The sequence below is a fragment of the Felis catus genome, chromosome A2, assembly GCF_018350175.1.
Source record: "Felis catus isolate Fca126 chromosome A2, F.catus_Fca126_mat1.0, whole genome shotgun sequence".
Lineage (NCBI taxonomy): Eukaryota > Metazoa > Chordata > Mammalia > Carnivora > Felidae > Felis > Felis catus.
Genome location: NC_058369.1, coordinates 36,199,543 through 36,487,900, shown reverse-complemented (window position 1 = coordinate 36,487,900; position 288,358 = coordinate 36,199,543). Strand labels below are relative to the sequence as shown.

Genomic DNA, 288,358 nt, shown 5'->3' with positions numbered 1-288,358 from the left:
GACCTTGTCTCCCCTGTCCTTTTCCTTTTGGTGGCCAAGCTCCAGCCACACTTGCTGCCATTTTTTTTTTTAAACTGTTGAAGTCTTTGAGTCTCATCACTGAGAAGTGATGAGTCGTCACTCCCAAGGGAGTGAACCTTGGCTCTTGAGGGACAAAAAACAAAACAAACAAAAGAAAAGCCCATAGACATTGCGCTAGTTTGTGGCCCTCCAAAGCTCAACTCCACCCAACAGGAATACAATATATCTGTGTTATCAAAATTTCACGGAGAAGGAGAGCACTAGGGGGGAAAATGTCTAGAGAGGATCCTTAAGAGTGCAATAGTGAAAAAAAAAAGTTGTGCCACGTATCTTAAACAAGGCATACTGCTGCCACAGGGCATTAGCACTTATTTGGCCGTCTGTCTGGAACGTTCTTTTCCCAGATATTCCCAAGACTAACTCCTTATCATTCCCATCACAGTTTAAGTGTCATTTCCTCAAGTAGCCCCTTCCTGACAACGCTAACGTAGTAATTTTCCTGCATCACGTTATTCTGTGTTCTTGTTTTCATGGTCGTCAGCGTGATCTGAAACCATCCTGTGGATTGGTTGGTTTCTTTGTTGGCTGTCTCCTCTACTAGTGAGCCTATAAGAAAGGAGCTCCTTGGCTGTGTCCCTGCAGAATATCCCGACTCTGTGATAAATTCTGGCACCCAATGACAGCGTGATAACTATTTGTGAATCCCGGAATGGATGGTAATCACATACTGGATAAAATGGTCTCGCTGAGATCTGAAGCCAGGCATTCAGACTTTAGACCTCCGGCCTAAGTTCTCCTGAAACCCGAGGGCTGTTGACTGAAAGTACCTCATGGGAAGGATGCAGTCAAAATTTACTGGGCCCCGCAGATTACTCTGCTCAACCAGAGTTATCCAACAGGCAAGGGAAAGGAGCAAATTTTCCAAGGCTTTTTCCCAAATTACTTAATTCCAGTCCTATCACTTAATTTTCACCCCAGGTTATCACAGGCAGGAAGAAAAGGGGGGGGGGAGAAAATCCCATTCATTTGAGGTGAGGAGATCTGTGCTAAGGATTACAATTTTATCCTCCCATTTTACAAATGAGAAAATGATGGCTCAAAAAAGTTTAATCAAATGCCCAAGGCCACAGAGCCAGCAATTAAAGAAGCTGTGAAGCCCACCATTTTCTTTCTCTTCCTCTGGGACGTCGCCTTGAGGCTGACACACGTGATTATCCACTATCGTTAGAGGGTCGGCCATATCCAAGAGCCAACACACTCCACATCATTTCCTGCATCACAGGGAGTTCTACTGAACAGTGGTGCAAAAGATTTGCCATTTTGGGGACACCTGGGTGGCTCAGTCGGTTAAGCATCTGACTCTTGATTTCGGCTCAGGTCGTGATCTCACAGCTGGTGGGATCGAGCTCCGCATCAGACTCTGCTCTGATGGCCTCAGAACTTGCTTGGGATTCTCTCTCTTTTCTGTCTCTCTGCTTCTCCTCCTGCTCGCTCTCTCTCTCTCTCTCTCAAAATAAATTAAAAGAAAATATTTTTAGAAACCTACAAAAAAAAAAAAAAAGATTTGCCCTTTTCACCTCTGCCCAGTCTTGATTAGGAAAGTGGGAAGGTCACTTAAAATGACCTATCTCATTATCTGTACACCAAAGAAGAATAATTTCTGATCACTTCCATTATGGCATTATATTTATTTGTCTGATTCCCCACCCACCAAACAAAAGGTACAGTTATTATTTTATCCCCAAGAGCCTGACACACAGTAGGTGGTCAAAAAATATTCATTCACTGCAAAGCAAACCAAATATATGAATGAATGAAGCCAGCAAAATGGAGAGTATTGACAATTTGGTGGAAATTTGGTATTCTGTAATCAAAGGGAAGCAATGATAAAATGGAATACTATTGGGGTGCCTGGGTGGCTCAGTTGGTTAAGCATCCAACTTCGGCTCAGGTCATAATCTTGTGGTTTGTGAGTTCGAGCCCCATGTCGGGCTCTGTGCTGACAGCTCAGAGCCTGGAGCCTGCTTCAGATTCTGTGTTTCCCTTTCTCTCTGCACCTCCCCTGCTCATGCTCGCTCTCTCTCTCTCTCTCTCTCTCTCTCTCTCTCAAAATAAATACATAAACATTTAAATTCTTTTTTAAATAAAATGGAGTATTATCCAGTTACAGGGGAAAAAAAAATAGCCCAGGTTGCCTTCCATGCCATTTTCGTTAATAACTTAACCATTGTGGAGGCGGGGAAGGAGACACACATGAATCTCAGTAAGAACTGAGCGAAACATCACTTGCCTGTAGCACAAAAGGAAAGGCATTGTAATGGAACAAAACAAAGTTCTACAAATACTCCTAATTCCCAGCCACAATGTTTGTGGAAACCTAGGGATGACTTCTGCAGGTCCCCCACTTTCAGTCCCTGCCAGCACCACAGGGGCCACTTTCTTTGTATAAATAAATCACGTCTCTTTGATAAAACTGTTCCCCGCTCCAGTGCCTTAAACCCTCTAGGACTCAAAAGGTGTCAGTAGTTAGAATAATAGTTCTCAAGCCAGAAAAACCAGGACTTTCATCACCAGGGCTGTTATAAAATTCTCCAATTAAAAAAAATTTTTTTTTAACATCTATTTATTACTGAGAGATAGAGCATGAGCAGGGGAGGGGCAGAGAGAGGGAGACACAGAATCTGAAGAAGGCTCCATGCTCTGAGCTGTCTGCACAGAGCCCGGTGTGGGGCTCGAACTCACAAACAGTGAGATCATGACCTGAGCTGACGTCAGATGCTTAACCAACTGAGCCTCCCAGGTGACCCAAAATTCTCCAATTTTTTAAAAGTGCATTTCTTTTCATTGACTTTAGTCTAAGAAAAGGCTTCAGGGATGGGCAAAGTGAGCACTTGAGGCAGCCAGGAACGTGCTGATGGAGCATTGAAGATTCCCAAAGGACCCATGGGTTGGGAGAACTGTATTCTCCTTACAATTCTAATTTCCTGCTAATGAAAGTCTTCCCACTGTCAAATGCACAAGATGAAACATCACATGTAGGAGCTAACATGTATTTTAGTTGTTGTTGTTGTTTTCAACTTGACTCCTTAGTGAATATATTGTAAAGGTCAGGAGAATGGGGCAGTAGAAAGCAGAGTCTCGGCTCTGTCTAGCTGTGTGACCACGAAGAAGTCACATCCCTTCTTTGGAGGCTTCTGTGGCCTCATCTATGAAATAGGGACAGGACACTCTGGCACGTTAAAACTTGTAAAGTTTAAAAGAAAAAGTAGAAATGAAGGCACTTTGAAAGTTTAAGCACTGTAGACAGGAAAAGTGGCATTAGTACTATTATAATAGTAATTTATATTACTTGCTCCTTTCTCTGCGGTAGAGTTCAAGGGCAGAGTAGGACCTGCTTAGTGCCGGAACATGGCCTTTGAGAACATCTACCCTGAAGGAGTGTGTGTAGCAATTGCTTGGTTTTTATTAGTGAAAGGTATAATAATACTCTTAAAACGTGCATGTGCTCTGCCTAAGTATTTTATGTGTTTTATCTCATATGACCCCCCCCACCCCCAGCCCTAGGAAGTGGGAACTATTAGTATTCGCATTTTCAGATGGGGAAAACAAGGCTCAAAAGAAGTAAGGTCACCTGAACAAGGCCACACAGGAACTGAAGAGCAGAGCTGGGGTTGAAACCCAAGTCTGTCTGACTCCAGAGCCTATACTCTTGACCTTCACCCTTCCAAATAATACCCTGTATTTTAAAAAGTAACAATAGCTGCTTCTTATGGAATGCTTACCATGTGTGAGGCAAAAATATTCCCGTGTCACAGCAGCTACTCAGAGAGTAGCTGAGTGGCTTGTCTGAAGTCTCCAGCCAGTTAGAGGCAGAACCAGGCTGAGACGTTATATCCATCTGACGTCTACGGGGCTGTTCCCAAACCACTGCCCTGCACCCAGTGGCTAAGTGGGCAGGCTCCCCCCTGTGTTATCCCCCTGACTAAAGCAAGTATGATGGAAAAGGCACTAGGAATTCCAGAACTTAATGATTTCCCAGTGAGTTTGCATAAGCTCCCATCCAGGCCGCTCTTTCCAGAAGCACCCATGCTTTTTTAAGTGACCCAGCCCCTCACCGCCCTCAGAGAGGCTATTCCAGAACAGCAAGTCCAAGCAGCAGTGCTGAGGCAGGGCCACAGGGGAAAATATTTGGTTCCCTGGATACAGCTGCATATGTTGGGTGAGATTTCCTCTCACAAGACTTGGTCCCTTCTGCCGGAGCCCGAGCGGAACTGAGATCCAAACGGCAGTAGTGCAAGCGGGGAGAAACTTGCCGACAGAGCATAATGATACATGCTCAGTTCTGCTGGTGAATGAAAAAGCTGGAAATGCCTTTCACCCGTGCTGTAAGGTCACGGCGGCCGCCCACGGCAGGGAGAAGAGTTCCACTGGTTTGATAGATTCCAGAAAGATAGCACCACAGCTGGTTGCGATCTGGTGATTAACAGGCAAAGGAGTTAACTCACTTGCCAAGGAGACCTTGACAGAAAGAGGGAGAAGACTCAGAAGCAGAGCAGCAGATGGAAATAAAGGGAGAGTCATTCATTCCACACGTATTTATTAAGCCCCGTGATGGGCTCAGCACTGTTTCGGGAGCTAGGAGAGCAGCAGTAAATGAAACTTCCCCTCCAGTGGCAAGAGAACAGGAAAAGCAAACGGCCCTGAGCATTTGAAAGGAGTGCAGTCCTTGATCAGCAGACCCTCAGCAGTGAGCTTGTGTCCTGGGGATTTGGGGAGGTATCATACTAAGGTGTAACAGGTATCTGTTTTGTTGGCCTCTGTCTGCCAGGCTAGGTGCTCTGTTGGTAGGTATCATTAGTCCCATTTTATTTATTTTTTAATACTTTATTTCTGTTTTGAGAGAGAGAGAGCACAGGCGGGTGAGGGGCAGAGAGAGGAGGACAGAGGATGCAGTGGGGGCTCTGTGCTGACAGGGTGACAGCAGCAAGCCTGATGTGGGCTTCCAACTCATGAACCGCGAGATCATGACCGCTGAATTTCTCCAGGGTTATTCTGGTAAGTGTTTAACAAGAGGTTCTCTGGAGAAAAGGGCCCGGATGTATATATAGCATTTGCCAATTTCTGTGGTGTATATACTCTCACCTTGGCCGACCTCACGTTACCGCTGTTACCTGACTGGGAAGAGGTGAACAATAGCCTGCCGCCATTAAATAGTATTGCTGCCCTACTGACTCAGTAGACATAAATAACCTCATGAGCAAAGATAATCGTAAAACACAAATAACTGGAAAATGATGAGTTTTGAGCATTTATTACCTGTATTTTTTTTTTTTTTAAATAAGCTCCATGCCCAACGTGAGGCTTGAGCTCATGACCCAGAGATCAGAAGTCGCATGCTCCACCAACTGAGCCAGCCAGGTGCCTTTATTACCTGTATTTTTAATGTGATTTATTTTGTTGTAAGTTTATATGCTGTAATTTTTAATATTGGGTTGTGCTTAACAGCCAGCTCAAAGACGAGACTGTAGGCTCTCATGGGTTGCCATGACACAAGTCCACATCACCATTGTCTCTCCTGAAAGATTCTTTTCCCCTCATTGTATTTTTCTAGTTCTGGCTCAGAAATGGCTTATGGCTCCTTTTTCATATTTCCTTTGTCTCCTTGACCTGTGGCCTTCCACAGCTTTTTTGTTTGTTTCATTTTAATCACTGAAGCCTGAGTTAACCGCAAAAAAAAAGGGGGCGCACCTGGGTGGCTCAGTCAGTTAACCATCCGACTTTGCCTCAGGTGATGATATCACAGTTCGTGGGTTCGAGTCCCGTGTCGGGCTCTGTGCTGACACCTTTCTCAGAGCCTGGAGCCTGCTTCAGATTCTGCCCCTCCTCCATTTGTGTGCTCTCTCTCTCTCTCTCTCTCAAAAATAAAGAAATGTAAAAAAAAAAAATTTTTTTTTTTAAGAAGACTTAATCCCACTGAAAATGCAAGCTGCACCAAGTGACCAAGAATTTTCTTCACTAAATGTTAGAAGCCTGTAGGTTGAGAAGGGAGCGTTTTTTCCATGACGGTAAAATGAGTCCTGGACATTATGAGTAAGACATTTTCTATATTGTCCAGCACGTGCTTGACTTTTCTGTTTTCGCAATTTGGTGATGCTTTTCTAAATTCCCTGCCCAAATGTGACTTCTCTACCAACCCAGCTAGTGCTCTGGAACCTAATACAATCCGTCTGTATTATTTATAAACTTCCCAAGGACTGATTTCAGCCTCTACTTGTACATGGACCACAAAGAACAAAGAGACTTTGAAAAGCATAAACCAGAGACATTCTAACAGGGGTTGGTGAAAAATGGAAGCGAGAAAGCTCCGACAATGAAAGTGTACTCCAAAACAAATGGAAAGTTGGTTTTGGTTTTCTAATTAATTTTTGTGCAGCCTTAGGTCTCCTGGGCAACAGATGTGATTTATGTGCTCTGTGGATGGCATACGTTCGGCCCAGATTTCCGAATGGGCTGTACAGTGAATAAACGGTACCTAGAATATCTTTCAATTGCCAAGTGCTGCAGTTTATTTTTAAAATCCCTTCACCCGAGCTGTGCTTGTCTTAACGTTTAGGTTTTTGAAAGACGCAGTACTTTCGCTCATTCCTACAGGCTGTTTTTCACGGGAGAAGAGAAAACTGACAGTTGGCAAAGCAGAAAGTTTCCAAACCACAGGGTGTCTGCTCCTTGCATAATCACCAAAGCCCAAATTTCCATTTTCTACAAGTTGATGGGAGAACTTCATTTCTGTTTTTTTGTTTTTCTATTTTTTTTTTTAATTTTTTTTTCAACGTTTATTTATTTTTGGGACAGAGAGAGACAGAGCATGAACGGGGGAGGGGCAGAGAGAGAGGGAGACACAGAATCGGAAACAGGCTCCAGGCTCCGAGCCATCAGCCCAGAGCCCGACGCGGGGCTCGAACTCACGGACCGCGAGATCGTGACCTGGCTGAAGTCGGACGCTTAACCGACTGCGCCACCCAGGCGCCCCGGGAGAACTTCATTTCTGGTCGAACCTGAACTGCAGACAAAAGCTAAAATCCCCCACCCCAGCCCGTGGGCTGTGCTCTTGGCTTTTCTTGGTTACACTTGGCGACTTTTCCTGTTTACAATGTCCGTGTCCTCCCGTTTTTTCTTTTCTTTTTCGACTCGATACTGTACCATGACTTCTAAAAATACAGCCTAACAACTGGTTTTAAGTAAAGAGGATGTTTCTTTCTGGAAAGGAATGGCGGATATATCCTGCATGGTTTTCTGAAAATAAACATTTGACGGTCTCTCATCGGTGCCTAACCTGAGTTTCTCCCTGGAAAAGGGCAGAGTATTTCTAAAGAGAATCCTGCGTTTCTTTGCAGATTCGCCCATGACAGTATGTCACCTGTGTCCCCCACTTGCTGTTGGGTGAGCTCTTAGTTGAGTTTGCCTCAGGCCTTTAGTAGCTAGGAAGCATGGGGAAGTTGTTCTCAACTTCTTGGGGTCTCTACTCCTTCAGTGTGAAACGGAGGGCCAAAAATACCTGCTTCACAAGGTGGCTGTAAGAATTCAGAGCATGTCATGGAGGTCAAAGCACATGACTCAGACATAACACTCACTTCCATTTCGTGTGGGTTGAGAACAAAAGCAGCCGGTCAGGCCCAAGACACCCCCTGGTCACAATCAGATAAGAAGCAAGGTTTATAAGTGTTTCCCCAGCTTTGGGTACCAGGGCAGCTAAGAATGGCAGTTTTGAGTTAGTCTGTTGATTATCCCTGAGAAATCAGAATGGCATTCGTCTTCAGCTCTGGGTCGACCACTCTCTCCAGGGTTTAACTGGTAGATTGACTTTCAGCTCAAATCTGACGGCTTGGCCTCTTAATAATCCAGGAGAACTTTTTCCTTGAGAAAAATAATTGTTTAAACAACTTAAAATAACCACTTACAGTTAACATAATAGCGCGCAGCAGCTTACAAATCATTTCCACTAGTCATAGTACTCGGTGCACTAGAGTAAGAGTAAAGCTGATAATGCACTCCAGGCACTTAGCACAGACTCTAACACCTAATCTATAACCAATAAATAGAGCGTGTTACTGGTGATAGGATTATCATCTGTACTTTTGAGGTAGATTTGAGGTTCAACCTGTATTAATACAAGGGACAAACAAAGCTAAGTAAGATTGATTCTTATCATTCTCATTTCACAGGGGCAGAAACTGAGATTTAGAGAGATACCATGATATTGATGCCCTACTCTTAGTTAAATGGCAGAGCTGGGACACAATCCAGGCCTCCTGATTCTAAATCCTGGCATACCTCGCAGACACCAGGCTGGGGGCTCCTGATGACCTTCAGCTCCAGACATAATACGTAGTTTTGTTTCTTTCGTTTCTTTCTTCCTTTGAAAGTTGGGCTTTCTTTTCGCCAGCCTTAAGAGACCAGGCTATAATCTGATAAGCAATTGTCTTTTATGAGACTGCCCTCCCCAGAGACTGTCTGCTAAAGCTGACCAAAATTCCTTGCCAGGTTTATGCCGGAGCTGCAGAAAATGGCTGTCCCCTGACCAGCCTTCCTGGTTTGCTTTTCTTCAGCCTCTGCCTGAAAGGAGTTTGCAGTTGAATGCTAATGTTCGGAAAACAGCGTTATCCCTTCCATCTGTAGTGGGTGCCTCTTGTCAAGAACAGTGGTCCAATATAAATTCTGTCTATCAATTTCCTAATTTCTCACACTTCCAGGGTAAGATACGGGTTGTACAGATGCTCAGAACTTAATTCCGTTGCTAGTTGAGCTATTTCAGAGCCCTTACAATAGTCTGAAAATATTTGTGTAATTGTTAATAATTTCTTTTCTTCTCCTTATGTCTAGAGCAGTTGTTCTCAACCGGGAATGATTCCCCCACTCCCACCCCCAGGAGACATTTGGCAATGTCTGGAGATATATTTGGTGGCCACAAGCAGGGTGGAGGTGTTACTGACATCTGGTGGGTAGAGGCCAGGGATGTTGCTAGACATCCTACAATACACAAGACGGCCCTCATAGAATTATGATGTCTATTCCTACCCAGAGCAGTGCTTACACTTTGAAAGTGCTCAATAAATATTAGTCGAGCAAATGAATGAAAACCTGTTTCAGACCGACACTATGTTAATGGCATTGTGTTCTAGACTGTATCTTAAGCCCAAAGTGTTGTGGAGTCAGACCCAAATAAATGATAAGCGTCATTGATAAATGTCATCCTGTGCCCAGAGCGTTCACATAAGCATGACAGAGCCAGCAGCCCAAGCAGGGGGAGCAGGGGGGATGAAGTCCATCCTGATGTTCAGTGAAAATCAACAACAAACATATAGACACTGTTTTTAGCAGCTGCCCATATATTTTTTTTCAGTGCAGGGCCAGGTGGTAGCCAAGAAATAGTGATTGCAAAAGCCTTGTGCCTCTTCTGGCCTCGGTGCCACATAGTGACCTGAGCCCGGAAACTCTGGTTTGGTGAGTCTAAATGCGGCTCTTCCAAAACAGTGTTTTACTTGGTGGTCAAGATGATATGTTAAATGCCTCAGCTATGTCTTTTAACATATAAGGCCTATTAGATGGGAAATACCTTACAGCAGAAGTAATATAGCAGTGAAGGCCACAGATTCTGCAGTCAGAATGCCTGTGTTTCTACCTTTCTGAGACTCCTCCCATCTCTGTGCCTTTGTGGAGCTGGAGTCAGTCATTTACCTTCTCGGAGCCTCGATTTTTCTCATCCACGAAATGAAGCTAGTGTTGGAATCCGCCTCACAGGCTTGTTATGAAATGAATTCAGGGGCACGTGGCAGGTTCAGTCAGTGGAGCATGTACTTCTTCATCTTGGATCGTGAGTTCAAGCCCCACATTGGGAGTTGAGATTACTAAAAATAATTTAATAAGATGAAATAAAATAAAATAAAATAAAATAAAATAAAATAAAATAAAAACATAATTGAAAATGAATTTAAATAGCCCATGTAAATAAAGGAAAGGGCTCGGATTAGTGCCAGGCACGCGGTCAATGGCCATTAATTACTGTTAACATTTTTCCTAAGTCCGATCACTCAGTTACCCAGTTTTGTCTTTGGAAAACGGAATTCGCTTCTTTATCATTCTCGTCACCCAGCCAATTTTCCTTTCTCCCTTTGCTGCTTTTATGCCACCTGCCCCTCTCTGTCTCACTGCCTCCCTTTTGCCCTCTACTCCCAGTGAACCTACAAGACACACAGCAGTCCTGCTCCTATGCAACTAAGGGAACCTGAGATTCCACCCCAGTTCATAGTAACATGACCCAAGACAAGTTACCTAACCTCTCTGCACTTCACTTTTGTCATCTACAAAATCTAAATTGTAAAACTCTTCACCTCCTAGGAATGTAAGTAACATGAGAGGAGGAACTTGCACGTGCACTCACATGACATAGTAAGTGGTTATAGAAGCTAGGAGAATTGTTCGTTGAGATTCGTAAAAGAGGTTCCCAATGATTGCGCATTGGGAGGGTAGGCACCATCTTGAAAGAACTCGAAGGAAAATCACAGCTGACTCGGTATGGAGACATCTGTGTCAGTCTAGGCCATTCTCTGAACGGGAGTGTCAATAGCTCATATTCAGTCAACACCCAGAGATGATATAAAGGAGCCCCTGTTCAGCTAGGATTGACATCATTTGGGCGAAATATAAAACTCCGTCCACTCAATAGATCCCAAAGTAAGAACGTCCTAGATACACCCTTCTACCTCTCTCCAGTTCTTCCAGAATATCTCATCTGATGAAGAGTTTAATAGCACACCTTGTTTTCAGGGTAGAAAGCTTGTTTGTTATGTAGAGAGTCTGTCTGGGCCAAGGCTTGGGAGGTGTTTCGGAACATCCTCACTTTACATTATGCTATGCAAATTATGCAAATTTAAATCATTTGCGAACTTACTTCATTATTAACTGTGTCTATGTTCTGAGCAGTAAAGGCGTTCCTTCACTCAGGTATTTATTGACCACATCCTTACCCTGCAGACACTGTTCTAGGCCCTGGGGATACAGTAGTGAACAAATCTATCAAGGTCTCTGCCATGAAATTTCACATTCTGATGGTGAAAGATAAGGACAGAGGGATGCCTGGGTGGCTAAGTGGGTTAAGCATTCGACTCTTGATTTGGGCTCAGGTCATGATCTCATAGTTCGTGAGTTTGAGCCCCACATCAGGCTCCTTGCTGACAGTGCAGAGATTCTCTGGGATTCTCTGTCTCCCTCTCTCTCTGTCCGTCCCCCACACTCTCTCTGTCTCTCTCAAAATAAATAAATAAGCTTTGAAAAAAAAAGATGACAGAAAAACAAAAAACTAACAAAAAGTATTAGCTATAAAGAAAATAAAGCAGCATGATATGAGAGAGTGTCCAGTCTCCACTTTATTCTGAGGACAGTCCTCTTAGAAACAGTGGCTTTTGATTTAAGATCTGAAAGATGTGAAAGGACCTAATCATGCAATGACCCAGGGAAGGGCATTCCAGAAGGAACAGCAAATGCAAAATTTCAAAGGAGGAACAACCTTTATTTTGAAAACGAAAAGAAGGCCAGTGTGGATGGTATGTTAGTACAAAGGCAGATGGCTTGGAAATAAAAGTAGAGAGGGTAAGGGGTTGGTTGTGTGGACATTGTTGACAAGGTAAGGAGTTGGGGCAGTTTGAAGCAAGAAAGTGAAGGGATTTCATCTGTATTTGAGAGGCATAGCCATGTGGAGTTTGGATCCTTACAGGACTCAAATTAAAGCGTGGAGCCTGGTTAGACAGCCGGTTTTGCACATATCCAGGCAAGGGATGATGGCGAATTAGACTTCGGATGGGTCACCCCGCAAAAAATCCTGAGGAGTCATTTTTATGGGGTAGACCCTCTCATGCTAGGCTTTCAGAAAAGGTCAAAAGAACAAGAGAGAAGAAGAAAGAAAAAAAGAAAGCAGCCGCTTCCCTTACCAAGCTTTTGTATTTCCTTGTTCCAAAGAACCACTAGTGCAAAACCCAAGCAGGGCTGAGGTTCTGGTCTTTTTCTGTAGTTGTGATTTCCTCTTACTTTATGAGTTGACCCTGGTTGTGATGAATGGTCCCACACTGCCCTATCTGGACTCGCCTTTGGATTTCTTACCAAGTCTTCCTCCTTTCCTCTCTTCTCTCCTAAATCAGGTTGTGGTATTGGGGGCTGGGGGTGGGGCATTTTCACACAGACTTGAACCCCACTATGGGCTACAGGTCAGGGCCTCAGGGCACACCCCGAAGCCAGAGGTCTGGCCTGTGCCCAATTCTCACTTCCCTCTGCTCTTCCTCATTTGACCGGTGACCAGATGGACAAGGTCCTTCCACCAGCACCCAGCGCTTAGCATCAGAGGACCCACTCCACCAACTGGGGAGCAAACACAGGGCAGCCACAGACTGAGGTGGGAGTTTTAATCCAATATGTACGATTTTTAATCTTCATCTTCCTGGGGTTGAATGGAAGAGGAGTGGCAGGAAGGGTATCAAGTCTGTGTGGGTGGTAAGTGAAACTTTCCAAAGAGATGATTTTTTAATGTTTTTATTCCACCTGAGGAGGGGTGCCACTGGGGAGGGGTCAAGCCTGAAAATGTTCGGATGGTGTCTATGGAGTTCAAAAGTGATTCTGGGGGTGCCTGGGTGGCTCCATCAGTTAAGTGTCCGACTCTTGGTTTCAGCTCAGGTCATGATCTCACAGTTCATGAGTTTGAGCCCCGCATCAGGCTCTGTGCTGATAGTGTGGAAACTGCTTAGGATTTCCTCTCTCTCTCTCTCTCTCTCTCTCTCTCTCCCTCCCTCTCTCTCTCTCAAATAGATAAATAAACTTAAAAGAAAAAAGAAAAATGTTTAGGGGCACCTGGGTGGCTCAGTCAGTTAAGCATCTGGCTCTTGATTTCAGCTTAAATCATGATCTCAGGGTTCAGGGTTCATGGGATCGAGCCCCTCACTGGGCTCCTCTCTGACAGCACAAAGCCTGCTTGGGACTCTCTTTCTCCCTCTCTCTGTCTCCCCCTGCCCCCCACCCCCACTCAAGCTCTCCATCTGTCTCTAAATTAAAAAATAAAAATGTTTTTGATGGGAGAATAAATGAATTATAGGAAGGTTTATTAGCTATTTGTTAAATTTTAGGCAAATAAGGAGTATAATAATTGTCTTTGTCGAAGTGGTTTATTTCATTCTCAGGGGTATCAGATTGAAAGCTACCAGGACATTGCTTATGAGGCTCAGAAAGGTTAAGTATCTTCTCCAAGGTAACACAGCTAGTAAGAGATAAAATATGGTTTTGAGCCCAAGTCTGGCTTAGAATGCTTATGCAACTTACATCATTTCTCAGGCCGTGGTTTCCTGGTGCTTAAATTGAGGATGTCCCCCAAAACAAAACAATACAAAACAAAATGAGGATGCCCCTTTCATAGGCTTGCATAGTAGTTGAAATACTATATGTTAATGAAGGTCAAGTGTCAGGCAGTTGGCCTGGTGCACAGCAGGCCCTCATTTGACATTGTTTTGTCTCTTCCCTGGTACCATGTGGACTTAAATAGGGGTTTGCTTATTCTCATGACAGGACTCCTAGGAACCTGGCGGATAATAAATTTTGGGGAGGCAGAGACCACAAACCCATCTAAAGAGGGAGCTGCTCTGCCCTACCCTGGCCAAATGTTGCCATGGAGGACATCCAGCCCAGTGTTTCCAGATCATACCATCTACATTTTTCTTAATTGGCATCTTCTGATTTCTAATGTCATCAACTAAAATTTATTCATAAGCATTGTTCTGACAAAAAAAAAAATACATCCACAACTTTTCAACCTCTGATTTAAGCAAGTGACAAGGGCAGGCCTCTCTATTGCTTAGAGGTGATCAAAGCAGTACTCTGGCCTCCCCGAGGAGGCATCCTCCCACAGAGGAAAGGGCTCGGTGAATACTGAACATGGATGTGCCAGTGTGGGCATAAAACTGTAGCATTTTTTCCCCTCCGGTTCATCTGCATTGCCCTTTTCCAGCTTGTCTTATGTGGCGACTTGTCCCTTCACCTACTGGGATGTTTGTTCATTCCCCAACCCCCCAATCTTTCTCTTGGCTGTTGTATTTGTTGATCAGTGATTATGAGTAGGTGACTTTTCTATATTAATGATATCATGTGGGGAGTCCATCCTTTGGAAACCTTTTGTTCTGATTTAGGTATAGATACCTGTGGGATCTTACAAAGATGCTTTTAGTTGCAAGAAGCAGAATCTGACTCAAGTTGGTTTCAATAAGAAAGAAGGGGGCGCCTGGGTGGCGCAGTCAGTTAAGCGTCCGACTTCAGCCAGGTCACAATCTCGCGGTCCATGAGTTCGAGCCCCCGTCAGGCTCTGGGCTGATGGCTCAGAGCCTGGAGCCTGTTTCCGATTCTGTGTCTCCCTCTCTCTCTGCCCCTCCCCCGTTCATGCTCTGTCTCTCTCTGTCCCCCCAAAAATAAATAAACGTTGAAAAAAAAAAAAAAGAAAGAAGAAGTGAATTTATTAAAAGAATACAGAGGTGTTTCATGGAACTCAAGAACAAGAATTCACCCGAACCAGCCGAAGTGACTACAAGTGACTAGAAAGACGTTAGGAACCCAGACAGCAACTCTCTCGAGCTCTCCCTTTCAGATTGCATGATTTCTCTTGCCCCCGTCCAGCTGCTTGTCTCCTTCATTCTCTCTGCAGATTGCTTTCCTTTTTGTCCACACACCGCAGCCCCTACAGCAACCACTTTCTCATCCTCTCCCACCCAATTCCGGATTCTCTGGACTGAGGCTCTGATTGGCCCAGCTTGAGTCAGGTGTCTGTTCCCTGGTCCAATCAGCTGAAGTCTGAGGCTGAAGGGCCAGGACCAAGTTGTACAAACATGGCCACCACTGACTGTGATTGTCGTGAGATGGGCAGACATGCACACACACACAAATACATTTACTATTTAATTCTCTGGGATAGAATTATGTGTTGACAAAAGGAAAATTGACTAGTCTGAGCAAAGTATGATGGAAAGGAAAAAAAAAGATGCTTTTTTAAAATCAGGAAATGAAATTCATTTGGATTATGCGATAACAGAGTAACTTGAAATATTGTACGAGTTTGACATACTCCTTAATGGATTCATGTTGTATCAGTTGATCTTTTGAGTATTTGATTTTTCTCTTTCCATAGTACATGTTTTTGGGGTTTGTTTGTGTGGGTTTTACAAAAGAAGTAAAGTGATTTGAACGGACATATTTATTTCTTTCTTCCCATTGTATAGAAGAAGAGTATTAAAAAAAAGATGACTTTTTTTGTTGTTGTCCAGTTAGACCTTATTTTAAATCTTGCTCTGGCTTTTTTCTCACTCAGGTAATGTCCAATATAACAATATTCAAAGCAAACCATTTACTCTGAATTTTTTGAAAATATGTATATATCTATATCTGAACATACATGTAAAAACAGTCTGTATGGATTATCCTCAAACTCACAGGGTGGTGATTTCTACAGGTAAAATGATTTGTGGAGTGTGAGTTAGTGAAGGGGGATCTTTGTATTCTATGTATTGTTTAAATATTTGACAAAGAATATTTCCCAGTATTGCAATTATAAGTGACAATAAATATAATTAGAAATTTATGCTGATGGATATTGTTCTTAACTATGTATCTTAAGTGTTCGTAATTGTTCTTAATTATGGTAGTGATATACTATAAAAGGGACAGACGTTTCAGAGATGGAGACTTTCAGTTTTAACTGTAATGTCATCTTTTCCTTTACAATTATGCATGTATTCTATTTATTAAAATACATCAATGAATCTAGGAATTTTCCTTTGAAAAACAAACTATTGATTCAATGATAAATGTAGTAGTTTCCTCTAGGAAAGAAACAAACTTTTCATAGTCTAATCTTGTATACACTATATAGACATTATTTTTTCAATATATTGGGTTGTCTTTGCTTTTCATTCTTTTTTACATCCAAGAGTAAATTAATTAATTGATTGGTTGACTAATCCAACAGCTAATGCCGCCCCATGAGTCTGTTTGTGATCGAGGCTGTTGATTGACTCAACTGAAGGCATTTTTAGGCTGAACACATCACATGTAAAACAAACTATAAATCGAGGTCAGGGGGTTGCTTGCCAGCCCCAGCACTGATGCCACTCTTGCTATCTTGTCCCCACAGATGACAGAGGGCAGGCACTGCCAGGTGCACCTCCTGGATGATAGGAGGCTGGAGCTGCTGGTTCAGGTAGGTGTTGCCCATGAAGAGACAGCCCATACTGACTGGGTCCCTCTGTGAGCCTCATGGCCTCTGTTCAGGCTACTCACTTATCTGTGCCAATGACTTGGGATTGTTTGAGGGGCAAAAGGACAGCTGCTAAGTCAGATGACTTGGTCTACCTGTGAGAATAGTTATATCCTGGGGATGTGGATTGGAGACCCTTGGGTTCTAATCTCAGCTCTGACTGTCAGTAGCTGTGTGACCCCCAGGAAGTAGCTTTACTTCTCTGAACCTCTTGTGGGTAAACGGAGCCCTGTAATCTTTCTCCGAAAGGGTTATTGTCAGCTGCAAATCTGCATCCTGCCACTTTGCTGCCACACGGCAGTGTCCAGGTTAAATACCCCACTTCATCAGCTGTGCACCGGGATTGAGACTCCTTACTTTCCCTCAAAGAATTGTGGCTAAAATCAAGCTAGATTACATATGAGAATGAAATCTTTTTGTAATATATATGGAGTATATGAGTGGTGATATTTTAATTGTTGATCCTTCTCTCTTCATTTACTCAACACTGTGGCCCAAGGACCTAAAAAGAAATTGTGGAAATTCCCTTTGATAGCCACACTGTAGCTATAGCCAGAACTCTCTCCTTTGACCAAACCTGAATTCTTCTCCCTTCTGTGGCTTGTTTCTCACCCACTATGCATAGGCTTCAATTAGAATAAAAATAGTCAACACTGTTTAGCCAGAGTGGACCTTTTAGTCCAGATTTCTGCCTGTTTCTTTATTTCTTCTTTCTTTTTTCTTTTTTTTCTTTTTTAATCATGACCATTCTTTCTTCCCCAGCAGCAAACATCCACCTCTCAAACCACCATAATGAGCCCTAAACTGTTTGGCTCTAAGTTCAGAAAGAGTCTATGTAGATGCCCTCTTGCATATCACCCTTTTCTTCCCTTGTTCCTGCAAATCAGGCGTCTGCTATCACCCGGGATGTTCCCCCTGATTCCAAAACATGCATTTTGCCACCAGGCCCAGTGCTTCTCAAAAGTTCATAGATTAGATCCTTCTTCTAAGTGTTTAGGAAACACTGGTTGGGGCGCCTGGGTGGCGCAGTCGGTTGGGCGTCCGACTTCAGCCAGTCACGATCTCGAGGTCCGTGAGTTCGAGCCCCGGGTCAGGCTCTGGGCTGATGGCTCAGAGCCTGGAGCCTGTTTCCGATTCTGTGTCTCCCTCTCTCTCTGCCCCTCCCCCGTTCATGCTCTGTCTCTCTCTGTCCGAAAAATAAATTAAAAAGTTGAGAAAAAAAAATTAAAAAATAAAAAAATAAAAAATAAAGGAAACTGGTGACAATCGTATATGCAATGGGTAAGATCACTCCATCTCAAGAGAGAGAGAGATGAAAAGCGTAGGCTTTGGAATCAGACAGAACTGGGTTCAATTCCCTGCCCTTACTGACTGTAACATCAATCCAGGTGCTTAGTTTTTCTTGACTTTGGCCCCCTCATCTATAAAAGGGCAATAAGAACCCCTATCTCATAGGCTCATCCTGAGCACAAAGTGAGATAATGGATAGAAGGAGTTTGGGACAATAAATGGTAACGAGTAGTAGAGTCATAGTTTTATCTCTGATCCCACAGCCTTGGGTCTCCAGCCTCTTCAACTGCCACCCTGCAGGCAAGATTATTCCTACAGTCCACGTAGTGAGGTGTTTGATATTCTTTGTCTTGGTCACTAGCACCATAGTGCCTATAAAAGAGTATTTTTTCAGGAGCACCTGGGTGGCTCAGTTGGTTAAGCATTCAACTCTTGATTTTGGCTCAGTTCATGATCTCATGTTTTGTAGGATTGAACCCCATGGCAGGCTCTGTTCTATGGGACTCTCTCTCTCTCTCTCTCTCTCTCTCTCTCTCTCTCTCTCTCCCTCCCTCCCTCCCTCTCTGCCCCTCCACTGGTGGTGCACCCATGCTCTCTTTCCCTCAAAAATAAATAAAAATAAACATTCAAAATGACTTTTAAAAAAAGTATTTTTCCAAAACATCATCATGTTAGTAAATACATTGTCCCCTGGGAGGAAAAAGTAAATTACTGGACTGAATGGCAAATACATGAAACTGACAATCTCATTGATGTTTCTATTACCATTTCTCCCCCTTCCCAGTCTCTTGGAGAATGGTCTATAGTAGATTAACCTAGGCAGCCAAAGGGGGCAGATATTTAAAAACAAACAAAAGCTGCTTTGAACTATTTGGGGCAGAGAAGGGTGGTAGCAAAAAGAGAGTGAGGCAACGAAATTGCTTTTCTGATAACATTTTATTTTGACAGCCCAAACTTTTATCAAGAGAATTGCTGGACCTTGTGGCTTCACATTTCAACCTGAAAGAAAAGGAGTACTTTGGAATAACATTTACGGACGACACGTAAGTCTTTTAGTAACGTTCATTTCTTTCCCTTTCATCTGGACTACCTACTCACTATCATTCACAATTAGCAAAAAATTGCTGGAAATGCCCCAAGAATTAGAATATGCCCTGCTTACTTAAAGATTGTTTAATAACAGGATTTCTCTCCTAGGACTATTAGTGGAAAGGGAGAAGAAAGGGAATATTGATCATTTTTAAACACGAAAATATTGCCCTAAGTGTTTTAGAAATTTGTTTTGTAATGAGGTTGTTATTGTTGCTGGTACATCTGCACATTTTTTTTAATATAGATGTGTATGATTGATATAAACACTAGATTTTTGGGGTGTGTGGGTGGCTCAATCATTGGGCATCTGACTCTTGATTTCTGCTCAAGTCATAATCTCACAGTTTGCAACATCAGCTCTGCGTAGGGCTCTGCATGAGCCTGCTTGGGATTCTCTCTCTCCCTCTCTCTCCGCCCCTTCTGCTCGTGCTCCATCTCTCTCTCTCAAAATAATAACCATAAAAAGAAATACTAGATTGTTATTCACTCATATATTGAAATGAGAATTAATGTCTTGGGTGTTGATGGCAAGAAAGTTTAAAGGCAGATGTGTGGCCCACCTGAAAAATACTGTAGAGTTTTAATACAGAATAAACTTTTCCAGTTCTACTTAGGTCCATTTTATGTCATCTCTTCACTATCTTTTTTTCTTTTACCTTCATTTTTTATGTTAACTTGGACATTGCATATATTTATCAATAATTTAAATGCTTTCTGAAATTAGACCTATATATAACAATAAAATCATAAGAATTTGGGGGCACCTGAGTGGCTCAGTCAGTTAAGCATCTGACTTTCTGGCTCAGGACATGATCTCACGGTTGCTGGGTTCAAGCCCAGCATCAGGCTGTGTGCTGACAGCTTAGAGCCGGGAGCCTGCTTCAGATTCTGTGTGTGTGTGTCTCTCTCTCTCTGCCCCTCCCCACTCATGTTCTTTCTGTCTCTCTAAAATAAAGAAACATTTACCATCTACAATGCCATTTTAAAAGTGTATAAGGATGAAAAGATTGCTTAGGCTTCAAAGACAAAATTTGTTGCATTTTGCTGGAAGTCATTTTGTCAGGAAATAAATAAATAAATACTACAGTACAAATAAATAAATAAATAAATAAACATTAAAAAAAAAAAAACCCAAATATAAAATTCAAGAAAATACATTCCAGGCACAGAATATATTGGCCTACCAGTGAGCATTCTTCTTGTACTCTCCAAGTTCAAATGTTTCTTCAGTTCTTTAGTTTAACCAGGCAGAAAATAATCACAAGAAGGGGTTACTTTTTTTTAATATCTTGCTTTTGATTATTTCCAGCCTAGGTGGGCCCCTAGCCTAGGACCCACCCCCACCCCCACCCACCCCCCACCCCCCGCAGGAAACGCCCTCAGGCTCAGGACTTGGGCTGGACAACACCAGGCAATCACTTGCTGGGAGACACAAAAACCTGAAAACTTTGATCCCGGGCCCAGGATGCTTCCTGAATAGGGTTCCACAAACCAGAAAGAAAGTAAACTAGACATCACTCACCTCACTCAGAATCACAAAATTACCAGCTCACGCAACAACTATTTGAGACCCTGTATGATCAGTCCTCTGCTGGGTGAAATAGGAAGGGCAGATAAACTTTTGACCACAGGCTCTTCGCTGGAAAGACAAGGCCAGTTCATGTGAATCAGTGATTAGACGCATGCACACACACACACACACACACACACACACACACACACAGGTTGTAAGTGATTGTGAATGCAACAATAGCAAATAGAATATGGCGAAATCCTAAAACACGTAATGGCTAAGTTATATGGTTAAACTGTAAGTGCTGTAAGCCCTAATTTAGAGAGGTCACATAGAATAGAGACAAAAAGCATGAATATTGGAATAACTTGCTCATTCAACAAATATTTCTTGAGTGCTTACCAATTGCCAGCCATTGTCCTAGGGTCCAGAGATTCAGCTGTGCACAGCAGAGACAAGGTGCTTGCTTTCCTGGAGCTTATATTGCAACGGTGTGGTCTAGCAGAACAAACACATAGATCAGTGAGAAATCACTAGAAACGATACGTGCTTGGAAGAACATGATCAAGGCCATGATCAAGAAAGGTTGGGGGGGGGGCAGTTTTAGATCGGTGGACAAGGAACGCTTCTGGGAGGTGACATGTAATAAAAAGCAAGAACCAGTTCTGCAAAAGTTGGAAGGCATTCCAGACAAAAGCCAGTGTGAAAGCCTTGAGGTGAGACTGAGCTAGACTTTTGGGGGGGGGCGGCTATTTTGTAGTTTTGAGAAAGAAAAAAAATCCACTGTGACTAGAATATAGAGGGTAAGGAGGAAAGTGGTGCAAGTTAAATGTTGAAAGGGAGGCAAGGAGTAGATGTTTTAGAATTGTGGTAGCTATGTGATTTTAGGCCAGTTACTTAACATCTCTGACCCTCTGCTTTTCTCATCAGTACATCGGGCATAATAATAGTACCTATATAATAAGGACTATATAGGACACGTGTAAAGGGTACTAGTATGATGTACTGTTAAGGCAGGTCAGGCGTGCACAGGCACCCACTAAAAGGAAGCTGTCATGCTATTTTTGGTACTGGCAGTAAGTTCAGTGTCCAGAAAGGGCTAAAGGAGGACTCGAGTGGAATTCACACAAGAGGATGACTACAGGGGTGCCTGGGTAACTCAGTCGGTTGGGCATCTGACTCTTGATTTGGGCTCAGGTCATGATCTCATGGTTCGTGGGTTCAAGCACCACATCGGGCTCCATGCTGACAGTGCAGTGCCTGCTTGGGATTCTGTCTCTCACCGTCCCTCCCCCACTTGCAGGCTGTCTCTCTCTCTCTCAAAATAAATAAATACATAATTTTTTTAAAAAAGAGGCTAATTACCAATGGACAGTGCAAGGCAAGTAGACTTGGGGTAGAGGGGAGAGGAATGGGAGATGACATTCCAGGGAAGACTTATTCTATGGGCCAGTGCATGAGCATGGTAATGTATCTGATTACATGGTGGAGCAAGATAGAAGACGGACAGGATCATAGGTGAGTGAGCCCTGCGTGTCACATAGATCCTAGGCCACTGCAGGATGTTATGCCCAGGAGTTACATAATTCATGACTGGTGTTGCAAGTTCCCCAGGCTACAGTGTTCATGGTGGGCAGGAAAAGGGGGTCCTGGCTACATGGATGGCTTCTGGGAAAGCTCCCAGTTCAGGTGAGCATAACCAAGCAGTGTATAAATCAGGCATGCAGATATCAGACTTTCTCTTCAGAAGGAAAAGGAATAATATGAATGACTTTCTTTAATGCCTTGGGCCACCCTCCCCCTCTTCTCCTCTGGGATTTCTTTCTAAATCCTCTCCTGGGAGAAGAAAGTCTCACTCAGGCGCCTCCTCCAGCTATCTCCTTTGGCGACAGTGGTTGATGGTTATAGTCTTTCCAAGAAGCCTGGCTCCAAACTGTCCTCTGTGTACTCCCCTGCAAGTGACAGCAGAGTCTATTTTTGAATTATGACCAGTTTGGAAGGTGTCTTCTGGCTCTTGCTGTGTTTATTTTCAGAAGAAGTATGAGCAGGGCTTGGGGGGGAGGGGGGCGGGGGGGGTGGATTTGGCCATTTCCACCTTTCTGGGGAACAGGTCTGGAAAATTGCTTCTGTCTAAGGGTGTCTCTTTGGAATGTCTTGGTCACAAGCCTAGCTCTTTTTCTTTGTCTGGTAAATATTTTTGGAAAGTATTTTCTTTCAGCACTCCCTTTCCCCCGCCCCCCATAAAACCACTGAGTCGGATCCCTCCCAGGATGCTGTCTGAATTGTATTTTCCAACCTAGATGCCACATCAGCCTTTTGCCTTCAGTGAACTTCTCTAAACAGAGTAAGGCAACGCTGAGGGGAACATTTTGTCAATGAAACTAGCCACTGTCTATGCCCTACTCCACAGGCCAAGAAGAGAAATGGAAAAATAGAGTTGTGCCGTTACATAAGAAAGGTAGTGATGGTGACCAACAAAAATAAATCCGTGGTCCTGCTGGAGGGCGGGGTAGAGTTCCTTGAGATTATGCTTGGAAGTACCTCCTGGTGATCGGTGTGCAGAGGCAGTCTTTCACCCCTAGAGGGCAGTCTCGCCCTCCTGAGATAGCCGCCTTGAATTTCGCCAAAATGGTTCCCATCTCTTCAACTCACTTGATTTTTTTTTTTAATTCCACTGTTTTGAAAGGCTTTGTTGAATAAGCTTTGTTTATGAAGAAATAAATAGGTTTTACAACACAGTTGTGAGTTTTGATTACCATCCCGTTCGATGGATGTGAGATGAAGGGCTTTTTGACCCATATACTTCTATATATACTTCGTCACCCTCTCGCCGAAAAAGTTTGCTTTAGGGTTGACCTGCGTGCACAGTTTCATAGAGGTGAATGTGTAGATTCAACTTCGTGAGATACTGATTAGATCTAGAATATTTGCTGATGGAAAAATTTGAGAAAAGCAGGTTATAAGCAGTAAGTGCTTTTTGATCTCATTTTAGTCTCAGAGACTGTAAAACAACACGTTAACCTTAATTATATCTCGGTGATAGAGTTATGGGTAGTTTTCCACTTTTTGTTCTTCTAATTTTATTTTGTTGTGAGATTATGGATGGATTTTTTTAAGTTTATTATTTTTTTGTCATAATCTCTACACCCGATGTGAGACTCAAACTCATGACCCAAGATCAAGAGTTGTATGCTCTTCCAACTGAGCCAGCCAGGTGCCCCTGGGTAGATTTTTTTAAATATAATATTTAATTTATCCTTTAAAAAATATTTTTATATTACATACACATAAATGTGTTTTTATAAAAATCATTTAACATGATAGTTGAAGCCAGTCCCTTTTGATTATCTTCCCACTCCAAATGTTGCAGTTTACTCTAGACCTCTCTAGAACTATAAGCATTTCATCCATAGATAATGGTGTTTTCAGTGTGCATCTTTGTTTAATATAATTGATTTATGCTGTATATGGTATTATACAGTTTGCTTTATTCATTCTTGGACATGATTCCATGCAAGTTCATGTAAATATACACTGTGCTTTTTTAATGATGCCACATCTTTCCTATATAAAAGCAAGAAAAATGATTCAAAATTAGTCTCATTTTCCCTAAAATCCTTTGAGACCTGATAGTATACCTATTTTATGTATTTTAAGACATATATTTGAACATGTCTGAAGTTGGCATATGTCTTTAACTCAGTACCATTCTAAACTGCATGAAATACAGGGGAAGAATCTCTTACCTTCTAACCCCCATGTTTCTATTTTTTATGCACAAAAGAAGTATTTCTAAAAACTTCCCTTTATATCATTTATATCAGCTTATTTATCTTTGTAATAGTCCTCCAAGTAAAGCTAGGGACAATTATCATAAGCCTCATCTTAAAATCACAGAAACAAAGACACATTTTTTCCAGTGTTGAGACTAGTAAGTGACAGAGACCAGCCCAAAGTTATAAAAGCTGATTCAACCCTTTAGTTTCCTGTATCCAGAGTCTTGTACTCAAAGCCCTGAACTTAAGTCTTAACTTTGCCACCTTTTTTGCAACCTTATTGTAAAATATAGCTGTAATATGTAAAAAGTTCCAGCTTAGGTGGCACAGAGTAGTTGCTCAATAATGAGAAGCCCTTCTTCTTCCCCTTCACTTTCTCTTCCTTTCCCTTCTCCTCCTTCTCTTGCTCTTCCTCCTCCTCCTTCTTCTTCCTCTTCTCCTGCTCCTCCTCCATTCTCCTCCATTCTTCTCTTCCCCCTCCTCCTCATTCACTCTCCTCCTCCTCCATTCTCCACCATCGCCTCCTCCTCCTCCCCCTCCTCCATTCTCCTCCATTTTTTTCCTCCTCCATTCTCTTCCATTCTCTTTCTCCTCCTCCTCCTCCTCCCCCTCCTCCATTCTCCTCCATTTTTTTCCTCCTCCATTCTCTTCCATTCTCTTTCTCCTCCTCCATTCTCCTCTTCCTTCTCCTCCTCTTTCACTCTCCTCCTCCTCCGTTCTCCTCCATTTTTTTCCTCCTCCATTCTCTTCCATTCTCTTCCTCCTCCTCCTCTTTCACTCTCCTCCTCCTCCTCCTCCTCCATTCTCCTCTTCCTTCTCCTCTTCCTTCTCCTCTTCTTTCACTCTCCTCCTCCTCCTCCTCCTCCTCCATTCTCCTCCATTATTTTTTCCTCCTCCATTCTCTTTCTCCTCCTCCTCCTCCTCCTCCTCCTCCTCCTCCTCCTCTTCCTCCATTCTCCTCCATTTTTTTCCTCCTCCATTCTCTTCCATTCTCTTTCTCCTCCTCCTCCTCCATTCTCCTTCTCCTCCTTTTTTTCCCTCTTCTTCTTCCTGTTTTTCTTCTTCCTCTTCTTCTTTATTATTACTATTCTTAGTATTTCCTATCTACTTAAAATGACTACAGCTTAGAGTTTTCTGAGTTAAAAATTATTTACTCAAAGACCAAAATATGTTGGAAAATATCTTCTGGCCCATTACAGGTTTTATTATAATTTTACACCCCATCACTATTTGCATGTTTTTGAGTTTTACATAAGCAAGCAAAATGGAGTCTATGCCTTCTGGGAATATACAGTCTAAAATGGCCCAACTGGTTGGACAGCCTTGGAAAAGTCATGGAAATGATCCCAAGTCATCAATCCTTTTAATCCCTGAGAGGTCACAATTTAAGGAGAACTGTTTATATCCATGAACTTTAGGCTTTTGAATAAATAAACAAATACAAGCTTAAATATTAGGAGGTCCATAATATACGTATAGAAACAGCACTCAGAGAGCCTTTGACCCTGTACTTTTAAAGAAACTGTAGTACTGTTATATGTGTCCGATGATTTCATTAAACCAGTTTTCTCCTTCTTGACTATCTAAAATATTCATATATCATATTTAATAAGAATTTAAAGATTAATGTATTAAGGTTCAATTAGTTTTCTTTTTACCTCCAAAGGCACCCAGTGTTAGTCTCTTATTTATCATCTCAGAGATACTTTATATGTGTGTGTGTGTGTGTGTGTGTGTGTGTGTGTGTGTGTGTGTGTGTTTTCATTTTAAAAGGGCTATATTCTGTACTCACAGTCATGCATCTTGCTTTTCCATTCAACACCATGTCTGGAAATTGTTAAAAATAGGTTTGTAAACATACTCTCCCTCTTTTGTGTGGCTACATTGTATATTATTTCTCAGTTTAAATTATTTTTTTAAACATGACCTTGTTGGACATGTATAGGTTGTTTTGAGCCTTTTTCCTCTTACAACCAATGCTAAAGTAAGTGACTTTATACTTAGGCCATTTTTCACATGCACAAGTTTATCTTGCTAAACTCTTGCACGTGGACAGTCTAGTTCAGAGGCAGATGCTTTTATAATTTAGATAGTAATTGTTAAATTGGTCTTAGTACCAGTTGTAACAGGTTATACACCTACCACCCGTGTATGACACTTTCCCCACAGCTTTGCCAACCCTGTGTGTTATTGAACCTTTCTCTGACTTCTGTTTGATCCTTTTTCTTTGCTTTACTCTCACAGAGGTCAGCAGAACTGGCTACAGTTAGATCACCGAGTTCTTGACCATGATCTGCCCAAGAAACCAGGCGCAACCATTTTGCACTTCGCTGTGAGGTAGGTATCGATAGAAACATCCAGCATTCTCACCTCCCTTAAAAAAAAAAAATCTGTGATCCACTAGAGAATAAAAAAAAGAACAGACCCATCAAAACATTATGTGAAAAAGATTCTCTACTGTCTTAGTCTGGAGACTAAGTTGCCATAGATACCGTGTAGGATTGTTTTCTTTGAAGATGAAGGGTAGAATCACCTTCCTTTATTCCTCAAAGTCCTCTGGATCAACTTAAAGGTGAAAAATACATTGTATTTTAGTACATAGCTTGTTTCTGACTCACTATACCTTTAGCATTTTTTTCATTTGAAATATGGCAAACATTTACTGTTACATGTTATGTATGGACATTTCCTAGACTGTGGAAAGGATTGAATTTTATACAATTTCACGCCTTAGTTTGAATAGACGATAAAATGCAAACAAATGCTCATGGAAAGAATTATCTTAACCGTACAGAAATCTGAATTCAGCTTGCAGGCAGAGAGATTGCTGAGAAAGATGTAAGGAGTCCTTGACCTGTTCTCTGAGCTCTGCTTAATTAGGAAATTCACTTACCCATACCTATGGGCCTCCATGTATGTTTCCTCCAGAAATGGATGCATTCAACTCAAACAGTGATTTCTTAGAGCCCGCCCATGATGGGAATGTTTTTCCACATGAAATATGCACACTCTAAGATAAATAAAATGTTATAAAAATTAACACTTGTGTTCCTGTGCCTAGTTTAAGAAATAAAACACTACCAGTCTTGCTGAAAGCCCCTTTTTGCGCATTAGCCACTCTTCTCACTACCTGAATTTGATGATAAATTTCATGACAAGCTGTCTTCTTTGTCTGAAGCCAAATATGGTAAAATAAGGTAAGGTAGTAGATTTCCCAGGAATCTAAATAAGCTTTCGTAACGCTAGATCAACCTAAAGCATGTTTCTGTCTTCTGGGCTTATGTTATTTTTTGGATGTTGAAATATGCTTTGTTTGAGGCACCTGGCTGGCTCAGTCGGTAGGGCATGCAGCTCTTGATCTCTGGGTCGTGAGTTCAAGCCCCACATTAGACAGTCTAGTTCAGAAGCAGATCCTTTTATCATTTTGATAGCAAAACTAAAAAAAGAAAGAAAGAAATATGCTTTATGACATCATCGTGGAAGCTTCTTATTATCCTTTTTTAGAATTTGTATACTATGGTTACCTAACAAAATCATATTGATTTACACACTTTTTAACAAAATTTTCACTTGAGTCTGCTACATTAAATCCAAAGTATGGTAATAAGATGTCCCACCTTTTTTTAAGCATCTTGTTTTATATGAATTGATGGTGATTGTGGATGATAACTGCTCCTTACTCAGTAAATAAAGTATGGATGATCCCCAATTTGTTTTTTGCTTTTCGCTCTGCACGCTGGCCTAGAATTTCTTTCATGTCACCAGAAATCATATTTTTGAAACCCAGGAAGGAGGTCACATAAATGGTGATTTGTCCAGGAGCATAGCTGGTGTGGAGAAATGGGTGGAAATCCTAAAGAAAAATACAGGACTTTCCTGGAAAGAGTATGACATGAGTGTGTGTGTTTGTGGAAATGGAGAAAAGGGCAAACACAAACTAGCAAGCAATAGGAAAAAGTGAGCATTAGTAATTAAGCAGGGGGCAGAGAATAGAGAAATTTTCATCTTGTGTCTGAGCAGTGGCCCAACATCAATATATTTTTTCACAAAATGTTATAGTGTCACTGTAAACATTTCAAATTATATGAAATTACTCTCTCTCCCCAGCCTTCCTCCCTCCCCTCTACCTCCAGCTCCCTTTTATTCTTAGAGAAAAGTAAGGATGATAGTTACTTGGTGACTTACTTTGTTTTTACCTGGAGATTTTTCCTTGTTTATGTAAAAATCTACTTTATTTCTTTGCACTTTCGTAGTTGAGGTGTCCAGTCCCCTATGAAGCACTAGGCTGCTTCCAATTATGTCTATGTTAATGTAGGCTGCAGTTAACATCCTTGCTTTTTTTTTAATCTTGTTTTAATTAAAAAAAAAATTTTTTTTTAATGTTTATTTTTGAGAGAGACAGACAGAGTGTGAGTGTGGAAGGGGCAGAGAGAGAGAGGGAGTTGCAGAATCTGAAACAGGCTCCGGGCTCTGAGCTGTCAGCCCAGAGCCTGATGCAAGGCTCCAACTCGGGAACAGCGAAATCATGACCTGAGCTGAAGTCAGATGCCTAACCAACTGAGCCACCCAGGCGCCCTGACATCCTTGGTTTTTTATCTTTGCACACACATGTAGTATTTACGCAGCATACCTCCTCAGCAAAACCCTTTGTCTTTGGAGAACTTAACAACTACCATTTATTTAGTCACCAGACTGTGAACTCGTTCTTGAACAGCTGATATCTGGTCTAGTTTTGGTCTCAAAATAAGAGGGGAGAAAGCTCTGTCTTCCTTCCTATTCAGTCATTCATAAGGCAGTCCTATCTTTTCGAAGCAGGTTCCTGAGATACCCAAGTAGCCTGCTACTCATTCTGTGAGTTTCAGCACTTACTTGAGTGTTATCTCGAGAGTATCCCATAATCACAAGCCATTACTTCCCCTTAACTACTTGCATGTTTAAAACCCTTATCAACTTTTTAATTATTTGCGTAATTTTTCCTCCCAACAGTACAGTGAGATCATAATAGTCTTTGTTATTATTCCAATTAAGTACTTGTTGTTACTGCAACTTAATTAAAGGAATGATAAGGCAAAAGCACACAAAGAATTAACTGATGGAGGTCACTTAGTGGAATGTCATTCTCTGGAGATCTCAGGAAGGCGATTACATGCATCCCTGTGAAGTCCAGTGCCTCCCAGAGGGCCTCTAGCCTTCTCTTTTGAGAGAACAAAACTGTTGGTGGGAGTTATATCCCAGTAGACACCGCCAATAACCCTCGAGGTCTTGCCTGAGTTGGCTACACATTTAGTCAGTGAAGAATAGAACCAAAGATGGCTTTTGGTTTTGTTTGGATATTGGTCACTACGGGAGCCTCTGGAAATACGCAGGACCTCTTTTTTTTTTTTTTTTAATTGAACTATAGTTGACACACAATGTTACATCAATTGCAAGTGTACAACATAATGATTTGACAACTCTATACATTATGCTGGGCTCACCACAAGGGTAGCTACCCTCTGTCACCATACAGTGCTGTTACAATACGGCTGACCATATTGCCCATGTTGTACCTTCCATCCCTGTGATTTATTCATTCCATAACTGAGAGCAGTCACTGAGATGCAGTCACCAAGTAGTTAATGCACAATGAGAAAGGATTCCCTACAGTGGTAGCACATTACAAGGATATGCATCCCTGTTATTTTTGTTGCAAACAATTAGAAATATCCAAATGCCAACAATGAAGAGAGGTTCAGTAAGTTATGGCATTCTCACAGTGAACAATTGATCACTTTAATAAAAGAGATTAGTTTTTTTTTTTTAAGTACGTTTCATTCCAGTACGTCCCCAGAGGGAGGGGGGACACATTTCTGAATCATCCTAGGAATTTCTCAAACTATACGGTCACACCCCTCCAACTCCCAAATCCCCCACATTCTGGCCCAGATTCCGATATGGTGCACTAAAGACAGTGAGTAAGGTATTGTTCAAGTTGGTGTGACAAATAAAGAGAGATTGGGATACAAAATAATTTCGCAAAGTGCTATAAAGATATAAGAAAATATCAATTTTTAAAAAGTTGTAGTGTTTATGAAAAAGAAAAATACCATACGGTTTTGCTCTCAAGAAGTTTTCTATTGAAATGTAGTATTAACCCTATGGCAGGCACTGGGCTAAATATTTGACATGCATCATCTCACTGAGTCCTAAGCTAAACAATGGGGTCCTGCAGTCAGAGAGGGGGGTCTCGGGGAGAGGGCAACTTTCTCTTGGTTAGTTTCCCCCAGGACGCAGGGAGCAGCTCAAAAACACGTGCTGCTTCTGCATGGAAGAAAGAAAACATTGAAGGTGAGGGCACCTAGCTTTCCCTTTATGAACTTCAGGATTAAACCTTTGTCTTTTCTTTAGTTATAAAAGCTCAACGATACATGCTAAATACACGTGTGCCACATGGGTGTATAGAGGCCCCATCATTTATTTCTGCACCGTAATTCATGGAACCAATTCTCTATTTCCATGTGAGTCCAAACTCCCCCGGTTGCGGGGGACTTCCCCAGGCCAGGGGTTGTTATTTGCTGCTGTAAATTATCTTCTGCAAACACATGGGCCTCTTTGGTAATGCAGCCCAGATGTGAGCATTTGAAAAGCTTGATAGTGAGTGAGCACACAAGCATTTAAATCAGAGAGCGGGGACTTGGCGTGACCTCATTGGAAAACCTCCCATCCCCTCTGGGGAGGGCAGGCGGAGGTGGCTCAGGCTGGTACCACCCAGCTCCACACAAAGCAGTGTCTCAGGGTCTTGCACTCCCTTATTCTTAGACTACTTCTTGCTTGCTCCCCCACCCCCTCCCTTTCTGGTCTTCCGTCTTCTCCTCCCTGCTTTTCCTCCTCCTCTTTCCAAGTCACCTCTGCTATGCCCCAGGACTGTAACTGGCCATTCAGAGGTAACCCTTAAAGCGTTGTCTGTAACACCCAGGGCTAAGAACTCTCTGCGTTCATTGGAGAGTAGTAGAAATGTGGGGGATGGAAGGGAAACCACTCCATTTCTGTCAAAGTTGCTGAAAATATGGAGCATTTGAAAGACTTTCTCAGGCTTTCAGCACCCCCTGGCCTGGTTCTGGAACACTCAGCCTTTAAATAAGAGCTAAACTTGGGGCGCCTGGGTGGTTCAATTGGTTAAGCATCCGACCTCAGCTCAGGTCATGATCTCACAGTTCATGAGTTCAAGCCCCACGTTGGACTCAGTGCTGACAGCTCAGAGCCTGGAGCCTGCTTGGGATTCTGTGTCTCCTTCTCCCTCTCCCGCTCCCCACTCACATTCTGCCTTTCTCTCTCTCAACAATAAATACGCATTAAAAATTTTTTTTAATTAAAAAAAAGAGTTAAACTCAAGGAAGCATCATGACTGTAACCTGTGGGTCCCCATCATTCCACCTGATTTTTTTTTTTTAAGAAAGTCAAATACATATATGGAATACAAAACAACAGGTTTATAAACAAAGAGAGACTGGTAAAAAAAGAGACTTGTTACTATGGAAAGACACCCCAATATATTCAAGCAGACCCCAAAACAATATGTGCAACATGATTGCACTTGTGTAAAATCTATGAGTAGGGGAAAAGTGTAAAATGTCAACAGTAGTTAATCTCTGGTTAGAATGATTATGGGAATGATTTTTTTTTTTTGCCTTTTTGCTTATCTATATATGTTTTTTCCTACAGTGAACACTACTTAAGCACTTTTTTTTTAATGTAAGCATTACGATTGATAAAAGGAAGAGAAGTTAGAAAGTTTGTGAGTGGCTAACCCTGAGTTATTTTAAAGCTATCAAAGAGCAGGAGAAGGGGCGCCTGGGTGGCACAGTCGGTTAAGCGTCCGACTTCAGCCAGGTCACGATCTTGCGGTCTGTGAGTTCGAGCCCCGCGTCAGGCTCTGGGCTGATGGCTCGGAGCCTGGAGCCTGTTTCTGATTCTGTGTCTCCCTCTCTCTCTGCCCCTCCCCCATTCATGCTCTTTCTCTCTCTGTCCCAAAAATAAATTAAAAACATTGATTAAAAAAAAAAAATTTTTTTTAAATAAATAAAAAATAAAAAAAAAAGAGGAGGAGAAGACAGCAAAGTTTATCTCCTCAAGGAGGAATGTGATCAAAAGCCCAGAGGAATAGCTGATTCCTCCTAGTGTGGGCCCAGCAGAGATTCTTTGAGCAGATGTGTGGGGTCAGCTGGTGCTCTGGGCCACCCACCACACTCCCATCTGAGCGCGCAATATCCCAGAACCTGGACGGTGTGACTGTTAGTTGCCTTAATATTGACCGTGACCTCCTAAATGGCATAACCCGTTCTTGAATTTCCAGGCACTTGTTAGAGGTCTCCATCTGTGAGGATCCAACATCCTCATTCATAGGAGAGCTCCAGAAAGACACAGAACACCTCAAAACTCGTACCCAATCCCAATTGCAGTTTCTTACAGGATTATGTTCCTCAGTGTGCTTTCTGATCAAAAGCAGACCTCGTGGGAATCGGCCCCCTCTCCTACATAACCGGTCCTCAGGGTGACATTGAAAGGGCAGAAGGAAAGAATGAGTAATCTGACTTGTGCAAAGAGCTGTAGGGTGCAGAAGTTAAAGCTTGGCCTTCAGCACAGAGTTTCTTAATAGCAGCACTATTGACATTTGGGGCAGGTAATTCTTTGTCATGGGCAGTTACACTGGATTGTAGGATGTTTGCAGGGTCCCAGGCTTCTGCCAACTAGATGCCAGCATGCCCTGTAAGTCAAGGTAATCCAAAAAATGTCTTCAGCATTGCCAGAGGCACCCCAGTCCACCTACCGAAAATCAGTGCTTCGGCATCATTCCTGGGTTTGAATCCCAACTCTTGCATTTATTAGCTCTGTGGTGTTTTGCACCCTCTATTGGGCCTATTTTCCTCAGCTGTAAAATGGACCTTGTTGTTGGAGGATTAAACCTGTAAACATATAAGGTGGAACCTCAGTAAATGTTAATGATTTCTATGGTATAAATGACAGACACTGTTGAATGAATGAAAAAAAAAATGTCATGATGTGATATACATACAGTCTTTGAATGTGGAAGGTTTGCGACTATCTGGCTTAGGTCACTTTTGCCCTGTTCATCATTCCATGTTCATCATTCACGGTGCCCAGCTGTCCCCACCCTATCCATCTTACCTCCCCTGCCTCTCTTCCTGCCTCCTTCTCCAAGCCTGTGTCCCTACCTTCTTCAGGGAAGGCAGGAGCAGACTGTTTCGCAGTTTTGGAGGGAAGAAGCAAGCACTTGGATACTTCAGATTGCCTGGGGCTGGAGTCTTCCTCCCCTTTCCAACAGGTCACAGCAAGGCCCTTACCCTCCTGGGCCTCCAGCCCTTCCTCCTGCAGCTCACAAAGAGCCACAGCGTGGCAGTGGAGCGACAGGGCAGGTTCCTACAGGCTCCCCTAGAGGGCTGTCTCTGGTTCTCCTAGAGAAATTCAGAAGTGAGAGAGCGTCTTCCTGGCGGGGGAGCACATTGTGGAAGCAAACAGTGCTTTCCTTGGGGAATTCTCCCAGACTGCACCCCTCCCAGAGATAAAAGGAGCATCTGAGACTCCCACAAGCCCTGCCTAATAGCTTGGAGAAAGCGCAGTACATCTTAAATTACTCTGCTGTCTTCAGCATGTGTTACAAAGCGAGACTAGGAGGTTGCAGGGTCATTATAAGCAATAAGCAGAGATCTCCCTGCTCAGAATGTGGATTGGGATCTGATAGGAATCTCCTTAGGCCCGCGGCCACAGTGAGTGCCTGAAATTACCCACAATGATGGACTGAAACCCAGAAGGAGGCCCCTCGCGGGACGCCGGTCACAAGCTCAGCGTTGTTCAAAATGCAAAGTAATTGAGCAATTCTTGCCCGATTCACCATCTTCAAAGATATCACTGAGACATAAGGAAGCCTTGGAAGACAAAATATGCTCAGTTGGAGAGAACAAGTTGTAACTGGTCCGAAGGCCTGCTGTTTCACAGCATTTTCCTATTCTTGGTTAAAATGGACACTTTGAGAGCATTTTGTTTCCTTGAGAGAGACAGCTTAGGAAAGATAACCTGCTGAAGTTTTAAAAAGTTTCCCAACTCAGTCAAGGCCTTTTGTTATCGTCCCATCAATGGAGGAATAATAATAGTACTGTAATAATCACCACCACTCATTGACTGCTGAATGGCCTACCACCCATTATGTTGAACACATGTAGAAACATCTCATTTCTCTGGTATGTGGTCAAGTAAGGAAAGTGAGCCCTGAGAGCCCAGGTGGCTGGTTCAAAGCCCCAAGACGAAGCTCAAAGTAGTCTCTTCCCCACTTTATGGTGTTGACTTTTGATCTCTGTGAATAAATGCCCCAACAGGAAAATATTGGCCACCTACACGTAAGTGACTATTGACAAGTGGCCCATTCCAAACAATTCCCATGTTCTGCTTTTTGCCACACATGTGTTGTCATTGGACAGTCTTCCCTCTCCCCCGAGCCATCTTTATCATACCCCTGAAGTGTGATGTTCTGTTACCATTGATGAATGGTTAGGTGAACACCTGTCCCATCAAGAAGGAACAAAGACCACTATTGGAGGGAGCACACACATTAGAGACAAAACCTCTCCAAGCAAATGGCTCAAGCAAATTTTCTTCTCAAAAAAATTGTAGTTACTAAGCAGTATGAGGTTTGTCTATAAAACATATACCAAGTCAAAAAGCCTGAGTTCATTTCGAGGCTGAAAATGTAACCGCAAGTGTGAACTTCACAAAATCTTGGTGAAATCACTCGAAGTAAGTGTTCAGAAAGGAAACAGTAGCCTTTTGCCAAAAAGCGGCTGAAACAAAAGGGCTTTATTTTATGAGTCTGGGAGAGTTGGTTTTATTTCATTAAGAAGCCCTGAATTTTGTTTTCACTTCACGATACATGTTGAGAGGTGTGCCTGGGGAGCCATTCTCCCAAAGGATGATACACACTTTTCATACACTCCATAAATATGAAGTCATTACAGTGGCCCCTTTGGGGGAGGGAGAGGATTCTGGATTGAGAGAACAGGTAATCAGATGCCGAGGAAGAAAAGTAGAAGGCAACAGGGCAGGTCGCCAGAAAGTAGTGGGAAACAAGATAGGGACCTGTTTACTGGAACTAGGGTACAGTTAGGGGCTTAGGCTTCAGAAACAAGGTGAATCCAGTTTCTGATATAAAGCTATCTGTTCAGAGTTAGACAAGCCACAAACTGATTTGGTGCTAAGCCACCCAGCTCCCTGCATGTGGTTTCTTAAATTCATGAAAATTAGCCAGAGGACTGGCCTGGCTAAAATGCCCTCTCCCTAGAATGCCTTTCCTCCCTTCGCTACCTGGTGAACTCATGCATTCTTTAAGACTCGGCTCAGTTGTCCAAGGGGACATTTAGTGTCCTGTGACACTTAGTGCTCCGGATTTCAGCTTGGCAGCCTTCTGATTCATAAGCTGAGTTAATTGCATCCCTCCTTCGGGCCCCATGGCATTGTAAGCATGTTACATTTCATTGTGATTGTTATTGTAGGAAAGTATTATATCATAGTGATTTGGAATGTGAACTTTGAAGTCTGACAGGCCTTACTTTGAATCGTGGCTCCACCACTTCCTACCTGTATGGCTTGGGGAAGATGACTTTACATCTCCATCTCTCAGTTTCCTCGTCTGTAAAAGGGCCTCGCCACCTGCTACCAATGGCATCCAACTGTACTACAGATTAAATGAGATGATTCTCCGAGAATAAAATCAAATGATGCATGAAAAGCGCTGAGTGTATCGCTAGCCAGAAGCAGGAGCTCAGGAAACAGTAGCTGTGATAGCTGCCAGCCAGAAACCTATGTTGACAGGGATAAAAGTCCATGTAGAAGCAAAGAAAGCAGGAAACTGCCACCACCAACCGAGTTGACCCGGAAGTTCCTTCAGGATACAGCCGTTGAGTTAACTGGCCTGGAAGGAGGAGAGATCAACCCAAGAGAGGCTCCTAATGTGGGATAAGGAATTGACAAACAATTGACTTGCATTCGCTCAGAAGGAGTGACAAACAGTGGAGATAGAGGGAGGCAGGAGCAAAGGCACCCAGGCAGAGAAAGAAGGGCAAGTGCACAGCAGGAGCTGACGGGGCAGAAGGAAGTGAGTCACTGCCCTGATGGACACCAAGCAAGGGGGCCTCTGAGGCCAGCTGCTGCTGCCTCTTGTAGGGCTGGGATCTTAGACTCAAAGCTTGAGTCACTTCCCCCTGGGCCACAAAGCATTACGTGCCAGAATGTGGGGTTTTATTAACAATTGTTAATATGTATTGAGTCTTTTCCATATATTATCTCCTTTAATCCTTTCCGAACCCTCAAACCATGAGATAAGCGTAATCATGACACCCATTTTAGAAAAGACACAAAGAAACTAATGAACTTACCCAAGGCCACGCAGCTCATAAATGATGGGGGAGGGACTCCCTATCTAGATCAGAAACTGATTTATATCAGAAACTGGTTGGTTTCCCCCAACCCCACATTTTCCTCCCTGTCTTAGTCCTTCACTTTCCTCCCTCACAAACCTAGCAGGCATCAGTCTTCATTAATCTCACTTAGAAGATAAGCCCTTGTTAGTGAAAATATAAGTGGATTTATTCTCTTTCTGGTTAGAGATGGAATTTTTCAAATGATTTTGCCATCTCAGTGATTAAAGCATTCGTGGTCCTTTCCAAGTTCGTGTATTTATCCAACATTCTGTCATTGTTGGGGGGAGGGAGGTGGGGAACAAATGCCCAGCAACGGTCATGAGGTCATGACGGTGCAGAGCTAAGGTCGGGCTCACCAAGCCACTTTAGCCCTGGTAGATCTGAACTCTCCCCAGTCAGAGGGCAAGTTCCTCTTCCAGTGAGCTGTCTTGGGGCATTAAGTCTCTTCATGCATTATTCATCAAATGAGCCTCCAACACTTGAGAAAAACTTCTGGGCTTCAGCTGGCCCACTGACCCTCCCCCCAAGCCCCCCAGAGCTCAGCCTTCACTGGCCAGCCTCATCTTTTCAGGATTTTGAAAACAGAGGGGTAGGGAAGGACCCCCTCCTCTCCTTACAGGGGCTGTGAGAGCTCTCCTTAGAGCAGGGACCTGCATGCAGTCTGTGACCTCACACACTGAATGAGCTAAGGCCCTGGCAAGGGGGATGGGGTAGGCCTAGAATACTCTGATTTGCATGAAAAAAAGTCCAAGGTTAAGTGCTACTGAGGGCTTGGCTTCCAGCCAAGAGAAAACCCTGGCCTGGAAGGAGGAGAGGGAAGGAGCAGGGTGTGATTGAAATTTGCCTGGTGGACAGGAGTGAGGTGGGCATGGGGCCCTCACACCCACCTCAAGCCTGACGACCAGAGCAGACCGCCCAGTTCCGTTGTATAGTTCTTACTCAGTCCACTTCCACTTTCAACCTTCAAAGCTCACCTGGGCTTTGTTTTGAAGCTGCCTGAGGGATTATGGACACCCAAGACGTGTCAAAGAATGAGCAACGCAGAGAAAGCTGGGTTTGCAGTTGGTTACCATTTTGGATTTCTCTTGAATTTGCCGTCCAACACACAACAACTTTCTGTTAAGAGACTTTATGTGCATATATGTCTACATTCATGTGCATATATGTGTACACGCATGTACATATACATACGGGTTACAGATTTCTTTTAAAAGGAAAAAAAAAAAGCACAAGCATTTCCTCGTTCCTCAAAATCCTCTGCGCCTTTGGGGATGCCAAATGAAGACATAAAATCATGCTGAGAGAAGGAAAAAAATCTGAAGAAACACACTTCTGTACTGTTTTCCAGGTTTTACATTGAGAGCATATCATTTTTGAAGGATAAAACCACCGTGGAGCTTTTTTTCCTGAATGCAAAGTCCTGTGTACTCAAGGTAAGGCACCCTATTTGTTATTTTTCAGTGAATGACTCCAGGCAGGCTGGAGTTGGGGGAAGAAATGGTATGGCCTATACTTGCATGTTCAAACAAAGAAAAATGAGCATAATCTTTCTCACTGGTACTTCCTACCCTGCTAAAAAAAAAAAAAAAAAAAAAAAAAAAAGGCTTTTTAAAAATTTAGCAAAAGGCTGCTCTTCTCAAATTCTGAGCGAGAAAGACAGTCATCTGCAGGGGAATCATGCTCACAGACAGTTACCACTACCTAAATGCAGCTAGCTAATCCCCCACACAGAACAACCCAGAAAGACACAAAGATGGATCAGTCGGACTGTGATTGAAACCTCAAAAAAAGTCAGGCTGGGAATCTTTTTTAATACAGTATGCCCTACATCTATCATAATTCGAAACCAATCTTATTTAGGGGCCCGTGCTCAGAGCCACGTGTTTTAAAGCCTTAACATATATAATAGCCATGAGCTGGTCACCAAAATCAAGAGAGTGAATAGACCCAGCAACTACAAATATGCTTTTTTTTCACAGTAGTCTACATTTTCTAGAAGTGTATATATATGGAATCGTACGGCAGGTAATCTTTCTGGTCTTCTTTCAATGAGCATAATTATTTTGAGATGCATCTCTGTTGTTGGGTGTGTCAGTAGACCATTCCTTTTTATTGCTGAAGTATTCCACTGTATGGAGGTACCTTAAATTGTTTTTCCATTCCCCTGTGATTTTTTTTTCATTTTTTTCCTAGCGTTACTGAGATATAATTGACATAGAACAGCAAGTTTATGGAGTACAGTAAGATGATTTGCTACACTTATATACTGCGAAATGATGCATTCATTGGGGACAATTACAAATAAAAGTGCTATGAACATTCATGTACAAGTTATTGTTTATACACATGCTTTCTTTTTTCTTGGGCAAATACCTGGGAGCAGAATGGCTAGATCACATGGCAGATATGCTTAACTTTTTAAGGTACTGCCACTCTGTTTTCCAAAGTCGTTTTCAAAAATCAGTTGTCCACATGTGCATGAGTTTATTTCTGGACTCTGTAGTTGGTTTCGTTAATTGTCAACCTTTATGCCCATGACATACTGTTTTGATGACTATAGTTTTATATTGTGTCTCAAAATCAAAACAAACTCTAGCATGGTTCTTTTTCAAAGTTGTCTCATTTATTCTGTTTTTACATTTCCATATGAATTTTAGAATCAGCTTGACAATTTCTAAAAACAACAAAACAAAACAAAATGAAAAACACCTAATGAGATTTTCATGAGGATTGCACTCAGTCTATAGACTACTATAGAAAAAATTGACAACCTAGAAGTATGGAGTCATCAGTCCCATGGCACACAGTATATATCCCCATATATTTCGGTCATCTTTTATTTCTCTCAGCAGTGATTATAGTTTTCAGCATATAGATCTTTTGTCAGATTTGTCCCCAAGTCTTCCATATTATTTGATAAAATCATAAGTGATATCTTTTTATCTCAGTTTCTGAATGTTCATTACTAATTCTATAGAAATGCAATTGTTTTTGGGTATTATTCTTGAATCCTACAGCCTTTCTAAACTCACTTATCATTTTTCGTAGCTTTTTGTAGATTCCATCAAATTTTCTTTATAGATGATCATGGCATCTGCTTAGTTTTACTTCTTCCTTTCTAGTCCGCATGCTTTTTTATTAGTTGTCAAATTTATGGGTATAGTTGTTCATAATATTTCCTTATTGCTCTTTTGATGTGTGCAGTCTGTAATGTTGTTACCTCTTTTGATCCTGGTATTAATAATTGATGTCTTTCTCTTTTTTTTCTAATTAGTCTGGCTAAAAGTCAATCACTATTGAGCTTTTCAAAGAACCAGCTTTTGGTTCAGTGGTTTTCTCTGTTGTTTTTTTGGTTTCTATTTCATCAAATTTCTGCTATGACCTTTATCATTTTTCCTTTTATCTTTATTATTTCCTTTCTTCCCCTTTCTTTGGGCTTAATTTTCTCTCCTTATTCTTGCCACCTAAGATAGAAGCTGAGATCACTGTTTAAAGATGTTATTTTCTAATATAGGCATTTAGTATAAAAATTTCTCCCTAAATAGTGATTTTGTAGTGTCCCACAAATTCTGATATGTTGTGTTTTCATTTTTATTGTTTCAAAATATTTCCAAATTCCTCCTTCCTATATCTTCATTGGCCTCATGTTATTTAGAAAAGTGCAGTTTGGTTTCCAGATATTTATTTGGGGATTTTTAGAGATCTGTCTGTTATTTATTTCTAGTATAATCCCACTGTGGTCAGAGAACACACTTTGTGGAAATTAAATCCTTTTAAATTTATTGAGACCTGTTTTATGGCCCAGAATATGCTCCATCTTGGTAAATTATCCATGTACACTGGGAAGAATGTATTCTGCTGTCACTCAGTGGAATGTTCTATCAGTTTTATCACTGCTTTCAATTATGAGGTGTGTTGGTATAGCTTTCTTTATGTTTCTTGTGATTGATTTTTTTATGCATTTTGGCAATCACTGTATTTTAACTGGTTTTATATACTGTTTACATTTAATGTGATTTTTGACATGGTTAAGTTTAAGTCTGTCATCTTCCTATTTATTTTTTGTTTGTCCCATCTGTTATTTTTTTTCCTCTCTCTGCCTTCTGTTGCATTTATTGTGTATTGTATGATTCTATTTTATCTCTTTTATTGGATTATTAGCTATAACTCTTTGTTATTTCCATGGTTGCTTTAGGGTTTATAGTATACATCTGTAACTTATTATGTCTATCCCTAAGTGCTGTTGTACCATTTCACATGTAGCACAAGAACCTGACAATAGTATATTTCTGTCTCCCCTATGAGCCTTTATACTATCAGGGCAATACATTTTACTTTTTGATATGTTATAGATGCACATGATGTTGTTTTTTGTGTAAATATTTGATACTTCTGCCTGCTCTTAAAATTTTCTTGTTATCCCTGCTTTTTTGATTACGAGGTGCTACAGTATAGCTTTTTTCATGTTTCTTGTTTTTGATGTTTATTGAGCATCTTGGATTTGTGTGTTTTTAGTTTTCATCAATTTTGGAAATATCTCAGCTATTTTTTTCTTCAAATATTTTTCTCTGTTCCCATCCCTCCTTTGCAAGTTCCAGTTACACATATACTGGGTGACCTGAAATTATCCCACAATCCAGTGATGCTCTTTTCATTTAGTTATTTTTGTGTGCATGCTTTAGTTTGGCTAGTTTCTATTGCTCTGTCTTCAATTTTATATCTTTTCTTTTGAAATCTAATTTGCCATTGGTTTCATTCAGTATATTGAGTTTTTATCTTTAGAAGTTTGACTTGGATCTTTTTTGTATTTTGCATATGACCCCTTTTTGAAATATGAGATACAGTTATACTAATTGTTTTAATGCCTTTCTGTGCTTATTCTAATATCTGGGTCAGTTCTGGTACATTTTGACTGATTCAATTTTCTCCTCATTAGGGGTCATGTTTTCCTGCCTATTTCCTGCATATTTTGCATCCCTGATAATATTTGAATGGATGTTGGACATTGTTTAATTTAACTTTTTGGGTGCTGCATATTTTTATATTCCTGTAAATATTTTTGACATTGGTTTTGGGATAAAATGTAATTAGTTAGACCTTTTGTTGTTGTTTTCAACTCTTAATTTTATTATTTGTTAGACTGGCCCGGAGCAGTGTTCATTCTAAAACTAATTATTTTCCATTACTGAGGCAAGACCCTCCTAAGTACTCAATGTCCAATGAATTATGAGTTTTTTCTATGGGGAACCAGTCTTGTGAGAAAACCAGGTACCCTTCCCTTCCATCCTCTTGGATAATTCTTTCCCCAACCTTGGGCAGTCTCCTTCCATGTATGCAGTGATCAGTACTTTGCATTTCTTCAGGATTCTCTCTGTGCAACTCTCCTTTCTTTGGCATTCTGTGCTGCAAATTCTATCCATTTTGGTCACCCCAGTCTCTCAGCTCTGTCTCCTCAACTCAGAGAATCCGCTATGCTCCATCTGTGTAACACCTTCACAGCCTAGAAACATTCTCATGGCAATAAGTGGGTGCTGTCATGGGGTTCACCTCATTCAAGGTTCACTGTCCTTTGTTGCCTTTTATTCAGTGTTTTTTTAAAAAAATTTTTAACATTTATTCATCTTTGAGAGACAGAGAGACAAAGCATGAGTGGGGGAGGAGCAGAGAGAGAGGGAGACACAGAATCTGAAGCGGGCTCCAGACTCTAAGCTGTCAGCACAGAGCCCGATGCGGGACCTGAACTCACTGACTGCGAGATCATGACCTGAGCCGAAGTCAGACGCTTAACTGACTGAGCCACCCAGGCACCCCACCTTTTATTCAGTGTTTTCAAAACTTTTGTTTCACATTTATTGGCTGGTTTTTTAGTTGTGTAGTTTTTTTTGGGGGGGGGGTGAGAAGGTAAATCCAGTCCCTGTTAATCCCTCTTGGCTACAAGCAGAAGTATTCAAATCAGACTTTTTGGCTAATTCTATGGGGAAAGTAAAATGTCTTCAGCACTAAAGACTTTATTAGAGCCTCTCTTTGTCGAGACTTGAGCTTTCTGAAGAACTCCAAGAGTTGACTGATAAGTAGATACTTATATAGCAAATACAGGATTTACTGAGTCAGAAGAAAACATTTCATAAACCACAGTTGGTCATCATCTCCTATGTGGAGAAATACAATTGCCCCTTGTTATATTTTTTACCACCTAGCTGGCCATGGTCCAGTGAAACAGTCTTCTTGATTGCTTCTTCACTGCGTTGCTATGTAAAGAAAGATAGGATGTAAATTTAAACTCATGATATTTCTCTTGTAGCTTTGTATGCTAAATTCCCTTGGTCTTCAGAAAGTACTGAAAAGTAGCGTTCTTTTAAATTCTTCTCCATCTTATGAATGTCCGTTCCCTGAGATTTCCTTTCTAAATGGGAGTGTTTGGTCACTTGTCAAAGAATTTAGAACTTTTACAAAATATAATATTGAAAGGCACTGTAACCTATGAATGTTATTGCAATAATTTTTTTAAAGTGAGTTGTAAGAATTTAGAGTTGAACATTTTCTAAGTAATACACAGATGACTACTAAGAAACAATCCCAAGAGATGTTATAGAATCCTGTAAATGATAACAGGATCAGGTAGCCGTGTGGTAAAGCAGCTTTTAAGTAATTTCTTAAGACATGATAATTTAAGAATATTGCCCATGAGGACTATCATCTGAATCGTGGACACAGGAGTAAATAAGTTTTTTGAGAACACAGTCTCAGCTATAGAACACATGTAGGTGGATTCCCGATGGGTGAAAGTCAGTCACTGACATGGTTAATTCGGGACTCATTGCTGGATAAGACAGTGAATGGGGCTTCCTTCCACACTGTGCTGATGTGTTCAGCACCTCTGATCACCCCTATACACACTTCTTCCTCCCTGACAGATAGCTGTCCCCTTCTGTCAGTTCCTTCCTTCCAATGAGGACAGAAACATATAGGTGGGAAAAGAGACCTCTTTTTGCAAATATTGACAAAGCCACAGTATCTCTTTGCATGCTTGGTGAACAAGAAATATGACTTGTGATGAAGTTTCATACAGTTGCTGAAGCTCTGCATAGCTATGTAAATATGGATTCTGTCTTTTAAAAATTCACCCCTGTGAGTATGTCGTTTGAAACACTGTGTGGTTCCCAATGGTTTTGTATATATCATTGCCCATACTGCATAGTGAAGAAGCCATTGTTAACTTTGTGTTGAAAGAAATATTGGGCTTCATTTTTGAGTTTGGGTATTCCGGAAGAGTCTGAAAAAAGGGATAGAGATTTTTCACTTCCGCTCACTCCAAAGGAAATCCCCATGTACACAGTGTGGTACAAATTGGGCATTCGATGTATTGTTGTTGACCGACTCATTAAGTGAATGAATGTTGTTGATGATGAATGCTTGTTTCCCAAGAAGTCAAGGGATAAACAAAACCACTGGTCTATTGTATAATTTGACTAGTATTAACTATGAATGTATATAAATTTACTGCGAAATTAAACGCCTAAAATCCTAAAAAATTCACTTTCCAGGTATTACTGAATAATACTTAGCAAAGCTCTGATGACTCTAAATACAATTTTCAGCAAAGAATGAGTAAGAATGATTCTAAAGGGAGAAAATTTAATGTATCGTCTGATATTTTATTTTAAAAAGTCAAAAGCCTTTTGGATTTTTCTCTAGTCATTGTAGATATCAATTAAATGTCAATAACAGTCTTACAGAAAACCAGTTCTGGTCAACTTCACTTATTAAGCCATCGGCATATAGGCCAAAGTCAATGATGGCTAGAACGGAGTACATAAGAGAGTATTTATTTAGCAGTTATTTATTGGATGCCTGCTACCTGCCAGCACTGTTTGAGACTGCTTATAACTGGAAATGCTCTGAGGATGTCTTGTTTTTTCTCCCGGTTTTTTAAATCCCAATTTAAACATCAGTGAAAATGAAATTTGTTCTCTGAAAAAGAGTCTACGTTAGCTTAGTTAGGACAATAACTTAGCTTCATGTTTCCTCGTCCTTATGGAGCCATTCGCTTGATTTGGTATTTCTGTTCTGCTGTAATTTGCAACATGAGAAAATACGTTAAAAATCATGCTGTTGGGGCGCCTGGGTGGCGCAGTCGGTTAAGCGTCTGACTTCAGCCAGATCACGATCTCGCGGTCCATGAGTTCGAGCCCCGCGTCAGGCTCTGGGCTGATGGCTCAGAGCCTGGAGCCTGTTTCCGATTCTGTGTCTCCCTCTCTCTCTGCCCCTCCCCCGTTCATGCTCTGTCTCTCTCTGTCCCCCCCAAAAAAAAAAAAAAAAAATCATGCTGTTGTGTTTGCTCTTGTCAATGAAATGTAATTCTAAGGAAAAGCTCAGGGCTAGGGCTGCCTCTGAAACATCCCAGCTGTATGATCTTTGCATTGCTGAGCCATTTTTTTCCCGTTTCAAAATGATCTGGTGAGATTGGGGCAGCATTTCTCACTGTGTGACCTTTGACTACTTTTATCAGATATACAACAAATGCTCATTTTGAATAAGCAAACTCCTGCCTTCTTGCCCCTCTCCCAACCACAGAATCAGAATTGAGGAGGGAGCTGGAAATCAGCCTTTTCAACAAGGTTCTCTGGTGATTCTCCTGAGCGCTTTAGCTGAAGAACCCCTGGATTTTCTGTGTGTTAAACATGCAGAATGGTTAAATATGGGTTGAAACTGGCCTTGAGAAATATGAATCAAGGTCCACAGAGAACTCTAGAAAGATGCCTTTTCATTTTTCCTCTTGTTTCCTGGCAGTTAAAACAGAAAAAGGCATTTTGCCTTAAGAACAGGAGAGCAGAGGAAGGTATGAAATTGCTTTCCAGCTCTGAGACTACTTGAAAGGAAAGAAATGTCTTCAGAGCCCTTTCTGTACATTTTTTGTGTGCCAGCACTGTGCTAAATGGTACACATTTCACTGCATTTGATTCTCACTGTAGCCCATAATGAAGAAAACCTGTGATCCTCTTTTAGACATAAAAGAACAGCAGTACAGACAGGTTAAGTAATTTGCTTAATGTCACAGAGCTGGTAGGTGGGCAGAGTGTCCTTGGAAAATTACAACAGCAAGAGACCCCGGCCTATAAAAGCACCTCTCATTTGTCTGGACTTTTCTTTGGTCATCGCTCCAGGGAAATAAAAGTGTCCTCGGTGAGTCAGAACTCAGGGCCTGGTGTTAAAGAGCAGGCAGGTCATAGCCACTAACGAGTACTGAATACATACGTGCGTACTCCGTATATTCATTCCTTTACTTCTCACTCCAAACCATACCTGCGTTCTGCTGTTGTCTCCCATATTACAAACGGGAATGCTGAGGTAGAGAGGTTGAGTAATGTACACAAGGTCACATAGCTGAATTAGTGGAGGAGCCAGGATTCATCACAGGCAGTATAATGCCAGAATCTGACTTTCACCACCACACATACTGCTTCCCGATGGCTGGGGGTCGTCTGTCCGCTCCCCATGGAGGTGGTGTATCTGGGTCATCTGGAGCATAGGCTCCCTCTTTTCCTTACTCTGAACTGTGTTGTACATGCTCATGCTCTTAGCCCAGGGTGGTTAACAGGTGCCTCTGGACGCTAGGAACCACTGGCTCCACAGGTTGGCCTGGGGGACAAAGCACTCAGATCCTTTCCGAACTGCACAAGCACTCACGGAGGAACAGAGCCCGTCAGAAAGTTACAAACGGCCGTGTGGGTCAAGTGTTCCCCAGGAGAGAGCTGTTGTCTGAGTCGTCCATCAGGTGAGGGCTCTTGAACCTGTTTGGCTTCCTCAGTGAGAATGGAGAGGGGCACACCTTCCCTTTGCAAAACAACCACCTGTGCCAGGTGATGATGATGTGGAAACGCCGAAACTGATACCGGGGAAGCCTGGAAGCACTCGGCGTGTGGGCAGTGGTCCACCTTGGACGACCTGTTGCCCGCTGGAAAAGCCTCAGTGCACGATACAGGACCAGAGGTTTGGCCCCGGTTGTCATTTGCGGAGGCCCCCTTGACCACATCTGACTTTAGTACTCAATCAACCTGTGTCACCACCACCCTTTTTTCGAGTCAGTGATTTGAAGACACGCTTGGAAAATTCAAATAGTATTGGCCGCCTTGTCCCTTTTGCTGTGTTTAAAATTTATATGTTAAAGAAAAGGCAGGAGAAGGCAAAGCAACTGGGGTTCAGGAGGTGCCCTGGGGTCGAGATCATGCCCTGGGGTGAAGAGGAGGAGAAGGATGGCAGCTTGACTTCACAGAGAGCTCCCCAAGCAGCAGGCATTGATTTTTGTTCATTCATTAGCTCATTTAATCCTGGCAACAGCCAGGATTATTATTTATTATTGCTTTAACAAATGAGGAAAATGGAAACATAAATAAATTAAGTAATTTGGCCGTGGTTAAATAGGTCGTTAGTAGTGGAGTAATTACTAGGCAGCCTAGCTCCAGAAACCATAGTACTTATCATTCATTCATTCAGTCAGTCAGTAAAAATTTATTGCATTCTTGTTAAGGGCCATTATTTGTGATGAGTGCTGCATTATTATAGCACCAGTAGCTTCCCATGGCCTGTCCTAAATCGTAAGGATTCTTTCCTTTGTATGTTTGTGTGTCGATGTGTATTGTGTTTATTTTAAGGGCAATATACTATGATGATACCTTCAAGGACATATTTCTGAAAGATGCCAGGGACCTTGGAAAGACTGAGCACACCCAGCATCCACTGATGCTTCTTGTTACTCCTTCATAATAATCTAAAAAGCAGTGTCAGACATTTTCCTAGCTCCGCAATACTGCAATACAAGGAATCTCACAAACAGAATTGAGATTTTTTTTTTTTAAGATTTATTTGGAGGCTGATGAAACAAATTTTGTTGCACAAATTTTAGATATACGATTTATCTTTCTCTTAGGCTTTTTCTGTATTGAGAAGTTTTTGGTTTTGAAAGGTATTTTTTTTATTTTTTTTAATGTTTTATGTATTTTTGAGAGAAAGAGAGAGACAGAGTGCAAGTGGAGGAGGGGCAGAAAGAGAGGGAGACATAGAATCTGAAGCAGGCTCCAGGCTCTGAGCTGTCCGCACAGAGCCCGATGCAGGGTTGGAACTCACCAACCACAAGATCATGACCTGAGCTGAAGTTGGACACTAAACCGACTGAGCCACCCAGGCACCCCCAGAATTAGGCTTTTGTAATCACACACACACAGATGAATACTATAGTTTAAATCTACAGCTGAAGAATCTCTCTCGTGAATATAAGCTACTTTCTTGCCAAAAGGATTTTAAGAAACTGAGTATTAGACCACTTTCTTGGAAATTCACCACATGCCTTGAACATGTTCAAGACTTCAAGAAGTTCTTCAATAAGCAAACGTGTGATTTTGTTTAACCCGATATTGTCCAGACTTACTTGCGTATGAAATTTTTCTTTCAAGCTATACTTATTAACTGACCTCAAACTACGCTTGTGAAAATGCCGCTGTGAATATATACTATACCATTAAATAATAAAGCAAAAAGTGACAACTGTAAGCCTCCTGGGTATTAGTCTATGTTAGATCTGACATAGATAGAAACCTGGTCTATTCTGATTCTTTAAATGTAACATCTTTGGAGTCAGTAAAGAGATGTTGACCTGGGTACTAAGCCAGTAAGGACTTCCTCTGCTTCATACTGAGCAGGAGTAGATACCAAACCAAAAAGGAGGAGAACTTGGGTGATTAATGCCTTAATAGATTTCACTACACTCTCTTTTCTTTGCTAATAAGTTCCCATCTCTTTGTACCTCAAATAAATGTAGAAATACAAATGAGCCAAGCATTAGTAATCCTATTAAAAATTAGAGGTATTGTAAGCCTACCCAATCACATTTATTCTTATCCTCCTTCTTACCCCATTTCTTGACTGAGACCTTTTTAGATGTGCCCTTTCATTAGTAGACTTAGTGAGAGTCTCAGCCTAACACCCCTGATACACACTCTTACCACACTTAGAGTGATACAACATATTGCATAATTGCCTCAGAATCTTAACGCCATTTGCACTTAAGTGTGTGAACCCAGAGGCGCCAAAGCTCTCTTAAAAGTCCATGTGGCTTTCGAGGGCAGTCTGGTCATGTCCATTAAAAGTAAGAATGTATCGGGGAGCCTGGGAGCTCAGTAGGTTAAGCGTCCTGACTCTTGATCTCGACTCAGGTCATGATCTCACTGTTTCGTGAGTTCAAGCCCCACACTGGTCTCTGTGCTGACAGTGTGGAGCCTGCCTGAGATTCTCTCTCTCCTCTCTCTCTTCCCCTCCCCCACTCACGCTGTGTCTCTCTGTCTCTCTCAAAAAAAATAAACATAAAAAAAATTTTCAAAACATAAGAACATATCTTTTTACCCAGCTGTCCATCAACTTTAGGAATTATTGAAATATGAAAAGATAAATATAAAAAGATCTTAGATAATTGTTTCTAATAGTAGGAAACTGGAAACTGCCTAAATACACTTTAACGGGGGATTAATTAAGTAAAGGCCAAATCATTTATGTGATTGGGTATTGTGTAGTCGTCTAAGAGTAGATTAGTCCTGCTCTATTGATATGGAAATGTGTCGAAACTACACTGTCACATTTAAAAAGAATCAAGTTATTGGGGTGCCTGGGTGGCTCAATCAGTTAAGTATCTGACTTCGGCTCAGGTCATGATCTCACGGTTCGTGAGTTCAAGCCCCGTGTCGGGCTCAGTGCTGACAGCTCGGAGCCTGGAGCCTGCTTCAGATTCTGTAACTCCCTCTCTCTGTCTCTCCCCTGCTCACACTCTGTCTGTCTGTCTCTCTCAAAAATAAATAAAACGTTAAAAAAGTTTTTTTAAAGAAGGTACAGAACTATAAATATAGTGTGATTGTAGTTAACTTTATTATTTACTTTTATGTATATTAAATGTACCGATAAGAAAAAATAGAAAAAAGTATGGCATAGGCTAAATTTCTATTATCTCTGAGAGAGAGATTATGGAACTTTTGCCTCCTAAGCAATGCTTTTATAATTTTCTTTAACAAGAAGGTTGGGGGCACCTGGGTGGCTCGGTCACTTGAGCATCCGACTTTGGCTCAGGTCATGATCTCGCAGTTGATGAGTTCGAGCCCCACATTAGGCTTGCTGCTGTCAGCACAGAGCCCGCTTAGGATCCTCTGTCCCACTCTCTCTGCCCCTCTCCCACTTGTGCTCTCAAAAATAAGTAAACATTACCAAAAAAAAAAAACAAACAAACAAACAAACAAAAAAAACCAAGAAGCTTGAATGAGTTTAAATCATAAAAATAAAGACAAAAACAATCAGTGTGTTCACTGAACTTTACCTCTTTAAAGCTGTGTGAAGAGAATAAAGATTTTTTCTCATCACTTTCCTTCTGTTAGAAAAACGCTCCATCACCTTTCTCGCCGGGCAAAGCTAATGGAAGTCGAAAATTCCTAATTGCTTTATCTGGAAAAGCAAAAGGTCTTCTCTTAAAGACAACTGGCAGAATGGGTTTTTTTTTTTCCACTTGTAAAAATCACACTTGTCAATTGTAGAAAATTTAGAAAATGAAGAAAAATGCAAAAAAAAAAAAAAGGTGTTGATTCATAATCCCAAGACTAGGGCATTAATTGTATCATTTTGACATCTTTCTTTCTTTTGAGCATGTCTTTTTCTTGGTTGAGATCAGTTGCTGACTACATTTTACATTTTGTTTGACTTTAAACTTTTTATGTATGTTTAGGCTTTAGCTGTACCTGGTCCACTTTTCTTCCTCTATTCTGTAGATTCTTATGTTTGGGGACTCTGTGCAGTATGGGGAAGGAGTGCAGAGATGCTTGGCAGTGACAGAGTTCTATTTCATTAAATATAAATTCATACAGTGAGGATGGGACCAAGTTTTCTTTATGTCGGAATCCCTAGGCCGTACATCGTGGGTAAAAGTTTGTTAAATGGCTGAAAAAGTGAATGAGTGAATGATTAAAGAATGGACAAAGGGGTAGCAGTGTTGAGGCGTTTTAGAAAGTAAAATCAACAAGACTGAGTGCCTCCCGAGTCTTAGCTGGTCCCTGCTGCCTACAGAGGCTGTGTGGCGCAATGACTCTGCAACCGGGCAGAGTTTCGTCTCAACAGCAGCCTCGGCTCAACAACATAGCCTTGGCTCTTACCTGGGCATGGCGCCTCCACTTTTAAGCCTCTGTTTTATCAACTGGTAAAGTGAGGGCAGTAATCGTTCCTGCCTCAATGCATGAGTTAATATGTGCAAAATGTATCGAACAGTGTCTGGCACAGTGTGTTACGATTAATATTTTTGCTATCATTAATAATCTATTATTATTACTACTATCAGCGCCTTACGTGAGGACGCGCAAAGCCTGGCTTATTACTGGAGCCTCACTCACCCTGTGGTCAAACTGTAAGAACGCCTCCTTCCCTGACTCTCCCAGCCTTTCTCAAACTTCTGTGCCTTTTTTTATAGACTTCGCCTGCTGACTGCCTTTCTCCTCCCTTCATTTCCCGCTGGCTAATTCCCACTCATCCTTCAGAAATCAGCTCCAGTCCCTGCCCCTAAGCAAGTCTTTCCTCCCCTTGTGGCCCTCCACCAGCGTGTCCTACAGCGGCCAGTTCTTCCAGCCTCCAAAATATCCTCGAAAGACTTCTCCTAACTCTCCTTCCATTGTGTTGAATTGTTTGTCCCTGTGTCTGCCACCAACAACCAGACTATGTTCTCGGGACCGGGGCAGCTCCTACTCATGTTTATGGCCCACCCATTGGCACAGAGCCCGGCCTGTACCAGAGGCCCCCCCCCCCAGAAAATACTGGCGAAGTGTGTAAATGGAGTTTACTCAATGGGTCAGTTTTTCAAAGTGGGCTTGTGAAAAGATCCAGTTAAATTGAAAATCAGTTCTGAGTAACACCCATAAAATTAGACTTTTTCAGCTTTCAATCTTATTTTGTTTTCACTACTTAACGATGTCGCAGCTCCCTAATTCAATTTTCCAGAGTTGGTATTGTACTTGTAACCTTGAAATTTAATATACTGGACTTATTGGAATACAATTTGGGCATAATGTGATCAGATTTTTAAAGCACAGGGGTCTCCGCATATGCACTGTAACTTTTGTTGCTCTGTTCACTATAAATAGCTTTTGGAAACATTTAGGAGAATCACTGTAAAATCAGCTACAAGGATAGGTGAACGCACTGCTCTGCTCTTCTATTGAAACATCTTCTCTTGCAATTCCAAAGAAATAAGTCACCAACTTTTGATGGCCTCTGGGAATCTTTGAGAATATAGGCAGAGGGAATCCACTTAATCCTAAAACTTCACATTATCCGAGTCTTCTAGCATTTTCTCCCACCTACCCATTCAGCAATACTACCTTGGATATCACTGACTTTTCTTTTTCCTTCTTACTGGAGCCACCATTACCACAGAGGCAACAAAAAAAGCAGGGATGGAAGAAACACGGAGAAATGAATCTTCCCCAAAGTTAATAAATGATCTTCTGAATAATCAAAACGTGACTGTTTTCTGAGAAACATTCTCCTACAACCTAGAAAGGCACTTTGATAATTCAGTACTGTTCCAGCTGCCTGGTCATGGCAAAGAGACTTTTTTTAAGTACACATTCGTGAAAAGCCAGTTACTATCCCTATTTATAACAGAGAGAAATTGTCTCAGTTCCATTTAACCTAGCAGAACATGAAGCATATTCCTCTGTAACCAATCCATTACTTCAGCACCCCATTCATGGTTCTTGTCCCAGAATTATTGCGTGTAGTTCAACAAACAACAATTTGAGTAGTCACCAACAACTAAAACATATTCAGTATATCTGCTAACCCGGCGGCTTAGCATTTGGGATTTGAGTGAAGGGGTGTGTGTGTGTGTGTGTGTGTGTGTGTGCGCGCGCGCATGCACGTACATGTGTTTTAATCCTCAAGCTCTTTTCAAGATGCTGAAATAATTTAAAGGATCAGTAACAGAAATTGAATTTTGCAGGCTTTAAGATCTGTCTACACATAGGGAGCGTGCCTTCTCATAATAACCAGCCATCAGTATTTACCAAGTGAAGTCACTAAACATCAGAGTTGGTTTGAAGACTAGCCAGTCTATGAGGAACAAAGAAATCTAATATCCTATTTTAAAGGGCTATTGCGAGTTTTATGATAAATATTTCACCTTTGTCTGTTTCATGTGGTTTTTCCCTCTGTTTTCCTAACATTGAAATTATGTGCATCTTAAGCCATTAGCATTTGGATATATGCTACCTTGTGCATTGGTGAGAATCAAAGTTTTCATAATAATAGCTTATAACGCATGGCAATTTTAATCCTCAGGGACTTTCCATATGTGCTCTATCATTTGCCTTTATCACCTTCCTGAGATGGTAGAGGGGAAGGTATTTGGTCCTCAGATGAAAAAACTGAGGCCCACAGAGGTAAAAGAACCTCCTCACAGAGTAAATAACAAGGAAAATGCCCTCCAGGGAGCACTAGCCAGAGTAAATTTACAAAGTGAATTCTTTGTTCACAGATAGGATATATCACCAGCACAAGTAGGTACTCAAATATTTGTTGAATACATTGAGAAGAGCTACTAAAAATGCAATTGAAAGGCCTGTATTTCATAGCGGTGCCATTTAGCATGAATTATCTTAAAACATTTAAACTCAGTATTCAGACTTTTGGTAAAACGTTATCTCAGAAATCAGATATAAGAAGAGCATTACAGCTAAATTTGACTCAAAAATCATAAAAATAGTATGAGAAATGTTTGGACAGGGGAGAGAGGTGATAGATGGTCCGTTCGGCTGAAAAATGCAATGTGTTAAAATGTAGGAATGAATGAAAAGACTCTGTAAGAAGTTTTCTCGATTTATTCTAGAAATCAAATTTCTTCATGTTTCCTGCTTTTGAAAATGCTTAGGTTGACATTCTTGAAGACACACATCTTGGATTTCAAAAGGAATATGGCAAAGAAACTTCTCAAAACAAATGTATCCACACCAGATCTCTCTCTCTCTCTGTCCATCTGTTTACCTCTCTGTCATCTTTTTTTAACCCATACTAGAGCCAGATGTATTTCGCCCCCTTGAAGTGTTACACATGCTTAGGAGGCTTTAGGAGGAGGTTTGAAGGGCTATCTTTATATTTTTCAGATAGAAGAAATTGAACAGAAGACTCCCATTTCATAATTAAGTAGGCCTAATACTGATGTGTTACAATATGGATTCATTAGGAAATAGACTAAGATATCCATTTCAGGTAAACCTCTTGAACTGGCCACAAATAGTTACACGTGTAATGTGTACTGTAAGAGTGCCATTTACTTCTCAGCTAAAGTCAGTATTTCACGGGTGTTAGACACCAACCAAGATGGTTCACTCCTTAGAGAGACTGTCTGAAGTTTGGCCCAATGCACGACATGGGGAAGTGGGGAGAATGAGAAGAGAGGGTCCCAACTGGCTGGCTTTGAGTCCTGGCTCCTCCATTCACAGGTTGGGTGGCCTTGAGCAACAGTCTCTGCTCTCTTCCTCAGCTTCCGTCTCCCCACATTACTTCCTCATAGGGTTGTCATGACGATCCAGTGAATTAATACTTGTCAGCCTCTGGGAACAGATAATTAGGACTTCACTGTGTCTTGTTTTTGTTGTTGTGTTTGATAGTATTATTCCAAAATTCTGTTACAAGATGTTCTCATTTTTAAGAAGTGGTTGAGCATTAAAAAAACTCACAATTATGGCATAGAAGGAGAACGCTGGTGAAAATATTTTAAATGTGGCATGATCTGTTGAGAAAAAATAATAAATAATAACTAACCTAATCGGATAGATGTACAATAGTCCTGAAAATAAAAGTATCATCGTACATTTACTCATGCCAAAAAAAAAAAAAAAAATCTAGATAGGGTACTAACTTTAGCATAAAGTTATTTATTTTATTAACAGGCTTCTTTATTAAAAGGCTTAATTTTAACATCACGACCACAACTTTCTCCTGATTCGTCCTTCCTTCTCTATCATCCTTGATTACCTTGTAAGCACCTTGCACTTTTTTTTTCTAAATATGACTAGTTTTTCATCTGAATACCCTACTGCTACAAATTCAAACTGTAATCAAAAATTGGTGCCAGGGTGCATTTAAGCAATTAGAATGCTGTAATTAAAGTCTGCTGTGTATGTAATCTTACAATGCACAGGAGTAAGTACAGAAGTAGAGAGCTTGGTTCTGAGGGTTTACTTAATGACAGTTATTCATCTGTTCTCCAATTGTCTCTCCTCATATTTATCAGATGTGGGTGCCTCAGAACCTCCATACTCATTAGCAGAGCCTGACCTATTTAGGCTCCCTGCCTTTCTTGCATCGCGTAACAATTTGATGGTAGATCACCACACCTAATTTTCAGGGCAGTCTCATAAACATTCACTCCCTTGCTTTGAGACTGTGTTGGTGTAAGTGTTTATACAAAGGGATCAGGTACCGCAGAATGGTGGAGCCAGTCTGTCATACTTAAGATGTGACTGACTCGTTCTGCCTGGGCTTAAAAAGAATAAAGAAAGCGAGTTTCAGGATCTCAGAATGGTGGGGGGAGGGGAGGGGAATAAAAATGACAATTGAGAGGAGGAAGAATCATACCTCTGATGATATTTTTTGCAGCATTAACTGGTAGAGCACTGTCATTGAAAGGTGTAGGGCTTTTTTTTTTTTTTTGAGTATAGATTAATTCATTTAAAATATTTTTGAACGCCCACTGTGGTAGGCACTGTACAGGTGCTGGGTGTACAACTAAGCAAACAGATCTCTGCCTCTGGAGAGTGTGCGGTTTTGTATGATTAATAGCCATATTTCACAAATTGTGTATATCTAATATCCAGTTCCCATTCAATTTTCTCTCATTGTCTCGGTAATGTTCTTTACATCTTTTGGTTTTTTTTCCCATTCTGATCCAGGATCACACATTGCATTTAGTGATCATGAGTCTGTAGTCTCTGTAATTGGGAACATATGGCCAGTCTTTCTCTGGCTTTTCTCAAACTGGTACTTTTGAGGGGTATAGGCCAGTTGCCTGGTAGAATGTCTCTCCATTTGTGATATATGGATTCTTCTAATTTGCTGGTTGTAAACCTGTATCATGTGGGACGTGTCTCACAGCCATCTAGGAACATGGTGAAAATACAGAGACCCACACCCTGTCCTATTTCATCCTATCTCACTTCAGTGAGCCTGAGCCTCTTTATTCTTTGTTAGCTCTCCAGGCAATTCTGCTACCCACCAAAAGTTGAGAGCCACTATTGTAACATAATTTCCCTGTGGCAGGAATACCAAGTAGGTGACATGTGTTCTCAGTGTATCTCACTAGGAGGCTCGCAATGTCAGTATACTTTGTTTTTTGTTTTTGTTTTCGTTTTTTAATTTTTTTTTAACGTTTATTTATTTTTGAGACAGAGAGTGACAGAGCATGAATGGGGAAGGGTCAGAGAGAGGGAGACACAGAATCTGAAACAGGCTCCAGGCTCTGAGCTGTCAGCACAGAGCCTGACGCGGGGCTCGAACTCACGGACCGCGAGATCATGACCTGGGCCGAAGTCGGCCGCTTAACCGACTGAGCTACCCAGGCACCCCCAGTATACTTTGTTTTTGAGTAAGGTAGTATATGCCAGTTTTCTCTTCCCCTTTGTGATTTGTCTGGAGTTGACACTTGACCGCTGTTTAAGCATCCTATTTCCCAATAGTATTTGAACCAATGGACTTGGCCTCCAGTGGTGGTCTTGCCTAAGTCAGTTTATGCTGTGGTGATTGTAAATGGTGATTCTCCAACTCTTTCAATTCGTCTGCAAAGAATAATTTTTCTTCTCCTCTGTCTCCAGCTGTTAATAATACTATTATGGGTTCCTTTTTTATTCAATGTATTATCTATTCTGCCATTCATTTTGATGATCAGAATGTTCCTATTGCTATAACCTTGGCGTTAGCCATTTTTCCTTTCTGTGGAGAAATGGTATTTAGAAATCAAGATCTGGGCGGGGCACCTGGATGGGTCAGTTGGTTAAGCATCTGACTTCAGCTCAGGTCATGACCTCATGGTTCGTGAGTTCAAGCCCCACCTGGGACTCTCTGCTGTCATCTCAGAGCCTGCTTCAGATCCTCTGTCCCCCGTCTCTCTGCTCCTCCCCTGCTCGCATGTGTTCTCTCTCTCTTAAAAGTAAATAAACTTAAAAAAAAAAAAAAGAAATCAAGGCCTGGTTTCTATTTAAACTCGTTGGAACTTCACCCCAAGGAAAAAAAATGTGCTACCTGTATACCTAAAAACGAAATGTATTGCATAAACCATACCTGGGTTGATCCTTGAGAAAGTGTGGTCTGCCTAGTTTCCCTTCTTTCTCATTTCCGTATCTGTATATTCCTTTGATTATCCTTCCGCAAATGAACACTAATTCACATGCTGCAAAACTTTCTCTCTTTGCTCCTATCTACATTATGATCAAGTTTCTGAGAAGCAGTATGCCCAGATACTTTGATCATAATGCTTACATCTTTGAAACTGTGTTACACACCCACGAAAACACCTGTACTTGTTTGCTTTCTTTGTAATGCTTTTTTCCCTTATCCAAAACATTTTTCAAATTATTTTTAAAATTTTTTATTTATTTATTTTGAGAGCGAGAGCATAAGCAGGGAAGGGGCAAAGAGGGGGAGACAGAATCCCAAGCAGGCTCCACACCCCTACATGGAGCCCGATGCAGGACTCAAACCCATGAACTGTGAGATCATGGCCTGGGCTGAAATCAAGAGTCAGATGCTCAACCAAATGAGCCACCCAGGTGCCCCCTTCCAAAGCATTTTTATATCTTGTTTTTCTTTTTGTCCTCTAACTCCATGAAACATGTAAGACAGGTATTACTATTTTCCTTTTACATTTCTAGAAAATGAAGCCAGAAGAGCAAAAGCCTTCTTAATATCTAACACCAAGTGTGTTTGGTGTTTTAAGTTTGCATATCTAGTCTCTGACACCTAGTACTTAGTTTACCTTTCCCATAGCTGGTAAAGCCTGGGCTATGTTCTCATGGTTCTGAAACTCATTCTGAGTTGAAAATTAAGTCAAATCAACTATATAGTGGATCAAGAAACACAAGAAACTTTACCTTTAAAGTAAGTTTTTTTAATGTTTATTTAGTTTTGAGAGAGAGAGACAGAGACACAGTGTGAGCAGGGGAGGGGCAGAGAGAAAGAGAGACACGGAATCCCGAGCAGGCTCCAGGCTCTGAGCTGTGACCACAGAGCCTGACATGGGGCTCGAACCCACAAACTGTGAGATCGTGACCTTAGCCAAAGTTGGATCCTTAACCCTTTGAGCCACCCAGGTGCCCTGAAGCATTCCCTTTTAAAGAAAGGAAAGGTAAAGGGGCACCTGGGTGGCTCAGTCGGTTTAGTGGCCGACTTCGGCTCAGGTCATGATCTCACGGTCCGGTCCATGAGTTGGAGCCCTGCATCCGGCTCTGTGCTGACAGCTCAGAGCCTGGAGCCTGTCTCAGATTCTGTGTCTCCCTCTCTCTGACCCTCCCCCGTTCATGCTCTGTCTCTCTCTGTCTCAAAAGTAAATAAACATTAAGAAAAAAAATTTTTTTTAATGTATAAAAAAAAGGAAAGGTAAAGATATTCCCATCAACTTTTTACTTTACTACTCTTTTAGTTGATATTCTACAAATATTATGGAGCTCCTGTTCTGTGCCAGGTAGTATTCTACGTCCCGGAGATAAAGCTAGGACCAGATAGATAAAAACCCATGCCCTTAAGGATCTAAGATATGATGAGGCAGGGATAATAGTGGGTGGGAAGAAAAACCATCAAGAAAATAGATAAGGTGTGTAATGCATTAGAAACGTGCAAGTAGGATAACCAAATACAGTTGTTCAAGGTGCTCACTGCTCAACTCTGTGCCCAAAGTTGCCATGAGATCGTGGATCTAAGCAACTGAAGATGGAACTGCCACTAGGTAAGATGAGAAAGGCTTCTGGGAAGATCAGGAGTTCTGTTGGTTTCTCAGCTGTATATAGAAGTATAATATATGTACAGAAAAGGGCGTGTAAGTGCAGCTCAACAGACTTTCAAAATTGAACACATCTGGGGCGCCTGGGTGGCTCAGTCGGTTAAGCGTCCGACTTTGACTCAGGTCATGATCTCACGGTCCATGGGTTCGAGCCCCGCGTCGGGCTCTGTGCTGACTGCTCAGAGCCTGGAGCCTGTTTCAGATTCTGTGTCTCCCTCTCTCTCTGACTCTCCCCCGTTCATGCTCTGTCTCTCTCTGTCTCAAAAATAAATAAATGTTAAAAAATTAAAAAACAAAATTGAACACATTTGTGCAACTAGCATCAATATCAAGTAAACAGAATATCACCACCAACTGAAAAGGCCCTCACATGTTCTCTTCCAGTCATTAATGCCTCCACTCCCATGACTTTTACTAGCATTTATTTGTTTTGGCTGACTTTATATTTTATATAACTGGAGTCATTCAAGGTGCTCTTTAATGTTTGGCCTAATTTGCTCAAATTAGGTTTGTGAGATTCATCCATATTGTAGTTTAGGCTAGCTTCACCCTTGCTGGGGAATAGTAGTCCATAGTATGAATATACCATAGTTCATTTGCTCATTGAAGAGCATTTGAGTAGCCTGCAGTATTTAGTTATTACAAATAGCACTGCTATGAAGGTCCCAGTGCCTGTGGCTTAGTGGATTTATGTAAATATGTCTGTTAGATGTATACCGAGGAGCAGAATTCCTGACCCATAGTGTATATTTGTGTTAAGATTTGGTAGACCTTGGGGCTCCTGGGTGGCTCCGTTGGTTAAGCATCCAACTGTTGATTTCTGCTCAGGGCATGATCTCACGGTTCTTGAGTTCAAGCCCCGTAGACTCTATGCTGACAGTGCAAAGCCTGCTTGGGATTCTCTCTCTCTCTGTCTCTCTCTGTCTCTCTCTGTCTCTCTCTGTCTCTCTGTCTGCCCCTTCCTTCCTCACTTGCTCTCTCTCTTCCAATATAAATAAATAAGCATTAAAAAAAAAAAACGGAGGCACCTGTGTGGCTCAGTAAGCGTCCGACTTTGGCTCACGTCATTATCTCACGGTTCATGGGTTCATGCCCTGCGTGGGGCTCTGTGCTGACAGCTCAGAGCCTGGAGCCTGCTTCCGATTCTGTGTCTCCCTCTCTCTCTGCCCCTCCCCTGCTAATGTTCTGTCTCTCTCTCTCAAAAGTGAGTAAACATTTTAAAAAATTAAAAAAAAAGATTTGGTAGACCCTGCCAAAATGTTCGTCCCAGAGCTAACTTATAATCTACCAACAGTGTATGAGAAGGTGTGTTAAACAGAATGTCTACTTCATGCAGTGGAATCAGAGGTACCAAGTACATTGCAAAGAACTGTACCAAAATAGTAGTTGAAAACAATTTCAGTGCGTGCCTACAAAATGAAAATAAATAAGCTAAAACTTGTTGGCATTATAGGCTTTGGTGAAGAAATTTAATGGTACTCAAATACGCTAAAAATAATAATCCTACGGAATGATAATCAGGTAAATAATATAATGAAGAAAATGGCCCATTTATAAAGGAAAATATAAAATCCTGAGTAGTGGGGCAGCTGGATGGCTCAGCCGGGAGAGCATGCAACTCTCGGTCTCAGGTTTGACTTCAAGCCCCACACTGGGGATGGAGCCTACTTAAAATAATAAATGAAAGTAGAAATCTTTTAAAAATAATTTTAAAGATACTGAGTATTAACCCTAACACTGAATGTGTATGATCTTTCTGGTGTATCATAAAACTTTATGGTTATTATATAACCATTTCAATAATGACATACATGGTTCCAAAGAGGAAGGAAAATTATTATATATTTTTTTAAATTCATAAGACTAGTTAAAAAATGTTTCAAATAAGTGAAAGAGAATGTCAAAGATTATTATGGAAAATTAAAACCCTTAGATATTGAGATATGTAATAATGGAACACCAATTAAATGTTACAGAACTACACAAAAATTGAACAGTGTCCCAGAACAAAGTAGATTCCTATCGATATAATAATATTTAACAATGTAATAAGCAACACGGTGCATAATGCAGAGAGAAAAACACTGAGAGAATCTTTTTGGCTAGGCTTTATGAAAATGCTTTGTATTTGTCCTTCATAAAATGATCTCAACAACCCAATACATTCAATATTATCATCCCCCATTTTGTAGATGAGGAACTGAGTTTCAGAGAAGTAACTTGCTCAGGACCCCAAAGATTCTTTCAGTGAAGGTGATAGCCCCCACTCCAGTCTGACTTCGTAGGCCTGGAGAATAGATCGAAGAATACAATTTGTACCCAGTAGCTGAAACAAAGGGTTAACACTGGTAGCTCAAACAAAACATGAGTTCTCAAATAGGTAAGTGAACAAAGGGTCATTTCACACATGAGCAATAGCAAATAATATGCAATTGCAAGAGAGATATTCAAGTTGATTAGTAATAAAAAAAAATTGCAAGTTTCAATGTTGCAGTATTGTTTTCTACTTTCCTAATTACCAAAAATAATATTATTCATTTGGTGTGGCTTGTAAAACTACGTACATTTCCCTAAGCTGGAAACATTAGTAAGAATGTTTACTATCTTGATCTGGGTGATGGGTGCATGAGTGTATACACGTGTCAAAATTCATCAAGCTGTGCACTAAGATTCGTGCATGTTACTATATGTACCTCAATAAAAAAGAAAAAAAGCGCATTACAGTATGTATGGCAGGTGATGAAATCAGAGTTGCCTGTGAGGAAATAAAAGTAGAAATAATTAGATCCTGCCAAGGTTAAGGTTGGTATAAAACATTTAGCATGGGTAGTATAAAGCGTTTAACCCACAAATTCGAAACTCAACTTCTCTTAAGAACCACAGCAAAGAGGAAGTTATGACCACTTGCGTAACTCACGGTGGTCTTTAAGGTAGAAACAGAGCAGCTGCCCAGCGGAGCACAGTCACTACTGCTCCTAAAAATCAGAAACTTCTCCCAGGGGTCCTGGTAAAGGACTGGTCTATGAGGTAATTAACAATGCCCTCAACAACACACCCAGAGTTATTAAAATACTGAGGTTCTGAGGGTTGCTTCTTCTCTTGTTCCTCAACAGAAGCCGGTGGAGTAATGCCAAAACACAGTTACAAAAAAAGCAGTTTTACCTTGGGACAAAACTTATGGTTCCATTTTGTAAGTTTCTAATGGTTCTCGGTTAGTCCAGAGACCTCTGAGAGAATCTAGATCAGTGGTTCCCAGCTGGGGACCTTTGCCACCCAGGGGACATATGGAAAATGTTTGGAGACATTTTTGGTTGTCACAGCTTGGGGGGGCGGGGGTTGCTGCTGGAATCTAGCGGATAGAGGCCGGGGGCACTGCCTGATACCCTATGATGCACAGGATAGCCCCCACAAAAAAAACAATTAACTGAAAATGTCAGTTATGCCAAGGTTGCCAAGCTCTGGTCTCAAGGAACAAAATGGAAAATATACCAGAAACATTACTACTATGTATCATTGAGACCAGCTTCCAGACACATTTCTTCTCACAACTAGCTTGGACAAAAAAGGACAAAGTGTTTGGTTCATTTACAAGGGGAATATGGGGTGCAGATGTGGTAGTTATGGCCTGGTCTCCTAGGGGCACAGTAATCCCAAAAGACAGGAACTAGCCCCGGGAAGTATGCCTTTATGGTTCAGCAAGAACTGCCTTGTAAGATAGTAGGTAAGTGTTGAGTGTTGATGTGCACACCCCCCCCCCCCCCCCCGCAAACAGGCTAATAGTATGAAACCAGTGAGTCCAGAGCTCTAGAATTCTCTGATCTGTCAGGTTCCTCCTCCATGTAGATGTGTCTACAGAAGGAATTAAGAGGTTTCCAGGGAGCTATATCCGTTCACTCATTTGTGCACTTCTCACATCTATTCTTTGCACTCTGTTTGCTGGCTTAGTGGTAAATCAAAATGAGAGCATCTGAGCACCCAAGTCACTGTGTTTGCCAACTTTTGAGTTTTAACCAGACTTTGAAGTCTGGCTTGGCTGAGCAGTGGATGCAGTTGACTACCCATGTCCGGAAGTCCCTTTCTCTCTATCTGTGGGCATTGATTCTCTCTGGTTCACATCTTCCCAACTTTGTCTTGAGACGCAGCAAGACCCTTGGCCCTAATTTGGAAAATCCCTGGTTGTGGCTTTGGACCAGCTTCTGTCACTTGTCCACAGAAAGATGATTGTGTTTGCATGTAAGCCAGTGGGGAAAGAAGCGGTTCTGAAAAGATTGTGATATTGGGACATCCTGCCCGGAAACAGGGATGGGTACCAGGCAGTCAAGACAAATAGATAGCCAGCACTCTGGGAAATTATGTCAATTTTTTACAAACTTCTTATTTATTTTTTTTTAATTTTTTTTCAACGTTTATTTATTTTTGGGACAGAGAGAGACAGAGCATGAACGGGGCAGGGGCAGAGAGAGAGGGAGACACAGAATCGGAAACAGGCTCCAGGCTCTGAGCCATCAGCCCAGAGCCGGACGCGGGGCTCGAACTCACGGACCGCGAGATCGTGACCTGGCTGAAGTCGGACGCTTAACCGACTGCGCCACCCAGGCGCCCCACAAACTTCTTATTTTAGAATCATTTCAAACTTACAGAAGAGCTGTAAGAATGGCACAAAAACACAGTATGTCCATCAAACCAAATTCACCAGTTGTCAACATTTTGCTACGTTTGCTCTCTCTCCCCCTGCCCACGGATGTGTCCTTTTTTCTGAACCAGTTAAGAGTAAGTTACGCTCTTTATCCTTAAATAATCCATTGTGTATTTCCTAAGATCAAAGCCACCCTTTATAGAACCCTGTTACAATGATCACATTTAGAACATTTAACAATTGAATCTGGACTGTTGCCTAATGTACCCTCCAACTTTCCCAGGGGTGCCCTTTGTAACAACTTTTCCTCTTGACATGGGATGACACATTTCATTTGGTTGTTACGACTGCCTCGTCTCCTTTCCTTCGAAACAGTTCTTCAGCCTTTCTTTGGCATTGATCCTATTTACATTTTTGAAGGCTATGGGCCAGATATTTTATAGGACGTCCCTCAATTTGAGTTTGTCTCACGCTTCCTCGTGATTAGATCTAGTGATGTATTTTCGGCTGCAGTACCACCCAGTGGTGTGCTAGCCAGCTAGTACCTGCTGTAAGAGCCGATTCTCACATCTCTTCCCAGCAGCGTGTCCTGTGATGTCAGATCAGTAGCTTGGTAGCTACTTCAAGCTACTATTGCTAGCTTGAAATCGGCTGTGGTGGGGGTATTTGCACCATGGAAATCCACAAATGCTACAACTAAGGGATCGTTCCCCCCCGCTTCCCCATTTCTGGCTGTGAAACATTTACATTTACCAGTACAGACATGTATATAAGTGACGTTATGTCCTTCTCAATGCGTATTATCAGGAGGCCGGTCTGTACAGTTATTGGTAATGTCTCATCACTTCATTAAGATTGTATCAGTCAGGTTTCTCCACTGAAAAGCTACCATTTTTCCCTCTTGTAATTAAATTTCCCCAATAGAGAGATGCTTCGTGATTATATAAATACCCTGTCCTGTTTCTCACCAAACTTTCACCCAATAGTTTTTGTTTATTGAAAACTGTTACCTGAACAATCAGCAGTATGATGACTACAAGTGCTAATTTTCCATTCCTCTCATTTCTCATATATTTATTTGTTGGTGTTCTTCAAGTTGCCTTTTTTAATAGACTTAACCCTAAAATAGCTAGATAATTAGTAATATACTTGGAAACAAGCTGGCTTCCCCCAACAGTTTGTCAAATAGTTCCAGATCCTAAGTATTTGTGAGCAAGTGATTCATGCCCATTGTTGTTGTGCAGAATAAGCTTCCATGAAGTATTACATCGATACAGATGAGTCTTCACAAGGAATTTTCCCATTCCTATTATGAGGCGTTTATGGTTAATGATAACTTACCACCCACCAGCAGTGGAGGTGGCATTTGGAGTCATTTTTCAGTCTTACCTGATTATGGTTTTTGCCAAAAGCCTACCTTTAGAAGATTCCTGGTGAGAGCTTTACGTTGGAGTCAGAAAGGTAACTAGTGGCCTCGATGGACTCGAAAGAGCCTGGAGTCACCATCTGCTGTGGGGTTGGGTAGGACATTTCATGTCCCTGATTCTCAGTGCCATCATCTACAGAATAATAGGAGTCATATTTTCACTAAATGCTTTTTCAAGTTCTAAAACTTTCTTTTATTCTCTTCTCCTTGTGAATCAAAACGTATAGTTCTCATTTCATTAGCAAGATGTTTTGGTCAACTGAGCCAACAAGCCAAACACAAAATAAAATGTCCAACATGGATCCTGAACCTAGTGACCTAGAGACTGGATCCGTAAGCCAGCTAAATTAGCCATGAGGGTAGAACACCAAGACTTGATACTGTTTCGTATTACCCTTGTGCATTCAGCCACATCATCTGACTTACTTCTCTGCTCCTCTTTGTTTATCCCTGACAGTCATGGAAACCCACAGAAGGATCCCGTTACCCATCTCTCTGAGGAGATCCCTCTCCGATGTTAGCTTGCCCAGTACCTATAAGGTTACCTCTGTTACCATGGTTATAAGTAAAAGAAATCTTCCATCTCCGGGCAGACAGCAATTTCTAAAGAGCATTTGCACTTTATGCATGAAATTCTGGAGTTCTCTAGAAGTCTTAATTAAATTTCACCATATGAAATTGCTGAGAACCAGGCAGATAGTATTAGTTTTGCTTGGTCTGTTGCTTGGTGAGCTCCATGCACAAGTTAAGTAACCTTGGCAATCAGTATTAGAACTCAAAATATGTTGCCTTGTATTTCCAGAACAGTGGTTAAGAGGAAGGTGAGGTAGGGGCTGAGGTATATAAAAGAATGTAAGGCTTAGGGTTGCCTGGGTGGCTCAGTCGGTTAAGTGTCTGTCTTTGGCTCAGGTCATAATCTCACGGTTGGTGGGTTCGTGCCCCGCGTCAGCTCTGTGCTGACACCTCAGAGCCTGGAGCCCGCTTCGGATTCTGTGTCTCCCTGTCTCTCTGCCCCTCCCCCGCTTGCACTCTGTGTCTCTCTCTCTCTCAACACTTTAAAAATTTTTTTTAAAGATAAAAGAATGTAAGGCTTGGCCAAACCATGCATTCTCCTCTCTCCCAGGAACGAGATTTTGGTAGGCCCCACCCCTGCACCCCTCCGTCACCCTCCTCCACCAGAATTGTGTTGGGACAACTAGTATGGGTGAATACAAGCCCACAGGTGAGTTGCATATGTGCCTCCCCACTCTTCTGGAGCTGCCTGAGCCTGGTACTTCTCATACTTCAGCTCCTCATTTGATCATTTTTAATATTTAATGACCCTTCTAAGGTAGAGAATTCTTTGGCAGCATTCTTAAGAGTTTCTGTCTGAGGCCTTTTTATCTGCTGAACTTCCATTTACGAAATGGAAAAGTTAGTGTCTAAAATATTGTTTGGATGACTCACCTAAGGTTCTGATGAGGCAGAGGCGGTCATGGGGGGCCAGAGGAGTTGGTCATGGTTTTCAATAAATTTTATTTAGCTTTTGTTATTTTAATGTCCGAAATAATCCAATTTTTTTTCTCTTTTGTAAGATTTTAAGACAAACTGGACTGTAAATTCGGGCATGATTTCAAACTCAAAGATGGTTTTGAGCATTCCTCCCCCCTCCCCATTACCCCCCTCCCTTTGCATGAGTTTTTTCTTTTTTTTTTTTTTCTTTGAACATAAGGAATTTCAGCTTTCTAGAATTTAATCTCGGTCAACACTCATCTCACCTGTTGGATTAGCTGCTTCATCATCTTTCACCAGGTTAGAAAACCACTGTGTCTCTAGCCTGAAAGACAGAGGGCAATTGATGCTTACAACCAGCCTGCCTTTTCTTTGATTTTGTAATCTGTTTCTAGAGATTATAAGCGAGCTTTGAATTCCAAGGCTCTGGACCTGTCAGCTTTTAAAGGAAAAACTTTGAAGCAAATCCATTTCCTCAGGTTTCAGAAGGGAAACTTAGATGTTACAGGATGAAAATAATTTGTTTTCATTTTGTAATATAAGGGAAACACAGATAATTATCACAGCTGACATTGTAATGCCCTAGGTTTTTGGTTTCTTTATTTTATGGCTTTTAGAAGAATGATTATTATTTGTTTTTGGTTTTTTCCTTTTTTTTTTTTTTTGAGAACCCCAATCAAATCACTTGGAAACGTGAGAGAAAAGCGTAATCCTTTCCAAAATCCTCAGTGAGCTAACTGCTCTGTAAGCCTACCTAGTATGCGTTTACTTTAAAGCTACTTTTACTCACCATTAATGCTGTTGGTTTAACTGCAAAAACTCTGAAGCCCAAATTCAACGGGTAGAAGGGAGAAATAATGAGTTCAGGTTCATTTCTAGGCTCATGAGTTCTATGATCTCAAACAATATGCACTTTCAAGTACTAATTATGTAAGACTTAAGGTTATATGGAATGGTTTTAGTGTGTGTGAATGCCCACAAGCTAGCATATCACAAGTTTTTAAAAAATAAAGATCCTTCTATACCACTCATCGACTCGTTGTTGCAATATATTACATGAGGCAATAATGGTGTTGATGTATATGGTCACATATTATTTATTAACAAAATAAATGAAGGCATATGTGAGTATTATTGATAGAGGCAATATTCCTTCCACACACACTTATGCATCTCTATCAGGCTACTGAAAAAGCATTCCTGTTTTCCCAAGTCCAGAATTCCTATATTTTTGGAGGGGGGGGATCTTAAAGGATGAAAAAATAAAATAATGGGTAAAATAATAAATTAGAGTCATTATACTTCAATATAGAGGAACAGAATTTTAGTCTTCTCTAAGTATTTGCTATAGTCAATTCTTAAGGCTTTACATTTTATCTCTAAGTGTATGCGTGCTAATTCAATAATGTGTCATTGATGCAGTAGTGAATTTATATTTTTAGTAATAGTTGCATTGTGGGTACACCAAAATAACCATGCAGTGACACAGAGGGGGGAAAAAAAGATCTCAGGAAAACACCAAATGAATCTAAGAAAATCTTCAGAGTTTAACAATGAACTTGTAGGGATAAAAATTATTCGTTGGGAAGTTGTCTGAATTTTCAGCCTCAGAGTCATTTGTATTTCTTCCAGAATACTGCTCTCTGAAACAGACGCGGGCGCGCGCGCGCGCGCGCGCGCACACACACACACACACACACACACACACACACACACTTTGTGGCTTCCCCTGACCGCTGGATGCGTCCCTCCATGCCCCCCTCCCTTTGCCTTGCAATGGTATGATCTGCGTTTGATTGTAAACTGGAGGTGCCAAGCTGTGACAGCTTCCCCAACTCAACAGCCATTTGCTACAACCTAGGGCAGCCTTGTTCAGCGATGCTTTTCTTTTCCCCAACAGGGGCAAATCGAAGCGGACAGCGAAACCATCTTCAAGTTAGCCGCACTTGTGTTACAGGTAAGAATCAGCGCACTGCCTCTTGCCCGCGCCTTTTTGTTTGCTGGTTTTTGTGAACCGCCTGCAACTCTGAAACTTTCGCATGGGCCAGTTGGCTGATAGATGTTTAAGCCAGCTGGTTGTTTGCCAATGAAAAACGTGAGCCACCGTTTTCTGTTTGAGCGTCACTTGCGCAGGCTATAGTGTGATGTCGCAAAGGAAAATGAAATTTAGACTGTTCTGAGGGAAAAGAATTAGGACTGTACTTCAGGAAAAGAGCTCTGGGTTACTTGGATTTGGGAAGCGGCAATTGTTAACAACAGCTGTAATTTTCATTTAAATTGAGTAACTTTCGCCTGCATTTTCTGGAGGCAGGGTGAAAGAGCCCCTTAGTTCTTAAAGGCACTAGTAGCTGAGAAATCCAACGTGTTCCATGCTTGTTTAAAAAGAGAAAACAAATAGCATGGGTTGATTAACCTACACCCTGGTTTAAAAAGTCTGCGTCCAGACTAAAAAGTGTGCTGCTCCGATAAACAAGCATGTATCACGTGATCTTAGAAACCTAAAAGAAGACCTAGTCATCTGTGCTTTTTCAGATATATCTGTCTCTTCTGTTAAGAGTAAAAAATATTTCATGGATACTAATGTTTTCTCACCAGTGCCACATTCTCCGTGGCCACAGAGAAAGCTTCCTCGTGCACATTCCTCCAAACAAAATTCAGGCACTCAAAGTGGGAAATGGGACCCAGAGTGAAATTCATTCGCTTAATCCACATACATACATATTGATCGTCTATCATTGTGTTTTATTTCAGGAAGCCAAAGGGGATTATACCAGGTAATGTTTCCTTTTCTGATATTACTATGCAAAATAACCCTAGCTGAACCGTAGCTGAATGCTGTTGCTTTAAATAACAATGGATGCAAACTCAAAAGAAAGTCGATCTCAGAGCGGGAGACTGAGATCTCTTCCCTCTTCAAATAGGGACCTATTCTTTCTGTGAATGAATCCAGCAATGAAGCTTTCTTACCATTTTTCAAGCCAGAGTGACAGTGAATTGTAAACAGAAGCCCTCCAAAGTTCTAGTTTCTGTTATCTGTTAGCAAGATGAAGAAATCCGCAAAAAGCTTTGGTAGGCTGTGCTTTTTTAAACTTATAATAATCCTGTGTTGGACAAAAAAAAAAAAAAAAAATCCTGTGTTGGAAGAGTTATAACACATGCACAAGAAGATAAACTCTATCAGCTGCTTAGTTAAGGGATTAATAGGGGCTTTCTTTTTGCAGCTGCCCTGAAGGGGCCTCACCCTTCATACACTTGACCTAACAGTTGTATTGTCGCCACCGGGACACTTACTGGTTCTAACTGCCTAGCTGGCCACCTCATCAGAGTATTTGTGTTTGAATTCATGCTCTACCTGCTCCTTTCTGTCCTTTTCACACAGTAGCTGTAGTTGGAGAAGCAGAAACGGTTAAAGGCGAAAGCAGGGCCTCCAATTAGGAACAGACCACAGGCCAATGACCCATCAAAAGCCTCCCCTCTTCCACGTTAATGTTCCACTCTTGGTAAACTTTACCCGTAGATTATTTACAGATCACCTAGTACTCGTTCCCAGCCAAGGTTTTGAATAGTATGCTCCTTAAGGGACTGCTTACCGAACAATGCCTTCCAAGCTTGAAGACCTCCAGTCACGGAGTACTCCTTCACCTCAGAACCTCCAAGTCTGCCTGTTCAGTCTGGGAAAATGACTGAGGAGTCCACTTAACAGGCCATGATCCGTTCACCACATTCGTTAACTTTGTTTTGCACCGTGTTACTTTTTTCTTTTTTTAATTTGTGTTCAAGTTAGGAAAAACGCTTTGGAAAAAGGAAGACCTATAAATGCCAATTTTGTTTTTAATTAAAAGGAAATGTTGGGATACGAGGAGGATAAATTAGTTTCTAGATCCTTGACACGACGCTGCTGGGTTCTCCGCGCTTGGCTTTCTTGGAGAAGCCCTATTCCCTAGGAGGATCAGACATGTGAGGAATGTCAGTCATCATGTTAGGGGGTGAGTCTGAAGTTGATTGATAAATGAGGGCTTTAGGGCCAGAAGCTCACTCTGCAGTCTGTGAACTGCTAACCCTTCCTTCTCCATTTTCTGCCTGCCAGGCATGTGATGGACACTCTCTGAGCCTCATTTCCTCATCAGGAAGATGCTACCTGCCCCCTAGATTAGCAGCTGTAGATTGGGAGATCAAATGTATGTAAACATTGCCCGGGGCAGTTTCTGGCATGGAGTAAGCTCTCTGTACACTTTGGCTATTATTATCAATTATTCTAGTGTCATTATTGCCTTCCTCATTATCATCATCCTGTCCTGTCTCTTGGCAACCTGGGAAGAGACTTTTGGGACCAAGGTGGTTTTGAACAAGCTGAATCGCATATTAAGGGGAAGAACAGAAGAGACAGGCTGATGTCACAAACTTCCTTAGGGAAGATCTCTTGCCTAGGACTGAAAGTCCTTTGGTAGTAAGTCTAGACCTTTTAGCCCTAAGACTTCAAGGTTGGTGAGTTAGTTGCTCCAAGCCCGAACCAATCCTCCTTTTTAACTTTGCTCTGTGCCTGCTGGTTTCCTGAGTGATTACTAGGCTGATGAACTGGAGGACACTGTTCTGAACTTGTCTGACCCACACTGAGGAGTAGAAGGAATGGGAGACCGGCCACCAAGGAACTAGTAATATGACCCTAAGTGAGCCACTTGTCCTTTCGGGGCCTCAGCTTCCTCATCTGTAAATTGGGATTAATGAAAGTAGTGACTTGGCAGGATGGTTTTTGAGGAGATGAATGGTGTGGAACAACTTTGGAAGTACAGATTGTTTTGCAAGCAAGCATTAGTGATTGCTGACCAGGGTAAAGGAAAGAATAAGGTACTGTGAACTGTTGACATTGGGTTTATAATGAGGCAGAATTGTGATTCCTTGCTACCACCCACCCCCTCCCTGTGATGTGATTGTTCCTCCTCTGAGTGGAGAGACTATATTTTTCCTCCAAAGTTTTGTTATAAAACTAATTTAAGGGGCGCCTGGGTGGCGCAGTCGGTTAAGCGTCTGACTTCAGCCAGGTCACGATCTCGCGGTCCGGGAGTTCGAGCCCCGCGTCAGGCTCTGGGCTGATGGCTCAGAGCCTGGCGCCTGTTTCCGATTCTGTGTCTCCCTCTCTCTCTGCCCCTCCCCCGTTCATGCTCTGTCTCTCTCTGTCCCAAAAACAAATAAACGTTGAAAAAAAAAATTAAAAAAAAAATAATAATAAAATAAAACTAATTTAAGACAATCAGGCAAAATTAAGTACCTCAAGGCAATGTTACATATTGGTTAAAGCAAAGACATAGAATCAGACAGACTTACTCAGATGCCAGCGTCTGCTACTTACTCCCTGTGTAATGTTGAGCAGGTTATTTAAAGTGCCCAGGCCTCAACTTCCTCCTCTGCAAAATGGAACTTATATTAATAGTATACACCCTGTAGCATTGCTATGAGAATGAAGTGAATTAATATTTGCAAAGTGCTTCGAATAGTTCCTTCCGTACCCCTGTTGCTTCAAATATGAATTGTTTGGTATATAAATGATGCTGTGGTGAACATCTTGGTATAGTTGGGAGGTGGTTATCTGTGATTATTTTCTTATAGGATATTTCTCAGGTCGAAACAGGCAGAGGGATGTTCCTTAAAAAGGCAGAGTACAACGTGCTAAAATGGAGTTTGCACATTCTTGATCGCTAAATTAAAATTATACAAAGTTTATAGCTTTATCCAGTAACATCAACTGAATGCCTAAAATGCGTCAGCCCCAGTCTAGGCACTGAGGACACGATGACACATAGATGCGGGCATCTCATTCCAGGGAACTTGGCCTTCTGTCAAGGGCTACCTCAAGGGCCATTCTGAATAACACATTTCTGTTGGTTTACATGTGGGTGGCTGTAGCTCTTGGCTTTTAGAACTAAACTGAGTTTACTCACTGAGGTTTGAACCTCCAAAAATGTCACTGAGTAAGTTCCAAGACCAGAGCGATGTGGCTTTCTCAATTAAAAAAGTGATTGAACACCTACTTCTTTTTTTTATGTATTTTGAGACAGAGAGACAGAGAGAGGGAGGGAGAGGGAGAGAGAGAGAGAGAGGGAGGGAGAGGGAGAGAGAGAGAGAGAGGGAGGGAGGGAGAGAGAGAGAGAGAGAGAGAGAGAGAGAGAGAGAGAGAGAGAATCCCAAGCAGGCTCCACACTGTCAGCACAGAGCCCCACATGGGCCTGGATCCCGTGAACCGTGAGATCATGACCTGAGAGAAATGGAGAGTCAGACACTTAGCCAACTGAGCCACCCAGGTGCCCGGAAACTCCTACTTAATGCTGCTGTGGCCCACCCACTCCTTGTGAATTATCTCTGGCTGTCTCAAATTCAGCATCTCCAAAACTGAACCCACCAGGATCCCAGCCCCCAGAGCAGCGCCTCTTCCCTGTCTCCCTTTGTATGACATCACCTTTCTCTCTTGAATCATCGCTGAGGATTTCCCCTTCTCCCTCCCACCTATTTCCTCCGTCTGTCAGTCATCTCCTTTCTTTTCCTCTGCCAGAGTGCTTGCTTTCTCAGCCCTCATTCCCCTCCACTCAACCCGACTGGAGAGCTCTGTGTGTATAGCTTGAGTGCTTTCGATGACATTATTTTCAAAGTCCACGCGTGATTTTATTCAGTCCCCACCACAAATGTTATTGCCATTTAACAAATTAATAGATGGAAAATCAGGCCCAAGGGAACAGTGTCCCAGAGCCAGTGATCTCCTGGGTCTTCTCTGATTCCATCACCCACAACCACCCACAACAGACCCCAGTCATCTTCCCCAGACATTAATGGGATCATCATTTTCACCTTCTAAGAATCTCTCGGGTTCCCATTGCAGAGACCCTAACCTGGCCTCGAGGCTCTACTTAGTCTATATGATGTACTTAAATTTCCTATACTCTGCTGTTCATATCTGCTCATGCCTCTCTTCTCCTTCCTCCACATGTCGCCCCTGCGTGGCTTTGCTCAAACTCTTCTTCTGGAATGCCTTTAAAAAACAACAATCCTCCCCTTCTTATTTAGCTTCCTGCCATGCTTCCTTAAGAGTATTTTAAGTGAACATTATCATAACCAGTAGGAAACCTTGCTCCCTGAAAGTTAATTAAAATAGTAGAGGGGAGGGTGGACTTTCATTCTCTTTAAATAGGTGACAGTCTGAATTCCCAAGTCAGCCTTTAAGCTGCAAAGATAACAAGCTGCTTGGGTAACAGAACACAGACAAACGCAGAGAATTCCTGAAAGCTGACAAGGCTCAAGGCTTTATCACTGAGCCAGCCACAAATGAGTTTATAAAAGCAAAGCCTTTTTTTTCCCCCTTTTTTCTTAAGATCCTGAAAGGTGGAAGTTACCGAATAACCATGTGATTAGGGCACTTCTGCTTGTAAGAAAAAGTGAGTGACTACAATTTGCAATTCAGTGCTGGGTCAGAATGAGAGTACATTGTCACCCAGCTTCAAATGGGAAGGAATAATTCACAACTTACAGCTGTGCTCCAAAAAAAAAAATGCAGCTATTTCCCATGGGAAAGGAACTTTTGTGGCGTCCCTAAGAGTAGTTACTGAGGGAGGGGAGAAAAAAATCAAAGACTTTAAAGTACTTTCCGGCCTCGGTCCTATATCTCTAGAGCACTTAAAAGCTCTAAAATATTCTTCCGTTTCCAGAACCTGTAACATCAGTTACAATAATAACAATAGCAGCTCCCGTGGGCTTGGTGCTGTGCCCAGTGCTTACATCAATGGGGAGGCAGTAGTGAAAACAGGAGCTCTGGAATTTAACTGCTTGGGTTCAAATCCAGGCCCAGACCCTTGCTGTAGAACTGTGGCTAGCTAACCTCTCTGGAACCCGGTTTCTGGGTTCGGGGTCTCCGTAAATGTTACATGGCATTGTTATTGTTCCTAATATACATCACATCAACCCTGTGATGACAGGCAGCTGTTAGTATCCCCATTTTACAGATGGGAAAGCTGAGACTTGGAGCAAGCAAGTGGCTTACTGTCTAGGTCACATAGCTAGAGAGTGACAGAATTAGGACTCCAGGGCTCCTGCTCTTTACCGCCGTCAGGAGTCTCCCGTTTTGGATTCCAACACAAACTGTAAGAATCATTTACCTTTCTTGCTGGCAGAATGAAGAAGACTGACCGGACAGAAATTGAGCACTTCTGTCTTGTTTTGGGCAAGGGCTGTCATGAGTCAGCAAAAGGCTTTTGTGAAGAAAAACTGTCTAGAAGCAGCTTTTCTCTCTCCCTGTGAAATGACTGTCTTTTCAAGTTTGACCTAAAGCTATAGACAAGTCCTTCTGAATATCAGTTCAGTGCTTTAATGCTTCATTTTTAATGATTTGTGAATACATCTAAGTGTTTGGTGGTTTTACAAGTTTTACAAACATTAATTCATTAATCATCTTCACCCTATGAACTTGGTATAATATTATCCCCATACTACAAGCGAGATGAAGAAATTCTGTGCAGCATTATATTTATATTACCATATTATGGTTTCATGTTTCCCAATGACTTGGCCAGATGTTAACAGTTATGATGAATAAACAAACAAGGTAACAACACGTAGGGAATCATGGACAAATGATTGGGAAATACCTAGTCAAGAGTTAAACAAAATTCAAGTTCTTTTCGGTAAGTTTCCAATCTGCTCGTGTGTATAGCAAATCTCCTAGAAGAAAACATGTAAACAGTGTTTCCTACACTTGTTTGTCCCTGATGTATGAGCCTCTTGTTCAATGTTCTCTGGACCTCACCTTGTTAAGTGTGGGTTCATTTATTTGCTGAAAACTCAGTATTAAAATGCCTTTAAAAGATAAGCAATTTGGGGAAGTCTGTTCTTTGTACTTCCTGCCAGATTCATTACTACCCTAGATTTTAATTCCATTAACTCTTAGGCAGGATAAACATTCAGCAAGTTCTGAACTTGCTTTTTCCGAAGAGCTCTGAATTTGGAAAAAATCAGCCATCCCACCCAGTGGGCACTTTTTCATCTCTTCTAAGCACAGGATGTTAGAGCTGCCCAATACCAGGCATTTGAACGCTCATCTTATAGCTGATGAACTAAGGAGTGACATATCCATGACAATTCAGGTAGACAAGACCAGACCTGCAGTCTGTGTACCCCAACTGTCTCAGATTTACCGTTTTCACTTCCATCTATGTAAGCAGACCTATGTGCATCCCTGCTGTCCCTGCTGGAAGGCAGTGAGGGGCGGCAGGCAGTGGACTCTACCCTGGTAACTGGTGTTATCAGCACAGTAGCCCCGAGTCTAATATTAGTCACTCGAGGAGACAGTTTAAGAGTGAGAAGGCAGGAAGTGAGCTCTCGATCATCGGGCGCTTGGATGCCTTGCCTTTTTCTCATCGTTCCACTCCATTCATTTGTGTAGATTAAATACCTAACGTATATGAGGAGCTGGACCAACCAAGGGCTGTGATGGAAGCAGACTGTATTTCCTGTATCCTTTGTAGGAGACGCTGGGGAAAGGCATGCACTCTGGAGTCAGAGAGGCTGGTGTGAGGTTGAGGCAAGCCCTCCCAATCTGCGGGTGGCATGACCTCCTGAATCTAAGGTCCTTTTTCTTTAAGAGGTTTGTTTTGTGGAGTAAATGAGATAATGTACCTTTCAGGGTGCCTGGTACAGAATGGAGATGTTGTAGTACTTGGGAGCTGGCTTCCACTTTCCCCTGAGTCCCATCAATTATAGTGAGATGTGGGTGGTTTTTGTGGCCTTTTTTTTTTTTTAAACCATCTTAGCAGTTATTAAGTGCACAGTTTAGTGGTGCACATTGTTGTGCAACCATCCCCACCATCTGCCTCCAGAATTTTTCTTCCTGCAAAACTAAAACTCTGTACCCATTAAATAGTAACACCCGTGCCCCCCGCCACCAGCCCCGGGCACCCACCATTCCACTTTCTGTCTCTGTGAATTTGCCTGTTCTGGGCACCTCATGCAGTCTTTGTCTTTTAGTGACTGGCTTATTTTACTTATCATCATGTCCTTACGGATCTCATCTATGTTGTACCGTGAGCCCGAATTTCTTCTATTTTAAGGCTGAATAATATTCCATTGGGTGTATAGACCACATTTTGTTTATCTGCTCATCCATGGATGGACACTTAGTTTACTTCCAATTTTTTATTCTTATGAATAATTCTGGATGGACACACGTACGCAAATATCTTTCTGAGAGCCCGATTCCAATTATTCTGGGAAGAGAGATGCATTTTTTTAAGAAGAGTCCCTGGCTTCTAGGTACTTGATTATATTCCACCATTCATTGGGGTGGGATGGGATGAGCTAAGAATAGGAATTTAGGACAGAGCTCAGATTCTTATTGTAAATCATCAGGTCTTACTTAGCAAAAGTAATGCTTAAGGAGTCTAGCATTTATATTAAAACTATTGTTGTAGATGAACGTCTATTGACCTGGAAAGATCATTACAATATACAAAGTGGAAAATAAAACAGAAGTATATATATTATCCCTTTAAAAAAACACAAAAAACCGTGTACCAGGATATTCAAACACGCAATACATGCTTGAAAACCGATGTGTAAGTTACAGTATAGTGCAGTATCCTCTGAATTTTTTTTTGTTCATACAGCACATTCATTCCCAGTGTAAGTATATGTTTTATTTATTTATCTATTTGTAACAGTTACATGCATGTGGAACCATACCAACATCCTATTCAGAATAAAATATTTACCAAAGAAAAATGTGTGGAAAGGCATGAGCCAGCTTAACGCGTTCAAAGAAATAGATACAAATAAATACCATTAGAAGTCCTACTGTTTTCTTTTTGTACAGCCACATACCTCTCCACCATAGAGACTACAAGAGAGTGTATTCTTTTATTATTATTATTAAAAACATTTTTTAAGTTTATTTATTTATTTTGAGAGGGAAGGATAGGTGGGGGAGGGGCAGAGAGAAAGAGAGGGAGGGAGAGAGAGAGAGGATTCCAAGCAGGCTCCGCAATGTCAACACAGAGCCCGATGGCAGGGCTCAAACCTACAAGCCACGAGATCATGACCTGAGCTAAAGCCAAGAGTCAGATGTTTAACAGGCTGAGCCACCCAGGCGCCCTGAGAGTGGATTCTGAAGTTAGGCAGAGCTGAGTTCTAGATTCCAACTCTCACTGGTGGACAGTCTTAACTAAGGTACTGAACATCTCTAAAACTCAGTTTCCTTATCTGTAAAGGGATAATTACGGTTCTTTAAAAAAAAAAAAATTTATTAAGGTATGATTGACATGTAACATTAGTTTCAGGTGCAGCAATCTACATGATGATTAGACATTGTATATAGTGTGCAGGGATCACCACAATAAATCTCCTTAACACCCATCGCCAGATGTAGTTGTGACCTTTTTTTTTTTTTCTGGTGATGAGGACATTTAAGATCTCTCTTAGCAACGTTCAAATATGCAGTACAGTACGACCGTGTTTTTTTGCGCGCTGCCTGGATAAAGGTAGGGGCAGAAAAAAATTAAGCTATTGTTATGTTTGTCATGACTTAACAATTGTCTCAGGATGGTGGGAGGAAAAATGTTGCTAATTTTCCTTCTTTGCATGTCAGTGTGTTTTCCTCGATCAGCTTCCAACACTTAGATGCCATTTTGCATTTTAAAAACCTTGGGGCGCCTGGGTGGCGCAGTCGGTTAAGCGTCCGACTTCAGCCAGGTCACGATCTCGCCGTCCGTGGGTTCGAGCCCCGCGTCGGGCTCTGGGCTGATGGCTCAGAGCCTGGAGCCTGTTTCCGATTCTGTGTCTCCCTCTCTCTCTGCCCCTCCCCCGTTCATGCTCTGTCTCTCTCTGTCTCAAAAATAAAATAAAAACGTTGAAAAAAAATTAAAAAAATAAATAAATAAAAACCTTGAAGTTCCGCACAGTCATGTCCACCTCTCGGGCACCGCGTCCTCTTTCAGAATGAATGTAAGATCTGTGGCACGCTACCCACTTTGCCTAACGCAAACTTCCCAAACCAAGGCTTCAGCTTCTCCCTGCCACCCAGAGCCGGGAGCCCATGACTCTCCCCAGCGTGTGGGAGGCCCTGTCCAAAACCCGCTGGCGCCCAGAGGCTCTGTCAACAAGCTCATTCAGTTTGGGCACAGGCGCCCGAGGCGGGGCAGGCAGAAAGGAAGCAATTAAGACAATGGAAACCTACCGGGGGAGAAAAAGCTGTTGGCAGGGTCGACTTCATGGGTGTGTGACCTGTGCAGTCACACGGGGCCCCCGGCTCAGCGGGGCCCCAAGCTTGGTTGAGCTCTTCTGTCCCCATTTTGAAATTGGTAATGATTTTTTTAACAAGGGGCTCCACGTTTTCATTTGTCGCGGGGCCTTGCAGACTGTGTGGCTGGTGCCCGTGGTGAGGCCTGGATGTTGAATAGATTATTGAAAGAAGGTGCCTCTTCTGGTGTCTAAACAGGTCCTCCAATGAGAAAGGTAGAACCACACAGAATTCTACAAATCGGCTTTTTTTTTTTTTTTTTTTTTTTTTTGCGTATGTGTGGAAGGTCTTAGCCCTTTCTTTTCTTTTTTTAATGTTTTTTAATGTTTGTTTATTTTTTGAGAGAGAGACAGAGACGGATGGCGAGTGGGGGGAGGAGCAGAGAGAGAGAGGGAGACACAGAATCCAAAGCCAGATCCAGGCTGTGAGCTGTCAGCACAGAGCCGGACGCGGGGCTTGACTTCACCAACCACGAGATCTTGACCTGAGCCGAAGTGGGACGCTTAACTGACTGAGCCACCCAGGCGCCCCTTGCCTTGCCCATTCTGATTCCATTTTGCATGATCTCCCAGGTCTGAGGCACGAGGTGTAACATAACCTCTACCTCATGGGCCTCCTGTGAAAATGAACAGACGTAATGCACGAAAAGGGGTTTAGAGCAGTGCTTGGTGCCTGGAATACTCATTTCTAAAAGCTTCCTAAATACTCATGCCCTTAATCCTTGTATCAATTCCAAGAGCTGGCTATGATTATTATCTTCATTTTACAGCTGAGGCCCAGAGAAGTTGAGTTAACTTGCCCAAGTCACACAGCTGGTAAGATATGGAGCTGAGATTAGAACTGAGGCCATCGGATGGCAGAGCTCATGCCCTCACTTCACCGCCATGCACATTGCTTTTACCATCATCTACTAGGTCCCAGGCACTCTTACGTTCTTTGTATCATTTTGTCCTCAAATGGTAGCTACTGAGATGCTCATTCTGCAGATTTGCAGGCTGAGGCTGGCAACCAAGGTCCCATATCTTGCACACCTGGAATTTGGATCTGAAACCTCATTCTCTGAATTTCCACTCTGGCTTTCCTCTGGATAACTCCTCAAAAGTGAATCGAAAGGATGTTTGATGAGATGTTTGCTGTTTGATGAGATGCATTTAGGCCGAGGGGCAACTCCTAGAGCCAGAGGCGAGACGACTTTGCATGGCCTGTTTCTGGCAGCAATGTCCTGTCCTCTATGCTGGTGTAGGCCCTGGGATCTTGCTGGGTCCCCTTCCCAGTTCCATCCTGAGGAGCTAGGTGTGCTCCTGGAAGTCTCACCTCTTTATTTCTCAGTTTTTCCATCTGTAAATGGGGGTGGTAATCCTATTTGTGGAAGAGGATTCTTGAGTGGTTTATGGTTATATGCTGAGTTGAGTGCCTAGCGTGTTTTAAGTATATTTCACACTGTAAAAGCCGTTTTGCTGTAGCTTTTAGAAAAGAAAGGTATTGCCATTGTTTGAATAGAAAGCAAATATTTTTGTCTGTTTTGACAGTTCTTAGCAGTTCACAGAACTCATTCTCAGACTATTATCTCGTTTGGACTTTTAAAAAAGTTTTTCTAAATGCCTGTACAGTCTTGTTCGGACTTTAAAATGACCCTGTGAGGGGCACCTGGGTGGCTCGGTCCGTTAAGCGTCCGACTTTGGCTCAGGTCATGATCTCATGGTTCGTGAGTTCAAGCCCTGCATACAGCTCAGTGCCTGGAGCCTGCTTCAGATTCTGTGTCTCCCTCTCTCTCTGCACCTCCCCCCACCCCACCGCTCACATTCTGTCTCCCTCCCTCTCTCTCAAAAAATAAATAAGCATTAAAATCTTTTTCTTAAATGACCCTGTGAGGAAAGGGCTTTCATGTCTGTTTTACAGAAAACTAAGCCCTGATTCACCAGCTACGGGCAGAATCAGGCTAGGAATCCAGGCATTTGTATTTCACAGCTTCAGTATTTTGCATTTCAGAACAGTTTGCTTTGGACAGTTTTAAGACTTGATGCAAGTAAACGCGAAAATAAAAGACCCGAAGTTCCACCTTTATATAACTTAGACGGCTGCTAACACCACAGTGAGGATCAACCCCGTGCCAGGAGGGATCCGAGCCTTTGCACCATCTCTGCTACTTGGTACTAATATGAAATTCAGTCTTGCCTGGGCCTTTCAGATAGCAGCTAAGACATCTGCGTATTTGGGGTTCAGTAGGAATAGAAAGTAGCATAACAGGTGCTTCTCTCCCCGAAGGGCAAGCCATTCAGAGTCGGCCTGAACTAAGGGATGGCATTTTGAGGAATGACTTCTACATCCCCTCACTGATACACATTTCAGTGCCTTTGCATTTGGCTCAAGAAACACTGAGTAAGAACACAACACGTACTCAGTCTTATTATCTATTCAAATGGCTGATGTGGTTAAGTCCACTTTTGGCGTGATCGGGAAGGACACACTGAGTCACACATCTAGGATGAAGGGATAAATTTGTGGGGCTTCAAGCTGACCGTAAATAATTTTCACCTGCCTCGTAGGCAGTTTCCCAGGAAAGGAACAGATTTCTTTGTCTTTACCGTCTTTATAGAAAACATGATTTGTATTGATTATTTTTCTTCCACGTGTCCTTTTTTCTAACTCAAGATTTGTATGAGAGATCGTTTTGAAAACTTACGGCAAAATATACTGACAGAAAATTTACCATTCTTAACCACTTTTAAGTGTGTAATTCAGAAGTGTACAATATATTCTCATTGTTACGCAACCGATCTCCAGAACTCTTCATCTTAGCAAAACTGAAACCCTATGGCCATTAAATACCCTGCCCCATCACCCCTACCCCAGCTCCTGACAGCCACCATTCTACCTTCGGTCCCTATGAATTCGTGAAATATTTTTATTTTGCTATGTTTACAGATTTTCACCTTAACCTGCTTCTCAGCCTGAGTCCTTCTTACGAATTTTCTTTCTTCTGAAAGAGTAGAAGTTTCAAAATAGACACGATTAGAATCCTCAGTGAGCTGGCTAATGTTTAGAAAATTCTCTCATCACATTTTCATTATTATCAGAAATTCTTTTGACTTAAAAAAATAGTTTGATAGTTGATCACTATCAAGCATGCAGATTGACGGAGTTAATTTGCCCTGTGTTACAAGTTAGGCCATGGACAAAAATCTAATGGCGAAAGAATTCAAGCTGAAAGGATACTGTGTTTCTCACCAAGCAGATTCCTTGCATCTTGGGTACAGCACTGAGATAAGGAAGGTCCGATGCAAATTCTGTGGACTGGTCATGATGTGGGAAGAGCAAGATTCAAAGCTGAACTTGAACCAGTTATAGTGGACACTGCTGAACCAATCCTAAAACTACTTACAACTTGGGACTTGGCAAGGTGCTTCCATAGTTTTCTCCCCGTGTTGTTTATTACCAACCCTTAAGGGTTGGCAGGTTTAGCAAATAAAAATAGAGGATGCCCACTTAAATTTGAATTTTAGATAGATCATGAATATTATTTTTATTCCATTATACTTAACATACACTATTATATTAGTTTCAGGTGTACCTTATAGTGCTTTAACAAGGAATAATTTTTTTTTAGTAGAAGTGTGTCCTAAGTATTTAATCTGGCAACTCTAACCTAGACCACCCACTGGGGATTCTTGGTGGTAATAATCCACCCCTAGCCTGGTCTGAGCACAGGGGGAATAAAGAGTTCAGTAAGCTTTCTGGTCACTGTCAGAAACAAAAGAACGCAAGAACACGTTTACTGAATGTAGGCAGGTGCCGTCACAGCATTCTGCTGACAGACAGGACACCGTCCATATTTTTATAATAAGGAAGCCAAGGCTTACAAGGTTAGTTTATCTGAGACCACAGAAGGCCTACAGAGCACAGAGACCTGGGACTGAATTCAGTTCTCAGACCAAACCTTATTACTGCACATCACAGGTGGAGAGCCAGCTGCTTGGTTGGTTGGTCTGGTGATGTTTCTAAGCAGAAGCTTTGCAGTTGCCCGCATCCAAGTCCTGGCTGCCTCTGTGCAAGTTCCGGTGGCGGGAGCAGCCAGGTGATTTTTTTTGAAGGTTATTTATTTATTTTCGGGGGGGGGGGGGTGGGGAGGGGAGAGAGAATCTCAAGCAGGCTCCGAGCTCTCAGCATGGAGCCTCATGTTGGGCTCAAACTCCCAAACTGTGAGATCACAACCTGAGCCAAACCCAGTGAGCCACCCAGACGCCCCACTAGGTGACTTTTCTAAACCTCAGTTCCCTTATCTATGAATTGGAAATAGTGCCTATGTCTAGGTTTGCTAAGAGGCTTCAGTGAGTTCCTCTAAGTAAAATGCCAAGCCCTTGTCTGCCACACTGCACCACCCAGGACAGTCCCCTTTAAAGCCAGTTTCTTTTATTGTCCTGCTAAGGAGCTGAGAGGTCCCAGGGAGCTGGAGATCAGAGGAGGCCTGGAAATGCATGTTCACACCTGAACCCCAGTGAAAGGGCTTCATTTGCTCAATGACGAAGGGGGGGGGCACCCCTTTCCCCGGAAGCAGTGGGGACTCGGGAGCTTCAGCGGGAGGCCTGGAAGATGACTTCTGTAAGGCCCTCAGTGATTTGGCTGGAGGTGTGATCCAGAAACATTTAGAGGGGGTGGGGGTAGGGGGAAATTCCAAGAATGGAAAGACCCTGTGACCTGGGAGGGGAGCGGTCGAGGTCTGGACCAGCCTGCCTGGCTTTTCCGGCCCCTCCCCGCTTCCACTACAGCTTTCCAGTCCCCTCCTGCGCCTCCTCCCCTCCTTCCCCGTCCGCGTCCGGGACCTGGAGTCCCCCGGGGCCAGCTCCCCCGCTGCCGGCGCTCGACACGTAGCGCCACCTCCCTGCGGGGCCTTTGGTTAAGTCTTCAGACCTCCGTGCGCCGGTTTCCCGTCTGGGATCTCAGCGTTTGGACCCAAGGAGCTGAGCTCGCCCCGCCGGCCCGCTGCGGTTTGGTCTGGAGGGGTGGAAGGCAAGGAGGGCGCTTCGTCGTAGCTACTGGGAAATCACCTCGGTCTGTAAGCAGTTTTTCTGTCCTAATTATTTGCAGTGGTGACATTAGACAACTGAGGGAGTTGCAGCCTAGCTTTCTGCCCTTGCAGACAATTGACTATGAAAGAACGCGTCTAGGTGTTTCCTACTTTCTCCATCCCGTCCCAGGACTTGGACTCCTGTAACAGAGATAACTGGTCGGGAGCAGAGAGCTTACTATGAAATTTCGAGTCGGTAGCAAAAAAAAAAAAAAAAAAAAAAAAAAAAATGGGGCATCAGGAATACTTTGCGGGGTTGAAGGAGCCTTTGTTGAGGTGGAGAGCTTCTTTTCTGAAGTGAGGTTCAGGTGAGTTTGGATGTAAAATTCTGCTGAAAATGACTGGGGTCTGATTCTGTAGCTTTTTAAGAAAAAGAAAAATTTTTAATGAAATTTGCTATCTTTGCTGTTAGGGGACAACTGTGGACGGAGGGTTGTTTTGGTTTGGTTCAAGAAACACATATTCAGGTTTGTTATCTGTGTTCAGATCTCTCATGCAGTTTAATTCAGCCTTTGGCTAATCCAGATTAATCTAACTTTAAAAAGCCACCTGTCCTCCCCCAAGAAACTGTCGTAGAACCAGTCAGTGGCCACCATGTTTATAAATTGCAAAGCCCCAAGTTAAGCTGATGAGTCTTTCCTTCCTCAACTACCCTTTCCCCATTTTCTGACCCTTCTCTTTAGAATCTGGAGGAGTTAGGCAAAGAGGGTAAAGCACAGGTTTGGAGTCACATCTGCTACTTACTTACTGTGCCAGTTTATTTTTTGTTTATTTTTTTTTAATGTTTTTATTTTTATTTTTGAGACAGAGAGAGACAGAGCATGAATGGGGGAGGGGCAGAGAGAGAGGGAGACACAGAATCGGAAGCAGGCTCCAGGCTCTGAGTGGGGCTCAAACTCACGGACCACAAGATCGTGACCTGAGCCGAAGTCGGACGCTTAACTGACTGAGCCACCCAGGCGCCCCCTTACTGTGCCAGTTTAAATTAATCTGTCTAAAATCTCAGTTTTCACATCTGTGAAATGGGGGAGCTGGTGATAACAGCATAATACACCTGTAGGGAAAGGCTTTCACCCAGACTCTGCCATCTAATAATGCTCAGTCAGTGCGAAACTGTTACTCGAAGCATTTCTTTGGGAGACTAAATGACATGCTCACCTGGCATCACTGCTGGGTCAGCCACCCAGAGACTCCAAACTAAGGTCCTAGACTGTCCTCATACTCCTGGACCTTCTTTTCTGCTTTAAATGGTTGATTACTGTCTCTTTTTTGAAAATCTCTTTGTGTTTTATGATGTGTGTATTCTATTATTCTATTGCTAGGTTCCCCTTGAGCCCTTCTGATTCAGCAGGTCTGGGGCAGGACGCAAAAATTTGCATTTCTCACAAGTTCTGAGATAATACTGATTCTGCTGGTCTGGGGACTGTGATGTGATAACTCGTGTGTTTCTTATGCTTGCGATTTTAATGTCCCCTTACTAGGAACTGGCAGAAAGAGATTTGCCATTAGAACTCCCTCGTTATTAAGTCAAGGAGCTAATAAACCAGACTCTTCATAGAAGACCAAGTTCAGAGATAACTGAAAGAAATGCGATTTTTTTTTTTTTTTTAATTAAAACAGGGTGGTTTGAAGGCGTTGTGGCCGGTGAAAAACCACTCAAAGTAAACTGATAACATACCTTAAATTGCTGATCACCGAGTGTTAATCAGTCCAGTAGACTGCTCGAGAAACTTCCTGTTTATACACAGTAACTGATACCTTTTAATAATGACATGGCTAAACAAACTATCATCCTTAAATCCTGGATCCAGCAAGTAGTTGAGTTGGCGCATACTCCACCATGTAACTGACACTGTGTGCACTTTTTCTACCTAGTATGATCATGACCATGTCCTGGTCGGTCAGTGAAGTGCATGGGTTTCAAGCAAGCGTAGATAAGGAAGTAGCTTATCATCAGGGTCTCTACAGGGCAATGCCAGGAGACTAGCAAATGTTTTTAATTAGCACAATTCCTAATGACCGCAAATCTTTAGTTTGCATGGAACATAGCATTAGAACTCCCAGTTGTGACCGCTTGCCCAAGTCCCTGGATGTCCCTTTTCACACCCTTTTACTTAATTTCTTTTTTCCCACTTATTTAATTTCTGATGATATTTAGACTACATGGTAGACTTAATCTTGAGTGTTTAGACAGGCATTAACTATAGTGTTTTTACATTTACATGTACATTTTTTAGCAACATATTGTATCTACCCAGAAGTGTTTTTTTAAATTATTTATTTTATTAAATGTTTTAAAGTAATCTCTATGCCCAATGAGGGGCTTAAGCTCACAGCCCTGAGGAGTCCCATGCTCTACCAACTGAACCAGTCAGGTGCCCTGCATATACATTTTTATGAAATACGGGTTTTGAGTTTTATATGGAGAAAAAGACTCCAGCCCTAAGTTACTTTTTAAATAGCTTAGTTTATTTTTTTTTGTGTAGGAAAGTTGCTACAGTCATTTCCATTGGGTCCTTGTATTTAACATGTGCTTTCTAGGCACTTTTGCGTTGGGTTTCAGGTAAGGAAGAGCTTTAGCATCAAAAAAAAAAAAAAAAAAAAGGGAAGGTTGGGGCTGGGGCTTGTTTTTTCGAAGTGTCCTAGAAACCTAGGGATGCCCCTACACCAAGCACAGACAGCCACCATCTTCAAGGGAACTCAGTGATTGGTCTGCTCTGGAAAGCAGTAGCACGGTTTGCTAACTGCCTGCACTTCAGCCTCAGAATGGCAGGTGGCTGGTTGTCTCTGTGAGCATGTGCCCAATTAGCCACGAACAGGTGCACACATTTGCTGGGGGTGGCTGTTCCCACACAAGTGCTCCCACGGACACAAAGGGTGGCCTCAGTTTTGCCAGCCACGTGGCTTTCTAAAATATGAGTGAGGTTGGCACATTCCTACAGGGTTTTTGAGGTCAGCGAAGAAAAACAAGAGCCCAAGACAGGGGGCTTGAGAATGCCAAAGGGAATCATCGCCTGAAAAAATAGTCATATTGGCGAAATGGTGGGTCACGGGCTGCTTCCTCCTAGAGAGCTGTCAGAATTGGAATCTGAAATACCTAAATGGAGGGGTTCTACCTAGGTCATCAGATGAAGCACACGCATGTTTTTCAATGTGAAATCTACATTCCTGCCAACATGATGAAAAGCAATTTCTGGTTTAGTTACTGAGAAGTAACAAGTCCTATAGATTGATGAGTATTCTCTCTGGCCAGGACCTTGAGAAACCAGTCCCTGTTGGCAATTCTGGTCAAGTGCATCTTTAAAATAACATTTCCATTGCCATTAAGGTCAAGAATGCCCCATCAGGGTGAGTTCATTCAGTGCTGGAGAAAGGCAGAGACATCTCCATCCAGCCAGGGCTGCTCACCTCCCAGCTGCTCTCAGACCCTCCCTCTGGATTCTCAGGTTGATCCTGATTCATATAAACTGAGCCTCCTTGCCCTGCCCTGTGCTGCCTGCCTGCCTGCTTGCCAGCCGGCTGGGAGGGGCCTTCAAGCTCAGTGGATCCACGTGGCCTCAGGCTCCCAGGCAAATTCCCCGGCTGAGTTCTTCCGAGGGTGAACAAAGAAGCTCTCAGCTACTGTCAGTCCACTCAGACGTGAAATCTTTCTTGGTCCTAAACTCTGAAAATGATCAAGATTAACCTTAGAATAATGTGCCCTGGTTTCTAACACCCTGGTTGGGTTCCCTTTTTGGTTAGTAAGTTACAGCCTCTTGCTTTTGTTGGCCACTGGCGCTCTTGGCCTCTACACGACAGTGAGCTTGCTCTTCAGTTCCTCGCTTCCACCCGCTCGCCACGTCTGATTTAGTTTTTGATGTGAATTATATCACACAGAAGAATGCATAAAACAAGTAGGTTTGGTTTAAAGAGCAAATTCGAAAATGCACAGCCACATGGCCACACCCAGGGAGGAACGTTGCCAGGATCCTCTAACCCCTCTCTCCCCACCCCACCCCACCCCCCATTGTGTACTGTGCCCCTTCCCCTTCAGCAAAATCCTCTTTCCCTAGAGGTACGTATTTTCTTGTTTGGCTTTATACTTTTACCACCTACATAAGAATCCCTAGTTTCACGTGGCTTATTTTACAACATGGGATTGTGAATTATTTGGGGTCTGGCTTCTTTTTTTACTGTTTCTGAGTTTCATCATGTTTGGTGAAGCTATATATGTTTGCTGTATGGTATTCCGTTGTATGAATACACTACAATTCTATCATTTCTATTGTTAGGAGATATTCAGGTTGTTTGTTTGTCTTCTTGTGAACTGTGCTGCTATGAAGCTTATTCTTTGGCATCAGTTTCTCTAGGGATATACCTAAGAAAGGATCTCTGGGTATAGAGCATGCAAATTTCCAAAATGATCGGACCAGTTAACATTCCCACTAGCAAGGGATGCGAGTTTCTATTGCCCTACATCTTTGTGTAAACTAGGCATTGTCATTGCTGTAAGTTTGGCAGTCTGGTGCTTAGTGATGATTCACTGAGGGTTTAGTTTGTGTTTCCCTGAGTACTTATGAAGCTGAATACTTGATTCTGGCTGCTGGCCGTTTGGATTTCTACTTCTGTGCACTGTTTGCTGAAAGGTTTAACCCATTCTTCTGGGAGGCTGCCTGCCTCAGCCGTCTTTGGGTCCTTCTGGTACTCTCTTTTAATGTTTATAGCTGATGTCCACAGCTCAATCATCTCAGTATTGGTGGTGGCTTATTAGAAATGGACTATTAAATGGGTTCTTACAAGAAAACGATGTTATGTATTCACAAGGAAACGATGTTTTACAACAGTACAAATGACTACATTTGAAGGGACGATAGGAACCTTTTTTAATACAATTAAAAAAAAAAAAGAGCTTTGTTCTTTCCTGAGAATATAATCATTTGGGATGGTCCAGATTCCACATTTGTCAAAATCATTTATGTATCTCTTTTATTTTTGTACTACTGACAATTTGCACTGTTAATACATTTTCTAAAACTGGAAACCAAATTGAATTGCTGAGAAGGCATCTCCCTGTTCATTCTGTACTAATCGTGTATGTCACAAATTGCAAAGCAACAGTGATGATCTCCAGTATATTTTATATGACCTGCACAGCATTTTAGCTCTTATTTTCATTTTTTGGTGGAGGCAGTACTTTTTTTTTTTTCAACGTTTATTTATTTTTGGGACAGAGAGAGACAGAGCATGAACGGGGGAGGGGCAGAGAGAGAGGGAGACACAGAATCGGAAACAGGCTCCAGGCTCTGAGCCATCAGCCCAGAGCCTGACGCGGGGCTCGAACCCACAGACCGCGAGATCGTGACGTGGCTGAAGTCGGACGCTCAACCGACTGTGCCACCCAGGCGCCCCTGAGGCAGTACTTTAAAATTCAGATATCTTACATAAAACTCTGAGATTTTTGCCTTAATTTTCGGAAAAAAGAATGTAACCGTCAGGCAATAGTGGATCCACATTCCCACATGGCAGAAATCACCTGGATCTAAGCGATGGCTCTCGATCAGCAGTGGAGTCTGATGGTTTTACCCCCATATGCAATCTCCTTTTTCCTCCATGGTGCTAGAGTTTTTAGCTAGACATGTGGCTGCCCCAAGTGAAGATTAGCTGTGGCAGTGTCTTTTCAATTAGGGATAGCTGTATGATTGTTCCAGCCAATAGTCTTAGGAAAGGTGGGCAGATTTCATGTTCGGTCCCTAAAGTAATAGGTTTGTAGAGTAATGTTGTTCCTCTACCTGATGGCCGAACTGTGGACATGGTAATGGGCTATCTTGGACCCTGTGAAGGATAGCAATACCCCAGGAGTGGTGAAGCAACAGTAGACGAGTTTGGGCCCCTGAACACTGCATGCCCTTCTAGGACTGACTTTTACATAAAGGGAAATTAATTAAAACCTTGATCTCTGTCATACACAGTCAAGTCTCCACGCTAAGTAATATATCAAATGGGCAATGTTTTCTTCTTTTCTTCATAGTCATCACCATCCCCCATTGTGTTTCTGTTTCTCATGCTAAGTTTGACCTGCCTTTTTTCAGCTGGCTTAAACAGTTGGATTTCTTTTTTTTTTTTCTTTTTTTTTTAATTTTTAAGTATATTTATTTTGAGAGTGAGAGAGACAAGTGTGAGTAGGGGTGGGGCAGAGAGAGGGAGAGAGAGAATTCCAAGCAGGCTCTTCACTGTCAGCACAGAGTCAAATGTGGGACTCCAACTCAGGAAACCCTGAGATCATGACCTGAGCTGAAACAAGGAGTCATACACTTAACCAACAGAGCCACACAGGCCCCCCCGACAGTCGAATTTCTAATGCCTCTCTCACTTGACTCCTGATAGGCATTTGTATCTAAGATGTACTTGTATTCTGATATTTATAGTCTGAGAGTGACACAGGAGAGTAATTCTTTAAGTCTAAAAGATACAATTTAGAAGTTTTAGGGTTGAGGGGCACCTGGGTTGGTTGGTTAAGCCTCCGACTCTTGATTTCGGCTCAGCTCATGATCTTGCAGTTCAGGGCTTTGGCCCCCTCGTCAGGCTTTGTGCTGACAGTGTGGAGCCTGCTTGGGATTCTCTCTCTCTCTCTCTCTCTCTCTCTCTCTCTCTCTGCCCCCCCCCAAGTTGAGCTTTCTCTCCAAATAAGGTTAAAAAGAATAAATAAGCTTAAGAAGAAAAAGTTTAAGGGTTGAATTATCAGGAGTTTTATAATAATTCAAGTCAGGGTTTCTCATACTCAACATTGCTAACATTTGGGACAGGGTAATTCTTTGTTGTTAGGGCTCTATCCTGTGTGTAATAGATGTTCAGTAGCATCCTGGCCTCTACTCAGCAGATGCCAGTAACACCTCCTTTCAACTGTGACTATAAAAAATGTCTTAAGGGGTGCCTGGCTGGCCCAGCTGGTGGAACAGGAGACTGTTGGTCTCAGGGTTTAAATTCGAGCCCTGTGCTGGGTGTGGAGATTACTTAAGATTAAAAAATACGGGGAGGCACCTGGATGGTTAGGTCAAGTAAGCCTCCGATTCTTGATTTTGGCTCTGTTCATAATCTGATTGTGGTGAGATTGAGTCCCGTATCAGGCTCCACACCAGGCATGGAACCCACTTAAAATTCTCTCTCCCTCTCTCCCCCTCTCCCCCTCTCCCTCCCCATCTCCCTGTCCCTCTCCCTCCCCGTCTCCCTCTCTCCCTCTCCACCTCCCCTCTCCCTCTCCCTCTCCCTCTCCCTCTCCCTCTCCCTCTCCCTCTCTCCCTCTCCCCCCTCCCTCTTCCTCCCCCTCCCTCCCCCCCTGCCCTGCTCACAGGTGCACAAGCCCGCTCATTTGCGCACTCTCTCTCTCTCTCAAAAAAAAAAAAAAAAAAAAAACTTTAAAAACAATGTCGTAAGACATTACTGAATGTCCCCCAAGGGGCAAAACTGCATAAGTTAAGAACCACTAATCTAAAGTGAATTTCTTTCTTTTTCTTTCTTTCTTTTCTACGTTAATATACCTTATTATTTTAGAGCAGTTTTAGGTTTCAGAAACTTGGGCCAGGAAGTCCAGGGAGTTCCCATATACCCCCTCTTTCTTTCCCCTCCTGACCTCCCAGCAGTTTCCCTTATTATTAACATCTTGCTTTAGTGTGGTTTGCTTGTTACAACTGAATCAATATTATTACATTATTGTTAACCAATGTCCATAGTCCAATTGGGATTCAGTCTGTATATTGTACACGTTTACAAATGTTAACAAATGCATAATGTCATGTGTGTCATTACAATATTCAGAATAGTTTCACTGCCCGCACATCCCTGTGCTCCACCTGTTCAGGTATATACCTTTGAAACTCTCCTTGAAATGATCCCTAAGCTGCCTCCCTATTAATGCACATTTTAGTTGCTTCCTGGTGATTGATTAGTACCCTAGCTGTCTTAGTGAATGAATACTCATTGTTATTTAGGATACTGGCCTCTGGTTAATCTTTGCTTGTATGTTGATTACTCAGTCCCCATGTCCAGATGAATAACGTCTTATCACATCTGATAACCAGGGCGATTCTGATTGTCTATAGTAGTCCCCACTTACCTGCAGTTTCACTTTCCACGGCGTCAATTCCCCGAGGTCTGGAAGTAGATGATCCTCTCCCTGACGAATCATCAGAAGGTCAATAGTAGCCTAACACTAGGTCACAATGCCTGTCATTCACCTCCCTGCATCTCCGCATGTAGGCATTTTGTCATCTCACATCCCATATGAAGAATGGTGAGTATAGCACAGTAAGATACGTTTAGAGAGAGACCACATTCACGTAACTGTTACGATGGTACATTGTTACCATTGTTCTATTTTATTATTATTTTTAATCTTTTACTATGACTGATTTACAAATTAAACTTTATCATGGGTATGTGTGTATAGGAAAAAACGTGGTATGTGTAGGGTTTGGGACTATCTGCAGTCTCAGACACCCATTTGGGTTCTGGGAACGTGTCCCCCATGGATAAGAGGAACCATTGTATAGTTAAAATTACTCTTGAAAATTCCTTGAAAAGATGACATATCAAAGACCAGAGTTTATCTTCAATAAATTCAACACAGGTAGTATTTTTCTCATGTTGAACTACATAGCTGTTTCTTTAGTTAGGCTCTAAACATGTAAGTTGCTTGTGTTTAGCAGAAATGTATTAAATGCTTAATACATGTTTACAAAATGCTAGAAAAACCTCAGTGTTGTGAGATGCTGGTACTTTGAGGACACAGGAACTAACACCTTCTTGAAGAGCATCAACTTCAAACCTCCGGTTCTGCATTTATTCTCAACCATGAGCTTATTGAAAAGAATGATGGATAAAATCTCTCCCTTACTTCTGTCCCTTCTCTTCTCTCTCTTTTGGCTGACTACTCACATAAGTTAAAAGCAACTCCATCAAATGACACTTGTTTCTACATGCTAGGTATGCAGTATATACTCTATACATATTTGCTGAAAAAATAAATGAGTCTAAACTGAATAGCAGCCTTCACTCTGGTGAGTCTTAATTGCTACAAAATTAACTGTAATCCAAAGAAGTAAATGAACGCTAGGCTGAGTTCTTGGAACATAGCATACAGTTCACGTAGACCCAGAAGGTAACAAAACACATGTAATTGGTGGTGATGATTAATAACAAAAAGTTCTTTGTCCTTAGCCTCTCGTTTTAGAATATGTGCATGTATTTGCCCTTCATAAAAAACTCACAAGCCAACTTCTTTGAAAAGGAAATCGCATTTGAAGGACAGAGCATAAAAGAAATTATTAAGAAAAATAAATATTATTACTGGGAGTTAACAGATGACCTTTAATATGAATAAATCGGATTGTGGTCTATTTTGGTTTTCAGGAAGCCCAAACCTGTTTTCCGAGATTGTCAATGTCGTTAAGCCGTACTGCTTAGATTTCAAATGAATAGAGAGATTTATCGTTACGTAAGAACAACCAAGTGACTTCTTGCTTCCTGTAGTCATTTGTAAAGCCGGATCTTTCACCTCTAAGATGAACCTTAAGGCCACAACCTTCGTTTTTTTGTGTGTTTTTTTTTTAATTTTTTTTTCAACGTTTTTAATTTTTTTATTTTTGGGACAGAGAGAGACAGAGCATGAGCGGGGGAGGGGCAGAGAGAGAGGGAGACACAGAATCGGAAACAGGCTCCAGGCTCTGAGCCATCAGCCCAGAGCCCGTCGCGGGGCTCGAACCCACGGACCGCGAGATCGTGACCTGGCTGAAGTCGGACGCTTAACCGACTGCGCCACCCAGGCGCCCCACCTTCGTTTTGAATGTAATGTTGACAGGTGCAAATCGTGGTGTCTCCAAGCGAGGGGATACTCCACTCTATCTGTTCTTAGTGAAAGAGAGTAAGTGTATGTATAGGTTGCTCAGTGGCATGGTCAGGAAATGAGACGGTAAAACCAAAACACAACATTTCTGTGGACATTGATGGAGAGCCATGTATACACCAAGCCTGATGTGGTGACAGGATGAGCAATTTCTAATACGGCACATACACTGTGCCTCAAACAGACCCTGGCCACAGCCCGTGCTCGGTTTCCTGGGTTAATCTGTGACACTTGATCTGCAAGTGTTGAATGAATGCTTCCGGAGGAGATTCACTTGAAGTTCAGTGTTCCATCATCCAGCCGAGACATTCATCACTTTGAATGTGAATCACTGAGGCGAACCCCCGGGAAGCTGGTGTGAAAATGCATAAATGATGGATCTTGAAAATAATTGGTTCCGTGTTTTCCTTTGTAACCAGGAGGTGAGGGTGAAGGGGAGCTATGCCTTGCCCAAGATGAGAATGTGCTCTCTGGAATGCCATTCCGAGGGTCTGTCAGGGAATCAGGTTATGGTCTTGTCATTTTTTGTGAATGTTTATTTATTTTTGAGAGAACAGGAGTGGGGGGGAGGGACAGAGGATCCAGAAGCGGACTCTGAGCTGTCAGCACAGAGCCCGATGTGGGGCTCACACTCATGAATCACGAGACTGTGACCCGAGCCGAAGTGGGATGCTCAGCCTTCTGAGCCACCCAGGCACCGCCTGATCTTGTCTTTTAAAGCCAAGCAGACTGGGTTTGTCTTCTGGCTTCTCTACATAGTGGCTGTGAGACACTGAGTGAGGGGCTTACTTCTGGAAGCCTCTCCCTCTTACCTGTAAAGCATGGATAATAACAGTACTACCACCTGGAAGGAGTCATGGTGAGACTTAGGTCAGGTATATAATGCCTAAAAAGTGTCTTGCATGGTGCCTGACTCTCCACAAACGATAGGTTCTGGGAAAGAGATGAAGCAGTGGACAGTTGAAGAGCTACCAATGGGCTGATTGATGGATGCCAGTTTGGTCAGGATTTTTAATAGCTGTTCATGTACTTATCCCAGGCTCTGACAGACCCCAGAGAGTCATGTCTGTTTTTTCATAGACTACCCTTAAATACTTGGGGCAGTTTTTGAGAGGACCAGCTATGACTGCATCGTATTACCTGTTCTTCCTTCTGTTAAGTTCCATGAAGACCACACCCCTCTCTTTTTTATTTATTTATTTTTAAGTAAGCTGTATACACCCAACATGGGGCTCGAACTCGCAACCCCGAGATCAAGAGTTGCATGTTCTCTTGACTGAGCCAGCTGGGCGCCCCCCAAAATTGTCTCTTTTGACAACTAGAATGTTGCCTTTTTATAGTGAGATAATAGCTGACCTTAACGAGGTACATTTTTAGTTCATTTGATGCAATTTGAAGGATATCTGGGGTTTCATTAGATACACGTTTTCAGGTCCTCTTCTTTCAAGTGTTTTTCACAAATGGCCAACTTGATCCATTTTATTTCAGAGCATGGTAAGGAAACAACAGACAAGTAATAGTAAAGTCTATACAAACCTTTTTATTGAATTGATACCTTTTATGAGAAAGTGATAATACTATATGAGTGGTTTTATGATAATCAATATTCCAGCATGGTGAATATTATGTGCCACTGAAGATCACTATGGGAGTGCTATAGGCACACAGAGAATGTGTGTAATAAAATTTGAAGAATGCTGTGTGAAAATGGAATATGGGATATCCACAGTTATAATAATAATTAGGTAACAGAATAGCTATACATAGAAATATACAATAAAAGTAGCTGCAGGTTTATCAGGAGAGTAAGGAAAATGGGATTATGGCACCTGAATACCGTTATTTTAATTTTTGTGTGTGTCTTTTTAAAAACTTCAAAATGTCACATGGTTTGGCGGGTTGTCCTTTGGGGGAATTGAATCCGTACCCTTATATGTGCTGACCACATTTTGCTAGAGCCCGGTGTAGTGTCGTTACTTACCAGATTTCATCTGGTGACTAGCTTGGATGATAGTTTAGGTAACAGTGACTGACATTACTGCATTACTCTTCTTTTCAGTGATGAAAATGCCAGGAAAGACTTAAAGACATTACCAGCCTTTCCAACCAAAACCCTTCAGGAACATCCATCCCTGGCTTACTGGTAAGCCAAAGCAGGACCACAGGTGACCCCGTTGTCATAGCCTCCATTGAGAACTGCGTGCTTTTCGGGAAACTAAAAGAGATATGAGTGCAGAAAGTATCAAATCACATGTGTCAGGGTGACCATAAGTAGACCTGATCTTTTCCGTGAAAGGGTCTTGTCAGAACTTACTGGAGATCGTTGTACCACGATTGTAGTCATTAGTGAAGAGTGGCTGCATGCTTTCTCATTCACACACGCAAAAAGTCTGTATAGAATATGCTTTTAAGGGAACATAATGCTCAGTACGTGTGCAGTCACTGTGTGATGTGGCCTTAATCTAGCAGCGTGTAATATACGTGTCATAAAATACAAATTTCCTTGGATAGAGGTTTTCTCACTACCCAGAAACTACCTGAGTGAACACAGGTTTCTCCCATGGCCAAAAATTGTTGTGTATTTTGAGTGATTCCGTTTGTTGGGATTATTTTAATTCCATTAAATGCATTAATTCATTAAATTCATTAATTATTTTAATGAAGCCATAGTACGCATTTTCCGTTCAACGTTTTTCCTGGTAGGATATGTTTTTCCCCCTTGAATTAGTTACAGCCCCTCTAAATATAGTTTCCTTGATTTAGGGCTTTGAATCTTGAATATAGTTTTACTTTCCATAAAGAAAATGGATTACAAAATAAATATTCAACATGAAGAGTGGTTTTTTTTTAAGTTCATTTATTTTGAGTGGAGACGTGGGGGACCAGCAGAGAAAGAGAGAGAGAGAATCCCAAGCAGGCTCCACGCTGACAGCACAGAGCCCAACACAGGACTCAAACTCATGAACCATGAAATCATGACCTGAGCCAAAATCAAGAGTCAGATGCTTAAGTGACTGAGCCACCCAGGCTCCCCCATGAATAGCTTTAATAATGGAAGTTGGACTGCAGTTCCCAAATAAAGAGTGAAAGTGTGTACTGAGGCTACATTCCTTCCTCAGTCTGGAATCTTCCAAACAAATCATTGTTAAGTGATAGTTTCTTAAGAAAAGAAAAAAAAAAAAAAGTCCTTTTACCACTGATTACTGGTTGTGTAGAGATAAAAACATTTATCTTTCTAGGTTATATTTGAGATATGATAGGTATCTGAAAGAAAAGAACAGTAGCTCAGTGACAGCAAAGGTGACAGACTTCAGGGGCGCCTGGGTGGCTCAGTCAGTTAAGCGTCCGACTTCGGGTCAGGTCATGATCTTGTGGTTCATGAGTTCAAGCCCCTCATCTGAGTCTGTGCTGAGAGATCAGAGCCTGGAGCCTGCTTCAGGTTTTGTGTCTCCCTCTCTCTCTGCCCCTGCCCCGCTTATGGTCTCTCTCAAAAATAAATAAAATAAACATTTAAAAAAAATTGTTTTCTAAAGGTGACAGACTGCAGCCTAGTTCTGCCTTTCTCGCCAACAAGTTGTTTTTTTGTTTTTAACTTTTTTTTTTTATTAAGTAATCTCTGCCTCCAATGTGAGGCTCAAACCCATGACCCCAAGATCAAGAGTCTCATGTTCTACTGACTAAGCCAGCCAGGTGCCCCTCCAGTCAACAAGTTTTATGCTGGGACAATAATGAAGGGTTTTCTCTGAAAACATTGTGTCCCCAGGTAATGAGTGACAAGAGTGTGTTTTGGATTGCACAAGACTCAGAACAGTTTTAATCCTTTCTAAATCTTCATGGATAATTTTTAAAAATGTATTTAATACTTGCTGATCTCTTTTTTTAAGCCTTTTAATTTCCCTAGCAAGGCTCACTACTTAGCATTTAGTGACATTATTTTGTATTTGTTTTGTCCCATTCAATTATGGCAAAAAATACTAGTTTTTCATTTGATAAATTGAAATCCTGTTCTTTTCCAATAGATTAAGTTTTAAAACATACTAATATATTATATAGCATATAAAATTTAAATCAGAAATCATGATGAGGTAGTCCTGTCTGAGGTTCAGAAATCCATGTTCTACAAAAACAAAAGTCATCCAGCTTCTGTATCCCTAACAGGTTAGTGAAGGCATTTTTCTTGTTTCTCAATAAGCCACCTGAGAATCTTGAAAATGAGTCTGTATCTCATATAATCATACATTGCCATATTTCTCATTTGCTTGTTTCACAGTGAGGACAGGGTGATTGAGCATTATTTGAAAATCAAAGGTCTGACCCGGGGTCAAGCTGTGGTTCAGTAAGTATCTGTCTTTCCTTTTGCTTAGATATAATTTTAATGTCTCCTATTTGAAGAAATCATATGAAATGATTTCTGTTGTATATTTTGTTTGTATATAGTCCCCATCTGGTTAGAAATACCTTCATATGAATTATAAAATGACTTGGGTCATTCCATAGTTGATGTCATCAATTCAGAGGCCTACCAGTGTCAGGTAGGTAGCAAAAATGAGACATGTAGGCCAGGTGTAGGGTAATAGGGAATGGTGGGGATTGAGGTGATCTGGAGAGCTATTACCCTGGGTAGAGGCAAGGTGATTCAGCTCCGGAAATCAGGCCTAATGTCAGACCGGATACTGTCTAAGAAGTACTGGAAATTCTGATTTTTAAATCCCAATTTAAACATTGCAAAGCAATTTTAAGAAAATTTATTACAATCTGAGCCAAAGAAAACCTATCTGGAGGCCATGTGTGGTTGCCCGGCTTGTGACTCTATTTTGGGTGGAGCATACAGTGTTGGTGTTGGGTTGTCTATATCTTCGTGCTACCAATAACGGACCATAGTGATATATTTCTGCATTTTATTCTATTTTTTTTTTTTTTTTAGTTTTTATTTTTAAGTAATCTCTATACCTAATGTGGGGCTTGAACTCACAACCCAGAGATCAAGAGTCACATGCTCTACCGACTAAGCCAGCCAGGTGCCCCTATTTCTGCATTTTAGACTTATAGAGTAACCATTCATTTATTAACAATAGTTCACAAGCTGCGTTAAAGTTTTAAAATTATAAAAAACTGAATTTATAAATTTAAATTTTAAAAATTATAAAAATGAATATAGCATTATTGCTCTAGTAATTGTAGAATAACTTTTATGGCCATAGACATTCTTGTAAAAACCTTGGGAATGTCGCTCCGAGCACGTAAGAACCAAAATAAGAACTTGGAGATTGCTATTCCTCTGGCCAGTGTGTAGATTTCCCTCACACCTCCACCACTGGCACTAATCTCCTTTTCATCACAAAACACCCTGTGATCTCCAAGACAGAAATCAAAAATTAGCAGTCCTGAAATTGAACCCTTGACGTTTGAACTCATTGTTCCTGTTTTCTGGGAGAGACAAAAGAGGTGTAAAAATTTTCCCTGAAGGATTTTAGGTTAGGCTAATGAGCATGTTATGAAGTGCCCTTGCTTAAATGCAGAGTCCTTTTACTTCCCCTGATCGTTATCGTTGTGGCTCCAAATACGAGACTAACTTGGTGGTTAAAGCTCTAGACCGTGGAATCCAACTCTCTGTTAGGATCTTGGCTGTGCAGTGTACTTGTTGGATGTTGTTGGCACATTTACCATTAACCTCTCTTTTCTTTAATGTTTGTTTATTTTTGAGAGAGAGAGAGAGAGAGCACAAGCAGGGGAGAGGCAGAGGGGATCAGAGGATCCTAAGCGGGCTCTCTGCTGACAGCAGAGGGCCCAATGCAGGGCTTGAACTCACAAACCGTGAAATAATGACCTGAGCTGAAATCGAATGCTTACCGACTGAGCCACCCAGGAGCCCCCATTTACCTAACCTCTTCTTACATTCATTTACATATGGGTCACTTTTTAAAAGTATCGAAGTATTGATTACAAAATCCAGAGCAATTGATATTCAAAATGGCATTAAAAAGTCCACTTGAGGGGCGCCTGGGTGGCTCATTCGGTTAAGTGGCTGACTTCAGCCATGATCATGATCATGATCTCGTGGTTGGTGAGTTGGTGCCCCGTGTTGGGCTCTGTGCTGAGCTCTGTGCTGACAGCTCACAGCCTGGAGCCTGTCAGATTCTGTGTCTCCCTCTGTTTCTGTCCCTCCCCCACTTGTACTCTGTCTCTCTAGCTCTCAAAAATAAATAAACATTTTTTAAAAAGTTAAAAAAAAAACAAAAGTCCACTTGTACTAAACAGGAACCTCAAGTCTTTGTGAACAGAGAGGAAGTCTTACACAATATAATTCACTCTATAAAACTTTAGAAGTACACAATAAATATTTGTTGAATTAAAAATAGTAAATAGTAGCATCATTAATTTTTATTTTGGGGAACACATTTTTTAAATACAACAAAATTGTATATACAGTATATAATAAAATTCACCCTTTTTAGGTACATATTTCTTATTAGAGTTTAGACCTAAGAGTAAAGCATATATTCCTGAGAGTTTAGTAGTCAGTAAATAGGATCAGTTTATTTTTTTAACTGTTTATGTACTTATGTATGTATGTACGTGTGTATGTAATCTCTATGCCCAACACGGGGCTCCAGCTCACAACCCCAAGATCAACCCCATGTGCTCTACCGACTAAGCCAGCCAGGTGCCCCAGAATTGTTTTATTTTTTACTTACTACAAGCATGACCCAGAAGCTGATTCTCATTGCTTTGCATCATTAAGTGCTTAGTTTAAAAAATACTTGCAATTTGGGTTTACGATACAGTACAGTATGTTCTAAGCCGTAGAAATCTTGATATGCAGAAATTAACATTTCCTGTAGCTTTTGGAAATCGAAGTTTTGTTAGCAACTTCCTAACATTTGGGTAAGGTAAAATATATTACTCCCTAGAATGGCTTATTCTATTTCTACTGTAGTCAAAGACATTAGTCATGGTTGTAATGAGGAAAGTACATACAAATTGTGCTTCTGTACATCATTTTTCCCAAAAGGATCCTCTAATTTATGAAGAGATTATAATATATACTATTCATTTTTCATAGGTATATGAAAATAGTAGAAGCTCTACCAACCTATGGAGTCCATTATTACGCAGTAAAGGTAAATACTTTTACATGACAAAGCTTTCATAATACCCATGTGACTTTGGGAATTAGTGAATAGCACCAACTTCTAAAATCACACAAATTAATATGCATATTTGTGCAAATTATCTCTGTAAATTTCAGCATAAAAAACAAAATTAATTACTTATTTAAAAAATAATAAAATAAAATACGATTGATTTTTTTTTTTTTTTTTACAAAAACCTGATTATGCCTTGTCATTGATAGCAAATTATAAAGCACGCTCTTTTTGCAAAATACTTGCTGTGTTCAGATGTTTTCCACAAATCCCTGTTAATCCTAACATACTCAGATTATTCTCTTTTGGCACATCTATTCCTTTTATCTATTTTAGCTGCTATTTCTCTTCCCCAGTTGTTCACCTGCCTAATGCTACCAGATATTCTCTTTGTTTTTAATTAAAAATTTTTTATGTTTATGTGTTTTTGAGACAGAGAGAGACAGAGCATGATTGGGGGGAGGGGCAGAGAGAGACACACACACAGAATTTGAAGCAGGTTAAAGACTCTGAGCTGTCAGCACAGAGCCTGATGTGGGGCTCAAACCCTTGATCTGTGAGTTCATGACCTTAGCCAAAGTCGGACACTTAACTGACTGAGCCACCCAAGTGCCCCTCTCTTTTTAAAAAAAAAATTTTTTTAATATTTATTTATTTTTGAGAGAGAGATAGAGACAGAGTGTGAGCTGGGGAGGGGCAGAGAGAGAGAGGGAGACACAGAATCCAAAGCAGGCTCCAGACTCAGCTGTCAGCACAGAGCCCAATGGAGGGCTCAGACTCACAAACCACGAGATCATGACCTGAGCTGAAGTCAGATGGTTAACCAACTGAGCCCCCTAGGCGTCCCCCAGATATTCTCTTGATAGCCCCTTTATCTGGGAATCATAAACTTTCTTTTTTTTTTAAGATTTTATTTTTAAGTAATCTTTACACCCAACGTGGGGCTCGAACTCACAACCCCAAGATCGAGAGTTACATGCTTCACCAACTGAGCCAGCTGGGTGTCCCAAGAATCATAAACTCTACATTGTCATCTCAATACTTCATAAAGTTCTCAAATTTTTGCAGGATTTGCAATACCAATTTTCAATTGGTATAGTTTGTATTTGTGTATTGTTTTCAGGTGTTTTCAAGCAGGGAGAGACTAAGAAATATTTTGAGATGGTAAGGGATAAAGCAGTGTTAAGGAGGGAATTTTGTTTGAAGGGAATAATTTTACCGTTGATCAATCTTGAGTGACTTTTCCAGTTATAACAGTGTTTGCAATTCAAAATGGTAGGGGATTGAATAATAAATACTTGCATAATGAGGGCACCTTGTACCAAAAATAAGTACCAATTCAACTTTAATTTCTACAGATTATTTTTTTTAAGTTTATTCATTTTGAGAGAGAGAGAGAGAGAGAGAGAGAGAGAGAGAGAGAGAGAGAGAGAGTGTGTGTGTGTGTGTGTGTGTGTGAGCAGGAGAGGGGCAGAGAGAGAATCCCAAACAGACTCCTCACTGTCAGTGAGTAGCCCAATGTGGGGCTCGAACTCATGGACCATGAGATCATGACCTGAGCCAAAATCAGGTTGGACACTCAACCGACTGAGCCACCCAAGTGCCTCTAATTTCTCCTGATTCTTAATTTGTTTGTATACAGGTATATGTTTAAGCCTAAATTTTTCTTTCCTTGTGTCAATGCGTCCTTTACTTTGGCAAGACCTAAAAGATTCGGGGGAAAAAAAAAAGATTTATGAAAAAAAAAAAATTCCTCCCCTCCCCATATGTACCTCAAAGTGATTATTCAAACATCCTGCCATTGAATCGTACAGTTCTCCAAAAGAGCTTTTCAGTATTCCCATGCTCACTGTTAACTGGATTATAAACATCAGGTTTGGGACCTCTTTTCTCATCTTTATAATTCTTTGGAAACTTCCCTGACCTTTATAGTTGGTTTCTAATCAAGAGAGCAGAGAGCTTTTTTTGTTTTTTTTCTCTTTTTTATTTCTTTTCTTTTTTAAATGGATAACTGGCTTTATACTCTGGATTAGTTTTTATATTTTATTTCTTCTCTCCAGCTGTTCAGTCAAGACAGTAATGTTTCATCCTTTTTGGTGGTATTGATAGTATTAATCTGTTTTAACTTAAAGATCTTATTTGAAGGCATTTTAAAAACAAGTTAGGTGTGTAAGTAATGTTTTGTTTACCTAGCCAGCGTTATTTTGACTAACTGATACTTGGTAAATTATGAAATTGGTAGATCTTCAGCTCTAGAAGATTGAACAATTAAGGGCTCGGTTCTCATCCTTTTCCATTTTCCAGGATAAACAAGGACTTCCTTGGTGGCTTGGAATCAGCTACAAAGGAATCGGCCAGTATGATCTGCAAGATAAAGTGAAACCTCGGAAAGTAAGTATGAATCATTTTAGACACTTAGGAGAACCTGAGCTGCTCTGGATTTGGCAACATTGCTTTAAGGGGCACCGAACAGTCTCAGACAAAGAACTTTGGTTAGTGAAGCTGTAGGTTCAGAGGAGGCTCAGGTTAAGTGAAAAATACTTTTTATAACTAATTTATGTACCTTTATACAGTGATTCTGATCTGATCATTTACTCTAAGGAAATAAAGTTATGTACTAAGATTTAAGGATGTTGATCACAGTTTCATTTATAAAGGCATACAATTAGATTACTCTCTTTTTAATGTGTATTATTTATTTTGAGAGAGAGCGTGAGCAGGGGAGAGGGGCAGAGAATCCCAAGCAGGCTCAGCACGTAGCCCCATGCAGGGCTCGATCCTCCAACTCTGAGATCCTGACCCAAGCTGAAATCAAGAGTCAGACGCTTAACCTACTGAGCCACTCAGGCACCCCTAGATTTCTATTTTAAGGCCATCTGAACATGATGATGGCATTTTGTTTTCTAAATTTTATATATCGATCTGTTATATAGATACGATATATTTATTTATACACATAATTATATGTAATGTTAGTATAAGTTTATATGTAAATTATATAGGTATGTACATACACATACATACATATGCTTGTTTGCACTGGATGGATAAACAGATGGATGAATTGTGAAGAGAGAAGCCAGATTCTTTGGTGCTGGTTCCCTCTCCGTAATACAGTTACGACTAATCTTTTTACTACCGCTGCTATTTTCACTTATCTTTGTTTCACAGTTTTCTACGCTAAACCTGCCTGCTATTTGTAAAGAAAATTATGTCACATGCTGTATACGGAAGGGAACTCTATCAGGTTTGGGTTTTCCAGAGCTAATAAATTGCATTATTTTCGTTTTGCACTTTGGCTATGTAGCTCTCCTGATCCGAGCACAGACGTACCATACTTTTTTGCCCACATGAGAATGGATGAGTCCATATAGATCGCCACCCGCCTGCCCTGGCCCCCTGTGTATTATAATGACATAAAGGCTTACTCATACAGCTCTGGCTGCTTTTGCTGCCCTCCCTATGCTCTCCTGCCATCACTGGGAGTCACTGCAGTGGAACAATGGCCTATAATAGCAGACCATGTGTTATCACACTCCGACATCGCAGCCTTAAATAACTCCTACCATTTCCATCTGTCTCATGCTTTAATGTCTATTAGAAAAACAGCCATATTGTTCCTAAAGCGACCCTTGTAATCATACCACGGTGTTCTTCATTCTCTGTGCGTTTTCAGCTTCTGTCAATGTGCACCATCTTTCTTTAAGAAAATAAGAAAGCTCCTCTTTTCTCCCCACTTTGTGGTTGTGAATCTCACACAAACAACACAAAAGGGTGGCCAAGGGGAGCAGACTATTGGGCATTGAGGCTCTTTATCAGAAATCATCGCTAAAAATAATAACACATCATCTCACAGCCGATATCCATCTGTGCGAGGGACAGTAAGAGAGCATGTATGCAGTCATATAATTACAATTGTGTCTCTGTGAGCCCTGTGACCAAGATCAATTGAAGTAAGATATACTCAGTTTCCAGGAGGGATATGAATAACGTTGTTCCTAGTTGAAAATTTGCCTTGAAGACCAAATCTGTAATAAATAATGTTAGAAATGACAGGCATACGCTTTTGTTCAAAATCATGTCTATTTACAGTTATTTATTTTAACTGTTTACCAAAAGCTATACATATCCATTGTGAAAACAAATGAAAAAAAGCAAACCACGGAAACATGTGAACTAGGGTAGTCCCCATTCCTTTCCCATGATAGCCGCTGTCAAGAGAAGGATGCTGGCTCAGTGAGACTTTTCAGTGTATATCCCAAGCTTTCCAGAAAGAGAAAGCTTTCTATGACACTATTTCATACCATGTCTTACTTCTTCAGGTCGCTTTATAAACACATCTCTTTTCATTCTTTTTAAAGCTGCCTAGCATCCACTATGTGAAAGACAGTATTCATTTAACTGATTCTCTTTTGATGGACATTATGATTGGTAACTGTGGGAGTCCATGGCTGGTGGAGGGGTTGGGGGGGCACAGAGAGGGAGAATAATGAATCCCAGCCAAGGCATGTACCTAACCCTTAGTTGATCTATTTAATAAAACCAAATTATTGCTTATCATGTTTCCTTAAGGTAGACCTCAACCTATATTAACATTTTTTTTTTTTGGTAATATATTTCTCCTCTGAATTTTGCTTTAAGAAATAACATGTAGGAGTCTCACTGGTTTTGCTGAATCCTGCGTGTAATATATTACTTAAATTGACTCACAAGTCATTTCTTTGCTAATGTTTCTTCATGAAATTGAGAAGCCCACGGAATGTAAATGCATTGACTAAAAACAACCAGGCTTTGTCCCAAAATAATGGTGAATCAGAGTCTGCACAGTAAATACTGCAGCTAATTTCCTCTCAGTTGCTCATGACTCACATCCCTTTCTTTACATTCACAGTTTCATAGAAATCGGTAAATATTGTTTGACACTGATCACAATCAGGCTTGCTTGTTCATTCCAGAGTTTAGACAAGGATCAGAAGACATTTGCTTTTTTCAATTTGCAGGGCTTTCCTATTTCATTTTCAAGACGTGCCGTTCAATTCAAAAAGGACCATTAACAGGGCATCTTGTGCTGTCGTCACTGCCTCATCCTCTCTTTTCTGGTCATTTTTGCAGGTGTCCACTCCATACCACTGTTTACTTTCTCCTCCTTCTGTTAAAATCCAGTGATGGATTTTTGCTTCCATATGTTTATTTTTCCATGTCCAAGCAACTTATGGGTTTAATTGGAGGGAGGATGTTCCATGTGTCACTGCCCTGGCCCAGTTGGTACAAATGAAAGAATCCGTGATTTCAAGGGTCATGAGCGTTGATTTATAAGAAGAAGGATCATGCTTCAGCTGTTTGCATGACCTGTACATGCAGCAAGTTACCTGTAGCCGAGCAGGAATGAAGGTCAGATGGGCAGATTCTGAAACAGGCTGGAATGGGGGACCCTGGAGATCCTTAGCCTCTTGAGCCCTTTGTTACGCATGCCCGCTGGCTTGTAATTATGTAGCTTAATGGGGCGCCTGGGTGGCTCAGTCAGTTAAGCTACCAATTTCCACTCCGGTCACGATATCGCAGTTCATGGGTTCCAGCGCCCCATCGGGCTCTGTGCTGACAGCTCAGAGCCTGGAGCCTGCTTCCGATTCTGTCTCTCCCTCTCTCTCTGCCCCTCCCCCGTTCATGCTCTGTCTCTCTCTGTCTCAAAAATAAATAAACGAAAAAATATATATATATATAATTATGTAGCTTAAGCACAGGCCAGGAGGGAGAATGTTTGCCAATAATAAGAGACTAACTGATGCCGAAGGCTATTTTGAAAAAAGGTTGGTCCAAGACCCACAAGCTGAAGCTTTCTGTCCTTTGCACATAATGTGTATTAGTGATAGCCTATGAATGTTAAGGACAATGTTTGTTGTATCTCCCAGTGGTATTCTTCGTGTATTTTGCCTGTAAGCCTTTCTCTAGTGAAAGGGCAGCGTTGTTTTCAGTCTGTGTAGTATAAAGATGCAGATCAAGAGGTTGGGAAGCAACCCAAAGCCTGTCTTTGATGTTCCATTCGCTGCGTAACCTTGGCCATGTTGTTTAATCTCTCTTTAAACTCAGTTTCTTCATCTGCAAGATGGTAATGCCACCAACTGCATAGGGTGTTTGTAAGAATTACAAGAGATTATGTTCAGCACTGTGCCTGATACGCATTCATCACTCCATAACTGGTTGTTGTTCATTGGTAGTGACAGAGAAAGACAATTTTTAAAGGTATGAGATCCTGCAACCCATATAACTCTATATGTTAACTAACTAGAATTTAAATAAAAACTTGAAAAAAAAACGGTATGAGAAATATTCTTGGATCACTGTTGGTTAGAGAAGGACCCAGCATTGCTACAAAGTCATAGTCCTAGTGTTCCTCTAAGAGTCCACACGCAGATGTTCTATTTTCAGAGATTCTTAAGCACTCTGCGTGAATTTATTAACCACAGTGCCCTAGGGCGTGATGCAAATTAAGAGAAATTTAAGATTCGGAGTTACAAACCACAAAAATTCAGAGTATTAAAAATTCAGTTCATAAGCAGTTTTTTTTTTCTTTTTAATCCTCCCTTTATGCATGAAATGTGTCATTGCAAACTCTTATGGAATGTGAAAATGTACCAGAACTCAACTTAATTTCAGATCGTAGGACCTTTGAACTTAAAAATTGTGAAGCTTTACAATAAAAAAAAAAAAAAAAAATGCAGACTGTGTTCCTACTAGGTTTTTATTGTTTGCTCAGTATTTCACGGAGAAATATAATTTCTTCACAAAGAAGTAGAGTGGCTCAGTGGCTAAGTGAAGCCTTGATATATGTCATGACTGATTTGTACCCCTCCAGCAAGTTCTTTGACCTGAAAAAACCACAACCTGTCAGAGATGGGAGAAATAAAAAAGGCATGCCAGGCAAGGTGTCATAGGCAGACCTTAGTGGGGTAAAATGCCTTTCACGATTTGTATCTTTGTGCATTATAACTGCTAACAAAGTCTTCTGATGTGCATCATTACCCCAGGGCATTTTGGGGTGGGGAAAAGGTTCCTAGCCTTCAGTTAACTGATTTCTTTTTTCAACTATTGGAATTCCCAAATGCCTAGAGCCAGATGTATTAAGTAACAAGCACAAAAGTCTTCCTGTTTCCTGGTCATAAAACTACAGGGTTCATTTCATTTAAACCCAGTGACTTGCTTACTTTTCTAAGCACAGCCATCTCAATCATTTCTCCCCGATCCTCGTTTTTCCACTATTGCCACGTGGCCAGGGAGCTCGATCGGGAAGCTCCTTCCGATGCTGCTTAAGTTTTAGATGAGGTTAACTGCGGGAGAAAAAGGAAAATGTGCTGCCCGGTCACACTTTATACTTCAATACCAAATAAAGTATGGTGTGGAAAAAAAAGAACGCAATTACAGAATGTCAACTGGCGACCGGTCCGTCCTGTTTGTAAAGTGTATAATTACCTCCGGCCACACCAATAATCAATCTGATTGTTAAAACCTTCTGCAGAGTCACCGGGAGGAGAACTCAAAGCCTACAGCATGGGTTTCAAATAAGAACCAGTTGGCTGGTTCTGGAGCTGTGTCTCAGCCTTTCTGGGTCTTTCTTTTCTCAGCTATCAAATTCTAGTAAGTCTGTCTGCTCCCTCTGCTTCAAAGATCATTGGAAGGACCCAGTGGGTTAGTGAGTTCCTTTACCAAGTAGATAATTTTTCCCTCACACCACATTCTGGTTTATAGAAGGGTTACTGAATACCACAGGTGTTTTTCTTCCCCTCCTGTAAGCTCATCACAGTTAGGATTTTAAGCGGTTCTTCTAAGACAAGGAACTCTCAGAGAATTGGTTCAGCATTGGGCAGTCTCCATTTCCATTTTACAACCGGAAGCAGGTGGAAAGAATTCAAGGCAAGCAGCCTGATTAGTCATAAAGTCTAATTGCAAGGGAGGCTGGGAAGGGTAGTCTTTAGGTGGGTGGCCATGGGCAAAGCCATAAGTCAAGGTGTTCTTTTACTAAAAGGAAGGAGGAAAAAAAGATCCTGAGAGTGATAAGTAGTTTCTGTCACACTGTGTTTGTTTTCTCTGAAGTCTTTTCGGGGGATGGTTTGTGAGAAACTAATCAGTGAGCAAAGAAATAAAACATGGTGATAGATTTTTGAATGGTGGAAACAAATGAGATGGAGGGTCGGTAGCGGGATGGGTGGAGGACACTTAGTGGGGTCAGGGATGGCCTCTAAAGAAGGTGACATTTCAGCTAGGTCCTGAAGGGGGTGAAGGAGTCAGGCTATGAAGAATGGGATGGCATGTTCTGGTCAGAGAACAGTGTGTGCTGATGGGAAGGAGGTAGGGACACTATAAAACTGAGAGCTTCAAGGCTTAGAGTTTTCTCTGTAAAAACAGAAGATGATGTGTGAAGAAGAGGAAGTGGCTGGTGGACCAGCAAAACCATTAGATTTCATTACTTAATCTATTAGTTTGTATTTCTAGGCATTTACCAAGTGGCTGAGTTGTTGGTGCATGTAGAGAAATGAAACATAGCTCTTTAATAGAATTGACTCGTCCAAATGCCGAGAAAACAAATTAGTACATAAAGCATGGAGAAAAACAAAGTTCTCTGAAAGGGGATAAACAGGAAAGGCTTCTTTGCTTTGTACTTGTGACTAAACATTGGTTTGGTTTTAATTTGTTCATCCTTACGGAACAAATTTCTAATGAGAGTGCAGTGTTCCCAGTTTTACATTTTAACAACAACAACAACAAAAAGAAATAAGCCCATGCTGTTTAGAAGGACCTTGAGCTAGTACTTTATATTCTTTATTCCTTTTAAGGAAAAAGCCAAGTCCCTGTCATTAAGGACACGATGGTCCATCTGGAAAGAGAATTATATTCAAAGTTGGGGATTTTACTGAAGTATTTAATGCAGTTTACAACTGTATGCCAGGTGTGAACCTCCAAAAGAGCCATGCAGGTGCCCGTGAACAGCAGGTCAGCCCTGGTTGTATCATACACGTGCCGTGAGCACTCTCTTGCATGTATTAACAGGAAGTCATTAGGTCAGTCCTGGGAGGTTAGACATTCAGCTGCAAAGGAAATCTGGGGAGATGACATCCTCTTGGATGGTCAGAGTTTTATATTATGCATTTCCTGATGCCCAGAACTTCTTCATCTGAACTTTTCTAAAATACTCAGAATGTTGTACTCTTTGCATTTAAGATGTGATGTTTTATGTATGGAAGGTTATGATATCACATCTCAAAAGGTAATTTTTGTTGCCTGAGTGTGTCCCATTTGGGTGTGTTGCATAGTTTTTGTTCAGCACATGTGACACGGTTAGCATGGCCTCTTCTAGTCTGATCCGTTGTTTCCAGTCCTTCTGGTGGGTAACATTTCCATTTAGAAAATGTGAACAACCATTTGTCTCTAAAGGGATTACCTAGCGGAGAAAAACAGAACCCCGATGTTGATTATCTTGGAGGAACATTTCATCTTCTTGAACACACTCTACCTGCCAAACCATAGGTATATCACCAAAAATTCTCCTCTGGGTCAGGCTTTCTCAGTTTTTGCACTGTTAACATTTTGGGCCAGATCATTTTGTCCTGAGCAGGGTACGATATTCAGCAGAATCCCTGGCTTCTATCACAAGATGCTCGTAGCACCTACCCCTGCCGTGCGATAACCAGAAACGTCTCCAGATATCACCAAGTGGTCTTTGTGTTGTGGATGAGAGTAGGGAATGATGTAAACCGTTGTTGGCTTGAGAACCACTAGTCCAGAAAAATGTGAGGGCCCTAGAGTCCTTTCCTGCAAATGGCTGTCGTAATTGCTGGGTTCCCCCCACCGCACCCCATGAGGTAGATCTGAGAATTACTCCATATTTTTATAAACTCCATCAAGTCGTCTTCCCAGATGAGAGAGTCATGATGATGTGCTCTGATTGGGCACTGTGGTTTTTGAGGCTGGTTGTGCCATATCTGCTCCCATTTAGCTTTGTGACCTTGGCCAATTTATGTAAACCTCTCTGAGCGTCAGTTTTCTGTCTTGAAAAATAGGGCTAAAAGTAGTAACTCCCCATAGGGTTGTTGGGCAGACTCACTCTGGGTCATAAAAGCACTTGATGGATGGAAGGTTGGCCGGATAAAAGGTGGCCATTTGGCTTTCTTTTTTCTTTTTTTTTTTTCCATTTGATTTATTTTAGAGAGAGAAAGGATGGTGGAGAGAGGAAGGGGGAGGGAGAGAGAGAATCTTAAGCAGGCTCCATGCTTAGTGCAGAGCCTGACACGGAGCTCGATTCCACAATCCTGGGATCATGACCTGAGCTGAAACCAAGAGTCGGACACTCAACCAACTGAACCACCCAGGTGCCCCAGTGGTCAGTTTGCCTTTCTAAAAGCCCATGATCCTGCAAAATTCTGTTTTTTTGTGGGACTCCAGAAGGCAAAACATATCCACTAGCTTGATCGTGGGTACTCAGAGTATATTCATCAAGTATAACTTTTTTAAAATGAAAAAAGAATATATCACTAATACAGTGATTTGGTTTTGCTTCACGTTACAGCAAGGGATCGCCCAATGTGAGTCATTGTTTGACGTACAGTCATACACTACGGCTGTGACTATCCCAAATTTAGTCATTTCCAGGTGAACCTGCAGTTAAATGATTAACCTATATTATAAGTGCTATTAAAAAAAAGCCTCTGATCATGTCTTTCCTATTCTTTCTTGGTGGTATACCTTTGGGTGACATCTAATTTTGATTTGGTAAGATTCAGAAAGGTAGTTTGTTCCTTTCTGTCCAAAGCTTTCCCGGAGTCTTTTATTACCCCGGGAGCTCCCCCTCGCCTGTGGCAGGTGCATACTCCTCAGCATTTTTGCACTTGCCAAGGCACGTTCCTTTTCTGGGTACCCCAGACAGGAGGGAGCTTGCTGCCGTGCGTCTTTCTGTGGGCGTGCCCCTGACCCGCCCCTCCCTCCTCCTCTGTGACCTCCGTGGTACAGGAGCAGTGAACAGATTTCCTACCTAGAGGGTGTATCAGGAAACCACCGATGAAATCAACAGAAATAACAGCAGATTTGACAGAGGTTGAAACTCGCAGAATTGGAACCTGAGTGACACAAATGTGTCAACAGAAAAACTTGATTGTTTCTCATCAGTGGAAAGACAGATGGGGATCCACACGGCTGTTTCTATGTCTGTTTCTGCTGTTAAATGGCTGTCCTCCACCTTCACAAAGACATGAGAAAATTAGGGAATCGGGCTGAGAGTCCTTCATAGCAGTTGTAACTTGCTTTGTCACTCTGAATGTTTACTCTAAACCAGGCCCTGGGCTAAGTGCTTCGTGAACATCTACTCACCCAATCCTTCCAACAGCCCCCTGAAGCAGGCGTTGCTCCCATTTTACAGATGAGAAAACGGACACAGTAAAGTTAAGCAATTTACCACCATCCCCCCTCCAAATAAGTGATGGAACTGGAATGCAACCCGTCCGTACACTCTACCATCCTCACCCTAGTGGCCATCACGAATTAAGTCTGCGTCATTCCAGCTCACCTATGCTGTTACAGGCACATGTATGGAATCACATTTTCCATGAACTTTTTAAGACTTCAGGTGGGGAAACGGCTTTGCCTTTTAGACTTGAAGATTCAGGCTCGGTCCCATAACTTCTTTTGCAAACCCAGTTGCCATTTAATTATTTCAAATTCTTTAAATAAACCGAAGCCCTTCACCTTTTATGTACGGGTTTTGCTTGCAGGCGGCACGTTTGCTCTCAGTGCAGGGACATGCCGAATGAAGGCAAAAGCGCTAGTGTTTCACATTTGTAAGTGATAAGAGGGGGGAGGTGGTGGCTTTCAGAGATCATGTTTCAAGTCCAGCCCTGGTTTTTTTTATGTGTGTGGGAATGGACGCAAAGAAAAACACAGCTGAGCTGCATTGTGGCTCTTCCTGTAGAACCTGTTCGTGCCCAGGGTGAGTAAACCCTGGTAGAAATGTCTCCCTCAGACAGCCTCCAGTGAAATCCAGTGCCTGGATTCAAAGCAACTTACTTCCCAGCAAGTAGCATCTGGATACGCACTACACCCCCTTTAAAAACGTGTGTCTCTCTTCTGGGAAGATCTGCCAGGGAAAACTTTGCTCTGTATCTCGCTGATCAGAGGAAGGAGTAGAAGTGGGGAGGTGTCACTGGGTAGGCTTGCTGATGTCAGCCGTGGGAGGCTCTGTTTGTGAAATTGAGTTACACCTAGGTGTCTTATGAAACTCCGTTCACAACTCACCGGAGCTGCTGTCTGGGAGAGGGGAGGTAGAGCCTTGGGGCTTTCCCTCAGATTTCTGTCCCATTTTTGGAATCTCTGGATTAAAAGAAATGAAAGCATCTTGCCTATGGACATTTTAGGAAAGTGGTATGTAGCCTTAAACTTTCACTAATAACTCTCTCAGCCTCAGTGATTGTAGTTACGCTGTCTGTATGTCGGGCAAGAAAGGGCTGTGTTTTTAGTGCGTGCTGATTTATGTCACTGTGTTTGGGATTGGGGGTTCCAATTTGCATGCTTTTGTATCCTAGTTACCTGTGCGTAGGGACTTGAGGTTCACACATTCATGAAAAGTCTTGGCTCAAATGGTGGTGCTGAGGGTGTGTTGCAGAGAACTTATTATTATTATTTAGAAAATTGAAATGCTCCTCTGAGATTCTTTGAACATAATTTCAAGCTCCAGCCAAAGTGTAATAATCATCAATGGTGAGACAAACTCAACGATGAAGTCCGAGTGGAGACGAAAAGCTGAGGCTCGGGCTAGTACAAGAGGATTGGGAATGATCCCAGAAAATACAGCAGGGCGTTCAATCTTGTTTGAGACATTATTGGGTTTTCAGTCATTTGCACATTGCTAGTTAATTCTGTTTCTCCCAACCAATTGGCAAATGATACTGAGCGCAGCATTAGCGTGTCGGCAGTGGGAATATACAAGTGGGTTCTATTTACAAAAACTGGAGGCTCCAGTTCAGAAACCAAGAGGGCAATCCCGCATGTACCCCCACCCGACCTTTGTTCCAGTTCCTGGAGCTAAGTTTCCGTCACATTTAGGGGAACTCTTGCAGGCGGGAAACTGGTATCACAGAGAATCACCTCTGCTTGGGGTTCCGTTTTACTTTCACTTTGCCTCCTTTTGAAATTTAATCTGTGGTTCTACTAAAACACCCCTTTGAATATCTTTCCACTTAAATATGAAGTCAGCATCTTTGATCAGAAGGCATGTGCTTACCGGAATGTGTGAGGATTTTCTTACTAATTCTCTTTATTTAGTTGAGTCAGGGGGAAAAAATAGTATGCATGTTCCCTATACTTGCCTGGTTTTATAGTTCAAGGAAGATTTATTAGTGAGCTGCAGATTAGTCAGAGAAAGGAATAAAATGGTTTCAGGTTATTGATTTGTAAAAAGACTGTGTCACATATTCGTGTTTTGCCTTAGTGTACCTTCTTGATTATTTGGTGATTAAGATGGGTTTTAGGGGCGCCTGGGTGGCTCATTCAGTTAAGCATCCGACTTCAGCTCAGGTCATCATCTCACAGTTTGTGGGGTCCAGCCCCGCATCGGGCTCTCTGACAGCTCGGAGCCTGGAGCCTGCTTGGGATTCTGGGTCTCCCATTCTATCTGCCCCTCCCCGACTCACACTCTGTCTCTTTCTGTCTCTCTCAAAAATAAATAAACTTTAAAATTTTTTTAAAAAAACAAATGGTCCTAGCTTTGGTAAAAATTAGTGTTCATTAAAGCTCTATGTTTTTGTTTTGTTTTTTTTCTTAATTGCTTAGCTATTCCAATGGAAACAGCTTGAGAACTTGTATTTCCGTGAGAAAAAATTTGCCGTTGAAGTTCACGATCCACGGAGGTGAGGATGACAGCCTTTTCTTTGTTTGGTTCCGGTGACTATCTGAATAACGCTACTGGGGACATTCATGTGCAATTTTTTGCGTGTGGACATATGTTTTCATTTCTCCTGGATATACTGGGAGGGGAATTGCTGGGTCAAATGGTAATTCTTCCTTTAACCTTTTAAGAAACTGCCACACTGTTGTCCAAAGTGGCTACACCATTTTGCATTCCCACCAGCAATATGTATGGTTCCATTTTCTCCACATCTTCCCTGACACTTGTTATTTTTAGTTGTGTTTTGGTTGCTTTTTTAATAGCCATCCTGGTGATATATAGCGATAGCCCTTCTGGTTTGGATTTGCATTTCCCTCAGTTCAAAATGGTGGCCGAGCATCTTTTCATGTACTTCTTGGCCGCTGGTGTGTCTTCTCTAGAGAAATCCCTTGTTCGTATCCCTTGCTCACTTTTTAACTGGGTCTTCCTGGGCACTTTAAAACAACGGTTGCCAGGTTATCAACATGGATTGAAGTCAGGATTGGAGGCGCTCCAAGCTCCTCAGAGGAATTCATTTTCAGTCCTCAGTGTTTGCCTTTCAGACATGTTGGTGGATGCTCGGAGGTTAGAGGGATGGGGGCAAACAGCTGTGACAAAAAGATGACCCCAAGAGACAAGTTAGATTCCTGCACAGAACACTGTACCCTTGTCCCTTCTTCCCCGCAGCATCTGCCTGCCCTCCCCCACCTTCCTTCTCCTTTCACTCTCTCCTCCTCTCACCCTTTCTCCTCTTTTTATCTGGTGCATAAGCCCTACGCTGGACCAGTTTCAGACTTGCATATCTTCAGACAACATTATCATGTTCATCCTCTGATAATGTCATAGCTGGACAAGTCAACCTAGATCTGAGCTGTTCTTTTACCTTGAGGAAGGCGCTGACCCTCCCCTCTTGGCGGTTTTGTCTTTGAAGTATTACCACATTTATTCCCAGACTCTTCTGATGGCCACACATCCTGTGGTTTTTAACCAAACGTTTCTGGTACAGCCTCTAATTTGCCTAGTTCTTATCTGCTTTTGAGTATGCGTGTACGCATTTTTGAACATGCTAGTTTTCTAAAAAAAAGAGACTATCCAGGTGCAACTGGTTTTGTCATAAAAGGAGAAAATCAGAAGCGTGGCCCCTGTTGGCATCAGTAGAGCAGCAGAAAAACAATTAGGTAGATGCTTCGTGATAACATGACTCACTGGTTACATTTTGTGTTGTGCTGGGCCAGAGGTGAATAATTCAAATGCTTTCTTTCATCTTTCAGGATTTCTGTGTCAAGAAGAACCTTTGGGCAAAGTGGCCTCTTTGTGCAAACGTGGTATGCAAACCCTTCTCTCATCAAGTCCATCTGGGTAATGGCAATTAGTCAGCATCAGTTTTATTTGGACCGGAAGCAGAGCAAAGTAAGTAACAAGAGTGCTTCTTATGGGAGCCGACTTCCCTCCCTCGTTTGCTTTCTGTTCGGAAGATAAGCTTTCTCAGAAAAGATGCGAGCACGTGGGTTTTTGGTCTTTGAGTTTTAATAAATTTTTTGACCACCTGTTTTAATTTTTCTTACATTTAAACCACGGGCGGGGCTCTGGGTGGCTCAGTCGTTTAAGCATCCGACCTCACTCAGCTCAGGTCATGATCTCGCAACTTGTGAGTTCGAGCCCCGCGTCGGGCTCTGTGCTGACAGCTAGGAGCCTGGAGCCTGCTTCAGATTCTGTGTCTCCTTCTCTCTCTGCCCCTCCCCTGCTTGTACTCTGTCTCTCTCTGTCTATCAAAAAAAAAAAAAAATTAAAAGACGGGCAATATATACCTGATTTAAAAGTTCTAAGACTCGCCAATTTTTGGCATGTGGGCACGTGTCCACAGGTGATGTGTTCAGGTTAATGGTTGAACTATACCGTGAAAGGGATTCATGCATAGTTATTTGAACATTTGAGCTGTAAGCTTAAGTCTCCTATGTTTTTCTTCTGAAGTGTCACGTTAGCATATAAAAATTCTGAGTTGTGCTTCGTGTGACATACTTATCCCATAGCAACTTAATCATTGTATCAGTTTGAAATAGGTTCAGTCGAGTGAATTCTGTTTCAATGTTGTATACCTCTTAGGCAAAAATTCCTTCAGCCAGGAGTTTGGATGATATCGCGATGGATTTGACAGACACAGGAACACCAAGGGTCTCCAAAATGGTGACACTGGAAGCAAAAAGTCAGTTCATCATGGCGAGCAATGGCAGCTTAATATCTTCAGGTAATGTTTTGGGAAAGTATGAACAATCTTTATTTCACTGTTTTGTAGGGGTCAGCAGCCACTTAAATGCATTTTAGACCCATTATTTGGGGAATAAATAAGCATATCAAAACCTGCAGCATTGCAGCATAAACCAATTTTTTTTTTTAAGTATAAGGAAAGTTAAATTATAAAAAGCTTGTATAAATAACACTAGATACAACAATACTGCGTGCTCAGGGTAATTTGAAAGGACATTTTCTCCCCATACGTTCTATCAGCTTCTTCTCCCAATAATTAGTTTCTGTTCAGACACTCGGCTAATTCTCTACTTAATATATAGCCAAACGTGACTACAAGCTTCAAACTTGACCCCAGTCCCACCCCCCACAGTGTGATTGCTGCCGGAAGCCCTTCCTCTGTAGAAATTCTGGAATCTCTTATCACCAAGTATATGTAACTTAATTCAAATGAAATTTCCCATCTAAATCCTATTGTCAGCTCTTAATCTGAAGCACACAACATTCCTTTGCCTTGCTTGCTTGCTTTCTAAAAGGACATTCTAAACAATTATCTCCAGGAGCATCTTACCTTCTCTCCTGCTCAGAAAACTGAAATTCTTCCTTGGGTGTGTCTGAAACATTAAGCATTTTATCATCGCTTCTAAACTGACTGAGCCAAAATACAGAAGGTATATATAATTACCAGGCTCTGTTGGATGCCCAGAAGCCTGAGAAACTGTTCTCCAGTTTCCTTTTATTATGTTCAGAAACAAGGAGAAAAGAAATAAATTATGATTTAATAGCAGGTTTCACTTAGAAATCCTTTGTCCTTTAAAAAGGAAGGAAACACGCCTCGGATAAACCTTCCCTGCCCTCCCTCCCAATCCCTCCAGGTTCTCAAGACTCAGAAGTTAGTGAGGAGCAGAAGAGGGAGAAAATCCTCGAGCTCAGGAAGAAGGAGAAGCTCTTGCAAGAAAAACTCCTGAAGAAAGTCGAGGAGCTTAAGAAGATCTGTTTGCGGGAGGCTGTGAGTGTCTTCTCTGGTCTGGGGGACGCTTCACTTTGTGTTTGACAACCCCGGCCTGTGTCAGTTATCCCCCTCTCGATTCGGTCCTGTTTTACAGGAGCTCACGGGCAAAATGCCAAAGGAATATCCGCTGAACGTCGGTGAGAAACCGCCTCAGGTCAGAAGGCGTGTGGGTGCCGCGTTCAAACTGGATGACAACCTGCTGCCCAGCGAGGAGGTATGAGCATCAGCGCGAGCATTTCTACTCGCCACACGACAAAAGAGCTGTCAGCTGAATGCGGTTGACTTGTCCCTTTGGTGCTCGAGTCACCGCTGTACATTTTTATCTCGCGCTCGCCACTTGAACGTGACACGGTAGACCACACGATTCTTTCTTTCGTGCACCGTCTCTGTACATTTGAGTTGTTTCTGACTTTTTTACTCCTCCGCACACAGGGAGCTTGAAACAAACCCCAACTGTGGGTAAACTGAGGAACGTTATTATGAGAATTAAGAACTCTAGCGTTAGACTCTTCTGAGCAGAGAAACCTTTGACAAATAAGTTTGCCCATTCTGAAGTCTCATTTCCCAGACCTCAGTTTCTTCATCCATAAAGTGGGAGTAATCTTTGTTCTTCCCACTGAGGGATGCAAGGAGTTTCAATGAGATAATACGTGTGCAGCATTCGGGTATAATAAAGTTCCAGTATCCAGTGTTTTCTCTCATCTGAGTCATCGGACAGTAGGACCCTACTCCTGCTTCTTGCCCAAATTTAGCCATCTTGGCTTTAGAAATGGTAGCAGTTTCCATCATGATTAGAGTGAGCTTTGCAACTTATACAGTATACCCAGTCCTGAGCTAAGTAATGCACATATTATTCTCATGTAACCTTTGCCGTATTTTTATAAGGTAGATGTTATCTGCATTTGAAATGGAGATGCACAGAAAAAATAAAAGGAAAGAAAGAAAGAAATGGAGATACAAAATGAGAAAAACCTGTAACATTAGAAAATTTCAGCAGTGTTTCCAGGGTCATGCAACCAGGAACCATTAGAAAGAGAAATCAAACTCAAATGTATCTGTCTCTAAAGCTATGTGTGTTAACATAACTGTCTACATCTGTGAATCTTGGGTTAAGAATCTCTCCTTGAAAAATATCATCATCACCCAACCAACTAACTGACTGCAGGGCATTCCCTTCTTTAAAAGAAAAAAAGTCGGATTAGTGATAAGTTGAGGTAAATAGATGAGGAAGGTTTGCCTTCCAGGAAAGTGTTTGAAGTTACATATGCAGTAAACTTAGGAAGGTTTTATTCTCAAAGAGCACCTGATTTGAAAATGTACAAGAAACGGTATCATTGTATAAATGCAGGACCCTGCTCTACAAGAACTGGAGAGCAATTTCCTAATACAGCAAAAGCTGGTTGAAGCTGCGAAGAAACTTGCCAACGAGCCAGACCTTTGTAAAACCGTGAAGAAAAAACGAAAGCAGGATTACACGGATGCTGTGAAAAAGCTTCAGGACATTGAAAACGCGATAAATGAATACCGGATCAGATGTGGAAAGAAACCCAGCCAGAAAGCAACAGTGATTTTACCAGGTTTGTAAGAAGTGAGGTTCCTTGAGTCACGTAGTCGATGTATCCTTGATGGTATCTAGCATTTCCAAATTAGTTCATTTGGTAAGAGATAAAAGAAAGAACACGATTAAAGGTAAGTTTCTTAGGGTAAAAATGGTTTGGGAATTCAGTGTTACAAGTATGTGAACTTGGTTTATGGTGACCTTCTCACTGTTGTAACACTACACTATTGCGTTGCTTAAATTTTCAGGATGAAACAGCATTCATGGCCATATTCGTTCATGATATGACAGATTCACCTTTAACTGGCCTGATGTCATTGCAAGAAATACACTCAACATTACGGAGTAGTAAGAGAGCTGGGCCTACCCAGTAGTTTCTGAAAGGTTTTTAATGCAGGGACCATACATTTTCTTAATACCTATGTAACATTTGTGAATAGAGCTTTTACAGTTCCTGCCATGTGTGGAGGCTATTTAAAGATAGGGACAAATGTGATATACCATGAAGTGCAGAAAGCGGGGTATAAAATTGTAACCACAATATGATCCTGACATTATATAAATATGCACTTACAATAACTGGTTGGGAAATATTTCAAAATACTAGTAGCTGTGGAATTTCAAATAATTTTTTTAAGTAAATTTCTTTATCTTCAAAATTCTCAACGTTATATGCCTAAGACTTTCATATTCAGGGAAAAAGTACACTGAAAATCTCATTTAGGTAGATTCCAAGTCCAGTTGGCCTTACTTTATCAGCATGGTTTTCAGCCTTGATCACTGGTTGAAATATGCTTATATTTCTTTGATCCCAAGACTATTTTTTCCACATTTAAACAGCTGTGAAATTTGAATAATTTTTATACTAGATGGTGTATTACCATTGTAATTGGCAATACTTTTTCTTTTTTAAGGGAGACATCAATAGTTATATATCTTAGATTTGATGAAATATGGTAACTAGGCTTATAGAATAGTTTAGGGCCGTATGATTTATGAAGCAGAGATATGGCTTTTGTGAATGCACAGACATCAACGCACAAATGTTAGTCAGCTACAGCTGGAGAATTTAGGATGGCTTTAACTCTGAATGAGAAGTCCAGTTGGCCTTGGAGGTGGTTACATTCTGGACCTACAGAGATAGGTGATTAGCAGTGTGCTTAACTTTCATAACCATTTGTTGTGGCCCATTCATCTCCAAACTGTGCAAGATTCAAGTGATCTCCTTTATAATGAGTGACATTTAGACAGCAGATTATTGGATAGATTTTTTTTTTTTAATGTGCCTGACAGCTGACTGTATTGGCACCTTGCCTTCAAGCTCTACTACTGTGTGTCCAATTAAGAGATAGTCCGCCTGGCTCTGATGGAGATTAACATCATTTGAGATCAGATGGGAGAGATTTCCTTCATAATGGCAAAAAAGTGAATACGAAGGTGCTGTATTTGCCTGTAATCACGCCGGTACTCATGCCAATACATGCCTGTGTATGGAATGTTTTGCCAAGGCAGATCAACACATCTGAGAAGATTTTTATTTCTAACCACATTTTTTAACATTTGATAGGCAGCGGTAACACTCAGGAGCATAATGGGCATTTCCCGCCACCAGAATGCTGTGTCTAGGTAATAAAAGCAAAAAGTGTAGCTAACATTTATTGAGCATTTGCCCTGTGCAAGGAGCCAGGCTAAGGACTGTACATCCGTTACTTCACTTACTGCTCACCTCGGCACTGCGGACCACATCCTAGTCATATTCCTGTTCCAGTTGACCCAAAGGATGCTCAGAGAGATTAAGTCATTTGCCCAAGGTCTCACAGCTAGTAAGTGACAAAACCAAGAATTAAACCCAGGTCTGTCTAATCTGTTGGTTCTCAACCAGGAGCAATTTTGCACCCCGGGGAAACCCTGGCAATGTCTGCAGGCATTTTTGGTTGACACAACCAAGTGTGGAGGTGCTGCTGAGAGAGAGTAGTGGAGGCTGAAGATCCTTCATTGCGAAGGACAGCTCCCGTCAGCGAAGAATTGTCCAGTCCAAAATGTCCGTAATGCCACATAGACACCCGGGTCTCACCGAGAAGGTCATGCTCCACAAAGTGTTCACCTATTAAGAACAGTCCCTTTTCTTCAGGGAGGATTCAAAAATTTATTTACACTAACGGATTTTCACATGAAGGTTCAAGTGTATGTTACATAACATTTAGTATTTATGACACGAATGGCATGATTTTTGTTTCCAGTTCGTTGGTTACAAGCCCTCAATGTATAGGGTACAGTTTTCGTCTCATGTAGAAGTTCGATTGGAAACTTGCTGCATACGAAAACTCCCTTGAAGTCGGTGCCATTTTAAGAAATAGCCCATATCTGTCCATATTTGTATGGACTATTTGTATATGACACATAGTCATATTTGTATGACATCTAAGATGTTTATATTTTTGGCAGGGAATTATTCCATTTTTATGATTGTTAATCATCCTCAATGCACTGTAATTAGTTACGCTTACTAAATAAAAATAAGATGCACTCCGTTGAGAATTGCTTTATTAAACTCACTATAGGTATATAAAGGCCCAGTTATTCTAAAGGCACTTATTTTTATTCACAGAAGACATAATCCCATCAGAGAGCAGCTCCTTGTCTGACACTACCACCTATGATGATTGTAAGTATGTTATTTTGATTTAATATGTTATATATTTTGAACTACTAAGACAATTGCTTTAATTTGGTAAAGCCTACATGTTATTCTTTTGGGAAAAGTAGAATCAACTAACTTATGCCGAATGGTTAGGGAACAGAGACAATGATTAACTTCTATCCAGGTTAATTCAGCATTAAATAAAATACAGTACATACAAATTGCATGACTATTACTCGCGTGATAGTCAGTTTCTCAGTAAGCATTTGTGAGGCTCTGTAGGATTTTTTTAATAGGATTTTTATTTTATTTTAATTTTTTTAATGTTTATTTATTTTTGAGAGAGACAGAGAGACAGTACGAGCAAGGGGAGGGTCAGAGAGAGGGAGACACAGAGTCCGAAGCAGGCTCCAGGCTCTGAGCTGTCAGCACAGAGCCTGATGCGGGGCTCGAACCCACGAACCATGAGATCATGACCTGAGCTGAAGTCAGACGCTTAACCAGCTGAGCCACCCATTTTATTTTATTTTTATTTTATTTTTATTTTACTTTACTTTTTATTTTATTTTACTTTTAACTAAGTGCCATGCCCAATGTGGGGCTTGAACTTACGATCCTGAGGTCGAGAGTTGCACGCGCTACCTACTGGGCAAGCCAGCCTCCACTCTATAGGATTTTTTTTTTAATTTTTTTTTTTAACGTTTATTTTTGAGACAGAGACAGAGCATGAACGGGGGAGGGTCAGAGAGAGGGAGACACAGAATCTGAAACAGGCTCCAGGCTCTGAGCTGTGAGCACAGAGCCCGACGCGGGGCTCAAACTCACGGACCGCGAGATCATGACCTGAGTCGAAGTCGGCCGCTTAACCGACTGAGCCACCCAGGCGCCCCTCTATAGGATTTTTTTAAACATTTTATCTTGAAGTGATTACAGGTTCACAGGGATTTGCGTAAATAATACAGTCTTTCACTCACCTTTTCCCAATGGTGACATCTTATATATTTGGAGTCTAATCTCAAACCAAGAAATACAGTGTAAACTTTGATTATCACTGTATTCTGGATAGCTAGGAGTTTATTTTATTTTCCTTAGGAAGACATACACATTTTGGAAATTGGGTTACATGTCATTGTGTTGGTTTCATAGAGGAAGGCCATTAGTGTTGTGATGGCCTGTGTTCCACACATTTCCTGATGGAATGGATTTCGTATCAAGTGATAGAGTATTTCTTTGTAATCCTTTGTGCTTAAGCAGAGGAGTGGCTACCTGAATGACATGATTTAAAGAATTTTGGGAAACTGCTACCCATACTGTTTTATCTCCCCCAGCCCCGCCCCACCCCAAGTGTTACGGTGCATGAAACTCCAGCATTCCCAAATTCTTTCCTTGAGCTGAAATTGGGTCATGCTTGCCATTCCTCTTTGAAAATGCACACGTCAGTGGGGGGGCATAACAAGGCTCTCATGACTCAGCATCGATCAGTTATATTACTTTCAATGACAGGATGAGCCTCTCTGGTCAGTCAAAGAGGCCGAAGAACTTGAAAGGTGAACAAAGTGATCCACTCCAGCTTCATAGGATAGCTTCCCTTTGGCCTTTTACACACTAGGGTTTTTCGTTGTTTGTGGTGGAAGGAGTGTCTTTTTTTTTTTTTTTTAATGATTATTTATTTTTGATAGAGACAGAGCACAAGTGGGGGAGGGGCCGAGAGACGGAGACACAGAATCCAAAGCAGTCTCCAGGGTCTGAGCTGTCAGCACAGAGCCCGGTGCGGGGCTCGAACTCAGGAACTGTGAGATTGTGACCTGAGCCAAAGTTGGACGCTTAAATGACTGAGCCCCAGGAGCTCTTTAATATAACTCTCGAAAAGCTCTAGTATCACCCATTCCACCTGAGTAGTTTCTTTGCTCAGAGTGGCACCTACTGAATTGGCAAAAGTTGGATTAGGCCCCACACGAGTACAGTTGACCCTTGAACAATGTGGGGGTTGGGGTGGCCACATCCCCCATAGTTGAAAATCTAAGTATAACTTTTGACTCCCTCCCAAACTTAACTACTAACAGCCTACTGTTGGCAGAAGCCTTACCATTAACTTAAACAGTCAATTAACACATATCTGTTACATGCATTAAATACTGTATTCTTACAGTTACGTAAGCTAGAGAAAGGAAAATGTTATGAAGAGAATCCTAAGGAAGAGAAAGTACATTTGCAGTGCTGTACTATATTTAAGAAAAAAAATTTGTGCTTATGTGGACTCATGCAGTTCAGACCTGTGTTGTTCAAGGGTCAGCAGTATTCACTAATTTCTTCTTTCTAGTGTATAAAGTATAAAAATAAATTTCCTGAAAGTAATATACTTCCAAAACCATCTGTGGAAAAACTGTATGTTCATCAGGTCTTCTGATTTGTTTTTTGGTTTTGTTTTTTGAGTGCTGGCAAGGTTTTATTATCTATTTACCTATTTATTTATCCATTCATTAATTTACTTACTATAGCTGATGCCTTCACTCTTGCTGGGCAGCGACCAAGTTCAGTACCTCATTCTCCAAGAATTCTTCCCCCCAAGTCTCTCGGTATCGAGCGAATCCATTTCAGAAAGTCGTCTGTCAATGAACAGTTTGTGGATACCAGGCAGTCCAGGTGAGAAGTCACATCATCAGTATCCTCACAGCCATGAGATCTTACCTTCAAAATGGTTCAGCCTTTTTGACATTACCCTATTTGTCCTTTCAAAAGGGATTCTCTTTTAATACCAAAGCCTAGAAACTAACCCCATCATTTGTTGTTGACAGCAAGTGCAAGTGTTTCTAAGAGATCTTTTCAAAGCATTTGGCAGTTTCCTATATTTTAAAGTCTGTTTGATTTATGTTAGGTTCTAGGGGACCTTATTTATAGTGTGGGTTTGGATATAATGTCCAAAGTTTATTTTCATAACCCATGGTCTCAGGAAACCGTCATTAAATATCACTCCATCAGTGCAAGTGACAGAAATGACTTCTAATCTTTCAAATAGAAATGAGACTTCAACTCATTTTAATCTGTAAAATAGATGATATGACTTTTTTCTCAAATGTCTCAGGTAAATATTATCAGGCAGTAACACCAGCTTGTAAAAAGATGACGACAGGCCAGTGATTCTCAGAATTTGACTGCGTGGATCAATACTATTAAAAAAAGAAAAAATAAATAGGGCCCAAGATAGGATTACCAAATGTTTACTCTGGCTACTCAGAATGTTCAAATAACAATACTATGATTTCACGGGGGAACAAATGACATTAAATAAAAAATACAGCCATTGTCATAAAACTAAGATGATGAAGTTAACATTTTGGACACTTACGGTACGTCAGACACTGTCCGAAGTGTTTTAATATCATTACGTTTTACGGAGAAGCACACCAGGGACCAGAAAGCTTGAATGACCTGTTGGGTTCATCAACTAGTAAATGTTGGAGTCAAGATTTGAACCTCAGCAGCGTCACTCCAAAGCCTGTGGTGTGATTTTTAGCTAGCACGTGACACTGCATCTCAGCAAAGGTAGAAGTTTGTCTTAAAATATAGGAAGATTGTTTAGATTAAATAATTCTTCCCTATGAAAATAAAGCTAGCGCTTTGTTGTATTTCTCATTTCTCAAAGACCAGTGACAGCTTTTATCACCTCTCAGCCCCAGTTGTTAGCATTTAGAACTGTTGCCTTAAATAATAGAAATCCAAGTGTTTAGAGCTGTGCTGGCCAGTTGAATTAAAAGTACATAAAATTAAAAATTCACTTCCTCAGTCATGCTAGCCATATGTCAAGTGCTAATAGGCACATGTGGGCTAATGGTAGAATATTGGACAGCACAGATACAACACATTTCCGTCATTGGATAGCACTGGACAAGTGTATTTATTATATTAGGGAAAACAAAGCTATTGCAGCAAAAGGGAAAAAATTATAACCAGAAATCTTATCTTAAAAATTATTATACCTACTTCTTTAATAGCTTAAGATAGGTTTGCTCTTTGATCCAGCAATCTGACTTAGAGGAATTTTTCCTGTTGAATTAGTTAACTACAGGATGCTCATCACAGCACTGTTTACATTAGTGACAAACTGAAAATAACCCAAATGTTTAACTAGTAGATTGTTTAAATATGTTACAAGTCCTTACAGTGGAAGGCTAAACTGTCATTAAAATAACATTGTAGATGAATATTAACCAACAAAGAACATTAGATAGAGGTGTTTTGGGTGTTTTTTTTTTTAATGTTTATCTATTTTTGAGAGAGACAGAGCACCAGCAGGGAGGTGCAGAGAGAGAGAGAGGTGGGGAGACACAGAATCCAAAGCAGGCTCCAGGCTCTGAGCTGTCAGCACAGAGCCTGATGCGGGGCTCAAACTCGCGAACTGCAAGATCATGACCTGAGCTGAAGTCGGAGGCTTAACCGACTGAGCCACTCAGGTGCCCCATAGATAGAGTTATTTTTAAATGTGGGCTTTGAAAGAGAATATACAGTAAGATCTTATTTTTTTATTGTTAAAAACTGTAAATGCTTGTAAGTAAATATGCTTAGTAAAAATATCTGAAAATATTCAGTGTTGACTGGCTATATCTGAGGTTCAAGATTATAGACATTTAAATTTTTCTTGTTTTTAATCTGTATTTTCAAAATTTTCTGCCATGAACTTGTGCTTTGGTACTAGTAAAAATGTATTCAAAGTCATGTTTAATTAAAAAACTGACTTCAAATTGTGCTCTCACTCTGCTGGGAAGTGGACAAAGTGATTTAAGTATGTTGCCTTTTCATCCACGGGCTTGAAAACAACAACCCACTGGCCACATTCATCCTGCCACCTGGTTTGTGTGGCCTGTGAACTAAGAATGGTTTTTGTACTTTTAAATAGTTGGAGGGGAAATCAAATGTGAAGATTATATGAAATTTGACTTTTAGTGTCCACAGCCAAGCTTTACCAGTACACAGCCACTCCCATTCACTTACATCTTGTCTACACTGCTTTTGTACTTCAGGGACAGAGTAAAGCAGTCAAGACAGGGCCATCTGGCTGGCAAAGCCAAAAAAATTGACTATTACACTCTTTACAGAAACAGGCTTTGCTTCCCCTGCTCTCATTGGTTGGTTTTTCTGTTTGTTTGTTTGTTTGTTTGTTTGTTTGTTTGTTTGTTTGTTTTGAGAGAGAGAGGAGAGAGCATGAGCCGGGGAGGGGCAGAGGGAGAGAGAGGGAATCTTAAGCAGGCTCTGTGTTCAGCACAGAGCCGGACGCAGGACTCGATCCCATGACTATGAGCCGAAATCAAGAGTCTGATCCTTAACTGACTGAGCCACCCAGGCATCCCTCTAGTTGCTTCCAGTCTCTTTTATTCAGTATACTCTTTTAAAAAGTTTTTAAAATTATTTTCCTTCCTATTTATGACTCAGAGAGATCACTCATGTTTCCCCTCAAACTCACCTAGGACATAACAGGCTACTAAGACACCCTTCCCAGTTTCCTCCTATGCTCCCTTCCTTCAGCTTCCAGAAAGTTTCAAAGCACCTTAGGATGTTTGCCAGAGATGTGGGGAGGCTCATCATTTCCGCAATTCTTCTCTTTACCATCACAGGGAAATGCTGTCGACACACAGCAGCCCTTACAGAACCCTGGAGAGGCGGCCCCAGGGAGGACGCAGCATGCCCACCACACCGGTTCTCACCCGCAACGCCTACAGCAGCAGCCACTTGGAGTAAGAGCGCTTCCTTCCAGTTACTTGGACTCTGCTGATTTTTGATTCAAAGTTTTGCTTTACTTTCTTGTGTTTTTTAATCATTTTAAGGGACTTGAGGCAACAGGACTATTTTACAGGTCTACATTTTCAATGTACTTTTTCTTTTAAGTTTATTTATATATTTTGAGATGGAGAAAGAGAGAGAGAACAAGCAGACGAGGGGCAGAGAGAGAGGGAGACAGAGGATCCAAGGCAGGCTCTGTGCTGACAGCAGAGAGCCCGACACCGGACTCGAACTCATGAACCTTGAGATCGTGACCTTAGCCGAAGTTGGATGCTGAACTCGCTGAGCCACCAGTCCCTACTGCGTGTACTTTCAAGTACAAAGGAAATGTACTTGAAAATATCCTTTGTTCGAATAGATATTATATTTTTGTAGGTATTATATTTTAATTGTAAATATCAGATACCATTTAACCCCCTCATTTTCCAGAGGCGGAAGCAAGGTTGAGAGAGGTTAAATGTCTTACCCAAGCTGGCACAGCTGGGAAATGGCAGAGCCATGACTCAGCCCAGATATGTCTGGCATCAGAGCCAGACTCTCCCCCATGCCGTGCTGCCTTCACCTTAGTCTGTCTCCTGCTGTCCCGTTGGAGGAGAGGAATCTCCCAAGACCCATTGGGTTTTTTTTTTTTTTTTAGGCTTTGATACAAGTTGCCCATCATCAATTTATCTTCCCTACCCTCGAGTAAGGCTGTGGATTGCACAATTTATAGAACCTGGTTCTTTTCGCATTTGGACCATGACAGTGAACTTGCATGGGAACCAATGGATTATGTGAACAAATGGATTCTCTTGTGCAGTCTGCTTTGGAAACCTTAAAAGTTTCCGTTTGTTCGTTTTGAGAAGGGGGGCAGAGGGAGAGGGAGGAGAGAGAGAATCTTAAGCAGGTTCCACCCCCAGGGCAGACCCTGACACGGGGCTCGGTCTCACAACTGTGAGATCATGACCTGAGCTGAAATCAAGAGTTGGACACTCAGCTGACTGAGTCACCCAGGCGCCCATGGAAACCTTAAAAGTTTTATAGTAATTCAAGGGGTGATTAAATCCTTCAACCATGTCTTTGTGTTTTTAATTTCCATCCTCCTTTCCTTGATTCTCTGTTACAAGTTTGCCTTTCTCCTCTTGCAGACCCGAATCTTCTTCCCAACACTGCCGCCAGCGGAGTGGAAGCCTTGAGTCTCAGTCCCACCTGCTGTCTGAGATGGACAACGATAAGCCATTTTTCTCCCTCTCCAAATCCCAAAGAAGCAGTAGTACGGAAATCCTGGATGACGGGTCTTCCTACACCAGCCAATCAAGCACAGAGTATTACTGCGTGACGCCTGTTGCTGGCCCCTATTACACTACTCAGACTCTGGACACTCGTGCCAGGGGCCGGAGAAGGTCTAAGAAACAGAATGTTTCGACTTCAAATTCAGGAAGCATGCCCAACCTAGCACAAAAGGATAGTTTGAGGAATGGCGTCTACACAAAGAGTCAGGAACAACCTTCTTCTAGTTACTATATTGCCGGGTACCCACCATATGCAGAGTGTGACCTTTATTACAGTGGCGGCTATGTCTATGAGAATGACACTGAGGGACAGTACAGTGTCAATCCTTCCTACCGGTCCTCGGTCCACTATGGATACGAGCGCCAAACGGACTATAGCAGGTCCTTTCATGAAGACGAGGTCGACCGGGTACCCCATAACCCATATGCAACTCTCCGGCTGCCCAGGAAGCCTGCAGCTAAGTCAGAGCACATCACCAAAAACATCCACAAGGCCTTAGTTGCCGAGCACCTGCGTGGCTGGTACCAGCGGGCCTCTGGACAGAAGGATCAGGGGCACAGCCCCCAGACTAGCTTTGACTCGGACAGGGGATCGCAGAGATGCCTGGGGTTTGCTGGCCTGCAAGTACCCTGCTCTCCCAGCAGTCGGACATCTTCCTACTCTTCAGGTAAGAATATGGCGGAGGCGCTTGATACCCAGATTGAATTTACCTCATGCCCGCCGCCCACCCGCCCCCTAAACCACTGCCCTCAGGGATCATGGGACCAGTACCCAAGGTCATGAGCTGGGTAGCCATTCTGTGGCACCACAGTAAGAATTGCCAACTTAAAAACAGTTCGTCTCTCTAGCTTTCCAAAGAACACAGCCCACAGGAGTCTGATGGAGCAAGTTGTAGCTTCAAATGCAGCAGATATTCATTGAGCACTTACTCTATGCCTCTCGGTGTTGGGGGCTTTCAAATATTGTATCTTTTCTAGGTCTTACCTTGATAGCCACATCTCATAAAAGTGTTCTGGTCACGGATGTTTGATATATTCAAAAGCAGAGTAAACCCTTCGGGTAAGCAGAAAACATTAGGATTATACACCCTTCCCTGTTCACCAGCAGGAACTTGATCATCTAAAGGCAGTTTGGTTTGAATGTTCAGGTAGCTACGTGAGGCTCCTAATAATTATGAGGGGAGCCAGCATTTAATAAACACTGTTCCTGGCACTGTTCTAAGTACTTTGCATGCCTTGACTCAATTCAGTAATCCTTTAGACTTTACTTTATGGCTGCTTTAAGGGATTCTCCAAGATAATTTTTATTAGAGATATTCCCTTCAGGCATTGACTTTGGCCCCTCCATCCACTAAAACCCGTGAAGAACTTTCTGCTTACCCCCATGCCCCCCAGCTGTGCGAGCTGCCCTCAGTAGAGAAGTGGGGAGAAAGAGGAGTATCTGCCTATGGTTTCGTTTATTCAGCAAACAAGCAGGCATATCGCAGATGCTGAGGAGACAACGTTGACACGGTTTCCAGCCTTGAGCACCCAGTCTAGTTAGCAGCCAGAGGAACGTATACAAAGAAAACACTTTTAAAGCTCTACAGCCCTGGACTGTGTGAAAACCTGAGGTCATGCATTCTTGCCCCTGCTTTCAAGCATGACCCCTTAGTAAGACAGCACAGGGATTCCCAACTCATTGAGTAATAAATCTGTGGAAACTGTGTCTTTAAAAGTTTCATAAGCTTGTTGACCAGAGGCATTTCCATGGAGATTTCTATTTGGGTTTAATGTCTCTTCTGTTTGCGTAGGACTTTGGACTTCCGTCAGGGCTTTCCCACCTATTACCATGTCTAACATACAAAAAGCGTCCTGTCATGTATTCCTTGTTAGTTATGGCTCACGTCTATACAGTGCCTTTCTTCACCCTACAGTTCAGGGCGTTGCATGAGGTTCTTTCAGAAACCAAACCGGGGGATAGTGTTAGAAAGAAAGAACCAAACAAGGAGGGCTGAGATGCATATAGAAGCCCATTGGGGCACAGAGCTGGGGTAATGCCTACTTAAATAGGCCAGAGAGAAGCAGGTGCACCTCCCAAACCACAGCGTTACTAGTGCTTGGCTCGGTGTCTCAGGCAAAGGTAAGAACGGAGTTAACGTTTCCTGATTCAGACCCAGTAGGAGGTTACCTGGTAGCAGCAGGATTCGGCCCCACAGACCAAAAAGCGTTACACTGTAGTAAGGAATCAGAGGGATAAAATTAGACCTCCTAGAATTCCCTTTTGGAGTTTTCTTCATTCCTGTCTACATTTAATAGCTACAAAAATGTATTACAACAGACACGCACACACGCATCATGGAGAGTTTCCTATTATTTGCCAAATTAGGGGTTTGGTAATTCCTTCCAGCCAGCTGAAGACTCTGTTGATGACTCAGTTTTAGTAGAAATGACAGCCATCGTCTGTTGGCAGCTTAACCCTGGGCCACACAGCATGCTCAGTGTTTTATGTGCACTATCCCATTTAATGTATGCAACACTTCTGTACAGTGAGTTCTGTTGTTGTTTATTATGAGTGTCCTAATCTTGCCATGGAGGCAGTTCTAGCTTAGCGAGTTCAAATGACCCTGCCTGAGCCCCAAAGCTGGTAAGTGCTGGAATGGGAATTCTGCCACACCTCTGACACCTTCACCACCAAGCCCGCCAGCCCCTGACTCAGAGTTATGAAACATTCGTGGAAGCTCAAAGTGAGAGAATTACATCTTTGAGTCAAAATCTCATGGCATCCAGGGCCACAGATGAGTTTTGAAATGCGTCTGTCCTACACTGGTCACAGGGGTTTTGTGGGTGTGAGAAAAAAGAGGCGGAGGGTGGCTGCCAGGAACCGAAATGGAGGGGAGCCGGAAGGATCCATGAGCAGTATGGGTCTTGGACCACCAGCCTGCCATTGTGGGCACCTTGTGCGTCCTCAGCATGAGGCAGGACTGGTTTTAGAGGGGGAACAACAAACACCAGTGCGACACATTCACTAGGCTTTGTTCCTGCATTGTGCCCTTGTCTTGCTCCAGTTCAGTCCCTCAGTAAAGTTAATTCTCTTCTTTCTGAAATGCTTCCTGTTCTAATTACCCTCCCCACCCCTTCCCACACACACACACACACACACACACACACACACACACACACACACACACACACTTTTTTTTTTAGGCAAAAAGTATGCATTGATTCTGCTAGTGGCTGATGTTGCCTTGGGCCGAGGAACAGTCTTATCCCAACAGGTCAATTTATGGAGTGCTTTTCCACCAAAGGCCTCCAAGAGACTCAAACTCGTTGCCTTATCTTTACAAATAAAGCCTTCTATATATCTAGCCACCATAGCCCAAGTGGAAAGACTCTCTTCATATATGAGAATTTTTTTTCTACCTGCCTTTTAGGTTATTTTTTATAGCATGCCTTTCAATTAACTTTATTCTCGTTCGTAATGATATCAATAGTTACCATTTTGGGGTGCTTACTCTGTACCAGGCAAAGTGTTAAATATTCTCATATATGACCTTATTTAATCATGATACCATCCCTATACAGGATGTATTTGTATTATCATCCCCACTTTACAGGCGAAGAAACTAAGGCTTAATGAGAATAAACTATTTGTCCAAGGTCACATGGCCAGTAAGTGACTATACTTGAATAGAAAAGAACTCTGTTGATTATAACCATTGTCTCTTAATCTCTGCACACAGATAATTATAATGTACGTCTAAATGGCCTAAATAATCTTCACTTTGAATATTCTCACTAATTTTGTCTCTTTTCATTTTTATTTCCAGTATCTTCTACAAATGCTTCTGGGAACTGGAGGACCCAGATAGCTGTAGGGCTATCTGAATACGAGACCCCGGCACATTCTTCCTACACCAGCTGCTATGGCAACATCTATAATCCTTTGCCCTCTCCAGGCAGGTGAGAAAGCAATGCTTCGAAATTCTACTAGCCTATCCCTGGTCAAAAGAATTCAGGAATTCTATGTTATTTTATGAATGCTCAAGGATCATAAGACCATAGCCTATAGGCCAAACCAGCTGCCACCTGTTTTTGTAAATTAAGTTTTATTAGAAAATGGCCATGTTCATTCATGTACATATTGTCTGTCTGTTGTTGTTGTTTTTTTTTAATGATTATTTTTGGAAGAGAAAGAGACAGCATGAGCAGGGGAGGGGCAAAGAGAGAGGGAGACACAGAATCTGAAACAGGCTCCAAGCTCTGAGCCATCAGCACAGAGCCCAGTGCAGGGCTCAAACTCACAAACTGCGAGATCATGACGTGAGCCGAAGTCAAATGCAGAACCAACTGAGCCACCCAGGAGCCCCATATCTCTGGTTGTTTTTGTGTATCAGGCTTTTAAAGAAAAGGTTTGTTCACTCCTAATCTAGATCATTCAAATTTGACTCTATTCCTAGACATGTATACACTAAAATCTGTGTCTAAAGGTTTTTTTTTAAATCGAAGTGCTTAAAACCATAGTATAGATAATATCCATTTAAGACTCTTCTGAAACCTTGTAGGAAAGATATCTCTACCCCAGAAAAGGTTGCTCACACCAAAATTCCTCATAGACAGTTGGTAGGCTTGATTTCAAACATTTGCTGCCTTTTTGTGTCTGACCCTGTGTTCATTAAGAAGCTACAGACACAGCCAGCTGTTCTATTTATAATCATGGTTCTTTGTAAACATTTGGAGGAAATGTACAAGAACAATTTGTTAAAATGCAGTTTTAAAAAAGATTGCAAACTCTGCATTACACGTTTTTCACTTCTTGGGATATGCAGGATGAGTTAAGTTTGAAGAGGTCACGTCTCCCTGTCACTTTTCACAGAATATAATTCAAACCCATGGTGCCAAGAAATGAGCATTTTCTGTTTGTTTTTATTTAAATTTGCTTGAGGCCAAATTGCTTCAGGCATAGGGAGACTTATACAGATAATAACTTATAAAAGTGTCTATCCTGTTGATTTTAAGAGTTTAGTTTCTTGCTTTCCTTTTTTTTAATTTCAATTTTTATTTAAATTCTAGTTAGTTAATATATATGGTAAAATTGGTTTCAGGTGTCCAATTTAGTGATTCATCACTTCCCTACAACACCCAGTGCTCATCACGACAAACACCCTCCTTAATATCCATCACCTATCTAGCCCATCCCCCACCCACCTTTCCTCCAGTAACCCTCAGTTTGTTCTCTATAGTTAAGAGTCTCTTATGGTTTGCTTCCCTCTCTCTCTTTTTTTCCCCCTTCCCCCTATGTTCATCTGTTTTGTTTCTTAAATTCCACAAATGAGTGAAATCATAATTTAATAAATTACTCAGTGTTATAAGCGAATTAGAGCTATTCAACCCCCAAAGCCTTCTTTTTTCTTCTCCATGCTCAATGAGAGTTTTTCTTGGCTGGAACTGTTAGGCCAATTGTCTCAACTCAACAAAGGGTGTGCTCAAAATAGAATGTTAGTGAAAATATACCTCAGAGGACTTCATATATCTTGGGGTTTTGTAAATAATGCTTGCAAATGAGTTAGGAACAAGAACTAAAATGGCTTTGGCCCAAAATTGGAGCTGAAGGTTTTCGACTCAGTTCTCATCGTTTTGTATAGTTCATTTGCAAATTGTTTTCCTATTTGTATACTTTTACTTTCCTTTTTTGTTGACTGAGTTAGACACAACAGAAAACAGCACGTAAGACGGTTCTAAAATCCTTGACACCACTTTCACTGGACTCGGGAAGGTACTAAACATTTTTAGAGAAAATGTGTTTTTGCCAAATGTGCCTTTCTGTTTCAGCCAGCCCAAGATGGCTTGACACGGGAGTCTGACGTCAGAGGGGCGGCGACGTACAGGAAATGAGAAACTATTTAAAGATCCCTATTGTGTGCATTATATGAGCTCGCTGTGGAAACTTAGGAAAATGATAAAGGGATAAATAAGTAGGAAATAATTTACTTATAATTCCACCATCTAGAGGTAGTCTCTGTTAGCATCTTGACACATTCCCCCGCTTTTCTGTATCCGTTTTTAACGTGGTTGTAATGATAAACTTATGTACGATTGTACATCTTTCATTGTCTATGAATCCCAGTTTTTTACTTAATATCACAACATACACATGTGCTCATATTTTTTAAAACTCTTTAGGGGCGCCTGGGTGGCGCAGTCGGTTAAGCGCCCGACTTCAGCCAGGTCACGATCTCGCGGTCTGTGAGTTCGAGCCCCGCGTCAGGCTCTGGGCTGATGGCTCAGAGCCTGGAGCCTGTTTCCGATTCTGTGTCTCCCTCTCTCTCTGCCCCTCCCCCGTTCATGCTCTGTCTCTCTCTGTCCCAAAAATAAATAAACGGTGAAAAAAAAAATTAAAAAAAAAAAAAAAACTCTTTAAGCCTTGTTTCATGGGAGCAACATGATATTCCCCTCATAAATATGCCATACTTTATTTCCTGTATTTTGAATTTTTAGATTTTTTTTTCATTAGGATTCATTGTAATGCTGCTGTTAACATCTTTCTACAAAATATTTGTCTCAATCCCAGATTATTGCCATAGGATACATTCCAATAAGTAGAATTAATGGGTTAACTTGAAAAATGTATTTTTTGAAGCCCTTGCTTTCCAGAAAGATTTGCCAGTTTACCCTCCCAGCAACAGAGGTACAGGTGTGCTTATTTCCATCTGTTTGCCTATTGAGGATTTTTTTTAATGTTTTCATTTCTTACTTTTGAGAGAGAGGGAGAGAGAGTGAGCGCATGCTCTGCCCAAGCACGGGAGGGTCAGAGAGTGAAGGAGACAGAGGATCCGAAGCAGGCTCCATGCTGACAGGAGAGCTCGATGCATGGCTTCAACTCATGAACCGTGAGATCATGACCTGAGCCAAAGTCAGACGCTTAACCCACTGAGCCACCCAGGTGCCCTAAGGATTTTTTTATTACACCCCAGAATGATCAATTTCACTAGACCTGTTACCGAGGCAAGTATAATAACAGCCATCCACCAAATTTTAGGAATTTGCTGTAAAATTGTGTTTTTGATGGAAACATAATTTTTTTAAATAAGAGGGAAACTTGGTTTCCAGATAAAGATAAAAATAAAAAACTTTAGATCTGCCCTTAAGTTAAAGATTTGAGTATTTTTTTTAAATAAATGAAGCATGTATTATTTAGAGATCCTTTCTCCCAGAGTGTCTGGCTCTTGATATTACAGAAAGCTATAAATGTTTACCAATAAGAGTTTGTTTCCAGGTCTGATTTGGTATAATTGTCAGTGGCATAAACTTTGCAGCATCACAAATGTTGAAGTCTCTTATCCTACCTAGTATATAATACAGTCCAATTCTTGTCTCTGCACTACAAACTGTGTTTTCAAATAACTGTTTTTCTTTCACTTCCGGTTTTCCATTGCCCATTCTCTTCCTTATCAACTCTACCTAAACTAGGCAAAAGCGAGGGCTTCTGTCCCGGAGAATGGTTGTGTCTCCAGAAATGAGATCAGTTTTAAATTCTCTTTTGCTAAGTGTAGCCAGCAGTAGTAAGTACAGCCCCTCAGATCTGTGTGTTGCTTCTTGCTTAGCAGGTGTTTGGCTCACTGACCGATGTGTGAAGCTGTGGAAATCTGACTTTGTGTTTATATTAGATGAAAACACTAAGTACCTGTTTTCACGGAGCGTTTCTTTCCAAAGCTCTTCTTCCAATGACTTTTTAATCCTTTTTACTAAAGAAATTTAAAATAAAAAGAAACCTACTAACTATCTAACCTATTCTAAACTACTACTGTAGGAATGAAGTTTTGCTGATTGGAATGGTTTGTATAATAGGATGCCTTCATTTGGATCTACCCTCCAAACATGCCTGTGATTTTTATATGTGATGCTGTTTCCAATTTACTCTTGACCAATACACCCTACGGGTGTAAAATGTGTCCCTAGGTGCCCTGCCTCTAAATATATTCCTTTGTCCCTGAGGAAAGGATCTAGTATAGTCTCTTAATTTGAAGAATACTTAAAATGTGGCTGTCAGGAATACTTTTTAAAAACTTAAAAATATGACTCTCCCACAAAGAGAAAATGGGTGTGTGTCAAAGATTTACTTAACCCATTAATGAGAGAACTAACAGAACGGTAAAGTTGCTTCTGAGACAATTCAAAAGACTGAACTCAATACACTGAAAGATAAAATGCTGGAATAAGATTACGAAATTAGATTAAAAAAAAAAACAAAACAGTTAATGGCTCACAGGGCGATAAAATTTTAACCATAATCTTTTTATACTAGACAGAAGTTATTTGTATTTCTCCCAGACAAAAAACCCTAAAAATTAACATGTAACTTACCACAATCTGGGTCCTTATCAATGGTAAATGAAAGTGAGACAAAGGAATATCTCCCTTGAGAATTAAGTACACCTTGCATGGGCCTTTTCAACAATGCTCCAGTAGGACAATGAGACAGCACACAGTCATGCTTTGCTTATTTCCAAGTGTTGGATATTTTCTTGACGGTGCTTTCTACTAATTCTTTGAGTAATCTTTGTACTCTGGGAATCAAAATGACCACAAGTAACAACTTTTCTGGTTTCCTTTAATAGACAGTACACAGAGATCAGTCAACTGGACAGTACAGATGGAAACCGGTTGGAAGAAAGCCTGAAGAGTAGAGAGCAGAGGCTCTTTTGGCATGAAGATTCAAAGCCTGGAACATTAGTCTGAACTGCACTTGGACCTCTTGACCAAGCACCGCGTTCTCACACTAGTGTGCCTTGCAAAATGTGTTCGTCTTCCCAGAAAGCTATTTGGCTTTAGAAAGCTAAAGGCATCAAAGGTTGAAGAGAGGACTCTTGCTGCCCTGGAAGTGAATCACACTCTAAGGCCACGGAAAAGCCCCTGAACCACATGCCTTTCCAGCTCCGGGCACTAACCTAACAGCAAGGTGGAACCATTGCCAAGGACAGACTCAGCCTTTATCAGTAGCAAGCACTTGTTAAGGGAATAAAAGTTGTTGAAGGCAAACCGTAAAACTGTGAAAAGTGTGTTCAGGGTCTCCAATAGGAAGGAAGGTTGGGAAATTTCAGAGCACAGTTCAGCATGATGAGAAGAAGAACAACGAGGAGCTCCTCAGTCATTGCTCACCATCGGAAAGTTTGGAGTTGTGAGCCGGCGAAGGATGACATGCTATTGCTACATGGACGTCAACAATTGAGACAGTATTGGAAAATTACTTGAAGAGAAGCTGGATTTTCATGAAGTTCTGAATGAGTGTAAATGTTTTTAGGATATTATAAAGAGTGATGGTTTTCATAAGCACCATAAAATGGGTTCCGGAAAGACTTACTGCCGGAGCATCCTGTAATATAACTTTATGGTAGCAGATTGGGGGAAACACAGCAGCCCACTGAATAATTGACAAACTCTGCTTGGAGAATTTTCTAAGGTCCAATATTATTGGGCTTCTTTTTTCTTTCTACACCAGTGGCCTGATGGGTTATTATTCAGGCTGGTAACTCTCCAATTTGGTTGTCATTTGAAATGGCAGACCTGACATGGAGAGTTTTTATAATCAAGAGTTTGAAAAACTATTTTAAGGTAATACACACAGAACCCAAAACAAAACAAAAGCCACATCATTTTAGATGAATTGCGTGCCTTAAAATGGTGAACATTAGGAAAGTAAGCATATTGTCCAGATCCCACAGAGGGTTCTAAGTCACCAAGTGACAAAAACAAGATTAGTCGTTAAAAAGGAAAAAACAAAAGCAAAACAAAACAAAAAACAACAAAAAACAAAAAAACAAAAAAACTCCAAGCTGCAGATTTAATTATGAGGCTAAAACTACCTCATACTTCACTTGGAAGAACTAATTAGCTATGGTTTATGGTAGGGTTTTTAAAAAAAAAAATTCCATATTCTAGATTGATCTTTTTTGTCATCTTCACTCTGCTTCAATATTCCATAAAAGGTGCTCCCTACCCCCCTTTTATACAGGTTTCATGTTCCTATTGTGAAGAGAGAAGTTTCTGAACAACTTTTTTGGAACATTTTCTATCTATATTCCAAAGCATGTAATATATACATAAAGATGATTTGTTAAACTGGTCCTTAGTCATTTGTATCATTAAAAATGAAGTTTGGGGAACGAATTTGGAGCAAAACAGAAGACATGCAGAAAAATAATAACTTATTCCTTTTTGCATATTTGTATAGCCTTCTAGAAACAGAAATACTTTTGCATATTCTTTTACTGTTCTGACTTTTTAAGACCTATTATTTTTTTACATAGGTCAATAAACTGAAGGTGTGCTACTGAAAATGTTTACGTATTCTTCCATTATATTCAGGGTTCATCCAAAGCAGTTTGAAGTGTTCTACTTCATGTAATCCTCTTGGACAAGATTGCAGATTTTTAGTTGTAGTATTACCATATTTTACTGACGCCAAGGTGCCCATCTTTTCACATTTACATCCTTGAAATCAGGATGCATCTTTTGACTGATGGCATGCTCTAAAGGAATTGGCAGTGTTTTTTTCTTTCTTAGCGCTACATAAAATGATGCTGTGTCTCACAATAAAGTTGTCTTAGAACTGATGAAATACGGTAGTCTATTGCCTCGCTGAGGATGACAGATGTGAATTTTTAGGCTTCCCGATCTTGCGAATGTTGTTTGTTTGTAACAAGCCCTTCATCCTAGTTTTGCAGAGTCGCAAACTGGTCTTTTAAATTCAGGAAAATGTTTCATCTGGCATGTATTTGTCCTGCACAATGGGGAGAAGGGAATGGGAAATGAAACGTAGGAAGACCTTAATACTTCCGTGCAAGTATCTTAAATGGAAATAGCCTTCTTCTGTTCAAGAAATGGAATGCTCAGAACCGCAAGTGGGCCTGGAAAGAACGCGTGGAACTTGGCCCCCAAATATTTAAAGAAGGTAAAGAAATAGAAGCACCGGGGGCTTGCTGTATGATTTTTTTTTTACCCGCTATCTTTTTAGGAAAACCTCTCTCAACTGCATTTTCGGTATATTTATTAATAACCAAAACATGACAGAGGCAAATTGTTCAACATCACACATCGATCTGCTTCATATTACGGTGTATCATATAGTCATGATAAAAATTTGAAGTTCAAACACAAAGCAAATATATTACATGAGAACACAATCGCCCCTGGGAGCCTAACATTTCAGATGTAAGAACTGATTTTTTTTTCAGACTGGTTAATTTATATTAGTTCAGGTTTTCTTCTATGTATATAGTAATTTTTTTTAATACAGCATCATATTACAAGTACAGTTTACAACTTGTTTCTTCACTGAACATACCTTGAGCTTCTCTGTATCAGTATATATTTTGATCTACCTCATAAAAATGTATATTTTACAAGGTGGATTTTTTAAATTGCCTCACCTTCTTTGCTGTTTATATTTTTTTTCTATATTTCAGAAAATTCTTCAAAATCTTTCTTGTACTCATAAAAGCTTAATGTTATAAGCAATAAAGATTCCAGAATTGTCTCAAACTATTAAGTTTGGCCTGTTCTTAGGAACAAAGGTTCAGGCTAAAGAGTTCCTTCAAATGTTAGTCCTTAAGAGCATTCAGAAGTGGAATAATGACTATTGTCAGGACTGTAGAAAAATTTGGATTATTTTCTAGAGTAGTTATTTTCAAAGGACCAGTTGTGAAAGTCAAGTTTTTAAAATTTTGAACTATTGTGGGCCTATAGTCTTGTGAAGAAAAATAAAAATGAATTACTAAGGAAAAAAGTTAATTGAAAAAATGAATTCCTGGGGCGCCTGGGTGGCGCAGTCGGTTGGGCGTCCGACTTTAGCCAGGTTATGATCTCGCGGTCCGTGAGTTCGAGCCCCGCGTCGGGCTCTGGGCTGATGGCTCAGAGCCTGGAGCCTGTTTCCGATTCTGTGTCTCCCTCTCTCTCTGCCCCTCCCCCGTTCATGCTCTGTCTCTCTCTGTCCCAAAAATAAATGTTGAAAAAAAATTAAAAAAAAAAAAAATGAATTCCTAGAGATGTGGAAAAAAATAGACACAAAAATACACATTCCTCCTGCTCATTATTACATTCATCAGACAAAACGATTCTGTCAAGTTGCAGGGCACCTGGGTGGCTCAGTTAAGCATCTGACTCTTGATTTCAGCTCAGGTCATGATATCATGGTTGGTTAAGATCTGAGCTGTTCGCTCAGAGCCTGCTTGGGATTCTCTCCCTCTCCTCCCCTGCTCACTCTCTCTCTCTCTCTCTCAAAATAAATAAACATTAAAAAAAAAAAAACTCTGTCAAGTTGCGATCACAGTTTCTAAACGCAGACTCGTAACTTTCTGTACTTACCTTGATCTACATTCCAGGAACAGAGGTTCTTAACTACCCTTTTTTTTTTTTTTTTGGGGGGGGGGGACAGAGAGAGACAGAGCATGAACGGGGGAGGGGCAGAGAGAGAGGGAGACACAGAATCGGAAACAGGCTCCAGGCTCTGAGCCATCAGCCCAGAGCCTGATGCGGGGCTCCAACTCACGGACCGCGAGATCGTGACCTGGCTGAAGTCGGACGCTTAACCGACTGCGCCACCCAGGCGCCCCTTAACTACCCTTTTAAAAAATTACCTTAGAGAGAGACAGTGAGAGTGGAAGGGGGCGCGGGGAGAGAGAAAATCCCAAGCAAACTCCATGCTCAGCGTGGAGCTGGATGCAGGACTCAAGCCTACAACCCTGGAATCATGACCTGAGCCGAAATCAAGGGCTGGATGCTCAACCGACTGAGCCACCCAGGCGCCCCACTACCTACTTTTTTAATTGAAGTATAGTTAATCTACAGTGTTTTGTTAGTTTCAGGTGTACAATATGTTAACTCAGCAATTATATATGATAACTCAGCATTCACCGTGGTAGATGTATCTAGACTACCCTTTGAGCACCATTAACCTGGAGTTCTGTCACGGGAGGTGCCCCATCCATTCACAGTCATGAGGAAAGTCATTCGTTGCCCCCTGTTACCTCACAGGGCATGGGGATGCAGTTCATTTTCAGTGAGAAAAAAGTTTTAACATATACACAGAGCCCAGAAAAGGATGCAGAACTCGACTCCTCTTTCAGCTCAAAGTGTGTCAAGCCCCTTGTCTCCTGTGTTTCTCGTGTTTCCTATTCTAGTCCAGTCCCCTCCTCTGGATCCTTATGGGACTTTTCTGCCTCCTCTCCACCCCCCTTTTTGCGCCAACCCTGGAACAGCAGAAAGAAAAGCATGTCCTGCTGCAAAAAGGAGTTGACATTCATAGAATTCTAGTTCAATGTGTGCCAGGCTGGTGTGCTGAAATGCTTCGCATGTGTACCTACTGCTTTACTCCCCACAACAGCCCAGTGACTTGCTATTATCTCCATGGCCCTGAATTTGAAAATTGGGAAGGTCAAGTAATTTGTCAAAAGTCATGCGGCTCTTAAGAGAAAAGCAGGAGATAGATTTTGACTTGGCAAACGCTAAATCCTAACTACTGCAGCCTTGTTCCATGAACAATTTCTATACAGTCAGGGGAGCAAACAAGATTTTTTAAAAAATATGTTAATGAAAATGGAGTGAACACATGCTAAGCTCAGCTGTTACTGGTTATTTTGTTTTGTTTTGTTGTTTTTTTCCATTACCAGTGGCAAAAAGGCAGAGGCAAGTCTCGGTCTGAACACAGATGAAGATAACCCTTCTCTGGGTTACTACCCAGGCTTGCAGCCTACTGGACTGCATTATTTATTGCTGTGTGAGCTCATCAGTGGACCAAGTACATTTGTTAAATTCTTTTCAAGTCAATAAAATGTCTCACACCAGTGAATATACTTGTTACAATCACAGGTAACCATAATGAACTAAATATTGATCAGTAGCACTGAAAATATCTATTGATCTTCCCCCATTTCTGATGGTTCAGGACAGTATGATAATAAGAAGTTTATATGCTCTTCTAACATAACCCCAAGGACTCCTCTCTGAATAGACCTCTATCAGCTGTATGTGCTTGTGAGTTTTTACTCTTGATTCTCCTTGGAAAGAGCGAATCAGGGATTAGTCTCCTCTTGGAATCTGAGCCCAGTCCCAAAAAATCCTTCTAATACTTCCAACCTCTTCTACTTTTGATGATTCATGAATCTATCTCCCTGCAAAAGAAAATAGGAAATATGCAACAAGGTTTATTTTGGCAATACTTAGCTGATTCTTTTAACATTTATCTATCTTCTATCTATCTATCTATCTATCTATCTATCTATATGTCTATCTCTTTGAGAGAGAGAAAGCACAAGCAGGGAAGGGGCAGAGGGAGAAAGAGAGAGGGAGAAGGAGACAGAGAGAATCTTAAGCAGGCTCCAAGCCCAGCACAGAGCCCAACCTGGGGCTCCATACCATGACCATGAGATCATGACTTGAACCAAAATCAGGGGTTGGACAGTTAACCAACTGAGCCACCCAGGCACTCCAATACTTAGCTTATTCTTAACGTTAGCACACACACAAACACGTTTTCTCCCTTTTGTTTTGCTTTTGAATAGTAGCCGTCTTGACAATAAGGGTGTATTGGGACCAGGGAAATGGGGGTGGAAGCTGACCTAACTGCTGAGTTTTAGATAATGATCTCTCCTTAAATGCTTGTTACACTTATGAAGTCCCAAAGGTTTAAAAGTTCTGTGATTTTCAACTGGGGCTGTACCACCTACTTCGGGGCATTTGGAAATGTGTTGCTACACTTTGGATCCCCCAATGATTTGGAAATACTACTGGCATTTAGGGACTATGGACATTAAACAGCTATAAGATATGGGATGGTCCCACACAACAAACAGTGGTTCTATCCAAACCGCCCAAAGTGACCCCATTGAGAAACCCTGGGCATCTCACCTGGAAAAAGGTGTTAAGTCCACTTTATGGGTGCTGCCTTCCAGTGTTCCAGCAGAGATGTCTCATTTTGAAGAGTCCAAAGGGAAAAGTATAGGAGATGATTGTTTCTTGACGGTGGGGGAGAGATGGTACGTGATTTGAAAAACCATACATGCAGCAAATATTAGAACATCAACTATATGTCAGTCATTGTCCTAGGCGGTGAGGATAGAATGTTTTCCTGAAGCCAACAGTCCAATCAAGGAGGGAGAAACAGAAGTGACCAATGTGAGTAACTTGTCTTATGAAAGCCAAGTGTGGTGAGAAAAGAAAGGATGTAGAAAATACCAAACGTTGCTGGGACATAGTGGGGCGTTTGGGGCAGTGATGCTTCAGCCCAGACATGGGGGTTGGTAAGAGAAGGTCCAGTTAAACACGAAGGGAAAGAAGCTCTTCCAGGCTTAAGAGAATATCATCATGGCATTCGCCAAAGTCCTAAAGCTAAAACCAGCTTAGTTTCAGAAACTAAAAGAATAGCAGGATGTATTCCAGGATTGAAGAAACAGGAAAGTAGAAAGAACGCTGCCATTTTTGAGCTCTTGCTATAGTCCCCACAACCGGGCTAAGTGCTGTCATTTGATTTAATCCTTCCTACAACTCTGTGACAAAGGTGGTCTTATCCCAGAAAAGAATGTAAAGAAAGCGGCTCAGAAAGGTTACCTCTGACCTCAGTTACATGGCCACGCGGTAAGTAAGTTGTAAAACCAAAATTCAGACCTGTTTGTCTGAGTCCAGACCTCATGTTCTTTATTAACCATGACATTATAAAAAGTAATTGCTCATCAAGCACCTCTCTCAAATGGAAACCAAAGAAAACGAAAAGACGAAGGAACAAACAAAAGAGCTGCCCTAGAAGGAAGAAGGAGCAAAGGTCAAGGGGAGGGGTGGACATCTGATCAGCAAGAAGAAAATGGCCAAAAAGACAGTCCAGGGCAGGCTGCAGTGTGTGGGTTTTCAAGATAAGTGCTTCAGACACTTCTGATTGGAATGTAGCTTCAAGATGTTGCTAATGAATGGCCAACGGGGGGGGGGGAATTCTCTTCGCAAAAAGATGGAGGAAAAGAGCCGATGCATTTGAGGAATGTACTCAAATGGTTGTGAACAGTGAATTAAACTAGCCAGTGCAGCCTATCACCCCTGCTCCCTTGCAAAACGAATGCTTAGCTTTCCCTAGAAAACCATGTTTTACGTTGTCCTCTCATTTCGAAAGAGATTGGCTCCATAAGGAGATTAAAGGCTGGGAAGTCAGAGTGAGAAAGATCTCATCAGGCAAATTTCCCAGAGACTGGGAAGGGCATTCTCCACAGCCCTTCAATTATCAGAAGATACTGGGTGTCAGGGTAGACATCACCATCTTCATAAAGCAGTGGTTAAGTGCATGGGCTTTGAAGTCAGGCAGACCTGGAGACAGGCGGCGGGCTTGAAATCAATCCCAGCCTCAGCACTTACTGGTCGTATGGTCTAGAGTAAGTTTTCTAACCTCCCTGGCCTCAGTTTTCCTGCTAGTACCCATCACACAAGGATATTTGTGGGCTGAACAAGATATTGCATGTAAACGGAGAGGTATAACATCTAGTCTCTGGCAGGTGCTTTGTGAGATACATTATTTCCTGGAAGAAAAAGGTGATGTTTAATTTTACATGAGATCTAGAAAGTTGGAGTTTCTGAGAATTGGTAATGCCTTCGTTTAGCCACTGAAATGACAACACTCTTGAAAATATTCATCATTGTGGAGAGCCGATTACATCTCAGGCACTGTCAGGGACCTACTGGAAGACTGGAATATTTTTTTCCTGTTGAATCCTTACAGCAAATTTGCAAATGTTAATCCCAAACAAAAGCTCAGGGAGGTTAAGTGCTTTACCCAAGTTGCATATGTAGAAGGTACCCAGGCCTGGACTGCAATTCACAAATGAGTAGAACAGAACCTTTGCAAAGAATGAATGTGCGTCGCTCTGGAAGCTGCCATGGATGGAGGAGGCACCAAGGCTTATTTAACCCACGGAGTCAAGCCGAGTAAGGTGTTTTCCAGACCTGGGGGCCAGAGCTCTCCTGCAAGGCCTGAACTAGGGCAACAGGCACTTGCAAGAGCCTGAGGGTGAGAGCCTCCTTAAAGTGGGTACCCTAGAGGCCTCTCTTGCTTCACTCTGGGCTTGGCCCCGGCTGCTGGCTCCAAGACGACACCTGCCTTTTTCTGTGCAGAAGAATGCAGAGGAGTGGCCAGATTCAACAAAGGAAAATCAAGGTGCTAGGTTAAGTACGAGAAACAGCTGTAACTGCCAAATTTTTTGTCATTAACTTGAAAAAAAAAAAAAAAGGAGATACATTTAGGGCATCCTGGAAAAAAAAAATCTCCAAGCAACACCAAACGAAATCATGAAATTCAGAGCATGTACCATAGATACACAGGCCACCGCCCACTGGCAGGCAGGACAATAACAGACACCTGAGAAGTTCTTGAAGCTGGTTCTCCAGAAAGGTAAATATCACACTCTCTGGGCCCATGAAGAGGTTTGCCCTGCTCAATCTGGAGTTTTTCTTCAGACCGGGCACCTTCTAGAGCACACCTAATTTGGTCTGAAAACATGCACAAAATGTATGGAAGTTCTTCTGAAGAGCCTGGCTGAGAAACACCTTTCCTAAAAAGTGCTTTTCTCTGGCCTGCAAGTCCGGCTTTTACACAATTGGTCAACGAGGACACCTAGAGGCCTTCTTGGGTTATCACAGGCAGGAGGTTTCTGATGGACCGCTATGTGATAACGAATTCAAATCCTATGTGTACAAATTTCAGTAGCCCTACAAGGAAGAAAAAAAAAAAAAAATCAATTTTGAATGTCCAAAACCTTGATTTGTTAGCTCTGTCTTCTTGGGGAAATTGTTTAAATTTTTTAAAATTTCACTTTTCTGTAAAAGAGATAATAGTAATTTTAACAATCTCATAGTATTGTAAGAGTTCAATAAAAGTATGCACTTAAGGAGGTTAGCACAGTGCTGGGGACACAATAAGCTCTTATAAGTGTTTCTTGTCATTACTGTTTCTAATGTGACACTACAAGGAAGTGTAATATAAGAGAGGTGTTATTAATAATATTTAATGTTATTATTAAATTTAAATGTTAATACAATTAAAATACTAAATAGTAATATTTAATAGGCACTGAGTGCCAGGACCAGGATCAGTGTGATGTGATGAGCTTCCTTCTCAGGTGAAAAATATAAAGGAGCTTAAAAAATCAAGCTGAGAGGCACCTGGATGGCTCAGTCAGTTAAGCATCCAACTTCGTCTCAGGTCGTGATCTCGTGGTTCTTGGGTTCAAGCCCCTTATCAGGCTGTACGCTGACAGTGCGGAGCCTGCTTGGGATTCTCTCTCTCTCTCTCTCTCTCTCTCTCTCTCTCTCTCTCTCTCTCTCTCTCTCTCTCTCTCTCTCTCTCTCTCTCTCTCTCTCTCTCTCTCTCTCTCTCCTCTCTCTCTCTCTCTCTCTCTCTCTCTCCCTCCCTCCCTCCCTCTCAGTGAATAAACTTAAAAAAAAAGAGGGGTGCCTGGGTGGCGCAGTCGGTTAAGCGTCCGACTTCAGCCAGGTCACGATCTCGCGGTCCGTGAGTTCGAGCCCCGCGTCAGGCTCTGGGCTGATGGCTCGGAGCCTGGAGCCTGTTTCCGATTCTGTGTCTCCCTCTCTCTCTGCCCCTCCCCCGTTCATGCTGTCTCTCTCTGTCCCAAAAATAAATAAAAACGTTGAAAAAAAAAGAAAACCCAGCTGACAAGGTAAACAATATTTTAAATTTTTTTTTCAACATTTATTTATTTTTTTGGGGGGGACAGAGAGAGACAGAGCATGAACGGGGGAGGGGCAGAGAGAGAGGGAGACACAGAATCGGAAACAGGCTCCAGGCTCTGAGCCATCAGCCCAGAGCCTGACGCGGGGCTCGAACTCACGGACCGCGAGATCGTGACCTGGCTGAAGTCGGACGCTTAACCGACTGCGCCACCCAGGCGCCCCAAGGTAAACAATATTTTAAAGCAGTCTTTTTTTAAAATAAAAACTTAGGCAAAGAAAATCGTGACGAACAAAATATTAAAATTTTAAATAAAGGCAGGTTCAGGATTCCTGGTTATACCTTTTTCCTCAGCCTCCATCATTGCTCTGCGCTACACTGAACTGGGCTAGAACTTAATCCTGACAAGCAGAAGAGGCAAGCGTTACATATACCCATGTTACAGATGAGAAAATAGAAACCCGGAGGGACTGCTCAGGTACATTGCCCAGAGCCACATAATCAGGTACAGGACCAGAAATATCCCCCAGATTTGAATGATTCTAAAGCTCGTGTCTTGCCTTTTCTTTGTTCATACTTTCCATTCAAGAAGGGATGCCGGGCTCAAGGCTCTCCACCCCACAGTGTAATTTCACTTGTGCTGTGTTTAGAGTTGCCAGATTGAACAAATAAAAGCGTGTCCAGTTAAATCTGAAGTTGAGCTAAATCGCAAATAATTTTTAGTATGTGTATGTTCCATTTCACATCCTTGATTTTATCTGGCAGCTCTCCTCCCCAGCCAATCACCAAAGAGACCAGACATTTTAATAAATAGAGCTCACAACTTCAAAATGGAAGAGATCTGCTGGGTTAATCTCGCCATTTCTGTACCGAGCCCAGATCGGGAATGGCTTTTGTAGAGTTACAAGCCCTCTTCCCCCAATAAAAGAGAAAACTGGCTTAGTGTTTTAGGCTTAAAGGCAAAGGTACAATTGGAGCCTCATCTGGCCTTACAAAGCCCTTCTTTTGGTCTTTACTGAGATGTTCTGCGATGAGAAATTACAAGCCTGAGTTGAAATAAAATAAAGAAACTGCTTTAGGCATTCTTTGTTGCATGTCCTACAAATGTTATTTATTATTTTGAGATCTCTGGCTCCAGGCAACATAAATTATTTCCTTGGCAGAATAATATTCTGAACCCTAATGATTTGCTTCCATTCATGGTGCAATGAAGATGATTGAGAATGGATAAAATTCGTTCTTAAAAAAAAAAGGCAATGATGTTACCCACCTGGAGCTGAACCATTAGCAAATTTCAGCCCCTTAGAGCTCAGTAAATTGAATACATTGTCAGAAATTATTTCTTCTAATAATGCGACTGCATGCAGATGAAGAAGGAGAAAAATATTTCAAGGCTAACCTGATCTTTAAGCACTATTTGAATTATTAGGTTTTTAATTATGTAAGAGTGAATCATTAAAACCTGTCAATGGATTTTTAGACAATGGCATGACTTGAACAAACATTTTAGTTTCTAATTCACACCCTACCTATTCAGTGAAAATTTCTTAGATCCCTCCCAGATTGATACCGGGTGTGTGTGTTTGTGTGTGTGTGTGTGTGTGTGTGTGTGTGTGTGCGCGCGCGCACGTGCGCGTGTGTGTGTGCCATTAGTCTGTGAGCTCTTAGAGAACAGGGACCATGTCTTATTTAAATATGTGTTCCATTTAGAATCCGAAACCAATTCTTTGTCTAGCAAGTGCTTGTGGAATTGCATGGTAGTTTTTCTAGGGCTGCATAAATAAAGAACCACAAACTGTGATTTAAATAACAGAAATGTGTTGCCTCAGCTTTCTGGAGTCCAGATCGGGTGATGGCAGAGCTGGTTCCTTCAGAGGCTGGGAGGGGGGAGTCTGTTTCATGCCTCTCACCTGGTTTCTGGAAGTTTGCTATCAACCTTCAGCATTTTTGTGGCTTGTAGACACATCACCGTGTCTTCTACCCCCCATCTTCATATGGCGTTCTCCCTGTCTGCATGTCCCCGTGTCCAAATTGACCCTTTACTTTAAATTTTTTAATGTTTTTTATTTATTCTTGAGAGAGACAGAGTGTGAGCAGGGGAGGGGCAGAGAGAGAGGGAGGCACAGAATCTGAAGCAGGCTCCAGGCTCCAAGCTGTCAGCACAGAGCCTGGTGTGGGATGTAAACCCTCAAACCACTAAATCATAACCTGAGCCGATATCGGACTGAACTGCCTAGGTGCCCCCAAATTGCCATTTTTTATAAGGACACTAGTCATATCAGTACAGGGCCCGTCTAAACTCGACTTCACATCTCTAAGGAAAGACTCAATTTCCAAGTAAGGTTACCTTCTCAGGTACTGAGTATTACAACTCCACATATCTTTTGGGGGAGAGACAAATTCAACCCATAACAAATACCAAATGAAGAAGAAAAATCACCTGACTCTGCAGGACGTGTTTTCCAGGTTCAGATAAGACAAAATTATAGACTGACCAGCTCTAGCTGTTTTAACATTTTAACAGTCTCAGCAGATTCTTGAGAGGATTTGGGGAGGTAAATTCTTTTTCAGAATTGCCCTGAATAATGATACTGAAGTAAAGATAACTCAACCAAGTCAGGATATGGACAGCTGAGAACAGATTATTGATCAGCACTGACCTACTGAATCAGAAACTGCATTTGCATGAGATCCTTAACTGATACTTAGGCACATTGAAGACTGAGGAGGAATGAAGCACCTAAATCAGAACACCTGCAGGTGAACCCAATGGTTGTTTGTTCTAAATTGTCAGCTGATGCTCCTATACATCGTGAGACACGAGAACAAGTGAGCTATGGCTGGCCCCTCCCCTGCGTGTTCCCTCCATCTGGGAATCCTCTTCCTCCCTTTTCAGTGTGCCTGCCTGTCTCTTGAAAGGGGGCATTTGGCCAGTTGTCCGGCCATGGGGTAGCCGTAGCACACAGTTTCTCTGGGCTAGATCACTGTGACACAGACGGCGACTGTCCGGACCTGCTTGTGGAACTTCAGGTAGGGTTGGCTGATCCGAACTCTATGCACCCCTGGGACCTTCCTTAACGTGTAGGTTCTGATTGTCGCGAGCTCTGAGGCCCAGAGTCTGACAACTTGCGTTTGTAACACATTCCCAGGGCATGCCTTTGTTTCTTGTCCCCGGCCCACACTTTAAGTAGCGAGATGGCGCCATCTTAAACTGTCCCCTCCACACCAGCTTTTATCTGTTATACATGTATACCTTGCTTTCTTATATGGCCCTGGTGTCCTTTTTCTGAACTTGAGTGGAAAAAGTTGTGGAATTTATTGGAAAATTACTAAAACTCCAGTAATCCAACTGGTCTCCACCTTGATAATGATTCATAAATACTAATGTAGTACCAATATATTAAATCTTATAGGGTGCAACTGCCCAGGTGACTGTGATTCTTCCTCTGGGATCTACCCTCCCTCCTTATCACGAGGGATCTCAGCTCCTCTGCTAAACCTTAAAGTTAATTAGAGATGGGGGCTCCACAGACAGGCAGTGTGAGTTCAAAGCCCAGCTGTGACACCTGTTACCTCTGTGACCTTGAAAAAGTCACTGGGCTTGTCTAAGAATCTGTTTTTGTTTCCTCTCTTCCAAAGGCTGGTGTGCAGATTAAAGATGATACTTATAAATGGTATAGCACAGTGACAGGCTCGGAGTAAACATGCATTGTATGCTGCTGGTGGTGGTGTGTTTGCTATTTCATGACCTGACTCCCTAAGCTAGGGCATTCACACCCTCTCTTGGGAGTTTGAATCTAGGAAATGAAAACGTCAGCGACCGGATGGTGTCAAAATTTGATAGTTGACATTTGAATTTTTCTACTAAAATAGCTGTCAGAGGAACAGCCGTATGAACATTACCTGGAAGCTTGTTACACGATACACAATCTCAGGCCCCAGCCTAGACCTACTGAATAAGGATGCATTTTTAATAAGGTGCACATTACAGCTTGAGACGCACTTAGAGGAAAGCCTGCTATCCTCTCGGAAGGCATTTCTGTGACCTTTCATGTTCATACCTGCACGTAAAAATCCACACCTTTATAAAATACTCTCAACTAATGCCTTACCTTTTTTAAGCCTGAGCTAGCTCTAAAAAGTAGTAAAGGCTATACAAGTTAGTAAACAGGCTCTAGTTCATTTCTGCTGCCTGAAACCCCCACATCTCAATGGCACTGCCCACTATATTCAAGAAACCTTGCAGGATATTAGGGTTTTTCCACCATATGCTGTCATGAAGATGAATGAGCCTAGAAGTGGAAGAGACATTAGGTTCTAAAGTCAGCCCATAAGGCGAAACTTGTGTCTGGTCAAAATATGCCAGAAAATGTATTGGAGATGTGCCACATTAAAAAGTAATACACCCCCTTGCAGTAAGTCCCACGGGGGCTGATTTTGAAAACACTGATATTTCTTCACTTGAGCCACAGATGAAGAGAAGTAGTAGCTTCTCTTGCATGATGGCATTGGATGAAAAGTACTTACTTTTAAACTTTGGACTCAAAATCTCAACAGGAAGGTCACACTATGGAAACGGAAAAAAGAGATGCGTATCTCCCAGCTTCTATCTGTTCTGGAGCCTAAGCCCATTGAGTGAAATGGCAGTCAGTCACTTGCGTAATTTAAAATTGTTTTCCCTTTTTTCTCTCTCCCCCCCTCTGTCTCTGTCTCTGTCTCTGTCTCTCCTGGGCATGTAGAGTTGACTTTTCACAAATTAAATAGGGGCACATTATGACTCTATGTTGAATCACGTATTTTTTGCATACATAGCACACTCTCAAATTCTAGCATTTTGGGCGGCCACTAAAAAGTATTAAAGGCTATACAAGTTAGTAAACAAGCCAGCAGTAATTAGCCCATAACCACTGCTGGAGCACAGTGGTGCTCATATCCCAAAGCATCCGCAGTTAGCACACCCTTGGCTTGCTTTCCAACATGATGTCCACTACTCCTGTCCTTTCTCCCCGTTGTATTGCACATTGGCCATGTCATTGTAACAGGTGTCACTGTCTGACAGGTTTCACTGTGTGTGTTAAACTATGTGTGCCCTCAGTCCGAGCAAACTTGAATTCTATATATTGATCAAGATTTGGTGATACACTTGTGAAATGTTTAGGTTTCTCACCACTTTAATGTATGGATATGCGCCTTCTCACGCTGTCTTTACAAGATATTGCTGTCTCTCTTCGACTCCTCTGCTTAAAAATTGTCCTCCTGCCGCATTGTGAATAAACCTTGGAAGTGTTTTGCTAAGTAAAATAAGCCAGACACAAAAAGACAAATACTGTATGATTCCACTAGGAAATGTCTAGAATAGGCAACTGCATAGAGACAGGAAGTAGATGACAAGTCACCAGGGGCCAGGGGAAGAAGAGAATCAGGACTTCTTGCTTAAAGGTTACTGAGATTCTATTTGGCTTGAATAGTTTTGGAAATAAATACTGGTGAATGCAATTAATGCCCCTGAATTGTATATGCTTAACGCAAACTTTATATAATACATGTTTTACAACAGTAAAAAATGTGGGGAAAAAATGGTTCTGTCCACATTATGAGGTCTGCATACTTAAGGTTCTATATTCTAGCTACCCTCACTGCTTAATAAATCCCAGGACCACCATCTCCCACTTTCAAAATTCTCTTCATTCTCTCCAATGCCAAATACACTATGTGTTCATTCTTATTTTCTTAGTTTTTCACATGCTTTTCATTTCTTTATTAAGTGAATTATTTATAAATTATTAATTTATCAAGTTATTACCTGTAATGTGCCAGGTGATAGGAATACCAGAGTCTCAGACATGGACTCCATCCCCTGGAAGTTTGCAGTCAAATCAGGGAGTCAGTCAAGTTCATAGGTGATTGTAATAGTATGCAAAATGATATGATCAGGGGCCCATAGGGAATTGGGTGTGGGCAACCAACACAATTGGGTGCAGAGTGGAGTCAAGGAAGGCTTCCTGGAGGAAGTCTTCTGACTCCCAGAGTCTTGTGACTCTGTATTTGTGTGTGTGTGTGTGTGTGTGTGTGTGTGTGTGTGTGTGTGTTGAAGATTACTATTATCTTGTTAACTTTTTTTAAAGGCGGCATATCCTTTTTGTAATATTCAGCATCCGGCAACACTGGGAGTAGCCATTCTAGAACAGAGTCAACAGCAAACTGTTTGTGGTATTATAGTTACAAGGCACCAGCCAATAATGGATTCTTGTCCAGGTACTGTATCTACAGAATCAGCCTAACTATAATGGCTCCTTTGTCTTGCTCTAGTCCAAGCACGACAGACTAAACAATCATGATTTTCTAAAACTCTGAAGGAAAGAATACCTTAAGATTAGGGAACAGCCTGCACATCTTACTTGGTCTAAGATTTTTTCCCCTTCTATTTTGAGGTCTCTGCCAGAGGGAGGGCTCTAGAAATTAAAAAATAAATTAAACTTGGGGATTAAGGAAAGTCCAATGCGTATCTGAGCCATCCCTAAGATTACATGTAAATAAATGGCTAAAAAATGTGATTCCTGTTATTTGGCAGTCTTCTGGCATAGTGGGAAGAACAAAGGCTTTGGGGTCACTAAGACCTAACAACAGTTAATGCTTTCGTCCTATAGTTAGGTTCCCATTCAATCCTCACAATATATACATGAGGTGGGTACTACCATTACTCCCATCCTATAGATAAATAAGCTGATGCTTTATTAGGTTACATACCCAACATCATTTTCCTCATCTCTCCAATGGGAATGAAGAAGTTGGTTTGTTTTGATAGAAGTGGATAGGAAATGTATAGTACCTAACAGAGTAGGTGATCTATACACATTGGTTCTTCTCCCTGGGATTACTGCCACTGGACCACTTTAGAAATGAGCTCTCTCTGCAACCATGCCCTTTGGTTTCTTAAGAAACCAATAGCCCTTGGCTAGAACCCCATTTGGAAAAGGCTCTTGGAATTCACGTCTTTAATAAGTTTACAATTCTGGTTCCAGCTAACGTAAGCACTTCCATAATCAAATGGTGGTGTATAGATTTGATGAGTAAATAATGCTAGACTAACAGTGAAGGTCCAATCAAGCCTGCAAAAGCTATTGGCTTGTTAAATACTGTAGATCTGGCAAGGTCTCAACAGAGCAAGAAGGTTTGGGCTGGAGATCTACCAAGAATCTCAAGGGATAGAGACACCTTTAGCCTGGTGTCTTTGTTCGGTCAGTATCAAAAGTTACCATCCCATAAGACTAACAAGGTAATCGGATAAACCCTCCAAGAGAAAGAAACTGAGTTCAAAACTCACAGTGCCTAGATTCTGATCAACAATATATTTTTAACAAGTAGAAAAATAGCCTAACTCTAGCTCTCTGCTCTCAGTCATCCATTAGCCACATTAATAAAGCAAATGTTACCGTCTTTGGAGATAATCTATGAAAGGGGATACATACATTAATTTAGATTTATCTATGACTCAACACATCAATAATCTTTCCTTGACACAGGCCGTTCCTCAATCCAAAACAAAGCCAATCTGGGAAGATCAAATTTGTGTACACCCTAATGTTCTAGATTCATTCCCCATGTAGAGGACAGAGGTAGGACAGGTGGGCCACAGAACCTAAGTAGAGTCTCTGTTTGGTTTTATAAATATGGTTTTAAGTAGCATATTTACTTCTACTTATGCTGGGCTTTAGTGAAGAGTTAAACTATGTTAAATCATTTGGGTACATACTGCAATTTGTTTTAAATAGTTTCACAATGGTGCCAATAGCTGTTCTCACAATTGTAAATTCTAAAATCCCTTTATAGGGCTTGGTCTCTCTGGCTATAGGACATCTTCTCCTGGAATATTCTTTTCTTTTACTCCTGTGTCATAGGAAAAGTTAAAATAGACAAATGTGGGAAATAGCATGTGACTGAGTCTACTCTAAGACCTAGATATAGGGGATTTCTCACGCTTGGGTCTTTGTCCAAGCTCCCTCTGTGCATTTGGGGGATTTGTGATAGGGAGTATGCTCATAATTCTTTCCTCCAGGACAGAATTTGCCAACCTCCACAGTACTGACGTTTTGGTCTAGATGCTTCTGGAGCAGGGGCTGTTTTGTGCAATGTAGGACATTTAGCACTATCCCTCTCCTCTATGCTCTAGAGGCCAGTAGCATGCCCTCCCCAGCTGTGGCAACTAAAAGGGTCTCTAAAAATGACAAAATGTCCCTTGCGGAGACACAGTCCCCCTTCAGTAGAGACCCACTGCTCTAAGAGGAGGAGTTGTTAATTTGATTGGTGACACTGTTACTTCCTTTGGGGGCCACATTTCGCTGGCGAGTTGGCCACTATGTTAAATAGCCCTTAACCTGACCTCTCTGTTGCTTTCTGAAACTTCTCAAGTCGCAGTGGCCAATAACATAATGGCTAAATGACACTGGCTTTGTGGACACTGGAATCGAATCCAACTTTAGCCCTTACTAGTTATTAACTTTATTCCTCCTTTTCTCTAAGCCTTAGCTTCTGATCTGTAAGGTGGGCATAATAGTATTTATCTGTGGCAGATGTCGTACATCCCATACTCAATATTTGTATCGCTCTTCTTTTATACTGAAACCCTCAGTTTTGCCCAGGGAGCAAGGTGTCCAAGTTAGAATGATCAGATTTAGCAAATAAAAATATAGTAGGTACAGTTACATTTTAATTTTAGATATTACAGGGTTTTTTGTGGTGGTGGTGGTGGTGGTGGTGGTGGTGGTGGTGGTGGTGGTAAAAGTATGTCCCGTTTACTAAAAATGTATTTGGTAGGGGAGCCTGGGTGGCTTAGTTGGTTGAGTGTCTGACTGGGGCTCGGGTCATGATCTTGCGGTTCATGAGTTTCAACATCAGGTGGGGCTTTGCGCTGGCAGGGCAGAGCCTGCTTCGGACTCTCTCTGCTCCTCCCCTGCTCACACACGGTCTCTCTCTCTCTCTCTCTCTCTCTCTCTCTCTCTCTCTCTCTCTCCAAAGTGAATAAACATTTTAATTTTTCTAATGTTTATTCATTTTGGAGAGAGAGAGAGGGAGAGCATGCACGCGCAAGAGTCGGGGAGGGGCAGAGACAGAGAGGGAGGCAAAGAATCTGAAGCAGGCTCCAGGCTCCTAGCTGTCAGCACAGAGCCTGACATGGGGCTTGAACCCACAAACTGCGAGATCATGACCTGAGCCGAAACTGACTGAGCCACCCAGGCGCCCTCTAAAAAAATTGTTTTAATAGGCCTGGTATACTCAGGCCCCTCTTAGAGCTTGACCTGCCCTATTCATTCTTTCCTTCTCTTTGACGGTCCTCTTGATCTCTCCATCTCACGCCTTTACGCCCACACTCTAGGTGGGTCCCGAGAAGTAGATTCTGCAAGAGAAAATAAGAAGGAGGAGTCTCACTTCATCCTTGAACATGGCCAGGTCCAGCACTTTGCATTAGAGTGTGTTACTCTTAGCAAGCATTGAACAATCTTGCACTTGGCTTTTATTTTTGCATCAACATCTCTATATGCTCCATGGATGAGAGCAGGGAAAGGGAGAAGAAGTAAATCGTCCCCCAAATCCCTAAGGGTACTTGCAAGAACAAAACCTAACTTCTGGATAAATGTGGGTTGGTTTTTTTTCAGTTTTATTGAGATATAATTGAAATGTAGCATTTTTTAAGTTAAATGATTACCACAATAAGGTTAGTTATCACATCCATCACTTCACATAATTATAATTTTTTTTTGGTTGGGGGAAAACATTTAAGATCTAGTCTCAGTAATTTTCAGGTATAAAATATGGTATTGTTAACTAGAGTCACAATGCTATACATTAAATTCCCAGAATTTATTCATCTTCTCACTTGTACCATTTGATCAACATCTCTCCATTTTCCCTTTCCCCAGCCCCTGGAAACCACGATTCTACTCTATTTCTATGAGTTTGGCTTTGTTGTTTGTTTTTTATTTGATTGATTTTTTTTAAGTTTATTATTTCTGAGAGACAGAGAGGGGGGGAACATCAGAGAGAAAGGAGAGAGAGAGAGTGAGAGAGAGAGAATCCCAAGCTGGCTCCACGCTATGAGGGCTGAGCCTGGTACAGGGCTCAAACTCATGAACTGTGATATCATGGCCTGAGTTGAACCAAGAGTCAGATGCTTAACTGACTGAACCACCCATGAGCCCCTTTGTTTGTTTTAGAAATAAGTGAAATAAGAAATAAGTTTGTCTTTCTCTGGTTTACTTTGCAGTGTAATGTCCTCACGGTCCATCTACATTGTCACAGATGGCTGGATTTCCTTCTTTTTATGACTGAATAATATTGTATTTAGGCCATATTTTCTTTAACTGTTTATCCACAGATAGTCACTTAGGTTGTTTCCATGTTTGGCTATTGTGAATAATGCTGCAGACGGTGCAGGTATCCCTTTGAGATCCCGATTTAAATTCTTTAAGTTCTTTTAGCTATATACCCAGACATGGGATTGCTGGATCATATGGTAGTTTCTTTTTTTTTTTTTTTTTTAAGATATTAAGTAATCTTTGTACCCAACATGGGACTATAACCCACAACTCTGAGATCAAGAATTGCATGCTCTACCAACTGAGCCAGAAGTTGCCCCCTATTTTTAATTTTTTGAGAAACTTCCATACTGTTCTCTGTAGTGGCTGTACCAATTTATATTCCCACACCGTGCACAGGGGTTCCTTTTTCCCATTTTTGCTGGTATTTGTTTATCTCTTGTCTTTTTTGTAATACCCATACTAACAGGTGGTTTTGATAGGCATTTCCCTGATAACTAGTGATGTTGAGCGTCTTTTCATGTACCTGTTGACCATTTGTAGGTCTTCTTTGGAAAAATGCGTATTCAGGTCTCGTGCCCGTTTTTTCATTGGATTATTTGTGGGTTTTCTTTGTCTTGAGTTGTATATGTTCCTTATATATTTTGGATATCAACCTTTTATGTTTGCAAATATTTTCTCATGTTTTGTAGTTTGCCTCTTTATTTTGTTTGTTACTTCTTGTGTTGTGTAGAAGCTTTTCATTTGATGTCATCCAACTTGTTTTTACATTTGTTATTTGGACTTTTGGTGTCACATCCAACAATTGTTACCAAGACTATGTCAAGGAGCTTGTGTTTTCTTCTAGGAACTTGACAGTTTCAGTCTTATATTTAACTCTTCAATCTTTTTTAATTTTTTTGAATGGTGTAAGATAGGAGTCCACTTTAATTCTTTTGCATGGGACTATCTAGTTTTCCCCACACTATTTCTTGAGGAGACTATCTTTCTCCCATTGAATATTAGCCCCTTGTCAAGTATTAGTTGACCATATGCAGATGGGGTTTTTTCATGAGCTCCCAATTCTGTTCCATTGGTCTATGTGTTTATTTTTATGCCAGTAATATACTAATTTATTTTTACATCAGTAACAAACCATTTTGATTACTGTTTTGTATAGCTCAAAATCAGAAAGTATGTTTACTCCACCTTTGTTCTTTTTCAAGATTGCTTTGCCTATTCAAGGATTTTTGTAGTTCCATCTGAATTTTAGGATTGTCTTTTTCTATACCTGTAAAAATGCCATTGGGACTTTGATAGGGATCGTATTAAACCTATTGATGACTTTGGATAGTATAAATATTTTAACAATATTCTTCTGATCCACAAACATGAGGTATCTTTCCATTTATTTGTGTCTTCTTCAGTTTCTTTTGTTAGTATGTTACAGTTTTCAGTGAAGAGATTTTTCACATCCTTGGTTAAGTTTATTCCTAAGAATTTTACAGTTTTGACGCTGTGATAAATGAGATTGTTTTCTTTATTTTTTTTAGATATTTCATTGTTTCTGTATAGAATCATAACTGATTTCTGTATGTTAATTTTGTATCATGTAACTGTTTTTGTAGAATGCTTAGGATTTTCTATATATAAAATCAGATCATCTGCACATGGAAATAATTTTACTTCTTTTTCAATTTTGATGCACACACGCTGTCTCCCTCCCTCTCTTAAGAATAAATAAATAATAAGATAAAGATTTGTCAATATCATTTACCTTTACAAAAAAACAACCCTTAGTTTTATTGATTTTTTTCCTATTGTCATTCTAGTCTTTATTTCATTTATTTCTGCTCTAATCTTTATTATTACCATCCTTTCGCTAACTTTGGGCTTAGTGTGTTCTTTTTCTAATTCAGTGGGATGTAAAGTTAGGTTATTTGAGATCACTTTTTGTCTTAATATGGGCATTTATTGTTACCAGTATCCCTCTTAGAACTGCTTTCGCTGCATCCCGTAAGTTTAAATATACTGTGTTTTCTTTTTCTTTCTCTCTCTCCATCTCTCTTTCTTTCTCTCTTTCTCTTTTCTTTCCTTTTCTCCTTTCTTTTCTTTTCTTTTCTTTTCTTTTCTTTTCTTTTCTTTCTTTCTTGTAAGCTCTACACCCAACGTGGGGCTTGAACTCACGACCCTGAGTTCAAGTTCAGGAGTCACATTTTTAACTGTCTCAAGATACTTTCTGATTTCCCTTTTGATTTCTCCTTTGACCCATTGGTGGTTCTGGAGCGTGTTGTGTACTTTACATGTATTTGTGAAGTTTTCAGTTTTCCCCTGTGTTACTGATTTCTGATTTCACACTATTGTTGTCAGAAAAGACAGTTGACATGATTTCAGTTTTCTTAAATTCATTAAGACTTGTTTTGTGGGCCAACCTATGATCTGTCCTGTAGAAAGTTCCATGTGTGATTGAGAAAAATGTGTATTCTGGTGCTGTTGAATGTTGCATATATGTCTCTTAGGTCCATTTGGTCTATAGTGTAATTGAGGTTTGCAATTTCCTTATTAATTTACTGTTTGGATGATCTTTCCAATTTTGAAAGTGGGGCATTGAAGTCCTCTGCTATTATTATATTGCTGTCTACTTCTTCCTTCAGTTCTGTTAATATTTGCTTTAAATATTTAGGTGCTCCAATGCTGGGTGCATATATGCTTACAATTGTTATATCCTCCTGATGAATCAATACCTTTATCACTATATTGTGACCGATTTGTCTCTTATAGTTCATTTTGACTTTTGGAAGACGGTAGTTGGGGGATGGGCTAGAGCCAAGTATAGGGCTCTTCCAGGACCTCCAGTAACACAGGTAGGAATGTCTCCAGCGGGGTCCCTGTGCCAGCAGACCTGCTCATGGACTATGGCTGAGACAGGCTGGGATCTCAGTTTCATGGCCCTTTCAGAATCTTCCAAAGTTTGGCAGACTTATCTCCAGGGCCTCCCAGAGTGCAGCTGAGATGGGACAGAGCCAATTCTGGGTCCATTTCAGAGTCCACAACTGGGACTAAGATTTGTATACCTATTACCTGACATATAGAGGGGCATTACTTCTTCTGGGCCTCTTGGTATACAGTGCTGGTGACAGGACAATAGTCACACGGGGCTGTGGCTAAGTTCTTGAGATTATGGACCTGTTTCTGGATTTGCAGCCAAGACCAGGTCTGAGAACCAGATGTGAACCTGCTCTACTCAGCCCTGGACTGCATGGTGTGTGTATGGGACAGGGGTTCCTCACAATCTCCTACCTGGATTTCAAAGTATCTTTCATCCATGGATGAAAGTGCCACAAGATTATTGTTGAAGAGGGGGATACAAGTGAGGGACACCCTATTCAGCCATCTGACCCAATAAATGGTTTTAATTAGGGGCTGAATATAGATATCATCTCAGACACCACACTGATAATGGCTGTCTGGTTGGGGCTCTGGGAAGGTTTCTGAGGTTGTTTCTGGGCTTAGAGAGAGTGCCATGATCAGTTAGCAATGTCTGCCATGGACGTGACATAGGGGAGTGGCAATACAAGTGCCACGTATTTGTCATCCTGATCTGTAACTTAAGCCTCAGCCAGTGGCAGTAGTTGTAATTTTCTGCTGGGTCATGCCCTCACATGGCCTTGGCAGCCTATTCAGATGTCTTGGTAGCAGTTGGGTAGTTTTGTTGTTTACTAAACTAACTTTGCACTAATTAAATTTGTATTTTAAATAACTAATTAATGAGCATTTTGTACGCATGTATTTGGAGCTCTCATGAGGTGTTTAAGTTTTTTAAATATATTTTGATGCCAAGAAAGATGGGAAATCTATTAAGATCAATGCAAGAAATACATTTCTTTTAGATCAAAATATACTCCTGATTACCTTAGTTCTATTTTTTCATGAAACTGAGAACATTCTATCTCTTCAATCTTAAAACATTCATTTTGGAAAAAAAAAAGGGAAAATCTTGGTAATAGAAAATACACATACCATGACATATAAAAAGCCTCACAATTATTTTTTTAAACACTACAGCAGAATGATTTCTCTGCTGAAATGAATGCCTCCATTAACATTAAACATTCAAAAACCATGTGCCGGTAGCCTTGCCTCTTTCCCAGAGCCTTGCCCTTTTATGCCTTCAATTTCTGGGTGGTTGTTAGCGTAAAGACACCATCTGACCCTCTATAATCCCCAGATTGCATTTCAGTGGATTGCAGTTGGGCAGAGGCAGAGAAATATTTTTTTCAATTTTAGAAGCCTCCATCATACCTACAAGTATTTTCTGAAGTGATGCTCGTTTGTGTTACATGGAAACATTGGCTGAGCCAAGTCAGGGACTGTCTGGCCACCAAAGACAGTGAGCAATGGCTAAATCGATCACTTGGTGTTGTTTATCAGGGGAAAAACTGAAGCCAATGGTGTGAAATTTGTTTTAAAGCATTTAGCATGTGACACTTTCGTTAACTTAAAAATAGAACCCACAAAGCGTGTGAAGTATGTAAGGAATGACATTGGTCATAGGATTAGGGAGCCAACCTCACTGTGACTAAAAACAATGGTGGTGGTCGGGAGACCACAAGTCAGTGCCCAGTTGTAATTCTCCTAATAGGTGGGTGGCTGTTTCTCCTTTGTGGATGGGTTAAATTTATCTGAGCTCGTGGAAGAAAACATGTGTTTTCAAATAGGGAATTCTGTAGACAGTAAGAACTGTATTGCTAAAAAGACTTCATGGCCCAATGAAAATGGCTTACTGAGGAATGGACTATGAACCAGTGAAGCCAAAGAGCTCTGAAATTATCCTGGGTATCGGCTGTGCCGTAAAAACCGGGAAAACAGCACCTGACTCGCTTCTGGTCATCTGTGGCACTCTCGCACCTCTAATTCCACGCTTTGGTCTCGAATCATAAGCGCTCACCAAGGAGAATTGATGGGGACTTCGAGTCACAGCTTGAGCTATACTACAGTATAGTTGGCTCTTTTGAACTACAATTGGTTCAAGTGTTTTCAAAGTTGTCACACAACCTCCAGCAGCCTTGCTATGCAAGCTGACACTCTAGTTTCTCTCCAGGCTGCATACAATTGCACGGTGATGATATCTGTGTCCTGAGAGAGTGGGAGGCGAAATTCCCTTGTGTAAGCTCTGTTCCACACCAGAGACTCTGAAAGAAAGGTCTGGTCCAAACGTCAAGCCAGAGAGGGGGACACAGGAGTTGTGGCTTTCTTTGTGTTCCTATTGACCTCATAAATTTAGGAAATTGTTATTGGTAAGCACTTTTGATACTTTTGATAAACATTATATGTATCTTCCTTTCCTCCCCAACCACGTAAGTGGCTCGTAGGTTCACTTCTTAGTTCACTCAGACAAAATCCTTGATAACTTTGTGTGTGCACTGAACAATGGAAATACATAAAGAACGCTGACAGCCCTTGTTCTTACAAAGCTTTCTGATGCATGAGACTTTGGCATCTCTTACGCTAAAAAGAATGCAAAGGAAAAAAAGGAATGCAACAAACAACCAAGTAAACCTTTATTCTTTTTGCTTTTTTAAATTGAATTATAATTCACATACAATATTGGTTTCATGTGTATAACATACTCATTCCATATCTTATACATTATGAAATTAATCACCTTCAGAGGTCTAGTTACCCTCTGTTGCTATACAAAATTATTTCACTCACCAAGTAAATTTTATATCATCTTACTAATAGTTATCTTTTTGATGTTAGGATGTCCTCTCCCTTTTACGCAGCAAAGAAAGAGAAAAAAATAGGTTGATGGAAAACATTAGTTTGGTTAACTAACTACTGGCATATCCTGCCCACCAGCTTCCCAGCCCCTTACTGGTAATCCCTCTGGTCAGACTGCAGTAGCAGATGTTAGCATTCATGAGAGGAAACAGCGTATCTCAAATATAAAGATGAGCACACACACACACAAAACACTGAACAGATGAGAAAACTAACAGGAGAGGAAGACGAAATCATGAAATGGAGGAATTAATGCATGGAGAAATAGAGTTAATAACAGAGAACCTTGCATCCTTGAAAGAGTACAGTGTGACACGTGTTCTGATAGGGGTAGCACAGGTAGCTGAGGATCCAAAGAGGAAGCATCCTACACAGACAGAGGAACAGATTCAGGTTCTTTGAAGAGATAATAAAGCTGGTTTGTTGGGTTTTTTTGTTTTTTGTTTTTTTTAGATTGAGGGCAACTCAGAAAATAGGGCACAGAATGTATTTCAGGTCAAATGTGTAAATGAGGAAGGGTAAGACAGAGAACTTGATAGGAAATTCGAAGAGGTTAGGATTCCTGATTTTGAAATAATCTGCATTAATCATAATTGACATGCATATAGTTCTTCACAATTTTCTCTGTGCCTTTCAACTGCAACCTGTTACTTGTACACATTTGATAACATTTAACAGATGAAAAAAAACTTCACTTAAAGAGAAAAAGCAAGGGACACCCAGATTGTGCAGTCGATTAAGCATCTGATTCTTGATTTTGGCTCAAACCATGATCTCACAGTTCATGGGTTCAAGCCCTGCATCAGACTCTGCATTGGCAGTGTGGATCCTCCTTGGGATTCTCTGTTTCTCCCTCCCTCTCTGCTCCTCCTCTGCTCACATACTCGGTCTCTCTCTCTCTTCCTCTCTCTCTCTCTCTCTAAAACTAAGTAAATAAACTTAAAAAAAAAAGGGTAAATGATTTCCCCATGGGAAAGAGCTTATAAGAGATAAGCTGCAGCCTTTCCATACCCAACTAATTGTTTTTTCTACTTTACAGCTGTCTCCACCTTGTGTTAGCTGGCATAATAGAAAGTGTCATGTGGGGCGCCTGGGTGGCTCAGTCGGTTAAGCGTCCGACTTCAGCTCAGGTCACGATCTCGCGGTCCGTGAGTTCGAGCCCCGCATCGGGCTCTGGGCTGATGGCTCAGAGACTGGAGCCTGTTTCTGATTCTGTGTCTCCCTCTCTCTCTGCCCCTCCCCGATTCATGCTCTGTCTCTTTCTGTCTCAAAAATAAATAAAACATTAAAAAAATAAAAATAATAAAAAATAAAAAAAGAAAGTGTCATGTATAATGCTGGCTATGGAAATAGAATGAGATGGAGAAAGCAACTGCTGGTGTGTTCTAAAGAAAACAGGATTTTATCATTGAACCTGGAGTTTTCTTTTTTTTTTTTTTTTTTAATGTTTATTTATTTCTGAGACAGAGAGAGAGCATGAGTGGGGGAGGGGCAGAGAGACAGGGAGACAGAGAATCCGAAGCAGGCTCCAGGCTCCGAGCTGTCAGCACAGAGCCCAACACGGGGCTCAAACCCACAAACCGTGAGTGAGATCATGACCTGAGCTGAAGTTGGTCACTCAACCGACTGAGCCACCCAGGCGCCCCTGAACCTGGAGTTTTCATCTGAATTCTGCAACGCCTACTAGAATGTTTTCAAATGCAACAGAAGGGACTCAAAATTTTAAATGTTAGCAAAATCTTACCAATTTGAAGTTGACTTGGGAGGAAGCACAGGTGTGAGAGAAAAACATTAATGTCCAAAGTTGTTTACACGGCTATTTTACTTGGGTCTTGCACTGCTGCTTTCTTTATTAACTATGGTATTAATATGTTCAGTAACATGCTATGACTTTGCTCAGCGAAGAACCATTGACGTGGTTATAAATCTAGCACCACATGTAGGGGATGTCTATTGTATTTTTGCCAATCCAGCCACTATGTCTTCTTCTCCAGATAGCAGCACCCCAGTAATTCTTGGGGCAACATCCTTTTCCTCACTGGATGTGACTTTTTGTGGAGTGCCCGGTCAAGGTGCCCCACCCTCCCCATGGCGTCTAAGCTAAGATGATCACGTGCCCATTCTCTGGAATTTTCATCTTAAGCTGAGAAATCAGAAGACTGAAATGGTAGGGATTCTTGTCTGCATAAAGGCATGTGAAAGACACTGCTGCTTCGTTCCTGCTGACTAGATTGCTGCAGCCCTGTCTGATCTCCCCCCGAAATGCGTTCAGAAACCATTCACTTCTCACCACTGATACGATGGCGTCTCTGGCTCACACTGCCATCTTCTCCCTTACGGGTTTCTGCAGCAGCTTTTTCACTATCTCCCTGCTTCCACTTTTGCCCCCATGAAAATCTATTCTCCTTGTGTATTCAGAAGGATCTTCTAAAGACACAAATCATCTTATTCCCTTGCATTTCTCTTGCAGTGGCTCCCACTTGCATTGAGAGTAAAATGTGAACGCTTTACCATCTAGATGTTACCTGACCCCTGCCTACTTCCCCAGACCCACTCCTATCACTCTTACCCTTACTCATTAATCTCCAACCTCACTGAGAAAAGAGAGGGGAGGGGAGGGATCCTCTTAGGAGACTATATATTACTGCGGCAATCAAGCAACCCTCAATCAATGAAAATTTGTTACCATTCATTCCACATACCAGTTCTGAGCTCTTCTAGGCAGTGGGGATAGCAAAGCAGATGAAACAGACATAGTCCCTGATTTTACATCGCTTGTATTCTAATGGAGAATAGTCAAATTGAAAATATTTAACAGAAGCCACCATAGGTTAATGGTTGCTCTCAAAGAGACGTTGCAGAGATGCTTTGATGAATGGCAGAACCGTTTAAATAAGTATACATCCTACCGAAAAGACTGCAGATAAGAAAATGCTCATTTGGACTTGTAAACGTTAGCGTGTTCATTCAAAAAATCATGTTTTATAGCTATTTATAGTCACATTTCATACACAAGTATAGGTAATGGTGTTTTTATATTTGTGGGAAGAAATCATTCGTGGAAAAATACCACTACTTTGAAAGTGGAGTATACATTCCAAGTATTAATGGTAACATTTGAAAGACAAACTTAATTTCTCTTAGAGGACAATAGACCCACTAAAAAAAAAGAAACTGAGAAAAACACTTTAAGAACACACAGTGAGTGTAGGGGCGAATATGATTAATTACATGATCAAACTGTTGGGTTCTCCCCAATAAAGAAAGCCACAGGTTTTTGCAAAGTGGGATTTGCAGAATCTCACATGGCCAAAAAGATAGGAAACATTTTTTTTAATGTTTATCTCTTTTTGAAACCGAGCATGAACAGGGGAGGGATAGAAAGAGAGGGAGAGAGAGAATCCAAAGCAGGTTCCATGTTGTCAGCGAAAAGCCTGACGCAGGACTCAGACCCACAAACTGTGACATCATGACCTGAGACAAAGCAGGACACTCAACTGACTGAACCACCCACGGACCCTGAGATACAAAACAATATTAACAGAAAAAGTTACAGCATTTCAAACACACACACACACACACACACACACACACACACGATATGTTAAGAGTAGTTTTCTATTTCAATCTTTTTTATTTCTGTTGATCTGTAGTTCCATTTTTTTCTCTAATACATCTGTATGATTTATATAATTAAAATCAATTTAATTTTAAGCGAGGAAAGAAATTAATTTTCTCCAATGACCATATTCTTTAGCCCTTTCTTTGGAGAGTCATGTAAGAGGAGGCTTGTTTGTACCTTAGTAAGATTTGGTAAAATTGTGGAGACACTGAACGTGGTTTCAGGTTATGCTTCTAAAGTTTCTTGAAGCTCTGGCCTTTTCTCCAATGTCCTGGATGCTTCTTGAGTAACAGAATTGTGATCTCTAAATTTCTCCTTGCATTTCAATCAACCCCAGTGCCCTTTGTCTCGTATCCTCAGGTGTTTGATGCCACCAATATTGTGGTTCTTTCCTCCACGTGTAAATGGCCTGGCTTCACCTTTTGTTTAAAGTTTTATTTATTCATATATTGAGGTGAAATGAGCATTGAGTGAAACGCTTAGATCTTAGACGTACAAATAGGTGAGCTGTGACAAATGTATTCCCCAGTGTCGGCCACAATGCAGTCAAGATAAAGCTGTCACCCCAGAAACTCCCCTAGTGCCAACCTGCTGGTCAATCCCCACCCTCCAAAAGCAAATGCTCTTTTGATTTATGTCTCCAAGGGTTTGCTTTACTAGTTTTTGATCTTTTTAAAAAAGAATCTTATCGCATGTATTCTTTGGTATCTGGCTTCTTTTGTTCACCTGATGTTCTTTTTTTTTTTCTTTATTTTGAGAGAGAGAGAATGCTCACGCATGCACTTGAGCTAGGGAGGGGCAGAAACAGAGAGAGAGAGAATCCCAAGCAGGCTCACGCTGTCAGCACTGAGCCTGACTTGGGGTTTCATCCCACAAACCGTTAAGATCGTGACCTGAGCCAAAACCAAGAGCCAGATGCCTAGCCAACTGAGCCACCAGCTGCCCCATTGATGTTCTTGAAATTCGGTCCTGTTGCTATGTCGATCAGCAGTGGATTTTTATTGTTTTGTGGTCTTCCCTTGTATCTATGTTTACACCACAATTTGTTCATCCATTCTTCTGGTAGACTTAATACCCTCAACTTTTTATTTATTATTATTTTTCAACGTTTATTTATTTTTGGGACAGAGAGAGACAGAGCATGAACGGGGGAGGGGCAGAGAGAGAGGGAGACACGAATCGGAAACAGGCTCCAGGCTCTGAGCCATCAGCCCAGAGCCTGACGCGGGGCTCAAACTCATGGACCGCGAGATCGTGACCTGAGCTGAAGTCGGACGCTTAACCGACTGCGCCACCCAGGCGCCCCTACCCTCAACTTTTTAAACAGGTGGCTTTTTATTTTGTAAAATGCAGAAAAAAAGAAATAGGATCTTTTTTTTCTTCCTGTATTGGATATGTTTATGTGAGATTCCAAGCGATCTTCATTTCTTTCCACTTGTATTTAAATTTCAGGTAGTTAACATACAGGGTGATATTAGTTTCATGTGTACACTATAGTGATTCCACACTTCCATAGAGTACCCCGTGCTCATCACCACACTCTTTAATCTTCGTCACCTATTTCACCCAGTCTCTCAACCACTTCCCCTCTGCTAACCATCAGTTTGTTCCCTATCGTCAAGAGTCTGTTTCTTGGTTTACCTCTCTCTCTCTCTCTCTCTCTCTCTCGCTCGCTCGCTCTCTTTGTTTTAACCTTTGCTCATTTGTCTTGTCTTTTAAATTCCACACGTGAGTGAAATCGTACGGCGTTTGTGTTTCTCTAACTTATTTCACTTAGCATACTACGCTTTAGCTCTATCCACATGGTTGCAAATGGCAAGTTTTCTTTCTTTTTTATGGCTTACAACTCTAATCATGGAATAGCATTCCATTGTAGGTATTTGCCACACCTTCTGTATCCGTTCATCAGGCACTGGAAACTAGGGCTGAGTCCATAATTGGGCTGTTGTAGTTAATGCTGCTATAAACATCGAGATGCATGTATCCGTTTGAGTTAGTATTTTTGTATCCTTTGGGTAAATACCTAGAAATTCAGTTGCTGGATCATAGGGTAGTTCGATTTGGAACTTTTTGAGGAAGCTTCATATTGTTTTTGGCAGTGGCTGCACCAGCTTGCGTTCCCACCAGCAGTCCAAGAAGCTTGCCCTTTCTCTTCTTACTCACCAACATTTGTTGTTTCCCGTGTTGTTGCTTTTAGCCATTCTGAAAGGTGTAGGGTGGTATCTTCCTGTAGTTTTGTTTACATTTTCCTGATGATGAGTGATGTTGAGCATCCTTTCATGTGTCTGTTGGCCATCTAGATGTCTTCTTTGGAAAAATATCTATTCATGTTGCCTGCCCATTTTTTAACTGGATTATTCATTTTTGGGTGTTGAATTGTATAGGTTCTTTATATATTTTGGATACTCAACCTTTATCAGATACCTCACTGGCAAATATTTTCTTACGTAATAAACAATAGTGGGCACATCCTTATCGTCAAGTTACTTGCTTTAAATATTTTTCACTCAACGTGTTTTCAGATAATTTTTAAATTGTGGTAATAAGCACATAACCTAAAATTTATGACCTTAACCATTTTTTATCACCTTATTCATTTTAAAGTGTGCATTCAGTAGTGTTAAGTATTTTAACATATTTGTGTGGCCATCTCCAGAGTTTTTCATCTTACAAAACTGGAACTCAGTATCCACCAAATAGCTCCCCACTTCCTGCTCTCCCCAGTCCCTGGCAATGACCATTTTACTTGCCGACTCTATGAATATGACCACTGAAGATGCCTCCTATGAGTGCAATCATACAGTGTTTGGGTTTTTTTGTGACTGGCTTTTTTTCACTCAGCATAATGTTTTCAAGTTTTATCTATGTTGCGGGACATGACTTTACTTCTTTTTGGCTGAATAATATTCCATTAGATGTATATACCACGTTTTGCTCATCTACTTATCTGTTGATAGACATTTGGGCTGGCTCAATAGCCCCCTTTGGGCTATTGTGAATATGCCTGCCATAAACACTGATGTGCAAATAACACTTTGAGATCCTGTTTTCAGTTCTCCGTATACATCCAAAAGTGGGATTGCTGGATCATATGGTAATTCCATTTCTCATGTGTTGAGAAACTGCCATTCTGTTTTCCATAGAGGCTGCGCCATTTTCCATGCCCATCAACATTGCTTCAAATATTTTTTGAACAAGTCAAACATCATAGTTGGCATTGAGGTCCTAGGTTACCTTTCCTTTTCACTCCTCTCTCTCTCTCTGCCCAAGGACAGCCACTCCCCTGAATTTGGTGCTTCTCTTGCCTGTGTATCTTTTGATATTACTCTATTGACTTTTTGCACCCATTAGTATGACTAAGATGTCTACTGTCACTCTGAGTCTTTGTTATTCTGTGGATAATGACTTTTCTCTCTCGTGGTTTCTTTGGAGTTCTCTAGTTTTACTAGTTGTCTAAGTATGGCCAGATGCAGATGTTTTAAAATTGCAGATGGTTTTAAATATTTCAAAACCTATTTTGCTCAGTATTCAGAAAACACTTTTATGCAGAGGATGTAAGTCTTCAATTCTGGAAAATTAGCAATAATTTTCTTTCAGATGCTGCTTCTTCATCATTCTCTCCACTGTTTTATTCTGGAATTTCTGTTAAACAAATATGGGAGCCTTAGAATCATCCTCTGTACCTTAGGTCTTCTGTAATCCTACCATACTCTGAACATGTCAGTTCTATGTTCCCATTCAAAAATGCACTTTGTGTCTAGGTTGGCTTTATCCTACTCATTGTATGGTTTATTCCCATAACCATATTATTTATTTCCAAGATTTTTATTTTTCATATTTTATTGTTTGATAATTTATAATTATTTTGAAAAAAGTTCTATTTTCTTTCTCTAAACATATTAAATAGGATTATTTTAAAAGTTTGTCAAAATCTATAAGTTAACTTAATCTGTAGTGAACAAATTTTCAAAATACTGATTTTGCTGAGGTTCCTCCCCCATAATTTGACTCCCTGACCCATGTACTTATTGTCTTCCCCTTAAAAAATATTTCCTCCATTCTTTTTTTACACTTTATTTTTTTTTATATAAGTATAATTAACCTAGAATGTTCTATCAGTTCCAGGTATAACCCACTTTTAAGTTTTCACTTAAACATAGTAAAACAGGGGGCATGCTAGCCCTTCCATGATCAGGCCTGTATAGAATAGTCTACATTTTATTTTATTTTTTTTTATTTAATTTAATTTTTTTTAATTTACATACAAATTAGTTAGCATATAGTGCAACAATAATTTCAGGAGTAGATTCCTTAGTGCCCCTTACCCATTTAGCCCATCCCCCCTCCCACAACTCCTCCAGTAACCCTCAGTTTGTTCTCCATATTTATGAGTCTCTTCTGTTTTGTCCCCCTCCCTGTTTTTATATTATTTTTGTTTCCCTTCCCTATGTTCACCTGTTTTGTCTCTTAAAGTCCTCATATGAGTGAAGTCATATGATTTTTATCTTTCTCTGACTAATTTCACTTAGCATAATACCCTCCAGTTCCATCCACGTAGCTGCAAATAGCAAGATCTCATTCTTTTTGATTGCCGAATAATACTCCATTGTACATATATATACCACATCTTCTTTATCCATTCATCCATCGATGGACATTTGGGCTCTTTCCATACTTTGGCCATTGTTGATAGTGCTGCTATAAACATGAGGGGTGCATGTGTCCCTTCGAAACAGCACACCTGTATCCCTTATATAAATGCCTAGTAGTGCAATTGCTGGGTCGTAAGGTAGTTCTATTTTTAGTTTTTTGAGGAACCTCCATACTGTTTTCCAGAGTGGCTGCACCAGCTTGCATTCCCACAGAATAGTCTACATTTTAGTGATAAAAATTGACCCCTATCAGGATATCATTAAAATAGGGTTTACTGTTTTTCTAATCATAAAAATACATGTATCCTTGCAAAATATTCAAATAATTTGGGCATGTTTATTTTATTTAAGTTTATTTATTTATTTAGGGAGAGAGGGGGGGAGCCAAAGCAGGGGAGGAACAGAGAGAGATGGAGAGAAAATCCCAAGCAGGGTCCGTGCTGTCAGCACAGAGCCGGGCACGGTTGAACACAGGGCTCGTTCTCATAAACTGTGAGATCATGACCTGAGCCAACATCAAGAGTCAGATGTTTAACCATTTGAGCCTCCCAGGTGCCCCTAATTTGGAAATGTTTAAAGAAGAAAATAAGGATCCCCGTTTCATATTGGTATAGATTCTGCCAGGCTTTTTTCTATGTTTATATATAAAATATATGTGGATTATATTTACATGCTTTTTAAATTTAAAAAATTATTCCACTTAATATTAGGCATTTTCACTCGATAAACTGTAGACAAGATTCCATAGTAAAACAGCTTTATATCAATTTTTAAAACAGGTTTTGTGGTATTAAGTGGTAGGAATAGGATATAGTTTAATTAGTTCCCCATTGCTGGGCATTTAGGTTGTTTCCAGGTCACTGTAATACATTTTGTGAACACATTTTTAAATATCGAAAGTTGTAAGGATCTTTCAAAATAAAATATGCTACCTAAATGTATTGCACTATTCTTAATTTTTGTTACTTTGGGAAAGTACACGTAACATAAAATTTACCAGATTAGCCATTTTAAGTGTATCGTTCAGTGGCATTACATACAGTCACAATGTGGCACAATCACCCTTGCTTGGTGAATGTACATGAATGCGTGAATGTACTTAAATCTGCATTGTGAGTCTGCAGCTTGATTGGAGAAATCTTTTTACGGCACAATGTGTTGTAGACATCTATCAAGAAATCTTAAGCCTGGGGCTCCTGGGTGGCTTAGTGGGTCAAGTGACTGACTCTTGGTTTTGGCTCAGGTCATGATCTCAGGGTCACGAGACTGAGTCCTACGCAGGCTGTGGTGGGCATACGGCCTGCTTAAGATTCTGTCTCTCTCCCTCTACTGCTTGCACTCTCTTTCACTCTAAAAAACAAAACAACCCAAAAGAAATCTTGAGCTTGCTCTCAGTTTTTAATTTTTTTTTTTTTTTAGTAACTCTGCCTTTGAGAATGTGGACTTTAATCAAAGGAGTTGGGGAATGTCATGTTGGTGAAGCATCCAAAAATAAAATCTTGACATTGCCTGTTGCATTTACACATGCCACAGAAAAGTATGAATGGGTTGTTTTAAAAGATGCTGATGATTGAAGGGTTAAAGTATTTTGTCCTGCATGTCTGATCAGACCTGCATTTATTTTTTCCCTGTTTTAGCAGGATACTCATGGCCCAAATTAGAAGACTAAGGCAGTTGTTCTGAAACTGACTTAAAGATTATCTGGGGTTATTCCCTGTGTTTAAAATGTAAACGCAGCATTTATTTGTTATTCTGGAAATGTGGAAAAGGCTGGATCAAAAAATGAAACATGGGCACCAGGGGGGCTCAGACGGTTAAGCTTCCGACTCTTGATTTCAGCTCATGTCATGATCTCACAGTTCCTGGGATTGAGCCCCGAGTCAGCACAGAGTCGGCTTGGGATTCTCTCTCCCTCTGTCTCTGCCCCTCTCCTGCTCAAGTGCATGTGTGCTCTAGCATGTGTGCACTCTATCTCTGTCTCAAAAATAGATATTTTTAAAAAATGAGGGGCGCCTGGGTGGCGCAGTCGGTTAAGCGTCCGACTTCAGCCAGGTCATGATCTCGCGGTCCGTGAGTTCGAGCCCCGCGTCGGGCTCTGGGCTGATGGCTCGGAGCCTGGAGCCTGTTTCCAATTCTGTGTCTCCCTCTCTCTCTGCCCCTCCCCCGTTCATGCTCTGTCTCTCTCTGTCCCAAAAATAAATAAACGTTGAAAAAAAATTAAAAAAAAAAAATGAAACAAAGTAAAAAGCATTGGTAATGCCTCCCCTTGGAGTTGGAACATTTTAAAGAATTTTTTTCCGGCCTGTTTTCCTATGGAAACATGTATATCCTGTTTTCTTTATTTTATGTGACCTGGTTAGATCAACATGTCACAAAATGAATTCTGAGGAACATGACTCTTATAATACGTCCTGTGTTAGAAAGTTTTTTTGCGGTCATCAGTTCAGAAAAGACAAATACCTTCTCAGTCGAGAGATTCACAATTCCCATTAGGGAACAACTTTGGGGCTAAGTAATCTCTCTGGCTTTCTTTAACCCAGCCTTCTCCAGACCAGTTTGATCCAGGAAACCTTACAAAGTCAACATTCTGATTGAGTATTTGGGTTGATGATGACAGCACTGCCGTTGATGGTTATATGACTTGGAATGGACCAGTGGTCGCCATTTTTAATTTGCACCAACAAACAGAACAATTGCTGTCTGTGCTGTGTGACTGCAGTCTACCATGAGATGTCACTTCTGCGGGACTGAATAAGGAAGTTAACAGAGTACCAGAGGACACTGCTTAAGAGCCCCGAGTTGAGAGGCAGTCAGTCTTTAGCTCAAGTGCCTATGCCTCGGTTTCAATATTCGTAAAATGAGATCCACAAAAGTATCCATCTTGCAGTATCAGTAGGAATCATGTCCTCACACCCTTCAGAGATAGAATTAAGTCATCACTGAAATTAAACCGAAATTCGATGAATTTAATTTCACAATTTTGAGATGGCTTATAAAAACAATTAAAATAAAATAGTAAATACCCTCCCGTCACTCGAGCAACTCTGGGGCCTGGTAAAAAGCAAGACAGGCTGGGTATTTTGGCTGTAGAGAAACAAGGGCCTCCCGAATCTGAGTCCATCCTGAGGCAATGCAACCGTGGGTCAGGGCAATTTGAGGAGAGAGCCAGCCATCTATTTCGCACCCGCAAAATCTTCGGGCAATTTGCAGCCAGCGAGCAGAATGTTGGCGATCCAGATGAAATTGCACAAGAGAATAGCAGGCCACAAACAGGACAGAACTGATTTATTTAGTAACATTTGGAAACCATTTATGGAAGTCAGGTTCATTGACACCTAGGGCCTGGGGCTGTGGGAGGATGCGCCTTATCCACGGTGTTCCCCATCCCCAATGAATGTGGGATGGAAAAATAAATGGATCAGAGGAAGTGCTTCCTCTTACCATCAGGACTTTTCATAAATGTATCCAGCTTTACATCTTTTTTTTTTAATTATTCAATATTTTCATTTATTTTTGAGAGAGGGAGAGAGAGCAAGAGAGCAAGCAGAAACAGGGGAAGGACAAAGAGAGAGAGGGAGACACAGAATCCGAAGCAGGCTCCAGGCTCTGAGCTGTCAGCACAGAGCCATGCGGGGCTCGAACCCACAAACAGTGAGATCCATTGTCAGACACTTAACTCAGCCATCCCGACACCCCTACATCTTTCTTTTACATGTATTCCATATACTGTTTGGAAAGAATAAAACTGAAAGCCATTTATTTCTCAGTCTTGAACAATATTTCTTAGGGATTGGGCACTTTCTAGGCAGAAAAAAAAATCCATACAATTTATTTGTGAAAATGTAATCATGACTAATGTTAAATAAGTGTTTACCACGGATTGTGTCTTTCAGGTTTTTCAAAAATCCTAAAGTAGGTACCTTATATTATCCCACTTTTACAGATGAAATAACTGAAGCACAGTGGCCCCTGGGTGGCTCAGTTGGTTAAGCATCCAACTTCCGCTCAGGTCATGATCTCATGGCTCGTGAGTTCGAGCCCCGCAAGGGGCTCTGTGCTGACAGCTCGGAGCCTGGATCCTGCTTCAGATTCTGTGTCTCCCTCTCTCTCTGCCCCTCCCCCACTTGTGCGCGCGCGCGCGCGCGCATGCTCTCTCTCTCTCTCTCTCCAATAAATAAAAAACATTAAAAAAAAGAGAGAGAGAAAAAAACTGAAGCATAGAGCCGACATGACTAGTGCAAGTGAGGAAAAAAATATTTTCTCCCTACTTTCAAGGTTCTCCAGCTACAACCTTGTAAACTGACAAAAGACAGATTAACCAAAGAAAAGCATACAGATGTACTGAATGTAAGTTTTACATGACGAGCCTACAAACGGAAATGAAGACCCCAAGAAACATTAAACCTGAGTGATTTTATGTTAAGTTTAATGAAGAGTAGAAAATGAGGGAAAAACATCACCCGACCAAAGGATATGAGCTCAAGGTAGTAAACTGGGGGAAATCTAGCAAGTCTTGTCAGTTTGGATTCCTCTTGGAGTCCTTCTGTCTTCTGAGAGAAGGGTGCTCCTTCCCTTTGGGTAAAGGGAGATCACCTCTCATGGGAGGGACTTCTGACCTGTTGGGGGCAGGGAGGAGGTCAGAGAGTCCCTCCTATCCCTGCCTTTTCGCAAGCACCTTCAGGTTAAACTATTCCATAGTCCCAGGTGCTGTGTTTTGGGTGTGCGTTGTGAACTTCATCGAATGCAGTTCCTTAAGCTCTCTGAGCCTGATCTGTAAAATGGGTGGCTTGCAATAGCACCGTGATTCCCAGGCTTATTGACACATCACATTCACCCGGAGAGCTTTCAAAAAATACAGATTCCTGGGGCGCCTGGGTGGCGCAGTCGGTTAAGCGTCCGACTTCAGCCAGGTCACCATCTCGCGGTCCGTGAGTTCGAGCCCCGCGTCGGGCTCTGGGCTGATGATGGCTCAGAGCCTGGAGCCTGCTTCCGGTCCTGTGTCTCCCTCTCTCTCTGCCCCTCCCCCGTTCATGCTCTGTCTCTCTCTGTCCCAAAAATAAATAAACGTTGAAAAAAAAAATTTTAAAAATACAGATTCCTGAACCCAAACCGGACAAGTCTGGATCAGTAGCTTCTCTGCGGGCCACAGGGCGTCAGTGCCGTTAATAACCTCTGCCGGAGATTCTGATCCCCGATGCCCTACCTGACGATAAAACTGAGTTGTGGCACAGCTGGCTGCTCGCTTTTGGTATGGTGGTTGGATTCTGATGTGAGAAGCTGCTGAGGTGGCAGCCGGGCCACATCATTAAGAGAAAGCACGGCTAAATCATCTGTGTGTCAAATGAGGCTAATTACACGAGCGAAACCCTCTCAGTCAGCATGTGAGTAAACCGCACACTGGAAGCAGCTGGGAAAGCCGTACTCACTTCCTAAACTCATTCAGCGAGACTGAAGGTAGCTGAAACCGTACCCTTTACAGCACTTCCTAAATCTGCTTTTGATCATCAAAAACGTTCGGTCACCAGAACGGAATTTCCATCTGAGAGCTTATAAGCCACAATTTCAGATCGTTTTCCTTGGGAGAGCTTTATATTTACATGCAGATGGTGTTTTTCTATTTTCCTTATACACAATCCCATCTAAAAGCCCTTTGCTTTCTGTAAAAGCAACAAGATGTTTTAAAGCCCTTTTGTTTATTGCCGTTAGTATAATGGTTTCTGTCGCGGAAATGGTTTATAAAATGGATTAAACTTATAATTGCCTTTGTTTTTCTTTAAATGTTTCTGTGGTGATCCATGAAAGATGAGACTAGTAATATTTAACACTTGTTGAGGGCTTGCTCTGTACCATGGACGATCCTACTTAATTTATGTATCCGTATTTGATCTCATTTGGTTCTCCCAATAATTGCATATGGTAACTATTTTCAGATCCTTAATGTTTATTTATTTATTTTGAGAGAGACAGAGAGTGAGAGCACACAAGCGAGCAGAAGGGAAGGGCAGAGAGAGAGAGAGGAGAGAGAGAATCCCAAGCAGGCTCTGTGCCATCAGCTCAGAGCCCCATGCTGGGCTTGATCTCATGGACCGCGAGATCATGATCTGAGCCAAAACCAAGAGTTGGAACTCAACCAACTGAGCCACCCAGATGCCCCTCAGATCCTTTTTATATGATGAGGCAATTGGGCTAAATAAGTTGTCCAAGAGCACATCGTTACTGAAGAGTTCAGCTGGAATGTGAATCCAGCAGGCTGTTGCCAGATCTTCCTCTTTCATATTTGGACCAGTATTCCCCAAAGTATGCATTTTAGAAAGTTATTTGCACAGGATATTAATAAATGATGCTTGGGGTGGTAGCATGAATTAGGTTGGGAAATACTGGGTTAAACAAATTGGTTTATTTTGTGTGTGATTTCTCTGAGGCCTTAAAAACTCGGGTGCTGTACAAATCTCTAAAAGGCAAAAGCAGAATTTCACATTTCCCAAACTTCCTTGAGCACAAAACTCTTCTGGGTCAAGTGTCTTTAGACCAATGTCAAACTAAGTCTATGAAATAATGGTTTGCAAATCAGTTATGTGGAAGCTGGTCTACTTCCCTGCCCACTTAAGCTAAATGTATTGGTCCCTTTTATAGGGCTGATGGGAAGACCTGCAGGCAAGAGGCCAACAGTGTGTTGCCACTATGTGCCTGTGTTCTTGACTTTACAAGTGATCATTCCAGTAAATTGGTAATACCTTTCTTGGGAGTAATATAGCCACGTCTATGAAAAGCTTCTCAACCTTGGGGGTTTCAAAATAAATCCCTGGGATGGGAAGAAAACATTAGAACATCCATTTAAAACTTCTCATGTTTGCCTTTTGTGCATATGTTTTGTTAAATAGTTGTATATGTGTGTGCATGTGTGTATATATGTATATGTCTGTGTATGTATATTATATACATGAAACATGCCAAAAATCAAGATTTAGAAATATGATAAATATATATATTTATATTTAAGAATATTTAATCAGGGGTGCCTGGGTGGCTCAGTCGGTTGAGCATCCGACTGCAGCTCAGGTCATAATCTCGCGGTCCGTGGTTTCGAGCCCTGCATCGGGCTCTGTGCTGACTGCTCAGAGCCTGGAGCCTGTTTCAGATTCTGTGTCTCCCTCTCTCTCTGACCCTCCCCCTTTTGTGCTCTGTCTCTCTCTGTCTCAAAAATAAATAAACGTTAAAAAAAAAATTTTTTTAAAAGAGGTTAGAGTGGGAGAGAGCCAAAGCATAAGAGACTCTTAAAAACTGAGAACAAACTGAGGGTTGATGAGGGGAGGGAGGGAGGGGAGGGTGGGTGATGGGTATTGAGGAGGGCACCTTTTGGGATGAGCACTGGGTGTTGTATGGAAACCAATTTGACAATAAATTTCATATATTGAAAAAAAATAAAATAAAAAAAATTTTTTTAAAGAATAATCATATATATTATAAATCTAATATCTATAAATGATATATTAGAATAGTAATATATATAACTGGCAAATAATGGAATATATATATGTACTGGAGATAATTTGAAAAATTATTGAGCAGATCACTTAGTCATATGAAAAGCCTTTCATTTCTTCGTATTCTTGGACCCAGCCATTTCATTTCTTAGAATGGATTCACCTTATCCTAAAGAAATAAACTTACATGTGTGTAATGATTTAACTATATGAGATGTTTACTAAAGAACTCCTGTGCTGTGAGCACTGAAAACAATCCAAACAGTGGTGCCTGGGTGGCTCAATCGGTTAAGTGCCCAACGTAAGCTCAGGTCGTGATCTCATAATTCATGGGTTCCAGCCCTGCGCCAGGCTCTGTGCTGATAGCTCAGAGCCTGGAGCCTGTTTCAGATTCTGTGTGTGTCTCTCTCTCTGCTCCTCCCCTGCTTGTGCTTACTCTCTCTCAAAAATAAATAAATAAACTTGAAAAAGAAAAGAAAACAGCCCAAATATTCGACAGGTGGGGATAGGTTACATAAAGTATGGTATATCCATATAAAAAGTCTTAACAGACTGCTATTCAAAATTATGGTAGCATGTAGGTGGTTCAGTCAGTTGAGCATCTGAGTCTTGATTTCGTCTCCGGTCATGATCCCAGGGTCTTGGGATTGAGCCTCCTGTTGGGCATGGAGCCTGCTTAAGATTCTCTCCCTCTGGCCCTCTCTCCCACTCCCATGCACTAAATACATAAATAGATAAATAAAGTAGTAATAGTAGTAGAAAAAATCCTATGGAAGAAATCCTGATTTTGTAGGTTAAAAAAAAAAAAGATGACAAAAGATTATTTAGTTCATATGCCTGGAAGAAAGGAGTGGGATGATGAACCAAAATGTTAATAGTGGTAGCTCTTAGTGATGCCCTAAGGGGAAATTTTTATTTTCTTTATACTTCCCTGTGTCATCTTAACTTTTGTACAATAAATGCACAAATAAGCAACAAATAAGCATTAAAATAAGCATTAAATGCTTGACTAAGGATTCCATTCATAAAGTCCCAAAGTTGGCGATTATAGAAGGGTATACAGTAGCAAAGTGTTTCCTAGCCCTGTCTCCCAGACAAGGAGCTCCTCTCTCCAAAAGTATGGAGGGTAATGGTTTCTTGTGTATCTTTCCAAGGATCTGTTATGGCGATAAAATGTGTATGTATGCATACTTTTTTTTTTTACCCTTTATCATACAAATAACAGTATACAAAAGTTCTGTACTTTGCTATATTAAGTAAGTCTGTGCACCTGTCACTTCACCCACATCTACAGTCTATCTGTAGGATACAACTCCCAAGAGTGGAATTGCCGAGTCAAAAAAATGTGCATTTGTCATTTGAGTAACTATTGCCATATTGCCCTCTGAGATTTAAAAACAAAAAATCGTTTCATCGTTTCTTCCAGTACTGGAATGGTTTGGGTGTTGTTTTTGTTTTTTTGTTTGTTTTGCTTTGTCTTTCACTTGTGACCCACTTTAATTTATCCCGGCTTGATGGATACTTAGTAAGAAAAACAAATCATGTAAAATATTAAACTCCTCACCTAGAGGTGGAAATTCAAGTGCTGGTTGCCCCCATCTGTTTGATCACAGGATCTAGATGCAAACAAGGACAGCTTGCGAAGGTTCAGCTTACGCAGGGAACGAGTAACACAGCCAGACCTCTTCTCTGCTGTGTGCAGGGTTGCATCCAGAGTCACACTGTAGCGAAGAGGGAAACCCTGAGAGCTCCCGTTCCACCTTCAAGTGAACTTTTCACTTCAACAGAACTCAAGTCGCTGGTTGGATCTTCCTTCCAAAATACTGTAAGTTGCTTTCATCCTCTAAATACAAAGAAGCGGTCTCCCCCTGTGGGGTTGGGGTATGTGTTTATGGGCTGGCGTGCATTTGGGTATGACCGTGTAAGAGCACACGGGAAGAGCGCTAATTTGATTCCTGCAGAGGTTGTCTAGACCGGTTACTCACTGGCAAACCTAAGCAGCTGCACTGAAATGTCAGATGGATTTGCACAGCTGACTCAAGTTGCCAAATGAGAGCGGCAGAGTAGTTCCATAAACTGACCCGATCCAGTCAAGCCCTGCTTAATATAGATACGGCATAAGCTTAGCTCCAGCCACCCCTAGCTGCTCAGCACACGCTGCTGGGATTCTCAGGGGGGAAAAAAATCTCTCAAGGCAGCGTTAACCCGGATTGCTTGTTCACTGGGGGAACTCCTTGAGAGTCGATGATTTTGAGAGTCTTTGGTTATTTCTCCTTCTCTAGTAACACAGAGAAATAGCGAGAAAAACAATCATGTCAGAACACAGCAGGAATTCAGATCAAGAGGAACTGTTTGATGAGGAGATTGATGAAGATGAAATCTTGGCCAACTTGTCCCCTGAAGAGCTAAAGAAACTGCAGTCGGAAATGGAAGTCATGGCCCCTGACCCCAGGCTTCCTGTGGGAATGATTCAGAAGGATCAGACTGACAAGCCACCCACGGGAAACTTTGACCATAAATCTCTTATGGATTATATGTATTGGCAAAAGGCATCGAGACGCATGCTGGAAGACGAACGTGTCCCTGTCACCTTTGTGCCATCCCAGGTAACCAGGGATTTGTGTACAACAGAGAAACGGCTGCCTGGGCCTGAGCGACAGGTGTCCGTGTTGCGACTGTCATTTCTCAAGACTCCATGGTTTTCTCTTGTTGTGTTGCCTCTTCTAGGTTAAATCCATAATGTTTAATCAGATGCCAGATTGAAACTTCCTGAAACACTTACATGGTAGAATTGGGAAGAAAAAGTGGTAATTGCTTGTCAATGTCTCTTTTTTAAAAAAAATTACTATGGGGTTCACCGTGTAGGAAAGCCTGTATTCTGCAGACATGATACTTAATGAATTAACTCATAACCGAGAAGCATTTGTCCTTGACTCCTTTTTTTTTTTTTGGCTCACAAGCTGTTTTAAGAAGCTGATGAAAACTCTGTACCCCTCCTTCTGCATATGCATCCATATGCAGTATTTCACGTACAGCGGCCAAGGTCTTAAACCCCTCTGAAGACCCACCACACAACTTACAGTTAACCAAGTTAAATAACTAAAAATTCAATATTAACACAGCTTATTGGCTATCAGTAGTAAGTTTAGAGACTGATAGCTATGAAAGAGTTGTTTTAAGGATGGTTCTTTGTTAAATATGTTTTTTATATGAAAACTAGAATTTATGGTTGAATCTATGAGACGATTGTATATTAGCATACTTTTTTAAATGTTCCACTTACAAATGACATAGAAAGAAGAAGACAGAGATCCCCGCAGGTAAAGTCTCTTTTTGTTATGCCTGCTTATATAGATATCTTGTCTCATTGCTCTTATGCAGGCTGTAATTAAGGAAAGTTATAAACTATCTTCATGGTTAGGAGAGTTTAAACATGTACTAAACTTAAGAAAATAAATTGCTTGCTTGATCAGATTCCAGTTTCAGGTATAATCTCCAGATATTTTACAACTGGACTAGACGACAATTCTATATGAATGTGAATTTCAGAAAAAGAAAAATAATTGAGTACTTTGAACACTTTGTTCCCTTGGTATAATTTAAACAGCTTGATGATTGGCTCCCCCTCCTGGGACAGATGAGAAATGCAGTGGTGAAGGCTTTAGGTGGTTTTAGGATAACTTGTCAGTTGTGACTTCCAACCTACAATGTTAGAAGCGATAAGAAAGTTACTGCTTGAAAATGCTACATGAGCTTTTGAAATGACACCAACGAGTTACACATGTGGTATAGGAAAGCACCCTGATTGTTGGGCAAGAATCTAATAAACATTATTGATTAAAGGCTGCCATTTTCTCTTCTACATTAAGCAATTGTTGCTAAATATCTAAATAATCCTGCCCTCTTTTGTAGCTGGCTCTGCCTCTAGATACTTTGTTTCAAAAGAAACTGACTAGCAAGCCTGTCCTTGGAGTTGCCAGGGCAGTTACAGAGGTGAGGAGACCAAAAAAGAAAAAAAAAACAAAAAACAAAAAACCCAAGTCTAGGTCTTTGATATATTTCAAAATACCAAGGTGCTCTCATTTTCCCCACAATATGTTACATTTTCAGGATAAGTATCGTGATGTACACATTATATTAGGTTAGCAAGAATTTAAGGAATTCTTATTGTTGAAGGCAATAAGTAAATTATTCTGTAACCCGGGACTATGAGTACAAAAATGCCTATTCAGCTATATATAAAACCAAGAGTTCAATGTATTGATAGATAAGCCTGTGAGGTTTTCACAGCAAATCATTTTTGGGTCACTTCCAGAATTGAATACCATTTTAAAAAACAAGACAGAATCTGAAAACAAAATTAGGTTTCAGTTTAATATATGGGATGAGATAAACACAACCGAAAAAAATGTGTGTTTGTGTGTGTAGTATGGCTATAAAAATTCATCTTTATTTAGGTTATATTTGCTTACAAAATGAGTGTGCATACTTTGTTTTAAAAAGGAAACCACTCAAACACTTGAGAATTATAGAATGTAAAAAGTAAAAATCACCCAAATGCTTCCCTTCCCCAGTTATCTTTTTTTTAATTTTTAAAAATGTTTATTTATTTTTGAGAGAGACAGAGACAGAGTGTGAGTTGGGGAGGGGCAGAGAGAAAGGGAGACAGAGTCCGGAGCAGGCTCCAGGCTCTGAGCTGTCAGCACAGAGCTTGACGCAGGGCTTGAACTCACAAACCACAAGATCATGACCTGAGCCAAAGTTGGACGCTTAACCAACTGAGACACCCATGTGTCCCTTCCCCAGTTATCTTTTTCTTTTTCTTTTTTTTTTTTAAGATTTTATTGTTTGGGGCACCTGGGTGGCTCAGCTGGTTAGGTGTCCGACATTAGCTCAGGTCATGATCTCACTGGTCATGGGTTCGAGCCCCATATCAGGCTCTGTGCAGACAGCTCAGAGCCTGGAGCCTGCTTCAGATTCTGTGTCTTCTCTGTCTGCCCCTCCCCTGCTAGTGCTCTTTCTTTTTCAAAAATAAAATAAAAACATTAAAAAAATATTTTATTGTTTAAGTAGTCTCTACATCCAATGTGGGGCTCGAACTCACAACTCTGAGGTCAGGAGTCCTGTACCCCCCGCCCTTGATGAACCAGCCAGGTGCTCTTCCCTTCCCAGTTAGCTCTCTTTCTAAGAGATAACTACTAATTTGGTAAACATTACAAGAGACTTTTTTCCCCAATATTTTATAAACTTGATACGTTGTATATGTGTTTATATACGTATACACATACAAACGGAATGCTATACATACAGTTCCTTTGTTTTTTTTTCCCCCACTTCATAATAAACCTTTTTCTTATTTCTAGTAGCTACTACTCTGCTTCATATCTCTCCACTGCCCTGTGTTCTAACCCTCCTAAAACTCTCTTTTAGGTGGGCACTCAAGAGCAGCATGAAGAAAGAGGCACAGGTAATAGACACGTGTCCCACTATTTAAAAGAAAAGCTCAACAATGAAATCCCAGCCAATAAAAGAGAATCGAAAGGCAGCGACGATGTCCAAGAACCAGATGAGGAGGATGGTGAAGAAGATGAAGGAGATGAAGATGATGAAGATGATGAGGAGGATGAGGAGGATGAGGAGGATGAGGAGGATGAGGATGAAGATGATGAGGATGGAGATGGCAGGGAAGATCAAAAGCCGCAAAGAGGAGAGGAAGGTGAGGGAAAGGAGCAAATCAGAAACGGCGAGAGCAGCTCCCCACAAGTAGCTAAGAAAGCATTCGAAGAACAGAAAGACAGGCCAGAGGTCCAAGAAAAGAGCGAGAAGAAAGTATCAAAATTAGATCCTAAGAAGTTATCTCTAGACACCAGTTTTTTAAAGGTAAGTGCAAGGCCTTCAGGAAACCAGACGGACCTGGATGGGAGCTTGCGGAGAGTTAGACAGAATGATCCCGATATGAAGGAGCTCAATTTGAACAACATTGAAAACATCCCCAAGGAAATGTTACTGGACTTTGTCAACGCAATGAAGAAAAACAAACACGTCAAAACCTTCAGTTTGGCAAACGTGGGCGCCGATGAGAACACCGCGTTTGCCTTGGCTAACATGTTGCGGGAAAATAGGAGCATCACCACTCTCAACATCGAGTCCAACTTCATCACAGGTAAAGGAATTGTGGCCATCATGAGGTGTCTCCAGTTCAACGAGACGCTCACTGAACTTCGGTTTCACAATCAAAGGCACATGCTGGGTCACCATGCCGAAATGGAAATATCCAGACTGTTGAAGGCCAACACCACCCTCCTGAAGATGGGCTACCATTTTGAGCTCCCGGGCCCCAGAATGGTGGTAACCAACCTGCTCACCAGGAATCAGGATAAACAAAGGCAGAAAAGACAAGAGGAACAAAGACAACAGCAACTGAAAGAGCAGAGGAAGTTGATAGCCATGCTGGAGAACGGGTTGGGGCTACCTCCTGGAATGTGGGAGAAGTTGGGAGGACCCATGCCGGATGCCAGGATGCAGGAGTTCCTCCAACCTCCTCCTCAGCCTCCCAACCCCCAGGCAGTCCCCTTCAGTCGGCAGAACGAAATGATGAAGAAGCCATCACAGCCTCCGAAGTACAGGACGGACCCTGACTCCTTCCGGGTGGTGAAGCTGAAGAGAATCCAGCGCAAATCTCGGATGCCAGAGGCCAGAGAACCCCCCGAGAAAACCAACCTCAAAGACGTCATCAGAACACTGAAGCCAGTGCCGAGAAATAGGCCGCCCCCGTTGGTGGAAATCACTCCCAGAGATCAGCTCTTGAATGACATTCGTCACAGCAATGTCGCCTACCTGAAACCCGTAAGTAGAGGGAAAGAGGAATGGGGAGCAAGCACCAGCCAGTGTATCCCACCTCTATTCCCTGTTCGTTTTTGTTTTTGTTTTTGTTTTTGATGTTTATTTTTTGAGAGAGAGACAGAGTGTGAGTGGGGGGGGGGGCAGGGAGAGAGGGAGACGCAGAATCCGAAGGAGGCTCCAGGCTCTGAGCTGCCAGCACATAGCCCAATGTGGGGCTCGAACTCATGAAACATGAGATCATGACCTGAGCCAAAGTCAAACACTTAACCGACTGAGCCACCCAGGTGCCCCTCCCTGCTTGTTTAAATGCGAGGACATTCTCATAAGTGTGACTAACTGGAAGAAGCCCATCAACATTACCAGGGGACCTAAATTACTAGTTGTCCTCTTGGGCATACATACACCTGTACACCTTAGTAATAATAATACTAACAGCTAACATTTATTAGGTACTTACTATGGGCCAGATTGATGATATGAATTATCTTATAGGGCTAGCAACCCTATATGGTGTTATTAGTCTCCACATGTTATTAAAAAGAAACTGAGGCTTAGAGAAGTTAAATACCAAGTATAGGAGATATAGGTAGAAAGTGGTAGAATTGACTCGGACGCTCAGTTCCAAGTTGAGGATCAAGCTTTTATTTGCCCCAGCCATAAAGCGGACCTTCAGAGATCTTGAGGAACCTGTTGCAGGAATAAGTAAGAATGAAGCCTAAATCAGGCCCCTTATTTGTAAATAACTGAGGGCTTCCACAATGTTTAAAGATAGTTGGTACTTTTTTAGTAGATGAAGAGAGACTACGTACAATTGCATTTATATATTCTTTACTTTTTAGACAGCCAGACAAATGTCAAACTTCAAGTTAGTGTCTCCATGAATTAATGGAGTTTTAACTACTATTTCAGTTTTAATATTTACAATGATTCACTATTGCTGCTGCTGATACATGAAAGTATTTTATTCCTTGCAGGTTAAGTTGAGGAAATAATTTTTTTTGGTCATTACTATGATAGCATTTATGGAATCTGAAAGGTGTGTGTCCCAAGGTCACAGGTAGCTGATAATTAACTGTATTATTTTAAAATTTTTCTTTTTTTTTAATGTTTGTTTATTTTTTTTTTAATTTTTTTTCAACATTTATTTATTTTTGGGACAGAGAGAGACAGAGCATGAACGGGGAAGGGGCAGAGAGAGAGGGAGACACAGAATCGGAAACAGGCTCCAGACTCTGAGCCATCAGCCCAGAGCCTGACGCGGGGCTCGAACTCACGGACCGCGAGATCGTGACCTGGCTGAAGTCGGACGCTTAACCGACTGCGCCACCCAGGCGCCCCAATGTTTGTTTATTTTTGAAGGAAAGAGGCAGAGTGTGGGTGGGGGAGTGGCAGAGAGAGAGGAAGACACAGAATCAGAAATGCGCTCCAGGCTCTGAGCTGTCAGCGCAGAGCCCAACATGGGGCTCGAACTCACAAACCGTGAGATCATGACGTGAACTTAAGTCGGTCGCTTCACCGACTGAGCCACCCAGGTGCCCCAGTTTTAAATCCTAGTGTGTAATTCAGCCAGAATAGTCTGTACATGATTTCATCATAGGGAGCCTCAATTTTTTCAAGATGTGTTCTACATATCTATGTTCCTTATTCCCATCTGCTAGTAATGCAGAATTGACAACTTTCCATTCCTCCAAATCAAAGATGACTTTCCTCTGTGTGGTAGGATTCTGGTTCTTCCTAGGGCAGAAGCCAGGGTGAGAACACTAGAGGTCCCATGAGGTCAGGCAAGAGTTCTTTGCCTGCCCTTGGGTACTACATCACGACTTGCTGCACCTGCTCCTCTCCCCGGCAGCCAGACCTCTGTAGGGGGTGGATTGGACTGTTGTTTTGAGAGAAACTAGCTCTGTTACTGTGCAACCAGTCATTGGTAAAGCATCTGGGAGCTGCCTGGGAGGCTGTACCATCAGAAAATAACAGTCTAAAAAGAATGAAGGGAAGTCTTTTTACAATCTACATTAGAGGTGGCCTGTGGATTCAGAGTGGAAGAGATAAGCAAGTTCAGATGATCATCTGACCCAATTCCCTGCCTTCCCAGGGAGTGTTGTAGTGAGCGAGTCTGCTTTTCCTAGAGTCTGTTTCATTCTACCCATTCCCTTATTCATTAATGCTACACATATTTACATAGTACTTTTTACATGTCAGGCACCATCTGAGGGGTCAGGAGTACTGTGGTGAATAAGACAGGTGCATTCTTGGCCTCATGGAGCTGAGGGTCTTGGTTTTGTAATTTCTATAGTCAGGACACTCTGCCTTTTGGTCAGCTGAAACCAATTCAACTCTGAGTTCAGATTCCAGAACAGAGGGCAATAAAATAAATTCCCAAGGATATTTATAAAAGTGCAATGCCCTGCTAAGTACTACATTTTCCCCTTTTGATCAATTCTAGGAAGTTACCAGTTTTAAGCTGTGTTTTGTTTTTACGGTCCACTGAGAAGGAAACATGCTTCAAAGTAAACTCTGATGTGATTTTTGAATGATGCCCTTGCACATTGGCCTCTGCTTTGAAATGTCTTTTATCTGCTCCAACAGATTGGCAATTCTGCCTGCTTTCCGCTGCCTGGTTTGGCCAGCAATAGGTATCTCTTTGCATATATTTAAGATACAGAATGTCACGCAACTTCATCCACATAGTCCTGGAAAATGCTCTGCAGAAATGTGAAAATGCATCATTCCACTGACAAACCTTCACTCCACTAATGTCCCTTTGCTCCCCGCTGATCAAATTTTGTGCTTTGCTACATGCACGATAAATCTCTGCTTTCATGATGAATCATAGCGTGATCTTAAAAGCTATTCTTGTCATTTTGAAATCATTTTAGGCTTGCGGAAGTTCAAAAATAGTGCAAAGAACTGGTACATACTCATCACATTTTGTCAACTTTGACATTCTTCAAAAGCTACTCTATTTATTAAGTTTCATTTGGGTAATCTACACCCAATGTGGGGCTTGGGCCCATGATCAAGAGTTGCTTGCTATCCCTGCTGAGCCAGCCAAGCACGCCCAAACAGTCTTTTGTTTAAACTAGGCTCCCCACCCAGTGTGGGGCTTGAACTCGCGACCCAGAGATCAAGAGTCGCATGCTCTACTAACCCAGCCAGCCCGTGCAGTTAATGGAAGCGCTAATAGGGTTCAAGGCCATGATGTGTTCGTGCTTGTATTTGCAACCAGCTATTGTAAAACATCATGGCATGCAAGACGCTTTCTGGTCTGGGGACTGTGGAAATGTCACTGAAAACGCCCCTGGTGATGGTATCACAAAATCTGAGCAGAAAGGGATCTTTTCAGCCAGCCAAAGGGGACGTCACAGCATTCATTTTGGAGAGCTTAAACTAAAGGTTTTTAGGTTTTTCTCCCCACGCTTACGCTGGTGGATAGAGATGCCCTCCAAACCCCTGGGTTTTCAAATAGGAGGTTAAGATGAAAGAATAATTTTGAAATGTGATTTTTTCCCCGTCTTCCTCACTGGAATCTTGAGTGTCCAAAAGCATATATACAAATTATTTAGTATTATTATTTAGGAATCTTGAAAGGGAAAAACAAGACTAGCTCTTTTCCTCTCGTGGACTTGGAAATCCTCTTTTTGCATTTGCCAGAGGCGATCTCATCAAGTAGTCAGTTTGTATTTTTTAATTGTATTTTTTCATTTCAATGCCTATTCTGTCCCCATGCTTGCGTCTGGCCTGGGAACTTTGAAATGAAGTTGCTAGCAAAGAATAAAAGAAAACCTGTACACTTGCTCGGCTTAAATGCTACCTCCTCCAAGAAGCCGCCCATGTAATTCAGCTTAAGAGGAATGTATGTATTCTGTGGGCCAGGGATGGAGAACTGACAGATTGTCAGCCAAGGCTCCAGGCCTATATTGTTTGGCTTGAGTATTGTTGTACAAGATTTAAAATACCACGTAATAACATCGAGACATCTGGCACCCCTGGAAGGATCAGCTCTGGCCACAGTGGACTCGCACTTGCATGTACTAATCAGGTGGATCTGGGATTGGCTTCTCCCTTGAGATAGATGATGGACTCTTGAGTCTTTCTGTCTCCACCATTCCCTACCGCCTAATACCTGGCCTGTTCCACTCATTTGCATGACTTAGTTGGCTCCAGTAGAGTTTTTTAGGTTCTTCTCTTCTTGTTTTTAGCTGTGCTTTTAAACTCTCTGTCTTGTCTAGCAAAGTGAATTTATTCGATAATCACTAATTCCTTTCCCTATAAGTTAATAACTAGTCAGTGTGATACCAGCCCAGAACAAAGATGTTAGGCTTATGCAGGCTTATCCTTCCCTGCCAAATGTATGATTTTTTTTTTCATCTTGAAAATTTTGTGGACCACTCACTGCCTACCATCCCAGATGGGTCTTTGTACTTCTCCCTGAAATAAAATTCCATCTGCGACAATTTAATTCACCGAGGCTAAATGCATTTATATCTTACACAAGCTTCAGTGCCAATCAGAAAAGGCGTTTTAACATTAACTCAGTTTCACTTTGGGCTCACCTATGTATTCCTGGATTGCTTCCCCTCAATTGCCTAAAAACACAGCTAAATTTCTCCTTCGGAAAGACTTCAGTTTAATAATATCCTAAGCAGCCTTGGTTAGCCAAAAGTCTCAATGACACATTGGCAGTTGTTGTGATTATAAGATGCAACATTATAGACTCTTGAGTCTTTATCTTTATTTCTAGCCACTTCTTCTTTGCCTCATTAACAAGATCTTCTTTCTCTTTAGGATTTCGGGATTCTCTCCTTTCACAATTTTCTCCTTCCTATTTTTATCTTTTCCCTTTGTTTCAATTGTCACATAATCTGGGACACTCCCTGGATCTCTCTTTCCCCTTAGATCACTGGGGTTTTCTTGACTACTTTGTTCAATTTGTCCCCAAGCCAAGCTCTTGAGTTGAGATCTACTTGTGTTTCTGGTTCCCAGTGTTCCACGCTCTCTCCGTTCTCTCACGCGTTCAGGTCTAAAGCCCCAGCATTATCTTCAACAACTTTTTTCTTGCCTTATTGTTTTTGCTCCTTTAGAGGATATCTCTCTATAGGAAAAAGCTATGTCACATCTCAAACTCCCCTAGAAAGAGCCTATGCTTACAGAATTAGTCTAAGAGCTGCCATTTCCTAATACCTAGTGTAGAAAAGAATCTATGGTATACAACGTTTCTGAAGTCTGTGATAGTGATTCTTAAATTTTAGCATGCATCAGAATCACCTAGAAGGCTAAATACGGATTGTTGAGCCCACCTCTAGAATGCCCCATTCCATAGGTTTTAGATGGTGCCTGAGAATTTGCATTTCTGTCAACTTCCTTGGCGATGCCGATGCTACTTTTTTGGATGCCACACTTTGATGGTCACAACTCCGTGACCTCCACGACAAACCACATCTTTTAACAGTTCCCCTAAAGGAACTTCCTTCCTTGCCTCTATACCCTCTACTCAAATGACCTTTAATTCTATTTCTATCTGTTGAAATCTATCCCAACAGGCTTGACTCAAATACGACTTCTTACAACAAAAGAAACCAAACAAGTTACCAGTAGTGAATACTTTCCCTTTCTATTTCCATTATCCTTAATCTGCACCTCTCTTACTGAATCTCCCACATTCTGCTTCAGGTTCAGCCCTCCTAAGGGTACAGTGTAGGTCTCCTAGGGGACTGTGAATTCCTCAAACTAGTCTTTCCTCGTCTCTGTCCTGGATACCCACTGAGGTGTTGACTGAGAGCAGGAATTCACATCCACATGCCAAGTTAAATAACCCCTACTGAGATGGATCTTCTCTTCCCGGCCCAGTCTCTGTGAGTGTATGTATGTGTGTGCCTTATGTAATGCTCTCCACACATACTTTTCTTAAACTAGTTTTAACCAACAAGTAAAGGGGGGAACAGGACCCCTAACAGTACTGCATGCTGATTCTCATGTTTTTGTAAGTTTTAGGTATTTATAACAGCGAGGCTAGCTATCTTTTCCTTTATAGTTTCTGTCTTTTGTGTTCTGCTTAGAAATGGCTTCTTTTGGAGATTACTAAGATACTTGCCCATCTTTTATTCCTGCATTTGTAGTTGATTTTTTTTTAATTTTCTAATGTTTATTTTTGAGGGAGAGAGAGAGAGCACGTGCGTGCGTGAGATGGGGGGGGGTGCAAAGAGAGAGGGAGACACAGATTCTGAAGTGGGCTCCAGGCTCTGAGCTGTCAGCACAGGGCTGACGCAGGGCTTGAACCCATAGACGGCAAGATCATGCCCTGAGTCAAAGTCAGACACTTAACCGACTGAGCCACCCAGGTGCCCGTGTAGTTTTTGGTTTTAAAAAAAGATTCCATATTACAGATGAGTTAAAGGGTTAAATTTTAGAAGTAAATAGAGAGCAAAAAGCCTCCTTTGTTATTTCTTTTCCAACGAGCTGACCAATGACAGCTAACCAATGAATCATTCTTTTTCACAGTGAATTGCCAATGTGGTCATATTTTAAATATATCAATATGTATCTGGGTTTACTCTGTTGGGCCAGTGCCACATTCTGCTTTTTAAAATATTTTTATTAATTTGGAACCCTCCCATGCATAACATTATATAACATTATGTAAATAATAACATTATGTAAAATGATTTTTTCCATTCAACAATACAAAGAACACACTGTTCTAGTTATTTGTTGCAACTTTGTAGTCGCTTTAAATACTGGGCAGTGCATTTTCTGCTCACTGGTGTTTACTGTCGGTGTCTCCATGGTTGAGCCCTACCAAAGTGCTGTCACAGCTGTCGCATCCTGAAAGTCTGACACCAGGAGGGAGAGGGCCAAAGCACATGGAGAACCCCTTGGTTTGAAGGCTGGGCAGGCAGCAGCAACCCATCAGAAGTCTCCCCAGGAGGCAGGATGTTGGGAAATTTCCAGCCAAAGGTCATGGGCAGAGAACTGCCTGTAGGAGGGGCCATAGCAGATGGCCAAGATGGCTCATCACGCTGGCAGGTGGACATGGGGAATAGGAGGAGGAACATTCTTAGTCATTATTGTACAAACTCTGAGTGTCCTCTGGAAGGTACATGCATGCAAGGTAAGTCACCCTCCTAAGATGTAACACCACTTGAAAGTGTTTAACAACTTGCCTTATATTTAAGTTGTTCCTATGAAGCAAAACTAAAATAGCAGTCAGACTTTTCCTACTCTTTTGTAATTTTTTTTTTTTGCCTTAGGGCTTCTCCCAGTGATGTTTTATTTTTAAAATTTAATTGAGCTTCAAATTAGAAATGCATTTCAAGAAGGAAAGACCAGTTTTTATTATTTTTTATTAAATTTAAAAAAAATTTTTTTTCAACGTTTATTTATTTTGGGACAGAGAGAGACAGAGCATGAACGGGGGAGGGGCAGAGAGAGAGGGAGACACAGAATCGGAAACAGGCTCCAGGCTCCAAGCCATCAGCCCAGAGCCTGACGCGGGGCTCGAACTCAGGGACTGCGAGATCGTGACCCGGCTGAAGTCGGACGCTTAACGGACTGCGCCACCCAGGCGCCCCATTATTAAATTTTTTTTAATGTTATTTATTTTTGAGAGAGAGACAGAGACAGAGTGTCAGTGGCGTAGGGGCAGAGAGAGAGGGAGACACAGAATCTGAAGCAGGCTCCAGGCTCCAGGCTGTAAGCTGTCAGCACAGAGCCCGATGCAGGGCTTGAACCTGTGAACCGCAAGATCATGACCTGAGCCAAAGCCGGATGCCTAACTGACTGAGCCATCCAGGCGCCCCAGAAAGACCAGTTTTTAAAAGAATATATGCTTTATACTTTTGTGGTGGTATTTTTTTGTGGTTAAGGCTTGGGTACTGATATCAGGCAGATCTCGATTCAAATCCTGCTCTGTCACTTACTAGCTGCGGGGCAAATTGTTTCTCCTCTCTGAGCCTGTTCCCTCCTTACAAGGCTATTGTATGATAGCCTTGCTTTTGAAGTGTTGATCTTGACTACTAGCTTGTATTATATCACTTCATCCTTGAAATAGCCTTGTCTGTTAGACACATACTGTTACTGTCGTCTTACAGTGGAGAAAACTGATGTTTAGCACCACACAGCTAGGAGTGCCAGTATCAGGATTTGAACCAGGCAGATTCCAACATCTGCCCTTTTGTTTTTATAATATGCTTCACCATGTGCTTCAAGCCCTTAGATCAGTCCCTGGTATCAGTAAATGCCCACTGAATGGTGATTGTGGTTGCTACTGTTGTTTTATTATAATGTGAGTGGCTCTCTGGCCCCAATTTCTCATCCATTCTGTAACTTTTCAGACACATAGTAAGTTTTTGTCATTTTTGCTGTAAAACTCTTGAATTTCCAAGATTGATTTTTTCTCCCTTTTCTTCAACTACTTCAATCCACAGGTGCAACTGCCAAAAGAGCTGGCGTAAGTGGCAACAGAATCATCTGGAAGAGCAAGGATCTGAGATAATGACTCTTGTATCAGAGCTCGGAGACTCTTTGAGCAGCATACTTCTGGAGCCAGGTGGTGGAAGCGGGAACGGGCTGACGTCTGATAGGAGCATTTTGTAAAGGCAGAGGCAAAATAAGGGCTGAAAAGGGAGGAGGAGATAAGAAAATTACTATTCTGGGACACCATTCTCTATGTCCAATCAGTTTGCGTGACTGAGATAAAAATGCAGTCACGCTTCCAGCAACAGAAGTTTCAAAGAGATTTTTGTTTTCGTAAACGTTTGTTTTGCTTTCTTCTGGAAAATAACAATAAATACTATAGAAGTGTTAAGTATTTCTCCCTCCATCTCCTGCTGTAATTCATTGCATGGTATCTTAAAGGGCACAAATCATGTTTCACTCTCTGGATATGTGAATGGTGAATTGGGCTCCAGGACCTGCTGATGCTTTGAAATGGAAGAATGGTGAATGAGCTCTTCTCTGGAGAATCATGTGAGGATTTTCAGTCCCCAGCCCTGTTTAGCTTGCTCTCTTGGTCATTCCCCTGGTGGATCATACTTCAGAAAGGGATATGTGTGTGTGTGTGTGTGTGTGTGTGTGTGTGTGTGTGTGTGTTTATCTGTGAGGAGCAGAGCAGTTAAGGCACAGGACATGGAGAAAATAGTGTTTCCAGGGAAAGCAATGGGAAAAACAAACCGTATATGTATACACACACATACATATACATATACATATACATATACATATACATACTCATACACGCATATACTTCTGTTTCCATATATAGAGGGAGAAAGGCAGAGAGCATGTTAGTTTTGTTTTGTTAAAAGTTTTGTATAAATAATTATTGACAAATTTTTAGTTTTACCTAATATATATAAAACATATACATATATACACACACACATATATGTGTTTAGTCTCTGCATCTAATTTGATCTTGTTGCTCTCCTCAAAAATCTTCTAAAGGAAATTTGCTACAGGGTTAGCTTTTAATTTCTTACTGTATTAGTCAAGGCCCTCCACTGTCTGTTTCCGATTTAGTCATATTTGCCACAGATTCTTTATGCTCCTTTTGATAAGACATCCTCATGCACAGCCTATGCCTTTGCTTTTGTTAGCCCTTCTGTAGAACACCTTCAAAACACTTCCCTCCTGCTCTCCATTACAAAAGGCCTACCCATCTTTAAAGACCAGATCAGGTCATAATCCTCCATAAAAATCTTCCAGACAACTCCAAACCCAGTGTTCTTTCCTCTTTCCAAGTTCCTAGAGCCCTTAATTATCCATTCTAGTCACTAGATGCATAGAATCTGACTTCAAAACATTTTTTTTAATGTTTTTTTATTTTTTGAAGGTGGGGGGAGGGGCAGAGAGAGAGGGAGACACAGAACCCGAAGCATGCTCCAGGCTCTGAGCTGTCAGCACAGATCCCCATGCAGGGCTCAAACCCACCAACCGTGAGATCGTTACCTGAGCTGAAGTCAGACCCTCAAACAACTGAGCCACCCAGGCACCCTTAGAATCTTTTATATAGAAGTGGCGTGAACATTAGAAATTAGAAAACCACACATTGATGCCTTTTCTCTCTTCTTCACCCAAGTGAGTAGTTAGTTGTGCCTGCCTTCTTTCTCCTTTTATATAATCATGGGTGGTACATAACAAGCAAAACAGGCTAGGAGAGAATAGGCCTAATTGGGAAAGTTAAAAAATACATTATTTAGAAGGACAGGCCATGGGAAAGAAATATGGTGTTTACATTTTTTAAAGGTAGTTTATCGCTTCTCGGCCTTTTGGCCAAGATCAAGTGTAAAGGTAGTTTAGTGTGTGCAAAAGTATCCACATTTGAATAGCTGTAGTTTCAATCAGGTTTTACAATAGCCAGTGGCTGAGAGGTTTTTTCCTCCAATGTTACTGTTTCTATAAAACATCCTTGCATGCAAAGCAGGTTAAGAAAGGGCTACTGTAAATAAAACTTTGTGTCTAGCATATTCTACATCGAGAGGCTAAATGCTGTTGGGCAAAGTGCTCTAAACATGTTTAAAAGCTTACTGTTAGTAGTTGAAGCTCTTGAAAGCCCGGTGCCTTTGTTTGTATAGCCACAGTATTAATAAAGTCAGGAATTTCAACGAGTGCTAATAGTCCTAAAAGAGGTATTTATTCTTAGATGTGCAAAGGGAAAAGAGGATTCAAATTCATAGCTTACTGCTTCAGTGCCCAGATTTTGTCAAGAGACAGGTAAAACAGCTTACTTACGCTTTTTCCATCAACCGACTCCTACCCTAAAAATTAGGTGAAGATTTTAACTTCTTCAGTGTCCTCTGGAACGTACGCACATAGATAAGTCACCCTCCTAAGATGTAACATCACTTGAAACTTGGTTTTTTCAATTTCTAAAATTTTATTTTTAAATAATCTCTCCACCCAATGTCGGGCTCGAACTCACAACCTTGAGATCAAGAGTTGGCATGGTCTACCAACAGAGCCAGCCAGGTACCCCTTAACTTGTTTTTATTTTATTTTATTTTTTAACGTTTTATTTATTTTTGAGACAGAGAGAGACAGAGCATGAAAGGGGGAGGGTCAGAGAGAGAGGGAGACACAGAATCCGAAGCAGGCTCCAGGCTTCGAGCCGTCAGCACAGAGCTCGACGTGGGGCTTGAACTCACGGACTGTGAGAACATGACCTGAGCCGAAATCGGACGCTTAACCGACTGAGCCACCCAGGCACCCCTTTAATTTGTTTTTAAAATGCAATAATATATAGCACTTACATGCTACATGTGTATATCGTTATTATTCTAGAATCGACGACCAAGCGTTAGTAATTGTAATGAGTATAGTTTTTATTTAAGTTGTCACTTTTCCCAAATAGATTGCATTCTTTCTACAGAATTCATGTAGAAAGTGGAAGGGGCTAAAGTGTGTCAGGTTTAGAACAGGATCCCACTGGAATTCAATGTTGTTCGGCTGGAAATTAATAAAATGTTAAAGTTTTGTTAAACAGTACCATAGTCCCCACCTAATCCAGTGGGGATATGTCCTAAGACCCCCCTTGGATGCCTGAAACCACAGATAGTACAGAACCCCCTATATATACTGTTTTTCTCCTGTACATACTAGGAGAATGTTTAGCTTCTAAACCAGGCACAGAGATTAACTACAAAAATCATAAACTAGAGCAATGATGCTGTAATAAAAGTTAGGTGAATGCAGTCTGTCTATCAAAATTACCTTATTGTACATACTCACCCCTCCTCTGTGATTACGTGGGATGAGAAATATTCTACACGATGAGATGAAGTGAGGGAATGTTGTAGGCGCTCTGATGTGTAGTGTTTAGCTACTGTGGACCTCCTGACGATGTGTCACAAGGAGGATCATCTGCTTCTGGACTGAGGCTGACAGCAGGTAACTGACGTGTGGCGGGGGGACCTAGTGTATTTGAAACACGAGCAGAGTGGGTCGTGCAGTATAGCACACCCTCGTTGTTTAAAGGGTTGTCACCGAGTCTCCCAGATATTTAGCACAGATGTGCATTAATAAACAACGTCTCTCACACGCAGAAAATCTTTGATAAATTTTATTCTCCATATTTGGGTAAGGGTACAAACTCTAGACCGTGGCTGTGAAGTCACGGTGGTAACGCTGTGCTAGAGATGATGGCTGCAGGTTGGCTGCGGAATAAAAACGCAAGAAAGATGGGAGTGGCATATGCAGTTGCTTCTTATTTTAGGATGTACAGAGAGTCTCGCCGGTAAGTACCACTCCAGTTGTCTTCATAATTCAGTGTTAGGGAAACCCACGTGTTTTCTACTCATCTATGAAATCACCCAATTGGCAAGCAAAACATCTTTGTATAACCTATTTCTAAATACATGAGAAATAAAAGGAAGAAAGTAAAAGGATATATAAACTCATGCTGTCGTAATTCTAATGCCTATCTGTAAAAACATGTGGTCGTAACAATTGCTATCTAAAATTTTCATGATTTGCAGAAGCCGCTGATCACTCCCACGTTCATGTCTGTTTGCTTGGTCATCTAAAGATGCTTTTCAGATTTCAAAAGATTAGCCATTATTGTTCTCTTTGTGCCCCTAAGGAATTAATAAAATGCACATTGATTTCCTTCCTTCTCAATGTTCCAGTTAAAAGCTAAACAGTGAAAAAAATACAAGAAACATTATCTTGGACACCTTTTTGCCATAACAGCAAGAAATATGCAATATAAACAGAACTCAAGTTTTATTTTTTTGTTGTTGCTTTTTTTAACAAGACTGTCAAGAATAATACAGGTTCCGTAGCTCTAACCTCCTTAAAGAAGATGACATTTAATTTGCAACAAATACCTGCTAGCGAAAAGGCATTACTAGCATTTTAAAAATTTGTAAAAACTTGACAAAATATCTCCTAAACAGCAATCTTTCTATTTGTAAACAAAATAAAAACAACTGGTTTATCCAGTTTTCACTGCACGTCAAACGGGTGGTAAAGTGATACAGATCATCTTTGATTTTAAAAGAAGAATAATAAAAGCTAAACTAAATTAGACTCCACATATTACAGTCCCAGGGAATATTTTTGGAGGAGAATGATGCGGGTGGGGGCCGGGGTGGAGGGGTGGGGGGGAGGGTGGTGCTTAAAACAGGCTAACACATGACATCTATTTTAACAGTCTTTTTTCATTTACTCATATTGCCTTGATACTTTACAATTATTTTTTTCCTACAGGTTAACAGTACTGTTGCTGTACAATCCATAATTGTTTTTATTTCTCTAAAGAAGTAAGTGTGATCCATTTCCTATCAGTTGCATAAACACACTTGAAACTTCAGGCATAATAGGAGGGTAGTTTCTTTCGGTTTCTGAGGGCTTCCCTCTGTCACATCAGAGATGTTAACAGCTTGGCCTATACATGCATGCTGCCAGAGATAGTTGGGTGGTACAGGCACCTCCTATTTCAAGAACACAAATGGAAACTAGGTCTGCATGAGGACAAACCACACCTGGATGTCCGTGGCAGCCCTTATATTTATTCCTTCACTTTGCTGATATAGTCAGCGAATTTGGAGACATTTTCTTCCTGCTGTTCTAGGGCATCTAGGACAATGCCCATTGGTGTCCTCTTCAGGCCTATTCCCTCCATTTTATTCTCCAGTTTGTTCTTGAGGTTCCGAAGTCTCAATGACGCGTGGATGAACATCACTACGGAAAAGAGAAACGTGGTTAGCACCGAAGCAACGGCTCTTTGCCCATTGCAGCCTTAGGCTCCCCATCTTCACACTTTGGGTCAACTGCCACGGCTAGCTGTAGTCCAGTCTGGTTCTCTAATTTACCCAAGTCCTCACATGGATCCTTGGACTTGATATAAAGCTGTTTAAGTCCTATATGAAGTGTTCTTTGTGTGTGAAGGAAAACACAGCAGGCAGGACTGTCATCTGCCAACCATACCTTCTCTTTTTCACGTTGATATTGTTACCTTTTTAGCTGCCACTTAAATGGCTTGAAATTCAAAGTGAATCAGTGTGATTCCAACTTACATAAAAACCTTACACAAAGTTTCCCAGAAAGGAATTCATGCTCAATTCAGGGATTTCAGGGATGATCAGGTGACGTCCTCCTTGGAGGCACCTCCTGAGGCATTTTTCCAAAGTGATGGATATAGATGTATAGATAAAAACTAAAGGGGGCGCCTGGGTGGCTCAGTCGGTTGGGCGGCCGGCTTCGGCTCAGGTCATGATCTTGCGGTCCGTGAGTTCTAGCCCCGCGTCGGGCTCTGTGCTGACAGCTCAGAGCCTGGAGCCTGCTTCATATTCTGTGTCTCCCTCTCTCTGACCCTCCCCTGTTCATGCTCTGTCTCTCCCTGTCTCGAAAATAAATAAACGTTAAAAAAAAAAATAAAAAAAAAATAGATAAAAACTAAAGGTTTTACACATGTCAGGTACCCTAAAGTTTCCCGAATTTGCTTGATCATTTAGAATTACTCACGTTGTTTATTGAGAAACATTCCCTGTCCCCTCTCCTGGACCTCCTGAACCAGAACCTTAGAGGGATGGGCCTGGGATCTGTATTTTAAATAGGCATCACACGTGATCTACCAGGAGCGATTTTTCAAACTGCTGTGTATATATAAATTGCCTGCAGAGCTGTTACATAGGCAAATCCTAGGTCTCCACCACCCAAAATTCAGACCAGTAAGACTGAGGTAGGTTTCCACAATGTAAAATGCTAATATTCACTCTGGATGAATCTCATATAGGTGATCTTGGACCATCATTTTAAGAAACACTGGTGTGCATTTTATCTGGAGGCTCCCAATCTAGACTGGCCATTGGAAACATTTGAGGAGCTTCCTAAAAATACAGGTTTTGGGGAGGAGCACTGTCAACTCACAGACTCAAGATCTCTAAGGGATGTGGCTGGGAAATTTGTGCTTTTTACAAGTGTCCTACATGATTCTCAAAATCATCAAGGTCTGGGAGTCACTAATCTTGTCTAACTTCCTAATTTTATAGATGAGTGAACTACAGCCCATATAGGATACCTGGTCCAAAGCACACGGCTGGTTTCTAGCATGTCTAGGAAGAAAAATCTGGACCCTTGATCTCTACCTATGATACATTTCATTACACTGGCCTGTCTCAGGCCCTGATGTAGAAAGGCACTGAAGTTAACAAGCTGTGTGTCAAAGCAGAATCTTTGAAATACTGAGCCTCTAGTATATAGGGTAAATGTGAGGAATATTTTTAAAAGTCTTGACTTTGCTGATTGAAATATTTTGTCCAATAAGGTGTGGGATCCATCTATAAATATTCTGGGCTTAATCTCACATATCCCCAAACAAGCAACTGATTTTATTTAATGGAAAAAATACACATGTGAAATGCTATTAATGAGTTAAAAGACTGTTCCTGTCACTTATTATAATCGAATTTTAAGTAGATTTCTGCTGATGAGACTGGAACTATATCTGTTCTCTATTTCAGGTTCCAAGTGTTTGGGATCTCAGCAAACAATGCATGTAAAATTTAGAAAATATCTAGTTCTCTTCACCAGAACTGGAGTACTTGGTAACTATATTCTGGGCCAATTATTCTTACAGACTTAGGAAAGTTGGACACTAAACACGATATACTGAGTAACTAGAGAGTAACTAGTTTACTTCCCAATGAAATACATTCATTCTTGCATCAGTATGAATGCATCAGTATGAATACATCAGTATGAATGGCACTTAAAGATTGAGAACGGACTTGAATATCAGACCAATCTGGAGGCCAGTGCAGGGTGTACAACTTTCTTGCTGTGCGACTTGGGATTTGTACTTCTTTTGTTTATTGTTGTAGCACCAGAAGGGTGTCTGGCACAGAGCAGGCACCCAGTAGACCTAAATCTATGGACTTACTGCACCATTAGCCTTGATCTGCTGTTTCCGAAACTTGTGATAATTTTGCAGACACGTCAGCATATGGAAGAAACAGGGTAGGATATTCCCAATGAACAATTGCTCCTACATTTTTTTTTAAGGCAAAAGAAGACTGAGGTTCACTTACGCAACAAAGGAAAAGTGATGCCAAACACAAAGACCATGACTCCCCCGAACATGGATATGAGGAAGTAGCTGGCCAACATGACCACCATGACAAATGCTGTGGGGTACTGCTTCTTCATCCGGCGGAGGATGTCTTTGTTGTGTGCTGCCCACACAAACCCCGTGAACACCAGCACCACTACAATGCCTCCAAGGATCATGTTGAAGGGGCTCAGGAACCTGGAATGCGAAAAAACGAGGGAGCCTGGGTCAGCAGTAGTGGGAGCAGGAAGGGAAGATCAGAAAGGTAAGGAAGAGCAAATCAGGTGTTGAGTACTTACTCGGCATTCTATCTAAACTGGTGCATTTAATCCTCATAACCCGATGAGGGAGATCCTATTAATTTATTTCTCAAATGAAGAAAGTGAGGCACAGAGGTGAGAAAACGGTGGAGCCAAGATTCACACTTGAGTAGTTTGACTCCCACCAAAGCAGTCAGTCTGTCTCATTAGAGGTCCACAATTTTCAAAGACTCCCCCCCCCCCCCGCCGGCCCCAAATCCATACATGGCTTTTATTGCATCTGTAAAATATCACAGACAAGTCTGAGGACACTGTATGTCCCTGCAGCGTGATGTTGACATTTTCTGAAATGTCAACAGTCCTATGGCCGAGAGTGGTCCTCATTCTTATAGTAATGGTAGTGAAGAGCTAAAAGGCCTCTTAAAATTCAAAAGAGACCGCCTCTTTTGAAGGGGCTGTTTCACTTTCATTATCTTCTGGGCTCTGGTGCACATCCAGTACAGTGCTCACGTATTTTCTGAGCTCTGCAGGCTTATTCAAATCCTCATAGGAGTTGCCACAACAGATGCAAGTCACGTGATGGCCTCCGTGGGCCAGATCCAGCCTACTGTTACATATGTGTTTGCATTGGATGGTGTTTACAGAACTTTTATTTGAATCACACTGTGTTTAGAAAGTCCATAAAACTTGGGATTTCTAACTTCTCCAATAAACAAGAAAATCTAACAACAGTAGGCCCACTTTTCCACATGTCAGCCACTGGCTGGAGCACCTTCTCTTTCAGATAGAACAAATGCTCTCCAATTAGCTCTTGTCCTCCCACCATCTCCTGCATCTCTGACACAGAGGCCCCCATTGAGCTGCCATTGATCGTTGTTTTTCTAACAGCTGCCCTGCATTCTCTCTTACATAACCTGCCTGGCCCATGGAGGCATTTGAGTATATGACTCTTGGCAGAGAGAATCCATTATAATTCTTTAAAAGGGCTGAGAGTATCATTAGGGGATGGGTTATCAATGGAGATTTCCAAGCACAGAGCCTCTGGCTTCATTGTTACGGGAGTCAAAGGTTACATTACTGTTGATAATAAAGAAGAAAACTTAGATCCAGTATTTCATAAGAGAGAATGACTGGGTGTTACAGCCCCCACTCTTACCCAAACCCACAGTGAATACAGAACCCTGAATGTGACATTTGTGATCAGCAAGTCCCATGAGCTACTAACTTCTTACCCTCACAATAGGCTTGACGCGTATTTTACTTGGGAAGGACAATGAGGGTCAGTGTGTTTTCATCATGCTCTGAATATCAACACGACAGATTTGGAAATGAGGGACAGAAGCAAACGGGGCAATGGAAAGTGAAGCCAAGAGCTTACTTTCACTGAAATTAAACAGACGAAGGATTCATACTCAGAGCAGGATTCATATTCAGGATAACTAAGATTCTTTTTTTTTTTTTTTTAATCCCTTTAAATTGTAGCTCTGATTCTACCTTCTGAAACATAAAAGCTATCTGAAATAGTTTCAGATAAAAGTATCACATGCCTTAATGGGTGAAATTGGGTGTATAATCAATGTGAAAGTGCTTTGGAAAAGTTAAAAAGGCCTATTAAAATGCATGCTATTAAACAATGGTAAGAGTAGTATAGGAGTACATAATTTAAAGTTAAATCCCATAATAGTAAGTTGCTTATTTTATTCACAACTCTTGCAAATACTTATCCTCCTACAGGCCATAAATCTCTTCCTCAGAATAGAGTCTACAGAAATAAACAAAAATGCCAAGATTGAGTTGTAACAATATTCACATGAGTGGCATATGATAAAAAAGTTTTAGAAATAACGTGTATGGCCAACAATTGCCTAGAGGTGGTATATACAGCTATTTTAAATACTTAATAATAAAAGAAGACACTAATAATACATTGAGTGGGCAAAAGCAACTGTAATTCTGTTAGGTGGAGATAGATATATACATGTGATAGATATATATACATATATATGTGTGTATATATATGTATATATATATATATGTATGTATGTATATACATATAGTATAGCTCAGAAGTAGAAAGCTTCACAATTAGTATATTATTTTGTAATTAGAAATAAAATGAACATGCAACAAAGGAAAATATAAAAATATAAAAGCAACTGCTCCCTGATCCCAACCCAGGCTTGGCACAGGCTTGCTACAACAGCCTATCTTTACTTCCGTCATCTCTCCAATAACATGAATGCAATTTCAATTCATATTTCATAGCGAAGCTGTTCCTTCTCCGACCCAAACCTTGGTTCCCTACTCATTCTGCAGATCTTCTGGCCAGGGTTCACCACCCCACTCCTCCAGGCTTTTCCAGTACCCAGAACATGAACTATTCTGTCTGTCCTTCACCACTTCTTTATCATCTGGGGGCCACAAGTCACTCTGTACTTTTCTCTCTTTTAAAATTTTATCTGGGTTATGCCCTATCTGCTGATTTAAGCCCAGAATCTGGGAAAGACAATTATAGGCCTGGAGAAAGGAAGAATTCGGACAAAAATAAAATCTTTTTCAGCAGACGGTGAGGAAATAGAGTGGAGAGGCCCAGGAACTGTCACCGATTAATAAATCTCATTCCTAGCTCTCAAGAGATTCCAGAAGAAATTATCCTGAAAGACTACATTGGTTATACAGGGGTAGTAGCATCATGGGTAGCTTACCCCTAGTTGTTTATTAGTTTCACCCAAATATTTTTCAGCTGTAAAGAAAAGCAAAGATCTACATTAACTCAAAAAACTACAGTGGAGGGTTCAAGTTAAAGGAAACACTTTGCATAAAGTGCAAATAAAAGATGGATGGTTGGATGGTTGGTAGCAAAGTGGCAAAGGTATCCTACTCAGTTCTTTACAGAACAGCTATTAAAATGATTCATGAGGTGAAGCATAAAATCAAGAGTATGCCAAGCTTTGTCCAGTCTTCTCTGTTGAAGTAAAATAGGCATCTATGCTGAATGTCTAAATAAAACCCAGGACAAAGAACAACAAAAAATCCAAGCCTGACTCAAGCAATTCCAAATCTGCTTGTCACCTGTTCCTGTTCTTCACAGTCAAGGGAAAAGAACAGAGCACAGAGCCCTATAGAACTGGTTTTAGCTTACAACACGCCCAGCCACACAGTCTATAATTAGAAAGTAACCAAGTTTCCAAGCTGGAAAAAAATGAACAAAGTTACTGGGAGCAGAAACGATTTCCCCCTTCTTCTGAAGTGCCAGTCCATTCTAACAAAGAGTAAAATTTGTACCGCTCTAATGCCTTGGCGCCTTCCTGCACTTGGAGGAAAATAAAACACCTACACCACCCTCTAGAGTTTAATTTCATTTTCCAATGAGTGCAGGAACTGGGGAGCCAGTTCTTGTCTGAGATGAGCAAAGCTTTTAGTCCAACAGCGGGGCTCTTAGTCACAGCGACCCACAAGAAAGCCCAAGAACCTTTAGGAAAAAAAACTTCCATAAATATGCTACCCCAGCTTTCGTGGGCACAATTGCCACTGGGCTCTGATGGTGGAGTTTCACTTACAGGTAATCCCTGAAGGAGGAAGGGAGGGAGGAAGGAAGGCAGAGCGGTAGAAGGGAGGGAGCAGGGCAGAGAGGAGTGGAGAGGACAAAGGGAGAGGACAAATGTAACTTTCTGTCCTTGGTGGAAATGGGACCTAGTTTAACAAGTCAAAAGCATTCAGTATGTTTTCCTCTCGTGGGATAAAAATATATACCTATATGCATACACATCCTATTCCATAAGTAAGTCAGTAAATAAATAAATAAATGTAATGGTCAAAAATTCTAGTGGAAACATCCACGGTTGTAAAGAGGTTTACAGTCCCATCACAGAATCCCGTAGCAGCGCGTTCAAAAATAAATCAGTTCAGTCCCGTTGCACAGATGAATAAACCGAGGCCCAGAGAAGCGAAGAAACCTATTTCTAGGGGTCTAGGGGAGAGAAAAGGGTGCCAGCTGATGTCAGTGTGACAGCAATTCGTACTATAACCCGTTGTGCATTGTTGAGCAGCTTCAGGAACCTCCCCCACGCCTTCTCAGTATTCTTCCAGTTGGGGTCAGCAATGAAGCATCGTTCTGGGAAATCCCGTGGCATTCTCACTTCTGTCTGAAAGAAGGTTGCTGTAAGCAGATGTGGACACATGTCCTGAATGTACCAACATGAGTCAGGTAGCTATAGCTATGGTTTTAGCACAAGTCCCTGAAGGGGGAAGAAGAATCTTGGCTGGTCACAGAACTTCAGAGCTAGGACACATCTTGAAAAATGCATCTCATTTTGCATATAAACAAGCTAACGAACGGACAGGTTAGTAAGTACGTCCTCAAACCCATCAACTATAGAGTTGGCGATAAAAGTTTACCAAAACAGAGGTTCTCAGATCAAGTCAAGGGCACACCTGGTAACTCCTGTCACACTACAATGCCAACAAGAGTCAAAAAGGCAGTGAAACACTTTCCGGGCAGGGGAAGGAGCTTCGCATCGAGTTCCAATTTTCTAACCCAAAAAGCTATTTTTGTAGTTTGGTTCCTGAGGAAGCCTGACTCACCAAGAAAGGGAGGGAACGATTTACTCACAGTGGATCTGTCTAAATTGGTGATGTTTTGCTGTGGTCCTGAAACAGCCAGAGGAGTCACTGCACATATGAATCCACCCATCCATTCTCTTGCTTCTCCTTGCTCTTAGAATAAAAACACAATTCGTTACACATTCTCCACGGCCCCACAGGGTCTGGCTCCTGCCTGCCTGTACCTCCAGGGCTGCTACAAACAGTTGTGTAGTTTGAACTCAGGACACGGAGGCGGAGGCCCAGCTGAGGTAAGCGGGGGGCGCCAGTCCAGGCCACAGTTCACTCACTACACAATCTAGCTTAGACGGCATCTGCCAGGAGTAAGGGGTGTTTTTAATAATGAGTATGAGGGGACTAAGGGCTGGTAGCCCAGCCTGTGCTCTCCACGTACACAGCCTCCTGATTCCACACCCCGTCCTCTGGGGTTTCTAGAACTCGCCCTGGGTCTGGCCCCCACAGGCCTGCACACAAGCCATTCTTTGCCTGAGTCACTCCTACTGCCTTCAACTCCCAGCCTAATCCATCTCTCTGACCACGTGATAGCACCATAGGCCTCACTTTCATTGCCCTGATCACAGAGGTGGTTTTACATTTACCTGACTGAGTGTTGGATGAATGTCCGTCTCGCACTAGAGATGAAGCTCTCTAACGGCCGGGACTGTAACATTGTCTCCCTGGCACCTGGTACAGGGCCTGGCATACAGTAGGTATTCAATACGTGTTTGTTGAAAGAAAGAAGAAAGGTAAGTAAGGATCTAGCGTACTTTCATGTTATTTAAAAGAAGCCCAGGAACTTTCCATGGCCACGAGTGAAGCGATGGGAGATTTGTCTTGGACGAATCACTCTTACTCTCATTGTACACTAAATATCACTGGAGAAATAGTCCCTGTCTTTGTACCTTCACAGAGTTGTGATGAAACAAACAGAGGAAAAAGAAAAACAGGAAACTTTATGTGAATGCCCGTGCAGATGGGAGTTCTAATGACCATGACATGTTCGGATGGGGTGAAAGGGCCCTTTGGCTGGCCGGCAGGAGGAACTTGGTAAGTCTTGCCACGAGTATGGCTGGGGGCCAGGAGGGAGAGTGGGGTGGCGCAGAGGGAGACTTGTACTCCTGCACACCTGCCTATATAGGCCCCTCTTGCTCTGTGACTCCTCTGATAACCCCGAGGGTCTCCCACGGTGCTTTAGCTTCCCTACCTGGCTTCCATCTTGGCAGGAAATATTTCTGACTATAAAGTATAAATGGAAAGGTACAAATCAGTTTCGAGTCAACACGATCAGTGTCGCCTAGGCCTAATAATCACCAGGCAAAGGAGCCTTCACGGCACTGAAAGTGGGATGGGAGCCTGTCTCTTTTGTCACAGAAAGGGCATAGTAACCTAACGTTGAGATTTTCTTAACCAATTGAAGTAGGAAGACCCATAGTATTTATTGCATTCTTGCTGTGTATGTATGGCTATTGCATCCTGGGTACTTGGCAACATGAAACTAAACATTCACATCCACATGATCCATTGTCTTTGCAGCAGTTGGCATGTCAAAAGTATTCACAGTAAGACATATCTTATGAACCTCCATGTTTTCTTTTGTGTTTACGAAGCTAATGGCTTATTTTATTTTTATTAAATAATAAATTGGGCCTGGTTTAGAAGCCATACATCTCATACTTCCCTCAGTGATGCAGCTTCAAATAACAGCGTACAAGGCTCTGATTAGATGGCAACTCATCCCTTTTAAACGTTGCGTCACGGCAAATTTCTAACATATACAATGGTAAAGAGAATAGTATAATGGACTCTCGTGTATACTAATCATTGCTTTCAGCAATTAGGAACCTATGGTTACCCTCACAACAAATAATGCTTTTAAGCTGCAGTAGAGAGATATTTGTTTACAAACTGTTCTTTCTGAATCCTTTTAGTAAAGTAAATTAAATCGCCTTCACATGGCAGGTTCTTACAGCGCTGGCTGAGGAGGCTGGGGCTGGGCAAATGCAAATGAGCCTGGTGACACATAATCTTCCATCTTACAAGTAGGCTCCTGTCCACCTCCCACCAACTCCCAATTTCTGCCTTCCCTTCTGTTTCTCTGAGGGACGAGCCACACTCACGGCACACTGAAGCAGATAAGTAGAAGCAGGAACCAAAGCCTCAGTTTCCCACTCCGGATGGACTTTCTGCCATCTCGGTGTCCCCGTTAGCGAAGGCTCCATCTAAGAGCAGGCTGAGAAATCCTATTCATGGTAAACACTTGCAGAACAGAGAGGCAGCCTGCAGCTTTTGTCCAAGATCACAGGCTTGAAAGTGTTCTCTGAAGTAAGAGAACAAGCCCAACGCAACAGACAGAGGAGGATCTTATGGGTATGTATTCTGAAGCTGAGTGATAAAGGAGAGAATTCATTTGCCCAAAAGAAAAACAATAAGAAATTCCCAATAGTGCTGCACAAATTTGGTATTAAGTGGATAGGTCAAGTTCATCTTTTAGAACTCAATTTCTTATACAGAGGTCTTGGCCCCTACTAAGTAGATTGAGAGCTTTTGCCTTCTACAAAAGGGGCCAGGAATCCCAAATATGCTCATTTGCACACTTATCCAGAATCACTGTAAATCCTAAAGTAGGAAAAGGAGACAGAAACAACCAACCCCTGACTGATGGTGGTGGGAGTGTTTTTTTTTAAAAAGTGTGTGGGGAGAAGCCAAGAACAAGGTTGCATAAATGGTGTCCAAGGATTTAATGAAAGACAACCCTTATTAGATGAAGAATTTTGAGATTAAAATTTTATTGGGTGTTGACAGACCTCCTAAATTTCTGTACTCATAAGAAGCACATCACCCGTCAGGGAAAGATATGCCAACATTGCATGTGCATACCTCAAGTGTAGATAAAGAGGTATGGGAGAGCAGGAGAAGATGAATTCTGGGAGGATTAGGAAGGCAGGGTGGAATTGTATTCCTGCTCATATCCTCAGGGCCTAGACACTGTATGACACGGAGTAGGTGCTCAGTAAATACTCGTTGAACTGAATAAAAGACATGTCAGCTGCAGGTGAGGAAGAGAAAATTATAATTACCCTTTCCTCTGTCTACATACTCAATGCCTTCCCCATTTTTAATACCTGAGTTTTGAAATTTGGCATCATAATGTACAGGAGAAATGAGATAAGTCGGGTTGAAAAGAATCTGTTTGGGGCACCTCGGTGGCTCAGGAGGTTAAGCTTCTGACTTCAGCTCAGGTCATGATCTCGCAGTGTGTGAGTTCGAGCCCCGGGTCGGGCTCTGTGCTGACAGCCTGGAGCCTGCTTCGGATTCTGTGTCTCCCTATCTCTCTCTGTCCCTCTCCCGCTCGTGCTCTCTCAAAAATAAACATTAAAAAAAGAATAAAAAAAGGAAAGAATATGTTTGTGTAGGTATTTCTGCACACTTGCTATGCTTGTATAAATATTAATTATTATGTGTGTAGTTTCATCTTGCAGCCTCTAGATACTACGCATGATGAAGGTAGGGATCACAGATTCTCATTCTGCACTGTATCTCCTAGCACAGTGCCTGAGAAGTCAGTAAATGCTTCATACTCTGTGGAGTAAATGGATAAAACAACAAAAATCAGAGTAATATTGTAGCATTGGTGTTGAAGCTGATTAATCTCAAAAACCTTTCCACTAGGTTTTGGCATAAAAGCACTGCAATTGATTTCATCTACAAATGTTTTAATACATTCCGACTCAGAGCATCCCAGGGCTCTCTTACCCTGCTCTTCCTTTACCATCTAGAAACTTGGGGTTTTCATCCTTGCAGCATTAAAAGGTATAATCCATCTGACCATTTTTTAATACCAAAGGCTGTAGCCAGAAGGCTTAGAACGTATTATAGGACCACACTCATTCCGAAGAGATTAAAGCAATGCTCTTTTCAAACAGAAGCACCAGCCTTCCAGAAATCCCTTGCCATTTCAAACAACGGGTAGCATAAAGTGGCAGCTGCAGGTTTCACCCTCTGGTAACACCTCCACAGGCCACATGGTGGAGAGGTGCTTCAAGAAAATACAGGCTCATTTGTTCAGCGGCTACACGGTGCTGTCTTAAAGGGGAGGCCTGAACGTACACAAATGAAAATAAATGAGCCTGTTGGCTACAGAGGCACTGGAGTCATTTATATGTTTGAAAATTCTGTGTGTGGTTGGCGCTTCTGATGCCGTGCCAGGAAATAAGAGTCCCGGTGGCTGGGGGGGGGGGGCGGAATTTGTGAGAATAAGATGGGCCAATAATTACAAATGTATGAGAGTCGGCTGTTCAGATGAATTAGGTTAAATAGGAGATGCAGAATATTTGCAGGATGATTTAACAAAAAAAGTACTTCATATCAATAAAAGAAGCTACTGGGGCGCCTGGGTGGCGCAGTCGGTTAAGCGTCCGACTTCAGCCAGGTCACGATCTCGCGGTCCGTGAGTTCGAGCCCCGCGTCGGGCTCTGGGCTGATGGCTCAGAGCCTGGAGCCTGTTTCCGATTCTGTGTCTCCCTCTCTCTCTGCCCCTCCCCCATTCATGCTCTGTCTCTCTCTGTCCCAAAAAATAAATAAAATGTTGAAAAAAAATTTTTTTTTAATAAATAAATAAAAATAAAAATAAAAGAAGCTACTATTTAATAGCAGTTTTTGGTTTTAAGTAGCCACACGAACTCCAGCCTTTACATTGGTGAAATTGGGGGTTCGATGGGATCAGTACTTCTCAACTTCCACTTGGGGATGTATATCAGAAACTACTTGGGGAGTTAAGATCCTGGACCATTCCAAAAATGATGTATGTAGAATTTCTGAAGTTAACACCTGCACATATGGGTACATTTATTTAAATTTTCTCAATGTTTCTTTTGAACCAGACCAGACCAGTGCTTCTTAAATTTTAATGTGCCTATGAATCATCTGGGAGTCTTGTCAAAAAGCTGGCTCTGATTCAGTAGGTCCCAGCAGCTGGGAAGAGGCCTGAAATTCTGCATTTCCAAACTCCCAGGGTGAGAGAGGCTGCTGTTCCATGGCCTGGAACAGATTTAGCTTTCTCCAGCTCCACTCTTTTGGCATTCTATTAAGCACAGAGCAATTTCCATCCACAATCAGACTGTATCCCATACTGAGCATTTAAACTTCAAGTGTAGTTAGGTGTTGCCTTTGTGTTTCACTTTGAAAATAGAGGCAGAGACTTGTATTGCTGTGTGTGAGGTAAGAAGAGTATCTAGGGGTTCCTGGCTGGCTCTGTCAGTGGAGCACTTGACTCTTGATCTTGGGATTGTGAGTTTGAGCCCCATCTTGAGCATAGAGATTACTTAAAAAAAAAAAAAAAAGAATATTTAGTGCCAAGACGTATCGTGTCAAGGATGGAGACGGTAAGTTAGGTCCTCTTCAATCTTGATTTTAAAAATGCAAAGCCACTTTCAGCAAGACACACATTTCCCAGCTTGTTATTTACGCTATTCCTTTTAACCTCTTCTGAAGTGATGCCTGAATCTCAAAAGGAAACTGAAGTCTTCAAGGAAAGCAACCCAAGTGTTTACAAGAAGCACAAGTTGCAATTATGGCAAAACCACTGAAGTGTATTCATCCTCTAATACTTCTAAGAGAATACACAAGTTGTTAGAATTTCAAGTATACCTGTAACCTAGAATTTAATATAATAACAGCAGCTAATGTTGAATTGTTATCACTTGCTAGGTTTTAATGTACTTTATATTAACTAAAGTCATACAATTCTTATTTTATAGGAATTCCAGAGCAAGTGAACTTTTGAGCAGAAAACTAAAAAAGCAACTGCCAGAATTCTGTCAAAAAATAAAAAGTCTGAGTCGGTGGAATCAGTACAGTCTTCCAGGCAGATCAATAAAAGAATGATCGCATAACAAATTTAATAAATCAAGGATAATCATCAAAGCTGTGTAAGTTTCAAATCTGCTCCATTCTTAGGTTTGAAAAGTCAGAAGCTGGGGGCTAAAACCAAACTGTTTTGCTAAGTAACTGCCAAGAACTCTGTTTTTGTAACTTGTTATAAACCAACTTATTTAGTGAAGGTGATCACTAAATTATCATGATTTTCCTGGCCACAGAAACTTGAGCAGGTGTAGTTCAAGGCCAAGGTTACCACCCCTGTGATTTCAACCAGGGGTGATTTTGACCCCCAGGGGACACCTGGAATGTCTGGAGGCATTTGTGACTGTCACAGCTGAGAGCCTGGTTGCTAGTGTCATTCAGAAGGTAGACAGCAGGGATGTTGCTAACTGTCCTACAATACACAGGACAGCTCTCTACAACACAGAATTATATGATCCAAATTGTCACAGTGCTGATGTTGAGAAAACTTGCGGGAGAGTATTTCACCGAAATTCGACAAGGGCAATAGGAATTAGTGAAGAGCTTGACTACTGATCTTTTCTAAATTGAATGTTTTACATGACAGTAATCCTGACCAACGGGTAGCAAGTGCTGTCAGCAACGACCCAGTTGGAATCACTTTAGGAGCATCTCCTTGCTATGTACTAACTAACGTGCTGCTGTGTGCTTCAAAATAATTTGTTTCATTAGGTAGGTTAAAAGCTGCCCCCATGATTACGTTGAGGCCTTCTGTTCATTTATTTACATTTGCATTCACCAACTAAGCATCTGCTATATAGTAGGCCTCAGGGATACAGTGAATAAAAATAATGATAACCACAACAAGAAAAAGAAGAAATAATCACACACTAAACCCACGGTCTCTGACCTCAAGGAATTTATAGTCCAGAGTAGAGACAAGGAAACAGACAACTTAAAAGCCTGTGAGGTAACTACCAGGAAAGATAAAGGCACAGGTGTGTGGCCCAATTAACATAAGACAGTGAGGGGAAAAGGGAAAATGTTTCCTCAAAGACATGGTACCAACCCTACATCTTGAAGGAGAAGCAGGAGTAGGTAAGTTGGCAGCTGGAGCTTGGGTGGATACAGCTGCTGGGGTAAAGATGCTGTCTACGGTTTTCAGTAATCTCCATGATCATACCAAATGATGAAAAAAATAATAAGTAACATTTGTGGAACAAAAACTAAGAGCCGGACACTATTCTAAGAACCTTGTTTGTATTAACTCAGGTAATCTTCATAGAAGCTCCATGAGGGCGGGTATTATAATTAGTCTCATTGATAGATGAGGAGGCTGAGGACCAGGCGTAGTTCAAGTCCACGCTTACAGAGCTAATGACTGGCAGCTGGGATTTAAAATTCACTTAATCTGGCTCTGTTGCTTGCACTCTTAACCACTACTTTCTACTATTTGAAGAGCCAGGACATAGGACGCCTTCAACAAGGGCTGTTAGCTAAGAAACTTACTCAAAGCTAATGTGCTAGCTTAGTGCTAGAGTAGACCTACTGAGAGGAAGTCACATGCCTGGTAAACCATGCTTTTAGAATGAAGACCGACCTTATTCTTTTTTTTTTTTTTTTTTTTTAATATGGAACACTTAACAAATTTGCATGTCGTCCTTGCACAGGAGCCATACTAATCTATATATCATTCCAATTTTAGTATATATGTTGCTGAACTGAGCATGAAGACCAAACTTCTACCCATGGATTATGAGGCCCTGCCTGATCAGCCCTCATATACAGATTTATCTCTATCCTAATCCCTCTTACTGTCCATTTTTACCAAGGCAACCCTTTGTGTCTTCTTTGGAGCTAGATGATAGGTGTTTGGTTTTCCTTCTTCCTTTCTGCAATCCGCAAGAACGGGCTCTCTCCATCCTCACCCAAGCCAGTTTTCAACACAGGAGCATTCACAGTTGAGGCTGGAGCCTTCTAACAATGCCCTGGAGGCCCCTCCTTACTATTAGGGGACAGAACACCCTTTGAACACGGTTCCTTATCCAGTAAACACCCAGGCGACATTTTCACACACACTGTACCAAGATGTCATAGGAAACTATCAGATGCCTGTAGAGAATCCAGATAAACAGCTTCTAATACTGCTCTGACCCACCCATCTACTGACATCATCAAGAGAAGAGAGTTCTCTTTAGAATGAGAAATGTTCCAAAATCAACTAAGCTCTCTGACCCTGAAGATACTTGGTTTCTTCCAGGTTTAAGAGATTATAATTCTAAACCTCATGACTCATAAGAAGATGGCATAGTGGTTAAGAGCACAAGACTGGGTCTGTGACTTTAAGCAAGTCATTTATACTCTTTGAGCCTCAGCAACAATAATAATAACAATGATGACAATATGTCATCTCACCTCATTGGGTTGTACAAAATAATACAGGTAAATTACTGAACAAAGTACCTGGTACACGGAGAGCTCGATAAATGATTGCTTTTGTTGTTATTAGATTATAAAGAAAGAAAAAAGTCGTTTGTGGAAAAATTACCGAATGTGTGTTTGTGGACACAGAAAACAGTCAAGGATCATGTACCAAATTCTTACTGCAGTATGGAGGAAATCTCCTATTTTACACGCATGTAATTTTCAAAACAATTTACCTCTGGCCTGTATCTTTTGTATGGCTTTAAAAATAAGGTCAATAAAAAATAAAGATGGCTCTTTTTCACTTTTATCTTCAAAAATGTCACTGCCAACCAACATTTCCTATTTGAAAAGGAGAATGGGAAGGCCAACACTCCAAACTGCCCGAATTAGTAGGCTAAGGCACCATAATGAGGGAGCTATATTTAGCCAGGGGGCTGGACCCTGACCTTCACAGTGAAAAATGGATTCCATCAAAGCCTGTGTCTGGTCTGGGCAGTACACCTCTCTGAAAAGCAACAGTTTCCTTGAACATTTGATGGGTCTGGGTCAAACTTTGCCCGATTAACGAAGTTTGTGGGGCTACCTCAAAAAAGCCTCACCTCTAGATCACCAGACAAAATGTCTGGATTGCTTCTTTCCCAAGGGGGAGCAAAGAAAAAGAAAGCAAACCAACGGATACAATCCTATATACTATTTGGTTTTTGTTTTAAAGACATTTTTTTAGCATTCTGGCAAAGGAGCCTCAAGCATAAGGTTAGGAGAAGGTTCTGGAGGCAGCTGCCTCAGGCCTCTTGGCAGCCACCCTCCCTCAAAGAGGGCTCAGAACCTGTGCCCTCCACACACTGAGCCATTCTCAGAGTTGGTAATTCCTCAGGCAACACAGAATGAGGGCCTGTGTCACTGTCTACCAATTCCCACCAATGAGCGTTCTCTTCCGCATGGGGGCAACTATTCTGAACCACATCTGGAAATTGCGAACTCTCTCTCTCCTCTGTGCTGGGTACTTGGTCCTACGGCTTCCCAACAACTGCCACCTGTCCATCGGCTAGAATTCATGTCTGATTGATCTTGTTGTGTTCCGAGCCTGGCACAGAGAAGTGACTCAATAAGCCAAAGACCAGCAAAGCAACTCAAGAAACCACCCTCTTTGGCCTTTCCCACCCCCTCCAAGTTTGGCTCTCTCCTCTTTCTTCCAGGCCAGCTTGCACTTCCCCTCTGTAATGGCAAGCGCGTTCCTTTATAAAGTCTGAGGCTGCCTCTTTCTTTAGAGGGGCGTAGAATCGGCCAGATCTAGAATATCACCATCCTGCAAAAGAGAAGCATTTCTTAAGGGGTAAACTACAAGAAAACGTGGTTTCTAGTAAAGCAGGTGCGCCTGCTGGAAGCGGTGGAATCCTATGTAACACAGAACACTTTCAGATCAGGCACTGAAAAGGCCTTGAATACACCGACACCAGGAAGTGAAAGCAGCAAGAGTGACCACGCCTGACAACTCCTGGATGAAAAAGCAAGAGAACCCCATTCCTGGGGTCAGCGCAGCCGTCACCCCACACCGGGAGATGCGTCACCAGGGAACACCCACCCTCTTGCTCCCAAGCTCAGATTCCTTGTACGGTGTGGCGGGCACTACGCAGAGAGATCGACAAAACACGTCCCTCCTTAGGTACCCTTTTTACACTAACACCCCAGAATGCAGAATCCCGATCCACACCCCGTCGCCCAAGTCTCCCAGGGCGGCGCCCATTCCCCCCAGCCCCAGGATAGGGTTTCACCACCTCCCTCTTTCTTCTTATTTTTACAAAACAGGGGCACTGCGAACATCTCCTTCAGCAAGTGCCTAATCAGGGTACAGAGAGGGGGGAAAAAGTCATTTTTCTTGTCCGAAGCCGGCAAAATGTCCTCACCCCTAGGAATCCCTCCACTTCTGGGCCCGAGGCGCGGGATGGAAAAGGGGACCACAAGACGGCTGCGGCCTCGCCCTGACAAGTTTCCACTGGCTTGACCGCTTGCACTTGCCAGGGCGGAGGCTGGGTGTGGAGAGCTTTTCCACATCCCGGGATCTTGTGCACCGGAGCCCCACAGTACCGCCCTCGATCGGCGCCCCGGAGGGGGACCCCACTTACCCCACAACGGAAATCATCATGGCAGCCACCACCAGGTAGTTGGTCTGATAATAGAGCAGGTTGCTCACCACGCGGTTGTTCCATTTGGAAATGTCCCTGAAGTCCGGCCGGGCAAAGCGGTCAGAGCCAGGGAAGAAATCGTCCCAGGCACGGAGCGGAGCGAAATTCACGTCCATGTCTGGTCTCTCAGCTTCTTGTTCTTCCCCCTCTGGAATCTGGCGGCGGCGGCGGCGGCAACCGATCAGCTGAGCTGGGTTGGAGTTGACAGCCGCTCTGGCTCAGTCGGCTCTGAGGTTGGTGAGCAGCGGAGCGAAAGAAATTGGGAGCGGGCGGGCGTTTTTCCTCTTCTTTACTTCTTGATTGGCTCTGAGAGGTTGGTTACAGGAAAAGTGGGGCCTCGCGGCATAGCCAGGGGCAGAGTGCAAAATAGAGATGAAATGATAGAAAGAAACCAGCGGAAGTCCCCAGGCTGAAGCGAGATGGCAATGACTTCCCTACCAGTCCTAATACACACAGCCTCCTTTAAAATATCCCTTTTGAGTCTTTAACCTAAGAATGTTCTAGACTTTAAGGAAATTTTTTGCAGCTGTTCAGATGCCAGTCTAAGAGAAATGGAATGGAAGGCAACTATAGTGTTACTGAAGATGAGCTGTTTTTGAAAACTAACTAGTTACTAACCTCTGCACATCTGAATGCAATTCTCATGCTTTCTGTTTCACCATGAGTCACTGAGTGAAATCAGATTGGCAAAATGGGAAAGAAGGACGTGTAGAATGGAAAGGCTGGCTTGTTTTTTCACTTCTCTCTCTTCTGCAACTCTGTCTTTTCTGGACAAAATTATTGAACTACTGTGCTATTCTGATACTGCAGTCACTCGAGTCACATCAGCCTTGAGCTGGGAGGTCATTCACATTTGAAAGCAAACAATGGTCTGCAGTGACCAATAGTGTACAGTAATTGCTTACAATTAGATATTACTGCTATTGTTATTAATAATAGCGCAGGCCACGATTCATATGTATGGTATTAATAGTGCTTTAACCTGATTTATTCTCGGTGCTTTATTATGAACATCCTCTGATTTTTCTCTATCTTGCAGTTTTATTGGTGTGGCTGTATCTGAGTAGGCTTGATAGGGCACTAAAAGTTTGAAAACTTCAGTAGGATGCCAACAGATATTTTAAGTCCTTTCAAGGCACTATAAAAACACTGTGGGGGATTTTTAAAAAGGTAAGAAGAATTCAGCCTTGCCCTGCCTTCAGGGATCTTGCAATGCAGTGGAAACTAACTTAAATATATTACAGTAAGAGGAGTGCTCCGGAGAGACGTGCCAGACCTTGGTGATCAGTTACAGGAAGTAGGAGGGTGTGGAGGAATTCCCTGGGGCTTAAGAATTTCAAGAGGCAGCACTGTGGGCTAGCTGAAAAAATGATCTTGGTCGTGACCAGCATACCAGCCCCATTAGGACCCTGCACCTGTTGGAGAGATCAGTGAGCATTAGGAGCTGTGACCAAGACCCTTCCAACTGCTCAGGACTGCATGACCATAAGCTGTCACATGTCTTTTAGTAATAGTATGATTCCTCATTGATCATAGGCAATTGATATGCAGTAAACGTTTGTTCAGCATATATTTATTTATTTGTTTAGGGGCACCTGGCTGACTCAGTTGGTGGAGCATGTGACTCTTAATCTCAGGGTCTTTAGTTCAACCCCTTTCCCCCCCCCCCCCCCCCCCCCCCCGACATTGGGCATGGAGCTTACTTTATTTATTTATTTTTTTAATTTTTTAAGGTTTATTTATTTTTGAGAGAGAGAGAGAGAAAGAGACACAGTGCGAGTGGGAGAGGGGCAGAGAACAAGGGAGGCACAGAATCCGAAGCAGGCTCCAGGCTCTAAGCTGTCAGCACAGAGCTCGACGACAGACGACACGGGGCTCAAACTCACTAACCGTGAGACCATGACCTGAGCCAAAGTCGGATTCTTTTTTTTTTTTTTAATGTTTATTTATTTTTGAGACAGAGAGAGACAGAGCATGGATGGGGGAGGGGCAGAGAGAGAGGGAGACACAGAATCGGAAGCAGGCTCCAGGCTCTGAGCCATCAGCCCAGAGCCCGACGCGGGGCTCGAACTCACGGACCGCGAGATCGTGACCTGGCTGAAGTCGGACGCTTAACCGACTGCGCCACCCAGGCGCCCCTACCAAAGTCGGATTCTTAACCGACTGAGCCACCCTGGCGCCCCAAGCATGAAGCTTACTTTAAAAAAATAAATGAATTTGTTTGTTTAAACCTCCAAAGAGGTTTAAAAATAAACATCAACAAAAAAAGCTGGATATAACTGTATTTACCATGATTTCCTTCTCCCTCTCTCATAAAATATTAATCATGCTTCTCTCTCTGGCTGCATATGAGAGAATTTTTTTTTCTCCACTACACATTTCTACCTTTGTCAAAATCATTTCAAATAAAAATGGACACATGTGGAATCCTTACTTTATGTCAGGTACTATTCGAAATGCTATTAGTAGCAGCTTTTTGCCACATTTCATTCAGGGGGTCAAATTCAATGTAAAGGTTTTCCTGGGGCTCTTATGTCCACACTTATGCTTCTAGACAGGGCCACCTGAGTATTTATCTGTCTGTATACAAACCACAGTGGATAGTCTAATAGTTTATGATATATTCCATTCCAATGAAAAAAAATCTGTTGCATGTCTGTTACTTTCATTGCTGGCTGTCTCTAATTGGTCAGTCTGAGCCAGTGGGAGTGCCTGGTGTCATCTACCAAAACACCACCACAGGAGTCTAGGTGTTAGACCCAAGGCATACAGATGCAGGGCTAGATGCCTCTGCAGACCTCTTCTCCATCCAGCAGCACCCTGTTCCTGGACCTCAGCTTCCTCCCTGTGAAATAGGTAGGTTTGGACTTGGTGATTTCCAAGGCACCTGTTGGTTTCTATCATCTGAGGGGGCTGTGGTGCTTGCTGCCACTAATCAAAAGATCTCCTGAAAGTAGCATTGCTGGGGTCCAGCCCACATGAGCCTGTTTTGAAAAGCACCGGTTTAATCTCAGTGGTTTCTACCTGTAGAGTAGTCTGGAGGGGGAAAAAAAAGAGCTTTCTGGGTTGATGTTGAGACACCTGACCTGGGAAAGTGGCTGGTATCTCCTGCTACTGACTGTGGACTGTGAACTCTGTCCTCTCCCATTTACTGCCTGGCACTAATTTTCAGCTCAATGAATGCTATTAAACTCAACCTGATTGGGGAATAATAAAGGACAAAGAGGAGACAATATCATAATTTATTAACAGCAGCTACATTTACTGAGTACCCATTAGGCTATATGTATTCCACGTCAGTAGTTCTCAAACTTTATTTTGAATAGAATCATTCAGGGCCTTGCAGAAGGTTGGGGGTGGGTGTGAGAACTTGCATTTGTAACAAATTCCCAAGTGATGCTAATATGCCTGATCAGAGATTATATTTTGAGAACCATTGTGTTTTATCCAATTCTCAGTCTTACAAAGTAAATATTTTACAAATAAAGACCCAGAAGTGCCGAAGGTGTCATAGTTCATAAGTGAAGAGTTAAGGATTTATTATTTTTTAAATGTTTATTTATTTTTGACAGAGAAATAGAGCGCAAGCAGGGAAGAGGCAGAGAGAGGGGGGACACAATCCGAAGCAGGCTCCAGGCTCTGAGCTGTCAGCACAGAGCCCAAGGCAGGGTTGGACCTCACAACCCTGAGATCATGACCTGAGCTCAATTGACTGAGCCACCCAGGAACCCTGAGGGTTAACGATTTAAACTGTATTCCTGAGTCTATATCTCATTTTTCCAACCTTCCGCTCCAAGAAAGGATACATATATGTGTGTATATATACATACATGTATGTATATGTATATATACATACATGTATGTATATGTATATATACATACATGTATGTATATATACACACATATATGTATATTTTAATATAATCTTTTTGTATTGTCATTCAAACACACATGTGCGTGCGTGCACACACACGCGTGCACGTGCGCACACACACACACACACACACACAAATGTATCTATCCATCTATCAGTGTATGTCCGACTGTGGAAGAAAATAGCCCCAAATGTTATTACCGTTTATCTTCAGGTGATGAGATTATGGGTGTTCCAAAGTACTCATTAATTTTGTGGGTTTTTTTCCTTTGTACTTTTCTTTTGTCTAAATATATATATTTTCCCCCAAAAAAGTGTTTTTCAATTCAGTTCCATTTCCGCTTAACTTCTTATCTGACAGAATGATGTGACATTAAAAGATTACCACTGATATTCACAAAGGAAGAAAATAATGTCTCCATCCCACCACTATAAACCGATTTAGATACGTTTTATTCTTACAGTGAGTACCCTTATGCAAAAATGTTTCCTGAAAAGTAAAAAGTGAAAATTACTCTGATGCTTTGCGTCAGGGAAAAGGTCAGGCGTATGAAGATGGCTCTTTCAAACAGTTTTTTCATAGAATATACCATTTTATATAATTGTTAACATAAATTGTACAAACATATAATGTATTATATGTATATTTTTACTCAGCATAACATTACACTCTGGGTAAGATTTATGTAATTAAGTGTAGTTAATCAAGATTATAATTACAAGAAAAGGCTTTAAAACCCATCGTAGCCTCCGCGCAGTCAGCCCCACCCCTTCCTCTGGCCCCGCCCCAGTGCCCCTTTCCGCCCCATTTCTTTCGACCCCGTTGACCCCGCCCCTTCGCGTCGTCCCGCCCCTCCGCCCCGCCCGCCGTGGGGGCACCTGGGAAGAGGCGGAGAACAATATGGCGGATGGCGAGGAGCCGTAAGTACTCGGGCTCAGCAGGCGTGCCGGGCCGGGCTGGGTTGTGAGAGAGCGCGGCGGTGGGCGGTCACCGCCGCCACCCGGGGTCCCCCAGCCCCCCGCCCCGTCCCCTCGCCCCCCCATCCCCTCGCGGCGCCCAATGTGTAGCGTGATGCTGACCCTTCTTTTATTCTCTCTTTCTTTTAGGGAGAAGAAAAGAAGGAGAATAGAGGAGCTGCTGGCTGAGAAGTTAGTGCTGCCGGGAGGCCGGGGCCCTCTCCGGGGACCCCCGCCTCCCCCGACCCCAGGCCTAGGGGACCAGCCGCAGCGGGCCCGGGGGGCTGGGAGGGGGGCACCCGGAGCGCAGGCCGCGCGGCCTCATCCCCTGACCCCCATCCCGCAGCCCCAGGGGCCTGGCGGGCCGCTCCTCGTCTCAGTCTCGGGCGGGCGCCGGGCCCGGGGTCTACCGCAGCAGGTCCTGCACCGGCCCGCCGGGCTGGTACTTGACCAAAAGTCTTGCGGAAGGACCCTTGAGCCCCAACCCCTCCTCCACCCCAATTGTCAGAGCCGTGACCTTGTGAAAAGGGAATCTTACTTAAACACGTGAAACGGACCGTAGGCCTGTTTGGCCTTTCGTAAATACTGAGACAGTAGTATTAATTGCAAACTTTTTATGAGAACTTTCTGCATAAGGTATTGCAGTAAGCACTTCAATCATTTTGCAGAATAATTGGTTCTAAAAGGAGAGTGTTGATTCCAAAGAGCTTATTTTCCCCCTGATAAGTTTTTATCAGATACTTAATTCTGTGCTGATGAGACAGATTTAAACAAAATGTTTTCCACCCTGGCCCACACCACTTAATGTTTCATCTCCCTACACGGGAGGGGAGGAACGTACTCTTGCAGTGGGTGTGGTGAGTTAGTAATTTCTGTGCCAGTTCCCGGTAGCAGTGCTTTAGAATCTACGAATCTCCTTCGGAGAGTTTAATTGCAATTGCAATTGCAAGAGGACTGGAATATCCAGCTTCATTTCACATTCCTTCCCATCTTTCATTTCCTTTCCACTTTTGTTTAAAATGACAGTTAAGATTTGAATGCTTACTATATGCCATGCATTTTACTAAGTCCTATATGTGGATTATCTCATTATCCTCGTTCTGACCTTAAGATGTAGCTACCACCTACACATGAGGTTTATGGCTGTTAGGTAATCTGCTGAAGGTCACAATGTTGTGGAACCAGACCCAGCTGAGCTGTGACATCAAAACCTGTGGGCTTTATTGTTAGGCAGTACCTATTTGTCCCTTCGTAAAAATGGGGTATTACTAATACATTTGAAGGTAGCAACTGTGGATTTATAGGAAATTTGAAAATTAAAAATAACCAAAACCAAACATGTATCTTGCATAGAATAGGAAACACATTTTGTATTTTGTTAGAGGAGTCCCTCTCTACTCAGTTGTATGTTCTAAAAAGTTTTTAGACAGTAATGGATATCTGTAGTGTAGTTGTAACCCCAAACTTTTTTTTGTGTTGAGTGGAAACAACACCTCATAGTTAAGAGATTCTTTCTTGAAAATTGGGACCTCTTTCAGAGAAAAATGTGTAACAGTTCCTCTCATCAGAAATAATCATTAAATCACATCTTTCAAACTTGGAAATGACACATGAATTAGATTTGGAGCATCACACATCTGAAAGTGGAGGTTTTTTGTTTTTTGTTTTTAATTTTCCTGGTATAAGTGTGTTGATGGAACAGACTTGAAGGGTTTGCAGTAATCTTTTATAAATTCCAAATGTAGAATAGCCCATTTCTCACCAATTGACCAAAATCCCAAATTTGATCTTGGTTTGCTTTAGGATCCCAGAAGCACGTAGAATGATACATTTCGTCAAACGTGCTGTTCCTAACTTGAAATAAACTATATAATAGCCAAGGGAAAATTGAAAAGCATAAGCCTAATCATACTGATACTTCCCTTTTTATTTGAGCAGGTCTGGTGTGGTTACTTTTTCATTTGGGGAAACCATAATAGTTGTAGGTGTGGCTTTTTCCTACTGATCTTTGCAGCTGAATTTACTGTGTTCTGTGCAGAATGGCTGTTGATGGTGGGTGTGGGGACACTGGAGACTGGGAAGGTCGCTGGAACCATGTAAAGAAGTTCCTCGAGCGATCTGGACCCTTCACACACCCCGATTTCGAACCGAGCACTGAAGTGAGAAACGTTTATTTTTAAATAAGTCCTCTAATAGTTTTATGTTTCAAAAATAATAAAATGCTTTCTTTCTAATTTGCTCTTTAATAAAAAAATACTAATACAATTGTGTAAGTTATCTTGAAATACTAAATTGAATATTTGCAACTGATTTTATTTGAATGACAAATATTTAGTAGTTTTCACATTTCTCATGTAATGTGTTCAGAATTCTCAAGAATAAAATAACTTTATAATCTGAATTAAGATTCTAAGTTATACTTCACTTAAAATTACAGTTTAAAATGACTTCTGAGACACAGTCCCCATTTTAGCCCTACTCTGAGGAATTAAATTTGATAGAGATATACATGTACTTGCTTAAATTTTGAAATTTAGTGAAATGCGCATCTTAGAATTGAGTATAATTGCATGTTAAAAATTGTGACTGCTCTATAATAGAGGAATAGAGTTTTGGACTGGGAGTGTTTAACTTAAGGCAAGTGTTCAATTAGATACAACTTATTTTTTACTACAAGGTAGAGAATATCTTCTTTATAGTTAGTTTTTATGTCCTTTGTGTTTATAAAGAGATGTTGTTGAAATAGAAATATTATGCTATTCCTAAAATTAAGGTACAGACTCTTGGGTTTCAGTATAAATTTTCTCTCCTTTCATCTTGGACAAAATTGCAAGTATTTTGAATTTCTTTGGATAATCTACCTTTTATTTACTTTTTTGCCTGATAATTTAAGATACGGGTGTTAAATGATTGTTTTAAATTGTACTTCTGCTGATGTACAGTTTTCTAAGAGTTTTATCCATTTTTTTCTTTCTGTTTTCTCTTGTTTTATAAATACCATTATTGTTCTTACCTTTTTAAGACCTTTAAACACCTTGTGCAGTGCTTGACCCTCTGTTAAAGTTTTTACAAACTTTTCTTTTCTTAGGAAGTCAGTTAAATAAGTAAATTTGCTGTTTTCCATCCCCTTTCAGAGTTAAAAAAAAAAAAAAAAGATGAGTCTTAATTAACTAAGTATAGTAGTTTTTCTTGTTGGGCATGAACTTTTAATTTCATAAAATGAAAATGAATTTAAAAACACTAAAATTGAAACCCGCTGAAATCATTGGGATTATAGAATTTCTGGTTCTACCTTGTTCATAAATTTAAAATAATTCATTGAATACAAAGTCTGCTCTTTATCTTCAATTGCTTTTTTCACGGAAACATTAGAAACTTTTATGGCGATTGCTTTATTGATGGTACTTACGGTTATTATCAACCAGATTTTAATAATGCCTTTTCATTCTTTACAGTCTCTCCAGTTTTTGTTAGATACATGTAAAGTTCTAGTCATTGGAGCTGGCGGCTTAGGATGTGAGCTCCTGAAAAATCTGGTAATTTATACATATATGTATGTATATATGTATATATATATATATATAATGTATTTTTTTCCTCCTTGTGATAATTAGTCCTTTTTCTTTTTCTGTTCTATTACTAGAAAATTTCTTTATTATGATTGTTAATCTTTTCTCTTGAGACTTTGTTAGATAAATTTAGCAGGTCAGATTAGAGATAGTAATTAAAATGATGATATAACTGTGGAACTTTTTACAGTCTAAAGTTTTCAACTGTAAAGTCATTGATAGAAATTCTTCTGTTTTCTTCTCTGGTCTTTATTAAACAAATCTTTGCGCTTCCTCTTGCATAGCAGTTATTAATTTCAGTGAAGTAAATAACAAAACTGGTAATTCCTATTTTAACATGTAATTTCAAAGAATTATTTCTTCTGTTCCTCAAAATAACCCAGTTAGGTGGATAGGATATTGTCCCATTTTACATATAGGGAGACACTGAGGTTCAGAGATGGTAAATGAATTGCCCAAGTTTTTCTGAAGAATAGTGATGTGCTTGGAACCTAATCCAGGTCATTAAATCTTAGTCAAGTGTGCTTTTCACTGAGCCATTAGGTCATTACAGGACTTAATCAAACAGTAATTTGTGATGGCCATAAAAATAGTAAACTCATGAAATTTCAGAGAGCTAAGCCTTTTTTTTTTTTTTTTTTTTTGTCAATTTGTTTTCACAGTATCATCTTAAAAGAGGGTACTCTGTAGTGAAGCTATTTCTGTATACTGGTTTGAAATCCATAATATGTGACTTAAGAGTTTCGTTGACTTTTAATAACCACAAAGTAGCTTTTTATAAGGCCTTATTGGCTTATTTAACAAAAATGGTGAGGGGAAGAATTGATTTAAAGGTGTTGTATGTCAGGTGTTCGTTGGTGTGTCGAAAATTGGAAGTGCTAGAACAAACTCTTAGACAATGAGTAAAGTCACATTCACTGGCCAGATGAAGGACTTAAAAAGTTGGTCTTGGAGCTACAGTTTAAATGTAAACAGCCACATACATTTTGCTAAGAAAACACTAATGTCACTCCTAGTGGAACTGCAGAAACTTAATGCACTTCATGGTACTTACTCCTGTGCTCAGTTCTGAAGGGATTGTGGGTCATCATGGTCTATGTCCCTAATGAATTTGAAATTTCATTGGAGGTACAAGTCGTACACAAGATAAATAGCATTGTGTATGATATACTATGTGATGTGGTGCCAAAATGCCGGTACTTTCTTAAACATAAAAACCCTATTGCAGTACCAAGGAGTTCTAGAAAGGAAGGATTTATGGAGGATGGGTAGTGGTTTTGGTAGGCATTGTATGCAAAAATCTCCTAATGCTTAACTTTTTCTCTAATGAAGCTATTACCTGCAAATGTGATATATGGTAATTTTAAATGTAAATTAATTGGAGATTAGATCTAAGGAAGTCACCAAACAACTTTGATGCCTTGTAATTTATTGTTGTAATAACCTCTTAATAGAAGAAAGCTAAAGCTTTTCGATTACCACTTGTTACTTTGCTTATTTCAGACATAAATACCTAAGAGGTATATATGGTTTTTTGAATTGACTATAAGCCCCCTAAAGACTCATTCTAAAAAAAAGGCTATGACATTAATAGTAATGATTGATCAATAGTTATTTAACCTCTTCACCCTCATATGCCAGGCATCATTTTGGAAGCTAAAGATACAGCCTTGAATAGTACTGACGGGTGTTTGTATTTGTGGGGCCTATGTTTTAGCGGAAGGAAAAAGACAAGTAAAATACATAATATACCAGATGGTAATAAAAGCTGTGGGGAAAGGAGGAATGCAAGATTGATAACTTGGTAGATAGCCTGGTGAGAATGGAAGTGGTTTACAAAAAGGTGTTATTTGAGCAAAGGAGTGAGCAAGAATTATTTAGGCAGAGAGAACATTTGGTGCAAAATCTGTCAAGTGGGAGCATGACCGTTACTTTTTAGGACAGCCAGGAGGTCATTATAGCTAAATCAGAAGTGGAAAATGGGGAGCATTTTCCCACAGGGTATCAGAGAGGTAGTGGGAGGTGGAGGAGCTCAGAGTGAATATTACAAAAGGCTTTACAGGCTACTGTAAGAACTTTGCCTCTTACTATGCGTCAGGAAGTCAGTGGATGGATTTAAGCAGATGAGTTGACTTGATCTGACTTTTAACCTGGTTCACTGTGTCTGATATACAGAGAAAAAAGTTCAAGGAAGAACAGAGCAGGAAGCTGAGAGGCTGGTTAGAAGGTTGTTGGAGTCACCTAGGCAAGAGATGACAATGACTTGGAACAAGATGGTAGCATTGGAAGTGGTAAGAGGTGGTCAGGATGATGAATATGTTTTGAGATTGGAGTCAACAGGGTTTGCTAGTGGATTTGTTTGGGGACTTGAGTAAAGGAGAGTGAAGGATGACATGAAAAGCTTTTTCTCCTGAGCAACTGGGAGGATGGAGTTTGCATTCACTGAAATGGAAGACACTGGGAAAAGAATAGATTTAATGGTGTTGGTGAGCAAGGATGAATGAGTTTGGTTTTGGAAACTGTTAAGTTTGACAGGTCTGTCAGATGATGCTTTATCTTCCAAAATTGCCTGGGATCACAAGCACTGAGAAGTAAGCACAAGGGCACTCCACCTTCTGGCCAGTAAACTAGGGGGAAAGCTCCTGAGTGAGATGAACTGGAAACCAGTTTTTAGTGTTCAAATTTCTCAGGAGTGTAGCAACCAAGTGGAGAACGTATTTTAAAGAGGAGGAATTGGTCCATACCCGGTCACATATCTCAGGTGGGTACGATTAGAGAGACTGAAAATTGTCATTGGAGGTAGCGACATAGGAGTCACTGGTTACCTTGACAAGGGCAGTTTTCTGTGAAGTGGTGGTAGTGAAAGCTTGTTTAGTATAAGTGTGAGACAGGAATATGAGAAAGCAAGTATGGACAGCCCTGGAGGACATCTTGCTATCTAAGGAGGGGCCAAAAAGTAGGAGAATTATTGACACCTGATGTAATCTGTTTCACTGACCAAGACCAGAAAAGCATGGTTAATTATTGAGACTTGTTTTTTTTCGTTCTCTTGCTTCTGCTGATAAATTTGAGCAGTGGTTGTACTGTTAGAATATGTGGCCTTATTGAAATGCAACCATTTGTTGCTTTTCCTTAGCTTTTTTGATTGCTTGTTCTTGACTCAATACTTTAAGGACACTCCTTTTACATGTGCTGTGTACGTATGTGTGTTGGTAATATATAACTATGTAATAGTTATTTCTGAAGCAAGACATACTTAATGTTATGTAAACTAAGATAAAGCTTGTAGGAATATTATTAACAATATTCTGAAAAAGAACAGCAAATTCAGTTAATTAGTAAGACTAGTAAAATTAAAATAGCTGGCAACAGCAGCAAAGCAACAAACTTTACAAATGTGTTTACGGGATTATAAAACTGCTGCAGAAATGTCGAGTTGTTCTCTTTTGGTTGTAGATTATTTAAAGTTGAGTAGTTACATATTTTTGACATTTACAAGAACTCTGAGTTTTATGTACCTTGTAAGACTCTTTAACCACTGAATACAATTATGTAGAATTTATTATTGAGCATTTATAAATTTAGAACTACATGAAAACAAATCTTAAAATTTCAAATGTGAGGAAACTTCTGCTTAATTGGATTTTTTTTATTCCCACAGGCATTGTCTGGTTTTAGACAGATTCATGTTATAGACATGGACACTATAGATGTTTCCAATCTAAATAGGCAGTTTTTATTTAGGTAAGTTTTAAGATCTTAGTTTAAAATGCTGATAATCACTTGAACTTGAGTACATTACAGTTTAATCATCTTTAAAAACTATGAGAGGGTAACACTCATTTTATTTAAAAAATAACTACCACTCCCTTTTTAGGTAAGATTTTGCAAGAAAATTTGAGCATTCTGGTGAAACTAGTTTTGTAAACAAATACATGATTTTGTTGTGTTTTTTTAAGAGATTTCCAAATGGTTTATGTGATTCGGGAGGTGATCGTGTTCTGAAGACGTGGAGTGCAGCCTTTTTCCTCCTGTTGATTTCATGAGAGAATAGTAGCCGGAATATTAGGCCCTAATGACATACATTGGTGGGAATTTATAAGCCAAGAGTTGTATGGTGACTCTGGGGCAATGAAGTTGTGACAGAGTTGGAACTTTGTTAATAGAAAGAAAAAGAAAATGGACAGTTAAGGAGAGAAGACCCAGGAACAAAGGGATAATTACCTTCGACAAACATGAAATACAGAAAGTGTCTAGAAATGGATTGTTAGAAATGACTTTAAAAACTGGAAGTAGGCCATATATGCAGTCCTGAGGAAAGATTCATTAGTCAGTTTTACTATGTAGCATTTAGAGATTTGACTAGCTTAGATAGAAGTATCATTGATCAAAAAATTATACATATGGAGAGATAAGGACTTTTTATTTTTCTTTCTAGGGATTAGATTACTAGCAGAGAGTGCTCAAATAGTTGTAGATATGCCATATAAGGTTAGGTTAGCAGAGAAGGTAAAATTAAATTTTTGGATAGGCATAAAACCTCTCTCTTTGTGGAAGATATTAAAGAGATTGAGGGACGGGTTAAAGTCAAGTTAAGGAAGTGCTGTAATTGCGATGTGAACTCTACATTTAACATTTAGGCCTTATCTTTTTGTTTATTTATTTAGCCCTTGAAATTATCCTTCTTCACAGAAAACTTTGTGGATCCTTCCCGTGTGACACATTCTTAGTACATGAATGCTCTAAGAAAGATCCCATTGAATTCATTGGTTAATGATGATAGGCCATGCCCTTTAGTTTGTAGCTAAAATAATGATTGAAAATCATAATGATAGTTAACAATTGTTGAGTACTTAAGATGTAGTAAACACTTTCTAAAGTCTTTATATTACCTCCTTTAATCTCAGAGCAGCCCTCAGGGCAGGTCATTGTTTTCCAGAATAAGCAATTAGGCTAGGGTGTCCTGCAAAGTTGATAACCTGTATAAAGCCTTTTTGTTCAGAGGGCAGTTTTTAGGTGGAACGATCTGATCCCCTAATTCTGGAAAGGTAAATTAGCAGTTTCTACAGAAACTGTCTAGGAGTTTTTTTATTTGGGTTCTACTGTGGGAGCACATATAATCCACAACATTAAAGAATCAAGTCTCCTTTATCCCTTTTATCTAAAGAGCTCTGTCCAGAGTAGTTGAATACAGTACTGAAATCAGGTTCCTTGATTTGTACAGTCTAGTTCTAGGACAAAGTCAGAATAAAACTCTTATTAGAAGTTTTGAATCAAGAAAAGCACACTACTTTATTGGAGAGGAAAAAATTGGCCTGTTAAATTATTTTTCTTTAAAATTCCCATTTTAGGGGCACCTGGGTGGCTCAGTCAGCTAAGCGTCTGACTCTTGATTTGGGCTCAGGTCGTGATGTTAGGGTTTGTGAGATTGAGCCCTGCATTGGGGTCAGCATGGAGTCTGCTTAGGACTTTTTCTCTCACTCTCTTTCTCTGTCCCTCCCCCACTTGTGTTCTCTCTCAAAAATAAATAAACATGAAAAATTTAGACTTCTAAAAAGTAAATAATAAAAAGTAATTTTTATTAGGAACATTGATTTTTAAATTTTCATTTATTTTTAAAGTATTCTGTGCTTATATATGAAGGAATACAAAGATATAAGAATATGGTCTCTTTCTTCCAGGTGTTCATAGTCTAATGGGTATGATAGATTTCTGTGTATAATGAAAAATATGTTGTGAAAAAGTAGTAACGAAGCTCTTACTATGTATGTGTGAGGGAGTGATTTATGTCTTTGAGGAGAATAAGGAAGTAGTAAGAAAGAAAATCCCATTCGTACTGAGATTAGAGGAGAGAATTCTTTGTGTCCTTTTCTATCTATAGCTATGGTTCTTAACTAGGAGTGACCTTTTTAGGTCTTCTGTTTTTAGCTTCTTAAAAATGTTGGCAATATTTGCAATTTTAGATAATGGCTTTGGCATTGTCTCTTCTTCGAACACATGCATATGACTTCTTATGCGACATAAAATTTACTATTTAATCAGCACACATGGGAAGAAGGGGATAAATGAAGGTTCTTGTATCCCCAGAATAAATCTCATGTATATTTCAGCCACCACCTCCATAGTAGCACCTTGAGGTTCTGGGGTTCAGGGCAGATTTGGAATGCTCTGAGTGTGGGATAATATTTTACATTAGGAAATGCCAGAGTGAAAAGTGGCCAGGAAACATGCCATTGTTATGCTTTATATGGAAAAAACAAAAATAAAAAACAAACACTTTCTATTTTCATTTAAGAAATATTTGATTAGACTTGTCAGTGCTTGTGAATTTTACAGTTTTACAGTTGTATTGTAAATACAATTTGGAACATCAGCAAGTGTTGCCATTTGGTGTTAGTGTTGAATGCCTAATCACTCATCAAAAGTACTTCGATAAAAGTATTCCTTCTAAATATCCTCTAAATAAACTCACCATGAATATTTTTTATGTCTGAAAGTAAATTATATAGATCATCTAGATTTATGTGATGAATGATAATTTAAATATAATTTTTCCTGTAGGCCTAAAGATGTTGGAAGACCTAAGGCTGAAGTTGCTGCAGAATTTCTTAATGACAGAGTTCCTAATTGCAATGTAGTTCCGTATCCTTTTGACAAAAAAGTTAACTTTCAAAAGCATTTGTTTTTTATTATAAAAGAGATGTTTAACATAGAGAATACAGATAAGCAAAAAAAAAAAAAAAAATCAGCAGTAAGTTTATTACTGAGGTATCTGCTGGTGACGTTTTGTTTTATATTGCTTCCAATCTTTTCTTTAAGGTTATATAAATATTTTTTGCCCTAATTTTTAAATTAAGCTTTCACAGCCAGCGCCATTGTTTATTTTGCATTATTGCCCTTGATTTCAGTTTGAATTACATATTTCTTTTGCTAGACTGTAAGTCCTTGTCTGGCTATAGTTAATGTTTATGTCTCCCTAGAGTAGCAGGCTGAATAGACAGTCACTGTATTATTTAAAATTTTTTTTTTTTAACATTTATTTATTTTTGAGACAGAGAGAGACAGAGCTTGAACAGGGGAGGGGCAGAGAGAGAGGGAGACACAGAATCCGAAACAGGCTCCAGGCTCCGAGCTGTCAGCACAGAGCCCGATGTGGGGCTCGAACTCACGGACCGTGAGATCATGACCTGAGCCGAAGTGGGCTGCTCAACTGACTGAGACACCCAGGCGCCCCGACAGTCACTGTATTATTAACCAAATGGAAGGTGTGTCGGAGTAAATTCATTCTTAGAAGAAATATCTTTTAAAAAAGTAGTGTTCTGTAGGTTTGGGGAACGTTCAGTATTTTATAGAAATTCAGGAGGTAAGCTTTGCTATTTGAGAAATGCCACAGGATACAAAACAAACAAAAAAACCAAATCTGTTTCTCTATACTAGCAGTGAAAATGTAGAAAGTGAAATTTAAAATACAGTGAATACCATTTATAGCCACTCAAAAAAAGGAAGAAATACTTAGGTATAAATCTAATAAAATAAGTATGTGACTTATATGCCGAATACTGCAAAATGCTGATGAAAGAAATCAAAGGTCTAAATGAAAGGAAAGGTGTTCCTTTTTCAAGAATTGGGTGATTTGACAGAGTAAGGGTGTCATGTCACCCTACATATGTACACAAGTTTAATACAATTTCTATCAAAATCCTGTATTGTTGGATTTCGTTGTTGATACAGACGAGATTCTAAAATGTATATGCACAGGTGACGGGACACTTAAAACAATTTTGAGAAAGAATACAGTGTGAGGAATCACTGTATCATTTCAAGACTCAATACAGCTACAATAATCAAGACTTTGTGGTGTTAGCAGAGAGAGACACACATTAGTAGAACACAGAAACCAGTAATAGCCAGAGGCAAATACGGCCAATTGGTATTTGACAAAAGTGCAAAACTAGTTTAGTGGTGGAGGAAAGGATAATCTTTTCAACAAATTGTGGAGACTTTTGATAACCGTATGCAAAAAAATGAATCTCAACTCAAACCTCAAAATTGAAAAAAAATAACTCAAGATGCATCATAGGTTTAAGTATACAATGTAAAACTAAAACTTTGATGGCAGTGTACGAGAAAATCTTTGTGATGTAGGACTTGGTGAAGAGGCCTTAGACCACATCAAAAAAGTGTGATCCATAAAAGAAAAAAATTTGAACTATATCAAAATTAAAAACTTTGTTTTGGTGAAGGGCCCTGTTAAGAAAATGAGATGTAATTATGAGAATGGGATATAATTATGAAGTAAGTATCTGACAAAGGACTTGTCCAGAATAAATAAAGAACTCTGAAAATTGAGCAGTAAAAAAACAATGCAATTAGGAAATGGACAAAAAATGTGAAGGGACATTTAACTAAAGAAGATAGTGCAAAAAGCACATGAGAGTATGTTCATCGTTGCTAGCTATAAGAGAAACCCAAATTATGACCACAATGAAATATTACTACATACTTGACATAGCTAAAGGAGAAAATAATAAAATCAAATCCTGGCAAAGCTACAGAAAAATTGGATCACAGATACGTTGCTGGTGGGAAATGTAAAATGGTATAGCCATCTGGAAAATAGGCTGTTTCTTAAAAATGTGAATATATACTTTCCATATAACTCAGTAATTTCATTCCTTGGCATTTACCCTAGAGAGACAAATACTTAGGTCTACATAAAAGTTATTCTCGAATGTTCATAACATCTTTATCTGCAGTCTCCAAAAACTGGAAACAATCCAAACATCTGTCAATAGGTGAATTGTTAATACTGGTATAACCATGCCATGGAGTAATACTGAGCAGTAAAAAGGAATCAAGGAAACACGCAACAAGTTAGGTGGATATCAAAGGCAGTATGCTGAGGGGCACCTGGAGGCTCAGTTGGTTGAGCATCAACTCCTGATTTCGGTTCAGCTCATGATCTCGCAGTTTTTGAGATCAAGCCCTGTGTCAGGCTCTGTGCTGACAGCAAAGAGCCTGCTTGGAATTCTCTCTCTCCCTCTCTGCCTCTCCCCTGCTCTCTCATGCGCACCTTCTCTCAAAAAAAAAAAAAAAAAGACATGGTGAATGAAACATGCCAATCTCAAAACATCATATATTGTATGTTTCCATTTAAATAACATTCTTCAAATGACAAAACTACAGAAATGAAGAACAAATTCCTGATTGCCAGGGATTAGATACGGATTGGAGTGACTCTAAAGGGTTAGCAGGAGGTAGAACGTTGCCTTGATGGAATAGTCACATGTCTTTATGGTGGCAGTTCCACAAATCTACACGTGTTTGAATGACAGCTGTACATACTCATTTTTATCAATGTCGTGTTTTTGGTTTGGATACTATGCTATAGTCTCTAAGAGGTAACCACTAGGGGAAACTGGATGAAAAACACGGGACCTCTTTGTACTAGCTTTGCAACATTCTGTGGATCTGTAGTATTTCAAAATAAAAAGTTTAAAAAGGCAAATACAGGCCCCTATAGGGAAAGGATAAAGAAGAATATGCGTACTGTTAGATCTGTGAACTTTGAGTATTTTGTAGAAATCTAGGGCATAGAATTTCTTAGTGTGGATCCTGGGTCCCCCTATTGCTGTTTCTCCAGTGTGTGCTCTGGTTCTCTTATGACCTCCCTGTGCTAGCTGCAGTTTATGCCTCCTGTTTGCCGAGCATTTAGAAGGAATAGAGGCCTGAATGGGTGAGGGCTAGAATTGAATTTGTTTTTTATAGCTTTATTTATAGTCCAGAACAAAAAATCTAGGACAAACATAATTTATATTGTCCCGTTTTTCTCCATTTTGCTTTTTAAAAATATATGATGGATTATTATAATTTAGAGAAGTATAATATATATTATTAAATAGAAAATTGCTCCATTAGAAAAATTAAAATATTTTGTACTCGTGTGCTGTTAAAATGCTACCTACTATGATTGATTAACACCAACAGCCATTTTTGAATGGGGTTCTCTTTGCAGCATCCAGACAGGGAAAGACTGCTGATAGAATTTTGTAGGGTAAAAAAGAGAAAGAGACTTGGAAAACTGACTTAAATGAGAGAAGAACGAGGATTTGTTCCTCCCTCCCCCCCCCCACCGCCCCACTTACTCCCAAAATAACAAATCACATTAGTACCTGAAAAAGCTATTGGAAACCTGGTTTTTTAAAATTAGCTTCGCAGCAGTAATTCCTATTTTTAATGGAAAATGTTTGATATATAACTTCGTATAAATTCAAGGTGTACAAGGTGTTCATTTGTCCTAAGTCTTGTAATCGTGTGCCTCAATGGGAACTGTAATGCGTGTTTCCTTCACTAAAATCCATATTGCCTCTTTGCTTAGGGCTAATGATGTGCTTAGGGCTAAAGCACACAGTCTGCTTTCCCAGGATGTATGGTTTGATATTAAAACTGAAGTCTAGTAGAGAGTATAACAGAGACATAAATATAATATGGGAGTTCAGAGATGAGAGAACTAAGTAGTTAAGGAGAGGAGTGTTTAGAAAAGAGGTGTTGTCATGAATTAGGATTGTGTTCATTTTGTTACATTCCCTGGAACACTGAAGACTTATGTCTTGTTAAATACATTTATAATTTGTTCCTTATGGCATTGTTAAATTCACTTTATAAATTAAAAACAGCTTAAGTTCCTTTACTTATATCCAGACATTTCAACAAGATTCAAGATTTTAATGACACTTTCTATCGACGTAAGTTGTCCACTTGAAATTAAATTCTCACTAAATTCTTCCTGTATTTTATTGCTATCTATTTGAAGGTTGCTAGCTATTTGAGGGCTGTTTCTTCATTTGTTTTCATCTCTTGGTGTTTGCTTTTCAGTAAGGTTGACTGAACAGAGAATGCCACTGTTGTAGTTCTTAGTTGATATCATTAGCTGCATTTTTATTTGTTGTCCTGAGTAAAGATTACTCAAGAATTAGGAGCTGTGTGTGTTTGTGTTGTAATAAAAGGTGGGGCTTTTTTGTTTCTTAGAAAGTGTGAATTATTTTGTGCAATGGCATTTTTAAAAGCTAAACTTGCTTTTTCTTCCATAGAATTTCATATAATTGTATGTGGACTGGACTCTATCATAGCCAGAAGATGGATAAATGGCATGCTGGTAAAAACTTTAGTGTTGTTATGATTCTTGGAAGTTCTTGCTGCTGCTTCTAACATACCAAAAATTAGAATACCATATCATATTTTTGAAAAATCATTTTAATTTTCACTCAAGTAGTTGTGCTTCATTATTTATTACCAGTCATTAATTTTCAGGTGAGAATATAAATTGCTAATATCATAATCCCTTGATTTGATAATCTAGCACTCAGTAATGTGATTGACTTGTGAAATTACTTGACAGCATGTTATTTTTTTTTTAATTGTTTTTCCCCTCTCCTACCTTCAAATAATTTTCCTAGATATCTCTTCTAAATTATGAAGATGGTGTATTAGATCCAAGCTCCATTGTCCCTTTGATAGATGGGGGGACAGAAGGTTTTAAAGGAAATGCCAGGGTGATTCTGCCTGGAATGACTGCTTGTATTGAATGCACACTAGAACTGTATCCTCCACAGGTAATCAAAAAAGCACCTGCATTTGTGTTTGTGTTATAGTCTCTTGGGGGGTAGAGTTAGGATTAATTATTAAATCTAGTTCAGTATTTAGGATTTTTAATTACAGGTAACCATATTTTAAAAATCATGCTAAGAAGAAAGATAAGAAATTATGGTCTATTTCTGGAAACATAGGAACCAAATATCACAGTATGATACTATTCTCTTTTCATAATTCCTTTGTATTCATTTTTTCTTTTGGAGAGTAGGGATCAAGGGCCAATTCTAAAGTTATATGTTGGGATAGAGCTATACTGTATTTTCTTTGGTTTTTGCCTGTGATTGTTTTGGGGAAATAAAGATACCAGGGATGAGAATGATCCTTCCAAAGATGGGCGTCTTTAAGCTACATACCCACTTTAAGGAACAGTTAGAATTTTGATTTAAAAGTAAAAATGATTTTAGGAGCACCTGGCTGACTCAGTCAGCAGAGCCTGTGACTCTTGATCTCAGGGCCGTGAGTTCCAGCCCCATGTTGGGTATAGAGCCTACTTAAAATAAAGGTTAAAAAACAAAAAGAAAGAATTTTATTAGTGTTTACTTGGGATTGATTTAACTCTGTGAATTTGCTTTTGTTTTGGTTTGTTTTATACCGTCATATTTAAATATGCAAACATAACGAAGTGCTCATATTTGAGAAATTATTTGGCACTTTTCTTCTCATGATCTAACAAAGCTTAAATTTTGTACATGTAGGGCAAACCTATTGTTATAGGAAGATGAATCTAAGGCAGGTGACTCAGATGCTCTTTTAGTTTTAGAATTATTAGTGGTATAAAATGTTTTGTTTTTATAAGAGGAAAGCTAAGATGAATTAAAACCTACTATCTACTTTTAGGGAGCAGTCCTAATTAGAAGTTACATTTTAAAATAATTCATTGTTTAAAATCCACTAAAAAAGGTAAACTGTGCTTTCAGGTTAATTTTCCCATGTGCACCATTGCATCTATGCCCAGGCTACCAGAACACTGTATTGAGTATGTAAGGATATTACAGTGGCCTAAGGAGCAGCCTTTTGGAGGTAATAAACTGAATTTCATAATCCGGAATTATGTAAGATATATATTTGTTTATATTATCCGTTTGTGTAATTACATTAAAAACAAGTTGATTTAAGTTTACATGTTTCCGTCTTCCTCTCCTGCTTATTTTCTCTTTTTCTTTTCTTTTCTTTCTTTTTTTTTTCCCCCTAACAGAAGGAGTTCCATTAGATGGAGATGATCCTGATCATATTCAGTGGATTTTCCAAAAATCCCTCGAGAGAGCATCACAATATAATATTAGGGGTGTTACCTATAGACTCACTCAAGGTAAGTCAGTGAATTGTCATGAATTATAACCTGGGGATGATCCCATTTTCAAGGGTTGGAATGCTCTGAAAGAAATAATGGATAAATGATTTCAGATAGTACCAGCCATTTGTGGCTCAAAGTACCATGGAAATAATAGTTTCCAGGTGTCCCAAATTTGGTTAGAAGGAACAGAGTTTGACAGAATCCATACTACTTCTTAGCTAGAGGAATTTAATAAAATCTTACTGGAATCAGAAGAGGCCCTGAATCATCCAGTTTGAACCATTCATTTTATCTTTCACTGAAGAGGAATGTGTCACATCCTGGGACCATCTATTTCACATTTGGATAAGACTGTCAAGACAATTATTTTGTGTATTGAGCAGAAATCTCCATCTTTAGTTTAGTCTGAGTATTGCCCCAGCATACACCATAGATAAATCAGTTCCCTTTTGAGTAATAGCCTTTAACATATTGACAACAGTTATCATATTGCCTGCAAATCACTGTCATCAGCCTTTCTAGTTCCTTCAGAGCTTTGACATGTTGCCTGATGTTAAGTTCCCATCATGTTGTTTTTTCTAACCATGTTCCAGTTGTCCATATTTCTCTTAACTATCTAGGGTAGAATGCAGCATTCTAGGTTTGGTCTTAAAATAAACTTGTGATAATTGGTGCAGTCTTAGAGGAGAGCAGGGTTTTTTGTTATTTCTTTGCTTGTTATTTATGTTGATGGTATACTTCTGGTTCTTTAAGGTTACTGTCTACTAAAATCTGAAAGTTTTCCTACATGCAGTTGCTAAGCCCCATCTTCCTACTACAGGTTTGGCAGTTTTTTGGGGTGGTAGTTTTGTCTTTTAATACACAAGTGTAGGTCTTTACAAGTTTATTCTTTAAAAAATTTTCTTAATGTTTATTTATTTTTGAAAGAGAGAGAGAGAGCATGAGCAGGGGAAGAGCAGATAGGGAGAGAGAGACACAGAATCTAAGGTAGGCTCCAGGCTCCCAGCTGTCAGCACAGAGCCTGACATGGGGCTCAAGCTCACGAACCGTGAGATCATGACCTGAGCTGAAGTCAGGTGTTTAATCTACTGAGCCACCCAGGCACCCCTTTACAAGTTTATTCTTAAACCTGCTGTTACCTCTCTATATGTGCTTTTATGCCTGCCAGGTTGTCTCTTTTTTTCCAGCATCTTTTCATCTGTTGTTTTGATAATCATGCTCTCTTTTCCAAATAGTTAAAAATTTTTACAAGACTTAAGACATCCAGGTGGCTAAAAGACACATGAAAAAATGCTCAACATTACCCATCACCAGGGAAATACAAATCAAAACCACAATGAGATACCACCTCACACCTGTCAGAATGGGTCAGATTAACAACTCAGACAACAGATGTTGGCAAGGATGCAGAGAAAGAGGTTCTCTTTTGCACTGCTGTGGGAATGCAAACTGGTGCAGCCACTCTGGAAAACAGTATGGAGTTTCCTGAAAAAGTTAAAAATAGAACTACCCTACGACCCAGCAATGAATTGTGCTACTAGGTATTTATCCAAGGGATACACGTGTGATATTTCGAAGGGGCACATGGACCCCATTGTTTATAGCATCACTGTTGACAATAGCCAAGTATGGAAAGAGCCCAAATGTCCATCAACAGATGAATGGATAAAGCACATGTGGCATATATATACGATGGAGTATTACTCGGCAATCACAAAGAATGAAATCTTGCCATTTGCAGCAATGTGGATGGAAGTAGAGGGTATTATGCTAAGTGAAATTAGAGAAAGACAAATATCGTATGATTTCACTCGTAAGAGGACTTTAAGATACGAAACAGATGAACATAAGGGAAGGGAAGCAAAAATAACAGGGAGGGGGGACAAAACATAAGACACTCTTAAATACAGAGAACAAACTGAGGGTTGCAGGAGGGGTTGTGGGTGGGGGGATGTGTTAAATGGGTACGGGACATTAAGGAAGACACTTGTTGGAATGAGCACTGGGTGTTATACGTAGGGGATGAATCACTGGAATCTACTAAAATCATTGTGCTATATGCTAACTGACTTGGATATAAATTAAAAAAAAAATGTTTTTAACAAGGCTCAAGTAGCTGAGAACAGACATTTGAATCATACTTCTGGTTAGGCCCTTTTAGTTTATCTCATTCTTTTGATCAGGTTTTCTTGAGTACTTGTTATTTCTTTGTCTTATTCACAAGGATGTCATGAAAGACCTTTCCAACTGCTCTGCCGAATCCTGGATATACTATCTTCCATGTTTCCCTGGGTTACCTAGTTACTCATCACAGTAACGGAGTCCAACATGACTTAACTCAGTGAACAATCTTAATGCTCAGTCTAGTGATCAATGCTTCCTAATGTAGGTACTCACAGTTCATTCTTCCAGAATTTTGTTCCAAGTTCATCACTTAGTTCACTAGAAAAAAGGCTTTGCCATCTTTTTGAAAATCTGCTTCTCTTCTGTGATTATTTCCTTGTATTTATTGAGGTCCTGGTAATGTTATTTAAAAATTCTATTACAGGGGCGCCTGGGTGGCGCAGTCGGTTAAGCGTCCGACTTCAGTCAGGTCACGATCTTGCGGTCCGTGAGTTCGAGCTCCACATCAGGCTCTGGGCTTATGGCTCGGAGCCTGGAGCCTGTTTCCGATTCTGTGTCTCCCTCTCTCTGCCCCTCCCCCATTCATGCTCTGTCTCTCTCTGTCCCCAAAATAAATAAACGTTGAAAAAAAAAAAAGTTCTATTACATGCTCCTTAGTGCTTCCTGTACTCCCCCTACTCTAACCATTCCAACCTGCTTTGTGTTCTTTTTAAAAAAAAAATTTTTAACATTTATTTATTTTTGAGAAACAGAGACAAAGTGCATGTGGTGGGAGGGGCAGAAAGAGCGGAAGACACAGAATCTGAAGCTGCCTCCTGGCTCTCAGCTATCAGTACAGAGCCTGACGTGGGGCTCAAACCCACGAACCATGAGATCTTCACCTGAGCCCCCCAGGCGTCCCTGCTTTGTGTTCTTGAACACACCCAACTCATTCCCACCCTGGAGCTTTAATACTCCTAATTCTTTTTTCTTTTTTTTTTTTTTTTAATACTCCTGATTCTTATACCAGGAATGTTCTTCTTTGGATCTCCTTAAGGTTGGCTGCTTATCCCTCAGGTACCAACTTAACCAGTTTACTCCATCATTCAACTGATAATGACCTCGGAGCCATTCACTATCAATGTTCATATAATTTCTCAGAAATAATGGTAGCCTTGTTTTCCTATGCAAAGAATATTTCATACTTAACACTTTGATACATCCTTGCCCTGGAGCCTTTGCCCTTACTATTTATGAAAATGCTCTTTCCCCAGGTCATTGCATAGTTAGATCTTTCTTATGCTTTAGGTTTCAGCTCAAATTATCACCTTCCTGAGGAGGTCATCCCTGATCATCCTCTTTAGTGGACCTCTTCCACCTTTGTCAACTCTACCATATACCTTGTTTTACTTTCTTCATAAAGCTCTTCAGTATATGAAAGCAGAAGGAAACTCTGTAAAAGCAAATACATGTTTTCACTGCTACTCGCGTAGAATGGTGTCTGGCATATAGTGCACATTTGGCAACAGTTTGAATTAAATGACTTAATTTTGTCCCGATCAGGAACTGTAAACTCATTTCAATATGCAGCTTCTTTCATCCTTCCATATTTAGCAAGGCTTGGTGTGTGCTTTTGAGCCTGATGATTGAGAGCCTTGACGAAGTACAGAATCAAAATTGGAAGTAAAGGGGGTGGGGACAAGAAGTGAGGAGTGGGCGATGAGAAGTCTTTATCATTTTGGCCCTTATTGGGCAATGTGTCTTACATTCCTTTCAGTACATCCTGCTGTATGTGGTTCACTGGAGAGCTTCTAGTTTAACCATCATGAAGTTTGTTCCTCCCTACTTCCCCTTCTCTGAAATTATATGTATTCATACAGTCAGAGTTAGCTTTTTAAAAATTAATTAATTTTAAATTTATTTCTTTTTAAAAGTTTATTTATTTTGAATGAGAAAGAGCAGAGGAGAGGCAGAGAGGGGGAGAGAGAACCCCAAGCAGGCTCTGCGCTCACAGCAGAGCCTGCTGTGGGGCTTGAACTCATGAACCATGAGATCATGACCCGAATCGAAACTAAGAGTCAGTTGCTTAACTAGCTGAGCCACCCAGGCACCCTAAGTTTAGCTGTTTATTTATTTTGAGAGTGACGGGGAGAACGTGTGAGTCAGGGAGAGGCAGAGAGAGAGGAGACACCAGATCCCAAGCAGGCTTTACACTGTCAACACAGAACCTGATGTAGGGCTCAGTCTCACAAACCGTGAGATCATGACCTGCGCTGAAACCAAGAGTTGGTCACTTAACTGATTGAGCCACCAAGGTGCCCCCAGAATTAACTTTTTAAAACAGGTTTCCAAACTTTTTCACTGTCTTTGTTCCATGTCTTCTTAGATTATTTGGCCTTTTTCTCAGTTTTTTGAAACCTGCCTGCACCTAAAGTCTGGGAACACATTTTTAAATTCTCCCTCAACTCCCAAGATAATACGGCTACTGTTTTCTGAAGTTTTTGTGTTCCAAAATGAATAATTCAGATATAGTTAGGGAATATTCATTTTGTACTTAAAAAGATGGTGGAGGGTGGGGCTTTGTTCATTCCTAATCTGTGAATACTGATATGCAAAACATGAGATAGAAATAGAGTACAGTTAAATATTTTGAATAGTCCATATTATAGAGGGAAATGAGACGATGAGGGGCAGTTTTTCTGTTTGTTGTAAGTTTCGGGGAATCATTAAAACTATTATATGAGGAAAAATTAGTTAACTATTGTTCTTTATACTTTATTCACACTTCACTGAGGATAGTATAGTAAACTGTAGCAGTTACGATTATGCACTTGGGAGCAGATATAGGTTCATATGCCACTCCTATCACTTTATTAGATGTATAGTTGTGGATATTTGTCTCAACTTCATTTTCCTTAACTTTAAAATCAGAGTGATAAGACTAACAGGGATGTTATGAAAATTCTGTCGTATCTTAATCTTCATACTGTACCTGGAATACAATAAACACTCTAATTGTGAGCTGTATTATATTGTCTCTTTTTTATTTGAAGCTTAGTAAAGAGTTTTCTTTGATACTGTAACTGGTTTAAGATTCTGAACATACAACAAAGTGATGGGAATGTGAAAGAAGATCATTTCATTGTTAAACTTAAGTCTATTTTCTGACTTGAACGCCTGAAAAATCAAGTTGTGGAAAATGATATTTAATAATCAGATTGTCTAAGACACTTTTAGAAGAAATGACCGTCTTTTAATCAATATATTTTTCAGGAGTTGTAAAACGAATCATTCCTGCAGTAGCTTCTACAAATGCAGTCATTGCAGGTAGGGGAAAATGGCCATACTTAATTTTGTTTTCTCTCCTTTAGTTTTGATTCATTAAATTGACATTTTTGCAGCTACTTGATTTCAGAAAACTAGTGTTCTAGAAATTTGGTATCTTCTTAGGTGGGGAGGGTGTAACAAAACTGCAAAAAAGAACAAGCTATTGGATCTGTATATATTTTGTTTTAAATTATGTCATAAAGTGCTCTGTAGTAAGGGGACATTATATACCTTTCCTTTTTTTTTTTTTAAATTTTATTATTATTATTTTTTTAAAAATTTTTTTCAACATTTATTTATTTTTGGGACAGAGAGAGACAGAGCATGAACGGGGAAGGGGCAAAGAGAGAGGGAGACACAGAATCGGAAACAGGCTCCAGGCTCTGAGCCATCAGCCCAGAGCCTGACGCGGGGCTCGAACTCACGGACCGCGAGATCGTGACCTGGCTGAAGTCGGACGCTTAACCGACTGCGCCACCCAGGCGCCCCAAAATTTTATTATTATTTTTTAATGTTAATTTATTTTTGAGAGAGACAGAGACAGAATGCGAGTGGGTTAGGGGCAGAGAGAGAGGGAGACACAGAATCCGAAGCAGGCTCCAGGCTCTGAGCTGTCAGCACAGAGCCCGACGCGGGGCTCGAACTCACCAGCTGTGAGATCATGACCTGAGCCGAAGCTGGACACTCAACCGACTGAGCCACCCAGGCCCCCTATATACCTTTCCTTTTAATCAGTGTAACAGATTGCTCATTAATCTAAAGAAGAGGAAGGAAAACATGCAATGCTACTCTCTTACTTGGATTATATAAAACAAATATAAAATTTGTTACTTTCTCAGTGTTTTAAAGAGAGTGTGTGTGTATAAATCTATATCTGTTTTTTAATCAATATCCTTAAAAGTTTATCTGTTCTGATTTATAACTGACTTTTTAAAAAACTCGTAATTTTAAATGTCTAATTTTCATTGAGTTGAGGCACCTTTATTTTCTCCCCTCTTCAGCTGTGTGTGCCACTGAGGTTTTTAAAATAGCCACAAGGTAATGGATTTCATTTTTTAATATCTATGTAAATCTGTATTTTGACTTGGCTCAATTGTATAAAGATGAACATTTTTTCATTACAGTGCATATATTCCTCTTAATAATTACTTGGTATTCAATGATGTAGATGGACTGTACACGTATACATTTGAAGCAGAGAGAAAGGTAAGTACTATTACACTAATGAAAACTTGTTTGATCATGCATAGTTTGATTTTTACGTATTAATTACTGTTTAGAAATATGAGTGAAATTGCCCACATCCTATGTATTCTTTAACTTCCAGAAACCTACTTACTATATATCTTTTGCAGCGTAGCCCAAAATAAATACTGTGTAGCAAAATAATTTAGGAAAACAGGTCTATTATGAAAAGCAGATTTTAAAGCATGAAAATTTATTTGTAGGAAATACGATGATAAAACAAGTTGATTTTCATTTCATATTTATAGACTATTATTGGTGTGTATGCCACTATTATATATTGTGTTTTATGTGTGTAGGAGAACTGCCCAGCATGTAGCCAGCTTCCTCAAAATATTCAGTTTTCTCCATCTGCTAAATTGCAGGAGGTTTTGGATTATTTAACCAATAGTGCATCTCTGTAAGTGTTCTGGATTTTTGTTTTATTGTAGAAATAATTTTTCTGATTTTAAAACTTTAAAAACTAGAATTGTTTTTTAAGAAGTGATCTTTGATTTTTTAATTTTATTTTGTTTTCCCTATCATAATTTAGGCAGATGAAATCTCCAGCCATCACAGCTACATTAGAGGGAAGAAATAGAACACTTTACTTACAGGTAATCAGTGTTTGGTTGTTTTTTTTGTTTTGTTTTGTTTTTTTGTTTTTCACAAAACTATATTACAAGTCTTTTTTCTCATTATATTACAAGTTCAATTTCACTTAATGTGCTTTACATTAAAATAATTTTGTTTTCTAGTCGGTAACTTCTATTGAAGAACGAACAAGGCCAAATCTCTCCAAGACATTGAAAGGTATTTTAAAGATTAAAAAAAGAAAATGTTTATTTATTTTGAGAGAGAGAGAATACATGAGCAGGGGAGGGACAGAGAGAGAGAGGGAGAGAGAAAATCTGAAGCAGGCTCCGTGCTGTCAGCACAGAGCCCAATGGGCTCAAACTTACGAACTATGAGATGACCTGAGACTAAATCAAGAGTCTGTCGCTTAACCAATTGAACCACCCAAGTGGTTTATTTGAAATGAATGAAAGCTATTTTAAATGAATATATTTACTAATCATTTTCTTCTTTTTTTCTCTTGGTAAAAGTAATGAATCCTTATTCTAGGTAATGCCTTTAAATGATGATTTCATTATAATTACATCTTTAGAAATGATAATAGAATTGTTCTTTCAGTAGAATATTAAAAAACTCAAAGAAATCAAAGATAGTATCACCTTGATTAAAGAGAATTGGATTTTGATGTTTATCTAGACCTTAAATGTGTACTTTGTATGTGTGTGTGTGTTTTGCTTCTGTTGAGAGTTTTTTGCTTGGGTTAATTATACTTTTTCTATTATAGAATTGGGACTCGTTGATGGGCAAGAACTGGCAGTTGCTGATGTCACCACACCACAGACTGTACTATTCAAACTTCATTTTACTTCTTAAGGAAAATAAATCTGCACATAATAGAAAACTGATGGAAATATTATATATTATGTGTATGCTAAGAAATTTAATGTCATTTTTAGCGTTAGTGTTGCTAGAATTTGACTTTTTTATATAAAGAACCACTCTTTTTTTAAATTTTTAACTTACCTTGAAGACAGAATTTTGGGGTTGGTATTTGTAAGCATTTTCATTAATAATACGGCAAATGATATCTGGAGAGAGAAATAATGAACAAATGTATTTCTTTAGAGGAGGAGGCAAACACTCTGATGCGTGACTTCTGTTATTATGGTCACAGAACGCATTCCTCAGTTTTCATTTGAGCACCCACATATAGAAAAGATACCCCTTTAAAGAAAATTAGAAAATAAAGTTTTAAATAACATTAAACATTACAACCTGACATCTAGAGCATATTGAACATAGCCTACTTCTTGCTTGATTTAATATTCATTTAATTGTGGTTGTCCAAATGAATATTAATTATTGCAAAGGTTACCGTGTCCATAATAATTTGTAAATGGTGTTGTAGCTGAATACCTGTGCATGGAAATGGGAACTATTTTTTATGTTTACTTGTAGTGCCATAGAGGCCAATATGCACAATATTAAAGCCAAGACATGGATGTTTAAAAGAATCTAATGTTCAAACAGTTATCACTGATGCTTTCACACTATTTATTAATAAAATCATATATTGTCTACTTTTCTCACTGAAAATTTTTAAGGTATATTAAGGATAGTAAGTTCCATAGTAACGTACATTGGAATAATTTTTAAATGTGTAGCAGGATTACTAATACAAAACTTTTATGGTACCACAAGAAATAGCTACTGATTTAATTTGCTCTCACATAATAATGTAATGAAATGGAATCTTTTTATATTGTCCTTAAAATGCCTTTTTCTTCCCTAAAAAATTAAGCCTTTAGACGAAATTAAGTGTAAGTATTGAAAAATTAGTTTTAGTGTCTCAATGTGGGAACATGCACTATGTGTTTTTCACTTAGATGGCAGTGTTCTATTCAAAAGCTTTATGATTACATGTCTCTAGGTTAAATTTTTATTTATTCTTTTTAGCTCCATACCAACGTTTGTTTCATTATAAAATCATATAATGAGATACATAGTTATCGGTACTTAAAAAGTTACAGATTCAGGGGTACTTGGGTGGGTCAGTCACTCACTTAAAGCATCTAATTTCGGCTCAGGTCATGATCTCACGGTTCCTGAGTTTGAGCCCCACATCGGGCTCTGTGCTGGCAGAAATAAACATTTTTTTAAAAATTTAGAAAGTTACAGATAAAGTTTGAATTTTGGAATATGAAGGGACTAACATTTAGCACCTCCTTTACACGGGTGCTCTAATAATTCTCAGAGTAGCCTTGTGTGAGAAGGTGTTCATATCTCCATCAGAGAGCTCAATCCTTTTAGAAAAAGTTTACATCATTTATCCCAAATTGTACAATTAGAAATCTTGGAACAGGGATTCCAACACCAGTCTGCCCCCAACCTCCTTCTCAGTCTACTTGTTTAAGCTGTTTTAAGTTAGTAACCTGAATTATTTAGTACTACTTGTGTAGATCACTAAATATTACGAGATTTAACATGTAAATTTTTACTGGTTAGATGAAACTATTGGAAAATCAAATAAGTTTTCAAGGGCAAAGTTTAATTTTGTTTTAAATTAAAAAAAATGGCTTTAGGACATAGTTGCTTGCAGTAGGATAAAATATAGGCGGGAAACCTAAATAACCACAGCAGGGAGATAGAAGAGGTTTAATAGATTTGTGGCAAATTGGAGTGAAAATTACTTTTGTAAAGTGGCAAGTACCTCAGCTCACTGTTCACTGTTGGTATCCATACTTTTCAAAGTCATCTGGAAATCGGAATTTTTGTATGGAATCTGGCTTCAAATGTTGACAGAATTTTGCGTTTAACATTATGGAGTCTAAATCCCTTAGCCACGGACCGGATTACGTAGGCCACCAGTTTCATTTTTTCTCATAACGAAATGTTTGAAGAGTGAATGCAGAAAAAGTTGTATTTTAAATAGTATGCACAACACACGTTAACAGAGTAATAGTTTTAGTGCTTTTCAGGTTTATTTTGAATGGGGCGAAGTGCGTACTTGTGAAGGGGAAGTTGTGCCTCAGAAATTCAGACTTGTAACACCTTGCAGATGATAGCTTTTTACTTACGTCATCAGGTGGGCTGGACCAGGCCTTACATACAAAGTCCAGTATTTTCAGGCAAACCCAAACCCAGGGTTTCTCAGGTCCAGGTTAACACAGGACTGATTAAATATCTGAGACAAAGCGCTAATAGGAAGGCGAGAGCCAAAGTTTTCTTTGCAGTTTTGTTTTGTTTTGTTTTTTAACGGTTTATTTCTGAGAGACAGCGCAAGCGGGGGAGGGGCAGAGAGAGAGAGAGGGAGATACAGAATCCAAAGCAGGCTGCAGGCTCTGAAATGTCAGCACAGCGCCCCGGGCAGGTCTGGAACCCACTAGCCTAGAGATCATGACCTGAACAGAAGTTGGTTGCTCAACCTACTGAGCCACTCAGGAGCCCCTGTTTGCAATCCTTACTGGCAAGACGCTTTTAGTACCTGAGCTATTTTCTAGGAGGGAAGCCACGTGAAAAGTAGCTTTGCCTCCCGGAAGAAGCTACCTCTGCTAGCAGCCACAGAGCTGCTGGTGGCTTAGGATTTGCGCCTTACGCTCGTAAGCACTATCAACAGAAATAGTTCCGCGTTCTCCGTAACTAAAGGGAAGCTTCGGGTACCGGATGTGACGTCTAAGTTCCTCCTTTTCTTCCGTCTATTGACGGAACTCCGGGCTCCCGGATTTGGTGGTTGTGTACGTGGAAGAAGCCCGCGCATGCGCGGCTCGGGCCTTTTCGTCTCAGCTGTGCGCGAAGGGCTGGGGGTAACGTCCCGGGCTCGGGGGGGATTGTCAGTCATGGCCCGCCGCTGACCGGGCCCGCCGTTTGAGGAAGGGGGCGAGGCCGTTCCGCAGCACCCCTCCCCGGGCCTCAGGCTGGTCGGCCTGGCCCTCCGCCTTCCCGCTTGGTGCTGCCGCCGCCACTGCCGGCTGAGGAGGGGAGATGAGTTGGTTCAACGCCTCCCAGCTTTCCAGCTTCGCGAAGCAGGCCCTGTCCCAGGCCCAGAAGTCTATCGACAGGGTCCTGGATATCCAGGAAGAGGAGCCGAGCGTCTGGGCCGAGACCATTCCGTACGGAGAGCCGGGTAAGGGAGAGAGGGGCGGGGGGTCCCGGGGGGCCTGGGCTCGCGGAGGCTTCTCTCCTGTGGCAGGCGAACGGACGAAGAGGTGTAGGCAGCGCTCCTTCCCCGCCGACGGCGTTCTGAGCGAGTTCTCTCTCCCTAGCCCGTCCACGAATGCTCGTTTGTCTCCAAGTGGGTCTCTGTTGTTTTCCGGAGGGAGATCCCAGCCCCGGTTCTTCCGTGCCCGGGGCCCCGGGTGCGGGTCCTGCCGGCCTCGGAGGCGCGGGTGGCGATTTGTTGGGCTTGTTCTCCGCCCTCGCTCGACGTAGCTAGCTGCAAGCACGAGCAGTCCAGAAAACTGGGATTGCTGCGCGCTCCGGGCACTGGGGAGCCGCGACGTGAAGGAAGTCAGCAGGGACGGGAGGCACCGTGCCCGACGCTTAACGAGCGCTCCGTGCTCGGCAGCGCCGAATGTGCTTTTTTACGGCTTTCTCCTCTCCCAGACAGCTCCTCGAGTTAGGTTTCTTGTTGTCGCCGTTTTACAGAAGGGGAAATCGAGGCCGGGTAGCTTCCTCTGGGCCATCCCGCAGGTGAGGGGTGGAACCACCCGTGGAACCCGGCCCAGGAGTTTGGGGTTGCATCACGTTGTGTTTTCAGAGAGCTGCGTCTCTCTCTCGGTTTCCTGGAGCCCGATCTTTTCAGGGATCTTTACTTGCTTTGGCTCTAAGCCTAAGGAAACAGTTGAGCATTTTAGTGCGAGGGGTAAAAATTTGTCTATTTGGGAGCTCTGAATCTGTGTGCAAAAAAGAAGGAAGTTATTCTTGCCTACTTCTGTCTGGTTTCTTGTTTTAAATTTTACATCTTTGAAAAGGACCTAAGTTTGAGGTACTTCATTTTCAGATATTTTTGGCCCAGGCCTGTGTGTCAGGATCTTAGTACTTTTTACAAGATGCTGTGGTGACCTTGTGGGAGTAGCTGAACTTCCTTTTTCTTAGATGCCCCACATTTTGAATTACTAAACCTAGAGGAGACGGCAGATAAATTTTAAACATAAGGATACTCGTGTTTTGAAGTTTGGGGCTTGAGTCATGTATATAATTTTTTAAGATAGGTTATCCAGAATAGACAGATTAGTGAAATATTTACTTACTGAGTATTTATTGGTTGCCTATGCTTTACATTGCCTCCCTCGAAGGTGACCAGCCTTTAGAATGGAGCAGTTGAGGGGGTTATCACATAACCTTGGGATTTGTGTAAAGCATTCTTCAGTTTCTTCTAGAGGGACATGTGACTTCTGTCATTCATTAAGGAGACCTACTAAATTCAACTAATTAGCGGACTTAATCTTGCTTGTTCATCTGTTCTTCTGGTTTTCTCCTTTTTTCATTGTTTTTATATACTGAACCGATCGATACACAACTGTGCCCCCAAACTGAAGTGTTCTACATACTTCTCAAGTCATATTATAGAATAGACTTCAGTAGAGGGCTAGGTAGTTTTTAGGAGCTTTTAGGTGCTTGTTCTCGCCCCACCAACTGTTTGTTTGTTTGTTTGTTTGCTTTTGTTAAAGTAGCCTTCACTCTGGGCATGAAGCCCAACACTGCGCTTGGACTCAAGACCCTGAAATCAAGACCTGAGCTGAGATGAACAGTCAGAGGCTTAACTGACTGAGCTAACCAGGTGCTTCCATCCCTATCTGCGTAATTGTGCAGAATTTGTGATGATTCTGCTCAGCCACTTTTGAGTTTAGAAAAGGAAATTTTTTTTTAAAGAAATGCTTTAATATTTTAGCAAATAGGCCATTTTTTTTGTTTATCATTGGGTTTTTTAGTGTCATGTGTTTCTGTGACTGAATTACCTTTTTTACCCAGAAGATAGTTATTTTCTCTTTGGTGTTTTGAAAAAGGCCTAGTGTAAACTACCATCGGTATAAAAACACAATAATTCTTAAAAAATGCCCATCTTTGAAATTCATAGCACTTTTTTAAAATTTTATATTTTATTTTATTAAAAAAATTTTTTTTAATGTTTATTTATTATTGAGAGACAGAGACAGAGCTTGAGCAGGGGAGGGGCAGAGAGAGGAGGAGACACAGAATGCGAAGGAGGCTCCAGGTTCTGAGCTGTCAGCACAGAGCCCGACGTGGGGCTAGAACTCACATACTGCTGGATCATGACCCAAGCCGAAGTCAGATGCTCAACTGAATGAGCCACTCAGGTGCCCCTAGATTTTATTTTTAAGTAATCTCTACCCAACATGGAGCTTGAACCCACAACCTTGAGGCCAAGAGGTACATGCTCCAGTGACTGAGCCAGCCAGGCACCCGTGAATTTCATATGACCTTCTAATTGCTGACATAATTTGTAATTTAGGAAGGGAACAAAACTTTCTCATAGAGTGGGTTTGGATAATGACTCTTGGAGAATGAACTTGTCATTAAGTGCATGAAAATGAATGTGTCCTTTAGAAGTTACTGTTCCCATCAGTTTACTTTGATCTTTGGAAAAGGACATTTGTTGCCAGTATGCTGGGTTCAGTTTTTGAGTGTTACCCTCTTTCCGGCTCGTAACTATGTTTTATTACTGATATTACGACGAGAATAATTAATAAGAAACTGAACAGAAGGTTCAGGTTAGTTTGCTATGACTTCACACGATCTGTAAGTGAGGGTACTGCCTCTTGTTGTGAGATGCATCACAACATGTTGTGAGATGTGTATCTTAGACTGAGCATAAGTTATGTAACATATACCATTACTTTCTTAATTTGTTGTGGGAGGGAGTAACATATTTGCTTCTGGTAGGCCAGGCCCATTTTGATCTCTTACCTTTGTTCCTGGTTCCTAGTTTGGACAGATCCGTACCAGTTTTCCTCTTTAAGGCCTAAAGTTCAACAGTGAACTAATTAATCATATAATAAGCAGGTAGCCTAATAGGTGCAAGTTATAGGTCGTATTCCATGGGTTTCCTGTTTTTAAACTATGTATTGACTTATAATGATTGTAATATTAACATAAAATGAATATATTTTTTCTTTTGTAACATATATATATATTTTTTTTTTCTTTTTTTTTTGTCAAAGGAATAAGTCCCCCTGTCAGTGGAGGATGGGATACTTCAACCTGGGGGTTAAAATCAAACAGTGAACCTCAGAGTCAGCCTGTAGCCTCTCCTAAAGCAATAACAAAGCCAGTTCGGAGAACTGTGGTAGATGAATCTGAAAATTTCTTCAGTGCCTTTCTCTCTCCAACGGATGTCCAGACCATTCAGAAGAGTCCAGTGGTATCAAAACCACCAGCTAAATCACAACGACCAGAAGAAGAAGTAAAAAGCACTTTACAGGAATCCTTGCCCACTGGACAGTCAAGAACCTCGGAAACAACGGAGTCAAAAGTGAAAGACTCTACTCCATGTGTATCAGGGGAAACTCTGGCAGTAGATACTCCGTCGCCAAAAACTGAGGGCAAGCATGAAGAAACTGTTAATAAAGAGTCTGATACGAAGGTATCAACTGTACGTTTGAAGGTATCCGAAAATGTAATTAATGTGAAAACAACTAGGGAAAACATACCTAATATGTCGACTGCAGAAACAAAGGACGTGGCTTTGGAACCTAAGGAACAAAAACATGAAGACAGACAGACTAACACACCTTCTCCTCCAGTTAGTACCTTCTCGTCTGGTACTTCTACCACCAGTGACATTGAAGTCTTAGATCATGAAAGTGTAATAAGTGAGAGCTCAGCAAGTTCGAGACAAGAGACTACAGATTCAAAATCAAGTCTTCACTTGATGCAGACATCTTTTCAGCTTCTCTCAGCATCTGCTTGTCCTGAATATAATCGTTTAGATGATTTCCAGAAACTCACTGAGAGTTGCTGTTCATCTGATGCTTTTGAAAGAATAGACTCGTTTAGTGTGCAGTCGTTAGATAGTCGTAGTGTAAGTGAAATCAATTCAGATGATGAACTGTCAGGCAAGGGATATGCTTTAGTACCTATTATAGTTAATCCTTCAACTCCAAAGACTAAAGTAATTGAATCTGTTGAAGGAAAATCTGAAGAAGAAGTAAATGAAACATTAATTATACCCACTGAAGAAACAGAAATGGAAGAAAGTGGACGAAGTGCAACACCTGTTAACTGTGAACAGCCTGATATCTTGGTTTCTTCTACACCAGTAAGTGAAGGACATGCTGTCTCAGACAAAGTGGCCGAGCCGCACGAAACTGCTGAAAGTAAGCCAGAAGCACATTCTGAGAAGGAAGATGTTTGCAAGGTAAATCTAGAAACTGCAAGGGGATTTTTGGATATGCTTTTCAGAAATGAAATCGTTGTTTATTTATTTATATTTTCATTGTTTATTTTTAACATTCCATGTTGCATAATGATTTGTGCTGATTAAAAAAGACAAGCATTTTGGCCTTTAGGTGTGGCATTAAGGATTTTAAAATTGAATTATTGATATTAAATTACTTGAAATTCCTCTGAGACATCTGTGATAACATAAGTTGATATTTCAGCATAACTAAGAATGAAAAGGTTATCTCGCGTCATTACTTGTGAGTCCTTTCACCTTACAGTTCTTGTATGCTGTGCTCATTTGTCTTTTTTGCAAAGGATTGGCTTATGGTAACATATGTCTTAAAAGCCTTTGCAGGTAAAGGTGCTGAAACGAATATAAACACTATATGGGTTTTTTATGTCAAAATTTGTTTTGCATGTTCACATTATTTGTAGCAAATCCTAAATGAAAAATTTAGTCTTTAATTATTGATGTGTTTCTGTTGTTATTAATTACTTGTTTGTTTTCTCTTTTATGTTATTTTGATATTTCCCTGCTAGCTCTCTTAACATGAATAAAAATGGGAAATGTCCAAGGAACAAAGGCATTGCTTAGGAATGACAAATTGCTTCTATCTAATACATATAAAAGGAAAGTGGTGTAAATTCTTTAACATTAAGTCACGGTTTTGATTTTTCCTATGATTTTTAGATATAGAAATTGAGTTGGATTTGGCATCTTTAATAGACTCCTCTGAGATATAGGATGTCTTGAAGAAATGTCCTGTAAGTGCCATGTATTGAATTATTTAATGTAAAAAAAAAAAAGTTCCAGATTCTGTTACCTAGGTTTAATATTATTCACACACACAAAAATGCCATGCTATAGCTATAATAGCACTTTGAATTGCTGAAATCAGCACTGTTTCGTACCAATAAGATATTTTTGAGCTACTTTCAGAAGGTAAGTGATATCTAAATTAATCTAAACCTCAATCAGGTAAGACTTTTTTTTTTTTTTTAAGTGCAAACAGCATCATTCCTCCCCTCATACACAAGTTTTTCACTGCTTCATCAAGGCCTAAGGAGTAAGATACTGTTATCATTCCTTTTTGTTTAGCTTTACACTGATACATCCTGGAGATTTTAAAGTTACATGCATATGAGTTTTTTTAAAATGTTTTTATTTTTTGAATGCAATGTATCATACTAAAAATAGTTACATGCTACACATTTGGATTAAAGAATAATATGGAAAAAGGGACACTTGCGTATCTACTACCCAGCGAAGATACAGGATATTACTAAAGGCTTTGAAGCCCCTGTGATCTTTTTAAAAATTTTCTTTGTCTCCATTCCGCTTTTGTTGGACATGCACACCTTTTTTTAGATTTTGCTATAACAAACTGCTGTAAATATCCTTGTATAGTAATGCAGGAGTTTTCTCCTCTAAAGTATATCTAAAATAATTTTCTGCATTCAATGGTGTGTAGATTTTCAACTAGATATTAAAGTGGTTTACTAATTTATACTCCCACCAACTCTGTGGTTGTACTGATTTATACTCTTCTACCAGCTATGTATGAGTTCTTGTTCTGAATCCACTATGTTCTCATTGTTGCTAAGTCTTTTTATGAGGTAATGCTGTTTTAGTTACTATATTGATTAGATTACCTTTACAATTCATCACCTGCATGTAAAAATGGTCTTTTCAGTTAAATGTTTGACTTTGTGTATTCTTCTTATTCAGAGAGTCGAATTTCTGAATGAGAAACTGGATAAAAGGGAGGCTCAGTTATTATCTCTTAGTAAAGAAAAAGCACTTCTAGAAGAAGCCTATGATAATCTGAAAGAGTAAGTATTTTACAAATGTGAATAATTGTATGTTTTGTAGAGGCCCAAATGGTTATTATTTAAGAATTTTTTTTAAACTAAAATGTCTAAAATTTAACTTGTTTACAATAATTAAAAATGGAATAGCATTTCAGTTATAAATGTAGAGATTTTTTCCTCAGATTATCTGTAGCATATTACCTTTGGCATTTGAAGAGAGTTGTTTTGCAAAAACAAAACAAAAAACCTTTTCCCTTTTAGTATTAGATATTTAAAACATATATTTAAAGAAAACTATGATATCAAAAAAAACCCCCGACAATATTTGTTTCCTTTAAGGAGGTGATTCGTAAAATGTAACACAGATTCAAAATTTAAAAATTTTACTGTTATTTTTATACATCAAATAGGGGTGACATTTTCGATTTCTAATTGGTTGTCATTGAGGTGTTTTAAAATAAATTAAGCCTGTAATTTTTCTTTTAAATGTTAACAGGCATAAAACTAACCAATTTTAGTAAGTTATGTGTTGAAGACAATGTTATTTTCCTTTTGCAAGCTGAATTCCTCTCGTTACCCTAGGAACATGTAAACAAGTACCTCTCTATTATTTTTAATTTAGTGAAATGTTTAGAGTGAAAGAAGAAAGCAGCAGCATTTCTTCCTTGAAAGATGAATTTACTCAAAGAATTGCAGAAGCAGAAAAGAAAGTTCAGCTAGCCTGTAAAGAGAGAGATGCTGCTAAAAAGGTAATGGAAATTAAAAATAATATTAAGTTCTATACAGACATAGATTTTGAGGAATGTATTCATAATATTTTGGTATGGAAAAAAAGAGAAGTAAGATTAAAGGATACCATACAGTAGGGGGCGCCTGGGTGGCTCAGTTGGTTGAACTTCTGACTCTTGATTTCAGCTCAGGTCATGAACTCAGGGTCATCAGATGGAGCCCCACGTGGGGCCCTGTGCTGGGCGTGGAGCCTGCTTAAGATTCTCTCCCTCTGCCCCTCTCCCCCACTTGTGTGCTCTCTCAAACAACTCTTTCTCTCTTTCTCAAAAATAAAAAGGATACCATATAGTATATTAACACTTAAATTATAGACTTTTATTTAATACCTTTAGACTTAGATTTTTGAAACTTTAAAAAAAAAAACTAAGCATATATTTGTATAATTTGTCTATAAGTCCTTGTAAGATACATAGCAAGGATCATTAGAGTAATTTCATAAATGAAAATTTTGTCAAAATAAATAACAATTAAATCTAAATGGCACTTGGGGCGCCTGGGTGGCTTAAGCCTCTGACTCTTGGTTTCTGTTCAGTTCACGATTGCATGGTTTGTGAGTTCCAGCCCCACGTGAGGCTCTATGCTGAGCTTGGGATTCTCTCCCCCTCTCTCTCCCTCCACCTCTTCCACTCATACTAAATAAATAAATAAAATAAACTTTAAAAAAATCTAAATGACACTGTATACATTTTTTTTGAAGTATTATTACCTTCATTTGTTACTTTCCAGCCACTTCAAACATATTATATGTACCTTTTCAAGTCAGAGTGATTTTAAAATAAAAAATTGTAGGGTCACTTGAGCGGCTCAGTTGGTTAAACGCCTGACTCCTGATTTTGGCTCAGGTCATGATCTCACAGGATTGTGAGTTCAAGCCCCTCATCCTGCTCCACACTGATGGTGTGAGGCCTGCTTGAGATTCTCTTTCTCCCTATCTCTCTCCTCTTCCCCTGCTTGCTCTGTCTCTCTCAAAATAAACAAACATTTAAGTAAAATAAAATATTGTAATGGTTAGCAAGTCTTGTGAGACATAACATTGATTTATTCTAATATAGGATTTCATAGCACGTTTCACATTTTGGGCTGCATAATTTTATGTTGTATGGGATTGTACTCTGCATTGTGAGATGTTTACCACTATCTGGGCCCCTACCTACAAGACACCACTGTCAGCGTTATCTCCCTGTCTCCCACTCTGCACCCACCACCCCATTCCTCGAGTTGTGATAATTAAAAATGTTGGCAGACATTGCCAAATGTCCCCTTGGGAGCAAGATCACTCCTGGTTGGGAACCATTGTTCTAATTCTTATAATTTGTAGCAATTGGGTATTTTAGAAATTGGTAACCAACTAAGGTTAGTAATTCTATCTAAACTATTATTAATAACGTCTCTCAGCATTTGCCCTTCTCAGGTTGGTCTTCTTGACCAGTGTTAATGTTAATCTTTATTTTTTGGTACACTGTTAAAGAGGAGAAATAAGTCATATACTTCCTTTGCTTGTTTGCTTTAATTAGCTAGCTCATTTCAGACACTAACAATAACCTCAGACTACCTAACCAATTTACCTCTTCTTGTCCCTACTATATTCCATCTGGACAAGTTTAATTGAGAAATTAGATTTTAAGTAATGTAATGTTTATTTTCTGTAATGTAATTTGAATTATAGATCTAAAATAGACCCAAATTATTAACTATAGGTGGAAAAAGCTTGGACCCTAAGTTTTTTTATGTGTACTAGTACATATGAAGTTGGGATCCACAGGAAATTCAAAGTAAATTGGATTAACCTTAAGAGTTTGCTTTTCTAGTGATGGAAGATAGATAATGTCAACACCTATATAGTACAAGGCAGAATGAAGTAAATTACAGATCAAGACGAATAAGCAGTTTGGAATGGTAACATAGAGGATGAATTCTGACCAGGGGAATTGAGGAAAGTTTCATGGAAGGCAGGATGGTCTTACTGGGCCTTGATGGATGAATCAAGTTTTGACAGTTGGAAGATGCAGAGTAATGTTGTGGATGGCTCAGTGTATGGGCTTTGGGTACTCATAAACCTGGTTTTCAAGTTAAACTCCATCACTTAGTAGGTCTCTGACCTTCAAAGTTTATTCAGTCTTTAATTGTGTAGTTAAATAAAGTACCTCCTTCATAGGATTGTTGTGAAAATAAAATTATAATGGATACAAAGCATAGTTTAAATACCTAATGTTAGTTGTTTTTAGCTCTTGTTTCAGATCATTGCTTAAAACCAAATTTTAAATCCTAGAGCACTTTTCACATCACCATACTTCTCCATTGTGGTTTTAAAGGATAACTGTCTTGACATATTTCTGCTGAATCTCTGCTTTATTAAAGTAGATTGAACCTTATATAATCATGGTTTTATTCATTTCACAATGCACTAGCAAGTGCAGCAAGTTTTAGATGAGGAATGGAAATAAAATGAAAAATGGAGACATGTATTGTTTGAAATGTTCCAAATAAAATACTTGATCTGAAGAAAATGTGTATAGAGATAAGAAAGAAAGGTATTGAAAGTTAACTTATTCTCATTTGTATTACCATATTAAAGCCTCTTTATTTCTGAATCCAGGTTTTTTATGTTGTTTCAAAGCTGTTTACTTAATTAACTGAGGTAGTAAACACAGGTTAACAATACAACTTAAGGATCTTTATTGAGAATTTGATTATTGACTTTGAATATGGAAAAAATTGAAAAATATGCCCAGAATGAAAGTAATTCGTTATGGTATTCACATTCCTTTTTTTTTTTAATTAGGAAATCAAAAGTATAAAAGAAGAACTTGCTACTAGATTAAATAGTAGTGAAACTTCAGAACTTTTGAAAGAGAAAGATGAGCAGATCCGAGGGTTAATGGAAGAAGGTATGTAAAATATTTAGTTGATTATGAAAAATACTGTCAACACAGGAAAAATGCTTGCCACATGATTAGCTACTGCTTCCCAGTAAAAAATATTGGAAGCAAGAAGGCTTTGTGCTTAAACCTCAGAAATGGTAGGTGATAATTTATGGAAAACTGGGGAGTGATATGTATAGAGGCAGAGACATTTGCATGTAGCCTTTTATACTACATACACGTACTTGCTAAAATAACTTGCTGAACAATAAATGTTTGTGCTTCCATAAAAAAGTTTTTAACAGATTTTACAGCCTGTCATTTAAACCAAGATATTTGAGGTTATTATTTTGGAATTTATATAGTATCTCAGTCTCTAGCTTGGGTACTCTCTGGTATCATCATATTATTTGGGCATTTGATAGTGAATTTTTCATTATATTCTTATTTTAATTTTTCAGTTATTAACTACTCTATGAAAAAACTTATTAGCAGGGTTATAGAAATAAATATTTTTCGTTAGATAAGTTATTACAAATTGACACTGGACTAATTTCTTTATGTAATTTCATAGGAAAGAGGTAGTTTTTGAAAAGGGGATTAAATGAATTTTTTTCCTCTTTAATTTATATATTTGTATTTTATTTTTGAGAGAGAGAGAGAGAGAGCGCGCGCGCGCAAGTGGGGGAGGGGCAGAGAGAGAGAGCGCGTGCACAAGCAAAACCCAAGTAGGCTCCATGCTGCCAGCACAGAGTCCCATGCGTGACTCCATCCCACGAAGCTGCAAGATGATGACCTGAGCCTAAACCAAGAGTTGTAGACTCAACCTACAGAGCCACCCAGGCACCCCTCTTCTCCTCTTAATTAAAATTTTTCTAGTTGTAAAATTAGACTTGCTACTTGCAGAAATTTTTGAAGTTTTGGTAGGTGTAGGAAGAAAAAATACATCCTAATCGACTTTTACAAGAAACTGTTAATTTCTTCTAGTCCGTTTTTAGTGCATTTTTAATACATTGTTAAGCATAATTAAGGTCACATACTTTATTTGTAATTTTCCTTCTTTTACAATTCCCTTGCTACTAAATAATTTTGCTAGCATTATTAATGGCCGTATTAAAGTCCCTTATAGCGGCACCTGGGTGGTTCAGTTGGTTAAGCCTCCAACTTTTCACTTTGGCTCAGGTCATGATCTCATAGTTTGTGAATTCGAGCCTTGTATCCGGTTCCACACTGATAGTGCAAACCCTGCTTGGGATTCTTTCTCTCCTCTCTCTGCCCCTTTCTCTCCCTCAAATAAACTTAAAAAAAAAAAAGTTTAAAGTCCATTATATGGCTATATATACCACTACTTATTTTACTGTTTTCCTCATATTGTGCATTTATTTCTAAAATGTTAATATTGTAAATGGTGGGATGAACATTTCTGTACTTAAATCATTGAACTTAAGAGGATTTCCAGAGGGCTTGTAAACAACATGGAACAGTCACTTCATTTCAAGAAATTAGTTTTATCCAGTTTTTATTTTTCATTTATTCAGCTAATATTTAACAGTGTGTCAGATACTATATTTAGTATAGTAATACATTTGACATGCTCTCTATCCTTTAGGAGCTTACAGTTCAGTGAAAAGGAAATAGAAGTACTCAGATAATTGTAAAACACAGTCTAAGCACTACAATAGAAAATGGAGAATTGATAAATCACATAATCATTATGTCAAATCATCTTGAGGTCATGAACTGCCTTTATTACAGCACTAGAGATTGAGGGACAGGCTATGTGCATGGTTTCATAATTTTAAAAAATTATCTTTTTTTTTTTTTTTAAATTATCTTAAATATTTATATCAAGGGGCATTTGGGTGGCTCAGTTGGTTGAGTGTCTGACTCTTGATTTCATCTCAGGTCATGATCTTAGGGTTGTGGGATTGAGTCCTGCGTCGGGCTCTATGTTGATCATGGAGCCTGCTTAAGATTCTCTTTCTTCCACACCCTCCCCTGCTTGTTTTCTCTCTCTCTAAAAAAATAAAAAAATAAAAATATTTCTATCAGATGTCACTGTTTGGGTTTTATTAATTTATTGAGGGGGTGTTTTCTTTTGCTTAATGAAATTCTTTATACTGAAAATAGAATGATTTCATATGGGATCATTTATTCACTGCTTCTGTATCTTCCAGAAGTATTTTTAAATTCACAGCTAAAAAGCTGAAAGACTCAAAGCTGAAAGCACACTACAGTAAATAGCAGATTACATTATTACTTCACTTCGTCATTTATTAACATCTAGGCACACCTGATTCATAGCTTTCTGCACACACATATACTTCCCTTTTGCCAAAGCATTTGAATGTAGGTGACAGATATGAGTCCACTCATAAATTCTTTTTTTCCTCAGTTTTATTGAGGTATAATTGGCTAATAAAAATTGTATATATTTAAGGTGCACAATGGGATTTTTTTTTTGGATAACATATATATTGTGAAATGTTTACCACAGTCAAGCTAATTAACATATCAATCACCTCATGTACTTTTTTTTTTTTTTTTTTTTACATTTTTTACATTATGTCTGAAGAACTTACCTCTGTAACTGAAACTTGGTCCCCTTTATCTCCATATTTCCCCTGGTAACTAGCATTGTGCTCTGTACTTCTATAAATTCAACTTTTTTATATTCCACATCAGAGTGAGATCATGTATGTAGTATCTGAATCTGACTTATTTCAGCCTCCAGGTTCATCCATGTTCTTACAAATGGCAGGATTTCCTTTTTCAAGGCTAAATAATATATAGCATGCTACTTTTTTCTTCTTTAAACATTTTAAAATTTTTTTTAATGTTTATTTATTTTTGAGAGAGAGACAGTACAGTGGGGGAGGAGCAGAGAGAGAGGGAGACACAGAATCTAAAGCAGGCTCCAGGCTCCGAGCTGTGGGGCTTGAGCCCACAAACCATGAGATCATGACCAGAGCTGAAGTCGGATTCTTAACCAACTGAGCCATCCAGACACCCCTTCTTTTTTAGAATTTTGAATGAATTGGGAAAATATTCACAATTTTAGATAGCAAAAATAAATTACACATTTGTATATACAATATTTTTTATTGAAGTATAATTGCATACAATGTTATATTCCAGGGGTACAAGCTGCATAGTGATTCAAAAATTCTGTATATTATTCAGTGCTCACCATGAATACAGTCACCATACATTATTACTATATTATTGACTATATATACTATATTGTAATTTTTATCCCTGTGACTTATTTTATAACTGGAAATTTACACCTTTTAATCCTCTTCACCTATTTCACCCCTCACACTCTCCCCATGTCATCTTTGGCAACCACCATTTTCTTTCTGTATTTAAGAGTGTGTTTTTATTTTCTTGTTTGTTTTGTGTTTTAGATTCCACATATTAGTGAAATCATATGGTATATCCCTTTCTTTTCCTGATTTATTTCACTTAGCATAATACCTTCTAGGTCCATCTATGTTGTCACAAACGGCAAGATCTCATTCTTTATTATGGCTGAGTAGTACTCCATTGTATGTATGTGTGTATATACACACACACCGTATTTGCTTTGTCTATTTATCATTGTATGCTTAGATTGTTTCCATATCTTGGCTGTTGTAAATAATGCTGCAATATACATAGAGCATTATATTTCTTGGAATTAGTGTTTTCTTTTTCTTTGGGTAGATACCTTATAGGGGGATTGCTGGAACACATCGTATTTCTGCTTTTAAATTTTTGGAGAAGCTCCATGTTACTGGAGTTTTTAATACTTAAAATTTCTTGTCTTTTCGATAATAGCCATTCTGACGTGTGAGGTAATATCTCATGGTGGTTTTCATTTGCATTTCCCTGATGATTAGTAATGATGATTAGTGATGGTTAGTGACCTTTTTACGTTTCGGTTGGCCCTCTATATGTCTTCTTTGGAAAAATGTTTATTCATGTCCTTTTTCCATTTTTTTAATCAGATTGCTTTTGGGGGAAGGGTTGAATTGTATGAGTTCTTTATATATTTTGGACATTTACCTTTTATTGGCTATGTCATTAAAATATGTCTTCAATTCAGTAGACTGTCTTCTTGTTTTGTTGATGGTTTCCTTTGCTGTACAAAAGGTTTTTATTTTGTTGTAGTCCCAATAGTTTATTTTTGCTTTTGTTTTTCTTGCCTGAGGAGACATAGTCATAAATACATTCTAAGGCTGATGTTCAGGGGATTACTGCCTGTGTCTTCTTTCTTAAAAAAAAATTTTTTTTAATGTTTGTTTATTTTTGAGAGAGAGAGAGTAGGGAGTGTGTGTGTGCGTGCGGGGGAGGGGCAGAGAGAGCAGGAGACACAGAATCCGAAGCAGGCTCCAGTCTCTGAGCTGTCAGCACAGAACCCAATGTGGGACTCGAACCCACGAACCATGAGATCATGACTTGAGCTGAAGTCGGATGTTTAACGGAAGTCGGATGCTTAACCAACTGAGCCACCCAGGGGCCCTGCTGCCTATGTTTTCTTTTAAGAGTTTTATAATTTCACATCTCACATTTTGGTCTTTAATCCATTTTGAATTTATTTTTGTGTATGGTGTAAGAAAGTGGTCCGGTTTCATTCTTGTTCATGTAGCTGTCCAGTTTTCCCAACACCACTTAACGAAAAGAATATCTTTTCCCCATTATATATTCTTGCCTCCTTTGTCATCAGTTATTTGACCGTATGAGTTTATTTCTGGGCTCTCTATCCTGTTTTATTGATCTATGTGTCTGTTTTTGTGCCAGTATCCTACTATTTTGATTACTGTAGCTGTAATCTACGATTATGATACCTTCAAGCTTTGTTTTTCTTTCTCAAGATTGCTTTGGCTATTTGGGGTCTTTGTGTTTCCATGAAAATTTTAGGCTTACTGTTTCTAGTTGTGTGAAAAATGCTCTTGGTATTTTGATAGGGATTGCATTGAATCTGTAGATTGCTTTGGGTAGTATGGACATTTTAACAATATTAATTCTTCCAGTTCATGAGCATGGTATATCTCTCCATTTGTGTTGTTTTCAATTTTTTTCATTAGTATCAGAGTATAGGTCTTTGATTTTCTTGGTTAAATTTATTCCTAAGTATTTTATTTTATTTATTTTATTGGTGCACTTGTAAATGAGATTATTTCTTAATTGTACTTCCTACTATTTTATTATTAGCATATGGAAATGCAACAGATTTCTGTATATTTTGTATCCTGCAATTTTACTGAATTCACTTATTCTAATAGTTCTTTGGATGGAGTCTTCAGGCTTTTCTAGCTATGGTATTATATCATCTCTAAATAGTGACAATTTTACTTCTTCCTTACTACTTTGGGTGCCTTTTATTTATTTTTCTTGTCCATTTGCTGTAGTTGGTCTTCACTACAATATTATATTAAAGAGGTTAGAGTGCACATCTTTGTCTTCTTCCTGGTCTTAGACGAAAAGCTTGCAGTATTTTACCATCAAATATGATGTTAAGCTAAGAATTTTTTCTGTGTTGCCTTTATTATGTTATGTTCCCTTCTAGCCCACTTTGAAATTTTTATCATGCCCAGATACAGTATTTTATATAAAAATGCTTTTTCTGCTTCTATTGAGTTGACTTATGGTTTTTATCCTTTTATTAATGTGATATTTCATGTTGATTGATTTGCAAATATTGAACCACGTTTGTGTCCTTGGAATAAATCTCACTTGATCGTGGTGAATGATCCTTTTAATGTATTGTTGAATTCAGTTTGCTAATATTTTGTTGAGTATTTTTACACCTGTGTTTACCAGGGATATTGGCCTCTCGTTGTCTTTCTTTTTTTAAGGGTCTTTGGTTTTGGTGTCAGGGCAATACTAGTCTTACAGGATAAATTTGAAAAATTTTTTTTCTATTTGTGGACCAGTTTGAGAAGAATAGGTATTAACTCTTCTTTAAATGGTAGAATTCACCTGTGAAGCCATCTGGTCCTGGGCTTTTGTTTGAGATGAGGAGTCTTGATTACTGATTCAATTTTGTTACTAGTAATCGATCTGTTCAAATTTTCTTGTTCTTTCTGATTTAGTTCTGGGAGATTGTTTCTAGGAATTTATCCATTTTTTTTCTAGGTTGTCCAGTTCACATATATAATCATCATAGTATTCTCTTAAAATTCTTTGCATTTCTGTGCACACCACATTTTCTTTATCCATTTATCCATTGATGGACACTTAGGTTATTTGCATAACTTGACTTTTGTGAATAATGCTGCAGTACACATGGAAATGCACATGTCTCTGAGGTACTGATTTTATTTCCTTTGGATGTATACCTAGAAGTGGGACTGTTGGATCATATAGTAGTTCTATCTTTAATTTTTTGGGAATCTCCATGCTGTTTTCCATATTGGCTGTACCAGTTTACACTTCTGCCAATAGTATATACGAAGGTTCCCTTTTCACTACATCCTTGCCGATTCTTGTCTTTTGTCTTGTTGATAACAGGTATCCTGACAGTTGTGAGGTGATATCTCATATAGTTTTGATACGCATTTTTCTGATGATTAGTGATATTGAATACCTTTTTGTATACTTATTGGCCATTCTTTGTCTTCTTTTGAGAAAGTCTATTCACATCTTTTTTTAAAAAATTTTTTTTTTCATGTTTATTCATTTGTGAGAGAGAGTGAGTGGGGGAGGGGCAGAGAGAGAGGAGACACAGAATCCAAAGCATGCTCCAGGTTCTGAGCTGTCAGCACAGACCCAAAGTGGGGCTTGAACTCACCAACCATGAGATCATGACCTGAGCTGAAGGTAGACACTTAACTGACTGAGCCACCCAGGAGCCCCTCACATCTTTTACCCATTTCTTAATTGGCTTGTTTTTTGCTGTTGAGTTATTGGAGTTCTTTGTTTATTTTGGATATTAATCCCTTATCAAATACATGGCTTGCAAATATTTTCCTCCATTCTGCAGATTATCTCTTCAGTCTGTTGATTTGTTTCCTTTGCTATGCAGTAGTTTTTAGTTTGATGCAATCCCAGTTGTCTATTTTTGCTTTTGTAGTCTATGCTTTTGGAATCCAAACCCAAAAAATCATTGCCAATACCAATGTCAGAGGTTTTTTTTTTTTCCCTATTTTTTTTCCCTAGTAATTTTACACTTTCAGGTATATTAAGTGTTTATTTTGAGTTGACTTTTGTATTTGGTGTGTGCTCCTATTTCATTCTGCCTATGATTATTCAGTTTTCCTGGTATAATTTATTGATGAGACTTCCCTTTCCCCATAGTGTGTTCTTGGTCTCTTTTTTGAAGATCACTTGGCTGTAAATGTATTTCTGAATTCTTTGTGGATTTTCTAGGCTGTTTTGCTCTGCTGGTCTACTATGTTTTTGTTTTTTTTTTTTTCTTTTAACGTTTATTTATTTTTGAGACAAGAGAGCATGAACAGGGGAGGGGCAGAGAGAGAGAGGGAGACACAGAATCCAAAACGGGCTCCAGGCTCTGAGCTGTCAGCACAGAGACCGATGCAGGGCTCGAACTCACGGACCGTGAGATCATGACCTGAGCCGAAGTCGGATGCTTAACCGACTGAGCCACCCAGGCGCCCCTGGTCTACTGTTTTTATGCTGGTACCATACTGTTTTGATAACTCTAGCTTTGTATCATGTCTTAAAATGAGGAAATATGATACCTTCAGCTTTGTTCTTGCTCAGGATTCCTTTTGGCTATTTGAGGTCTTCTGTGGTTCCATATGAATTTTAGGATTTTTAAAAAACTTTGTGAAATTTGCCTTTGGACTTTTGTTAGATATTGCATTGAATATGTACTCTGCTCCTAAATTCATGAGGCTCCATTTCCCAGTAGCAAGTACATTTTGCTTCACAAGCACAACATCATAACCATACCTAAGAAAATCAGTATTTTTTCAGAAGTATACTCCAACATATATTTCATTTCATCATCCCATTGTCTCTAAAAAGGACTTTTATACCTGATATTTGTCCTGCCCCAAGATCCAGTCAAAGTTTGTGTATTGCATTTGGCCATTATGTCTTTTTGGTCTTTCATCAGTCTAGCGATAGGTCTCTCTTCATGACTTTAAAGACTTCGTAGAATCCAGGCCAGTTTTCCTATAGTATGCCCTATGTTCAGGAATTTATCCTTCTCATGATTAGATTCAGATAAAATTTCTGGTAAGAAAGATCACTGGTGACTAACTAAATGGTTAAGATGGTAATAGCCAGATTTCTCCATTGTATTACAAGTAGATTTTTCCATTTGTAATTCGTAAGCAATATGTGGGAATGAATTTTAAAAAAATTATTTATTTAAATTCAAGTTAGTTAACATACATTGTAGTATTGGTTTCAGGAGTAGAACCCAGTGATTCATTACTTACATATAACACCCAGTGTTCATCCCAACAAGTGCCGTCCTTAATGCCCATCACCCATTTAGCCCTTCCCCCCATTTACCTCCCTGCTAGCAACCCTCAGTTTGTTCTCTGTTATGTAAGAGTCTCTTATGGTTTGCCTATGGGAATGATTTCTTAAGGCTAAGAATATTCTGTTACCTATCACCCTTCCATCTAGTAATTTTAGCATTTATTGATGGTTGTCCCAGTTTAATGTTCATGGTTGTAATATTGTGATTTTAAAAATACTCTATCATTTTATGTCACTGGTTAGATCCAACACACTATCCAGATTCTTAAGGAATCATTATTTGAAAATTTTTTTTTTTTTGCCATTGCTAGGAGAAAAACTTTCAAAACAGCAGCTGCATAATTCTAACATTATTAAGAAATTAAGAGCTAAAGACAAAGAAAATGAAAATATTATTGCAAAACTGAACAAAAAAGTTAAAGAGCTAGAAGAAGAGTTGCAACATTTAAAACAGGTGAATATTAACTATTATCTAAATATATATATTGTTATTACTTCCTATATGAACAATTAGCCATGGTTTATAAAACATTTAGAATAATTTATTGGGATATATCATGGGAAGAATTTGTCAAGCAATTTAATAGATGATAGTTAAGATTTTTCTTCATTACTGTAACACTCAAGATTCCTGGAATACAATTATTTACCATGGTGTTATTAATTGAAAAATACTTTTGTCTGTTTTATAGGTCCTTGATGGCAAAGAAGAGGTTGAGAAACAACATAGAGAAAACATTAAAAAACTAAATTCTGTGGTAGAACGCCAAGAGAAGGATCTTGGCCGACTTCAGGTAGACATGGATGAACTTGAAGAAAAGAACCGAAGTATTCAAGCTGCTCTGGATAGTGCATACAAGTAAGAAAATGAACAAATATACAGCTCATTTAAAATCAATTATCAGAACAGGATGTTGAAGAAATACTTCTTCTGTTATTTGATCACTAACAATATTTATAAACTTGGCTATATATGGACTTGTAGTTGGTCAGAGCAAGTTCAACAGAGAGCCCTTACTGTGGTCAGTGTTTATTATGGGGTGAACTCTCCCTTATTGTGTAGCTCCTAGGGAAATCTATATGCATACTTCCTTAACTTCGTCATGTAATTAACTATTTTAAATAAAAATTATCCAATTTTTTAAGAGAACTTACTGATCTCCACAAAGCCAATGCTGCAAAAGATAGCGAGGCACAGGAAGCTGCTCTGAGTCGTGAAATGAAAGCCAAAGAAGAACTTTCTGCAGCACTAGACAAGGCCCAAGAAGAAGCCCGTCAGCAGCAAGAAACGTTAGCGATTCAAGTAAGCAAGAGATAATAATTAAATTAGTCTTTAAAAACTTTGTGCTTTTACAAATTAAAGAATACATTAGCTGGTTTGAGTCAAACTTTATGTAGTGGTACAGGTGTTATATTTTGTTTCTAATCTTGTTGGACACTTTTTTCTAAGACTACTGTATTGTGCCAGTCTTGTGTTTTTTTTTTTTTTTTTTTAACATTTATTTATTTTTGAGACAGAGAGCATGAACAGGGGAGGGTCAGAGAAAGAGGGAGACACAGAATCTGAAACAGGCTCTAGGCTCTGAGCTGTCAGCACAGAGCCGGACGTGGGGCTTGAACCCACGGACCGTGAGATCATGACCTGAGCCGAAGTCGGCCGCTTAACCGACTGAGCCACCCAGGCGCCCCCCCACCTTTTTTTTTTTTTAATTTTTTTTTTAACATTGTGTGTTTTTTTAAACCATTGTTAAAGTGATACCTACGTTATTCTAGTACTGCTTATTTTTGGTGAATTTCAGACTTACTACAGAATATTGTGAAAGGCAGACTGTGTTACTGCACCTATGCAGATAAATACTAGGCATTGTGTATAATTTTAGGAGAATCCATATAACTCCTGAGCTTATTCATAACAACTGGGGGAGTCCATACAGTTCACATAAGGGAGGAAAACCAAAATTTGTCAGGCTTTGTCTTACAAAATCATCAGTTGATGGATACTTGGGTTATTTTCACTTTTGGTTATTACAAATAATACTACTATAAACATTCATGTACACATTTTTGTGTAAACATTTATTTTAAATTCTCTTAGACATAGGGCACCTGGGTGGCTCATTCGGTTAAGCGTCCGACTTCGGCTCAGGTCATGATCTTGCAGTTCGTGGGTTTAAGGCCTGTGTCGGGCTCTGTGCTGACAGCTCAGAGCCTGAAGCCTGCTTTGGATTCTGTGTCTCCCTCTGTCTCTGATGGCTTCATTCCCTGTGCTCTGTCTCTTTCTCAAAAATAAATAAACATTAAAAAAAATTATTAAAAAAAAATTCTCTTTGACATATATCCTTAGGTTAGTTTGGTAATCCTATATATAACTTTGTGAAGAGCTGCCAGACTTTCCACAACACCTACACCATTTTACATTCTCATCAGCAATATGTGAGGGTTTTAGTTTCTATCTTTTGCCAGTGTTTGTTACCTTCTTTTTTTTTTTTATTTTAAAAAATAATTTTTTTTTTAACGTTTATTTTTGAGACAGAGAGAGACAGAGCATGAACGGGGGAGGGTCAGAGAGAGGGAGACACAGAATCTGAAACAGGCTCCAGGCTCTGAGCTGTCAGCACAGAACCCGACGCGGGGCTCGAACTCACGGACCACGAGATTATGACCTGAGCCGAAGTCGGCCGCTTAACCGACTGAGCCACCCAGGCGCCCCTTCTTTTTTTTTTTTAATAGCCCTTTTAGTGGGTATGAAATGGTATCTGATTGTGGTGTATTTGTTTATATTTCCTTAATGACTAATGATGTTGAGCATCTTTTTATGTGCTTACTGGCCATATATATATTTTTGCATCTTCTTTGGAGAAATTTATTCAAACACTCATATCCTTTGCTCATTTTTAAATTGTTGAGTTGTGAGAGTTGTTTATGTGTTCTGCATATTAGGTCTTTATCAAAGGTAGGATTTGCAAATATTTTTTCCCATTTTATAGGTTGTCTTTCATTTTCTCAATAGTGTCCTTTGATGTATAGGTTTTTTTAATTTTGGTGAAGTCCATCTTCTTTATTTTTTCTTTTGTTGCCTGTGCTTCAGGCATCGTATTTAAGACACCATTGCTTAGTCCAAGGTCATGCAGGTGTTCCCCTGTTTCCTTCTAAGAATTTTATAGTTTTAGCTCTTGCATTTAGGTTTTTTGCACATGGATGTCCAGCTGTCACAGGACCATTTATTGAAAAGATCATTCTTTCCTCATTGAGCGCAGTGCAGTTTTTATTTAATTTTACATAAATATGTAGAACATTTACATGATTCCAAAGTGAGAACTATATAACCGTATATTGCGACAACATTTGCTTCCAACTTAGCTCCTCCCTGTCCCCTTTCTTTGCCTATTAAGTAGCCATTTTACTAGTGTTTGGTTTGTTTTTTCAGTGTTTCTGTTTGTAAATGAAAGAAAATATACAGGTCTATAAATTTACCTATATACCTCTGCATATACACTAGCATAATAACAAAAAGTAGGGGAATGGGAGACAGAGAGCATATGGTGGTACTATTTATAAAATTATCACCTTTTATAAGTAACGTCAGTTTTGTGTATTAACTTCTTACCTTTCTATGTATTTTTAAGTAATTGATACCATATATATTAGTTTTTTCATTTAAGATTTAATTATAAATTTTTACATATTCTTCACATTCATCATAATTTTTTTTAAGTTTATTTATTTTGAGAGAGAGAGAGAGTATGCCCACACACGTATGTGGGAAAGAGGCAGAGAGGGAGAGAGAATGTATGCTGTCAGCTCAGAGCCTGACACAAGCTCAGTCTCATGGAACTGTGAGATCATGACCTGGGCCAGAATCAAGAGTCAGATGCTTAACTGACTGAACCACCCCGGCGCCCACATTCATCATAATTTTTAATGGGAATATTATATTCATGTATCAAACTTTGCAAAAGTAGATTACTGGTGGATATGTGGAATATTTCCTGTTTTGTCTATTTTTGCTAGTCTAGCTAACAGCAAAGTGGGGAGTATCTTTTATATTTATATCTGCTTTTGTTGAGTCAATTCTCAAGACTAGGATGACCAAGTGAAAAAGGTGAAAAATTTTATGATCCTTTAAACATGTCTTCATAATGTTTTACAGAAACACTGTAGCAGTTTACATCTGCAGTTGTGTATTAGGAATAGCAGCTTGCTTTTATAGCTATCACATTCTGCTTTACATTGCGAATATTTATAGATGCATTGTCTCTCCTTCTGTATTGTACAGTGGCTGTGCCTTGTACCTATTTATATACTTTTTTTTTGGCCTAACAGTGGTTTTCTGAGTATATATTGGGTACATATACAGTTTAGAATTGCTTGATGAATGGGATGTGTGCTAATCATGTGAAAAATCTCATTGGATAGTAGAAGTATTCTACATAAACAGCAAGTGCGCACAACACAGTATGCAGGTAGGAAGTTGCGGGTAATGTTTTGTTACCGTCTGTGCTAGTGTGTACGGGTTCTCATACAGGTGGGAGACCTCAGGCTGGCACTGCAACGTGCAGAGCAAGCGGCTGCCAGAAGAGAGGATTATTTACGCCATGAGATCAGTGAACTCCAGCAGGTACTGTCACAGTTTTCCTAAACACAAATCCAAGATGTGTTTTCCTAGAAATAAAAAATGGCTCGGTGGGGATACTGTTCATGGAATTGAGGTGATGACTACCATACTTAGCATTTGCTGTATTGTTTTGTGCCTTATATGAATAAAATCAGAGGGGGCACCTTAAAAAAAATAAACATGAAAAGCCCTAGGTTTTTTTATGGAAAATAACTTGTGATAGATTTATTTCTCAGTGTTGTCTTTTCGTTTGTTATAACTAGTTTATTATTATCAGTCTTTGATTACTGTTAGGTAGATAGACCACTCTGTTAATTTTCAAGAAGCGAACATGAATGGGAAAAGGGAGAGAAAATGCAACTCAGATGGATCTTTCTGTTTTTATAAATACTTAGAAATATTTGGGTGATGAGACAATTGCTGGGAGGTTTGGATGATAGTCTCTTTTACCTTCAGGTAATCAAAAGCTATCTTTATGTTTGAAAACCTTATAAAGAAGCACTTATTTACATACTGTTATGCTTCGTAACTCTAAAGATTGAATAATTGGAAAATAATGTAAATAATTTTTTCTTGGGAAAACAATATTGTCCAGAAATCTCTCATAAAGTTTGTTTGCTAGTGTTTTTAGAGCTTTTATTGCTGTTAGTGGTAATGACTTAAGAATTTCACCATTCAGAGACTTCAGGAAGCAGAGAATCGAAACCAAGAGCTGAGTCAAAGTGTTTCATCAACAACAAGACCATTGCTTCGACAGATAGAAAATTTGCAAGCAACTCTAGGGTCCCAGACATCATCGTGGGAGAAGTTAGAGAAGAATCTTTCTGATAGGCTTGGTAACTGATTTCTTTAGTTCTTAAGCTCAGTGTAGAAGCTTGTTTATAGAATTAGAATAATGGCATAAAATTGAAATTCTTGATCTGATAGTTATATCTTATGTCTAAGTTGTAGATTTTTACCTCTTCTCTTTTTTTATTTATTTTCTAATATCCTAATTGACCCTTTCAAACCACTTGTTTTCCTTACACAGTGTGTCAGATACTGTCCCAAATACTAGCATGCCATCCTTTCATTTTTACAGACTGCTGCACTCATTTTTTTTCCTTGTCTCTTGCTAAATCTGACCCCTTTCTAGCTTGTCTGCAATAATGTAGGATGTAGAAATCAGGATTCTAGTTGTTGGTAGAATTCCAGGAGCAGAGATAGATCTAAGGAGGATCCCGATCAAACTCTACTAGACAGATGATGCGGAGTCTTTAGAGTCTTTTTTATAGAAATGCCCCAGGTTGCCCTTCTGTGATGTTATTAAGAAAATTATTCTAAGTTGTTTATGCAAGCATAGACTAGTACATATGCATATATATGTACATGTATATACATATACATATATTAGATATCCCAGAAGCTGGCAAGTTCATGAAAAATTCACGTGTCCCATTCTGTGTCTAAATATAACTGTTATTTGAGACGCTGTGGTCTAGTGATAAAAGCAGGCCTGAATGGGTGTCCTTGTAAGCCATGAGGGGTAAACTAGATTAGTGGTTTTCAAACAGTATTTGCTAGATCGCTTAGATGTCTTAGGACTAGCTGTCATGGTGAGAGGGAAGCTCTATAAATGAGAGGTGCTCGATGTATCTCTCTAGGCTGCTGTAATGAGAGTAGTTCCTCCTTTGTCTTTTTTTTTTTTTTTTTTTTGAGTTCCATGTGAGATGATGTCTGGAAAAAGATTCATCTGCTTAAATAATCAGTGAACTTAATGAACCCTTATATGTTGTGTAATTTGTAGGTATAAGTTTTGGGGTCCATCAATTGTTATTGAGACCCGTTTGTTATGAAAATAAGACATCTGAAAATGACACCTCATGAAAAGAATAATTATTTTGCAATAAATGAAAAGTAGAAGCTGTTATTTTTGTGGTTTTTAAACTGGAGTCTACATACACTCGAGGGTATGTGGTATTGTGCTGGAATGTAGGCAAAGCCAAGGGACAGATGTAGTAAATAGTATTTTTTTTTTTTTAAATGTTTGTTTCTTTTTGAGACAGAGACAGAACATGAACGGGGGAGGAGCAGAGAGAGAGAGGGAGACACAGAATCCGAAGCAGGCTCCAGGCTCAGAGCTGTCAGCACAGAGCCTGATGCGGGGCTCGAACTCACGGACCATCAGATCGTGACCTGAGCCGAAGTCGGACGCTTAACCGACTGAGCCACCCAGGCGCCCCGTAAATAGTATTTTTAATAGGAGCACAGAGGGCCACCTGGGTGGCTCAGTTGGTTGAGCATCCAACTCTTGATTTTAGCTCAGGTCATGATCCCAGGGTTGTGGGATCGAGCCCCATGACCGGCTCTGCACTGAGCTTGGAGCTTGCTTTAAGGTTCTCTCTCTCTCCCTCAGCCCATCTACCCCTCTCACTCACTCTCTCTCAAATTAAAAAAAAAAAAAAGAAAGAAAGAAAATAGCACAGATACAGTATATAACAATATAAAGTGAAAAATAGAGATGGTGTTAAGTCTATTTTGGTGGGGGGGAGAAGTAGAATTTTTGGTTAAATCTTGAGTTGTATGCACTAATCTTTTTTTAACTGAAAATTTTTATCGAGATAATTGTAGATTCACTTGCAGTTATAAGAAATAATACAGTTGGTACTTTGCATGCTTTATCCAACATCCCCAAATGTTAACACTGCAAAATTAAAATATAATATCACAACCATTACCTTGACTTGATACAATCTACTGATTTTAATCAGATTTTCCCAGTTTTAATGGTATTCATTTGTGTGTGTCTGTATTAAGTACTGCACAATTTTGTCATTTGTGTGGGTTCATGTCCCCATCTGTGCACTCAAGATGTTGAACACTTCTAGCACCACAAAGATCCTTTACGTTGTCCTTTTAAAACCTCACTTTGCCATCCTCGTGGCCTTTCTCACCTGTCTCAAATCTTGGCAATCACTAATCTGTCCTCTGTCTAAAATTATGGAATTTCAAAATGTTACAGTAATAGAATTACATACTGTGTATCAGTGATTTAGTCTTTTCATTGCTCATTGTGTTTCCATGGTATGTGCATAGCGCATTTTCTTTAACCATCTACCTAATGAAGGATATCTGGGCTCATTCTAGATTTTTTCACACAAATAAAGCTCTGGTGAACATTCTTGTCCAGGTTTTAGAGTGAACATGTTTTTATTTCTCTGGTGAATGCCTAAGTGTTCACTTACTGGGTTGTGTGGGTAGTTGTATGTTTAGTTTTTTAAAAAAATGCCAAACTGTTTTTCCAAAGTGGCTGTAGGTGTGACAGGAATCTAGTCGCTCCATATCCTTGCCAGCAAGGATGTTGTCTCTTCCCTGTTTTTTCTTAATAGTGGTTCAGACAGGTGTGTAGTGATATCTGACTGTGATTTTCATTTTCATTTCCCTAATGACTAATGTTGAATATTATTTCATGTGCTTATTTTTCATTTCTATAGCCTCTTGAGTGAAATAACTTTTCATGTCTTGCCCATTTTCTAACTGGATTGTCTTTATTTTCGCTACTGAGTTTTGAGACTTTTTTTATATATTCTAGACACTAGACTTAAATAATGTGTTTTGCATTTTTTCCCTCCAACTCCGTAGCTTGTCTTTTTATCCTATTCGCAAATGCAAAAGTTTAAAATTTTGAAGGTGTCCAATTTATCTGTTTTTCTTTAATGGCTCTGCTTTTGGTGTCTAACAAATATTCCTTGCCTGTCCCTAGATGCTGAAGATTTCTCCTGTGTTTTTTTTTTTTTTTTTTTTATTGTTTTACAGTTTTGTTTTACGTTTAAGTTTATGATCCATTTTGAGTTAATTTTCATTTATGGTAGAAGTTTAGTTTGAGGTTCCTTTTTTTTCCTTTTTGCCTGTGGATATCCAGTTGCTCCAGCACCATTTGTTGATATTTTAAAATATGTGACTCCACATACAAATTAAAATATTTTGGGAAAAAGTAATAAAGCAGATAGAAGCTGAGATTTGTTCTTTTGTCTGTTGGAGGCAGTCCTGCTTTTGCCAATAAACTGATTTCAATATGGCTCCTTGAATCATTAACAGTTTGAAGTCAGAATCTACTTGATATTTTGGCCTCTTGGATATATGTGATTTTTCTTTTTTACCCTACAATCAGGTGAATCCCAGACCTTGTTGGCAGCAGCAGTTGAAAGAGAACGTGCAGCTACAGAAGAACTCCTTGCCAACAAAATTCAAATGTCCTCCATGGAGTCACAGAATTCTCTCTTAAGGCAGGAAAATAGTAGATTTCAGGCCCAGCTAGAATCAGAGAAAAATAAGCTAAGAAAACTGGAGGATGAAAATAGTAGGTGAGCATGTTTCTTGAGTGTTATTCTTGGTATTTTGTGCCATATTAAAGCATGTAAAAAAAAGAATGTTAAAGTGTTTCAAGTCAGAATCATTAGTAATAGAATATTATAGCCAGGTGGTTTGGGGATTCACTGAAGTTTACATAGATAGGTTCATGAAATTGTGTGGCATGTTCTGTATGTATTTGCATTTTCCAGGGGAAGGATTCATTAATCGGGTTTTTTAAAGGAATCTGTAAGTACAACATAGTTTGGAGACCACTCATTGGAGTTATTTTTATAGTTTTATATTTTACAGGGGTCTTAGCAGTATTCCAGTCTTTCTAAATAAATGTCTGGCTTCTTTGGAACCATAAGCTATAAAAGCCATCCTCTGAATTTTTATTAAGACTGTGATTAGTGTGGTTTTACTCTCTTTTTTCCTTAGAGATTTTAATTAGAAAAAAGTGGTGAAGTAAAAATGATTTATGAAATAAAATACCTGAACTTCTATAAACATTTTCAAAGAACTCCATAACAAGCTTTTGCAGAATCTGAGCCTGTTATAGACTGGTGGTATTCAAAATGCTTTTTTTTTAAATTAAATCCTAGCATAGAGCAGCAATACACTAAAATGCACAAAAGTAGTAGCTTAGCTTCTGGATGTAAAACCCACATCATCTGGAAAATATGGTTGGGAAATCAAGCTGGAAATAGAAATTACTATTGAAGAGTTAATAAAGTAGTGAGTTTTCAGTAGTCTATACTATCATCTCCTTTTTTTTGTTTACTTCTCTCTGGCTTACTAGGTACCAGGTTGAATTAGAAAACCTAAAAGATGAATATGTAAGAACACTTGAAGAGACAAGGAAAGAAAAGGTATTTAACTATGTTTGCTCAAAAAAAAACAAAAAAACAAAAAAAACCCAATGTTTGCTCACCTCTAGGGCTTCCACCCGAGAATGGTTGGGGATGGTAATGAACTAATGAGATGCCATGATGAAATGGGTGATAAGACTACTTTTGGAACTTGGTCTTTGGTAGTAAAACAAATGGGAATATATGTTTTATGTTCTTGACTTTAAAGTTGACTTACAATGATGATTTAGCTTCACAGAAATTACCTAACTATATTTTTCTCCATTAGACACTATTGAATAGTCAGTTAGAAATGGAGAAAATGAAAGTTGAACAAGAAAGGAAGAAAGCAGTTTTCACCCAAGAAGCAGTAAAAGAAAAGGTATTGAATTTTGGTTTTCGTTTTGTTTTTGGTGTAACCAGTTAGTGGTGTTGTTATTAAACGTTGTTATATAATTTTAGTTATACTTTATAAATACCATTTCTAATGTCTAACATCAATAGAGTGATAAATTCTAATATTCAGTAGCCTGTCAGGGTAGATCCAAAGTAACTTAAGTTTATCCAAAGAGATCTGTGATTTCTAGGATTTGAATCACAGAACCTCTTGCCCACTTTTAAGTGAATTTTGTGTTCTCTCACTGAAACTAATATACCTCATTAGGCCCCTAGGCACTGTGGGAATAAAACTAGTTTATTCTCTTTATTTCTGGTTAATGAAAGTAATTTAAAATGAGTTTCCTGTATAGGATTAGACTATACTTGATAGATAGCATGATATGTTAAAACTACCTACATGTATATGGAGATTACCTTTTGAATTTATTTGGAATTTTATTTATTTATTTATTTATTTATTTATTTATTTATTTATTTATTTATTTATTTATTTCAAATATTTTTTTTTATGTTTTTGAGAGAGAGAGAGAGAGAGAGAGAGAGAGAGCATGAGTGGGGGAGGAGCAGAGAGAGAGAGAGAGAGAGAGAGAGAGAGAGAGAGAGAATCTGAAGAAGGCTCCAGGCTCTGAGTTGTCAGCACAGAGCCCGACATGGGGCTCAAACTCTCAAACCGTGAGATCATGACTCGAGCCAAAGTCGGATGCTTAACCAGCTGAGCCACCCAGGTGCCCCAAATTTATTTGGAATTTTAAAAATACATAATAAAAATAAAATGGGGAGGAACTGGGTGACTCATTCAGTTGAGCGACTGACTCCTGATTTTGGCTTGGGTCATGGTCTTAACCCCAATCGTGAGTTTGAGCCTTGCATTGGGCTCTGCGCGGACAACATAGAGCCTGCTTGAGATTCTTACTCTCCCTCTTTCGCTGCCCCTTCCCTGCTTGCACTCTCCCTCTCTTTCCCTGTCAAAATAAATAAATAATCATTAAAAAAAATAAAATGGATAAGCCAGAAAATTTGTGGTTTGTAACACTCATTAGCAACCTGATTCTAAAGAATTAGGTTTAATTGGTGGTTATGTTATACACATAATGTATAATCATATGAAGAAGTTAGTTCATATACTTGCTAGAACAAAAACATTCTCATTCCATTAAAAGTAAATTATGTTGTAATATAAATGGTTCCTTAGATGATTTGACCAAGTCTGTCTAGTTTTTAAGTTACTAAGTATTTGTGCCTTTATCAGAGACTTCAGATATCCTATCTGTAACATTTTATGAGGAAATAAGAATGAGTCTTTGTTGTCATTTATCCTAAAAAAGTTTACTAGTTTTTTTTTTTTACCATTTTAGTCTTTAATGTGATCTGAATTTTTTTTTTTTTTTTTACTCCCTAAGGAACGGAAGCCATTTTCTGTTTCTAGCACTCCCACAATGTCACGATCAAGTTCAATAAGTGGAGTTGATATGGCAGGGCTACAGACATCTTTTCTGTCTCAGGTGGTATTTTATTTCTTACATGTGCCTAGTTGTTAAACTGAACGATGATGGGATTCCTGGGTGGCTCAGTTGGTTGAGCGTCCAATTCTTAGTTTTGACTCAGGTCGTGATCTCAGAGTTTGTGGGTTGAGCCCCACGTGAGCTCCACACTGACACTGTGGAGGCTCTTTGGGACTCTCTCTCTCTCTCTGGCTCTCCCCCAGCTTTCTCTGTCTCTGTCTCTCTCCCCCTCTCCCCCTTCCCCTCTCAAAAGAAATAATACAATTTAAAAAAATAAATAAACTGAATGATGGTAAAGGAAATTCAGGTAGCATTTTGGCTATCAACTATGACCTTGCCATTCCATAGGCAACTCATGTGAATATTCTTGAAGAAGTGCTAATTGGACTGAGGAACTGTAGATGATTTTCTGACTTTGAAAAAGTTACAGACATTTTAAAGCAAGAATTCACAACCATTTTGTTTTGGAACTCAGTCTGTAGTAACTGAAAAACTGTATATGGTTTGTTTAATATAGGATGAGCCTCATGATCATTCATTTGGACCAATGTCTGTATCAGCAAATGGAAACAATCTTTATGATGCTGTAAGAATGGGAGCAGGATCCAGCATTATTGAAAATCTACAGTCTCAGCTAAAGCTGAGGGAAGGAGAAATTACTCATTTACAGGTATTGGAAAAATTAAATGTGCTAGTGAAGTCAGTGAAATTTTGGGGCCCAATAAATAGCACCTTTCGTTTCCACCTCAAGTCTAAGCAAATTGAGAAATAAAGTGAAATGGTTGCATATGAAGTTTAAAACGTATCACATATATCTATAATACAGACTGGAGAAATTAGCCAAGGATAAGAGCCGAATGAGCCTGCTAATGGACTGCCAGAATTAGGAATGCTGACCTGCTCCACATAGCACAGCCAGTGCTGGACCGTAGTGGGCCTCCCCCTGTGCTGTAGCTTGCTGTAGCTAAGACTTGGAAGCATCTAGGAGAGCAGAGAGCTCCCTGCAGGCACCTTTTTCCAGACATTAAAAAGAGGGGAAGTTGCTTATCTGAACATCGTCATTTTATTCTTCCCAAATTTACCATTTAGTTTAATCGCTCCCCTTTGTGAGGAAGGAGAATATGAGCGAGATGAGAACTATAACACCTGCACATGAAAGGAAACGTCATGAGTAGGGAAGGAGCACCCTCCCATCTTGCCTTGCTTTTTAAAAATTTAATATGGTGAGAGATGTATCTGATTTCAGTGTTAAACTTAATACACTCAGAAGTAAATCTTTCCTCTTTTATTTTCATTATATACTTTTAGGTAGTTGAAAATATTACTCCATTAAAGAAGAAGTGTTTGAATTGGGGGGAAAAATCAGAATAATCTTAATACATGTTATATTTGGGTAGCCCAGTGTGTTATGCTTGAGGGCCCATATTAACTTCTTTGGTAGTGATGATAGATTCTTTCAATATGACCTGCACAGCTGGGTCTGCATTAAAGTATGTTTTTATTTCTCTGAGTTTCTGTAGTAATTTAGAATAACTGAAATACATGCTGCTTTTCTAGAGAAAAATATAGGGCTGCATATTTCAAACAGTGAATTTTCTTTAGTTCTTTTTCTTTCATAGTAAGCCCTGTAAATGGTTACCTCTGAGGAAAGCAGAAAGCCTTATTTTTGCCACCATTTCCTTAAGAAAGTGTTATTTCATGGTTATTTGTTGACATGTCTATTTTTTCAAAAATAATATTGAATTTAGTGGGACTATTAGACAAGACATATATTTATTTAAATTTGTTTCTGGTGATGTTTCTCAGCTGGAAATTGGCAATCTAGAAAAAACCCGCTCAATAATGGCTGAAGAGCTGGTTAAATTAACTAATCAAAATGATGAACTTGAAGAGAAAGTGAAGGAGATACCCAAACTTCGAACTCAGCTAAGAGTAAGTATTCTTCACTTAGGGATAAGTCTAAGATATTTTTGTCCATTTGTACTAAATCTCATATTTTTAGCTTACATAAAATGCATATGTATAAGTTAATGATTTGTTTAAAAACTGGTATTAATATTTCAGTAAAGAAGTTTAAAGAATCTTCTAGCTTGTCACATTACACAAAGTATTTTTCATAATCATGTGTAGCCCTAGTATAGGAAAATAACTAGATTTTATTTGACCATGGCTCATTTATAATATAGCTCTTTTACAAGATCTTACTAGTATTTTGTTCATTGATGTTATATGTATCATTGCAATTTGCATATTTGGCATAAGGGGTCACAGGCCATAGATGAGAATATATTTTCTTTCAGCTTTTTTTGTGGGGTAAATGCCAGGTAATAATTAAACTGCAATGAACCAGAAAGACTAAAATTTGATCACATGTGTGTTAATGGGAGAAAAGACAGATTAAGCTTTATATAGGGAGAATTATAGAATGGTGGAGATATATGGCAAAATTGATAGCCATTTGGCTTAGGTTTTTTTCTTTCCTTTTTTTAATTCCTTTACTTGCTGCGTATTCCAATGGGTTGGAGTATCAGTTTAATTTTTTTTTTTTTTTTAAATTTTTTTTTCAACGTTTATTTATTTTTGGGACAGAGAGAGACAGAGCATGAACGGGGGAGGGGCAGAGAGAGAGGGAGACACAGAATCGGAAACAGGCTCCAGGCTCTGAGCCATCAGCCCAGAGCCCGACGCAGGGCTCGAACTCACGGACCGCGAGATCGTGACCTGGCTGAAGTCGGACGCTTAACCGACTGCGCCACCCAGGCGCCCCTCAGTTTAATTTTTATAAGAGGTCACTATGTACCTTTATTTAGATTGTAATGTGTTTACTGGTCAACTGGTGACTCATTTATAATAAAAATATAATACTAAAGATGTTTTATAAAGTTATTTTAAAAATTGTGAACACATTTTTTGTAGGATTTGGATCAGAGATACAACACTATTCTGCAGATGTATGGAGAGAAAGCAGAAGAGGCAGAAGAACTTCGATTAGATCTTGAAGATGTAAAAAATATGTATAAGACTCAAATAGATGAACTTTTAAGACAAAGACTCAGTTAACTTCTAAAAATTACATTCCCATCAAACTGAATGTAAACATTTAATATCTAAAATGTAGACTTCCAATAAATTCTTTTATAGAATTAGAAAGTGGAATTTACTGTAGAGTTCAAAAACTGAAAAAAATTTGTTTTATAGTATATAGTAATAATTGCAATTAAATTATTTTGTGCAATATTTGAACTTTATTTTTGAAACTATTCTTTAAAGATTTATTTTTTAAAGCACCCTTTTTTTTTTCTTTTTCTTTTTCTTTTTTTTTTTTTTTGTCTTGAAAGCACAGAGATTAACTACTTTTCCTCATATCAATATGGTTAGGGAAAGAGAATGGTGTTCATATGTGGTATTGTAAATATATAATTAATTGTCTCTCTAATTTATATGTGTTTGTATATATTAAGGACATTTAAAGAGTGGTATTAACATACTAAAACTTTGAAATCTTCCACAATTCAACATGTCTAATTATTACTTGCTGAAAATGAACATTTAGTCTTCAGGTAAAAAAATATATATATATTAAACCTGCAATTACTAAATTTTGAGCTAATTTTTTTTTTTTTAAGTAGAAGTCACGCTGACACTGTCTGAAGTTTAAAGGGTGAATGATTTAAACTTAAAAATTTTTGTGGCCCATGAAATTATTTCACCCAAATTCTATAATTAAGTCTGTGCAAAGTTTACCTCTCTGGTAAAAGCTATACCTATTCAGTTAGTTATATAGGCATGATTGGATAGTGGAAAAATTTTACTTGCATTGATTTTTTGATGGTATCAGTGACATTTAAGTGATTTTGAAGAAGTATTGTTTTACTACCCTATAAAATGAATCGAAAGTGATAAAATAATAACATAATTTTCTCTTAAAAATTGTTCACATTTTGTAAAGCCTTATTTTTTGACACATTAAAAATCAATGTTTGATATTACAGAATATTCATAACAAAATAGAGAAGTTATAGGAGTTAATTTAAATTTGGCATTTTGCAGTTCTGTGTAATTTATCATTTTACTTTTTCTCAAAACCTAATTTAAACACAAAAATAGTGTGGAAAAAGCTTTAAAAACAGCTATCCTTTCTTTCAAATGTTATTTTGTTTAAAAGTTAACTAGGCTGTGTTTTAGATTTGTGATATATTTTGATACATTTTATTACTCAAAGTCATTTAGCTGCCTTTAGGTGGGAATAAAAACTTGCATTTAAAATTTAGTTTAATTTTAAACACTAGAACTTGGGAGTATAGCTACAAGCAAGCCATGTTGAAGAATTTGGAATGCTTTTCAGGGCAATTCAAGTGACCTCATTTTTATTCTTTTTGTATTCCAGACAGTGTTTCTGTCATGGATCTCTGATTTGTAGCACTAATAAATACTCTTTGAGTGTGAACCAAACTCATAAAATTAATTTTCTATATATTAGTGGTAAGAAGCAGTGTAATAGCTTTTTGTCAGCTTGGATTTTTTTTTTTTTTTTTTAATATTCAGGGGCTGACAAGGAATGACAAGACTGATAGCAATAAAAAAATGTACAGAATTAGAAAATATAGGAAACTTAAGTTGCAAAATTCTGTCAAGCATTTGAAACTAGAAGTTTAGAAATTACGAAACTATTCTTTTAAAATATCTATTAGTGAGAAAATAAAGTCTTCAGTTGTGGAGAAAAGATTGAAATAAAACCTATACCTTTCAATTTCAAAATAGTAAACATTCTCTTTTCTTAATGCTTATTAACATTAATAAAATCAATTCAACTTAAAAAATTTTAAAAGTGTTTTCAATTTATTTAACTCAAAAATGATAAGCATTTGTTTAAAGCCTTGGCTGTATATTACCCTATGTTCTTTATCCAAAAATTAATAACGAATAGTCATACGTATTTTATTATACACTTAGATCTCTCAGTACATTTTTATAAGTTGAGAAGGTGTAGGGAATGAGTTTCTTGAAAAATTCCACTAAGTGGCAGAACACCTATAGAATTTTGGTTGCTGTATTTTGCTGTGTGTCATTAAAACTTCTCCATCCATATTCTAGTAAGGTAATGTTTATAATAGTTTGCAATCAGATGTTTCTAATCTTGAAAGAAAATAGATATTACAAATGATAATAATTTCAACAATATAAAAAAAGAGTAGAAGAGGTGTGAACCTTGTTGATATGTAGACAGCTGAATACAGACTAGGTGTTTTTCCAACTCCTGGGAAGCTAAATTGAGACTACCATTTCTTTCTTTTTCATTTCCTCTTTTTTGAGAAGTTCCAGTTGTGTATACTCCTTAGCATATGGGAATGTACTGAATGTATCTATATTATGATTTGAGGTATTCTGAATATGAATAACTTCTGACCTGGGGAAACATGAGTTTTTGGAGTTAATTAAGTGAATTTTTTTTTCGCATGATCCCTCAATTGGCATTTGATTTCTTAATTGAAAATTTATGCAGATGTGTATTAAAAGTATATGATTTGCAGTATTTAGAAAATATCCACAAGAAAAAAAAGAAAGTGACTATAGATATCTTTATCTTGTTTTACTATTTGTCTAGTATATATACATTTTTTTCTAGTGTATCATAATTTTTTATTTTCCTTTAAAAATCTAATCGCCCGTATTTCATTCAGTTTTACACTGTAACTTTAATTTCATATTTTGTAAAGGGCTAAAAGTATGATTTAAACTACAGATTGGCATAATATTTTAATTCTAAATGAAAGGTAATGTAAATAAGCATGGATCTGATTTTAATAAAGATTTTAAAATATTAATAATTTATTTCATTGTTAACGTAATTTAGACTGGCCAATGACTAATAGTATTGTTTTATGAAGATAATATAACTTGTATAACTTTGGAGTTCGTTTTTTTTTTTAAGTTTATTTTTATCTATTTTGAGACAGAGGGGGGGGGGGGGGGGAGGGGCAGAGAGAGAGAGGGAGGCAGAATCCCAAGGAGGTTCAGGCCTGTCAGTGTGGAGCTGACTTGGGGCTTGAACTCCTGAACCTTGAGGTCATAACCTGGCCAAAACCAAGAGTCAGACACTTAGCTAACTGAGTCACCTAAGTACCCCTAAAGTACATATTTTAAAATGAGGATAAGCCCAACTTTTCTGTAACTTATATTGTGAAGACTGTTAATAGTATTAAGGATAGTTTTTCTAATGAAGATATGTTTTTGGAAAACAATTCTGAGAATTTCCTTTTGCCACTAAATTACTGTAAGGATAATTAGTCTTTTAAAAATCACACTGTCGGGATAGTCTTCTAAAAGTCTTAAAACAGTTATGTATTGAAATAATAGATAAAATAAGTTGTCCTGTCTTCCTGAGTTACCTACCCTGAGTTCATACTGTTTGTACTATTGAACTTTGCAACTTTGATCCTTAGAAATACAAGCTTTTGCCCTAACATCTATCCATTCTACCTTTAGCAAATCAAGATCTTTTAATAAGACAGAAGGGAAATTAGTGGTTTTTTCTTCTTAATACTAAATACTTCTCAAAACAAATAAAAGCCCCAAATTCTTCAGTGGTCCACGATTGCGGCACAGAGAATTTGCTATTGGTGCTATCCAGAATTTATTCCCCATTCTGCCCTGCTTCTAACTAAGCTAAGTTTAAATTTAGAAACTTCAAATAATACTAAGCAAGGGGTATTAAGAAGTGTTGCTGTTTGCTTAATATTGAGCTCTCTTGTTGCTTTTACATGTAGTGACCAACAGAGGTGTTCTTTCAGTTTTTTACAACGCCATGCCCATTTGTCTCCTGAAATTTCAGTCTTCATTTTAAATTTTTTTTTTTCAATGTTTATTTATTTTTCAGACAGAGAGAGACAGAGCATGAACGGGGGAGGGGCAGAGAGAGAGGGAGACACAGAATCAGAAGCAGGCTCCAGGCTCTGAGCCATCAGCCCAGAGCCTGACGCGGGGCTCGAACTCACGGACCGCGAGATGGTGACCTGGCTGAAGTCGGACGCTCAACCGACTGCGCCATCCAGGCGCCCCAGTCTTCATTTTAAAAAATACATACTGTTCACAAATCTGTGGTCATGTTGATTATAGCAAACACAGTGCTTACTTACTTTGTTACTGTGGAAAGAATTAACTGAAATATGCTCATAATCCCTTATCCACTGTTACGAAGTCTAGAAACTCTGAAAACTAATTGGTATTTTTATAAGTTTATTACCAGATCTGCGTTGGTGGTCAAGCCTGACCTTTACTGACATGGGGCTATTTAGAGGCTTTATCTCATTCGATGTGAGTAATCATATATTTTCTGCAGAACTGTGTGGGATTATGGGGTGTTAACCCAGGGCACACTGAAGGTGTTAAGTAGTAAACTGTGTGCAACACCCTATTCTTTACAAAAAAAATTCAGGAACACATATGGTTCCAAGGATTTTGGAAGAGGGATTGTATACCTACCTGCACTGTTATCTTCAGATCAGCCTTTAAAGTCCATACCATTATTTCCATTTATTTTTATTTTATTTTTTTAAATTTACACTCAAATTAGCATATAGTGCAACAATAATTTCAGGAGTAGATTCCTTGATGCCCCTTATCCATTTAGCCCATCCCCCCCCCCCACAATCTCTCCACTAACCCTCAGTTTGTTCTCCATATTTATGAGTCTACTTCTGTTTTGTCCCCCTCCCTGTTTTTATATTATTTTTGTTTCCCTTCACTTATGTTCATCTGTTTTGTCTCTTAAAGTCCTCATATGAGTGAAGTCATATGATATTTGTCTTTCTCTGACTAATTTCACTTAGCATAATACCCTCCAGTCCCATCCACGGAGTTGCAAATGGTCCATTTTTAAAATGAAGAATGGTCTACTTGCTTAGGGTCATATGGCAAGTAAGTGGCAATGATGCGGTTCTCATTTGTGCTGTTCGGCTCCAGAGAGCATGCTCTGAACCATTAAGTGCAGTGTCTTTCTCCTTTTCTGTAAAACCATAAGCATATAGATCACTTTAGCATAAGACCAACTTTTGTCAAAACTTCTTCACTTAAAACTTCAACCTTTGAATTACAGTTTAAATTTTTTTTTTTTTAACATTTATTTTCGAGAGAGAGACAGAGCATGAACGGGGGAGGGTCAGAGAGAGAGGGAGACACAG

At 40.3% G+C, this 288,358-nt stretch overlaps 5 protein-coding genes and 1 non-coding gene across 19 annotated transcripts in view; 4 read left to right on the top strand and 2 right to left on the bottom strand.

The window, feature by feature from the left end:
* Positions 1-139,462, top strand: part of FRMD4B (FERM domain containing 4B) — a 356,794-nt gene extending 217,332 nt beyond the window's left edge. For 9 of the 12 annotated variants that reach the window (XM_045053138.1, XM_045053139.1, XM_045053143.1 and 6 more), the window contains 23 exons: positions 16,232-16,297; positions 18,593-18,687; positions 26,270-26,362; positions 37,841-37,925; positions 68,012-68,068; positions 68,863-68,885; positions 95,381-95,464; positions 97,592-97,657; positions 100,385-100,442; positions 102,771-102,857; positions 114,276-114,352; positions 115,641-115,779; positions 116,473-116,614; positions 117,489-117,622; positions 117,720-117,839; positions 118,974-119,202; positions 121,792-121,848; positions 124,323-124,467; positions 127,434-127,553; positions 128,727-129,538; positions 132,680-132,812; positions 136,320-136,411; positions 137,468-139,462. In XM_045053138.1, the coding sequence (XP_044909073.1) occupies positions 16,232-16,297; positions 18,593-18,687; positions 26,270-26,362; positions 37,841-37,925; positions 68,012-68,068; positions 68,863-68,885; positions 95,381-95,464; positions 97,592-97,657; positions 100,385-100,442; positions 102,771-102,857; positions 114,276-114,352; positions 115,641-115,779; positions 116,473-116,614; positions 117,489-117,622; positions 117,720-117,839; positions 118,974-119,202; positions 121,792-121,848; positions 124,323-124,467; positions 127,434-127,553; positions 128,727-129,538; positions 132,680-132,812; positions 136,320-136,411; positions 137,468-137,529 (2,976 nt within the window). In that variant the 3' untranslated portion in view covers positions 137,530-139,462. Of the gene's footprint in view, positions 1-12,248; positions 12,464-12,538; positions 12,562-16,231; positions 16,298-18,592; positions 18,688-26,269; positions 26,363-37,840; positions 37,926-68,011; positions 68,069-68,862; positions 68,886-95,380; positions 95,465-97,591; positions 97,658-100,384; positions 100,443-102,770; positions 102,858-114,275; positions 114,353-115,640; positions 115,780-116,472; positions 116,615-117,488; positions 117,623-117,719; positions 117,840-118,973; positions 119,203-121,791; positions 121,849-124,322; positions 124,468-127,433; positions 127,554-128,726; positions 129,539-132,679; positions 132,813-136,319; positions 136,412-137,467 lie in introns of those variants that run through there. The other 3 variants (XM_045053144.1, XM_045053145.1, XM_003982414.6) reach the window with 3 other exon arrangements.
* Positions 139,463-150,425: 10,963 nt separating this feature from the next.
* LMOD3 (leiomodin 3) lies at positions 150,426-195,050 on the top strand. 2 transcript variants are annotated; one of them, XM_045051852.1, is made up of 5 exons: positions 150,426-150,597; positions 181,104-181,226; positions 181,684-182,007; positions 184,832-186,247; positions 194,668-195,050. In XM_045051852.1, the coding sequence occupies exons 3-5, from the start codon at positions 181,714-181,716 to the stop codon at positions 194,692-194,694; spliced, it is 1,737 nt and encodes a 578-aa protein (XP_044907787.1). In that variant the 5' UTR covers positions 150,426-150,597; positions 181,104-181,226; positions 181,684-181,713; the 3' UTR covers positions 194,695-195,050. The 2 variants fall into 2 exon arrangements, with proteins under 2 accessions (XP_044907787.1, XP_006928989.3); XM_006928927.5 differs by having other exon boundaries at positions 181,015-181,226.
* Positions 195,051-198,283: 3,233 nt separating this feature from the next.
* Positions 198,284-217,823, bottom strand: ARL6IP5 (ADP ribosylation factor like GTPase 6 interacting protein 5). The gene is made up of 3 exons (XM_003982412.6): positions 217,540-217,823; positions 202,270-202,487; positions 198,284-199,921 (listed from the first exon to the last, which is right to left on the bottom strand). The coding sequence occupies exons 1-3, from the start codon at positions 217,713-217,715 to the stop codon at positions 199,749-199,751; spliced, it is 567 nt and encodes a 188-aa protein (XP_003982461.1). The 5' UTR covers positions 217,716-217,823; the 3' UTR covers positions 198,284-199,748.
* Positions 214,615-214,718, bottom strand: LOC111559616. The gene has a single exon (XR_002740745.1). It is a non-coding gene; the product is annotated as a U6 spliceosomal RNA (small nuclear RNA).
* A 4,460-nt stretch (positions 217,824-222,283) lies between the features above and the next one.
* Positions 222,284-247,755, top strand: UBA3 (ubiquitin like modifier activating enzyme 3). 2 transcript variants are annotated; one of them, XM_023249944.2, is made up of 18 exons: positions 222,286-222,394; positions 222,581-222,622; positions 224,469-224,589; positions 225,886-225,966; positions 229,661-229,743; positions 232,561-232,641; positions 236,701-236,744; positions 237,090-237,154; positions 237,456-237,611; positions 238,569-238,671; positions 238,847-238,960; positions 244,322-244,375; positions 245,377-245,413; positions 245,500-245,581; positions 245,920-246,020; positions 246,153-246,216; positions 246,358-246,412; positions 246,960-247,755. In XM_023249944.2, exons 1-18 carry the CDS (start codon positions 222,375-222,377, stop codon positions 247,046-247,048), a joined length of 1,392 nt encoding a protein of 463 aa, XP_023105712.1. In that variant the 5' UTR covers positions 222,286-222,374; the 3' UTR covers positions 247,049-247,755. The 2 variants fall into 2 exon arrangements, with proteins under 2 accessions (XP_023105713.1, XP_023105712.1); XM_023249945.2 differs by lacking the exon at positions 222,581-222,622 and having other exon boundaries at positions 222,284-222,394.
* Positions 247,756-249,859: 2,104 nt separating this feature from the next.
* Positions 249,860-286,010, top strand: TMF1 (TATA element modulatory factor 1). The gene is made up of 17 exons (XM_003982410.6): positions 249,860-250,298; positions 253,357-254,552; positions 256,308-256,411; positions 257,013-257,139; positions 259,962-260,067; positions 268,794-268,936; positions 269,175-269,341; positions 269,629-269,785; positions 273,008-273,100; positions 273,777-273,933; positions 277,248-277,440; positions 278,229-278,298; positions 278,567-278,659; positions 280,077-280,178; positions 280,696-280,848; positions 281,985-282,110; positions 283,095-286,010. Exons 1-17 carry the CDS (start codon positions 250,157-250,159, stop codon positions 283,236-283,238), a joined length of 3,273 nt encoding a protein of 1,090 aa, XP_003982459.3. The 5' UTR covers positions 249,860-250,156; the 3' UTR covers positions 283,239-286,010.
* Positions 286,011-288,358: the final 2,348 nt, after the last annotated feature.

Bases quoted from the DNA above. Each gene is read 5' to 3' on its own strand.
- LMOD3 (XM_045051852.1), top strand. From the start codon at position 181,714: ATGTCAGAACACAGCAGGAATTCAGATCAAGAGGAACTGTTTGATGAG. The intron at 182,008-184,831 runs GTAACCAGGGAT...ACTCTCTTTTAG, and splicing joins TCACCTTTGTGCCATCCCAG to GTGGGCACTCAAGAGCAGCA. The intron at 186,248-194,667 runs GTAAGTAGAGGG...TTCAATCCACAG, and splicing joins ATGTCGCCTACCTGAAACCC to GTGCAACTGCCAAAAGAGCT.
- UBA3 (XM_023249944.2), top strand. From the start codon at position 222,375: ATGGCGGATGGCGAGGAGCC. The intron at 222,395-222,580 runs GTAAGTACTCGG...TCTTTCTTTTAG, and splicing joins ATGGCGGATGGCGAGGAGCC to GGAGAAGAAAAGAAGGAGAA. The intron at 244,376-245,376 runs GTAGGGGAAAAT...TCCCCTCTTCAG, and splicing joins TACAAATGCAGTCATTGCAG to CTGTGTGTGCCACTGAGGTT.
- ARL6IP5 (XM_003982412.6), bottom strand. From the start codon at position 217,715: ATGGACGTGAATTTCGCTCCGCTCCGTGCCTGGGACGATTTCTTCCCT. The intron at 202,488-217,539 runs GTAAGTGGGGTC...TTCGCATTCCAG, and splicing joins ATGATGATTTCCGTTGTGGG to GTTCCTGAGCCCCTTCAACA. The intron at 199,922-202,269 runs GTAAGTGAACCT...TCTTTTCCGTAG, and splicing joins CATCACTTTTCCTTTGTTGC to TGATGTTCATCCACGCGTCA.
- TMF1 (XM_003982410.6), top strand. From the start codon at position 250,157: ATGAGTTGGTTCAACGCCTCCCAGCTTTCCAGCTTCGCGAAGCAGGCC. The intron at 278,299-278,566 runs GTATTTAACTAT...TTTCTCCATTAG, and splicing joins AAGAGACAAGGAAAGAAAAG to ACACTATTGAATAGTCAGTT. The intron at 278,660-280,076 runs GTATTGAATTTT...TTACTCCCTAAG, and splicing joins AAGAAGCAGTAAAAGAAAAG to GAACGGAAGCCATTTTCTGT.